The sequence below is a fragment of the Trichomycterus rosablanca genome, chromosome 8 (genome assembly GCF_030014385.1).
Source record: "Trichomycterus rosablanca isolate fTriRos1 chromosome 8, fTriRos1.hap1, whole genome shotgun sequence".
Taxonomy (NCBI): Eukaryota; Metazoa; Chordata; class Actinopteri; order Siluriformes; family Trichomycteridae; genus Trichomycterus; species Trichomycterus rosablanca.
The window spans coordinates 9087689-9376046 of NC_085995.1; the positions used below are offsets into that span (position 1 = coordinate 9087689).

The 288358-nt window shown below is 39.2% G+C and overlaps 4 protein-coding genes and 1 non-coding gene across 5 annotated transcripts in view; 2 read left to right on the plus strand and 3 right to left on the minus strand.

The window, feature by feature from the left end:
• The window catches only part of fgf13a (fibroblast growth factor 13a), a 144709-nt gene extending 128996 nt beyond the window's left edge, over nucleotides 1-15713 (minus strand). The window contains exon 1 of the mRNA XM_062999820.1: nucleotides 15680-15713. The gene's annotated coding sequence lies outside the window, so the exon portion shown is untranslated. The remainder of the gene's footprint in view (nucleotides 1-15679) is intronic.
• Nucleotides 15714-40250: 24537 nt separating this feature from the next.
• f9a (coagulation factor IXa) lies at nucleotides 40251-46106 on the plus strand. Its single transcript, XM_062999822.1, has 8 exons — nucleotides 40251-40375; nucleotides 40503-40672; nucleotides 41441-41465; nucleotides 41565-41678; nucleotides 41775-41906; nucleotides 42454-42731; nucleotides 42847-42973; nucleotides 45256-46106. The coding sequence occupies exons 1-8, from the start codon at nucleotides 40309-40311 to the stop codon at nucleotides 45834-45836; spliced, it is 1494 nt and encodes a 497-aa protein (XP_062855892.1). The 5' UTR covers nucleotides 40251-40308; the 3' UTR covers nucleotides 45837-46106.
• Nucleotides 46107-53687: 7581 nt separating this feature from the next.
• mcf2a (MCF.2 cell line derived transforming sequence a) lies at nucleotides 53688-89945 on the minus strand. Its single transcript, XM_062999823.1, has 30 exons — nucleotides 89780-89945; nucleotides 81414-81482; nucleotides 80831-80945; nucleotides 80509-80599; nucleotides 76290-76409; nucleotides 75772-75888; nucleotides 75532-75678; nucleotides 73915-74036; nucleotides 72940-73054; nucleotides 72726-72845; nucleotides 72084-72275; nucleotides 70305-70496; nucleotides 69601-69772; nucleotides 68431-68513; nucleotides 68202-68284; nucleotides 68029-68095; nucleotides 67818-67933; nucleotides 66519-66588; nucleotides 65586-65678; nucleotides 64636-64728; nucleotides 64056-64181; nucleotides 60825-61046; nucleotides 59240-59332; nucleotides 59073-59151; nucleotides 58891-58954; nucleotides 56101-56201; nucleotides 55153-55253; nucleotides 54927-55036; nucleotides 54186-54289; nucleotides 53688-54062 (listed from the first exon to the last, which is right to left on the minus strand). The coding sequence occupies exons 1-30, from the start codon at nucleotides 89871-89873 to the stop codon at nucleotides 54022-54024; spliced, it is 3312 nt and encodes a 1103-aa protein (XP_062855893.1). The 5' UTR covers nucleotides 89874-89945; the 3' UTR covers nucleotides 53688-54021.
• Nucleotides 89946-96048: 6103 nt separating this feature from the next.
• On the minus strand, nucleotides 96049-217131 carry atp11c (ATPase phospholipid transporting 11C). The gene is made up of 31 exons (XM_063000475.1): nucleotides 216668-217131; nucleotides 160737-160856; nucleotides 154533-154622; nucleotides 143418-143498; nucleotides 137144-137251; nucleotides 135708-135836; nucleotides 133666-133754; nucleotides 131791-131841; nucleotides 131086-131150; nucleotides 127277-127358; nucleotides 127038-127188; nucleotides 126657-126854; nucleotides 125278-125448; nucleotides 124319-124506; nucleotides 121504-121575; nucleotides 121302-121375; nucleotides 120055-120158; nucleotides 118996-119177; nucleotides 118530-118796; nucleotides 118169-118346; nucleotides 117487-117589; nucleotides 115842-115987; nucleotides 115671-115730; nucleotides 114332-114459; nucleotides 113028-113163; nucleotides 112879-112944; nucleotides 112662-112765; nucleotides 111313-111469; nucleotides 104011-104116; nucleotides 101032-101063; nucleotides 96049-99704 (listed from the first exon to the last, which is right to left on the minus strand). Exons 1-29 carry the CDS (start codon nucleotides 216692-216694, stop codon nucleotides 104015-104017), a joined length of 3429 nt encoding a protein of 1142 aa, XP_062856545.1. The 5' UTR covers nucleotides 216695-217131; the 3' UTR covers nucleotides 96049-99704; nucleotides 101032-101063; nucleotides 104011-104014.
• Nucleotides 217132-262073: 44942 nt separating this feature from the next.
• Nucleotides 262074-262146, plus strand: trnar-ccg (transfer RNA arginine (anticodon CCG)). Its single transcript has one exon. It is a non-coding gene; the product is annotated as a tRNA-Arg (tRNA).
• The last annotated feature ends 26212 nt before the right edge of the window (nucleotides 262147-288358 follow it).

Genomic DNA, 288358 nt, shown 5'->3' on the forward strand with positions numbered 1-288358 from the left:
TAAACACCTCACTGTCACTGCTGGACTGAGAATAGTCCACCAACCAAAAATATCCAGCCAACAGCACCCTGTGGGCAGCGTCCTGTGACCACTGATGAAGGTCTAGAGGATGACCAACTCAAACAGCAGCAATAGATGAGCGATCGTCTCTGACTTTACATCAACAAGGTGGACCTACTAGGTAGGAGTGTCTAATAAAGTGGACAGTGAGTGGACACGGAATTTAAAAACTCCAGCAGCGCTGCTGTGTCTGATCCACTCATACCAGCACAACACACACTAACACACCACCACCATGTCAGTGTCACTGCAGTGCTGAGAATGATCCACCACCTAAATAATACCTGCTCTGTAGTGGAACAGGGAGAAAGCAGGATAAAAAAAAGTAGCAACTTGGTGATGGTCAGACGTTTTGGTAAGACAAAGGAACAAAAACTGCACAACCATAAGTATGTCTATATGTTTTCACATTTTGATTTTTAATAGCAGCTTGTTTACTTATGGTAGTCAATATTATGTTAAAAATAGACTTTTAGTAGGACTTTGGAAACCACTTTAAGATGGAACATCTATTGTAGGCGCAATTAATACAAATATCACACTATGAGAGCAAACTATCCATAGTATAGAGAATAAAATAGAACATTGTTCTGCTGGTATTTATAGCCAATACGTGTTGTTGTGGGTGTTCAGACAGGGGGCTGGTGCACTTTAATGAGGGAATTCCAGCAGAGAAATGTACTGGGCCACAGTGTGAAACTCCAACAACGGCCACCAACGCACTAAAAAAAAAACTCTGGTCATTAAAATATAAACAGCTTTTGATGGAAGATTTGGCCTTTATACCAGCATGGTGCATCAAAAAATGAGCACAATGAAAACTAATACTTTGTGTTGTGTTACACAAGATGGCCAAAAGTATGTTGACAACTAAGCTTGTTGAAGATCAGATTTCAAAAACCATGGGTTTTGACAGACAGTTGGCCCTTCGTTATTGCTGCAAAAGCCTCTAGTTGCAAACGTGTGGTTAAAAAAAACTAATCTAAATAATCAGGACAATTTTACATTTACAGCATTTAGGAGACGCTTTTAGCCAAAGTGACCTATATATACTACTACTATTTCCTCGGCTGCTCCCGATAGGGGTCGCTGGCGGATCGTGATCCGCATTTTTGATTTGGCACAGTTTTTACCCCGATGTCACAACCCTCCCTATTTATCCGGGCTTGGGACCAGCACTACAATGCACTGGTTTATGCATCCTAGCGACTAGGTACCTATAGGACAATTCAGTGTCTCCAATTAACCTGGCTGCATGTTTTTGGACTGTGGGAGGAAACCGGAGCACCCAGGGGAAACCCACGCAAACACTCGGACCCAGACTTCCCACTTAGCCACTGTGCCACCCACAGTTGTGACAGTATACAATCTAAGCAATTGAGGATTAAGCACCTTCTTCAAGGGCCCAACAGTAGCAACCTTGCAGTGGTGGGGCTTGAATCGGCATCCTTTTGATTACTATTCCAGTACCTTAACCACTAGGTAACAGCTGCCCACAATGTCCATATACCTGTAGTTTGGCCACATAGTGTATAAAAACATGACTTCTATCAAGTAATACAACTATTGTATCAAGATTAATCTACCAGGTGGCTTGACCAGTCAGCAGGTTCTCCCATCTCCCGTGTCATAGCTTGAGTTTTGTACTGGTAATGCAGTGTAAACTGTGGGTCAATTAGTTTCTCAAACACATCTCAAAAATAATAAATGCAGCTGGAGTGTCACAGTGTGAGTGATGGTGGGTAAAAATGGCAATCATATCAATATAAAATCAAACCCACGTCACAGTGACGTGTGCAAAATGTGACAGGGTCGGAATACTTTCTGATTCCACTGTACATTCCTTGAAATATTTACACTGTCTGCTCTACTTCCACTATCCTGACCAAGTGCTGCTTTTCATGTAAGGGTTTTTAAAATGCTGTGCTATGTAGGATGTGCGCTAAGCTAAGAGCATGCATCATATCCACCCTAGCATTTCTCAAAAAGAAAGCGTAAGGGACTGACACTGCGCTGTGCACACTGAAAAGTCAATTATAAATCCCCTCAGGACTAGCACACAGCTTTATCAGTCCCTGATGCTTGTGTAACTACAACAGTGTGACATGAGAATCGAAGTATAAGAGCAGTGGTTGAAAAAGTTTATGTTACTGTTATTTTTAAAGGATTTGTGATTTTTGAACTCCTTCCTGATTTAAACAAGGCTTAATGTTTTGTTTTTATCAGACAGGACAATAGTTAGATAAAAGGTTAGATTAGGTTATGAAAAGAAAAAAATATATAAACATAATATATAATACGAAAAAATAGATTAGCAAAGTTGGCTAGTCTTGTAGCTAGTCTGTGTGTTTGCTCCAGCACCAGTCACATCAGTACAGGAACTCAGTCACACACACACACACACACATACGCGCGGATTAGCTATTAAATCCAACACTAATTATAAACAAATGGATTTGGCTTACAGCTTCTCTGCCACTGATCATTAGTTTTGAGTGGCCACACTAAATGCCAGGCAGCTGTCAGCTTGCTACCATTTACATTAAAGGTGCTGAAAATGAATTCCTGTTTTCTGTAGCACTTCTCAGTTTGAATTTATGTAACTTTTTTTGTTTACTTGCTTGTTTGTTTTGCAGATGGCCTGTAGCACATTTGCCTCAGTTTCAGAGCTATAGAGTGCAATAATCAAACCTGTGACCTTTAACAATTCACCTAGTCAGGGCTATTACATTTAGTGAAAATCAAAAAGCTAACTAGTTTTTATACATTTTCCCCCTTTTTCTCCCAATTTTAGTGTAGCCAATCTGCTGCTGCTGGGGACCCCGAGGGTGGGTGTGTGTGTCTGGCAAATATACACCACCCCAAGGAGGGTGTGTGCAGTCCACCAATCCCTTCTTACTCTTCCATACTTTGCGTACGGAGAGCCATGGCCCGAAATCTGCGCTCCTCCACTTTCTGTACAGGCACTCTGGGCAACCAAGGTCCGTACACAGCATTGATAACCCAACCCACACTAGTTTTTATTAGTTTGAACCTAAATAAAGTACAGCACACTTTGTTTACGCATTCATTTATTTATACTCACTTTCACCTAATCTAACTAAATATGCCCTTCTGATGTCTAGCATTGGTTTCTTTTTTATATAGACACACCTTGTTATTAAGTCAATGTGTTTGCATACAGTGCTTGCAGTGAAACCTCAATTTAACAGACTAAAAGGGAGGAATCTCTGGTCCGTAAAATGCAATACATTTTTTTTCACAGCACAAAGTCCACAAAAGTGCTAAACATGCACACATGATCCAGTAAAATAAAAAACATAACTAGATATGTAAATATGTTAAGTAAAACCTGTAAATAAATATTAAAATTGGTGTACTGTACTACTGGGGGGAAATTTGATTTACCTTGTGTGGTGGAGGAGATGAAACACTTATAGTGGGGACTAGAGTGTCTATTATTCTGAGTCTAATGCACTGCTGGTGGCTACTGGAGCAGTGCTGGTGCATAACTTGCAAAAATTAAGCATAAAACACAGAGAAAAGGCGAGAACAAAGTGAGCCTCCGACAAAATAAAGCCTATCACTAATGTAAACAGGGAGACGTGCGCCGACTAGCAGACAATTACTGAACTTCTGGTCTTGGTACGCTTCTCGCAGGAATTTTAAAACAATCGGACTGGACATTCGGTTTTCCAGATTTTGTTCGTTAAATCCGAAATCCGTTAAATGGAGATCCATTAAAACGAGGTTCCACTGTATTTGCTTCCAACTTTGTGGCAACAGTTAACTGTTGATGAGTTTGGTGTGACCTACACTAAGCCCGATCTCAACCCTATTTAACTCTTGTGAGATAGATCTTGTGTAAAGCCATCCAAGAAAAGTGGAGGCTGTTATAGCCACAAAGGGTAATCAACTATTACAATGCCCATAGTTTTGAAATAAGAAGTCCAACAAGATTATGGTCAGGTATTATTATATATAATAAACACCTACTATATGCCCAATGGTATGTGAGCACCCCTCCTACATAGTACGTTCAAGTGTTTCAGTAAGACTTCTCGCCAGTATGTGTAAAAAATCAGTTATACTCAAGAAACTATATGCTTCCATCTTTGAGGCTATAGATTGAAGATGTGCTGTTTCTTATTATAGCAAGACTGTCCAACTGTCTGTCCACAAGACTGTCTTGGCTTATCCTGTATTTTTAGTCGCCACAGAAGATCATTCTGGTCTGCCTACCTGATTTGGCACTTTTTTTAAAATGCCGAGCGCCCTTCCTGAAGCAACCCTTTTAATTTTTAAAAATTGGGCTTGGGACTGGCATTGAGAGCGTACTGAAAAGTGCACGTCCCAATGGCTGGGCTGGTTGACCTTATATCACCTTAAGTATCTCATTAAGTGTCATATCGATTAAAATCATTTAATAAAATATGGAAATTAGACACCACCTTCAATCAGACACTTTAAATCAACAACAAAACAACTGTGGGTTTGGTATTTAAAAAGTCTGGCTATACAGAAAAGCACTGTACAGCTATGCATGGTAGAGACTATTTAATGTTTTCCTTACTTCCTCCAGTGCACTGGAAACCCTTCTATAATAAACGGCATCCTGGACTTTGTAAAATGTCAAATAGAATCATATCTGTCTCTGCTAGGAGACTGAACCTCAGAACAGTAAACCAGACAGATCTAAAACATGCATCTGAAATGGTTCAATGAGCACAGAATCAAGTCCCAACTGAAAAGCTGTGTGCTGAGCTAAGCTAAAAGCAGTGTTTAAAAGAGTCTAAGTCTAAGAATCTGAGGCAAACTGTATTGAAGACTTTCAAGCATCATAAAAGTCCTATAAAGTCATATTTATTTACATATACTATGCTAAAACATTTTGCCTGTATCACCAATCACAAAGCATTGCCTGCATAGTAACCACAGTGTTTTAAATCTGGGTTTCAACTAGATGACTCCTGACCCCAATACTTTTAAATCTAAGCTTTATTTAAGCTAATGATCTTGATTTTTTTTTTTATTACTTTGTTTCTTTTAGAGTAATTACCATTTATCAGATTAATGCAATGCTTAATTCTGCCTTGTTGCTTTGACTGCTTCTCATTATGGAAATGATTCTTTCCTTAATGAGCATGCACTTACATTGAAGCACTACTGCGCCCGCCGTGTGTATGGCTGCAGACCGAGCGAAATCTGCTTCAAGGAACACAGACACTGTGCTATTTTTAGCAACTGTCACCCTCAAGATGCCTTATTTCTAGACAGACAAACACACTGTTTTATCAGAGTGAACTCGCACACCCAGACACAAAGACATACACAACGGGAGCTGCGTATATAATATAACATAATATATAATCCAGATGTGATTACTGCATGTGATGACTAATGGAATTAATACCCCAGTGTTCCAGGTAGGAGATTACCACACAATAAAATCCAAATAAATGCTATTAACAATCAGTATAATACATAACAACAACAAAAAATAATAATAATAAATAACCAAATGTATAATTCCCATTATACTGAATTAGAGGTACTTAATGAGCCTTTGAACAACACTGTAATTATAAGGTCCTTCATCAGCATCATCAGCAGTTCTCTTGAGAGTCTCTAGTGGGTTCCCTTGGTGCGTTTCCAATTCTGACTCCTAATGAAGCCAATTCAAGTAAATGACCCCTAGCTTAATAAGGTATCTAGGATTATCCCTCACACTTCATGCTGCTTGGGTCAAAATGACCCATGTTTCCATTAATGAACCCCAAAAATAAAGCTTCTACACTGTGAGTCAAAAAAGGACCTCTGTATCTCTGCACCTTTGCCTGTAACTTTGGATCAAAATCATTTACTGTTGGACACATTAAGGTCATAGTACTTATTTAAAATATTGTCTACCATGACAACTCTTTGTGTTTCTGCTCAACAGCAACAGGAGACAAAGGGTGTGTTCGAAAACCTAGTGAAGTCTCTACATAGACCGCATTTTACATCATCCTACGAGTGTTCCCGAGAAGAAGGCTGTTCAAAATCCAAGATGATTTAATGCTCACTAGTAAGGTATCTTAAAATTTCAACGCTATTTTGACTCAAGAACGAGTGAGCATCTTATGCTGCCTTAGTGGCGAAGGCAATCCCAGCATTCAGTGCGGCACAACTTTTCTCACAGAAAAACATGGCGGACGGTGCGGAGAAAAGTTCTTTTCAAACAAATAAATTATTATTGATTTTTTATTTGTATAAACTTGCACAAGTGTCATTTGTGCACTTTAACCGTTTTCGGTACACGGAGGGAGATTGACATGCTAGCGCGTTGTGCCACCTCATCCCATTGGTTTGAATGGCATGATGCTAACTGTGTTAGCTTAGTTAGCAAAAACTGTCTAAGTAGCGCGTTCGAATAACCTGCCTTATAAGTCAATGACTTATTAGAATCCTCTCTACTTAGGCAGCTGCCTATGTAGGCAGTAAGACAGCAAGGTAGCTCACTAGGTTTTCGAACACACCCTATATTGTACCACAAGATAAAACCTTTTTTTTTACCACTGCAGATGAATTTCTATTAAGAACTTGTTTCTGCTTAAAGGTTATAAACTGTATGAGATTACTTTCCAGAGGTAACTGGAAAAATGGACGACTTCCAGAATTGTTGTACAAGATCCACAAAACTGGTTTCTACGACAGACCAAAGCGAAGCAGCCGACCGAACAGCCAAAGACAACTAATTAGGGTAAATGAAGACATTCCATGTAGCTAGATGACGTTTTTTTAACTTCTCCTGATATTCTGGTCACTTTACATATTTGACTGAGCATTCCTGTGCTTTAATGAATGCTCTTGCTTGGACCATTAAGGCTTCAAACTTTATTAAAGCATGCCAGAGGTTGCATGGTCAAAAAGAATAAGTGTTTTCCACTTGTAGATGACTATAAAACCCAGCCAACGGATGTTAAATATTGAACTCCATCAGGGGTGCTTAATTAGTCCCGTGTCTGAGGCTTGTTTGAAGCCATTCCAGGAACTAATACTATAAATTTAGACAGTTTTTGCTTCAGCCAGACTTGTGTCAGGCGTAGTAGCACTAATAAAAGATAAGTGTCCAGTCAGAAATAATAATCATTTTACTATATACTAGTTGATTTTCATTGTAATTAATGATGAAATATAACTTAGGGTGTAACTGGAGTAGAAGACAGTGGTAGCCTAGTGGGTAAAGCTTTGCACTATCAATTGAAAGCTTGAGAGTTCCCGACTCTGCTATGCAGCCACAGTTGGGCACTTGAGCAAGACCTGTTAACCTGTCTGCTAAAGGGGTGCTGTACAATGGCTGACCCTGCACTCTGACCCCAGCTTCCAAACAACAAGCTGGGATATATGGAACAGGAATGTCATTGTACTGTGTATATATGACAAATAAATGCATTGTTTTTTTTTCTTCTTTGCCACTTCAACACTGACTCCTACTGTGTGGTCGAAATGCTGACCAGTGTTTAGATATGTCCGGTAGCTTCACATATCAGAGAAGGGTCATTTTTTAAAGGCATGTACTAGCCTGCAGCCTTCCCCAGCCAGCAAGGGTGTCAAGCAAGCAGCAGAAGTTGTCACAATGGGCAAAAAAATAAGAAGAGTCTATAAATAATAAAGATGTTACAAGTTAGTAGATCCACACCCTGAACATTTGGTCAGTTGGACATTGTCGGTCACCTCAAGAAAAAGATGAGTAGCAGTCTATCCGTCAGCATCTGTTTGTTGTTTAACTTGTATTATTGGCTCATAATGCCACACCTACCCTATGAAACCAATGGAATGTCAATTTGCGACATGACAAATATGAATTTTTACCTGAAAGGAAACCACCATAGTGTTTCTACCTTCCATGTCTACGCAATACAAACAGGAATGGTCACACTTTTGGTGGCAGGTTAGAATTAAACAGTTTTTCTAAAATAGTAAGTGGGTGCACATGTGTAAAAGAAGGCACATGCTAGCCCCTAACTGAGGACTGGTAGCTGTTTCATGAAAAGTAGGACTTAGATAGTCTGTAAAACCTGGTTATGACTAAACTGGAAGAACGTAGTATTGCTTCTAAATTTTGGACCACTAAAATGAACTGGACCCACTCGACCAGCTAAACCCTTCACTGTGGCTTCGCAACCAGGGGCAATATTCAGGGTTAATTTCATCTCTTAAACGTCTCTCATTAAGCATCTACCAACTCTATGGCCAATAATTATTAGTACAAATGGTCTGTGCTGTCCCAACCTTACAATGTATGTATATTGCAGAAGCTTAGAGTCTCTGTTTATGGCTTCATGCTGTTCCCCACTGTAATTTAGTAAACCGTAATTAGTTCATGTTTTGACCAGGCATTCATTGTCTGAATAGCAACCTCATGCCCTGTAGAGCCGGCTTTATACAAACTAAGCTAAATTACTTGTGTTAATTTTCAGTGTTAATTTTAATTTATCTTTATGCATTTATTGATTTATTTTGAGTAGGATCACTGTAAATATGGGACCCATTTAGGGAACACTTGGCACAAGGTGGAAATGCTTTATAAGGGCTGTTTAATATTACATGGCATGGCATGGTATCACACACTCAGTCGTTCAGTCATAACATTTCTCCTATCATATTTTCAGTATGCAGTAGTATGAATGAATGTACCAGGATAAAACTTACATCAACACTAGACCTAGGGTGATAATCAAACCAAGTTCCCTGGAGCTGTAGAGCTGTGGAGTAAAACTCTTCTAATTCCTTATGGGTATGATAAAAGAAAAAAAAAAAACATAACATTAACAGTAACACCTCCTTGTTTCTACACTCACTGTCCATTTTATCAGCTCCACTTATCATATAGAAGCACTTTGTAGTTCTACAATTACTGACTGTAGTCCATCTGTTTCTCTGCATGCTTTGTTTAGCCCCCTTTCATGCTGTTCTTCAATGGTCAGGACACTGCAGTGACACTGACATGGTGGTGGTGTGTTAGTGTGTGTTGTGCTGGTATGAGTGGATCAGACACAGCAATGCTAATGGAGAGTTTGAACACCCCACTGTCCCTGCTGAACTTAGAATAGTCCACCAACCAAAAATATATCCAGCCAACAGCACCCTGTGGGCAGCGTCCTGTGACCAATGATGAAGGTCTAGAAGATGACCGACTCAAACAGCAGCAATAGATGAGCGATCGTCTCTGACTTTACATCTACAAGGTGGACCAACTAGGTAGGAGTGTCTAATAGAGTGGACAGTGAGTGGACACTGTATTTAAAATCTCCAGCAGCGCTGCTGTGTCTGATCCACTCACACCAGCACAACACACACTAACACACCACCACAATGTCAGTGTCACTGCAGTACTGAGAATGATCCACCACCCAAATAATACCTGCTCTGTGGTGGTCCTGTGGGGTCCTGACCATTGAACAACAGGGTGAACGCAGGTTAAAAAGGTATGTAGAGAAACAGATGGACTACAGTCAGTCATTGTAGAACTACAACGTGCTTCTGTATAGTGAGTGGAGCTGATATAATGGACAGTGAGTGTAGAAACAAGGAGGTGGTTTTAATGTTATGGCTGATCAGTGTATTTGGATGCCTGAAACACACATTTCAAAGTATATGGGACAGAGGCGTGCTTACCCCGTGATCCATTACCTTTCCTATTAATTAGACTTTTTAATGATTATGAAATTGAGGACACTAATTGTTGCAGTTTTGAAAGTAGATTTTTGTTAATTTAGCTGCTCACCACAAAACTAGCTGAACCACAAACTCACTGATCAGAGCACACATGTCCAATGTCTTTTGGACCATCTGAGATGAGCTCAGGTCCAGAGAACTCTGAGGGGTTTCTGCGGGGAATTGATGTATGGCTTTCTCTTTGCATAATAAAGTTTCTGGTTGGTTTCTTGATGCAGCGGTGGACTGTTTTAAGTGACAACGGTTTTCTAAAGTACTCCCGGGCCAGTGTGGCTATATTCATCACATTAGCATGATGGTTTCTCATGTATTGCCTTCTGAGAGCTAAAAGGTCACCCACATTCAACATTCAACACTGAGAATCTTTTCTTTCTACTATTGTCAGTTAAACAAAGATTTAAGAGACTAAACAAATCACAGACTCTTCTTTTTATTGCATTTAACAAAATGTCACAATTTTGTTCCTAATGCAATTAAATGACAAAGCCTCATTAAAGCTTTAAGCATTTGCAATGTAAAGAAACTATGAAAAACTTTGCTATCCTTACACACCCAGAGCAGATTTAAATGACTGTAGACACAGCCAAGTACTCAGCATGGTAGATTAGAGCAGGTGTCAGAGCGAAGTGCAAAACCGCTTTATGATTAATGATGCTTCTCTAAACAGCACTGCGAATATCAATTGCCCTGACACTTCATCTGGACCAATTCACCTAGCTAAATTTATGTGACACTTGTCATCCAGGACCTGTGAGACCAGAAGACCATTCATCTACTGCCTGATTCCTCAGATATTATAGCAAAAAAGTGGGGTTTAAAACTAATTACTGAATGTGACCTATAGGTAAAATTACTCAATATTTTATACAATCGTGTTGTAAAAGTCTACTATTTTATTAATACAGAAGTTCCAGCAAGCATTATGCATTTTCCCCGTGCGGTGTATGATTATGTACATGTTGGTATGTAACAGCAGTTTTCAAATGTTGTCTTGATGTGACTAACAAATGCACAGCTATTTATGTAATAGCAAAATAGAAAAGCATTCATTAATTGTTTAGATGATATGTGCAGGCATATAAAGCATTCATGTGTAAAGCAAGTACATTTATGACCGAGTTACTGACCTCAACTAAAGCAAAAATGTTTGAAATTTTCATGGGCAGTGATTAGTGGTTCATATTGTGCAACTAGTAACAATCAAAATGCAAGAGGAGCAGACCCCAGTTATGTTATTTTCACTTACTTATAATACAAATGTATTAATTAAAAAAAAGATAAACTGTACAATTATGCTAATTTTAATATGTAGAAATATATTGTGCTAAATTATTGAATTTTAAACTATGCTACTCTAAAGAAAACCTTTCTAAATAGAAGTATGACTAGCTGGGGTTAAATTATAATACATTTAATCTTTGTTTGTTTAATAATGCCTGATTGGAACATAGTGGCTGACGCCCAAGAGCAGTTCTACATTAGGAACCGTGTCCTTCTACGAGGCCTAGTTTGGCCAGCAGATGGGGATGGAGGTTTAGCTGTGTGTAATCTGTCAATCCAATCTATCTTGATTGACAGTCACATGCACCTCATAAGTGTTATGTCTTTTTGGGTGGAAGGTTTCCTATATGTCACGGTTTTGCTCTGTCCTTTGATGGCACACTTACATTCCTCTGAGGCTGTGGTGCCGGACCAGCCGGTGGTCAGCATTCTTTTGATTCATTGGAACTCACTCTGGTGTCTCTGTTTACTGGGCTTCATGAGGGGTCCGGCCTGGGAGGCAGCATTATGCCCCTTTTCCTTAGCTGGATTCGCCCATAAATACATGGTTATGCTCAGTGATGTGCACATATTGCTCGAACCAGCATGTCCTTTCTGTTTTCTGAGAGCTGGTCTTGTTGCGGATGGCCAAAGTAACCTGTCATATTGTGATATCCAGTTCTCATTTCTGCACTATCCCTTTTCTATCCACTTTCTCTGTTGCAGTTTGCTGCTGTTTTCATGTCGTTCTATTAATTAAATTACTGCCTATTTATTTATCTGATTAGATATTTGCAAATTGGGCTTTATTTCTATTCTTGCTGGTGTGTGGGGATCCACCTTGCATTCTCTGTAGCGTTCTAGCCCTGTTACAACCGAATATGCTTATGGACTAGTTATTAAACCAGTTGATGTGCTTGAATTAAGTCCATAACATTTGCCTTTCGGGCATGGAAACTAATGTCTGACGTGAGTACCAATTAAAAAAAAGTATCTTTGTTGGTTCACTTCTGGTTTTCTGCAGTAAAAAATAAAACATCTTTAATCAGCTTTATGGTACAAAATACCTACTACATTTCAAACTTACAGTCATTTGATTCAGCATCACTACATAGTCTTAAAATAAGAAGAGCTTGTGTGCTTAAGAAATAAAGCTGTGACAGTGATAATCTAACAGCAAGGAGCTGGTATAATGTGAACTTATTTTTACTCTATCCATCACTTGCCTTTTGCGTGTTCAATAGCACAATGACAAAATGTTTACATCGTTTTTGTTTGAATTGTATTTACCTTTTTGCTTCTACAAAAAGAATATTTTTGCATCACATGCAAGAGATTTGTATCATTTGCACTAGAGGTCTGTTACATTGTGTTCCATAAAAGGGATATACTGACTACATCACTGTCCAGTTGAAACTAATTGTGTGTCTGGGTCCATGCTGTGCATACAGTAACAAATGAGAGCAGGAAAAACATGAAACTCTGCAGGACTGGAGGAAAATCATGTATTGCATTGTATTTCTATATTATAAATAATTTCAGAACACTGAATATCTCTATTATTTGTTTAGTATTTCCTGGTAAATAGTACAAACAATATATTTTGTACAACATTTAGTAAATAATTTACTATAAATATACTGAACACTTCATACTTTTTCTGCCCCTTTATTAACAAACCTGTGTATTGTGAAAATGCATCATCATATGATATATACAGTACATTATATATATTATATATCAGGCATTAAAACCATTTCCTTGTTTCTACACTCACTGTCCATTTTATCAGCTCCACTCACCATATAGAAGCACTTTGAAGTTCTACAATTACTCACTGTAGTTCATCTATTTCTCTACATACTTTTTAGACCTGCTTTCACCCTGTTCTTCAATGGTCAGGACCCCCACAGGACCACTAGAGAGCAGGTTATATTTGGGTGGTGGATCATTCTCAGCACTGCAGTGACACTGACATGGTGGTGGTGTGTTAGTGTGTGTTGTGCTGGTATGAGTGGATCAGACACAGCAGCACTGCTGAAGTTTTTAAACACCCCACTGTCCATGCTGGACTGACAATAGTCCACCAACCAAAAATATATCCAGCCAACAGCGCTCCATGGGCAGCATCCTGTGACCACTGGTGAAGATCTAGAAGATGACCGACTCAAACAGCAGCAATAGATGAGCGATCGTCTCTGACTTTACATCTACAAGGTGGACCAACTAGGTAGGAGTGTCTAATAGAGTGGACAGTGAGTGGACATGGTATTTAAAAACTCCAGCAGCGCTACTGTGTCTGATCCACTCACACCAGCACAACACACACTAACACACCACCACCATGTCACTGCAGTGCTGAGAATGATCCACCACCTAAATAATACCTGCTCTGTGGTGGCCCTGTGGGGGTCCTGACCATTGAAGAACAGGGTGAAAGCAGGATAAAAAAGTATGTAGAGAAACAGATGGACTACAGTCAGTAATTGTAGAACTTCAAAGTGCTTCTATATGGTAAGTGAAGCTGATAAGATGGACAGTGAGGGTAAAAACAAGGAGGTGGTTTTAATTTTATGACTGATCTGTGTATATAATATATATATATATATATATATATATATATATATATATATATATATATACAGGGGTTGGACAAAATAACTGAAACACCTGTCATTTTAGTGTGGGAGGTTTCATGGCTAAATTGGACCAGTCTGGTGGCCAATCTTCATTAATTGCACATTGCACCAGTAAGAGCAGAGTGTGAAGGTTCAATTAGCAGGGTAAGAGCACAGTTTTGCTCAAAATATTGCAATGCACACAACATTATGGGTGACATACCAGAGTTCAAAAGAGGACAAATTGTTGGTGCACGTCTTGCTGGCGCATCTGTAACCAAGACAGCAAGTCTTTGTGATGTATCAAGAGCCACGGTATCCAGGGTAATGTCAGCATACCACCAAGAAGGACAAACCACATCCAACAGGATTAACTGTGGACGCAAGAGGAAGCTGTCTGAAAGGGATGTTCGGGTGCTAACCCGGATTGTATCCAAAAAACATAAAACCACGGCTGCCCAAATCACGGCAGAATTAAATGTGCACCTCAACTCTCCTGTTTCCACCAGAACTGTCCGTCGGGAGCTCCACAGGGTCAATATACACGGCCGGGCTGCTATAGCCAAACCTTTGGTCACTCGTGCCAATGCCAAACGTCGGTTTTAATGGTGCATGGAGCGCAAATCTTGGGCTGTGGACAATGTGAAACATGTATTGTTCTCTGATGAGTCCACCTTTACTGTTTTCCCCACATCCGGGAGAGTTATGGTGTGGAGAAGCCCCAAAGAAGCGTACCACCCAGACTGTTGCATGCCCAGAGTGAAGCATGGGGGTGGATCAGTGATGGTTTGGGCTGCCATATCATGGCATTCCCTTGGCCCAATACTTGTGCTAGATGGGCGCGTCACTGCCAAGGACTACCGAACCATTCTGGAAGACCATGTGCATCCAATGGCGGTGCCGTGTATCAGGATGACAATGCACCAATACACACAGCAAGACTGGTGAAAGATTGGTTTGATGAACATGAAAGTGAAGTTGAACATCTCCCATGGCCTGCACAGTCACCAGATCTAAATATTATTGAGCCACTTTGGGGTGTTTTGGAGAAGCGAGTCAGGAAACGTTTTCCTCCACCAGCATCACGTAGTGACCTGGCCACTATCCTGCAAGAAGAATGGCTTAAAATCCCTCTGACCACTGTGCAGGACTTGTATATGTCATTTCCAAGACGAATTGACGCTGTATTGGCCGCAAAAGGAGGCCCTACACCATACTAATAAATTATTGTGGTCTAAAACCAGGTGTTTCAGTTATTTTGTCCAACCCCTGTATATATATATATATATGTAATATATATATACATAATATTTTTTCCATTATTGCCTAACCCTAACCAAGACAAACTAATATAATCATAGCTATTATGTGTTATTCTCAGGCAGATTTACTGGTGTAAACTGAAAAAAAAATCATTCATGAACGTTTACTGACTTTCACGTGCCAAAAGAGACTCTGTTTCTCTGGCAACCCTGTATCCTCCCCGTCGCCATGGCAATGGCGGACCAGTTTACGCTCGGCTTTGCGAAATGGCTCGTTGCGCAGTAAACACTCGGCGTCATCACACATCACTGACTGGGAGTGTGATCAGAATATTTATCTATCGATCAGGTGGAGTGTGCAGACAGATTTGGGGTGCAGGAGGGATTCCACAGGGTTGCCTACCTGTAACATCAGCGTGGTGATATCATCATCATCATCATCATCATCGTATGCATGCAGTATGCACACACGCTGAATGAAACAGGTTATAGATGCTGCTTTTTTATCAATGCAACCTAAACTGAACACGGAAATCCAATTGGGCACCGTAATACAACTTATGATCACTAAATGCAAAAATGCATAGGACTCATAACAAAAGCCTGTATTGATTTTCTGTGTGTTCACAAGCCTGGAAGGACAATGCAATGAAGTGAAGGGGAAGGGGGTGGTGGGTGACAGACTACGGTCGCTTTAATAAACCAGAGGATGTAACAATGTAGAGGCAGCTCTCGAGCATCGCAAGCCTCGCCTCTTACCCTTGGAAGCATCCTTTTCTTCTTTAGGTTTCGCCACTTTTGCGCTCATAGATCCCAGTTTGACGCGTAATTCCCCGATTTAAACTGGAACCGATTTCACCCTGCTGTTCCGCGCTGGCACTTTTCTGAGATTCTCGCCAAATCCAAAACAAAGGAACCTGTAAAAAAAAAACACAAACAAACAAAACAGAGAAAAAATGCACAAGTTATTAATTTGTTGTAAAGAAAAGACGCTCTTTAGCTCATGATCTGTTCATAACGAATGCGGCTTTCGAACGAACAAAAGATGCGAGTTTCAAAAGCGCACCTTGCACACAGGCAACAATAAACACCAGCCTATAATAAACGCATTACTGTAAAAAAAGAAAACACACACACACATTAGACCCATATCAAAAGCATTTCCCTACCTTATCCTGTCCACATTGCCTCCTACATTAATACAAATTCGCACAACACATCGTCAAACACGCGTCTGCTGTGAACGCTGCTTTCTCATCCAGTCCGCGCACACGCTTCTCTCCTCTCTAGCTACAGCGATCGAACAAAAAATAGAGATGAGCAAAGAGGATGAGCAAAGAGGGGGGTTCCACCGAATATCAGCCGACGTAAGCTGTGACATGAACAAAAAGGAACCACCTTCTCAAGATACACAACGGATGATGCCATAACTTACACATGAGATGTAATAAAAGCGTATATTTGGCAAAATTCTACACAAAGCAGTGGCGGCTCCTGCCAAATCTCTCAGGGGGGGCAACTGTTGCGATGATGGCCAAGGTGACCCGTTCAATGTGTAAATTTAAGCTTAAATAATTAACATCTTAAGTCATCTGTCAGTTTGCCCTCACAAATAACTTTGAACGTGGAGAGAGAGCAGCTTTACCATTAATCATAAAATGAAGTAAAGCTCTCACACTAACAATTTCATTCAGACTTCATCAGATAGCATTTTATTTTAGGTGCAGCAGATCCAGAATAAAGATTGGCATCGGGGCTGATGTGCAATGAATGAAGAAGTACAATTAAACAATTGGGGAGACACAATAAGCGCAATCACAATTCACTATTTAAAAATTATATTACTTACTTGTAATTTACTTGTAACTTATATGATTTTCCCCCCTTTGTAGATACTTGATGTTTAAATTTGGTCTGGGTGGCCCTAATTCTTAAGTTGCTAATTTATCCTGATTACTACGACGACCGAATGGCACTCCGAACTGAGGTATATGGTAGTCATGGTGACGAGCTCGCGACACCAGGTTACGTGTGACGCAAGTAAGTGCGAGCCCTCCCGGAAGCCATTCAGAATGTATTGCAGCGCCTGCAGTTCGAAAAAAAGAGCCTTAACATGATAGTCTATGAAAAGGGGCGGTACTGTACGGAACACAGCTCGACGCTGATTGGACTACGATATTCAGAGGCAAGAGACTGTCCAGAACAGTCACAGCTCTGATAGAAAAATTTCTTACTTTTCGCCCTTTGGTGGTGCGTCGCCTGATCGCCCTAAGGAACGAGCCGCCCCTGACACAAAGCATTGCGCTTTATGGAATTCTTGACTGTTCGGGTTATTGAATAAACCCACAGGGTATCTGTGTCGATTGCAGAATGTTGGGAATATGGGGTTCAACAGGTTCAAAGAAAGATGCGTCTGTGATGTCATAAAACGCTCCGAGAAGGTGACGTAATAAAGATGTTGCACCTTCGGCATTTAGCAGACGCCTTTATCCAAAGCGACTTACAGTACTGTGACAGTATACAGTCTGAGCAATTGAGGGTTAAGGGAACTGCTCAAGGACCCAATAGCAGCAACCTGGCAGTGGCAGGGCTTGAACCAGCAACCGTCTGATCCTTTACAGTCTCCAGATTTAAAACCTTATATAAAATCTTTAGTGGGATTTAGGGAAAGCAGTTGCAGAATGAAAGCCATCAAATATCAATGAGCTGGAATCATTTGCATGAGAAGAAAGATTTCACAAGAGAGGTGTCAGAAGCTTGTTAGCACTTGTCAAAATCACTTTTTAAAGGTTATCAAGGCAAAAGGATGTTCCACCATGTACAGAGGTTCTGTTGTCTTGTTCGAGTACATAAAAGAGCTCCAGATGTACTGTGCAGAGATAAAACTGAAATGCCTGATCTGTAAATGAACGTCATGACAGTCTTGCAGATTTAATGATTTAGCCATGACATACAAATGTGTATAAGCTTTATCTTAATGATCTTACAATTAAGACCAATTATAGTTCACTGCTTCATCCAGCTAAACACACAGAATAAGTATCTTCTAAGGTTGCTTATATTCTAGTTCACAATAACCAGCACAGAAACTTTTTTAGGTCACATTTAGATTTTTTTTAGAACAGATATTAATAGAATAGTTTTAAAACACTTAAATGTTGTCACATCACTCCACTTTCTTTCAGGAAAAATGCACTAGTTCCAAAATGTGACTAAAGGTTCTTGCTGATCATATGGACAAAACAAGCAGCCTTTAGGCTCATGTTAAGCTCATGGCAATGTCAATCTTGCTATACTATGGCTCAGGTTTTGAAGTAGTTTGGTAGTGAGCATGGTTTGAATTTTGGAGGATGGGGTGGGGTCCAACCACCTTCCCAATCAATACTTGGACCCCCATTTTTTTTGCATTCTGGTTAACAGTCGTGTCCTTCTGCATTGTCATTTTGGCCGGCAGAGGGGGCATGAAGATGCAAATGATCAATTTTCTCTTAACTGACAATCACCGAAGCCTTGTGTTATGTCGCTCCAAGTGGAAGTTTCTCTATCAGTCACAGTTCTTCCTTCTCAGTCTTGGTTAACCTGCGTTTTCTCTGGAATCGTGATACTGATCTTTCTCTGGTCTGGTTGTCCTCTGACATGCAATGCTAGCACACTTAGCTTTTTCTGAGAACTCACCTAATGTTGTGGAGTTTTTAGGCCTCTCTATGAAACCGCCCTGGGACAGCAAATTGCCTCTCTGGAAACAGGGAAACGTCTCCCTGTCTGTAAATCCATGGTATGCACGGGCTGTGCCATTTTGTGTGGTTGAGATGCCGCTCAGGCATTGCTGGTCCAGCTGGAAACATTTGTGCACATTTCACTCATAAGGCACAACCCACACACAACACCCCCCACCCCTACACTTGTTTGACAGTGGACAGTTAAGACTCAGGTTATAGCTGCTTCTAATTCATCACAGACGATTTTCTAATGGTTATTTAATCACATTTGATCATCCAGAGCAAAGTCTTTTTAGCATAATGGGACATTTTGGATATTCTTTTCAACCAAGATAAGAGATCAGCTTTCTGTAAAATTTTAACAGGTGCCGTCAAACTTACCTTATCTTTGATTATATGGACACAGAGAAGTCACCAATAATAATTACTAACAATGAATCTCGGCACACCTCAAAAATAAATCACATTATAGAATGTTCTAAACCGTGCAGCGGGATATTCCGCTAGCACACCAGCGCCGAGATTCTGAACTCCTCGGCTCGAAACTCAATGTTGCGGGCATAATTGGCAGTGCCTGCAGCAGACACTGATTGGCCACCGTGTCTGCTAGGGGGCGGGTCGACCGGACTATGTGAGTGGGGTCTTCAGACGCCTATGCAAAGTGCATGGGCGAGAAGAGGAGGGCTGTGCATGAGTCGGAAGAGGCGTGAGCAGCGACGTTCTCTCCTCAGATGCAATCTGGTATCTCTCAGCAGCGGAAGACAAATTGAGTGTGCTAAATCGGGTGGAAAATGGGGAGAAAATACATTAAAAAAGAATGTTCTAAACCATTAAATTAATTATTTGTGTTGCTGAATGTTGATTTCTGATAAAGAAAATCTTTAGAAAACCCGAAGTTTTTTAGGTACCTATTAAATTAAAAAGTATTTATTAATAAACCATGAACATGTGTAGAATTAAGAAGTTGACTTTTTAATTATTCATTCATCAAAAATAATAATTCCAGAAGTCATTAAATCTAAAGACCAGGCACGTGCACAGACATTTTTGGGGGCAGGTGCTCAAGCCAAAAGAAAGAGCACCCATTGCCAAAATTATTAATAAAATAAAATTAAAAAAAAAAAACACAGTAGGATATTTAACTTACAAATTTATTTTTGTTAACACAATCAATACACATCTAATCAAATAACTCAAATGATCAAATTGCATAAAGAAATGAAAAACAGGCAAAAACAAGGCCATATTGTGCACGCTTTTTAATAACCAAACAATATATTAAATAATAATTGTAAATGAGATAAATCAATGTTGTGCATAATAATCAAGAGTGATTTACTAAATCTCTATAAAGGGGAGTACACAGTATACATCATTTTACTGTTTTCTGACAGAGTTGAAGCATTACACTAATAATATACCATTACTAGTATCAATTTACCTCACCAGACTGTCATGTAGCTCAACTTAAGACCTACCTTTGATTTCAAATCAGAAACCCACTTTGGGTAGTTAATGTTAACAATGGGCCTATTATTATGCCAATAAAATCAAATAGACAGCTAAATAACATTTTCCTATTTATTCATCATTTTTTGTATGCGGTTCTATATCATACAGCATTATATTTAGCCTTCTACATATATTAGTTTGTAATGTTAATTACCTAGCAAAATTATTCCTCATTTGTAAACCTCATTTTAAATATTGATGAATGTAGAAAAAAAATTGTGCTCCAGCAGAAAGTGCACTTTTCTCATCCAGGGCAAAAGGGCAGGTGTTTGTGCACCATTAGGGGTCTATCTGTGCACGTGCCTGCTAAAGACCATCATGGCATTGGGTGTATGTAAACTTATGACTTTAACTGCAGATTGCACTTGGAAATGTGTGTCTTGTATAAATTACCTAAACCATTTTATCACAGGACAGTAAATTGACCAGATAATGACAAATTCACATTAGGAGGTAATTGTTGCACTGCAGGATGCAAAATGTACCGAGGCATTGTATCCTGGTGATGTTTTCTGCTAGCTCATCTTCATAAAATTGGATTTTATTTTAGCATGAATGAATGGTCTGCTCCTTTCTCATTGCTATTCATAAGAATAATGTCTTTTCTGCAAGTGCAAGATATTGACAGAAAAAAAGGCTTCAGGCAGAGCTACAGATGTCTCCATAAGATATGTCTGAGACTGTCTTCTAGCTACTGGAGATATCTTCCATGACATGCTAATATTTTGACTAATATGGATAAAGTGAATCAATACTGGTTAAAGCTGTTGAGTAACTGTAGGTCATGCAGGTCAGTCAGTACCAAATAAATGACCTGTGGGGACAGCTGAAGGGTGACATGATGAAGGACACTTTCATCATGAGATCAGATGTCAATCCGAAAGTAACCTTAAACACTTGATACACACCAGAGGTTTGTTTTCCACAAAAACATGGCTGCTGCAGGGACATTAAGTCTCAGTGGGGGCACTGGCTAGGTCGGGCTGTGCTTAAGGCTAGATGAGCAGTCAGCTCCCACCAAGCTGCTGCAACAGTGAAGCCATTTGTCTGGTGGTGGTAGAGAAATGCATATACACACATATGAGTGTATATCTAGTCTAGTTGATGGGGAAAGGGTGGAGAAGTGTAAGATTGTTTTTGAGGGTTGAATTTGGTTCTCAGCCACATGACCAGATAAGTTGGAGTGAGCATCCTTAAAGAGGGATCAATCTTACGCAATCATTGGCAAATCCTAGGAACCTTTGGATATGCAGATGAGGTTGTACACACTGCCTAGGTTGAGTGTTGAAAACACATAACCCCGTGTACTATTTCCAGTGTGGATGGAATCAGAAGCAGGAGGTAGTGGAACTTCTTCATGATCTGATTTAGGGCCTCTATGCAAGGGCCTTTAAAGGACCGCTGTCCTTCTTGTCCAGAGAGTCCAGCAACTGTGGGTAACTTAGTAGGTAAAAGGCCTCCTGGATGTAGTTCTCTATATAAGTGGGTTCCTTGATGGACAAGGGATAGATCTGAGGAAAATAACCCCAGGCAAAAGGGTGATAGCACAGTCCCCAGGGTCTATGAAGCGGAAGCCAAGAAGCTTTGCATTTCCTCAACACTTCTAAAAAATGATCAGGTGCTTATGTTATTGGGACTTTCAATTACCACACTAAAAATTGGAGAAATGGGCGCTCAGGTGGCGCAGCTTGTCGGTTCGAAACTCAGCTCTGCCATCTGGCTGGGCTGGGCGCCCACATGAACAACAATTGGCTGTTGTTCATACAGGGTAGGAGCCGGATAGGGACTCCTTATAACTGAGGCAATTACGAACTCTGCTGGATGATTGATGGCGCCTGCACAGAGTCAAGGAATAATGCGTTGATCAGGGTGTGGCTCTCTGTACACAAAGTCGATCCGCATATGAACTTGCCTCGTGCAGGTGAAAAGATGCAGTCGGCTACTGCACACGTGTCGGAAGATGTTGGGGATGTGTTGGGGATGGAATACCTGGGAGTACGAATAAAAACATGACATTAGCGACTAAAGAATTGTTTGATACTTTACCTTTTCTGACCCCAATGGCCTTTTATTGAAATCTGAAAAATTGCACTAAATTGATAGTTTTCCCACTGTATTTAAGACTTCAACAATGACAATGACACTTAAGACACTTAATTTATTTTACCCTTTATAGTACTTAAAGTTGCACCTGTCACATATTGTATGAACTTATTTTGTTCAATATAGCATACTACTAATAAATGTCAGATATGACTGCATGGTGATTTATTTGGGGTAACTGATGGAATGCCTTTGTAGAAATTCTCTCCACCCTGTTCATAGCAAAACAATCAAACAGCTCAATAAACATACCATACTAGATCAATCATTCCTGTATACAGGCCGTTAAATTTCCCTAGAGCCTCTGTTACCTGGTTTTACCTCACACTCAACCCTTGCATAGGGACAACATTTAAAATTCACAGTGAACAGCTTTAGCTGCAGGGCTAAGTGAGGCTGACACTTTCCTGACACATGGTAGTTAGTGGAGATTAAAGATAGCGTATCATTAAAGGGCTTCGGCGAGGTTTTGATGAGATGATGGACAAATGACAATACTTAAGCAACAGATTTCCAAGTGCTTTGACATGAACTGAAACTCCCTGTACATTAACCTTGAAAATGTACAGAGTGTACATGAGGGAAGAACCCACTGTAGTTTCCTTGTGATCACCAGCTGATAAAGGCAAAACCTTATTCTCCAATATGATGGTAAACCAGCAAGTTTTTATAACTGGTATGGTTCCCTTGGTTTAAAAACCAAACAATTTTATAATTTAATAATGACATGGTTCATCTGGCTTTAAAATGGCTATAAAAATGTGATTACTCAAATATACCATCCTACTAGACATTTAAAAAACATAAGAGTTTGTTTAGAGGTGTTTCTCTTTTATTTATTTTTTCCCTTTTTCTCGCCCGTTTTGGCGCATCCAATTGTTCAATTTGCATCGTGCTTCCTCTCTGTCTATGCCGAACCCTGCCCTGACCGAGGAGATCGAAGCTAACCCATATCCCCTCCGAAACATGGGCAGCAGCCGGATGCATTTTTGCCACCCACACATTGATGAGTGTGGCGCCACCTAGCGTTGCATGCGGAGAGACACACCCTAAGGGCACTCTTCCTCATCTCTGTGCAGGCGCCTCTAATCAGCCGGCAGAGGTTGTAATTGCATCCTGACAGAGAGAGACCCACATCCGGTTCTTTGTCCCACCCCCCAACTGAGCAACTGGTTGCTCATACAGTCACTCAGCCTCGAACCGTTAAGGCAAAGCTGGATTCGATACGATGTACTCAGAATCCAGCTCTGGTTGCAGCGTGTCTTTTTACCGCTGCGCCACCTGAACGGCGCTGCTATTTTATTTATTTATTTATTTATTATTTTTTAATGCATTTTCTTTCCTGTTTCCTCATGATTTAGCGCGCTCAATTCATCTTCCGCCACTGAGAGATACCAGATTGCATCCGAGGAGAGAACGTCGCACTCCTTTACTCGCCCATGCACTCTGCACAGGCGTCCTTACACAGCATATGAAGATCCCACCCACACATAGTCCGGCCCCCACCCGCAGATACGGTGGCCAATTAGTATCTGCTGCAGGCACTGCCAATTATGCCCGCTAGATGGCGCCCAGCCGACTGGAGGCAACGGCAAGTTTCAAACCGAGGAGTTCAGGATCTCGGCGTTCGTGTGCTAGCGGAATATCCCGCTGCGCCACCTGGGTGCTCTTCTTTGCTGCTATTTTAGACTAAACCATCAACTCGAGGCTTTTCACTTGAATTTTTACTTATCAACGTGTGTCTATGGCTATTGGATAGCCAACATAAATCTTAGCATCTGGTGTGAAAGAAATAGCAAAATATTCCTAAACCCCTTATTTTACCAGTTTGTGGGTCTAGAACAGCAATATTTTGGTCCTGAAATGAAAACCTTGGAAAACAAGTCGATGGCACCGCTCCATAAGCAAACAACTAGATTAATAAATTAAAAGATTGAGTTTGGATGCCAAACTTATGGCATTATGTTAAAAAATGGATGGATTAGGCATAACATTATGACCACCTTCCTAATATTGTGTTGGTCCCCCTTTTGCTGCCCCATATGCAACGAACTGTGATGCAGCGTGTATTCTGACACCTTCCTATCAGAACCAGCATTAACTTCTTCCCCACGTGCATCAATGAGCCTTGGCCGCCCATGACCCTGTCGCCGGTTTACCACTGTTCCTTCCTTGGACCACTTTTGATAGATACTGACCACTGCAGATCGGGAACACCCCACAAGAGCTGCAGTTTTGGATATGCTCTGACCCAGTCGTCTAGCCATCACAATTTGGCCCTTGTCAAACTCACTCAAATTCTTACGCTCGCCCATTTTTCCTGCTTCTAACATCAACTTTGAGGATAAAATGTTCACTTGCTGCCTAATATATCCCACCCACTAACAGGTGCTGTGATGAAGAGATAATCAATTATGATCAATTATATTCACTTCACCTGTCAGTGGTCATAATGTTATGCTTAGTCAGTGTAATTGGCATTTTTACCAAAAGATATACATCAGAACTATACTGTGTGTTTCAAACAGCAAATTCAAAATTGGTTTATATTTACAAAATACAATCAAAACTGCCAAAATATTACAATTTATTTATTTGTTTGTGGATTAAAACCACAGATTCTTCTGTTACAAAATGTCCTTGGACTAACTGTGAAATTTGGCAGTGGTATAAAGGTGACAGAAACTCACTCACTCGCTTATCCAATCAGGGTCGCGGGTGCTGGAGCCTATCCCAGCTTTTCAATGGACGCAAGGCACACAGTAACCCCCTGGACGGGGCACCAATCCATCGCAGGGCAGATACACATACACACACATACACACACCCATTCACCTATAGGGCAATTCAGTGTCTCCAATTAACCTGACTGCATGTCTTTGGACTGTGAGAGGAAGCCAGAGCTCCCGGAGGAAACCCACGCAGACACGGGGAGAACATGCAAACTCCACACTGAAAGGACCTGGACCGCCCCGTCTGGGGATCGAACCCAAGACCTTCTTGCTGTGAGGCGACAGTGCTACCCACCAAGACACCGTGCCGCCCGGTGACAGAAACCCGGTGACACAAAATGTTTCAACAGAAATGGAACAAATTCTCACAGACCAAGCAGAGCTGTGGATTAAACTCAAGACCCTGGATACAAGTATTAAACCCTTTTTTGTGCTAAGGCATTACTCACATCAAGGGAAACATGAATGGGGTGATTTACCAGAAAAGTAAAATTTAATCTCAACTGCCGAGAAATAAGACAATCAGCCTAAACCTTCCTCTCCGTAAAAAAGAAAGTAAAATTGCTTGCACTCCGTGACTTAAATCACATTAACATTTAATGGTTCAAACATCTGAGGTCAGGGAAAGTTGTGCTGCATCTTTATTTGAAAGAAATGAATCAGATGGTTACAATTAGAGATGCATGAGTACTGATACTGGTATCGGGTATTTGCCCGATACCGCGCTCATTAACTTGTACTCGTACTCGCAAACGAGGCTCCGATACTAAACATCCGATACCGTGTGCCTAGTGCACGTTGCTGCATTATGCCTGGTTCACACTACACGATTTTTGCCCTGATTTTCGCTCGGCGACTGGTCGGCGCTAGATTTGCCGGCTCGGGAGCAACTCGGCGTTCGCCCGGCGATCAAAACTCGGCTCTCGATCGCTAAGTGTGAACTACCCAACAACGCCGGTCGGATCGAGTTTTCTACCATGTCAGATATCTGATCCAATAGGTATTGGTATCGGTATCGGCAAGTACAAAAATACATGTACTTGTACTCGGTTGGGAAAAAATGGTATTGATGCATCCCTAATTACAATAATCAAGCAAATACGAATTGCAAATGTTCGAAAATGAAATAATGCAATGGCATGAAAAGGATCTGAGAAATGCAGGAGCACAGACAGTGAAGTAAATCTCCGCCTTCCTCAAAAAAGTAAACTATTTCCTGGATTTGATTATCTCTTATCTCTTACAGCAGGACAGAAAAAGCAGTTTGACAGACACTGTACGATGGCAGTAGATTTTGAGTTTCACAGATAACCCAAATACTGAAGGTTTTACTGCTGCTTTTTATTTTATTATTTAATTTATAAAGACTTTAATGCAGCAAGTTTGAAAGTGGCATTATAGGTGTATTGTCCTGTAATTTTCTGCATATTCAGCATTTATGTGAAAGAAATAGATGGACTAGGGTGAATTGAATTGTTACTGCTGTAGGGAGGGTGCTTTGGTTCCGTATGGGATTGTTCTTAAAATAATTTTCTGGGACAGAGAACAAGAGCTTCAGGTTAAGAAAGAATAGAAGTGTTTTGTGGACGACTGTTGTGTCTGGATTTGAAACAAATGGTTTAGTTTTGAATCCTCTGTGCTTTGAGAGAAGTTGATAAATGAGTGAAATACTGTATTGACTGTATATGTTCTGTTACTATGATTATAAGTGGGTAGCACCGTCGCCTCACAGCAAGAAGGTCCTGTGTTCGATCCTAAGGAGGGGCGGTCTGGGTCCTTTCTGTGTGGAGTTTGCATGTTCTCCCCCTGTCTGCGTGGGTTTCCTCCGGGTGCTCTGGTTTCCTCCCACAGTCCAAAGACATGCAAGTGAGATGAATTGAAGATACAAAATTGTCCATGACCGTGTTTGACAATAAAAACTTGAATTGATGAATCCTGTGTAACCAGTTACTCTGTTTCTGTCATGAATAATATAATAATATACACACCGATCAGCCATAACATTAAAACCACCTCCTTTATACACTCACTGTCCATTTTATCAGCTCCACTTACCATATAGAAACACTTTGTAGTTCTACAATTACTGACTGTAGTCCATCTGTTTCTCTGCATGCTTTGTTAGCCCACTTTCATACTGTTCTTCAATGGTCAGGACCACCACAGGACCACCACAGAGCAGGTATTATTTGGGTGGTGGATCATTCTCAGCACTGCAGTGACACTGACATGGTGGTGGTGTGTTAGTGTGTGTTGTGCTGGTATGAGTGGATCAGACACAGCAGCACTGATGGAGTTTTTAAACACCTCACTGTCACTGCTGGACTGAAAATAGTCCACCAACCAAAAATATCCAGCCAACAGCGCCCCATGGGCAGCGTCTTGTGACCACTGATGAAGGTCTAGAAGATGACCAACTCAAACAGCAGCAACAGATGAGCGATCGTCTGAACGGACTAGGTAGGAGTGTCTAATAGAGTGGACAGTGAGTGGACACAGTATTCAAAAAGTCTGATCACCCACCACCACCATGTCAGTGTCACTGCAGTGCTGAGAATGATCCACCACCCAAATAATACCTGCTCTGTGTTGTCCTGTAGGGGTCCTGACCATCAAAGAACAGGGTGAATGCAGGCTATTTTTAGTATGTAGAGAAACAAATGGACTACAGTCAGTAATTGTAAAACTGCAAAGTGCTTCTATATGGTAAGTGGAGCTGATAAAATGGACAGTGAGTGTAGAAACAAGGAGGTTGTTTTACTGTTATGGCTGATCAGTGTATGTGACCTCATTCAGATCAATGTGACATCTAACAGCATTTGCAGAAAAAACCTGACACAATTCTGCTAAACTAATTATAGACTGTGTGATCTAGCAGGTTTAAATATAGTGCATGTGAACCTTCATTTCATCAGCACTGACAAAGTGACTTGTCATTTCTTATTGTGGTGTATAAGGTGTGATGCATCAGTGTATAGGGTAAAACATAATAAATAGATCTCACTAACATTAAATAAACGACTCTGTGTACTGCCAAACCTATTGCATAGAGCAGTGCACCATTCATCTGAGCAACAGTAAACTACAGCTCACCAGAGGAAATGAAAAGGGCAAAGCAAATTCACAATTATTTCTTCTTAATAATTTAATCTGAGCTTAGCACTACAAACAAATAACCTGAAGCTAGAGCAGCCAGGACTCTTAGCCTTTGATTTCTCTTCCCCCTCGACTTGTTTCTACTCCTCTTTGCCTTCCTTTTGTAGCTTTAAATAGGATGTGGCTGACATTCGGGAGGTAAATATTGGTCCTTTGTAGGCAGCTCTGTTGGGTAATGATAAGCGCTCTGGTTATTTAACAGTACCGACCTGAACGGGATCCTGTGTGCGTGCGGACATAATATTTGCTTTTATTTAAATGTTACAGAAATGTCATGGGATGTTTTAGTTCAGCAAATATTATGAGGCGATCTAATTCTAATTAATGATATGCAAGCAGGGCGGCACGGTGGCTAAGTGGGTAGCGCTGTCGCCTCACAGCAAGAAGGTCATGGGTTAGATACCCAGACAGGGCGGTCCGGGTCCTTTCTGTGCGGAGTTTGCATGTTCTCCCCGTGTCTGCGTGGGTTTTCTCCGGGAGCTCCGGCTTCCTCTCACAGTGCAAGACATGCAGTCAGGTTAATTGGAGACACTGAATTGCCCTATAGGAGAATGGGTGTGTGTGTATGTGTCCCATTGAAAAGCCCCCCGTGACCCTGATTGGATAAGCGGTTAAGAAAGTGAGTGAGTGATATGCAAGCAATTCAAATATAGAGGCCGGGGCACACAATATGATCCATTTATTCCTTCATCTCCAGTTATTGTTGGCTCCTAATTCAAATTATGGGTTGTTCCAGAGCCATTTCCAGAAACACTGGGTGCAAAGAATAAATACTCTATAGTATTACATTTACACTCGTCTAAGAACAATTTAGAGTAAACAATACAACTACTGGCTTGTTTATAAAGGTGAGAGAAAGTTCACCCACAAAATGTTTCAACAGAAATGGTAAAAATTCACACAGACAATAACCAGAGCTGTGGATTAAACTCAAGACCCTGGATACAAGTATTAAACCCCAAAAAATGCTAAAGCTTTTCTCACATCAAGGGAAACATGAATAGAGCAATTTACCAGAAGAGGAGAATTTAATCTCAACTGCCAAGAAGCCAAATCTGGACTTTTTAACAAGATGACCCAAAAGTAAGGAAAAAGAAATTAAAAAAAGTACAAATTTAAACTTAAATCACAAATGGATCAAACATCTGAGGTCAAAGACCTCCAGGAAGGTTGTGCAGTGTACTAACAACCTTGAACCAGTGACCTTCTGATTAATAGTCCAATTCCCTAATGACTTAAAACTAAGCTACCACTGCCCTAAACAACTCCACTCATCCAGCCTAAAAATACAAAGTATAAAGCACATGTGTCAAACTCAAGGCCCATGGGCCAAATCCGGCCTGCCTCTTCTTTTTATGTTAAAAGACTTGTGATTGTCTTAAAATACACTGTAAAATCATACATAAATTGCATCTTCCACAATGCATGCCAATTTTGTGACCCGCAATGTGACCACAACCCACCACTAGATGGCGGTTTTTCCACATCAGCGTTTAACTGAGGCGGTTTTCCAACAAGTGATGTCGAGAAATATTTACAAATAATCCCAAAATGTACAAGAAGAGAAAGTTGAAGCAGAAGGAGGTAATTTAATCAAAGATGGGAAAGTGAATACAAGTTTGTGCTTCAAGAAGAAACCGGTACGTCTCTCGTGTTATGAGGCCATGTCTGTGGTAAAGGAGTACAATATAAATGTAGATACAGTGTATCACAAAAGTGAGTACACCCCTCACATTTCTGCAGATATTTAAGTATATCTTTTCATGGGACAACACTGACAAAATTACACTTTGACACAATGAAAAGTAGTCTGTGTGCAGCTTATATAACAGTGTAAATTTATTCTTCCCTCAAAATAACTCAATATACAGCCATTAATGTCTAAACCACCGGCAACAAAAGTGAGTACACCCCTAAGAGACTACACCCCTAAATGTCCAAATTGAGCACTGCTTGTCATTTTCCCTCCAAAATGTCATGTGATTTGTTAGTGTTACTAGGTCTCAGGTGTGCATAGGGAGCAGGTGTGTTCAATTTAGTAGTACAGCTCTCACACTCTCTCATACTGGTCACTGAAAGTTCCAACATGGCACCTCATGGCAAAGAACTCTCTGAGGATCTTAAAAGACGAATTGTTGCGCTACATGAAGATGGCCAAGGCTACAAGAAGATTGCCAACACCCTGAAACTGAGCTGCAGCACAGTGGCCAAGATCATCCAGCGTTTTAAAAGAGCAGGGTCCACTCAGAACAGACCTCGCGTTGGTCGTCCAAAGAAGCTGAGTGCACATGCTCAGCGTCACAACCAACTGCTGTCTTTGAAAGATAGGCGCAAGAGTGCTGTCAGCATTGCTGCAGAGATTGAAAAGGTGGGGGGTCAGCCTGTCAGTGCTCAGACCATACGCCGCACACTACATCAAATTGGTCTGCATGGCTGTCACCCCAGAAGGAAGCCTCTTCTGAAGTCTCTACACAAGAAAGCCCGCAAACAGTTTGCTGAAGACATGTCAACAAAGGACATGGATTACTGGAACCATGTCCTATGGTCTGATGAGACCAAGATTAATTTGTTTGGTTCAGATGGTCTCAAGCATGTGTGGCGGCAATCAGGTGAGGAGTACAAAGATAAGTGTGTCATGCCTACAGTCAAGCATGGTGGTGGGAATGCCATGGTCTGGGGCTGCATGAGTGCAGCAGGTGTTGGGGAGTTACATTTCATTGAGGGACACATGAACTCCAATATGTACTGTGAAATACTGAAGCAGAGCATGATCCCCTCCCTCCGGAAACTGGGTTGCAGGGCAGTGTTTCAGCATGATAATGACCCCAAACACACCTCTAAGACGACCACTGCTTTATTGAAGAGGCTGAGGGTAAAGGTGATGGACTGGCCAAGCATGTCTCCAGACCTAAACCCAATAGAACATCTTTGGGGCATCCTCAAGCGGAAGGTGGAGGAGCGCAAAGTCTCGAATATCCGCCAGCTCCGTGATGTCATCATGGAGGAGTGGAAAAGCATTCCAGTGGCAACCTGTGAAGCTCTGGTAAACTCCATGCCCAGGAGAGTTAAGGCAGTTCTGGGAAATAATGGTGGCCACACAAAATATTGACACTTCAGGAACTTTCACTAAGGGGTGTACTCACTTTTGTTGCTGGTGGTTTAGACATTAATGGCTGTATATTGAGTTATTTTGAGGAAAGAATAAATTTACACTGTTATATAAGCTGCACACAGACTACTTTTCATTGTGTCAAAGTGTCATTTTGTCAGTGTTGTCCCATGAAAAGATATACTTAAATATCTGCAGAAATGTGAGGGGTGTACTCACTTTTGTGATACACTGTATATATATTATAAATATACCGAATAAATTTGGCATTTTGACACCAAACACAGAATTTAGCCTTCAAGAAAAACAGCGAATTATCCAAGAATTAAGAGGCGACTGCAATCACAGAAGGATACTTTACAATCTGCCACCATAGGGCCACCATAATGCAGATGTGGCCCTCGGTGAAAATGAGTTTGACACCCCTGGTATAAAGGAAGGTAAGGGAACCATCTTTGCACCATCTTAATCATGTATAACGCTTCTACTGTCTCTGTTTCTTTTCATCATCCTACTAAATATCAGACAGACAGTTTAAATGTCATCTGCCAGAGTTGGGCTGGGTCAGGTCGGCAGTGAGGGGGTGTGGATCTAAAGCTTTACCCTTTTTGGCTCACAGAACGACTGTGGTAATTAACAGGGTGTACTTTTTCAAATATCACATTAATGTCAATGGTGTTGTGTACCCAAGGTACCCAAGAATGAGAGGCAGCTTGTAGCGTTTCCATTTCTATTTGTTGCTGTGTGGGACAACTATGGAGAGAAGTAGTCATGAAGGAGTTGCAGAAAACAAATTAATGGTGACATTACATCTCCTAACCTTGGTCATGGTACAAATACAACAAACAGACCAGTATCAAATACTCCTGGACCATCTGCTTAATGATGAAATGTATTTTTGTTCAAACTGAACACCTCATGCAGATAATCGAGATAATCTACATAGCTATAAAATCACACATAATTAACTTTATTACACACCTGACCTCATTTCCATACTGTGATTGAAAACACACCCCTCAATTACTTCTGTTCCTCCAGGATATTTAGAATAATGAACATGTCTGAGGTGGGTGGAAACAAAGAATCATATTTTCATCAACCACTTTATTCCTACCTCCCCCATCCCAGCCATAGTCAATAATCTGTATAGACACTTGACTGGAACCAGAACCCGAATCTCAGCTGTTGCAGGCCGTTGCGTCGCCCAAGCGCCATTCAGTCTGAATTGTACATGTCTTCTGAATTCAGAGCTAAAAATTAAGGCATTATTTAAAGTACATTTGTAGAAGTCACATTTTATTAAACATTTACGGGTTTTAGATGGCGGGTTTTAGAGAAACAGAAGGTGTGGCAAGACTTAATTTCAGGGCTGTTTAAGGCCAAATCTTGGCATGATATTCTCTAGATGCAAATCTTGTTAAGAGAATGGTGACTGGCTTTAAAAGATTAGTGTACAGTTAATATTGCATGAAAATCAGGAAGATCTAAAGACTTGTATAAGAAAAGTAAAAAAACTTAATGAAATGATTGGACTAGAAGACTAAAAAGACTAAAAGACTGAGTAAATCATGACAAAAGGAAAAACCACTAACTTGACCACCGATGGCATAGATGTTAAAGTGGTGGTCAGTGTTTGCCTACTTAAATCAATTATTAAAAGCAAATAATGCAGCAGTCTGTGAAAATGACCCAAGGAACAATAAAAGATCTTTAGATGTAAATATCTCTCCAAACAAAGATCAGACTTTGTCCAGATTATTGACTTCTCTGTGGTTCTTTATGGATGTGAAAGCTGGACAATAAAAAGCAGGACAGGAGGAATATCAACCTTTGAACTTTGTTGCTGGCAAAGACTTTTGAGAGTGCCTTGGACCAGAGGACAAACCCCCAGATGCTCACTCAAAGCCCAGATAATCAAATTGAAGCTCTCTTAATTTGGACACATTATTAAAGAACCAATTCATTGGAAAAATTAAGATAAAAGAGGAAGAGGATGGCCAGCAACAAGATGAATTAATACAATTAGAGAAACAATGAACAAGGTATAAACAAGTCTGAAGACCCAAACAGAAGACAAGATGTTCTGGAGAAACAATATCCATTTTTTTATTATTTTAAACAGAAAATTTTAACTTCTATTGCAAAGATTGACACTGCTTCCTTTTAAAAGCACCTCTCTTAAAGATCTATGACCTAAAGTCTATGATTGGGGCAGAGAGAATGTGGTGTAAATGCGGTTGCAGTGCACCTTGTAGTAAGGTGTGTGATGAACAAAAGATTGCAAAGACACTATCGAATACTGCCACTGAGTGGGCATGCTCTGGCACTTCTCTGAACACGGCTCAAGAGATGAAGGTACAGAAATAAAGTCGAAAATGATGTTACATCTTTGTATTGCTTTGAAGAAACAAGTATATAAAGGTGGGTACACTTCTGTCATTGCTTTCCAGACCGCAGTAATACTGGAACTAACCATACACACCAGTCTTTCACTGTTACCTTTGTCACTGTTACCTGTTCAGAATGAGCCTGTTGATCCTACACGGTTTGTCACCAGCCTAAACAAATGACCACTGTTCCTTGATTAAATCTTTGTGACCATGCTAGAAACATATGCTTTTTAAAACCTGCCCTCTCATCAATCTGCAAGGTCTTTTATTATTTACAAGACCAGGCCATTTTTCTTCCTGACCATTGGCTTAATTGGACACAGCAACAATTCCTAGCGTTAAGACACACAGCATAAAAGTCAGTGCTGTTGTTTTATAAATTACTCTCCTGCTGTTACATACTGTCATAAGTCATGAGATTCGGAACACGCAGGCCGGTACTGTACATCAGAGCAATACTGTACTTCACAGCTATATGACCTTCACCCCGGAGAAGAGGTGAGAGGTGACAGGCTGATGGATTGGGCACATGTTATATACCTCTGTACATCTACATTAATCTCACTAAATAGTGGATGTAGCCTTCCTTGCTTCAGCTCTTGCCAGATGCAATCAGTGCTGTGACGCATTACACACCACTCAGTCTTTCTCTTGACCTTTCTTCCCAACACAGACTCGTCTATTATTAATGACATTGTCAGACGATTCATTTGTCAACTTTTCAGCATTATTTATTTATTCATCTTAAGTAAGCAGATCATTTCGTTTGAAGATGTGGTGGGTCGGATGTCATTTTAAAGTAAAGATTATATCCAGTTTCTGTGTGGAACTGATATTATCTGCAGTGTCACAGGCCATGCTTTTATTATTATACGAGGGTTCTTCAAAAGGTTGCCGCACTTTTTAAACTCTATTCATTAAGAATTCCAAAAACAAATTACATCACTCTCCCAGGACCACGACAGAGTAGGTATTATTTGGGTGGTGGATCATTCTCAGCACTGCAGTGACACTGACATGGTGCTGGTGTGTTAGTGTGTGTTGTGCTGGTATGAGTGGATAAGACACAGCAATGCTGATGGAGTTTTTAAACACCTCACTGTCCCTGCTGGACTGAGAAGAGTCCACCAACCAAAAATATCCAGCCAACAGCGCTCCATGGGCAGCGTCCTGTGACCACTGATGAAGGTGTAGAAGATGACCGACTCAAACAGCGGCAATAGATGAGCGATCGTCTCTGACTTTACGTCTACAAAGTGGACAGTGAGTGGACATGGTATTTAAAAACTCCAGCAGCACTGCTGTGTCTGATCCACTCATACCAGCACAACACACACTAACACACCACCACCATGTCATTGTCACTGCAGTGCTGAGAATGATCCACCACCTAAATAATACCTGCTCTGTAGTGGTCCTGGGAGAGTCCTGACCATTGAAGAACAGCATGAAAGGCGGCTAACAAAGCATGCAGAGAAACAGATGGACTACAGTCAGTAATTGTAGAACTACAAATTGCTTCTATATGGTAAGTGGAGCTGACAAAATAGACAGTGAGTGTAGAAACAAGGAGGTGGTTTTAATGTTATGATTGATCAGTGTATAAAGTCCTTGTATAACCTCTGAAAACAAGTAGTTTTATTAAGTGGATATTAAGTGGGAGACATGTACTGTATCTGATTGTGTTCAGATAAAGTATAATTAAATATATAATTTAATTTTCTAATAATGTGATACTGAGCACAGAACACTGTTATTATATTTGTTTTATTTTAACAAACTTCTGTGTGTGTACAAAAAACCTGTTGTCCTGCACAAGTGGGGCTTTAGAGATACAGTGACCGATTAAAGGGCAAAGCTTTGGCATCCATTAAGCAATGCAATTTAAAGTTTGGAGTGCTGTAGTAATAATTATTCACACTATTCGAAATGACCTATGGCTCCAATTACTTTGTTGTTTTCTGATTGCTGTGTATGAGAGGCTCTTCTCGACGCCCCCGTCTCGAGTTTAAAATCTTTCTGCCACAGTCACCTGCCTAAATGAAATGGCTCTTACACACAGTGAGCTTGATGGCCGGTGTTAATTGCATGAATATGAATAATTTAGACAGTAATGGCTTGATGAGAGGAAAAAGCCCACAGTCGATACGACTGCTTCATCTGAGATGTGTCGGGGGTCCCTGAGGTGAGGCTTGGGAGGAACCAGCCCGGAGTAAACGCCAAGAAATCGAAAACTGTTGGATGACGGGGAAACTTAACCGAAGGCTATTTTTCACCAGTGTTTATTTACCTCCTTTCTACATCAGCTTCCCGCTGTTTATTTTAATTGAATTACGTTAATTAATTAGTCCTTATTAAACACGTTGACATTATTAAACAGTCACAGTCTAGACTGGAAAAAGTCTGTAAATATTTGAACCAAACACAAAATGTCAAGCGTTCCAAGTAATGAGATGCAAATGGTGGATGAAGTGTGGGTTGTAAAGGTCCCCTTATTACATTATTCATGTAAGCAGAATGATTTATTTATGATGACTTGGATAAAGAGCAAACACGTATTTATCAAAAAATGCAAAGAATTCCAAATGCTTCCTGCAAATATAAGCCATTTACTTATGACCACTTCCCTGCTATATATTTATTATGCATAAAGCGTGGTTATTAGTTGACATGGTGGTAAACCTTAGGGCTTAAAGGACAAAGTATAGTTTTCGCTAACACCTACTTACCACTAAATCAAGTTAGAAAAAATAATAATAATAATAATGTATCATATAATCATATATTATTTAGGCTGAGAGGCTGGAAGTATATTTTCAATCTGGAACAAAATCTAGAAAGCACAGGAAATTCACCAAGTAAAAAAAGCATTTTTTTTTTCAATCTATTCGTAGTTTAGTTTCACAAATCTGACAAGGGCCACTTACACCTACTTAACACTAAATTAAGTTTAAGATAATTATAAATTTAATAATAATAATAAGTTGTATTTTTTATAACACATACACCGATAAGCCATAACATTAAAACCACCTCTTTGTTTCTACACTCACTGTCCATTTTATCAGCTCCACTTACCATATAGAAGCACTTTGTAGTTCTACAATTACTGACTGTAGTCCATCTGTTTCTCTACATACTGTTTTAACCTGCTCTCACCCTGTTCTTCAATGGTCAGGACCCCCAAAGGACCACCACAGAGTAGGTATTATTTAGGTGGTGGATCATTCTTAGCACTGCAGTGACACTGACATGGTGGTGGTGTGTTAGTGTGTGTTGTGCTGGTATGAGTGGATCAGACACAGCAATGCTGATGGAGTTTTTAAACACCTCACTGTCACTGCTGGACTGAGAATAGTCCACCAACCAAAAATATCCAGCCAACAGAGCCCCGTGGGCAGCGTCCTGTGACCACAGATGAAGGTCTAGAAGATGACCGACTCAAACAGCAGCAATAGATGAGCGATCGTCTCTGACTTTACATCTACAAGGTGGACCAACTAGGTACGAGTGTCTAATAGAGTGGACAGTGAGTGGACAAGGTATGTAAAAACTCCAGCAGCGCTGCTGTGTCTGATCCGTTCATGCCAGCACAACACACACTAACACACCACCACCATGTCAGTGGCACTGCAGTGCTGAGAATGATCCACCACCTAAATAATACCTGCTCTCTAGTGGTCCTGACCATTGAATAACAGCATGTAGAACTACAAAGTGCTTCTATATGGTAAGTGGAGCTGAGAAAATGGACAGTGAGCATAGAAACAAGGAGGTGGTTTTAATGTTATTGCTGATCAGTGTATATATAATAATAATGTCCCAGATTACAAAATAAAGTTGAAAAAAGTTAAATGCACTGGGTTTGGAACTGATTTTAACACTCCATAGAAAAATCCACACATTTTTAACAAAATTTTCAAATTAGTCAAATGGCATTCGTACCTTGTCCTAGATACTTTTTTTCTGAAATATTTGAGAGAATGTTAATAGTTTGCCTGCCATCTAGTGGAGCATAAATATATTAGCTACAATCTTACAATCTTAGACTGATAGGTGTTGTTTTGCTAGCTGTCTGTTTAGAGAGGCTTCATTAAAACACAATTATACAAGTATATTTTCAGTTTGGAATGAAATCTAGAAAGCCACATGGTCATAGAGTTGGTAAAGCTGGTGCCGCACAGCAACACGGGACATGAGTTTTATCCTTGATACGGTCACTGTCTCATGGGTTTCCAATAACTTGCGTGGTTTCCTCCCAGCTCTTAAAACCATGCAGCCCTTGAATGTACGGCCACTTTGTTCAGTTTTAGGTTGGCACCAGACCCATTGTGGCTATGACCAGAATGACACCGCTAGTAAAAATGAACAAATAAATTAACACAAAGAGACAAAAAATGTGTACTATTAATTCCCTACATATTTCCAAAGAAGCTGTTAATTCTATCTTCATGACAAAGAATGTTGATTTTGCAAGCTTACTGTAAGCTTGTATTAGGCATTTTTTAGAATTTTAACATTTGTATGTTGTTGAGAAATTTTAAAAATTAACATGATAATTGGATGAAATTGTTTATCTTTTTTAATTCTTAAAAGGTCAATGGAAACTTAATATGTCAAAGTAACATGGGGCCTGTGAGCTGGTTTGAAGTCCTGCCTTCAGTCACTGTTTGAGTACTTGTTTTTTCTCCAGGTACTTTACTTTCCTCACATGTTCTAAAAACTCGCAGTAGGTAGATTGGTTGTTCTAAACTGATGTGAGTTAGTAACTGTGTAAGTGTGTGTGTCCTGTCACACAGCGGTTAAGGTACTGGATTAGCATTATATTAGTAATTAGAAGATTGCTGGTTCAAGGCCTGCCACTGCCAAGGTGCCACTGTTAGGCCCTTGAGCAAGGCCCCTAACCGCAAATGCTCAAACTGTATTCACACACAAGTGTTTGCAAAATGCCACAAACGTAAAGTTAATGTCTTTGGCAGAGGTTTAGTTAGACAGCCCTCAAGAGTTGTAGGTACTGCTGGACTTGCCATGAAAACATTTACACCTTTATCTGTCATAAAATATTTGTTGAGCAAAGAACAAACATTACAAATAGTCACTAAAATACAGAAAATACAAAAGAATTGTTAAAGAGTTTTCAAGTCAGACACACAAACTATATGTACAACATAACTGTACAGTACAAGACTTGACTTGTTATTTTTTTGTTTTATGTTTGGGACAAGGATTTTTTACCTTAGTGTAAGTTAGTGTAGGTTAAGAACTTAACCTATGTTGTGTTAAATAAAAAAAGGATAATGTTAGTAACAGTAGGGCTAACACCAAGTAAGTACATTAACTTAACCAGCTAAATTAACTAAACTTGCTAATAGGGGCTAAACCTGTCACACGACTCTCCTCCATTCAGTGCATTCTTGTTCTTATCACTGACGACTTTGTGTGACTGTAAGCTAATTTTATTACCACAAAATTTACTTCTAATATTGTATTCAGCTTTACAAAAACTAAAATACTACAGAACGTTGCACAAAAAGAGGCACTTTTAAAAATACCTCAAAATTTCTGTGCGGAGAATCGACTCTTTAAAGTTCTCGCAAGTCCAAGACAGGAGTCGGAGAATCGATTCAGCGAATTGGCTGTTAACGCGGCGCTGTTTGTAAAAAAGTATTTTTAGTAAGTAGGTTTCTTTGTTTGTTTGTTTTCTTCATTTATTCATTTTAGTAATCCCTTCATCCTGGTCAGGCGTCACTTGAAAACACTGGGTGCAATGCAAGTGGACAGCTAACCGATACGGGAGACAAGGAATCGAATCCAAGATCCGTACTGAATTGTTGTGCCACTCTAATGGAAGTTGTTAATATATACTGTATATAGTATATATAGAGAGAGAGTTAATCTGGTTGAAAATATAGTACAAACTTTAGATTTTATTAGAAACAGTATTAAGAACTTAAGATCATAATCATGCCATAATGAGATTGTAAATTATGTCCATAAAGGGATGTACACACTTATCAACAATAGTTACCAATGTTTAAGTGATATGGGGGTTAATGTGAGCCAAAAAAATATTTTCCTCACTATTAGGCTACACTACAAGCAGCAGCCTAAACTGTTGATGCATGACAGATTGGGTCCATGGATTTATGAAGGCCATGCCTAATCCTGTCCATATTACATCTAGTTCCGATGAGCCTTAGATTCTTTAAATAACAGGAGTGAACCTGATGTGGTCTCTTGCTTTTGTAGCCTATCTGCCTCAAGGTTGGTGGCACTGGTTTGGTGCTCCAGAGTGGATTCACATCTTGCACTACACTACCCATGACTAGGCTGTAATGTTTGGTAAAAAATAAATACATTTATAGATGATATAAAAAAAAGGTTGGGCAATAATGGAATGTTGTGTATTACTCAAGCATATTTGTTTAAAGACTAAATAAAATCATTCAGTATGACAAATGTGCGATAACAGAGACATTCCAAAAGTAAGCAATACATATATTTCAGTATTTCCACACACATACACACACTCTCTCAGAACACAGATTTCAACTGCGCCACTGTGTGGGTAGAACAAACATACTGCTGCACTTTGGAGTGCTGGCTCAGATTATCTGGCCTTTGACTAAAGCTTGAAAAAGAAATAAATCTGCTTTCTGCAGGCATGGCTCTAATCTCTGTTTTTCTTTTCTTGTGGATTTTGCTACAGCAAGAGCTACAGATCTCAGCAGGTAATACTGACAGTAGCTCATATCACATAACTGTTTTACAATGTGCTATGAAGATCTTTATATACTAAGAAAAAGTATAAGTATCTGCTGTTCTAATTACAAAATCAGTCTTACTTTATCTCAACAGGGTCGTTGTTTTTGGATGGACAGAAGGCAGATACTGTTTTGCAGAGGAACAAACGTGCCAACACTGGGGCTTTTGAGGAGTTTTTGAAAGGGAATTTGGAAAGAGAGTGCATGGAGGAGAGGTGCAGCCTTGAAGAGGCTAGAGAAGTCTTTGAAGATAATGAAAAAACAGTAAGTTAGAGGACAAATTTACAGTGCTACTTTATATTAATCCTAGGGTTCTACTAAACTTTTAGATATAAAGTGATGGAAATTTTCAACCATTTTATTTCATGTATGTAATTTATTTTGTTGTTATCTTTTTATAATCTCAGTTCATACTGTATATCCACTTCACATTAACACACCATGCCTTGACACTTTACTCATAAATCTTAACAAACATTTGCTACTTGAATTAAAACAACTGTTTAAAACACAGACACCAAATTAATAAACTGTTGTTAGCAATTACAGCTTTACTGCATCTTTGACAAGCAATAATTAGCATTTTGCAGCAATGTGGTTTTATTTGCTCTATTCCCTTTGGTTAATTGTCACAAAGCTGCATTTTATATACAAACAAAGTTACATATTGCAACAACATTGGCTCATATGTCGTTTTTATTTCTGAGATCATTAAAATCTGTCAATCATTACCTAGACCAAGTACCAGTTCATGCCATTATAGACAAAAATGAATAGTGAAAAGCTAATATATTTGTAAAATGTTTAGGTGTTGTTGGGAAACGATTGTGTAAAGAAGCCCAGGGGTTAGCCAAATAATACAGAGGGGCAGCTGTTTTTGTCCTGCATTTTACTGTGTTAATGTTTAATCCACTCCTACTTGGGGCAATTTAAAAGTAGGCAATGCCTAGGAAATGTCCATCTGCATGCTGAGTTACCACTTTACATTACATTGACACAATTAAAGTTACAGGTTTGTTTTGTATTTTTCAGATGGAGTTTTGGTCAGGTTATGTTGGTAAGTTATTTATTTAACATTTACACCAATATTAACTCACAGAAATGCTTGTGTCTGATGTTCACACCACCTCTCTTAACATTTTACTTGATTAATCAGAAGGCAACCAGTGTAAAACAGCACCTTGTGAGAATCAGGGCACATGTGAGCTTGAAAAAGGCACATATGTATGTCACTGCCAACCAGGATTTACCGGACGGAACTGTGAAATTGGTGAGCCACCAAGATCTCCAATAATATTACACAACATGTCGTTGTCATTGTGTTTCAATGTGACTTACATGTACTATGTTTGTTTACGTTTCTCAGTGACTGCCAGGCAGTGTGATCGCAATAACGGAGGCTGCATGCATTTCTGTGCTCCAGCTGGCCCTAATGGCGCACAGTGTTCTTGTGCTTTTGGGTACAAACTGGTGGGCGAGGTCAAGTGTGAGCCTGAAGGTAATCTGTTAACACGTTCACACCACGTTTTACAGATAGATTACGGTTGTAATTTTTACATGCACAGAGGTTCCTGACATTAGCTCATCTGTAATTAAGCACACTTTTATAGTCGCTTTCCTTGAGCAGGGATTATTAAAGGACCACCACGGACCAGACATTGTTTGAGGGGTGACACTTAAATCGTACTCAGTGTTCCAATATTACAAGATCAAAATGATTATTACAAACATATTTTTTCTCTTTTATGCTGGTCAGGGTTATGGTGGGCCTGGTTTTCCCATTACTGGATTTTGGCCATCAACAACTCACCCAAAGACATAGCCAATCATGTCTGTGTAGACACCTAACTGGCTAATAGAACCAATGTGTTAGGGTATTTTACCACCGCACCACCCAAACACCTCACTTAAGCACAATTAAAAAATTAAAATCCAAATAGATTGGGCATGGTGGCTCGGTGGCGATTCCCAGGTGGAGCGGTCCGTGGGTGGGTAATGTGACTTACAAGCTACAATCCAGTCATACATTGTTTTTGTGTTTCTAGTGAACTTTCCATGTGGTGTAAGAAAAATAGAAACAAAAAGCTTGGTGAGATCTTTAGTCTCTGACACAGCAAACAGCACAGACCCAGACAACATACCTGCAAGCACTAGAGCCCCCATCACTAACAAAACCATGAGCCAAGAATATACACAGGATCAAAAGGTCTTACCCTCTCGGTCTAGACTACCAATGTGGGTCCATAACAATTCAGAGCCATTCAACTCAAGGATCCGCATTGTTGGTGGAAGCCCAGCATCACCTGGAGACATTCCTTGGCAGGTACAGATAAAACCACTCTATGCATTTCCACAGCAACTGAATTTAAAGCAGTATTTTGTACGTCTAATGTTGGCAGTAATGAAATGATAAGATTTTTCTGATTGATGTACTGTAGGTGGCACTGGTGGTGCGTTCCACACAGCAGGTGTTCTGTGGAGGCTCCATTCTGAGTGAGCTGTGGATCATTACTGCGGCCCACTGTCTGGAGGAGAGCAAGGGCATAGCTTATTTCGTCAGAGTAGGTAAGACAGCTGTTCTTAAGCTTGTAACTGGAACCCCACATGGGGTCAGTTGAGGTGCAAGACTTTTTTTTTTTTTTTTTTTTACAAACAGTTAATATGGCATCACGGGCTAATAAAAATAACATATAATATTTGACTTTTTTTTTTATTATTTATTCAATTCAGAGCTTCTTACAGTCATGAAACTATCAGTTTGCATGAACAGCATCAATGACTCGGTTCTAATATTAAGCCAATTTTTAGCTAGCATACTGTAAAATATAAAATGACCTACAGTACTGCACTGAAAAACATCCCATTAGATAAGAAGTAAAGCTGTGGTGGGTTAAGGAACATTCTAGTCCCTTAAATAGGGTCAGTCTGTTATGCTGGTCCATCCCGCTGAGATCCAGATTTAAGTCTCAGTGGTGACACTGGCCTGTTCAGACACTCTACAGACAAAATTAGCCACATCTAAGTGAGGAGATGTGGATGGGGTATTGCCTCACTGCTGCTGCAATAGCAAGTACAGCTGCCTGGACAAAGTGTATTCATAGGTGGTGTAATAATGCTTTAATCTAGTATGTTCCTTTGATGAGCGTGATGGTTGTACTCATGTCGAAGGGGGGTCTGTTAGTCTGCAGTGCTTCTTGGTCAGAATGGATATATAAAAATACAGTGGGGTGGTGGTCAGAATCTGACATGTCTCAATGGAATCACATGTAAATGGAGTCACTAGCCAAAGAATTTTAAGAACTTTTGGTGTAGGAATAATTTAAATATAAAATATAGGGCTTATACCGAAACTCTATTTTTATAGAAACCCTGTTATATATCTAACAAAATTTAATTTGCCGATTTCACTATTTATGAACAGTAATGAACCAAAACATAGGCCCTACACCCAAAAACATGCATGACAAAGCCTGCTTTGCAACAGTTGTGCATGCAAACGACTGGAGTATATTAAACATTGGGCTGATGGGAGTTACTTGTAGTAACATTATGCATCAAATATGACCAGGCATGGAGACCTGAGTGAATCTGACAAGGGCCAACATGTTAGAGCCAGAGGTATTGGGGTTAGGGTATATCTGAAACAGCAAGAGATGCTCACAGGCAGCCATGATGAACCATCAGGTGGCCAAAACTCACTGAGGCAGAGTAATATGGTGTCTGATATGGACTAACTGAAGGGCTAATGTGGCTTAAAGTGCACATAATTTTAGTCCAGGTGATTTTTCTTTAATATGTTTTTGAATGAAGTAGAATTAAAAGAAAGATGTGACCCAGTAGTGAACATGCCTCTGTCCCAGCTTATTTGAGTGTATTGAAGGCATAGATTTCTAAAATTGTTTATATTAAATAAAGGTAAAGATAAAGTGAATTAACAAACCACAGATTTTACTACATTTTTAGAAAGTGTCCCAACTTTTCTGGAAATGGAGTATGTACTTAGGGCAGAGCAGTATCACACAGGAAAGTGCAATGCTATGCCAAGAGTTCATGGAGGAGAAGGCTATATTTAGAGTGCAAATCAGATATAGGATGAGCCACAGGTGTGTGTAATTAAGGGTTAAGACTGAGCATTATGAGACTTGAGCTGCGTCCGGAATCGCATACTTACAGAGTACGTACTAGATTGGAGGAAGTATGCACTACTCGGCAGGTAAAAAAGTACATACTTTCAGTACAGAAGTATGCAGTATGCACACAACACCGCTACGTACTACATCCGCCATCTTACTAACGTCAAGTGATGACGTAAGGACGTGATGACGTAATATCACCATGGATACAGACTCATTACAAACCCCACTCGCCAAAATTTTGGATATTTATCGTTTTTTTGTTATTTATTCGTCTTTAAAAAAATTTATTTTATTTATCTTACTTACACTTGTAAACAGAGGACTCCGTCTTCCGCTATCTTTCTTGTTTCTTATTCCGCTTTGAATGCCTACGCAGCTCCAGTTGCATTATGGGATACATTAGCGGACCGCAAGTGTGCATCGCTTGCATACTCAAACATGGCTGCCCAATAAGTAGGTCATCCGGGTACTTCTCACGTACCTCTTTATTTGCACTATGTATTCGGACATACTAACCGCTCTCGCGTACTCATTTCACGTATTATTGAGTATGGAAGTGTGCGATACCGAACGCAGCTTTGGAGTTTGCTTCAAACAACATTTAGAACAAATATGAATCCATTAAACAAATATGACTTACTACAGCTTTGGTTTTGGCTTATCATTGTACAGTATATCTACAGCTGTGTAATTTAATTGTCTGTCCTATAGGTGAGAACAATGTTAAAGAAAAAGAAGGAACAGAACAGGATCTAGAGGTGGAAAAGACCATAATGCACCCTCGCTACGACCCCAAGACAAGCTTGTACAACCATGATATCGCCCTCCTGCGCCTGAACAAGCCCATCAAATTCTCAGATCACATCCGGCCCATCTGCATTGGACCTAAACTCTTTATTCAGTCCCTGCTTCACTCCGGCTCTCTGGCCACCATCAGTGGCTGGGGTCGACTGCGCTTCGGTGGCCGGACTGCTGACACGCTCCAGGCAGTGGAAGTGCCGTATGTGGACAGGAGCGAGTGTAAGGACAGCAGCAGTAATCGCATCACACAGGTCATGTTCTGCGCTGGCTATAAAGATGCAACTAAGGATTCATGTCAGGGGGATAGCGGAGGTCCCCATGCTACGAATTATCTTAACACTTGGTTCTTAACTGGTATTGTTAGCTGGGGAGAGGAATGCGCCAAGAAGGAAAAGTATGGTGTATACACACGAGTAGGCATCTACTACAAATGGATCCAGTATGTGATGGGAATCACCAAAAAAGCACCAGTGAATGACATTGATCTGTGATTTGAGGAACTTTATCTGTTTTATGGAGACTTTTTATAATTTATATTGTTTATATTGTAGATCATTTTTTATATTGATTCTTATTAATAAGGGACAACACCATAAATATCGTGTTTATAAAAAACGCTTCGAGTAGTTTTATAAGATGCTTCATCAGGCTAAGATATAAATTACAGCAACTTAACCTTGTTTTGCCAATAAATACAATAAATGGTAATCTTAATGGTATTTTTAAAATTACAATATAATAAATGACATTTTTAAAAACTATCTTCTAAAAGCATTTTCCATTCCAAAGGATTCAGTTGGGTCAGTCTCTGGTTCCTCCACACCAATCTTGTCAGACGTTCCTTGATGGATCTTGCAAAAAAATGTAATTTTCTGCATTTACGGTCACCTTTTGAGCTTATTGCACTTCAGAAATGCCATAAACTTGCCATGAAAGTGGTAGCTCAGTAGTTAACATTGTCTGTCCAACAACAAGCCTGTTACATGTTACTTTGGCATCTTAGTTAGCAAGTTTTAAGCCCTGGATGCAGTTGAGCCTAAATTGTGTGGGTTACATGCACAAAAAACTTATTTAATGCCATAGAAACAATAGGTACCACTCGAAAGGTAATAAATAAAGCAAATAATCATAAACTAGTTAACTAGTGGTTTAGTTGTCAATCACTGAACAGTCTTTACAGCCAATAATACACTTACTGTATACAGTACATATCATGCAGACCCTCTTAACCCATGCTATACCGATAGAAATCACAAAGCAAACACTTTTGAACTCTAACGCTTCGGAGGAAGAAGGTTTATGTTATGCTGAGAATATACGAGGGATCTTCAAATAGTTTCCGCACGTTTTAACTCTGTTTATTAAGAATGTCATAAACAAATGTCAACACTTTTCTACAAGTCACCTTCCAATGCATTTTCCCAGCGACGTACCAACTTTTTAGTGCTATCAGCAAAAAATAGTTTTTCATTGAGCGCACCACTGATGCACCGTTGCTTTTACATCATCATCACATGAAAATCTTCTTCCTCTTAAAGCTTCTTTAGTGGAAATCAGATGGTGCTAAATCCGGACTATACACGTCCCTCAGTCTCTCAGACACGGCCAATAACTACTCCTCCCACCCTCACCGTTTCCAACCAAAATATAAAGATGCAGAAACTTTTTAAAGATCCCTCACTGTAAAAAAATCCTTGTTTGGTTATGTTCTGAGAATGTAAAAATAAATGTTGGCACAACATGAATTATGGAAATAGTTGGTCCAAAAACAAAAAATGTGTTGTGCCGTCAGCTGTAGTAGTTTTACTCTTCAACTTAAAATGTTAGGTTCAGTAAACGAGTACAACTGTTTTCACTCAACATTTCAAGTCCAATGAAAAAAACTGATTTGGGTGAGCAACAGTGGGAATGAGGAAACTTCTGCGCATGCGCTCCAGAGGGACGTCTTCGCGCCAGTTTTTATGGAGAGAAGAGGACTTTCAAACAACCGTTTTATATTAACGAGGATATTTCAAACAAACAGTAAGTATCTTAACATAATTACATCTTATTCACGAACTGAAAATAAACTGAAAGCTGCACAGAGGACGTTTCCATCATTTTAATATGTTTTTAATTTTGAGTAAGCGTTGTTAATCTCTGGGGAATCTATGAAAACCTTTCTTACTTTAGTTTGATTTTTACGTGCTGACTGACGTACTACAAGTACCATTTTATACTGCAGTCAAGCCAGCCTCCACTTCGAAATTCTCAGTCAAATCAGCCCCCACGTTGTTTCTGAGGATGTGCGTATACTAAACATTACGGTAATAGCATCTGGTAAAACTGATAAAAAAAAGTCACTGACAACCTGAATGTGACTACATCAGTTATAAATATATCAGTTAAAAATATTAAAATATATCAGTTAAAAATATAAAAATATATTGGTTACAAATATATATATGTAAATATATCACTTAAAAATATGAATATATCAGTTGAAATATATATAAAAATATCACTTAAAAATATGAATATATCAGTTAATATACAGTGTATCACAAAAGTGAGTACACCCCTCACATTTCTGCAGATATTTAAGTATATCTTTTCATGGGACAACACTGACAAAATGACACTTTGACACAATGAAAAGTAGTCTGTGTGCAGCTTATATAACAGTGTAAATTTATTCTTCCCTCAAAATAACTCAATATACAGCCATTAATGTCTAAACCACCGCCAACAAAAGTGAGTGAAAGTGAAAGTTCCTGAAGTTTCAATATTTTGTGTGGCCACCATTATTTCCCAGAACTGCCTTAACTCTCCTGGGCATGGAGTTTACCAGAGCTTCACAGGTTGCCACTGGAATGCTTTTCCACTCCTCCATGACGACATCACGGAGCTGGCGGATATTCGAGACTGCGCTCCTCCACCTTCTGCTTGAGGATGCCCCAAAGATGTTCTATTGGGTTTAGGTCTGGAGACATGCTTGGCCAGTCCATCACCTTTACCCTCAGCCTCTTCAATAAAGCAGTGGTCATCTTAGAGGTGTGTTTGGGGTCATTATCATGCTGGAGCACTGCCCTGCGACCCAGTTTCTGGAGGGAGGGGATCATGCTCTGCTTCAGTATTTCACAGTACATATTGGAGTTCATGTGTCTCTCAATGAAATGTAACTCCCCAACACCTGCTGCACTCATGCAGCCCCAGACCATGGCATTCCCACCACCATGCTTGACTGTAGGCATGACACACTTATCTTTGTACTCCTCACCTGATTGCTGCCACACATGCTTGAGACCATCTGAACCAAACAAATGAATCTTGGTCTCATCAGACCACAGGACATGGTTCCAGTAATCCATGTCCTTTGTTGACATGTCTTCAGCAAACTGTTTGCGGGCTTTCTTGTGTAGAGGCTTCAGAAGAGGCTTCCTTCTGGGGTGACAGCCATGCAGACCAATTTGATGTAGTGTGCGGCGTATGGTCTGAGCACTGACAGGCTGACCCCCCACCTTTTCAATCTCTGCAGCAATGCTGACAGCACTCCTGCGCCTATCTTTCAAAGACAGCAGTTGGATGTGACGCTGAGCACGTGCACTCAGCTTCTTTGGACGACCAACGCGAGGTCTGTTCTGAGTGGACCCTGCTCTTTTAAAACGCTGGATGATCTTGGCCACTGTGCTGCAGCTCAGTTTCAGGGTGTTGGCAATCTTCTTGTAGCCTTGGCCATCTTCATGTAGCGCAACAATTCGTCTTTTAAGATCCTCAGAGAGTTCTTTGCCATGAGGTGCCATGTTGGAACTTTCAGTGACCAGTATGAGAGAGTGTGAGAGCTGTACTACTAAATTGAACACACCTGCTCCCTATGCACACCTGAGACCTAGTAACACTAACGAGTCACATGACATTTTGGAGGGAAAATGACAAGCAGTGCTCAATTTGGACATTTAGGGGTGTAGTCTCTTAGGGGTGTACTCACTTTTGTTGGCGGTGGTTTAGACATTAATGGCTGTATATTGAGTTATTTTGAGGGAAGAATAAATTTACACTGTTATATAAGCTGCACACAGACTACTTTTCATTGTGTCAAAGTGTCATTTTGTCAGTGTTGTCCCATGAAAAGATATACTTAAATATCTGCAGAAATGTGAGGGGTGTACTCACTTTTGTGATACACTGTATATATATATATATTAGGGCTGTCGAAGTTAACGCGATAATAACGCATTAACGCGATCTCAATTTAACGCAATAAAAACAAATATTGCCGTTAACGCAAATTCTATTTGGCCCTGCGAGTCATCCGTAGTTCATGTTGAGGCTTGCCACCGTTTTTCATTTGCGATTTGTTAACATAATGTAACCGAGCGTGTAGTGATGCACTCGCTTAATAAAGAAATAAATACACGCTATATTCACAAGTTGTCGGGAGCAGAACACTTTTATTAATTCCTTCTGTTACGGTACCGGACAGCTGGAGTCATCGCGTTAGCCAAGCATGCTAGTCCATGAACTATGGAAGCCCCAAAGGGTCAAAACACACAAAAGGCTTTTATATTGTCAAATTTCCATTATTTTAACTCTAGACTGTTGTTAAAAAGAATTCTCTAGTTTCCACAAAACAATTCCACTTCATAATGATAGTACACATCTGTAGATGTCACTCAGTTATTATCAAGCAATTCTGATTGATCATCTTTAAATAAAGGCTTACATATTGTCAAATTTCCATTATTTTAACTCTAGACTGTTATTAAAAAGAATTCTCTAGTTTCCACAGAACAATTCCACTTCATAATGATAGTACACATCTGTAGATTTCACTCAGTTAATATCAAGCAATTCTGATGTCATTTTTAAATAAAGGCCTTTATATTAAAATGACTCATCAGAATTGCTTGATTATTATAACGTGCTTGATTATTATAACATGGATTCTTGAAGTGGTGAAGGAGAGTGCTGTTTCATCAAGATCACTGTCCAGTGTAGTCAATGTTGCAGTTGTAATTGAAGAAGATGTAGTAATGGACAAGTTGCCCCACTACACTAATGCCTTCAAGACACCAAACCATCAAAACTGGTTTTTATTCCACCTTAAAAATTAGCAATTACATTTAGGTGCTAAGTTGACTTGTAATTTGTAGTTGCTCTTGCACCTTAAAAACTACGTTTAGGCTTTACTTACATTTGCTAATATAAATTGTTTCAATTACACACTATAACATGTATAACTTGTAATTTGTTTGATGCTTGTGAATGCTGAATGTTTAAAAAAATGTATTGTTTATATGATACATGCAAATAAAATGTATTTGTTAAGAATTTAGGTTTGCTATGCAGTGTTCACTTATTCAGTATATTTTACTTTGATACTAATTATTAATTAACTGGACTAAACAAATGTAGTTGACAGAATTGAAAATATATTGTTGGACCAACAAGGTGTATTTGATGAATTTCATTGACACAACCTATTTTTTTAGTTTGTCCGAAATTGTAGAATTGTCAGCAGAACTTAAAATATATTGTTGGACCAACAAGATGTATTTGATGAATTTCATTGATACAACTTATTTTTTTTAGTTGGTCCTAAATTCTATGGTTGTCAGCAGAACTTAAATTATGCATTTCAGAGAACTTAAATTAGGCCAACTAAAAAAATTAGATGCAACGAGTCACTAAGAATTTTTAAGTTGAAGAGACTTTAATTTTTTTACAGTGCTCGTACATACTGTGTCTTTAGGGAGCACATTTAGGTACATATCATGCAGACCCTCTTTACCCATGTTATACTGGCTATACTCCAATTACTTGACAAATTCATCTCACAATGCTCGAAAACCAAACAGCCTCACAGCTTTAAACTCTCACACTTCAGAGTTTGACTATATGAGCCTAGCAGACTCATTGCACCACACCCACCACCACTTGCTGCTCATCTTAGAAAGAAATAGTAAGAAAAAAAGAGAGATCACCAACACCTGTTTAGAAAATGATTTATTAAAACATATATTACAATTCTTTATAGAAAAATGATCGTTGGTCTATTTACAATACAGTCAATGTGCATACATATTGCGCTTTAAATTGATATTGTGCAGGAAAAGCTGAAAAGCGGGAAATTGCTGTTACATTTGAATTTGTTGATAGCAAAACGTGTTTTTTGGAGTTGGTCCTGCTGCCTCACCGAACTGATTTGCACTTCAAACACTTGTATATCAAAGCCAGCCCTCCAACTGGGGGTAAGATTTGATGTGGTACATTTTTTTACGTTCGTGATCAATATTTAATTACGTACTCAAGCCCGGTGGGCACGTTTCATGTGTGGTAGTCAAAGGCTAAGATATCAAAACCAGACTGTACATGTTCCAATTTAACTGTCAATCTTTGGCTTTCATGACTTAATTAACATTTTTAAATTATTTGTGATAAGGGCATTTAAAAAGACATAACCGCATCAACAGTCAGCACATCAACTGTCTTTCAAGTGCATTTCAGTAGAACTAGCAGCCATGCAGGTATTTAGAAACAAAAGTTCAATTCCCAGAAGGTTTGGTGACCTACAGTTTGTTTAAAGTGCTTTAAAAACATTTCCAAGGTCAGGAAATCTACAGTACTGCGTACAGGCATATATAATAAGCTTTTGCATAAGAAAGGCATTGTGGCACTGCATATGTATGTCCCAACATCCAACTGGTTATTTTAAACCATATAATGACATATATACCGTATTTAATAGGTAAGTATGAAATAAAGCCAGGATAATACTACAAAATGCATAGAAATACCTTTCACATTGAGTATTATTATAAAATTAAATAATAGTCGAGCAGCAAAATAATTTAACAGATATGGCTTTGGTCATATCTCAAACTTTATACAGGTATCCCCTGCTAGTAGTAGTAGAGCATTCTTATGAAACTTTACATAAGCAGTTAGTTTATGTTAAAATATTTTCAATCTTTTAAAGACTAGCCTACCATATCCTACCAAATAAGACATAAAACCTATAATAACAGTAACATATAGTAAAAGCTGATATTATATGATAAATACATACACCTGCCAGACATAACATTATGACCACTGAGAGGTGAGTTGAATAACACTGATTATCTCTTTATCACAGCACCTGTTAGTGGGTGGGATATATTAGGCAGCAAGTGAACATTTTATCCTCAAAGTTGATGTGTTAGAAGCAGGAAAAATGGTCAAGGGTAAGAATTTGAGCGAGTTTGACAAGAGCCAAATTGTGATGGCTAGACGACTGGGTCAGAGCATCTCCAAAACTGAACAGTGGTAAACCGGCGACAGGGTCATGGGCGGCCAAAGCTCATTGATGCACGTGGGGAGCGAAGGCTGGCCTGTGTGGACCGATCCAGCAGACGAGCTACTGTAGCTCAAATAGCTGAAGAAGTTAATGCTGGTTCTGATAGAAAGGTGTGAGAATACACGGTGCATCTCAGTTTGGCAGCAAAAGGGGGACCAACACAATATTAGGAAGGGGGTCATAATGTTATGCCTGATCGGTGTATATATGATTAATATATAGTAACCAAAGCAGTGACAGAAAAACAATAACAACCATAATTTAATGTGGGTTATGTTAGCATACTGCTCATACAATATGTTTTCAAACAGAGGCTAGCTGTACCAGCTAACTATCTGCTAATGATAAAGTTTGCACATTTTCGAAGACTTTTCACTAATACTTCTGTTAGAATGTGGATATCAGAAATAAATCAAATTATAAAGCTTCTAATGCTACTGAAATAACAAATCTAACCAAAAATACTTTTCTTTTTCAAAAGGACATTACTGTTTTCAACAAACATAGTAAGAAAAGTGCAAATGTACAAGAATTAAGAATCAGTATTTCAAACCCATACAGGAGTGCAGGAGAAAAGCCACAGTGCTAGTCGCTAGTACTTTGTCTCAGTCATCTTTAAAATGTGTCCACAGAGCATCACGATCAGCCACACATTTGCATGGAAGGACTAATATCTGTTCATTGAAGGACCAGCCAAGAGCAGAAAAAAAAACAGTCCAAACTCATCCTTTAACAGGAACTGCTGTCTCTGTTGTCCATCACTGAAAGGTGAACTCTGGAAATCGTCCCAAATTGAAAAACGTATAATAGTAGTAGTAATAGATGTTGAATCAGTAGTAGTGTCTGTATTTTGGTGATTGACCACTGCACTCTACCTTTTCCTGACAGCAATGACAGTAATTAATGTAAATCAGGCATCTAGTTCAGTTCTTCTATGGTAAAAAAGTAAAAGTGGGTCTCAAATCCACATGACCGACAAAGAGAAAGGTGAGATGGTTAGAAAAAGGTGCGTCCACTGTGTTTCTGAAGTGGAATGGAGTCATTTATAAAGACCATATAACAGCATATAAAAAGATTTAAAGGAACCCATTCAAGTTTGTGACTTTGCAGTAATGTTGTTTGGTTTTAACGTAATGACTTTCTAAATTCTTTGTGTGTGACACCATATACAAAGACTCAAGTAATGCCTGAACGTTTAAAACATAAGATTCAATGAGTGGTAATCCTTATGTCCTGTAAGTAATCCAACATTAATATTCTGAGCTGTACCACCCAGCCTAATGTAGAACAGCACAGTGGTCATGTTTAGATTTTACAGATAGAGCTTGAACAGCCGTGCAACACAGACTTTATCTGGTTCAGGGAGTGCTGAGCTTACGTGTTTTCCGTTTCCCGGGTTCTATTCATGACAAAAAGCAAGAATATCAAAATGTACCATTAATAAAAATATACAAATTGTTCACAAAAAACGCTAGACTAGAACAAATCAGTTTATTTCATTAACATACTAGAAACTACTCACCTTGCAGCTGGTTAGAGCGCACTTTGCTGCTATTTCCCAGAATGCTGTGCAGGCAAGAAGCAGAGATCCTGCCCTCTTGTCTCCGGCTCAGGTTCTTCACCAGCCTAACAGAAATTAAAGTTCAGTTTTCCAGCATATCACTTTTTTAAAATAAAGACAATACAGTGGGAAACTAGTGAAGAATGGACAACATATCTGTTTATTTAATACTAGTCCTGCGGGGCCGGTCAAGATCTCAAACCAGCTAACCACCAACAACTTTGCTGTACGCCAATGATTAAGTCAGGTAGACTTTGTTTACACATAACAAAACTTCCTGTCTGCATCCCAAACTGCATCCTACATACTCAAGTGAGTAAATATAACAATAATCAATTAATACATTCATTTAAAATTTGGAGCATTTTTAAATTGTATAAAAGACCTGTAAAAAAATTATTGTAATTGTGTTAGGATAGAATGGGTTTTGACAGATCTTATTTAGCTTACTAATTATAAAATTGTCAAAAAGCCAAAAATAGAAAAAAATACAGTAAATGAACAGTCCAGCCTATTTTGTTACATTTTTTAGCTTTTCTGACTATTTTACCAAGTATGAAGGCAAATCAATTTTTGTAGCAGAGATGCCATCCTTGATTGATTTTTGTTTAATTAATTAATCGGAGAGTCATGTTACTCATTTAATAGATGTGGTTTTTGCACTTTGATTTTAAAACCTAAAAAAGAAGAAAAATAACCTACCACTGGCCATCATGCTCCTGCTTCAGCTGTATAACATCACCACACTTGATAATGAGATCATCTGGACCGTATCTACGAGAGTCTGCCAAGGCCCTGTACCTGCCTGGGGTCTAGGGAAACAAGAGCAGCCTAAGATGATCAAAAAAGTAATGAGTTGTACCTGCATTTCAGGGAACAAATTAGCTCTTGTAAAGAGTAAGAAACCACCAGTGTGAGATCTACTAACCAAATTGACAGTTTCCTCCTCTTCAGTATCAGACAGGTTAGTTCCATTCCAGTCCTCCAGACCCTCACAGATATCGACGGAGTGACGAGAACCTGGCCAACCTGACACACACATAAATACTCAAAAAAGTTGCCAGTTTATTACATGCGTTGTATCTGCTGTGCAATTATTGGTCGTTTTTATCAGGTGAACCTACCTACTATAACAGTTATACTTATAACAGTACGTACACTTATTAGATTGACAATTACTGAATTACTGACTATATTTACATATATGCTCATTTATGTAATTATGCAATCAGACAGTCAGGTGGCAGATAGCATGCATAATCTATATTAAAGCATATATATCTATACATACCTGAGTCATCTCCTATAATGCTTTTTATATATACGTATATATAAATATATATATATGTAATTATATAATTATATATATAATATATACACACATACTGTACATATACAGTATATCTGTATATCTATATATACACATATGTATCTATATACACATATCTATATACACATATATACATATATATCTGCATATACATATAGGTATCATAAATAGGTACACTGTATAATATTCTATATATCAAGTGAGTATTGTAATTTTACTAAGTAAAAAAGAACTAAGGTTTTTGGGTGAAGCAAACACTTGTACTCACTGTGTCTGTCCTGGGTTCAATCCTCAGGTAGGGCTGTCCAGGTCCTTTCTGTGTGGAGTTTGCATGTTCTCCCTGTGTCCACATGGGTTTCTTCCGGGTGCTCCGGTTTCTTCCCACAGTCCAAAGACAAGCAAGTGAGGTGAATTGGAGACACTAAATTGTCCAAGACTGTGTTCGATATAACCTTGTGAACTGATGTACCTTGTGTAATGAGTAACTACCATTCCTGTCATGAATGTAACCAAAGTGTAAAACATGACATCAAAATCCTAACTCACTGTGTCTGTTGGGCTGATGCTGTGGAGAATGGCTGAGTGGATCTGGACTGCTGTGGCCTGACTCCGTCTCCTCCGAGCTGACTGACGCTCTTTGCTTTTTGCTGGGTGAGAATAAAAAACAGGATATGCTTAAGCAACTGAATATTTTTTAAACACAGCACACACATACACTTTTATTTGCAGATGCTTTTTGAGCAGCCACATGCTAAATAAAAAAAAATAATATTAAACAAAGAAGATGTGCTTTTGAAATGTCAAAGATCCTATTTCGAAATGTTCATGTTGGCCTCATCATGTATTAGTTTTATCACATGAGCCCTGCCATCCTATAGCCAAGCTCTAATATGGCTACCAATGAATAAAATCTAACCAAATACTCCAGCAATACCCGACATGAGCTATTCGTTGCTAGCCACATTAGAATTAAATGATTTAAACATGGTTTCCGCAACCAAAACCATGGAGCCAAACCACAACTAGCATTCCATGCAGTACTGAGTTACAGAGTGCATACTAGGTTTGAGATGGTAAGCTATGACATGAAGGATTCTGGAATGGCACTTGTTGCACAGATGCAGCAGCCGTGTGCATGTTGGAAGGGATTTAGAGCGGCCCGCTTTACCGCGGAGCGTCACTGGCGCTGGGAGGGGCGGGCGAGGCGAGGGCTCCGTGAGCGCAGACACACGCACGCACCCGCCGACACGGACACGAGGTCTAGACGTGGCAGGCAACCTTTAAGGACCCCGCGGGAAGGCCGCACGGCCCTGCAGGACGATAGGCAACGACACAGAATGAAGATTTATCCTTCCTATTATAATCACACACTCATATTCCTCATAACAACTTATAAAAGGAGTTCATTTTTAATGTTTTTAGTTTTAAATGGCAGGAACTTTAAAATGATGATGTGACTGATCATTGAAGAAGTACTGTAATAAACTTTATTCAAATTTTAAACAACAACTCTCCTTTGTTCATTCTTTACCATTACGGTACTGTGTTGCTTTAAGGTAACAAGCCCTGAAATATGTCTTAATTTTTTTAAATTATGTTTACTTAGTCTATTTTATGTGAAAAAGAAAAAATGACAAACATTTTTCACCAACAGGCATCATAAAGTGTACCATAGATGATTTAAATTCCCTGGTTAAAAATATATCTTTTTTTTTTAGCATTTTCCCACCAATTTTCCTCCCAATCTAGTCATATCCAACCAACCTATTGCATTATGCTTCCTCTCTTCTGATGCTCATCTCCACCCTAGTTGAGGAGAGTCGAGTGTGCAGTAGCCGACTGCATCTTTTCATTTGTACGAGTTTAAGTGCGGATCAGCTTTGTGTACGGAGAGACACACGCTGATCCTCATTATCCCTCGATAATGGTGCAGGCACCATCAATCAGCCAGCAGAGGTCATAATTACATCAGTTATGAGGTCCCGTCTGGCACCCTGCCCTTGAACAACAGCCAATCGTTGTTCATGTCGGCGTCCAGTCTGCCGGACCGGAGCACCAAAAGTATATTATTTAACAGTTTTAATAAAGTTTAATGGTTGGATGTCAATAGAATTTGGATAGCAAGAGAACAGGGCGGTGTTAAGCTGAAAGATTTAGAGCCTAAAAAGCACAAAACTGGACGAACGTAAAAGCCAAATGCTGCTAACAGAGCTAACGGTATGTTTACAAGCATTTGCAAAAGAAATCTGGCAAATATCTAAACAATGCCTTTACATGCACAGAAATGTCCCAGAATAAATCGATTTCTACAACCGCAATGCAACTCACTAATAAACCATCAAAAATAGTTAAAACTGATATTTATTGATGTGGTGTCAGCTAATTGAAAGTTCCAATTGCTTATTATACAGTCCTTTAAGTTACAAAGAAAAATTAAACAATAAGACATATTTCACTTCACATACCCTGGACAGGTTGCCGATCCATCGCAGGACTTCGGCCACCCCCATCCCCCTTACCCTTCATACAAAGCCAATTATGTCAGCCAATAAAACTCTTATATATAATTCTTCAGATATCCAAGCTTATTTGGGAGTTGGGGTCAGAGTGCAGGGTCAGCTATGTTACAGTGCCACTTGAAGCTGAGAGAGTCAGAGGACCCAATAGTGGCAGCTAGGCATAACATTATGACCACTGACAGGTGAAGTGAATAACACTGATTATCTCTTCATCACGGCACCTGTTAGTGGGTGGGATACATTAGGCAGCAAGTGAACATTTTATCCTCAAAGCTGATGTGTTGAATGCAGGAAAAATGGGCAAGCTTACAGATTGAGCGAGTTTGACAAGGGCCAAATTGTGATGACTAGACGACTGGGTCAGAGCATTTCCAAAACTGCAGCTCTTGTGGGGTGTTCCCATACTGCAGTGGTCAGAATCTATCAAAAGTGGTCCAAAGAAGGAACAGTGGTGAACCGGTGACAGGGTCATGGGTGACCAAGGCTCATTGATGCACGTGGGGAGCGAAGGCTGGCCCATGAGGGTCCGATCCAACAGACAAGCTACTGTAGCTCAAATTGCTGAAGAAGTTTATGCTGGTTTTCATAGAAAGGTGTCAGAATACACAGTGCATCACAGTTTGTTGCGTATAGGGCAGCAAAAGGGGGACCAACACAATATTAGGATATATCGGTGTATTTGCACATATGCACATAACCTGCTGGTCAATCTGATTATTTGGCTCTTGAAAAAAATAAATGCAATATTGGTGTGCATGTAAACACACTCGGTGCTCTAAGCATCAGTGTTCAGGCTCTAAATAGGCTCAAAACGTACCTCTCAGAGAGGGGCGGAGAGAGCTGAATCTGCTCTACCAGTGGGCTGGTGTGACAAAGTTCTCCTGAGCCAATCACAGGGTGGGCTGGAAGCAAGAAATGATTTATTAATGCTTTAAAAATTTAAAACAACCCTTTACTTTTTGATGCTCGTTCTCTAAATTAAAGCATTATAAAGAGTACCTCTGAGGAGCTTCTGCTGGTTGGTGAGGATTTTTCTCATCTCATTTAGCCAGGCAAGCTTCACCTCCACTGTCGGTGCCTTATAACAAAAAAAACCATAAGTATACACACATAAAAGTGAAGCAATTTATCTTAAACTAATACTGAGTCAATAATGATGATCTTACCTGCACCACGTACACCTCTTCTCTACCACTGTACCAGATTTCAAACTTTTTCACATCGCCCTTTACGTTCTCTGTGATGCCAACTGCACTCATCTGGAGGAAGATAAAAGATCTTCTCACAGCATGCAACGCACTTCTAAATTTGAAATCAGTGTTCTAGTGGTGGTCCTACACATTTTATTTGAAAGCCAATCAAAAATACAAGATCGTTTGGTGAAAATGATTAGAAGGATCAAATATACTGACATGGCACTAACAGACACTTAGTATCTAGTGTTGGAACATAATCACCTGAATATAGGTACTTTGCTGCTTGTGCATTAAATACTTGTGGCTGCTTGAGATGTATAGTATAAAGATAAGCATCATGTCTGTTGTAAGCAGATAAGAAACAACAGTTAGCACAGAATGGTGGTTCCAAAGTTCAACACCTAATATGATATGACTAGAGAAGTATAAAGGATGACCACAGCTCTGTTTCTTGTTCTTCAGCTATTCCACTGCTGTTACAACCCACGATCGTGTCAATAAATTCTCCAATCCAGTCAACTGTAATCTTTGTTGTCATTTATCATCTCACCTCACAACTTCAAGAAGTCTTGGCATTCGCATCCTCTACACCAGTGTCATTTGCTGATATGAGTCTGAGAGAAAGAACCCTGCAAAACCTGAGCGTGCATGGGAAGAAGCTTCCACTTTATTGCAGGGAGAATGGAGTTTATATAGAGGAGATAACATGTGTACGTGAGAATGTGAGCCTATGTCCAAGCTTGGTGGAATTTTAATGGGAGCAGAAAGAACCGGGTTGAGATAGATTCTGTGGTTAACTTACACTGCTGTTGTAACACAGAGGTCAGAGAAAAAGGACAAGGTACCAAAAGTTAACAACTTAACAACCTAACAACTACTTCATTAACCCTATTAAGTATATGATGCTCAATAAAAATTGATGATGAATAAAATAATTCACATTTCATGACTGTTTCCTATACTTAACTACTATTATACAGCTGTATACTTATGATGGTGGGTCCAATTCACCAGGTGAAAGGCAGGAAACCCCCTGGACAGGTCGCCAGTCCATCACAATGCAAACACATAATCACACATTTACACACACACACTCATACCTAGGGAGACTTGTGTATCTCCAATTAATCTGGCTGCATGACTGTGGAAAGAAACCAAAGCTACCAAAGGAAGCCCACACAGACACAGGGAGAACATGCAAACTTTACACAGAAAGAACCTGGACCGCTCCACCTGGGAATCAAACCCAGTGTCTTCTTGCTGTAAGGCAGCAGTGCTACCTACTGAGACACTGTGCCACCTTTGACGTTGGTTAAGAAAGCATCAATTGATGTTCCAGTTCATTCCAAAGCTGTTCAGTGGGGTTGATGTCTTTATGGAGTTTGCGCACAGGGGTACAGTCATGTTGGAACAGGAAAGGGCCTTGCCTAAATTTTGAAGCGTTAATGAAAATTTTAGAAGGGGTGTCCCAATACTTTTGTCCATATAGTGTATGCCTGAAGGTTGTTAGATCTTTGAAATGTTGGAGTGGTATTGTGTGTAAAGCACCACACACCTTTAGACAGTTTTTGAAGCTGTAGGAGGGCATCTTGTCAGCATTCTCACCATGATCCTCCCTGCGCTTGCAAAAAAGAAGCGCACGCTCGTACAGGAACAGGTGCCTCTGCATGGGCTTGAAACGTGCGAGCTCCTTCATCCGGGTCGCACCCCGTTTATGACTGATCCACACACTGAAGGAACCCTGCATCAGGACTCGTCCCAAATCGCTCAGTTCACCCTAAATACGCACAACAAATGCTGAACAATAAAGCAGCATAGAAACAAGTGATAGATACACAAGCTATCTTTATGTGCTGTTGAATTAGGGTGACCAAATTTTGACCACACTTGATACGTGATACGATGGCACTGGGTTGACAGATACATTAATAATGTAACTAAGTTATTGAACTTTAATAAGTAACAGCGACTCTTTAACAAAACAGCTAACAAATGCCTTTATGGTCAGATAATCGTATTCCCTTCCATTCAGCGTTTGGACCTAAACAATAAAAACAACAATGAGAGGCAATGAGGCGGTGAGAAAATCTGGGGCCACCCCCTAGCACCGGCCCTGGTCTGCAATGAATAAAAGGAAATAATAGGAAATAAAAGTAAATGTAAGGCACTTTGTGTTTTTTGCATTTTCCATGCTGTCCCAACTTTTTCTGATTTGAGGTTGTAGCACAATGTTGCCTCAGTGATCCCACAAGCACTGAACACACGTGACTGACAAAGACCATGGAAGGTTACAGCTCAACTGAACGGAGATGGGTTACACAACTAAATACAGGTGGGTTATGAATAGAGGTCTGTAACGAATACAGGTTGGTTATGAAAACAGGTGGCTTACGAAAACAGGTGGGCTACTAGTAGGGGTGGGTTACAAATAGAGGTGGGTTACAAATACAGGTGGATTACAAATAGAGGTGGGTTACAAATAGAGGTGTGTTATGAAAACAGGTGGTTTACAAAAAGTGGTGGGTTATGAAAACAGGTGGGATACCTGTAGAGGTGGGTTACAAATAGAGGTGGGTTACAAATAGAGGTGGGTTACGAAAACAGGTGTATTACGAAGACAGGTGAGTTACGAAAAGGAGTGGGTTACAAATAGAGGTGGGTTATGAATACAAGTGGGTTACGAATAGAGGTCGGTTATGTAAAATCGAAAAACAGGTGTGTTTTATCAGAACTGAATAGAAATTGGAACTGAAAACGGGCAGCGGTGTATTGTAACGAAGTAATAATACAAAAACAAGTAAAAAACGAAGTATTTTTTTGAAGTATCTGCGAGTTTTTACATCAACTTTTACTCCACCACATTTCCTAAATCAAAAGTAAACTTATATCGAGTGTAGACGAGAAAAGGCGAATCCCGGACATTTTTGGTGATTTAAAAATCCGTGAAAAGAGGACGTATGGTCACCCTAGTTGAATTTATTGTAAATATGAGTTAACAATCTAACGGTGGCACAAGCTTCCTTCACGTACAGTTCAATTATTGTAAATATGAGTTACCAATCTAACTGTTAGGGGTGTGCGAATAGATCCAAATATCCATATTACCAATACCAAAGCTGATATTATCAATACCATTCGAATCGGATCGATACTTTAGTTTTTCTCCGCAACATTCAGTACATTTCTCCCGTTTCATCAGAAAGAAGCGGCTGTGTGGGATCATTTCAGAAAAGTGCAATGAAAGGGATAAATTATGTTTTGTTATTATATAATCGGTTCTGAACAAAAACATCGGACTTGGTATCGGCGATACTGGCCCTGTATTTTTTGCAGTACCGCACACCACTACTAACTGTGGCACAAGCTACCTTCACGTGCCGCTGAATTTATTGTAAATATGAGTTACCAATCTAACGCTCGCACAAACTACCTCCATGTGTTGTTAAATTTACTGTAACAGTTTATTCATTCATTCACTGGTCAAGATATCCTGATGTATCTTTTAATGTAATAATAAATCAATCTTCCTTGTATTGTTTTAGTATTGCATCATATTTTGTGTAACGAAGTACTTGCTTATACACCTTTACTTCAGCAGTTATTTAAAATAAAACTAATAGCTGTAGTAGTTTTTTTATTTTAAAGTAAGTTACAACAAATTACAGAAATTGAAAAGAAATTGTATTGAAATTATATTAAATACAGATAAATTGGAGCCAGAATTTGAATTATTTGATGGGTGAGGCAAAAAAACCTTGTTTACAATAAGTCTGTACTTCTGTACCATGTGATGATTGATTATGTTAAATGAATATACACACTGATCAGCCATAACATTAAAACCACCTCCTTGTTTCTACACTCACTGTCCATTTTATCAGCCCAACTTACCATATAGAAGCACTATGTAGTTCTACAGTTACTGACTGTTGTCCGTCTGTTTCTCTGCATGCTTTGTTACCCCCCTTTCATGCTGTTCCTCAATGGTCAGAACTCTCACAGGACCACTACAGAGCAGGTATTATTTAGGTTGTGGATCGTTCTCAGCACCGCGGTGACACTGACATGGTGGTGGTGTGTTAGTGTGTGTTGTGCTGGTATGAGTGGATCAGACACAGCAGCGCTGCTGGAGTTTTTAAATACTGTGTCCACTCACTGTCCACTCTATTAGACACTCCTACCTAGTTGGTCCACCTTGTAGATGTAAAGTCAGAGGCGATCACTCATCTATTGCTGCTGTTTGAGTTGGTCATCTTCTAGACCTTCATCAGTGGTCACAGGATGCTGCCCACGGGGCGCTTTTGTCTGGATATATTTGGTTGGTGGACTATTCCAGCAGCGCTTCTTTGTCTGATCCACTCATACCAGCACAACACACACTAACACACCCCCACCATGTCAGTGCTGAGAATGACCCACCACCCAAATAATACCTGCTCTGTCGTAGTTCTGGGAGAGTCCTGACCATTGAAGAACAGCACGAAAGTGGGCTAAACAGATGGACCACAGTCAGTTATTGGAGAACTACAAAGTGCTTCTTTATGGTAAGTGAAGCCGATAAAATGGACAATGTGTGTAGAAACAAGGGGGTGGTTTTAATGTTATGGCTGATCGGTGTATGTCTATATTCTTTCAATTATATAAGAAAGTATGTTATTTGTTGGGCCTATTTTCTGAGGCTGTAGACAATAAGGACCCATTTAAGCGAGCTGATCTGTATCTAGCACAATGTTGACCATTCACCTTCACACAAAATGCAGCTTGCTTTTAACCACACAGAATTTACCTCGTATCCTGTGATGGCAACCTGGTGCATGGAGTCGTTAACCGATTTGAGCAAGTCCAGCATGGTTTCTAGTGCCCCTTTCAGTTCAGAGACCCTCTCACAACCTGAGCTGTACTTCAGCAACTCCTGTGCAGCACACACAGAATTAGACAGTGGGTATCAGCCAAAAACAAGATCATGTGATTGAAAGACCCACAATTATTTCATAAAATCTTCTTCAACCACTTTATCCTGGTCAGTGTTGCTGTGGATCCAGTTAATCTGGAAACACAAGTGAAAGGCAGGAACACCCTAGACAGGATGACAATTCATAGCAAGGCTTTGGCCACCCCCATTGCTAATAATGTCTGTGTTGGCTAGACGCTTGGCCGGTTGATTGATATTGCTGAGATTTCAACCTGGATGGTTTGCTGGCCTCAAACAATGGCGGGCAAGTGTAATAGACCACTGTGCCACCCAAGCACCATAATTATTGTCAAACATTAAAAAATAAAGCTTCCATTAAAGACAATGTTTTACTGACTGTGTTATTAGCTTAGCCTATGTGATGTGCATGTGTCTGTTTACACTTTTGTCTTACCTTCAGTAAAAGCTGGTACTTCGTAAGGCGCTGGATTGGTTTCAGAAGGTACGAATCAAGTGGTAGTTTGTGCTCCAGCTTCCTTTGGCACTCCTTAAACAACCAAATGGGATTAATTATGCCACAAGAAGTTATATAGCTGTATACTTATTAGACTAGCCCAAGTATAGCTCCACAAAAATAACAAGCAGCTGATTGGCATTGAAAATGCTTCTGTTTTATTCTAATTTTGTATTTTCCCCTTTTTACCAATTCTCTCATTGTAACTCATTTGTCGCATCCCCACTCCCACTGTCCTGTAAGATTGCCTCTTTCAACAAACGGGGCAGCACGGTGGCTAAGTGGGAAGCACTGTCACCTCACAGCAAGAAGGTCCTGGGTTTGATCCTTTCTGTGTGGTGTTTGCATGTCCGGTTTCCTCCCACAGTCCAAAGACATGCAAGTGAGGTGAATTGGAGACACTAAATTGTCCATGAATGTGTTCGATATAACCTTGTGAACTGATGAACCTTGTGTAATGAGTAACTACCGTTCCTATCAATTTATCTATTGCACCATTTTTTTCTTAATATGCTAGTGTTTTGTATAATAAATGTTAATCAACTCTTTTCCTTGAAAATGAACCTCAATACTGTAATAGACTATATAATATGAGATATAATATACACATGTATGTGTAATATATTACATATTGTTATACAAACATGTTATTGCACCTTTGTATTGCATTTCTATACGAGGAAGGTGATGGAATAGAAACTATTATTGAGAATATAGAGTCAGATGAATGGTCATGAATGGTTATGTGCAGCAGTTTAATTACTTTAATGTAATATTTTGCCATATCATCTAGTACCATTGCTTTCTTGCAACATAATTCATGTGAAATAAATAATAATTTTACAACATTTGATGCTAAGTAGAATTCTGAATGCGAGTAGGTTTCATACCTGGAAAAAGGCACAGTCAGAGAACTGTTTCCATAAGGATTCAGAACGTGGCTTATTCTGACAGTAACATTCATACACGTGGAAGTTCTCTTTCTGAAAACAAATAAATACTGATTATTTTGGTCCTACACATTAAAACTTACTGTATATTCACAACATTCAGGAGACAATCTTATTCTAAAAGAATTACAAAAGGTCATGTGCTTTGTCCATTACTGTTAGCAGTCGATATAGTTAGTAGTATAGTTAGGGTAATGGTCTCAGACATTGGTAAGTGCAGGGTTAGTGTTAAAAGTAAACCGGTTGGTCTTCGGTGTCCACCTTCAGTCGTCATTTGTAAACAGCAAAATGTTTAGCTGTTCATCAATACAGGTAAAGTTAATTCTACCACCTGGGTGCTATTAGAAAAAAGTCTTGATTCATGACTTCCTTGAGACAAACCTGTGGCTTAAAGGCTAAAAGAAACAGAATGGTGTTTGAATTGTGCTTTAAGGTTGCTTGAGGTTGGTCCATTTTCAGTTTTTCAGACAGGCATCATTGTTTTGAATTACATTTGGGAAGCTAAAGAAAACCACTGAAAACCACAGCAGTAAGGTGATGTGGCAGTGCTTGGGTAAATTAAAAATCAGAGGTCTAATGGTAGATGTGGAAAAGACCTGCCAGGAGAAAATTGCAGTAATTCAGCCTTAAGATGCCCAGATAAGAACCTACTTAAACTGAAATAGCCAAGTGCTTCTGATGTAAAGGAAGAACATGCATGGTGGGGTTAGGTTATTAACATGGGCCAAGAAGAATAACTGATTATTCAGAAAAACAAAACAATAGTATATTCTATAGTAATCAATGAGGCCCCAATAAATAACAGTGGAAGCTTAAATAGCAGAGTTTGGTCTAAAAGGTTTCTGTATATGTAGTTAGGTAAGTAGATCATACTCGTTGTAGAAAACATGCTCCCACAGCCTCCGGCGTCTCAGCACAGCTCTCCAGCTCTTGCAGGAAAATCCTGGGAATTAGAAAACATGAATCAACAACACATCTCTTGACCAAAATGATATTTGATATACACTCTATCAGGTCTATCAGGCTCACTGAGTATAAGTATGGCACTTTTACATTCTATCCCGAATCTATGGGCATTAATATGGGCCAACCACCAAACTTTTCGGGCGAGGTTTTCCACAGGATTGTGCACGTCAGACATTGGACAAATCTGGCTCTTGGGCGCCTAGTTGGCGCAGCAGGGTAATCTACTAGCACACCAGTGCCGAGATTCTGAGCTCCCGGGTTAGAATTTTGGCTTCGCTACCGGTTGGCACAATTGGCTTGTGCCTGCAGCAGACAAAATTGGCTTCTGGTATGCCCAGAATAAGGGGTGGGGTTATTAACGCTGTGTAAGGACCTTGGTCAGGCAAATATACACCCTCCTTGGATGCTGTCAGAGACCTCAGCAGTGAATTGGCTACACTAAATTGGGAGAAAAAGGGGGTAAAATGCATTAAAAATACTCTGGCTTGTAAAAAAATGTTTTAATTTGTCCCAAAGGTGCTTAATTAAGTTGAGTTCTGGCCACTGGACCTTGCTATGTGCACAGGGTGCTGAAACAGACTGGAAGTACATGATTTATTTTATATTATTATTATTAATATATTACTATTTTGTTAATCAGTATACCTGTGGCAATCAGTATAGCTGAAACACTTGAACTCAACATTTAGGAGGCCTGTCCACAAACTTCTGGGCAATATAGTGCATTTCTGATTAAGTGTGTACCATTGTGAACACCATACATCCATACAAATAGCAGTTATAATTAGAACTAAGATTCTTAATTAGGATTTAAACTAAATCCAGTTCTTGTTTGACCAGCAGCATTTAATGCTAATTACAGCACTAACTGGCAGAACAGCTTCCCACTGGCATCCAATTCGGCAATCCTGACCATCAGTGCTACAGACCCAGCATGCAAACCTGGTCTTAAGTAGAGCTGTGTGAACCAGATAATGAAGAGAAAGATTGGACTTATTGCCCCCCCAGAGCTGGTACATGTGCATGTGTGCTTGTGTGGTGTTAAGTGGGGCGTTTATTTCGGTAGTAAGTTTTATCACATAGGAAACATGACACATGGATTACTTATCACTCCTGTGCTGTATCGTGTACCTGGAACAGTTGCGCTGAATCATGAGATATTAACATTTATGTAGATTTTGCATGTGTGTTTGTGCGTATCCTTACCTGCTGTGAAAATTGTAAATATCAGGCATGTTTCCAAACAGAATATCTCTTTTGTTGCACAGGATGGGGGGCAGGAGTGGAGAGAGTAAGGGGTTATCCATCTCTGCCCTGTAGCCCTGTAATATTAAAGACCCCACAGATCTTCTTAGCTCAGTTTATATACACTATACATTTATCTACATTGAATTTATTAAACAGACCAGATTCTTACCAGTAGTACAGTCAGAAGCTCTTCTACATAAACTCTCTCAGTCTCGATCAGCTCTCTTAATACACGACTGAAAAAACACACACACACCACAATACATCAAGACACAAGAAAACGCCCATACAGGTAAATCCTCTGTATGCCAACCTATAGCTGTCAAAATCTACCATTCTTACCGTTTTAGCAGGTCAGCACTGTCCTCCCCGTCTTCAATGTATGACAGACAGCTGTGGTTCTGATAGTCATGTAACACCTCAATCTGCCATGCAAGGAAACTTAATTAGTATACATACAGTACATTCTGAAATGAAAATGTCTGACAGCTATACATTAACCCTCAATCAACTATCAGTTATGTAACTAAATTATAGTATGTAAGTATAAATATATCAAATTGACTGTTACCTTTCTGGAGTTTGGGCCTTTTCTATGTGCTTTTTTGCCTGACAGTGAGAGGTCAAATGTAAATTTGAGAGCAGAATTACAATCTGTGAAGAAAGAGCAAAAACAAAAGCAATATAAATAAAAGTATGCTGCTTAAAATGATATCAATTAAATGGTGGTACAGGCATAGCCTTAGTTAAAAAATCTGATTTTATTACACTCATAAATTAAACTATTTAATTTATAATTCATGTCCACAGAATTGGTTGGGAGTTTTCCAAACTCCACACAGTTAGTGTTTTTGGCTGCTTTAGACTTCGACATCTTGGACCAATTGCTAATGTAACCAAGCGTCTTTAGAGTTCGCTGAGTTTATGAAGAAAGAAATAAACTGTACATAGACAAACTATCAGGAGCATAATACTTTACTGGTTGTTCTTCTGAGGCGCAGGACAGACTACACAGAGATGATCAAGTGTGTAGAGAAGCACACTTTTCTACTGATTATGGAATCTCCAAAGGGCAAAAATGCACTCAATACATATACACATCCATCAAACATTGTCAGCACACGACACCACAGAAACACTAACTTCATTCTCGTATGATTGCTAGGACTGCCTCATATTTCATACGCTACACGAATGAAAAATGTTATATCGCTAAACACAAATGTTGTGTATTAGTAAACATCAACGTGTTAGCTGAACACAGGCATGGGAAACATGGAAAAGTACAGGAGAGAGACAACCTCGAAAAAGAAAACACAAAAAACAAAGGAAAAGAAACAGACTGGGTGTACCAAGGCCAGCTACTCAGTCCACCGGCAAGTTACAGACCAAAAGCGTACAAGAGAAAGAAATGAGTGAAACTAAAAGCCGCTACCATTTTCCATCTAATTCCCTTAAAACAAATAAGGGAGATAGGGAGTGAAGCTAAAGCTCAGGGACACTTATAAAGTGTTTACCCATGTGTTGCAAGTTGCACGCCTAATGAGGGAGTGTATTTTGCATTCACTTGCAAATACAACCAGTAATTGAAAAATACTGTAGGACTTGACAAAAATATTTGTCTGTGGTAATTGCACATATGCACAAGGTGCAATAGATAGCAATACATTTGAACACTCTGGATTATTCCTATAATAGTAAGCCTGTCTGAGAGTAAGGGAGCATGTAGCAATCAGTTTACCATGTTTGGGAGAGAAGACTGGAGACTTTAAACATGGTGGGTTCTCTGGTCGAGGGGGTACCAGCTGCACTGGCCTTACATGTTTATCTGTGAGTTTCTTCAAACAGGTCTGTCTAGCCCGGATAAGATTCTGTACCTGGGCATGCTTTTCAAACGTCTTCTCTATGTGGATCTGGACATAAAAAGAGAACGCATAACATAATCATGGCACCTATGAGTTAAAAGAATCATCACCAAACACAAATTATATATCTTGTTTTAGCTCATATATCAATGGAAATCTGCAGAATTGGCCACAAAGTGTGGCTTTTTAATTGAATAAAATATATTTGATAGCAGTTTTGGTTTATTTTTACTTTCAGCAATTTCTTTATTATTAAAGTACCTGAATTGGCACAGTTTTAAAGCTGGATGCCCCTCCTTACTTATCTGGATGCAACCCTTCTTATTTCCAACCAAGCTTGGGATCAGCACATAGAGTGCACTGATCTCCCTTTAGTCATAATTCTCCCTCAGCCAATCATGTGGTAGTGGGCCAGCGTGTTTTACCACTGCACCTCCTAAATTAGCTTGCTATTAGGATAGCTAAATTTGTATTTTGTGCATGGTGAGTGGCTTGCATTATTTTTCATGTATGTACTGTCTTAATTTGGTTTAAATGTAAATATAAAATAAAATTATATAAAAGTAAAATAAATTTGTACCTGTAGCTGAGGAGTGAGCACACTCTCATATTCCAGACAGAACAGGCCTGAGCCAGAACTGAGGAGCACTGGTGCCCTCTCCTGGAACTTCTCAATATCCCTTAATGCTGCCTGAGCACCATCCTTAGACTGAAACCTATCTACCTGCTGATTGGCCAAGAGGTAGGCACCATCGTCGCACCAGTGCTGGGCCTGTCGGATAGAATACGTATATGGATATACTGTATATGAATATGATTGGACTTTGTGTATACATTTAAAAAGAGTTGGGTCAGAAGCATGTTTACCACTGTTACATCAGCTTTCCTAATAATACATTATTTACATTATTTAAATACTTACACATCATTTGGGAAACTAAGGATACCGATTCCTGCAAATTTGCACGTATCAAATTTTTGCCCGTTTTTGCTCAATGCAAGATCACAGCTGTTTAAAAGTCCATGATCACTGTTGTCTGATTCTCCTCTACTTACATTTTCAATAGCTGACAGATCTGGACTGCAGGCAGACCAGTCAAGCACACGCTCTCTGTGTCTATGAAGCACCCCTATGCAAAGACAAATGTCGGCTTTTGCACTTTTCGATGATAACAGTTACAGTGTGATTACAGTGTGCTGAAATGTGGACTCATCTGACCAGATTCCATGTATCCACAATCCTTCGGGCCAATTGATGTACAGCTTTCTGTTTGCATTATTTATTTATTAGGATTTTAACGTCACGTTTTACACATTTTGGTTACATCTGGTTACACAAGATTCATCAGTTCAAGTTCTTAATGTCAAACACAGTCATGGACAATTTTGTATCTCCAATTCACCTCACTTGTATGTCTTTGGACTGTGGGAGGAAACCGGAGCTCCCGGAGGAAACCCACACAGACACGGGCAGAACATGCAAACTCCACACAGCCGCTCCACCTGGGAATCAAACCCAGGACCTTCTTGCTGTGAGGTGACAGTGCTACCCACTGAGCCACCGTGCCTCCCCTTTCTGTTTGCATAAGAGTATTTCAGGTTGCATTTCTTATATATACAGCAGTATACTGTTCTAATTCACAGCAGTTTTCTGAGTTATTCCCGAGCCCATGTGACTATATTTATTTTAATATGCCATTTGAGGTCCTAAAAGTCATGCACATTTAACAGTTTCCTTGCTTCTGCTCTTGTACTTTTGTCAGTTAAATAAAGGTTTATGACAGTAAATAAATCACAGATTTCTGTTCTTATTGCATTTTACAAAATGTCCCAGCTTTTCTATAAATTGGGTTTGTATATACTGTATTTGTCAATAAAATACTATAAAAATAAGCTTTTTATTTAAATTATGATCAAATCTTAGATTTTTTAATCTTGGAGCCAGATAATGTGAATGACAGATCTGTACTTCCTCAGCTGCTCCCGTTAGGGGTCGCCGGCTGATTATGATCCGCATTATTGATTTGGCACAGTTTTTACGCCGGATGCCCTTCCTGACACAACCTGACACAACCTGACACTATCCTAGCGGCTAGGTACCTATAGAACAATTCAGTGTCTCCAATTAGCCTGGCTGCATGTTTTTGGACTGTGGGAAGAAACCGGAGCACCCGGAGGAAATCCACGCAGACACGGAAAGAACATGCAAACTCCGCACAGAAAGGACCCGGACCGCCCCACCTGGGGGTCGAACCCAGGACCTTCTTGCTGTGAGGCGACATTGCTACGCACTTAGCCACCGTGCCACCCCGATATGTGAATGACAGATAAACTAAGATAAAGTGAGTATCGCTCTTACCTCGTGTAAGCGTTGCAGTAAGCTCTGTACTTGTATAAGAGTTTTACATTTAGCACTAATAGCAGAGTTCAGTGTGTCACAGTGATGTCGCAGCTCATTACAGTGCTGCATGATCAGAGCCGTGGCGTAATGATGCCCTGTAGCCAGCTGGTGCCCATGCAGTATCATCACCTGGGCCCGGCCCATTTCCTCCTTCCAACAGAGAAAATACTGTTAGATACATATACATGCATACAGACCCGAATAAAACACACCAGCGGGCACAACTAGACAGGAGAAAGTAAAACATGCACAAGGTTCAACAAGGTAATAGAACCACAAATTTTCCCTGGACAGATGAGCCATATAAGATTTCAAAACACGTAATATTAGCAGTTATAAGGAATCCCTCTGGCACTTCCTCCCTTGGACAGGCCAAATATGTCTGTGTAGGCATCTGGCTGGCCGTTAGCAGAGCTGTGGTTTCAAACTGCAAGTTTGAAATGTCAGCACTGTTGAGCTAACATACTATAATATGTTAATTTTTATCTATATATATGCTAAATGCCTTTCCTGACACAACACTGCTATTTTTATCCAGGCTTGGGACCCACACTGACAGATTAGTAAAAAGATTAATTTGGAAGTATTCGCTTTAGACACCTGAGTTCGTTTTTCTAGTATATCCAGCTCTCTGATGGTCTGCTCTGTCTCAGCCAGCGTGTCTCCAGTGATGATAAGGTCCTTCTCCTGAGCACTCAGTTTCTCTAAACAGTTCTTCATCTGACAAAGACACAAAGAGAAATAAGACAAATTACACTATTCCACTCGTTTGTTTGCTGAATCATTGTACTTCTTTTAGGAGAGACCAGGGTACCTCTTGGAAGCTGTGCTCATATCTCAGCAGCTGTAGGTACTGCTGTAGTTTGAGGTGATGCTTGTCAAAGAAGCCATCAAATGCCATTTCCATGTCCCTCAGCTGGACTAGTAGTCTGTACCAGCATGTAAGGGAAAATAAACAATCATTGAAATATCTTGGTATTTTCTGATTTTGGTTGATGTAGTGGGTTTAATCCTGATGAACTGGTGGTGGAGCTTCCTCATCCTGTGTACTTTAGTGGGATCTGCATCAGCATCTAAATCTGAATTATTCATAGTACCTGTTTGTTGACCTTTGCACATTTGAGGTGTATGAATCAATACATGTCTATTATCAAAGACCCTATAGACTATAGGTTGTTTAAATAGATTTATTATGACACCACAAGAGATCCAGTGTATGCAAAGAGTCTATTTATTTTCTCTGTACCTCAAGAAAATGTAACGGCTTCCCCTCTCTGGGCTCACTAAGGCCCCCTGGTTGAGAACCACTGCTCTAAACTGATGCCTGAGAAAGGTTTTTAACTGTGAGCTGCTTGACTAATATGCTGTCCTATTTGCTCAATATGAAAATCCTCTGCTAGTCCTAAAGCAAGCTTATGTTCTGTATTTCGTGCTGAGACAGCACACTCTTCATCTCTAGTCTTCTTTACAGTCATCTTATTCCTATCTTCTTCCCATCATGCAGCACAGATGACAATATGGAGGCTATTATGGTATCATTGTGGTTATGGCACCACATACAAATACAAGGCAAAGGCAGAAATACACCCTAAACAGGTCAACACACACTCACAGAATACCATACCCAATCCCACCTAATATACAATAGGCCCAAATCGTTCCAGCCAGTGCCTGGAGATACAGTACATACTAGAATTACAATGGCAATATAGCACAACACAACAAACAATAAAAAGATCCACAATATTTTACCCTAAATATCTACTCACAGAGACAGAACATTACTTGCCTCTGCACCGTGTCCCAGTCCTGTTTTATGTCCCAGTGTGTGTCTTTATTCTGCTCCTTTCCTGAAGCCTCCAGACTGGAAAGCAGATAGCGTCCCTCCCTCATCACTGAGCTGATAGCATCCTACATTCACAAAGATCAACACAAACAACAAATTAGGAATTAATGTGAGAGAAAGGAATAAATAATCAAAAGACAGTGTACGGAATTCAATTTAACTAAGTTAACATTGTCTAGTAGAGCTAGGCCATTATCAAAATGTCTACTGAAAATAACAGTAGTAAAATCTAAAATAAAAACAACAAAAAATACTAAATAAAAAATAGAAAACAAAAATAGAAAAATAGAAAAAATACACAAATAAAAAATATGTACAATTTAAAGAAAAATAATAAAAAAGTAAAATCTGGTATTTAAAACAAGTTCATTGCAATTCTTTGCAACAGAGTCAACCTGTTGTCAGCCTAGAAGCAGCAACAATTCTGTCTTCAGGGTATCCTGCTAAAATATGTAATGAATATGAATTATCTGATGGAAAAAATCCACACAAGACTGGCTGAATGACATCATTGTGGCTGCGTTTTGCAGGGATATAACTCTCAATAAACAATATAGCAGTATAAACCAAGAGGTGAATGGATCATTCTGAAGAATATACATTTTTTAACAGTGGTTTCTGGCCCTACACATACTGAGATTTCTCCAGATTCCCTGAATCTTTTCACAATATTATGTACGGTTGATGGGAACAGACCAAAGTTATTAGCAAACCTGTTCTTTTCAAACTGATTGACAAATGAAGTTTGGCACAGTGTTGATCCTCTTTTTATACCCAATCATGATTCCCTCACCTGTTACCAACTAACCTGCTCATTGTGGAATGTTTCAAAATAAAATGACTTGAATATTTTAAAGACTTTTTACTTTTGTTTTTTTAATACGATCAAGTTTGACAGTTCAGTTAAGATTTAGGACAATTAGATAATCACAGATTCTTGTTTTGTTGCATTTTACTGAGTGTCCCAATTTCGAGAAATGGGTTTATATATTTATAACTTGTAATAATTAAAAAAAAAAAATATTTTTAAATGTAATAATTAATTTTTTCACATTCATTAAATATTATAAAAATTAGAAATCTAGTTTTTCTTCACCATGATACCTTAAAACAACTTAAAAAGATGTTGGTAAATAAGATGTTGATTATTGCTAAATACTTTAGGAGACACTTTATTATTATTATTATTATTATTATTATTATTATTATTATTATTATATTATTATTATTATGTTCACTTAAATATAAAATTAAATGTATGTTTCTTTTATTTCTTTTTTTTACTATGGGCTTTGCTTTTTCAATATTTTAAAACATCATACAGTTTTTAGAACATTGGATTCTTTAGATAATTGTCAGTTTAAGTAGAAAGTACAAATAAAAATTCTACTTGAGTAGATTCCTTATGGGTAGAAACCTTTAAAAGTACTTTGTAAGGAAGCTATTGTTACTTTTACACAAGTGTGAGTATTAAAGTGAGTATTGGTTTGAAACCTGTCAGCTGAAAACGTATTTATGACACTTTATACCCCCGGCGGTTTTTGAAGATTTCAGCAGTACCTTCAGTCGTCTGTATTTCTCAGTGTGTGACAGCAGTAGTAGTTCAACGACACTGCTCTCCTCTGATTCTGCTTCTGCCAGCTCTGTTCCAAAAGCCTGCAGCATCTGAGCAATGTCCTTCACCGTCACTGCAAAAGTCTCTATCGCCTAGAAAAAAGTAAACACATCCACATTCATATCATTTCTATAGCACTTGGATTCAGTATATCATCTGCTGATGTCTGTGTGGTAGCTTAGTACTGTTCTGAGGAAGATCCAGTCACTGTGGCAGTAGTCCAATGTGCCTCCAAATTCTGACGTCAACTGTTTCTCATCAATGTAGCGCAGCAGATCAGTTACAGAGCTCAGCATCACCACCTTAGAACAGACAAACATGTTTGCATTAAAGTGACTTAGCTATTACTGTGTCTAAGTCAAATGTGGAGGCATTTGGTCCCTAGAAAGTGGGACCTACATGCCACCCTTCACAATCTATAAACCAAACACTATGAGGTTAATCTGTATGTGTATATTAAGATATATTTGTCACAATCCATAATTTTTCATGCAACCCAGGCAACACAAACAATGCATCTCACTTTATCTGGTCTCACTGTGATTTACATGAGGTAACATACAGCCTCCACAAGGCGGCATTCACGTACAAGTTTATATAATTATTATTATTTTTCTCTGCAACCAATTTTTTTGGCTTGTGACCCACCTACGGTTGCGACCCAGGGTTTGATAACCTTGTATTAAAGTGTGTATAACCTTACAGGGAGCTTCAGCATAAAATCCTCCTGGCTGAAGCGAAAGCCGAGGTCTGTGACTGTGCGCTGAAAGAAGCTGGTTGGTCTCAGAACTAGAACCATGTGTAGATTTCCGGGAAAAGAGGCCTAAACAAATAAATAAACAGTTTTATAAAACAAGTTATTAACAAGTAGTTTCCATCTTAACCTTTTCCTATCTTACGACCAGCCCTGCTGCAAGCTTTCGACCAGCATGTGGGGGGAACTCCTTACATATGTATCCATAAGCTATTGCTGCTGGCCCATACCAATCAATAATGCAAAGTGTGTCGTCGCTGTATTTTTGTATTTATTGGGATTTCTGTGGGATCCCTATTGGGATTGGGATTTTTATCCCAATATCATTATTTTAGGATATATGCAGCACAATATTAAAAGTTTTAATAGTCATGTTGTAATGTTCATTAAAATACAGCTATATTAGGAATTATTGTTTATCTTCAGTAACTGGTTTATCACAGTTAGGGTCAAGGCGGCTTTATGTTTGTTTATGTTTATTAGGATTTTAACATCATGTTCTACACTTTGGTTACATTCATGACAGAACAGGTAGTTACTGATTACACAAGATTCATCAGTTCACAAGTTTTAATGTCAAACACAGTCATGGACAATTTTGTATCTCCAATTCACCTGACTTGAATGTCTTTGGACTGTGGGAGGAAACCGGAGCTCCCGGAGGAAACCCATGCAGACACGGGGAGAACATGCAAACTCCACACAGAAAGGACCCAGACTGCCCCACCTGGGGATCGAACCTTGCTGTGAGGCGACAGTGACAAGGCGGCTTTAAAGCCTATTCTAGAAGCAATGGCCACAATGCATGAATACAACCTGGACAGGGTGTCAGTCCATGATGTGTATCAAGTCCAAATGTTATAGAGTCAAGCAAATATTGCACACAGTCAATCCAGAGCATAGTGGTCAGGGCTCTGTGCAGGCCACTGGCGTTTCTTTAATTTATGCTTTTCCACATGTCTTTGTGCACAGGGGCACAATCATGCTAGAATAGGAAAGGACCTTCCTTAAACTGTTGCTGTCCAATTGGAAGCATACATTTCCCTTTATATAAGTGATTTATTACACCTGTTGTAGCTAAATCACATGAATTACAAAATTAGATGGGGTGTCCCAATACTTTTGTCACATGATGTAGTGAAGACACAACATAAATGACACACACGCCTGACCATGAGGGGTGGCATGGTGGCTAAGTGGGTAGCACTGCTGCCTCACAGCAAAATGGTTCTGGGTTCAATCCCCAGGTGGGGCGGTCCGGGTCCTTTCTGTGTGGAGTTTGCATCTTCTCCCTGTGTCCGTGTGGGTTTCCTCCGGGTGCTCCGGTTTTCTCCCACAGACCAAAGACGTGCAAGTGAGGTGAATTGGAGACACGAAATTGTCCATGACTGTGTTCGATATAACCTTGTGAACTGATGAACCTTGTGTAATATAACTACCGTTCCTGTCATAAATGTAACCAAAGTGTAAAACATGATGTTAAAATCCTAATAAACAAACAAACCTGACCATGAGCTTTTTGGACCTCCTATTCCAAAACCATGGACAATAATATAAAGTTGGTACCCTGTTCATGGCTATAAAAGCCTCTAATTTTCTGGAAAAGCGTTAACTGAGAGTTAACTGTTAACTGTTTCTCATCAAATATTGGTCCTTGTTTTGTTGTTGACCTTGCTCTTAATGCACAAATATGTCTTTAAAATCACTAAATCTTTTAATAATTTTATGGACAGCCTTTTAATGCTACTTGAATACCCAATCATGACAGTCATTGTATTATCGTTTCAGATGGGTTTTAACAGCATTTTACAGCATTCCTTGTGTTGATTTGTCCCATCCCAACTTTTTTAAAATGTATTGGAAGAATCAGTAATTAATAAACAGTACTGCAAAAGAGTTCAAATCCAGGCTCTGCTATGCAGCCACTGATGGGCCATTGAGCAAAGCCCTGTCTGCTCCAGGGATGCTTTACAATGGCTCACCCTGTGCTCTGACCCCAGCATCCAAACAAGCTGGCATATGCGGAAAAATAATTTTATTGTACTGTACACATGTAAATGTATATATGATAAATATAGGCATTCTTCTTCTTTGTACTATTTTAAATTAAATACCTACAAAAGAGAAAATACTGATTTTATTATTATACATTATATTGTTATTATCTTATATACTGATCCATCAGATCCATCTGTCCATCAGATACTGATGCTGACATTGATCTGACCTCTCTTAAAAACATTATCCTCCTGTACAAGCTGAACTGCTGCAGCGTTCATGACTAAGCTAAATCCTCCTCACACATTCCACATTACTGCGATAAATGCAACATTTTCCTAAACTCACCTATTCAGAAGTCAATACACTACAGAAGAACAGGAAAATTTACCGACACCCTGCGGATCCCTGCGTGTCTCCTGCATCTGCAGCATCCGTCACCGATCACCATCATCATTATTCCAGTAGCTTCACAACAAACACAGCAGGCTCTTTCTAACCTTGCTTGATCCTGGCTTTGTATGAATGATGCAGTGGTTCTCAGGATGCAGATGCCCCCCCTCCATGCAGTACCTAACTCTCTCTCTTTTTCTCACTTTTCCCAATACAGCAAACACTCATCATGTATAACCTGCACGTAGTGATGACTGCTTTACACCTACTGACCAATCCCAGGTGGGATTTACAGTATATGCTGCTATGTGTTTTATTCCCTTTACAGAGACAGCCACTGTGTATTACTGATGTGGTCTGCAATACAGACATCATATTTGTTACTTGCTGAGTATTGCTAAGACAAATGAAGCACTTAATGGGAAAACCTACTTTTATTAGCCATGCCATACAATACCATACAATTCCTCTTCACGTTGCTTTTTAAATCCCACTACAACTTTTAATCTGTTTAATACATCAATAATCAAATTATAGTGCAAGTAGCACGTGCAGTGTGCAAGGGCATATTAGGAATGTTCCCTTTCCTGATCCAGCATTACTGTACCCTTGTCCAAAACCACAAGGAAAGACATAAGGACAAGCTTGGTTTAAAGAAACTCAAGTGGTCTGGAGGAGCCCTGACCTCAGCCCTAGTGAACAGCTTTGCAATGCACTGGAGCATCAATTGAGGTTTTCTTGACCACTATCAGTGCTTAGCCATACAAATGCTTTTTTGACTGAATGGTCATAAGTTCCAACAGACATATTTCTATATATAAATCTTGTAAAAAGCCTTCTCCAAGAGTGGCTGTTGTTATAGGTCACTCTATTTTAATATCATTTGTTTTGAAATGGGATGTCCAACGGAGGTCAGGATCGAGTGTCTTAGTACCTTTGACCTTTGCCCAAATAGTGTATCATTCATTCCACTGAATTTGTAGGCCGTTTAGTTTAGTGTTGAACGATTCCTCCTTCTAAATTGTCTTCAATACTCCAAGCTTGCAGGGGTCTTTTATATATTGTTAATATGATTCAAGTCAGACTTTTTGCTAGGCTATGCATAGCCTGAGCCAACTTATTTAATTTGAAGCTCCTTCCACAGTAATCACAACACCGGGTACATGACTGTTCTTATGTTTTACTTCGTGTGACCATGGGAAATGGGAAATATGGGACAAAAAGTGGCCACTGTTGAGGTCCTAAACAAGGCCCTTGACCCTGAATTGCTTGTAATTGGCTTCAATTGTCAGTTGTCTGCTAAATGCCATAAGTGCAAATGTTGATATAATTATTTGGTCTGTATGAGGTGGAATACAATACAAACAATATAATTTACAGTTGTTTTACAATTATCACTAAATACAATTCAAGCAACTGAGGGTTAAGGGCCTTGGACAGTGGCTCAACAGTGACAATTTGGCGTTGGTCAGGCTTAAACCGGCGACCTTAGAATTACTAGTCCAGCTACCACTGCCCCTAAAAAATATATAATATATTTCAAAATGTTAATAAAATCATTATAAAAGCTAACCCTAAATCTGCACGTAAATCTGCACTTTTTAAAAATAATGCACTGGAATAAAATTGTCTTGGGGCAGGTATAACAATTTTTTTTTTTCTATTATGGTCAGGCATAATATTTGTATTAATTAGTCCCACACTTTTAATCACAGTGTTTCATTAGCAACATATTGACTGGATAACAGTAATATATTTTAATATGGTAGATTCTCACCGCAATCCTTGCAAGTGCTGTTTTGATGGAGTTCCAGGTGTCCAATCTTCTGTCTAAAATGATGATGAATTTGATTCCAGGTTGACGTGCTCTGAAAGAAAATATCAAAGCGACATTTGAACAATGGGCATAGCACCTTTTTACTATTTAATAGGTTCAATATAAATACATGGCATAGCAGAGCATGCGTTCAAGAGCTTTTACGGATCTGGTTCGACTATGATGTCAACAGTTAATTTGAGAAGAGGTATAAAGATATAAAGCAGTGTTGGGGTGCTGCATTGCAGAGAGAAACCAGGATGTAAAGATGAATCACACCCACCGTGGTATTAGTGTGAGGTATGTGAGGACTTTAGCCAAAGCCTCTTCTGGGATGTCGCTGAAATCGGAGCATTCTGGCAAAGTGATGATGACACTGGAGTCCTCACCACGGCCCCCTGCAGTGATCAGATCACAGTTGTTCAAATATGGCTGATGCAGCAATGTGTGTTAGTGAGCAAGCAAAACAAAATCAATACAGAAAAAAGCATTAAAGCAATTAATTTCTGATGTTTCTACCCACCAAATCTGTAATGGATATTTGATTACATTTGGGAAATACTTCTCATTCAATTCCCTTTGGTAAAACAATTTTTACACCATATTTAAGGCTCATGTTTAAAAGCAATATTTTTTTTTTTACAAATATGGATTTTATGAATAATAATAATTGGTCACTTTAAAAGAGCTCCAAATGTCATGTGCAGAGAAAGGAGAACCTATTGGACAGACGACCATCTCTGCAGTACTCCATAAATCAGGCCTTTATGGCAGAGCGATGTCTACAGAATAAAGTGTCTAAACATTATAACAGTACTGTATGAATAAACTGGATGTCATTAAATCAAATCTGTGCAATCCCTTACCTGATAAAAAAGCCACCTGCTTCTCAATATAGCCGGCCACTTCTTTCATACTCACAGAAACCGTCACCTCTAAAAATATAAAAAGACGTGCAAAATGTTCATCATACCAAAACATTTTTATTTTATGTTCCTGTTTTCTCTCTTGTAAATACAGAGGTCACCACAGCAAATCTGGTGTCAGACTTTTTTTATGACAGATGCCCTTCTTGATTCAACTCCCTATTTCTATCTGGGCTTGGGACTAGCATTGAGAGCACACTGACAAGTTTTATCCATGCCAACCCTTCAGCATTAGTCAATCATGTGCATGCAAACGCCCAACAGGCCAACAGCACTGCTGAGTTTTGAATCCTGTATCCCCAGATCTCAGCAGAAGTGTACTATCGTATGTACTGCTGCGCTCCCAAAACACCCTGGCTTTTACGTTACTGTATTATACCTTAATTCTGATTTATATAAATTATAACAATCTCTGTAATTTAAAATCACTAATGTATTGCATACATTTACTATTCAATTTGGGGAAGAAAATGGGTTTGCAATGACAAAAATGCAGCATATATTACAAAACATCTATCATCATATTTATGCCAAAAATAACTGAAATAAAAATTCAATTTTAATAATATTATAGTGTGATCTTATGTACATTTGGATCTCTTTTTTGATGATTTGGTTTAAAACCACAAACGGATCAATCTTGTTGTAAAGATTTCATCACATTAGCTGCATCAGAAATCGCATACTTCCATACTGAACAGTACGTGAAAGCAGTACCCGAGAACGGTTAGTATGTCCGAATACGCAGTAGACATTAAAGAGTACGTGAAAAAGTACCCGGATGACCTACTTTATGGGCAGCCATTTTTGAGTATGCAAACGATGCACTTGCAGTCCGCTAATGTATCCCATAATTCAACTGGAGCTGATAGATGGTGGAAAGCAGAGAGTTGACTGTTTACAAGTGTAAGTAAGACAAAGATTTTAAATGTTATTATTGCGTACAAGCCTGAGTGACGTTATTAGTAGCTTTGTGGAGAACTACAGAATTAATTTTGTCTGTTTTTAAAATTGTTATAACTGCGGCGGTGTAACATCATGCATCACGTGACGTTGGTAAGATGGCAGACGTAGTATATAAGGGTTAGTATGTCCGATTTCGGACGCAGCTATTGTTTTATTGTCATTAATTGCATAAAAGAGGGGACAACAGTTTTCCAAAGTAACCCTAATCCTATTTGACTATATTTGACTATATTATAGCATGGCTGTTTCTTATGCATTGCTTTCTGCACATGAAAGCAAATGCATAAATCTTTTAACAATATTATGTACAGTTGATGGTGAAAAAACAAAATTATTTGCAATCTTGCACTGACAATTCTCTCTTTTCTCACGACCCATTTTGCTTACAAAGACAGAGCCTTTGATGAATCCTCCTTTTTACCCAATCATGATACGTACCTTCACCTGTAAGTGAGAAGTCTTGTTTTGGCCCTGTTACAAATTGTTGATGTTGTTGCAAGCATGAAATCCCAAATTTGCAAAATCCAGTTAATATGGTAAGTGTTTTTTTAAATAAAGGCACAAAAGAATTACAAATGACCAATTCTTATTTTTATTGTATTTTAATAATGTATTTAATAATTTAATCTGATGATTTTATGGTGCACTGACTGAATTCTTTAATTTACCATGAGAAAAGTAGACTGGTATCGAACCAAATCAAATGGATGCTTACAAGTCTGTCTGCATGGCTCAAAGCCAAGGCCTCAGCAGACCATTACAGACAAAACGTCTACAGCTACATCAGGGTTTGTTGTTTTACTCTGTGCTCCTCTGTTACGCATTGAGATCAAGTTACACAGTGATCTAACAAAAACTCTAGTCATGTTATACATTACCTGCTGAACAGTTAAGTGTCCTTGCTTAAAATGAAAGCTTTTATACATCACACCACATTAAGCTTTTTTAATGATAAGAGTTTTAGATTCTCTCAGAAAAGCTGATTCTTACAATTTCTCAGCACCCTGAGCTGTAACACAAGTTTAAAAGTGAAACAGTGAGGAAAATACAGCTAAACACAGATACATGTGGAGCTTTCAGAGTGGATTTGATGGTTATTCATCACAAATGCATATTCGTCTTATATTCACACTGTGATGATGTTTTATTGTGCCGCTCAAGCCAAGCGCAAAGCAAAGCAGCAGTTTGCGCCGTAGCTCACGGAAAATGCGCCCTTACAGTATCATGAAAAAGGCAGGTTGCAATAAGAAGAGCTGGCAAATCTGTGAGGAAGAAACCATGATAAATAGAAACACTTCCACTTGGAGCGAATTGACTTTCAACAAGGTGTAAGTGACTGTCACTTAAGAGAAAGTGACAAGTCAATCATCTATGCCCCATGCACACTCTGCCTGCAATATTTGGTAAGGGAGACGGTCATGACTTGCCACCCCATTCAAGCTCCACAGCAGGTGGATCCATTACAGGAACAGTATCTTAATAACAAACCACAATTTTGATTGGGTAGGTTAATAATGTGTATTTATAGAGTAACTGGAATAATTACTGTACAATTCTATAAACAGTTCAGCATTGAGTATTACTTTTACCTCAGTTAATTATGTTTTATGAAGTGTGAATGTCACTGCCATCAACACGTCTCTCAGTACTAAATAATAAATGATGCAGGACATTAAAACTGCATTAGTGTCCAAGAGGTAATGTAATTATTTGTGCACACCAGGTTGCCAGGACTAGTGGAAACTAGACTAGTTTTGGCGCCACTGAAAGGGATACGGTGAATGATGTGATGAATATTTTATGTGAGCCGAGACCAGATCTCAGGATTCATTTTGTATAACTACAAGTGTTTAATGGTTTATGTCTACTGTATATTTACAGTTAACATTTAAATTCAAGTTTAGAAATGTTACTATAAAAATACAATCATTGATTATAGTATATTTTGAAATTGAGGTGTAATTAGTACTATTATGTAATTTAACAAGGTGTCTTGATTCCTCATTAGTGATAATGATTGACTATAGCAAGTGACTTCCGTGTAACCATAAAAAATAGAGATTCCACAATCAATAAATTTTTTTTATTATTCATTCATTAATTGTCAGTTATACCACCGCTTCATCCTATTCAGGGTCGCAGTGGGTGCAATTCACTGGGCAAAAGGCAGGAAACACCCTGGACCGGTTGCCAGTTCATCACAGAGCAAACACACACACACACACTCAGGGCAATTTAGTATCTCCAATTAACCTGACTGCATGTGGAAGGAAACCAAAGCTCGCGGAGGAAACCCACACAGACACAGGGAGAACATGCAAGCTCCACACAGAAAGAACCTGGATTGCTTCACCTGGGAATCAAACCCAGGACCTTCCTGCTGTGAGGCGAGAGTGCTACCCACCACACCATGGTTATTTGTTTATGCTGAAAAACATTATGTGCTAGGGTTGCTTTGAATTTTAGCTATGCTATCAGCTGGCAAGGCGTCTACACAGACATGATTTGCTATGACTGAGGCAGGGCAAGATGGGGGGTTTGGGTGTCCAAAGCTTGCTACTGATCAGTGCTCTGTTAAGTCCTTCCTTGTGCCCATTATTTCCAAGTGGAAATGGATGCACTGCAACCCCAAACTGGATAAAAATGAGTGAATAATTAAATAAAAGCATGCTATTTTGTTTATATTTTAAATACAAAGTTAAAAGACATTTGATGTCTATTCATAGTGGATATGTATATTAAATAAAAAAAAAAAGTTTTAATGTACCTGTTTAAATGTTTAATAAGTATAAGTACAAGGTAGTTGTACCCTATTAACTATAGTAAACGAAGATTAGTGCACATGTATAGAAGTGGTAGAACATTAAATATTGTCAGTTCTTTGCTCTGCTGTGTTCTGCTTTTTTACTGGTCGAGTGCTCGTCCATGTTTGTTTTTCCAGGTCACTAAAATGACTGATCAGATAACATGGCACTGTCCTGATATTATGTTGGCTTTATACACACAGCTTGTGCTAAAACACAAAGCCTAATTTGTCTACTATGGCGGGTACAGAGATGATTATTTGCTCTGTGTGTAGTTTAGCTGAGCTGTTTGTAACATCCATGAATACGTTTAAAATAAAACTATTTTTTAAGTTAAAATACTCTTGGCATCATGGTTTTTGTACTTGCAGAATATTGAAGCAAATGTACTGACATTATTTTAACATAAAGCCTAAATTTATTTTCCCAAATTAGTATTGAAAATGTGCTGCCAAATACAAAGTATATTTTGAGGTAAGGCTAGAATCACAATATTTAGGGTGACTTGTCACCACCAATATTTAATTATGCTCCAAATGTCTCCCCCAATATACTGATGTGAAAATAATAAATAAACATATTAAACTCACTAGCATTGCATAATAATTAATAATAAAAATAATATTTTGCATGTTTAATTTCCTTTGGGATCAGTAAAGTATCCATTCATCTATCCATCCATAAAACCAACCCATCCATCCATCCATCCATCCATCTAATGTTATAGGATCTGTCAGTATTCCCATCAGTTATTGATCACAGGAATGTATTAGAATGTCAGAACCCCCCAGTCCCCCCCCCCCCACACACACACACGTTCAGTTCATGACTACGTCTTTGTTTTGAGGACACACAAATTTAGAGTGTGTTTGAGGACAGAGCAGATTTGATTTCCAAAAAAGCATTTTAATATTAAGAGGATTACTGTCTTGAGCAATTGCAGAGTGAAGGGGTTTAAATCCAACTGTGCCAGTTTTTAAAAGCAAGTTAAATTATAGTTGAGCGACAAATATGTCAGTTGTAATCTGTAGTTCTGTATAAATTCCTAATGGTACATAATTTGATACTCATTTAACTCATTATGATAGACAAACATTCTGCTTTAAATAATGCCATGCGGACAATTGAAAAGTGGAAATCTGGGGAAAGTATGTGAACCTAGAAGCTAATGGCTCCAACAAACGTAGTGTTCCAATTAATCAAATGATGTTAGAAGGGCTCCGCCCCTTAAAGAAGGCAGATATAGTCTGATTCTGTTCTGATTCTTCAGTTCCTGTAATCCATGCCTGAATGAAAACTTATTTTTCTCCCAGTTTAGTGTAGCCAGGGTCCTTAAACAGTGTCAAAGTCTGGTCTTTTCCCACCCAGCAGACTAGTGGCCAATTTTGTCTGCTGCAGGCACTGCCAATTGTGTCTGCTAGACTTCGCCCAGACGATCGGTAGCAGAGCCGAGATTCAAACTCAGAAACTGACAATTATTTACTACATTAATTCACATTAATTATTCTGTTAGTTAGCATTACTGAACCTTAATAATATTTGAAAAATAATGCCAAACGGCATCATAACTACAATGCTCGCATGGCACAGTGGTAAATTAGGCTAGTCCGCTATTGCTATAATCCAGGGTTCATATTTCCAGCAGAGCTATTGGCTGGTCGAGCATCTACATACAGACTTGATTGGCTATGTTTTGGGAGGGTGACCAAGGCGGCCAGTGATTTTGTATAACAAGGGTGGGTATAATAAAAATAATATGTATAGAATCCATACAACCAAGCACTATTCTGATAAAAAGGAGCCTCCATACATACACGGTCATACAATTCTAAATAAGCTAAGGTGTAAAACATGTATGCAATGCTTACAAATGACACAAATAAATAATGTTAAAGGAAGGGAATTTTAAGATTTGAGTATTCATTCATTTACAGTAAGGTTACTACAAATAAATTACATTTTGTATTGAAATGTGTGTTCTGCAAATCTCACACTAAGAGCACAAGGTGCAGTGCTATAGTGCGTAAGTCTCTGTTACAAAGTTCTGTATTGGACAAATTAGACTCTAATATTCTCTATTAAGAATTACTACACTACTAGCAAGTATATGAAAGATAACCGCCAGGTAAGAATAGCAATAAAACTAAAGAATGCTTTTACACAGGACTGTAGTATCTGTGTACAATAAACCTGGCAACGACTGTGAGGAACAGCTGGATCCCATTACACCCTCGCCATTACTGTTCACGTACCTAAACACTGGATAAAAATAGACCTAGGACAGTGTAAACTTGTACATTTGAGGAAGCAGAGCAGAACTGGTACTGGAGCAGAGCGTTAGTCAGAACTGAATTTAGAAGCTAAGTAGTAGCACAGCACACAGATGCTGAGTCATTATTTAAAAAAGAGAAGTAATGAATTAAGGTTACAAGGGAAGCTGAGAGGAAGGAAGAGGTAATGCAAATGAGAAATGCAGCTCAAAGAAGGCAATATTATTATCTCATCTCACATAAGCAAAGCAGGTTTAAAGATGCCGTTAGCGATTGTATTTGGTGTTAGCTGATGCTAGATGTATCTCATACAAATATAGCCTCAGTGTTTCAAGGCTGTACATACAGGACTTAAACGTAACACATTTAGAGTTTGTAATTACAAAATACAACACAGAAATGATGTGTGAATAAGGTTTAGTTGTTTTGTAATTAGACACAGAGCTTTGGCTGTATTGGCAAAAGCTAGTTTTAGCATTTTCGCTAACTCCCATTTATCAGTAAATAGCTTTTCCGACTGCTAAGCATGTGGCTACAAAGAGATTTCTTGGGTGCTCAGGAATAAAATTATTTAACAACAACAATAATTCAAAAGCTACAATCCTATACACAAGTCTTCATACAGTCAAACTAAACACATTAAGTTCATCATTAAAAAGCAACAGAAATGAGGTGTGAATAAGGTTTAGTTGTTTTGTAATTAGACATAGAGCTTTGGCTGTATTACATCTACATTTACATTTTCAGCACTTAGCAGACGCTTTTATCCAAAGCGACTTACACAATGAGCTGCACACGATGAGCAATTGAGGGTTAAGGGCCTTACTCAGGGACCCAACAGTGGCAACTTGGTGGTGGTGGGGCTTGAACCGGCAACCTTTTGTTTACTAGTCCAGTACCTTAACCACTGAGCTATCACTGGCCCACATTAGTATTACTAATGCTAGTTGTTAGCAATTTATGCTCCTACTCTTCAGTAATTAGCCTTCCAATTACTTGGAATAATTCAACAATAATAATTCAAAAGCTACAAAAACAGCTAAAATCTTACACACAAGTCGTTTTGTTTTGTAATTGGACACAGAGCTTTGGCTGTATTACGTTAGTTGTTAGCAATTGATGCTAACTTTTACTCATCAGTAAAAAATAGCCTTTCATTCTATTCTATTCCTCTTTGTCATTTTTCACATTTCATCTGTATTTTCTACTTGAAATTGCTTCTATTTGTCTACTGTAAAAACATTTTTAAATAGTTAAAAAATTAATTACATTTAAAACAAAATCTAATACAAATCTCAAATTGAAACTGTCTCATTTTTCTACACATTTTGCATTTTTAGAAAATCATTTCATATTTTTTCTCTAATTACTAATGTGGCCAAGCAGTCACAAAAGCATTTTAATACCTGTTGTACATGTGTATGATTATGTATGTGACAAAAAACTGTTATTTCGTGACTTTGTGACTTTGATTTCATTTGACTGTGATTCTAAATGCTAAGCATGTGGCTACAATGAGTTCTGAGGTGCTCAGGAACAAAAAAAGCTACAAAAACAGCTAAAATCTTACACACAAGTCTTATAAACCACCAAGTAAAAAGATAATGGAGCGTTATAGCTTTGATTTGATTGAGTGGATATAATTGCCATTTTGATCTATCAGTTTACACTTAATCACCCATAATGACCAAGTAAAAACATGTATTTGAAAATTGACAAAAATCATAAACTGAAATCTTCTATATATTAAAGTATTCATAAGAATGACATGATATGAGATGCTGTGGAATTCCAAATTGTCAGGTGCCTCCTGTTTGCTTTAATTATTTTTGAGATATGACTTAAACTTAATTGACATTCAATTTTCAGGACAAAATCACACCATGAACTCCATGGAACCACAAGTCGTCCCCAGACAGGTACAGATTTTTGATTTTGCATTACATCTAGTCCAGTGTAAATACAAATTCTTTTGAATCTGCTTTTGTTTTGTTTTTGACATTTTAAATGTATTTATAAGAAATACAATTAAGTTGGTCAGTAAAAAATAAGAAATCTTTTTTTGTACGTTCATTATTCAAATAAGGTTCAAGAAAACATTGTACAATGTCCCAACTTTTCTAAAAATGTGGTTTAAACAATAACTAACAGTGATGAAATATCAACTCCCTGCTACATGTGATGGAGACTATGCAGCACCCACCACCTCAGGTAAATACACAAGACACACTTGAGTGACTGTAGTGTGTGTGTTATGAGTACTCACGCTGCAGTGTGTTCTCCAGCTCAGAGCCAGCCTGCAGAAGACTGTAATAGCCCTCCATGTCTCTCTGAGGCTGGAGTGGAGAGGCCGGGCCCATGCCCTATCTGTGCCACAGGAGAATGCCACGTTCCAGGATGCTCCAGGTGCTCACATCCTCCTCTCAGGTCTCTATATTAAGACTTCTTTTCTGCCACTGGCTTACAGTCACTTCCAAGTGTGTTGCAGATGTGCTGCAGTAGGGGCAAACCCGCCCTAAACTAAACAAACACACGGTAAGGTGCCAAAGTCCTGGGTGTTCAGATGATGCCCCATCCCAACCTGCAAAGACTCTATAGCTGAGAGCCAATCTACAAGAGTCCTGTTCCTGCTAATATCTCCCTCTATCTCTCGGGATGAGAGTGCGTCAGTGCTGCAGCTCTGTGCGAGGCTGCTGACACTCTGCCAACTCCACACTCCTCCCATCATGCTCTATCTTCTCATTCATTGGTCAGTCTGGTCCAGCGGGGTGGAACAATCTATCCTCTGCTTCTGCCAGAATTTCTCAGTAAGACTGATGCTCTTCTACTGAACAAGTATAATCTTAAGGTAAATAGATCCCTTCTGCCAGTCACATTATAGATGCTCCCCAAAGATGCCCCCCTTTCCCCGGTCTATATTTATATACAGTGTATCACAAAAGTGAGTACACCCCTCACATTTCTGCAGATATTTAAGTATATCTTTTCATGGGACAACACTGACAAAATGACACTTTGACACAATGAAAAGTAGTCTGTGTGCAGCTTATATAACAGTGTAAATTTATTCTTCCCTCAAAATAACTCAATATACAGCCATTAATGTCTAAACCACCGGCAACAAAAGTGAGTACACCCCTAAGAGACTACACCCCTAAATGTCCAAATTGAGCACTGCTTGTCATTTTCCCTCCAAAATGTCATGTGATTTGTTAGTGTTACTAGGTCTCAGGTGTGCATAGGGAGCAGGTGTGTTCAATTTAGTAGTACAGCTCTCACACTCTCTCATACTGGTCACTGAAACTTCCAACATGGCACCTCATGGCAAAAAACTCTCTGAGGATCTTAAAAGACGAATTGTTGCGCTACATGAAGATGGCCAAGGCTACAAGAAGATTGCCAACACCCTGAAACTGAGCTGCAGCACAGTGGCCAAGATCATCCAGCGTTTTAAAAGAGCAGGGTCCACTCAGAACAGACCTCGCGTTGGTCGTCCAAAGAAGCTGAGTGCACGTGCTCAGCGTCACATCCAACTGCTGTCTTTAAAAGATAGGCGCAGGAGTGCTGTCAGCATTGCTGCAGAGATTGAAAAGGTGGGGGGTCAGCCTGTCAGTGCTCAGACCATACGCCGCACACTACATCAAATTGGTCTGCATGGCTGTCACCCCAGAAGGAAGCCTCTTCTGAAGTCTCTACACAAGAAAGCCCGCAAACAGTTTGCTGAAGACATGTCAACAAAGGACATGGATTACTGGAACCATGTCCTATGGTCTGATGAGACCAAGATTAATTTGTTTGGTTCAGATGGTCTCAAGCATGTGTGGCGGCAATCAGGTGAGGAGTACAAAGATAAGTGTGTCATGCCTACAGTCAAGCATGGTGGTGGGAATGCCATGGTCTGGGGCTGCATGAGTGCAGCAGGTGTTGGGGAGTTACATTTCATTGAGGGACACATTAACTCCAATATGTACTGTGAAATACTGAAGCAGAGCATGATCCCCTCCCTCCGGAAACTGGGTTGCAGGGCAGTGTTTCAGCATGATAATGACCCCAAACACACCTCTAAGACGACCACTGCTTTATTGAAGAGGCTGAGGGTAAAGGTGATGGACTGGCCAAGCATGTCTCCAGACCTAAACCCAATAGAACATCTTTGGGGCATCCTCAAGCGGAAGGTGGAGGAGCGCAAAGTCTCGAATATCCGCCAGCTCCGTGATGTCATCATGGAGGAGTGGAAAAGCATTCCAGTGGCAACCTGTGAAGCTCTGGTAAACTCCATGCCCAGGAGAGTTAAGGCAGTTCTGGGAAATAATGGTGGCCACACAAAATATTGACACTTCAGGAACTTTCACTAAGGGGTGTACTCACTTTTGTTGCTGGTGGTTTAGACATTAATGGCTGTATATTGAGTTATTTTGAGGGAAGAATAAATTTACACTGTTATATAAGCTGCACACAGACTACTTTTCATTGTGTCAAAGTGTCATTTTGTCAGTGTTGTCCCATGAAAAGATATACTTAAATATCTGCAGAAATGTGAGGGGTGTACTCACTTTTGTGATACACTGTATATATACAGTGTATCACAAAAGTGAGTACACCCCTCACATTTCTGCAAATATTTCATTATATCTTTTCATGGGACAACACTATAGACATGAAACTTGGATATAACTTAGAGTAGTCAGTGTACAACTTGTATAGCAGTGTAGATTTACTGTCTTCTGAAAATAACTCAACACACAGCCATTAATGTCTAAATAGCTGGCAACATAAGTGAGTACACCCCACAGTGAACATGTCCAAATTGTGCCCAAATGTGTCGTTGTCCCTCCCTGGTGTCATGTGTCAAGGTCCCAGGTGTAAATGGGGAGCAGGGCTGTTAAATTTGGTGTTTTGGGTACAATTCTCTCATACTGGCCACTGGATATTCAACATGGCACCTCATGGCAAAGAACTCTCTGAGGATGTGAGAAATAGAATTGTTGCTCTCCACAAAGATGGCCTGGGCTATAAGAAGATTGCTAACACCCTGAAACTGAGCTACAGCATGGTGGCCAAGGTCATACAGCGGTTTTCCAGGACAGGTTCCACTCGGAACAGGCTTCGCCAGGGTCGACCAAAGAAGTTGAGTCCACGTGTTCGGCGTCATATCCAGAGGTTGGCTTTAAAAAATAGACACATGAGTGCTGCCAGCATTGCTGCAGAGGTTGAAGACGTGGGAGGTCAGCCTGTCAGTGCTCAGACCATACGCCGCACACTGCATCAACTCGGTCTGCATGGTCGTCATCCCAGAAGGAAGCTGACGCACAAGAAAGCCCGCAAACAGTTTGCTGAAGACAAGCAGTCCAAGAACATGGATTACTGGAATGCCCTGTGGTCTGACGAGACCAAGATAAACTTGTTTGGCTCAGATGGTGTCCAGCATGTGTGGCGGCGCCCTGGTGAGAAGTACCAAGACAACTGTATCTTGCCTACAGTCAAGCATGGTGGTGGTAGCATCATGGTCTTGGGCTGCATGAGTGTTGCTGGCACTGGGGAGCTGCAGTTCATTGAGGGAAACATGAATTCCAACATGTACTGTGACATTCTGAAACAGAGCATGATCCCCTCCCTTCGAAAACTGGGCCTCATGGCAGTTTTCCAACAGGATAACGACCCCAAACACAACCTCCAAGATGACAACTGCCTTGCTGAGGAAGCTGAAGGTAAAGGTGATGGACTAAACCCAATTGAGCACCTGTGGCGCATCCTCAAGTGGAAGGTGGAGGAGTCCAAGGTGTCTAACATCCACCAGCTCCGTGATGTCATCATGGAGGAGTGGAAGAGGATTCCAGTAGCAACCTGTGCAGCTCTGGTGAATTCCATGCCCAGGAGGGTTAAGGCAGTGCTGGATAATAATGGTGGTCACACAAAATATTGACACTTTGGGCACAATTTGGACATGTTCACTGTGGGGTGTACTCACTTATGTTGCCAGCCATTTAGACATTAATGGCTGTGTGTTGAGTTATTTTCAGAAGACAGTAAATCTACACTGCTATACAAGTTGTACACTGACTACTCTAAGTTATATCCAAGTTTCATTTCTATAGTGTTGTCCCATGAAAAGATATAATAAAATATTTGCAGAAATGTGAGGGGTGTACTCACTTTTGTGATACACTGTATATACAAATAAAAACAAGGCAGACTCTGATGCTAAACCTTTAGCATCTTTATGTAATATTGTTAAGAGAAACTGACTACAGTTTATACACTGATCAGCCATAACATTAAAACCACCTCCTTGTTTCTACACTCACTGTCCATTTTATTATCTCCACTTACCATTTGGAAGCACTTTGTAGCTCTACAATTACTGACTGTAGACCATCTGTTTCTCTACATACTTTTTTAGCCTGCTTTCACCCTGTTCTTCAATGGTTAGGACCCCCACAAGACCACCACAGAGCAGGTATTATTTGGGTTGTGGATCATTCTCAGCACTGCAGTGACAATGACATGGTGGTGGTGTGTTAGTGTGTGTTGTGCTGGTATGAGTGGATCAGACACAGCAGCACTGCTGGAGTTTTTAAATACTGTGTCCACTCACTGTCCAATCTTTCAGACACTCCTTCCTAGTTGGTCCACCTTGTAGATGTAAAGTCAGAGATGATCGCTCATCTATTGCTGCTGTTTGAGTTGGTCATCTCCTAGACCTTCATCAGTGTTCACAGGATGCTGCCCACGGGGCGCTGTTGGCTGGATATTTTTGGTTGGTGGAGGTGTTTAAAAACTGAGTGTGGAAGCAAGTAGGTGGTTTTAATGTTATGGCTGATCGGTGTATATAAATATATACAGTGGTGCTTGAAAGTTTGTGAACCCTTTAGAATTTTCTATATTTCTATATAAATATGACCTAAAACATCATCAGATTTTCACACAAGTCCTAAAAGTAGATAAAGAGAACCCAGTTAAACAAATGAGACAAAAAATGTTGTACTTGGTCATTTATTTATTGAGGAAAATGATCCAATATTAAATATTTGTGAGTGGCAAAAGTATGTGAACCTCTAGGATTCACAGTTAATTTGAAGGTCAAATTAGAGTCAGGTGTTTTCAATCAATGGGATGACAATCAGGTGTGAGTGGGCACCCTGTTTTATTTAAAGAACATGGATCTATCAAAGTCTGCTCTTCACAACACGTTTGTGGTAGTGTATCATGACATGAAAAACAGAGGTTTCTGAGGACCTCAGAAAAAGAGTTGTTGATGCTCATCAGGCTGGAAAACCATCTCTAAAGAGTTTAGACTCCACCAATCCACAGTCAGACAGATTGTGTACAAATGGAGGAAATTCAAGACCATTGTTACCCTCCTCAGGAGTGGTCGACCAACAAAGATCACTCCAAGAGCAAGGTGTGTAATAGTCGGCGAGGTCACAAAGGACCCCAGGGTAACTTCTAAGCAACTGAAGGCCTCTCTCACATTGGCTAATGTTAATGTTCATGAGTCCACCATCAGGAGAACACTGAACAACAATGGTGTGCATAGCAGGGTTGCAAGGAGAAAGCCACTGCTCTCCAAAAAGAACATTTCTGCTCGTCTGCAGTTTGCTACAGATCACGTGGACAAGCCAGAAGGCTATTGGAAGAATGTTTTGTGGACAGATGAGACCAAAATATAACTTTTTGGTTTAAATGAAAAGCGTTATGTTTGGAGAAAAGGAAAACACTGCCTTCCAGCATAAGAACCTTATCCCATCTGTGAAACATGGTGGTGGTAGTATCATGGTTTGGGCCTGTTTTGCTGCATCTGGGCCAGGACGGCTTGCCATCATTGATGGAACAATGAATTCTGAATTATATCAGAGAATTCTTAAGGTAAATGTCAGGACATCTGTCCATGAACTGAATCTCAAGAGAAGGTGGGTCATGCAGCAAGACAACGACCCTAAGCACACAAGTCGTTCTACCAAAGAATGGTTAAAGAAGAATAAAGTTAATGTTTTGGAATGGCCAAGTCAAAGTCCTGACCTTAATCCAATCGAAATGTTGTGGAAGGACCTGAAGCGAGCAGTTAATGTGAGGAAACCCACCAACATCCCAGAGTTGAAGCTGTTCTGTACGGAGGAATGGGCTAAAATTCCTCCAAGCCGGTGTGCAGGACTGGAACAGTTACCGGAAATGTTTAGTTGCAGTTATTGCTGCAAAGGGGGGTCACACCAGATACTGAAAGCAAAGGTTCACATACTTTTGCCACTCACAAATATGTAATATTGGATCATTTTCCTCAATAAATTAATGACCAAGTACAATATTCTTGTCTCATTTGTTTAACTGGGTTCTCTTTATCTACTTTTAGGACTTGTGTGAAAATCTGATGATGTTTTAGGTCATATTTATACAGAAATATAGAAAATTCTAAAGGGTTCACAAACTTTCAAGCACCACTGTATAAAACCTTATTTTGCCGCAGTGTAAGTGTAACACAAATACAGATATGAGCAGAAAAGAAAAGAGAAAATAAATCAAAACCCAGTCACTGAACCCTTTTTTCAAAAACATTTTTATTATATAAAGATTTTTTAGTTGTTGTTTGGAACAGATCGGCCTTAAAGAGGTACATTCAGGTCAGAGGGTCGGAGCCTGAGGATCCTCCACAGCCCTACGCTGCCCAGTCTTACACACCCACTGTTGTTTTTTTAATGTTTTTATTTTTCTTAGAAAATTGTTTGAAAAAGGGTGCATTAAAAATACAATCAACTTTTCTTTATATATATAGTCAGGCAAACATGAGAATTATTAGAAGCTGTGAAAATAGCATCTCTGATCTTTGTCATTTAAAGGTCTGTTTAGATCAGTAAAAGATTGCAGGCAGGTCCCGGTCCCCCCCCTCAGGAATATAAGCTCAGGGTGGTGATATGAGAAAACGTCTCCACTCGGAAGGCATGTAATTAGCCAGGACGAATCCGACCCGAATACATCTTTTAATCTAGTAAAATAAATATATATGTATTCTTTTCCTGAAGAACATATATTAATGATTAAACTGAACTCTGGGCTTCAGATGCTCGGCATCATGACACAGTCAGAGGTCTAACGTGCACCACCTAACCCACTGTTACCGACACCGGACACTCAGCATAAGCTAGCCTGGTACGTAACGCCTTTCAGATCTGAACGATTTACCCACATGACAAAATTGGTTCACGCCCACTTTTGAGCTACTGGCACATTCAACTAACAGAAATGATGTAATAACATTAATAACATTCATAAAAGGGCTTATTGAGATCTGACAGCGCGTACCATTCCAACCAGCTGAGCAATCTAAGGACCTGCCGTGCTCTGTAACACACTATCCGCTCGCGCCCCACGTGGGCGAAACGTAACCGGCACAGGACTGACCAATTCTGACGATAAAAAAAGAACAATGTCATAAAAATAGAGCTTTCGTGACTAGAATTACACGTCATAAATAAATACGTCAAATAGAATCTCACAATTCAAAAGAAAATCTGTCAAGATTTCAGAAGTGAGTGAAAATACGCAATAAAAGAATGGAATGTACAAATAAGCGCACAGCTGGAAGAAAAAGATAGAATCTGAGGCAAAACATACAGACGGTATAGAGAAAAAAGATTCAGGGCACCAAGACGAGTTCAATTCACTTTGGTATATATTCTACATGTATACGGAACTGTACTGGAAGGATGGAATGCAGGTTCTACACGTCACACATCGAACAACTCCACAAAGTGGATTATTGCACGGTCGTCCTGGAAGAGACTGCTCCCATCAGGATAGAGTATAGATGTGTTCCATAAGATTGATCAGATTAACAGCCTTAGGCTCTTCGCTCTAAGGCAAGTGAACCAGAATCATGCCAGCAAAACACCTCGTACAGCGTTCTCTTGGTGTATTCCACACACACGTATCTGTGCAGAATCTGATAAAAGGAATAATAAACAATTCATTTAATAATTGACCTTTTTTCGCCAAATATCTAAAATAATCTGTTTTGCATCACTAAACAAACCAATCATTTTCCTTCTGCCAGCTAAAGTCAACTTGCCCAAAAACAGTGCTTTATTCTACCCTGCAGTCATCCTGTCTAGAAACATTTGCCCTTTTTTACATATCTGCACTCATTTAGTTTGATATTTTTTTTATCACCATCTGTATGTTCTGCCCAGATTGGCTTAAACGAAAGGCAAAAGTATCCAAAAGTGGGCATCAAACATGGCAAAAATATACATATAAATGTCAACACAAGTACAGATTGTCCCTCGTCCCACACAGCTAAAGTCAAAAGTTTACATACACTTACTTTTCTCTGTAATTGAATGATGGAAGCACTTAATGTTCACACCCAATAAGAAATTACTATTATTATTATTATTATTTTTAATCTGCAGGGTCAAAAATATACATCCAGCAATGTAGATTATGTATTAGGGGTGTCATTTTACTTTGGCATGACCTACAGTGACCTCTTGCCAAGATTGAAAGGTTGAGGACGAATTCCAAACTGTCAACTTTCCCCCCCCAATTTTCTCCCCTAATCTAGTCGTATCCAATTACCCTGATTGTGTTATGCTTCACCTCTACCGATACAACCTTCCACTGCTGACTGAGGTGCTTCGCAACTGACTCACACCCCATCTGGCACGTGTGCAGTACCGACTGCATCTTTTCAACTGCACAAGGCGAGTTCATATGCGGATTAGCCTTGTGTACGGAGAGCCGCACCCTAATCAGCATTATTTTTTACATTTTGTTTATGCATTTTACCCTTTTAGCGCGTCCAATTGCCCGATTGCGTCATGCTTCCTCTCCACCAATGCCGATCCCTACTCTGACTGAGGAGAGCGAAGCTAACCCACACCCCCTCCGACACGTGGGCAGCAGCCGTATGCATTTTGTCACCTTCACTTTGACGAGTGCAATGCGGATCAGCACTGTATACAAAGAGACACACCCTGACAGAACTCTTTTCCCCGTCTCTGTGCAGGCGCCATCAATCAGCCAGCAAGGGTCGTAATTGCATTAGTTATGAAAGAGTCCCTATCCGGCTTTTTTAATATCCCACCCCTATATGAACAACAGGCCAATCGTTGTTCATGTGAATGCTCAGCCCAGCCGGATGGCAGAGCTGTTATTCGATACGATGTATTCAAAATCCCAGCTCTGGTGTGGTAGTGTATTTTACTGCTGCGGCATCTGAGCGGCCGTCTACTTATTCTAGTGGGAAATTTGCTTTGGATGGGTGGTGCTGTTTACAGTCAAGCAAGCTTTACCGCTATGGGTTAAAAGGCTGTCCTGCAAGAAAGTTCCATCATTCCATTACAGAAAAAATACATTACAAAATAAAAAACAGTAGCTGATGAATAGTATTTCAAGATTGCTATGGCATACTTGTTCCTCGCACATGTGTGTAAACTTCTGTACTAAATTAAAGACACCTCACACAAAACTCCATCACATTTTGGCTTTACAGAACATAAACATCTAGTGAATAAACCACAGTCTGATGTCCGAAGTGATCCCTGCATTATCAGAAAGTAAGATCAATCACCAAAGCGAACGAAAAAATGCACAGGCATACGCACACACTCACGCACACAAATCAGTTGCTCGATGCACTTGAACACAACATGGTTTTGAAAGGCAGCTTTGTGAACCCGCAGGCTCAGGGCTGTCAGTGCAGCATCTTATACAGAGCTCACAATCAAAAGCTTAATATCAAACTAAATATATATATAGACTGAGTACAATTTGGGCCCAAGGAAACAACAAAAAAACTCTGAAACAGAGGAATGTGATGACAGGAATGTGGCATTAGTGCAAGCGGACGGGCGTCTGAATAAATCAAAGCAATGTTCGGGTCATGGAACGTCATGCTGTGAAAACCAGCAACACAGTTTGCTTGTGAAAAAGAATCATTAAAAGAGTCGAGGACAGAGAGGCTACAAGGCTGTTGGACCGCCGGATCCAGGTCTGGTCTGAGCAGGCTTCATTGGTTGTTTTATATTTTTTTTATTTGGTTGCTCCCATTTCTTGTCGGCTTTGTCCATGTTTTTTGCCAAGCAGAAGGATGAGCAGCCGGCATGGCTCAGGGTCCTTTTCCTCCCAAACTTGTCCGTACTTGTTCATTAGTAGAGTTCTCTCAGATACTTGTAGGACAGCGGCGTGACTGCAGCATTCTGAAGTGAGAACAGAAATGCACACCATGATGCATCATAAACATCGAGCACAGTTTACAGGCTAAACTAACACCAAACTGTTTTCTGATCATTTTATTACACAATGTGAGATAGTATTCAATATTAAATGTGTCATAACTGTTACACACTGCACATTTTATGTGTTTGTCCCTCCATCATGTTAAATTCCACAAATAAAACAGTAATTTGACTTTTAACTAGCAGGTGTAGATGACTAGCTGAGTACAGTATACCTACTGTATAAAGTGGGTTCAAAAAGTATTCAAACGACTTTTGGCAACAATTATGCTGCAAGTCTTCCTGAATACACCTACAAGCTTTTTACATCTGGATTTAGGCAGTTTATCCCATTTTTCATTTGTCTTATTCATACCGAAACAACAGACACTACCCTGACAGTACAATGTTAGTATAACTGTAGTAATGAAAATGGTTCACCACCCAACCAAAACATCAGGATTAAGAAACACGCACACACAGATAACTATATATTTATGTATGTGTATGTGATAAGAATGGTCCACCACCCAAAAAAAACATCAAAATGATGTAGATCAATTAAATACCAGGCATAACATAATGACCACTGACAGATGAAGTGAATAACACTGATTATCTCTTCATCACGGCACCTGTGGATGGACAGCAAAAATATGACAGGGCTGTTTTGGGCAGCAAAAGGGATATCAGCACAGTATTAGAAAAGTGGTCATAATGTTATGCCTGATCGGTGTATATATACAGTATATAAATATATATAAGTATGTGTTAAAATGTAAAAATTATGTAGATCAAGTAAACAATACTTATTAAATTAACATATTAAATAGATATTAATAGATAGATCTATTTATAGTAAATAGATATTTAATAAATTAACCTTAGGTTATACAGGTAATTATATTAACTGTATAACCGAATGTTTATTTAATAAGTACTACAAATAAGTCAAGAATAAATATAAATAAATAAATAATAAAGGAGTAAATAAAAATCTTATACTTTAATTATGACAAAATGCAAAGGTTGCAGAGGTGTAGAAAATGAAATGCCCCAGCCACTAGACAGACAGCTATTCATTTATTTTTAAATAAAAAAAAAGACGTCCAGCCAAACATATCCTGATAAAGAACACAAATCAGGAATGTCAGGCATAACAGAAGTGATAAAACATCATGTAAGCTTGTCATTGAAAAAGTCCCACATCCATACAAGTACTATTATTACCAGAAACACCAGAATTAAAAACCCTGGGCTGAGGAGGTTGGGATCTTTATCCCATCAAACATAAATCCCATAAGTTTACCTGGCTGTATGAAGCAGGGGGTCCTCTGACAGCTGAGAAAAACAAAAAAGTGGGTTTAATAACGGTAAGCGTGCTAAGCGTACAGCCTCATAAACAACCGAAACTTGAATTAATCAGCATGCACACAAACAAAGCAGGCGGAAAGCAAAACAGCAGCACAAATCATTCAGTTAAAGCCCAGATTACTCAACCAAACCACCACACACTGACAAAGCTGAGGGAAGTTAGCTAATACAGGGGGTTATCATGCAGCCCAGACCACAGGAAGAATTAAATCGTACATATAACCCAGATTTAACCACTGCCATTTATAAAGATGAAGAACGAACAAAACAGCAAATAAATATACCTAATAGGGACACAGGACACCAACACACATTTATCTTTAATACATAGATACACACAAAGAAAAAACAAACAAAATAAGAAACCAGACCAATAAAGTTGAACAGATTTAATTATTTGTGGACCCAATAACCAGAAATCCCAGAGCGAACATGCACTGACTTTCAATTAAAGTGACATTTTAAAACCCACCTTTATTACCAGCCAATTGTAGCAAATATTTCCCAAAATATTCCGATATATTAAAATAATCTTTAGTCTACATACAATTATATATGATACATGACCTGTATGGTAATTTTGCACCTGCTGTGGAGCCGTAACATCAATTTATTCAATGTTTTTCAAATCACTCAAATCAAGGTTTTTTTTTTTTTTTTTTTTTTTTTTTCTCTCCCCTTTTTAGCGCATCCAATTGTTCAATTAGCATCGTGCTTCCTCTCTGTCTATGCCGAACCCTGCCCCGACGGAGGTGATTGAAGCTAACCCGTATCCCCTCCGAAACACGAGCAGCAGCCAGATGCATCTTTGCCACCCACACATTGACGAGTTTTAGCGCCACCTAGCGTTGCATGCGGAGAGACACACCCTAAGGGCACCCTCTCCCATCTCTGTGTAAGCGCCTCCAATCAGCCGGCAGAGAACGCAATCGCATTCTGACAGAGAGAGACCGACATCCGGTTCTTTGTCCCACCCCCCATATGAGCAACCGGCCAATCGTTGCTCATATAGCCACTCAGCTTCGAACCGGTAAAGCAAGGCTGGATTCGATACCACGTTCTTTTTACCGCTGCGCCACCTGAGCGGCAAATCAAGGTTTTAAAGAAGAATTAAGTGTCTTCGTCAGAGATTTGATGGGCATGCAATTCTACTGCTTTACTCCAAGATATCACTAGACACAAGGTATGGTCACATGACACAAAAAAGTTGGGACATGTAAAATGTAATAAAAAGAGAGTGATTTGCTAATTCTCTAAAATATTAATGTAACTAATGTAAGTAGAACGATTTCCAATGTTTCACAGACCAACTTGATTGTATTTTGAATTTAATGCAGTTGTAGCCTGCAGCTTGGCGCAGTTGTAGCCTAGTGGTTAAAGTACTGGACTAATAATCAAAAAACGTCACTGGTTAAAGCCCCACCACTGCCAGGTTGCCACTGTTGGGCCCTTAAGCAAGGCCCTTAATCCTCAATTGTTTAGACAATATACTGCCACAGTACTGTAAGTCGCTTTGAATAAAAGCATCTGCTAAATGCGAAAATGTAAATTTGATGACTGCAACACGTGAAAAAGTGGGGACCCATTATTCAATACTTTGTAGAAGACCTTTTGGCAACAATACTCAATTCAATACTTTGTAGAAGACCTTTTGGCAACAATTATGCTGCAAATCTCTCTGGATACATTTACAAGCTTTTTACATCTTGATTAAAGCAGTTTATCCCATTTTTCATGACAGATTCTCAGGCTCTGTCAGGTTAGGTGCTTTGTTCATACAGGAACAACACACACTACCATGTGATTACCAAGTTAGTGTCATTGCAGAGATGCGAATGGTCCACCACCCAAACACAACATTAAATTATGTGGGGGAAAAAGTTGGGATTGGGCAAGTTACACTGTTTTGAAGCCTTCCACAATAACAGGTGAACTGGTAAACTGGTGAGGGAATCGTGATTGGGTATAAAAGATGAATCCACCAAAGACTCCAAAAAAAAAAAAAAAAAAAAAACCACGTCTTGGTCTGGTGATATCTGACAGTAAAGCAGCTGAATGTCATGTATTTTATGTACAATTCTCAGTTTTTGCTTGCTTTTAACACTCCCCATTCCATACTTTAACAATGTTAAAGTTAGAAAAAGCATTGGAATACCCAAGGAATGTAGGTATTTTATGGTAATACATGGCTATATGAAATTATTTGAACATTATTTAAGCATTTCACTCAATATTTAAAAATTTCAATGAAATAAAACGGACCGCATAATTCACAGCTGTTACAATTGATAAGTGGAGCCAATTGAATCCAGCTAGTTTAGTTAAATGCTGGTATGTGGTGGTGTAAGGTGGCTTATATATTATACAGTGTGACTAATCTAAATATACACTATTTGGTCAAAAAATTAATTGTGGACACCTGAGTGTGAGTTTGTTAGACATTCCATTTCAAAACCATGGGCATTAATATGGAATTGTTTCCACACTTCTTTTTGGAGGTTTATTGTGGAAATCTGTGCCCATTCAGTCAAAAAAAATAAATAAAAATAAAATAAAAATTATAAAATAAAATAAATAAAAACTCCAAACATAAAATGTCTATCAAGAGTCTATAATTGTTTTCCCTACAATTAATATTATAAGTGAATTAAACACCTGAACTCAATCATTAGAGGAGGTGTCCCCATAATTTTGTCCATACAGTGTATTAACTATACACTATTCAAATGCTAGCTTAAACAAAACCCTGTATTTTCCACATAATGGATGTCTTTTCTAACCAACCAACATCAATAAATGTTGTTTTCGACCCAATGACCCAACCGTTTTTGAAGCAGAAAATCTTTTTTTTTTTCATTACTAGGAACTGAAGTTTAGAAGGTTAAATAAGGGCTGTGATTGTTGGGTCTGGTACCTGTTCATATGACAGTATTGGACTCATCTGAAAAGGTTCTCATGAGCAGAGGTCTGGCTGAAGATCGGGACGGGCCGCCCCCCGCACTCGACTGAGCAGGCTTCTTCTGGAAATGGGGGGAGTGTGTGAAAGACATATAGGACACCATGCAAACGTGTGTTTATGTGTTAATTAACAGACATACAAACTGACAAACAGCTGGAAACTTTCATTTCTCCTAAAAATCTGATGAACCAGACTTTTATGAGGGAGGAATTTTTATATCACAGCACAGTCTGAACTTTGTACTGAAAATGCTCATAGATTTTTTAAAACTATAAACATTACTCAACCTCATTTCTACCTGCTGCATCTGTAAGACATATAGGGGTGGAAAAACCTCAAGCCCAGGTATCCACAACAACAGATTTTGTGTCCGGGCTATCAGTGTTTTATTTTGGGTTGTTCCTGTATTAGAGTGGATCTTTCTAGTGCATATACCTATATCTTTTGGGACAAGACAGCTTGAACATCACCTAAACAGTGTCAGGGTGAGCATAAACAACCAGATGACATTTTTAATTAGTTAATTTCACAATTAGGTGTGAAATTGGTTCTCGAGTAGTAAAAGTAAATTATGGTACATTGGAACTAAATAGTGTGATGTTAACCAAGAGCAAAAGGGCAGAAGTTTGTTTGTTTGTTTGTTAGAACAAACAAACATAGTCGAAAGACAATGTTAAACACTGTCATGGCCAATTATGTATCTCCAATTCATCTTACTTGCATGTCTTTGGACTGTGGGAGGAAACCGGAGCTCCTAGAAACCCCACACAGAAAGGACCCAGACCGCTCCACCTGGGAATCAAACCCAGGACCTTCTTGCTGTGAGGCAACAATGCTACCAACCCAGCCACTGTGCAAAAGGACAGTGGTAGCTTAGAGGTTTCGGTACTGGATTAGTAACTGGAAGGTTGATGGTTCAAGCCGTACCACTGTCAGGTTGCTACTATTGGACCCTCAAGTAAGGCCCTTAACTCTCAAATGTAAACACATCACAGTGCTTTCAAAAGAACAAAATAAAATGGTAAGTCAATTTCTACAAGATTCACTTGCTTGATAGTGTTTTGTGTGCGTTGTGTATTAAATTCTTTCTGCAGATTTTAGAAATATTGTGGACTTGGACCCATTTTACTTCAGTATTGTTGAAAACCATGTCATGCCTGGACATTCTCCTGATACAAATCTCCATAACCCTGTGCTCAGTCTGGCAGAGATTGTTCGCCTCTTGTTGCTTGAATCGCTGATCACTCATCGCCCTTTGTTCACACCAGAAGTGTCATCATCGCCTGTGGCAGTTTGGTTGCCAGGGTTTAATAGATGGCAAAAAGCACAGTCAATTTAGCACAGATTTAGTGCAGTAAATTTTTTGAAAAGTCTTCCGCTGCTGAGGGATACACGATTGCATCCCAGGAGAGCATGTTGCTGCGCACGCCTCCTCTTCTCGCCCCTGCACTCTGCACCGCCGATCAGGGTCCTTTGCATAGCGTATGAAGACCCACCCACACACACATATTCCGATCACCGCCCCCCACAGATACGGTGGCCAAGTAGTATCTGCTGCAGGCACTGGCAATTATGCCCGCCAGATCAGAATCAGAATCAGAATCTTTTTTATTCGCCAAGTAGCAGATGTACAAGGAATTTCTTTAGGTGCAGGTGTCAACATACATACAAGTTAAATAGTAAAAGGTACACTATATCTAAACGTATAATAAACAATAAACAATGGTATATATATACATAGAATAAAATAAACAATATAGTAGTGATAAAAAATTGTGCAATAGAGATTATTTACACATAAGGTGCATATGTGCATTAACTATTAAAATGCGGGAAGCTTGTGTGAAACCCACGAGCATTTATTAAAACGGAGGGATGTGGGAGTAGTCCTTGTTGAGTAAGCTGATCGCCTGGGGAAAGAAGCTGTGGAGGTGGCGGTTTGTACGAGTCTTTAATGCTCTCACTCTCTGTCTCCGCTGAGATGAGAACCTCTGAAAAAATGAGTGACCGGGGTGAGAAGAGTCTGCCATAAGCTTCCTTGCCCTCTTTTTCATCCTAGAGGAGTGTAGATCTTCTAGGGTGGGAAGATGACAGCCGATGATTTTCTCTGCACATCTCACTGTACGCTGTAGCTTACGTTTGGTGTGCAGAGACGCCGAGCCAAACCAGACGGTGATAGAAGCTGTGATGACGGACTCGATTATCGCAGTGTAGAATTGAACCAGCAGAGCTTGGGGCAGTCTAAGTTTCTTAAGCTGTCTCAGGAAGTACAAGCGCTGCTGGGCCTTCTTCATAACTGCTGTGCCATGCCTGTCCCATTTAAGATCCTGTTGGATGGTCGTGCCCAGGAATTTACAGGACTCGGCTCTGCTGACTGTGGAGCCGTGTATGACCAGCGGAGGCAGTGGAGAAGGTTTTTTCCTGAAGTCAATGATCATCTCCACCGTTTTTTTGTGTGTTTAGCTCCAGGTTGTATTTACCACACCATGACACCAGCTGTGTTAATTCCTCCCGGCATTAGACAGGAAGTTGTGGATCCAGTAGCAGATAGATGGGGGTACATTGAGCTGCCACAGTTTTTGAAGCAGAAGGTCAGGAATGATATTGTTAAAAGCAGAACTAAAATCTACAAACAGCACACGAGCATACGTAGAAGGGCTGTCCAGGTGTTGCAGGATGTAAGAGAGAGCCAAATTAATGGCATCATCTACAGACCTGTTGGCTCTATATGCAAACTGGAGAGGATCCTGAATGTCATGAGTCATAACTTTAAGATGTTGAAGTACCAGTCTCTCAAAACACTTCATCACCACAGATGTTAGGGCCACTGGTCTGTAGTCGTTCAGGCAGGAAATCTTCTGCTTTTTTGGAACTGGAACGATGACAGAGGTTTTGAAGCATGCAGGAACAGCAGACATGTTCAGGGACTGATTGAAAAGATCAGTGAGGATGGGAGATAGTTGATAAGAACAATGCCTGAGTGTAGCAGGTGAGATGCCATCAGGTCCAGCAGCTTTCCTGATCTTCTGTTTCCTGAGAACACAGCCGACCTGCTGTTCAGTGAAGGTGATGGGTGGAGGTGGGGTGGGGGTTGCAGGTGTTGGGGGTGAGGTGTGAACAGGCAGTAGACTAAAGCTTGGCAGGGGGGAGGAGGGAGATGTCCTTTGTGTTTCAAATCTCGAATAGAAGTTATTGAGCTGGTTTGGCAGCAGGGGGTCCACAGTTGCGTTTGATGGTTTGGGTTTGTAGTTTGTGATGGATTGAAGTCCTTTCCAGATGGAGGAACAGTCATTTGAGGAGAATTTCTGCTCCAGATTTTTCCTGTGTTTGTGTTTGGCAGCTTTAATTCCCTTGTTTAATGTCTTCTTTGCTTTTCTGTAAGCATCGCGTCTAGCCGTCCGGTTTCGAACCGAGGAGTTCAGAATCTCGGCGCTGGTGCGCTGCGCCACCTGGGCGCCTTCCCACCCAGTTTTAACCACAAATCAGATGATCGCTGATGTCTATTTGGGGAAGTTTGACACCACGACAATGTGTTTCTCTTCCATCTCAAGTAGAAACTATTACCTAGTACTAGTACTAGTTCTTATCTAGTAGGACCTAAAAACAGAGCGTACAATATCACTGTGGCAGAGATAATGCATGTACCACTCTGCTCAATGCTAAATTCCTTTTGGTAATCACCACATTGCTTCCTAATTTGCCTTAAGGTTCAAACTTCTTTGTCACTAATGCTCGCTCCACCTCCTGTGGCCGGAAATCGCCAGCTTTAATTAAAAATGAATGACAATTGTGGCTTTGTTGAACCGTTTCGCTGCCGGTCTGAACTTACCTCAGGAGACTAGCAAGACTAGCCCATCACTTACTATTTCAACTATTTCAGGTTTTTTAAGGATTTTCCTTAATTGTGTAACAGATGCAGTAAATACAGATGAGGTTGAATAACAATAAAATATATAACTTAAAAGACCAATCTGAGCTTCTTTTCTCTTTTTAATTACACAAACTTACAGTGAAACAATCGAAAAAGGACAAACAGGCAAACTTGGACATTGAACAGCCGACAGCAGCAGTGTTTCTAACAGGACAGACTCGGCTGAGCTTGCATGCGGGCGTAACCTGTGCATTCGCTTGCTGCATTCGCCGGATCAGGCATGCTCAGACACAACACGTAACTGGGGAACAAGCAGCTGTGAAGACCCATGACACTGCAGTATTTTTTGATCCACACACACACACACATCCAGTAGACGTTCACAGCATAATCCCGGTATTCCCAGTACACACCCACAAGAACACCGAATGCATTACGCCTAGACAGGAAGCTACCAAGGGTCCCTTTCAAAGAAAGAGCAACCCCTTCACAACGAAAGGTGTTCAGTGCCACCCGTCTCCCATCGAACAGGGAGAAGACAAGGACACATGGGGACAGAAAGCAGGCAGGAACATAAAGGGAAGAAACAGGGGAACGAAAAACAAAGGAATAAAGCAGACCAAGAGACCTCAGTCACTCCAGGAAAAGCTGTGAGTGCTGGAAGTCTGCGACAGCATGAAGATAGTGGAGGTCCCGGAAGAGGGAAGCCGCTGCTTCTTCTACACCGCCGCGCATACGCAGGGGATAGACGGGTTGGAACCGGGTAATACAGTAGAGGAGGAAACAGAAGCAGGAAAGAGAGGTACAAAAAAGGGAGGAAAGAGAAAAAGAAGGGTTAAAGGCAAGAAGAACCGTGAAAGGAAAAAGAAGCAAATGAGGGAAACGAAAGCCACACCAGGTTTACAGTTCTTCTGCATCAACGACACTATTAAAGATCTGTAAAAATACAATTAGATTAAATGTACATAACTATTCACATACCTGAACGTCCAAACAGTCCAAGAGTTCATAAAAAACTTGTACTGGATTTTCAAAATCAATAAATCATGAAGCTTGAAAGAAAAATGGTTGGTACTGTTGTGTAATGTGAACCACACTGATTTGACTCTTTATTAAATACACCTGTGTCATCACTGGTTCACCTATCATATAGACGCACTTTCTAGAAGACAACCCATGCTGCCTGCTTCTTATTACATAAGCACAGTGATTGGGTGCTAAGGTAGCCCCACACTCACAGGAGATTCACTTTGTTTCTCCCAGTCTGGCCCGCAAAAATGCATTCCATATAACGTCAGATCTTGTTTTTGTGTCATTGATTTATATATTATATATTATAATAGAGGTATGTGTTCACTCTTCGAAATTACTGGGTTCTTGTGTCTCAGCCACATTGTAATGTATTTTATGCAGAGCTGTCAAACGATTAAAATTTTTAATCGCGATTAATCTCAGAATTTCATATAGTTAATCGCGATTAATCGTTTTTTTTTTTTTTTTTTTTTTTTTTTTTTTTTTTTTTTTTTAAAGGAGGTGGTTTTAATGTTATGGCTGATCGGTGTACATACACTAACATACACAAAAACTCATTCACTATCAACACAGTCTTGTTCCCTGGGTTCTGACGACTCATACTAGTGACTATATTACTTGCATCTTTGCACAGTATTGCATTGTTTTTGCACCTTATTCTCACCTTATTCTACCTGCTGCTATATAAACCCTACGCTGCTAACTGGATATCAGAATACGTTTTTATTAGGGCTGTCGAAGTTAACGCGATCATAATAACGCGTTCCAGTGTTGCCAGATTGGGCGGTTATCCGCCAAATTGGGCGGATTTTGTTGGAAAACAATTTAATAGCATTTAAATAACACTTCTGTTTAAAAGAAAATATTCAGTTTTAAGAAGCACCAGCATTGTAGAAGGTTATTAAAAGTAAAGTCAATTTTCAATGCTGATTTGGCTTAATAGTGTTGGTCAGTCTGTATCATATTCTTGAAATGATAAAGTATTGCAAAGGAATATCTTTGAAATTCTTCCTCATAATGTTAAGGTTGCTATATTTTGGTTTTTTACTTGTCAGGGAAAATTAAGAGAGAAAAAAGCTTATTATTATCATGCGTGTGATATATATCATTTACGTGATCTGCGTATCACGTTACCACTGTGTGTTGTACGTCACTGAGCTGATATGTGTATCAGGTGACCCGCGGGTAACGGCGTGTTATGTTTAAGTGTGATGCTCCAAGTTGTGGATTAAGCAATAAAGACAAACACGTTCTCCACATAACTAGTGTCATTTGTATTTCGTGGTTAAGTACAAAACATAACAATGCGGGTCTTCGTGATGTAATTCCACATGGCACTTACTGCCTGTATAGGTAAATTTTTCCTGTATAGAATCTGCGTTAACGGCACTATTTTTTTTTATCGCGTTAAATTGAGATTGCGTTAATGCGTTATTAATGCGTTATTATTGCGTTAACTTCGACAGCCCTAATTTTATGTCTTTAACTTGGTGGCAACATTTTGAGAAGGGAGTTTCCCTGCTGCTGTGCCCCTGCACACAAAGACACTGTTCAATGAGTTTGGTGTGAAGGAAGTTAAGTTAAGTTAAGACCTCATCATCTGCAGGCCAGACCTTTTTGTCCAGCATCAGTGGGGGACAGTGGTAGCCTCGGGACATTGGAAGCCTAGAGAGTTAAATCCTGTCTCTGCCGTGCTGTCACTGTTGGGCCCATGAGCAAGGCCCTTAACCCTCTTTGCTCCAGGGGTGCCATACAATGGCTGTATATGTGTATTTGACGAATAAAGCCATTCTTCTTTAATGCCTGACCTCAAAGATGCTCTTCCCTCATAGACACAAATTCCCACATACACACTTCAAAATGTTTTGGAAACCCCCCAAAATAGAGTAGGCTGAGACGTCCGCAAAGTAGGGGCCAACACTATACTTACGCCCCTGTTTTTGGAACAGGATGTACAACAAGCTCATGGTTATTTGTACACATATGTTTGGCCATATAGTGTAAGATATACATGCCTGAACAGTGGATTAACTCTATACATTCTCCAACAGCCTTATCATCTCAGGTCTGACTATTTAGCTATTTAGCAATAGTCGATTCAATTTGTGGATTATAGATAATCACTACGCTACTGACAAAATTCCAGGCTAATGTGTTGAGACAGAAAGCAAAAGCTAAAATGAGCTTGAACCCACTACCAACCAAGACAAAGACTCAGGGAGGATAATAGCTGGGATGACGAGGAACGAATGGCACGTAAGACTTCACTTGTTGAATAGAGTTAAAGAAATACACCCAGGCTGGAAAATGGCTGAGGAATAAGAATAGACAAAAACAGGAAGAAGTGGGGGTACCTGACGGACGTGGGAGCCTTTTGGTTTGCGCAGGACGGCCAGGAGAATATCAGGAAGAAGACTGAGAAGGATGAGAAGGATGATGACCAGCCAGGCCGACACTGAGCTCAGCATGTTGGCGAAAACAAAATACATCCGCTGCTGTTTCAGGAACGGCCTGTGAGGAAAGGGAGGAGGAGAATATGAGACTAATAACAGTGGGTAATAACAGTGGGTAATAACAGTGGGTAATTAATGAGGAAGATGCTTATACTTAGTTATATGATTTAATAGAATTTAACACCACAACGGCAATTATGATCATTTCAGAAGATATTTGTATAGCGTTCGAGTCTTGAAGTGTCTTGTGCTAGGCAAATGCTAACCACGGCTAAACAAAAACAAAACGCAAACTGTTGTGTGTATAGCTGTAGCATTGTAAAAAGCATTTGTTTCAGGTTTTGTTTATCGGCTGTGACATCACAAGAAGTCACAAAGGACTCTGTTGTATTGATCGTACAAATGTTTACGCTTCAACAATTACTATGAACTGTTTGAGCTGGATAAAACAGTTTTTAAGACTGTATAAAACAGCTGTACTTTTTAAAGACTTTCTTTTGTTTATATGTTTCTGATTGTATAGCAACCCTATATATAAAAATTAAAAGGTGTGTCCCAATACTAGGAGTGTCCTAATACATGTGTAGTGTTAGCTCAGTGATTGGAAGGTTGAATAACAATCATTGAATCAATTTCAGTCTGAGGACTGGAGTGCTTGTTGTGTTTATATTCCTTGTGGTAGTCACTATGTAGCCAAGTCCCCAAGGGCCACACATTTCTCAATCAGTGCTTAACAGCTAGAGATGTATAACTGGGGTGGGGGTGGGGTGAGGGGTGCTGGAGCCTATCCCAGCTTTTCAATCGGTGCAAGGCACACAGTAATACCCTGGACGGGGCGCCAGTCCATCGCAAGGCAAACACACATACACACACACATACCCATAACCTGACTGCATGTTTTTGGACTGTGGGAGGAAACCGGAGCTCCCGGAGAAAACCCACGCAGACACGGGGAGAACATGCAAACTCCGCACAGAAAGGACCCAGACCGCCCCGCCTGGGGATCGAACCCAGGACCTTCTTGCTGTGAGGCGACGGTGCTACCCACTTGGCCACTGTGCTGTCCACATTGTCCTACTATTTACTTTAAATTAAGAGCTGACTTATGTACAAATGCAGTGATTGTGACCTGCAAGACTTAATTTTGGCCACTGTTTAGGGCAAATTCAAAGTTAATCAATCATAGAAATTTAAGAACTCTGGCTTAAAAATAAGTATTTAAAATTGAGCAAATTTAAAATTCAACTTACCAAATGATGCCTCCCCAGAAGAAGCTGAAGAACACATAAAAAGCCAGCGATCCCCAGATCACAATGTGGTTGAGGCACGTCCAGTGCCGGGTATCTAAAGCCAGCTAAAACGTAAGATGAGTACAATTGGTCAAACTAAACACATTGTCTTCTAATTTAACCAAATAAAAATTAATGCTAGTCTCCCAATAAGAACCGTGTTGTTCGCAGTGCTGACCTTTAGTGTAACAGTGAAAACAAGGACTGTGAAGACTGTCGTTCCATAGGACCAATTTCCAAACACCTGCAAGCAAAACATCATTTTAAACACTATTCCCAGCTTGGAGAAAAATGAAAAAAAGACATGAGAGAAGAAACTCCACTGACCTGGCCGTTGTCCTGCAGTGCTGGGTTGGTGTACAGACATTTGGCACCAAAGAAGAAGAGAAGCCCATGAAAAATACCTAATAAAGTCCAGTACAAGAAGGGCTGCCACCGTAACATAGCGTTCTTTGCTATTCGCCTACAGGTGGAAGAAGGAAATCAAATCAGTAAGTATTTAAAACTAAAACAGGTCCTGGAGACCTGGTCACTGTGTGTGAAGTCTGTATATATAGGTGGACTGGTTATTTTAAGTAGCTCTTAGGTGTGAATTTATAAGCTATGGAATTTGCTCATTCCATTCAAAATGAAATAAAAAATAGACTTGCTCATTAGAAAAAAATGCTCCATTTTCCTATTTATTTATTTATTTATGCATTTTCTCTCTTTTTCTCCCGTTTAGCAAAGCCAATTAGTTCTCCGCTGTGAGTCAAGCAAATATATGTAATAAATAATGTTTTGGCTCATTAGGAGGGTGGTTCTAATGTTTTGGCTCATTAGGAGGGTGGTCCTAATGTTTTGGCTCATTAGGAGGGTGGTCCTAATGTTTAGGCTCATTAGGAGGGTGGCCTAATGTTTTGGCTCATTAGAAGGGTGGTTCTAATGTTTTGACTCATTAGGAGGGTGGCCTAACGGTTTGGCTCATTAGAAGGGTGGTTCTAATGTTTTGGCTCATTAGGAGGGTGGTCATAATGTTTTGGCTGACTGGAGTGGTCATAATGTTTTGGCTGATTGGGAGCGTGGTCATAATGTTTTGGCTGATTGGAAGCGTGGTCATAATGTTTTGGCTGATTGGAAGCATGGTCATAATGTTTTGGTTGATTGAGGGCCAAAACATTATGACCACCCCCAAAGTCAATTAGTTCTCCGCTGCTGGGTATCCCGATCAGGTTTAAGGAGGGTATATTTGTCTGCCCGTGCTTCGGTGGTTTTGCACATAACACTCATCCACTTGGTCTGCTAACCAGGGTCCTTGCAGAGCATTTGAAGACCCCACCCACTTAGTCCGGTCTTTTTTTCCACCCAGCAGACTCGTTTGCCAATTTTGTCGGCTGCAGGCACCAGTAGCACAGCCGAGATTCGAACCTGGGTGTTCTGAATTCCAGCGCTGGTTTGGTAGTGCAGTGGACTCTCAAAGAAAGCTGTACCTCATACTGTGAGTCAAGCTATATATTTACCTTCCTTAGTCTGTCAAAATGGTAATTAGAAGAAGCCCTATCTGACCCTCCCTCCCTCAGACATGACCAACTATGTTCTTTAAATGCCCGGACAGGATAGAATGCAGTAAAACTCATAGTTTTGTATCTTACTTGTAGAGGATGGCATTATCCAGAAGGACCTCGATGGATACGTGCTGCTCCAGCAGGCTGTAGGCCAGGATGGGCATGGAGGTGAAGCAGATGTTGTACATCGTCAGATATGCTGCATCGTACAAGGGCTGGAGAGGCCAAGAAGGGTGGAGACACAGCAACCAGGGGTAGATACAACACACAGGAGAGAAAATACACACAGGTATTCACAACACACGCTTGGGAAAAGAACTTCACAGCAAGGAGTAAAGCCTCTGGCTGTCCAGGGTCTCTACTCCACATACATAAAAGCACTTCACTGGGCTTCAGGTACTGGACGACTAGTTCAGGAGGGCCAGCGGTGATCTCTAACCAGATGTCGTCTTAGGAAAGTCTTTGTGAAACTTGGTCCTGAAGGAGCCTACAATTTAATCTGTCTTCCTAAATCCTGGCCCTGGGTTGGGACCCGGAGTTGAATTAATAACATAAAGCAAATATATGTAATAAGTAATTTTTTGACTCATTAGGAGGGTGGTCATACTGTTTTGGCTTATTAGGGGTGGTCATAACGTTTCGGCTAAATGGGATGGTCATAATGTTTGGCTCATTGGGGTGGTCATAATGTTTTGGCTCATTGGGGTGGTCATAATGTTTTTGGCTCATTAGGAGGCTGGTCGTAATGTTTTGGCTCATTGAGAGGGTGGTCATAATGTTTTGGCTAATTTGGGTGGTCATAATGTTTTGGCTGAAATGGGGGGTGATCATAATGTTTTGGCTGAAATGGGGGGTGGTCATAATGTTTTGGCTAATTTGGGTGGTCATAATGTTTTGGCTGAAATGGGGGGTGATCATAATGTTTTGGCTCATGGGGGTGGCCATAATGTTTTGGCACATTGGGGTGGTCATAATGTTTTTGGCTCATTAGGAGGCTGGTCATAATGTTTTGGCTGATTGAGGTGATCATAATGTTTTGGATCAGCCAAAACATTATGGCCACCTCCTAATCAGCCAAAACATTAGGACCACCCCAATCAGCCAAAACATTAGGACCACCTTCCAAATAATATTTTGGCTCATAGGAGGGTGGTCATAATATTTTGGCTTATTAGGGATTGGTCATAATGTATACCTGATGACAAAGGATAGACTTATAAACTTCCCACCCTAGTTAGGATTTCAGTCCCAGTCCACTCACGACCAAAATCCCAGACTTCCTCCAGAACTTTTAATCACGTTAAAATAACGTTTAGCCCTGTGCGACTACCGGAGAGCAACTAGCATAGGACAAAGGACAAAGGACAAGGAAAAGGAGAAGTGGGGGTGCATAAACAGATAACCCGGCTATGTTCGGACCACTCACCTGCTGAGAGTAACCACAGAAAAACTGGTAGAGGAACTGAGGTAAAATGAAACACAGATTCTACAAAAGAAAAAGCAAAAACAATAACATCACCACCTGTAATAAAGACACGCTCAATACAAGTCTTAGTTTTAAGTGATCTTCAACACACTGGCGCTTTTTCTCACACACCTTGTAGAAGAAGTACTGCACCAGGTGGGCAATGCGGACATAATAGAGGTGGCCGTGGGCCAGCAGCAGCTTTCTTAAGTGTTTCAGTTTGGGAATGGCATAGTCGCTGTTCCTCACTGCCTGCCGTCCTTCTTTACCTTTTATACCTGTTAAACAAATACATATTATTAATAAACAATATATATATATATCATATTTTAATATAACAATATAGTAATAATAAATAATTAAATATAAATACAGTAACTAATTAGAGTAAATAAACTGTTAGCAACTGTTCAGCAAAAGCTAAAAGACGTAGCTTGGTTAGCTGCCTTCAGTAAACTGAACTTTAACAGTAATTAGCTTTAGCATGTTCAGAAAGGTTCTAGCAATACGTTACAAATTTATAAAACCCTTTATAAAACCCCACAGGTAAAATTCAAATTGGTTAGCTGCATCAGTAACCTGAATTGTAATAGAAATTAGCATTAGCATGTTGAGAAAAGTTCTAGTAAAACGATTCAAATTTAAGGTAAAATGCAAATAAAAACAGAAATCACTGATTTCTAAACTGTTAGCAATGAAAGGAAGAAGCTGAAAGATGTAGCTCGGTTAGCAACCTTCAGTAACCTGAACTTTAATAGTTATTAGCATTAGCATGTTGTGAAAAGTTCTAGCAAAATGATTTTAATGTATAAAACTCTGTTCTAAGACAGTTGGGAAACAGGTAAGATGCAAATAAAAACAGAAATCAGTGATTTCTAAACTGTTAGTAATGAAAGGAAGAAGCTAAAAGATGTAGCTTGGTTAGCTTCCTTCAGTAACCTGAACTTTAATAGTAATTAGCATTAGCATGTTGAGAAAAGTTCTAGAAAAATTATTCAAATTTAAGGTAAAATGTAAATAAAAACAGAAATCAGTGATTTCTAAGCTGTTAGCAATGAAAGGAAGAAGCTAAAAGATGTAGCTCGGTTAGCAACTTAAACTTTAATAAAAAAATTAGCATTAGCATGTTGCAAAACGATTCAATTTTATTAAACTCTGTTCTAAGACAGTTGAGGAAACTGGTAAAATTCTAATAAAAACTGAAATAGTGATTTCTAAACTGTTAGTAATGAAAGGAAGAAGCTAAAAGATGTAGCTTGTTTAGCTGCCTTTAGTAACCTGAACTTTAATAGTAATTAGCATTAGCATGTTAAGAAAAGTTCTAGCCAAACGATTTTAATTTATAAAACTCTGTTCTAAGACAGATGAGGAAACCGGTAAAATTCTAATAAAAACTGAAATAGTGATTTTTAAACTGTTAGCAATGAAAGGAAGAAGCTAAAAGACGTAGCTTAGTTAGCTTCCTTCAGTAAATGAAATTTAATAGTATTTAGCATTAGCCAAGGTACCCGATTTGTATCTAATTTGTTGACAAACTGGGTTTTTTAATATGCTTTGTATATACTAGCCAGAAAATGATGCTGTACTGCCATGGCATTTGCTTTTCCTTATTTATTTTTTACTTTTGCACTGGCACCAGTTGCACCATGGCAACCAAATGCCCACAGGCAATAATGATGCTGCTGGTGATCAGCGATCATCCATTTGGGCAAGAAGAGGCAAACATGACTGTTCCTGTTTACCTTTCTCATTCATATCATCCAGGAGGAGAGCTTACCTATGCCCACATGCGCCTCCAGGATCATACTGACATCATTTGCTCCGTCACCGATGGACAGTGTGATGGGAGAGCCTTTACAATTCTTTACCATTTTTACAATCTACAAGGTACAAAGAAATACACAGATTACTTTCATCACTGACATTTTTTTTCTTTTTCTTTCCTTCATGCTCTATGGGTGTGTCTGAAAACCTGCTGAGCTCTCTATATAGACTGAATTTTACCTCATTCTACACGCTACCGAGATGAAGGCTGTCTGAATTCTTAGATAGCTTAAAATGCTGCCTACTGAGGTGCCTTAATTCTAAGTGATAATCTGACTGAATAACGACGGATCATCCGATCCGGCAATCAAACAGAGTTCTTTTCAAACGTCGGTATATTCTCATATATTTGTATAAAGGTGTACGAGTGTAATTTATTTGCAAATTCATATGGCGATAGCTGGCATGCCTCAGCCCATTGGTTTGAATGGACTTGTGTTAGCTTTATAAGCAAAAACTGCAGTAATGTAATTGCTGTTTAAGTAGTGCATCCAAATAATAATAATAATAAGTTCCATGTCTTATTAAAATCCTCTCTACTTGGCAGCTTTCTAGGTAGGCAGTAGGCAGCAAGGCGGCTCAGTAGATTTTAGACAGACCCCATGAGTGTGCTTTATATGTGTTGTCTGTCAGACCTGAGCTTTTTGTAGTGGTGCCATCCGACAGCAGAGAACAGCTGTGCAGTTCTGGCAGATCTGCAGTAAAAGACTCCTGTAGCGGCTGGAGTTAGCATCCAGAGACGGGTTCATTACTAATGACAACGCGGCTCCGTCTATGATGAAGCCAAACTCCTGGCTCTCATTGGACCATCTCCTGAAATACAAACATGGCAGGATTAATGCATAGCTCACAAACCTGCATTGTTCCCCAATTCCCCATATCCAAGTACACGATCCTCCAGCAAATCACAGATCTCTCATGTCTGGCCACTCAAGCGGTCCTGCCTTGTTCTTAGAACTAGATTCAGAACACTAAACCAGACTCAAGATTACACACCTGGTGGTTCCAGGATTGTCGCGCACTGCATCCTTTACCGCCCTCTTGTGGTACTCCAGCAGCAGATCGTGCAGTCTCTGCTCCCGCTTGCGTCCTTCCTCCTCCAGCGTTTTCACAGTCAGCTCCATCAACTCGGTGCCTCTCCGGAACAGGCGACAGGCGTAGCACGTAGACTTAGCCGTCTCCATCTTGTCTCCAGTGAGAACCCAGACTTTCATCCCTGCTCCCTGCAGGGCCTCCATCGTCTCTGCAGCCTCTTCCTGCAATCTGACATACAATAAGGGATAACTATTTATGTATTTTTTTCCTAGTGAGGGCAGAGTGGTGGCAAAACCGTTTTCTAAACACACTGCAAATATTTACATCAAACTGATTGTAATTGAGGTGGGAATTAAACTTGGTTGATTGCTGGAGCTGTGCGGAACTAACACTGCATACTACAACTAGTGCAGGGTGGCACACTGACCTGTCCTCCACTGCAGTGGCTCCAATCAGACTCATACCCGTCTCCACCTGATTATACACAGCCGTGAGTTTCTCCTCACGGTCCTGCAGTGCCAGCCTGGCATCTCTCAGTTCAGCATCCGCCACCGCGTACTCCTCCTCACTCATCTGCTTATAGGCTACACACAGTGTCCTGTACCCCTCCTATTCTCACACACACACACACATCCAGAGCTGGTTTTTAGTTTGTATAAGGTCATGACATGATGACATTGGCATTGTATTATTGTAGCATTGTATTACACTTGATGCTAAGACATGGTGTCTACAGTGGTACTAATGTAAAAATTTGGGTGACTTGGGTGTCGGCCTAATACACTTGCTCAACACCACAGAGAGCTTGAACTCTCAAGTTCTAATTTCAGCTGTGACGCCGACCTGTCTGGGTGTCCACAATTGGCCGTGTCTGTGGGAGGAAAACTGCTGGCTGGTGAAAAAGAAGCAGCCAGTAACTTTCCACATGACGGGTGATATTCTGCGGTGCTCCTCAAGTAGCGCAGAAAAAAAAATTTATATTAAAGAATTACTGCAAGTTTTAGTAATTACTGCAATAATATATAAAATGAATATTAGAATATGAATATGAATATGAAGTATTCAGGTATAACGTCTCAAAATTGCTGTACTGGGCTGCATACAGAGCAAAGAAGCACCAGCAAGTCAGCTGAGGGGCTGAGTCTCAATCCACAATCTGTTTGTTAATACAGTGCACTAAAAAGTACACTCTTTCTACTCCCTCTAGTTTCAGGCACAACAGTTGCAAATAAAAAAGCAAATAAAGTAAATTCTATAAAAAGAATAGACATGTTATTATTGGTGACAACAGCATGGGGAAGGACTGTTTCTATTCCAGCATACAGTTTGACTAGTCTGGTTTGGAGGAATGGCATCAGCCTGGAGGGGCAACTTCTTAAAGCTTATGGTTTTGAAATGGAATGTCCAATCAGCTCAAGCTCAGGTGTCCACAGACATTTGGCCATATAATGTAGAAATCTATAAAAAATACCAAAACTTTTTTTACCGTAGCATTACGCTCGACGTGCTTACGGATTTTATCAACCTCCTCCGATTGAACTCTGGGAAAGATGGAAGAATCTGCACCTTTACAGAAAAGCAGCGTCTCACCTGAACACACACAAACACAGAACAGAGTCATACACTCACTAAACATGTTATTACCCATCTGGTACATAAATTCATTTAATATAGGCTATATCTATCATACAAATGATTTCTGTGTGTACACAATTACTGACTCTGGTCTATATGTTCATACCCCATTTATCAATCGACGGTGTCAATGTCCATCTGCATAGTAACAGTGTTCAGTGACTGCAGATGCTACACACCCAGACAATATTAAATTCAGCATTTGTTTACCAATTGTTTTGTGTAACATGTACACTGACATGGTCATGGTCTATTTGACTGTAATATAATACATAATCATATACATTATAGTCATTCCTCTATCACAATTCACATGTGAAAGGCTGACTGAGCACACTGTTGATACCACTGCTGCAGTATAGCTTACACCAGGTTTTTCAAACCCTGGGTCGTAACCCTTGGGTGGACCGTGAGCCAAATAATTAGATTTCTTTCTATTTTTTGCAGAGAAAATTAATAAAAATTACATTAAATTTGTTTAACAGGCACACAAACACAAAACACCTCTTGTGGAGGCTTTACTTTACATCTTGTAAACCACAGTGGGCCCAGATTGGCACAATTTTTATTAATTAAGTATTTTTCGTTTTGTGTTTTGTTTTGATGCATTGTTTGTGGTGCCTGGGTCACGGTAAAAATCAGAGACAAAATGTGGGTCGCTTAAAAAAAAGTGTGAAAAACCCAAACCCTGGCTTACACCAAACTTCAGGACACGTTACAATTAAAGATATTTGTTTTTTATTTATGTAGGGCATGAGGTGTGCAAGTACATCTACCTTGTTCCAATTCAATTATGGATTTCCCAAGCCAATACCAAATATTGAGGGTATGCTTTTCATTACTCTATAGACGACAGAGGTAGTAGTGACATCACACATTTATTACCTTCCACGCTTTTTTAACAAATGTTTTAACATTTTTCTCCCCACCAAGTCATGTCCAATTACCCGAGTGTGAGATTAATCTAAATAACCCTTGTTTATTTTTTAATTCATTTGTTTATTTAATTTTTTTATTGTAGAGGAGTATATGTACAGTTCATAGTAACTAATTTAAAGCCTAAACATTAAACACATCATTCAGCACACATAAACTCACCGGACTTGTTTCTGACAATGACACTCATTCTCCTTCGCACAGGGTCAAAGTTCAGCACATGAAGCAACTCGTACCTGTACATGGTAATAAAAGGTCACAGTTAGTACCCTTACATGTCCTTCATTTCCTTCCTTTCTAAAATCAGAACATAAATGTGTGCAACATACCATTATACTGTTAATAGAAATAAAACTGTACTTACATTTCAACATCATTTTGCCTGTTTTTTATCTTCATGGTCTTACTGTCCAAACCCAAAAAAGTGAATCCATATCTAAAAGGAAATGAGAAAGAATGAGAATTAAACACTACTATCTGAGAAAAAAAGTACTGCTTTTTAGAACGTTTTAAACAGGTTAAGTTCAAGTATTTAACCAGTAATACCAATAATGGCCTGTAGATGGCACACTATAGTCATATATAAAAATTCTATACATACAGTGGCGTTAAAAAAAATAGCAGTGATTTTTAAAAAGGGAATAAAGCGCAAAATCATTATAATAACTTTTATTTCCATAAATGCAAATGCACTGAAAATACTACACTTTCAATGCTAAATCAAAACATTAACAAAATTTTGCCAGTTTGTGTTAATCCTTTACAGAAAATTAAGAAAAATGAATATTAGGCTGTTCAAAAAAATAGCAGTTCCAGCATTTTTCTTTAAAAACTCAAAAAATGTATCTATAACATGAAAAAATGTTTGAGGTTTCACTTTACTTTAAATGACTGAACTAATATTTAGTGGCATAACAATTGTTTCCGAGATCTGTGTTGCATGGTGTCGACCAACTTCTGGCACGTCTGACCAGGTATTCCAGTCCAGGATGATTAGACTACATTCCACAGTTCTTCTGCAATTTTGGGTTTTGCCTCAAAAAAATGTGTTTCAGATATCAGCCCACAAGTTCTCTATGGGATTGAAGTCAGAAGATTGGGCTGGCCACTCTATTACCTGAATCATGTTTGTCTGTAATCAAGATGTTTTGGGTCATTGTCATGTTGAAACACCCATTTTAAGGACATTTCTTCTTCGACATAGGGCAACATGATCTCCTCAAGTATTCTGATATATTTAAACTGATCCATGATCCCTGGTATGTGATAAATAGGCGTAACACCATGGTATGAAAAACATCCCCATATCATTTTGTACTACCATGCTTTACTGACTTCACAGTGTACTTTGGCTTGAATTCAGTGCTCCGGGGTCGTCTGACATACTGTCTATGGCCACTAGACCAAAAAAAGAACAATTTTGCTTTCACCAGTCCACAAAATGTTGAGCCATTTCTCTTTGGACTAGTCAATGTGTTCCTTGGCAAATTTGAACCCATTCAGGACACGTGTTTTTCTTAACAACGGGACTTTGCAAGGAGTTCTTGCTGGTAAATTGGCTTCATTTAATCATCTCCTGTACTCACTGGTAACTTCAGATGTTCCTAATTCTTTCTGAGGTGATAACTGGCTGAACCTTTGCCATTCTGGCTATTCTTCGATCCGTTCGAACAGTAGTTCCACGCTTCCTTCTGTGTCTTTCAGGTGTTGGTTGTCACTTCAAGGCATTTGAGATCATTTTAGCTGAGCAGCCAATAATTTGCTCTGTATGTTTTTTCCCTCTACAATCAACTTTTTAATCAAAGTACACTGTTCATCAGAACAATGTCTGGAACAACCCATTTTACCCAGTATTTCAGAAGGAAACGCGCTATGACCAACCTGTGCAACATTTGCCCCCCACCTACATTAAATAAGGGCCAAAATTGACACCAGTTCTTCTGCAGAATGAATGACTTCACCAATTGAACTCCTCACTGCTATTATTTTGAACAACCACTTTTCAATCAATGCTTCGATTACTCAGAATGAGTGGCATGCAATGTCCTAATTGTTGGGTTTGTTTTGTTTTCATTACTCTACTACACTTTCAAGTAAATTTTTGCTATGTAGAAATATCACTTCTACTAAAAACAGTGATTTATCAAGTTAATGGTGTTGGACTGCTATTTTTTTGAACACCACTGTACATTTACACATTTTTACAATGATATATGTGCAACTTTCTGTCTAGGATAGACAGAAAGTTGATTAAGATACAAACAGAGTTGATATATGCCTCTGTAAAATCCGTTTAATTGAGTCAATTAAACGAATTTTACAGAGGCATATATCAACTCTGTTTGTATCTTAATGAAATTTTATTCACAATAGTGAAGTGCACCAGAATGTTAGTGTATTGTATTCTATAAAGTGTGCATAAAGTGATGCTTATGAGACACAATTTGAGACATTCCAAGGGTTTAATTAAAAAGGAAAAACCTAAAGATCAACATCATGATAATGCACCTCATGCTCACACTGTAACAATTTTAAAAAATACTACAGGCTCATTTTTTATACTCAAAAGCAGCCAGATACAAAATATTTCCAATCGAAATGCAATTGTCTTCTACATTAACTGTTTGAATGTATAAATTTTTTGCAATTTCGTTTCTCATTTCCCCACTTTTCCTCCTAGTTAGGTGATTTCCAAACACTATAAATTCCTATAAAAAAAAACTATACGTTTCTGTCGCTTTCACCATCCCCACACTGGCCAAGGAGATCAGCCGCTTTTTCCTCCCACACGTGTGAAGACGCTGCCTGCTTCTTTACACCAGCCAGCGGTGGATTTTTACAGAAAGCTGCACTGCATATGCACGCATATGCACTGTACCCGGCGTGTTCCTCCCCTACTTGTGCAGGCACACTGACTAGACTTCAGGACTATAAATAAATAAATATTACTGCAGCAGCAATAAATAAAAACACTATCTGACCTTCCCTCAATCACAGCCAATTGTGTCTGTCAATGGCCCAGCAGGCCGTTAGAACTGCTGAGTCTCAAACTAAGGAGCACAAATGATGAGCGCAATGGTGAGCCAACATATGTGACTGCTACTAAATCTAAAATCGGGAACCAAAATTTTCTAGTCATCACATTACTAAGCATAATGATCAAGCTAAGATCTGCTTACTTCATTGCTCCTTTAACCAGAGCAATCTCATCTGGGGAGGAGGCAATGAAGCCTCTCTCCTCGTCCTGCTGAGAGAGCACTCCATCCAGTCCATCCACCTGATCACCGTCAATATCATCTGGCCCCGCCTCTTTCACCTGTACTGTATGGCACAGGCAAAGAGCCCGCAGGAAAAGCTCCTCCTTTTCCTGTCAGAGATGAAAAAAGAATGGACAGTTGAGACACATTAGATAGGTTGTTTATTAGTTTATTATCAATTAAATCTATTGCAATGGGGTTTTAAACATAGTGCTAGTATTTTCTCTCTCGTAGCTATTCTATGTCTTTTTACCAGCCAGCAGCAGACTCTCACAGAGAGAACACATACAGAGTCACACTATGCTCTTTGTCAGGGGTATCCAAACCTTATTTGTTGAGGGCCAGGTATAAAATAAAATATACAATGATGGTCCACAGTGTAATAAAATAATAAAAAATAGGCCTACTTGATTACTATCAATCTTACATCCTTTTTATTTGAGTGACTAATAATGTATCTTTGACAGTCTCGTGTACACTAAGTCGGCAAGTCTATCCAGAAGAAAGGGAACATTAATGTAGGTGTAACAATGTTATTTTTATAGAGTTATGGGGAAAGGAGATGGAGAATGTTTTGAGATAGCAACAGCCAGTGTTTAAACATTTTTTTAACCAGCAGGCCAACTTCTTAAATACCTCCCTGGCCTTTACAAAAAAGGTAATGCCCAAAGTTTGAAGAGCACCCCTGCTCCATGTGAACCTTCACCACTCAGACTGGCGTCCCAACCAGACAGCAGAGGTCAAAGTTCATTTTTAGACATTAGGATTTATTTTGTTAAAGTTCAATCCGCATCTTGAATCTAACGCTGTGTAAAAAGTAACACATTACACATGGTGTTAACTAAGCACAACAGCTAAGAAAACTATATTGAATGACTTACTCGTCCAGCTTTCTCCTGCAGTTTGTTCACTGGCCCATCGGTCACACAGAAGCCATCCAGCTCGCTCCTGGTGTCCGTATATTTATACTGGAAGCCATCTATACAGCACTCGATGAACTCCATGTTATTCTGCGTCAGCGTGCCTGTCTTGTCCGTGAAAACATACTCAACCTGAAGAAGAGAAAGTGTTTTCTTTATTTTATATGTTATTTTTAGTGTGTCAAAAACTTCCCCATCATTTTACATTTGCCTAAAACATATGAAGTTCCACGAGACCTTAAAACGCATTAACAGGTTTCCCATACATCCTTATGGGAAAATACCCTGAAACTCAATGTCTTTTAAACTCAACGCCACTCCCAGAACCAACTGACGTGGAGTTTCAAGATATCACTGTACTAATAAAGCAAGCTGAATTTTTTTTTTAAATAGGCCCATGCAGGTTTTCTGACTTGGACATTTTTGTACATACACTGATCAGCCATAACATTAAAACCACCTCCTTGTTTCTACACTCACTGTCCATTTTATCAGCCCCACTTACCATATAGAAGCACTTTGTAGTTCTACAATTACTGACTGTAGTCTTCTCTGCATGCTTTGTTAGACACCTTTCATGCTGTTCTTCATGGTCAAGACCACTACAGAGCAGGTATTATTTAGGTGGTGGATCATTCTCAGCACTGCAGTGACAATGACACGGTGGTGGTGTGTTAGTGTGTGTTGTGCTGGTATGAGTGGATCACACACAGCAGCGCTGCTGGAGTTTTTAAATACCGAGTCCACTTACTGTCCACTCTATTAGACACTCCTTCCTAGTTGGTCTACCTTGTAGATGTGAAGTCAGTGACGATCGCTCATCTATTGCTGCTGTTTGAGTTGGCCATCTTCTAGACCTTCATCAGTGGTCACAGGACGCTGCCCACAGGGCGCTGTTGGCTGGATGACTTTGGTTGGTGGAGTATTCTCAGTCCAGCAGTGACAGTGAGGTGTTTAAAAACTCCATCAGCATTGCTGTGTCTTATCCACTCATACCAGCACAACACACACTAACACACCACCACCATGTCAGTGTCACTGCAGTGCTGAGAATGATCCACCACCCAAATAACACCTGCTCTGTGGTGGTCCTGAGGTGGTTTTAATGTTATGGCTGATCGGAGTATATGGAATATGCAATTCAAACAACCTAAGAAAATCTCTAAACTGGAAGTGTTCTGCAAAGTACGTAGGTCAAGAGATCACTTGGGGGAGGACATAGCCTCCAGGTTAATAATAAACAACTGTCATGTAATAATAAACTCTCATATAATAAACAACTACTGTTAAAAGATGTCAGTTTTTGGTATGACTTTGTATGCGCTATTTCAACTCCTCACCTGACCAAGTTCCTCATTGAGGTCAGAGGTGTTGACCAGCGCCCCTTCCTGAATCTCTGGGTCAAAGAAATCCTTATCCCAGGTAATAAAGAACGAACCCAAAAACTTCTGCATTTCCACAGTGACGTACATGGACACAGGGATGATGAAGTTGAAGAGCACCATAAAGGACAGGAAGTCTGTAAACATCTTTAGATACTACAAAAAAACAAACAATAAGAATATTTATTAGAAGTAAATAAATCCAATTGTATTGAAAAATTAGAAACAAGTGATGTGTCCTTATAAATGTTGCCATGTACAGAACATAAATAGAATAGACATTAAAGTGTGCGAAATTTGCTCTTATTTTGCCCCAGGTTAGTTCTTATGGCTACGCACCATATTGGTTTCCTTCTCCTTCTGGGTTTTTTGGTTATACCAGGGCTCGTCCTGGCCGTCTTGACTCTGCCAGATATATTTCAGGGTGGTGCACACCACCGCTTTGCTGATCAGGATAAACAGATAAACCAGTAGGAAGGCATTGATGGATCTGTCGAAAAGAAATGAAAACGAACGTCAAAACAGCTGAGACTTCGCTGTCTGTTTATCCATGCTGATTTAGAATTTATCAAGCTTACTTCTCCACCGCTGAGCGTTTCTGTGATTTGCCCTGGTAGTTAAGAGCCATCTTTGTCTCCATGCCTGTGTACACCGCGACACCTGTGGATAAGCAGCATAAAGTAAAGTTTAGCCTAATAATAAGCAGGTTTACAGCAATACAACTTTAAATTGTCCTGTATAATACCCAACCAATATAGATCATATCAATTATTAAAAGCAAAACTGGACACACTAGGCATTATGAACACCCTCAAAAAATGTGCACAGCAATGCCTATTCTGTACGATACCACCTCTCAATGTAGAGAAGTTACAAGACATGCTAGTATGTGCTGGGACCAGATACCACAGGAGAACTTTGGTATCTTGTGGAGCCTATTACTCGGCGGGTCAGAGCTAATTTGAAAGCATATATAGCAGGTGGTCCTAATCTTTTGGTTTGTATGCTTTTATGCAATCTGCACTTACACTGCACCTAACAATTGAAGTTCAGTATACTAAGGCTGTAGTTAATCAAAAAAAGTGCCTAAATCAACTGGTATTTGTTACTAGGTGGTGTAAAATAGTGAGAACTAACACCCCAAAAAACACCCCATTCATCTAGAGTACATGGTACCTGGTTTTATTTTAATGACAAGCTTGATGAACACAAAAAAGTATTTGTCATATGAAAAGAGTGGAACTTCCTCTTTTGTGGTCGACTGTGGTTCCTGTTTTGAGAGCCTGTGTGTGGCTGTTTGATAAATGCTGCCAGATGTGTGACTTAACCTTGGCTTTCAAAAGCAGTCGAATGAACCCCATTTTCCCAGCGTCTTTTTGGTTGAGTTCGTAGCCACTGATGCACCGCTGCTTTCACATCATCATCATATGAACATCTTCTTCCCCTTAAAGCTTCTTTGAGTGTCCAAAAAGGTGGAAATCAGATGGAGCTAAATCCGGACTATAAGCTCTCTTTCATTCTCTCAGACACAATAAATTACTACTCCTCCCACCTTCACCGATTCCTATTTTATATATATATATATATACAGTACAGGCCAAAAGTTTGGACACACCTTCTCATTCCTGTGGTTTCTCTTAATTTTTTTAAATTTTCTACATTGTAGATTAATACTAAAGACATCCAAACTATGAAGGAACACATATGGAATTATGTAGTAAACAAAAAAGTGTTAAACAAACCAGAATATGTTTTATATTTTAGATTCTTCAAAGTAGCCATCTTTTGCTTTAATGACAGATTTGCACACTCTTTGAAATTTTCTCAACCAGCTTTATTAGGTTTCCACTTGGAATGGTTTTCAATGAATGTTTGTGCCTTGTCTAGAGTGAATTTTTGGAATTTGTTGCTTTTTTAATGTGTTTGAGACCATCAGTTGGGTTGTGCAGAGGTAGAGTTGGTAAAATATAAAACATATTCTGGTTTGTTTAACACTTTTTGGTTCACTACATAATTCTTCATAGTTTGGATGTCTTCAGTATTAATCTACAATGTAGAAAATAAAAATAATCAAGAAAAAACATTGAAGAGAAGGTGTGTCCAAACTTTTGGCTGGTGTGTCCAAACTTTTGGCCTGTACTGTATATATATACAGTGTATCACAAAAGTGAGTACACCCCTCACATTTCTGCAGATATTTAAGTATATCTTTTCATGGGACAACACTGACAAAATGACACTTTGACACAATGAAAAGTAGTCTGTGTGCAGCTTATATAACAGTGTAAATTTTTTCTTCCCTCAAAATAACTCAATATACAGCCATTAATGTCTAAACCACCGGCAACAAAAGTGAGTACACCCCTTAGTGAAAGTTCCTGAAGTGTCAATATTTTGTGTGGCCACCATTATTTCCCAGAACTGCCTTAACTCTCCTGGGCATGGAGTTTACCAGAGCTTCACAGGTTGCCACTGGAATGCTTTTCCACTCCTCCATGACAACATCACGGAGCTGGTGGATATTCGAGACTTTGCGCTCCTCCACCTTCCGCTTGAGGATGCCCCAAAGATGTTCTATTGGGTTTAGGTCTGGAGACATGCTTGGCCAGTCCATCACCTTTACCCTCAGCCTCTTCAATAAAGCAGTGGTTGTCTTAGAGGTGTGTTTGGGGTCATTATCATGCTGGAACACTGCCCTGCGACCCAGTTTCCGGAGGGAGGGGATCATGCTCTGCTTCAGTATTTCATAGTACATATTGGAGTTCATGTGTCCCTCAATGAAATGTAACTCCCCAACACCTGCTGCACTCATGCAGCCCCAGACCATGGCATTCCCACCACCATGCTTGACTGTAGGCATGACACACTTATCTTTGTACTCCTCACCTGATTGCCGCCACACATGCTTGAGACCATCTGAACCAAACAAATTAATCTTGGTCTCATCAGACCATAGGACATGGTTCCAGTAATCCATGTCCTTTGTTGACATGTCTTCAGCAAACTGTTTGCGGGCTTTCTTGTGTAGAGACTTCAGAAGAGTCTTCCTTCTGGGGTGACAGCCATGCAGACCAATTTGATGTAGTGTGCGGCGTATGGTCTGAGCACTGACAGGCTGACCCCCCACCTTTTCAATCTCTGCAGCAATGCTGACAGCACTCCTGCGCCTATCTTTCAAAGACAGCAGTTGGATGTGACGCTGAGCACGTGCACTCAGCTTCTTCGGACGACCAACGCGAGGTCTGTTCTGAGTGGACCCTGCTCTTTTAAAACGCTGGATGATCTTGGCCACTGTGCTGCAGCTCAGTTTCAGGGTGTTGGCAATCTTCTTGTAGCCTTGGCCATCTTCATGTAGCGCAACAATTCGTCTTTTAAGATCCTCAGAGAGTTCTTTGCCATGAGGTGCCATGTTGGAACTTTCAGTGACCAGTATGAGAGTGTGAGAGCTGTACTACTAAATTGAACACAACTGCTCCCTATGCACACCTGAGACCTAGTAACACTAACAAATCACATGACATTTTGGAGGGAAAATGACAAGCAGTGCTCAATTTGGACATTTAGGGGTGTAGTCTCTTAGGGGTGTACTCACTTTTGTTGCCGGTGGTTTAGACATAAATGGCTGTATATTGAGTTATTTTGAGGGAAGAATAAATTTACACTGTTATATAAGCTGCACACAGACTACTTTTCATTGTGTCAAAGTGTCATTTTGTCAGTGTTGTCCCATGAAAAGATATACTTAAATATCTGCAGAAATGTGAGGGGTGTACTCACTTTTGTGATACACTGTATATACACACACACACATATATATACACACACTCACTGAAGTGCCAGAAAAACTGGTACAATAGGGGACTGTAGCAGCTGGTGGTGGCTCCACAATGGAGCCACAATGGCACAGGGTTTACTTTGCTGAAATTTCATGAAACCCCTGGTACATCTAGAAACGTCTCTGACAGGTGAACACTATGTGTGCCTCCCTCCCGTTGGTGTCCTGCATTCATTTTGATGGGCATCTTTCAACAGGAAGTTGCTCCACCACACACGTCTAGAGACACCAAATTATGGTTAAAGGAACACTCATCTGGGGCTGGGGTTTTGCTATTCCCACCTAAGTCACCAGATCTCTAGATGTTAATGAACACATCTGGGATGCCATGCAAAACTCCACTGGAATTTATTTTAAACATCGTACTTTATACAAAACGGCAACTTCTTTATATATATATACACACACAAAATCATTTAAAATTTTTTGGCATGAATTGGGACATCAATTGCCAGCCAGGTCTTCTGTCCCAACATCACATTATCCCAGACCTGCTCCATTTAAAGCCAAGGTTGTTCTGACCCAGAAGATTAAAACGCTGTCTAGACTTACCATAAATCTGCTTGGTGTTCTTTAAGGTTGCACCTTTCAGTAGCAGGTTCTCTGGGCCCAAAGATCTAAATCACATAACAGAATCAGGAATGAGCGCTGAAAGGAACAGACAGCCTGCAGTAGATACAGCTAAGTGAATAAAGAATATCGGATATAGCTAAGTACATTTTACAGCATTTAGCAGACTCACTTATACAGAGTGACTCAGATAGTTAATGGTTCTCACTCTAGTAAGTAGACAGAACTAAGAACAGCCCGATTCAACTAAAACCATTCAGAAGAATATAGAGGTAGAAAGGTATAGAATTTTTTTGGTTGTTTGGTTTCCAATAACAAACGATTTGTAAATGCTAGACTAGTTTCCATTTAAGTACTTAAAAGAGGTGGGTTTTAGTCATCTTTGGACAACAGCAAGAGAGTGTAATCCATGTGGGTAAACACAAACGTGCGAGTCAACTTTTTAGCATTATTTAGAGTGGTGGTTCCCAAAATTTTTCTGCAATGCCCCCCTCGTATAGATAAGAATATACCCCCACTCTGACACACACGTACACGTCTTTTGCTTTCAAACTCTACTGGAATTTACTGGAATTTTGTAAACCCTACAAACAGCAAATTGTTATTGAATAAAACAAGTATCTTTAAAGTGAAATTATTACAAACTGCATGTTTTAAATTACTGTGTAAACCTTACTTAAACCTCACCTTACTGCTTGTTCCTGCGCCGGCCTATAAATATACATCCGGCCAACAAACCTACACACACACACACACACACACAAACACAGAGTTAAGCAAACAAACAAATATACCAGCAAACAACATGAGCAAGTATGTGATCACTTTTCCAAATGTCACTGACAAAAGGGCAATTTAGTGTCTCCAATTAACCTGACTGCATGTTTTTGGACTGTGGGAGGAAACCAGAACTCCCAGAGGAAACCCACGCAGACACAGGGAGAACATGCAAACTCCACACAGTTAGGACCTTGGGGATCAAACCCAGGACCTTCTTGCTGTGAGGCGACAGTGCTACCCACCGAGCCACAATTGTAATCAATTATTATGTGACAAGTGACAAATCCATATAAATGTAAGTGTGTTGTCAGATCCCATTAATTACTAATGCAATAACGTGTCCTATGATATATTCTACGTTCCTCTGCCTTTTTATCATGTGAATGAACCTTATATGGCACTAAAAACGATCTGAAAACGGACATGCGCACATCTGGTGCTTTGGCTACTTTAGGATTTTGTGTCGTCGTGAAGGTTGAACAGCTGTAGTGAGCAAAGTTGGACAACAGGGGGTGCAAGAGAGTCACACATCAAAGTGATGGGAGCAACGGGGAGGTATGCAACTGTTCAGAACAACAGGTTCACAGTACAGCCTGCTGCTAAATTAAAGATATACAGTAATATGCTACTATAATAATATAGTATTGCAATAGATAAATAGAATATATTGTATTTTTTTTACTGTTATGCCAATTTTTTATTGATAAAGTAAAGTTTTTAGGCTCCAGACCAACGTTACTCTGTTTTTTGTGCTACCACACAGAATTTGATAGTTTTGTATATTAGTAGTATGTGGTGTCTTGTTGTTTGTTGTGCTTTTACTGTATACTAATCAATATTGTTAGTGACTTACAATTATCAATGAATACAATTCAAGCAATTGAGGGTTAAGTGTCTTGCTCGGGCCCAACAGTGGCAACTTGGCGATGGTGGGGCTTTAACAGGCAACCTTATGATTACTAGTCAGTACCTTAACCGCTGAACTATCACTGTCCTTATTGTATTGTATATACAGTTATGTTCTTTGTTCATTGTTAATTTTCAATTTATTTCAATTTATTTAACATCATGTTTTACACTATTTGGTTACATTCATGACAAACGGTAGTTACTCATTACACAAGTTTAATGTCAAACACAGTCATGGACAATTTTGTATCTCCAATTCACCTCACTAGCATGTCTTTGGACTGTGGGAGGAAACCAGAGCTCCCGGAGGAAACCTACGTAGACACGGGGAGAACATGCAAACTCCACACAGAAAGGATTCAGACCAAACTTTTTACTGCAAGGCGACAGTGTTACCCACTGAGCCACCGCTAATTTGAAATAATAAAAAAAAAATTAAAAAAAGTACAGCCTGCTGCTGTGGGTGTAACCAACCTGTAGTTAATATAAAAACCAATTACAGTCATCAGGACCTATACTGACGGATGGATGGCTGGACGGACGGACAGACAGACAGACAGATAGATAGCTAGTTGGTAGGTAGGTAGGTAGGTAGGTAGGTAGGTAGGTAGGTAGGTAGGTAGATCACTTTATTAATCCCATAGTAAAAGTCAGTTATTACAGCAGATACATTAAAGCAATAAGAATTAAAGTACACAAGTATTAGGTACAAAATATTAAAGGGTTATCAAGTGTTTCTCAGTTCGGTTGTGGTTAACCTTTCAAAATAGAGCACTTGAGACTTGAGCTATGGGTTGTGTGTGTGTGTGTGTGTGTGTGTGTGTGTGTGTGTGTGTGTGTGTGTGTGTGTTGGAAGACAAGTTGAGCGCATACTTGTAGAGGTCAGGCTGGGGCTGCTCACACTCGATGGTAGCGTTGAGGGAATGCAGATCCTTCTCCGTTTCAGGGACTGTGTAATGTGTCTGACAGACAGAGAGACAGAAAGAAAGAGACACAATAGATCAAGCTATGTTTAGAACAATTAACACGCACTACAAATATTGTAATTAATACCTAAATCATAAGCACAATAGCGACCTCGGAATATTTTATTAATTTAAATTAGAGATGTTATTGAATAAACAATAAACCAATGACCGATGAACATATCATTGTTTGATCAATGCTGGTGGTTAAAACGGTCATTTAAATTTATTACCAGCAGCTAACAGTTGATTGAACTGAGAGCAGAACTGCAGGTAATAAACTCAGCACATGTGGAATCATTTCCCTTTCCTCGTCTTCTCCTTTTTACAGTCTTTTGCTGTTACAGCTTAAAATGTGTTCTTTTATTTCCTATTTCATTTACACGATGTGTCTTAACATAACGCAAACAGGATTAATATAGCAAGACAAAGTGTATTTAAAAATATTCCAACCCGCCGCTCAGGTGGCGCAGCGGTAAAATACGCTAGCACACCAGAGCTGGGCTTTCGGATACATCTTATAGAAACTCAGCTCTGCCATCCGGCTGGGCTGGGCGGCTACATAAACAACGATTGGCTGTTGTTCATAGGGTGGGAAAAGCCGGACCGGGTTCCTCATAACTGGTGCAATTACGACCTCTGCTGGCTGATTGATGGCGCCTGCACAGAGTCAGAGTTTTGGAGTAATGTGATCAGAGTGCGGCTCTTCGTGCAGGTGAAAAGATGCAGTCGGTACTGCACATGTGTCTAAGAGGGTGTGTGTCAGTTGCGAAGCTCCTCAGTCAGCAGTGGAGGGTAGTATCAGTAGAGGGTAATTGGATATGAGTAGATTAGGGGAGAAAATGGGGGGGGGGGGGGGGGGGGGGGGGGGATTAGAGAAAAAAAAAATTCAAACTCTTCTATTTAACTACCTGGCAAAACTGTTTTAACAAGTCATATTGTATGGACACTGTTGTTGGACAAATCAGCAAACTAATAGTCAGGTGTCTACATACTTTTGGCCACCTAGTTTCCAGGATTTAACCCAGAAAATGAGATCGTCTTCATCAGTCTGTGTTCTAATTTTGTGGTTTTTCTGAAGCAGCTGTTGGTTTTTAAATAGAACACACAGCCACAACTTTACCGCTAGTAGTCCTACACAGGAGAAAACTGGCAACTTCATATTAACAGAGGAGCCGTTTCCATAATATAAATGGACTGCCCAAAAGACTTCAAAAGCCTAAATCTATTAACTCCGGCCCTACTAAATTCACAGGAAAATGGAAGCTACATTACACAGCTCAGCCTACCTTACTGGTTGAATGTATACCTAAAATATACGGCGACGGTGCAAGGCTCTGTCTCAAATACTCTGTGTTTTGACACCCGCCCTCTGCGTTAGGGGTTTTCCAAATTCACTTACCTAAGCAGTGTTTTTAGCTGCTTCAGACTTTGACATCTTGGACATTTTGACTAAGCGATTGCTAACTGAATTGCCGTAGGATTGCTAGAACTGCCTCAACGTGCAAATTAACCAGTAAACATGAGGCACTTGAATGCTACACGAATGGAAAATGTTAACTCACGAAATACAAACATTAAAGTTGCATATTACACAGGAAAAGGCTCATTTCACAGCCGTGAATTAGATAGGGCCTTACTAATAACATATCTCTAGCAGGCGGCTTTTAGCGTATCACTACATACACTACAAGTATAATACTAGCTTTAACAAGCTGATACAAAGTCGAAACCAAAATCCTGATTATAATTAAAATATGATTCATTTATCAGCTCCAACACTCAGATTAGACAGGAAATGACAAGTGACAGAGTGATAACAGAATATGGGTCGACTAAATTAAAACCCAGAGCGACAAAGACAAAAGCTTCTGTGATTCATTCACAATAGAAAAACACAGTTCGTAACAGACAGAGCCCTGTAGTTAACAGACATGCTGATAAGCTCACTTTGTGGTTGGACTCTCCGTCCAGACTTGCTGTTGTGACGAAGCACGTGTCATCGTCTCGACTGGACTGGAGCAGAATGAGGTCACAGGGAAAGGTCTCGTCCTCCACCACCTCCACTATATCACCCACCTGCACAGAAAATACCAACCACAAGTGCATGAGACATAGATGCGGTTAAACACGGGTATATCAAGAGACTACAGTCGATCCATCTATCTTGAACGCATCCTGTGTGTGTTTACTAATCTTAAACAAATACTACAGTAATCTCAGTTAAATAAAGACAAGCGCAACTTTTATTTGGTTGCCAGATTCTGATGTTGTTATAACATTATACACTTTTCAGACATGCCAGCAATCGCAAGTTCGAATCTCTGTCGATCCCCAGGTGGGGTGGGCCGGGTCTTTTCTGTGTGGAGTTTGCATGTTCTCCCCTTGTCTGTGTGGGTTTCCTCTGGGTGCTCCCACAGTCCAAAAACATGCAGCCAGGTTCATTTGGAGACACTGAATCGTCCTATAGGTACCTAGCTGCTAGGATGCATAAACCAGTGCATTGTAGTGCTGGTCCCAAGCCCAGATAAATAGGGAGGGTTGTGTCAGGAAGGCGTAAAAACCCCTAACGGGAGCAACCAAGGAGATAGATAGAACAGTATTAAACTTAGTCAACGCTTAAGACGTCTGCAGTTCTTTAGACGTTTAGAGACATTTTGTAATGTCCTGAACGAGTTGGCTAAGCCTTTTAGAAATTACAATACACCAGGCACTCCTGGGTAGAGTCAATACTGTTCTATGTCTTCTGTTGGTTGTGTAAATTGGATATTAAGGTGCACATTAAGTGATATATATTTAGGGATAGCCTAGAGGGTAGAGCCAATGGTAATGGTACCCTTTATTATAAGCACAGTAGGAAAGTATCAGTATTTAGACTGTAGTACAAGCACCAAACGCCCACATCAAGTGATCACCAGCTTTCCTGTGGCCCTAGTGACACTCTGATAGCTCAAATATGACACGTGATCAGCTATAATTGTATGTTTTTATTATTAAAAGCAGTAATTAAGTCTGTTTTAGCATAACAATGAGCTTTAAAAAATCTAATTAGTTCATATTTTTGAGTTTTGGGTACTACACTGATCCAAATGTTTTGATCTGATTTTTTTTAATGACCTTTAATTGTTCTCATAGAAAAAAAAAAATGCTATAATTTATTTTAGAAGCCACTGAATCACTGAAACGTGTTTTTCTCGACGTTGTTTCACTTTTCTGGTTCATTTATTGACTGCTCGATGCATTTCTAGTTAAACTGTACCTCACTGCAAACATTTGGACCCGAGCGACCATGAGTGATAACATCTAAAAACATTGACACAGCTCACACACCCGTCCTCATGCCCTCTCAGACACAGAGGACTGTTCATGTTGGTGCAGGAATGTACCTTAATCTTCTCGCTCTCCTTGCGTGCTGGACGGCCGTCCTCCAGCACTCTCACTGGGTACTTGTTCACCTCTTTGTCTGCTTTGTGCCGCAGCCAGTCCTCGTATCCCTGAATAAAAAAAAAACAGCGAGTGTGTGTTTGTGTGTGTAAGAGAGATCATGATGCTAAAGAGTGTATTAGTGCAGAACGTGAAAAGACTGCAGTGAGTTTTAATGTGACTATATTTGGCCCGCATAATTAAATAAGGACACCGAGTGTAAACGCATAAAATCTGCAATATTACAGGAGGGAACACGAAAAAAAAGGCCTGAGGTGTCCAATACGTTAAAAATACAATAAAACAGCACTTGTACAACACTAAATGTGACCTCAATATTAACTTAATGCTAACCTTGGACAATTATAATATACTGTATATATATATACCGAACCATTCTGGAGGACCATGTGCATCCAATGGTTCAAACATTGTATCCTGAAGGCGGTGCCGTGTATCAGGATGACAATGCACCAATACACACAGCAAGACTGGTGAAAGATTGGTTTGATGAACATGAAAGTGAAGTTGAACATCTCCCATGGCCTGCACAGTCACCAGATCTAAATATTATTGAGCCACTTTGGGGTGTTTTGGAGAAGCGAGTCAGGAAACGTTTTCCTCCACCAGCATCACGTAGTGATCTGGCCACTATCCTGCAAGAAGAATGGCTTAAAATCCCTCTGACCACTGTGCAGGACTTGTATATGTCATTTCCAAGACGAATTGACGTTGTATTGGCCACAAAAGGAGGCCCTACACCATACTAATAAATCATTGTGGTCTAAAACCAGGTGTTTCAGTTTCATTGTCCAACCCCTGTGTATATATATATATATAAATATATATATATATATATATATATATATATATATATATATATATATATATCGTTTATTATAGTTTCATTGTATTATTTCATTCCATTTTTATTTTTACCACCACTTTGTCCAGTAATAGTAACAAATCCCTGACAAGAATCATGTCTGGGTTACACGCCTGGCCGGCTGATAGAACAGCTGGGGATTCGAACCCTGGATCCCAGCAATAGTGGGCTAGCGTAGTTCACCACTGCAGCACCTGAGCGCCCCAACTTTAAGAATTATGCAAATCGATGCAACATGCATTTAATTTGCATTTTCCTCCCAATTTTCCTCCCAATCTACTGATGTTGATCTCCACCCTGATTGAGGAGAACCGTGACTAACACTCAGACACGTGTACAGTAGCTGACTGCATCTTTTCACCTGAACGAGGAGAGTTCAATTGTGGATCAGCCTTGTGTACGAAGAGTCACACCCTGATCCCATTATCCCCCGTCTCTTTGTAGGCGGAATCAATCAGCCAGCAGAGGTCGTAATTGCATCAGTTATGAGAAATGGCTCTCCTCCTACGAACAAGTCAATCATTGTTTGTGTAGGCGCCCATCCTGCCGGTAGCAGAGCTGAGATTCGAACCAACGAGTTTGAGATGTTAGCTCTGGTGTGCTAGCGTGTTTTACTGAATGTATGTTCCTGAACATATTGGCAAGCATATCAGGGGAATAGCAGCAGTTTCACGTTGGATGTTTTCTTTCAAATCTTCCACAGTGCGTGGCTTGTTCCAATAGACTTTTCGCTTAAACAAATTGGTGACCCAAAAGATTCGCACCATGAAATGCGCTTCTCAATACTGTACAATGACTTGAGTGAAGGGGTACGGGGTACGCACCTGGAAGTTGGGCAGTGATAGCTCAGTGGTTAAGGTACTGGACTAGTAAACAGAAGGTTGCCGGTTCAAGCCCCGCAACCACCAAGTTGCCACTGTTGGGTCCCTGAGCAAGGCCCTTAACCCTCAATTGCTCATCGTGTTCAGCTCATTGTGTGAGTCGCTTTGGATAAAAGCGTCTGCTAAATGCTGAAAATGAAATGAAATGAAATGAAGTTGCAAATGGAGGTTAAACGTCGCGACGATTGTCCAACAACTACCTCATCGCTCCGACGCACGGGCATCCCGGCTTGTTTGAAGCTCTATATACAAATTGCACATGGTTTCGTTAAAATTGCTTAATCCTAGCGAGAGTTATTACAGAATATTCGGGGCATCTTTTGAGTGAATGTCCCTGTATAAACCGTGAATAAAATCCTTCTACAGTACAAATCAGAGCCAGCTGAAAAACAATATTAACACACTGAAAGTCTACAGAACCACAAATCGTTTCTGGACGAGTAAACTTGTCAAAAAGAGCTGCTGGATGATTTTAAAGCAGCAGGAACAACAGTTACACAGAAAACAAACAATACGCTGCCCTGCCCTTGCTTTGGGTAGAAATTTAGCACAAAAACTCTTTGACATTAAGAAGCAAGAAGGGTTGAGTGTTCCATCCGAAGAACACAATTCACACAGTGATCTATGAAGTTGGGAGCATCTTGATACGGGGCTGCTTCTCTGCAAACAGTGCTAGAGCATTACACATCATGACAGGAAACATGGAGCGATGTTCCGGGACATATTACAGACCAATTTCATCTTAACAGCCAAGGAATGAAGTTTGAAAGGTGCTATTCCGCTTTTCTCCTAGCGCACCGGCAAGTTCGAATCCTTACTGAGCGTCCCCTAGCAGGCACAATTGGCAGTGCCGGTAGCAGACAAAATTGCCGACTAGTCTGCTGTGTGGGTAAAGACCGGACTAACAAGGGGGTGGGGTCTTTGACGCTGTGTAAGGACACTGGTTAGTAGTCTGATGTGCCTAAAGGAACGCGTGACTGGCCTCATGCGCGAATCCAACAAAGTACGGGCGAATAAGAAGGAATCGATGGACTGCGCACATGTTGGCAGGAGCGTGTGTCAGGCAAATATACCCTCCCCTGACCCTTCTCCCCAGCAGCAGAGGAGCTATGCTAAAATTGGAAGAAAAAGGGAGAAAATGCATAAATAAAGTAGTTTAAAAAAAGGTGGTTTCTAAAAAAGGTAAAGGTGAATTGCATGGTCATGGAAAATGTATGAAGGATTTAAAAACTGCCGGTCCATCTGAGGAACCTCATCCATTCTGAATGAGCGTGTTAGTTCACAGAGCAGCTTCAAGCGCCGCACCGTCCCTAAAATACAATGTACTAAATAAGGGAGGACGTTATGCTCTGCTAGCATTTGGCCTCATGCTTACTTGTAGACTTGCTATTTATGGCCGTCTATTGATTTAAGCTATATAATAATGTAAAGCCATATACTGTGCTGGCTTTTCTGCCCTGAGCACCGCTTGCATTTTGTTTACTCAGCACAGAACGTTTCCTTTTCTCTTTTTTGCTGCCAATATGCAGTTTACCAAAACACTTTGTGCTCTGACTTGTCTATTACTAAGTTAATATTGACAGTGGCAGCATCTGAGTGTCCATCAAGACGATATGTCTGTATTTTAATAAGCTGAGAAGAATTTGTTGCAGCCAAACTATTACTGTATTACAAAAAACACTTGTCTCTTTTTATAAACATTCACAAACCACATTTCCATAAAAGTTGGGACGTTGTAAAATGAACAATTGTTCTCATTGACCAACTTGATTGTATTTTGTGATTTATAATTTGATGCCTGTAACACTCAAAAACAATTCTGAAACATTCCTAATGAGCATGTGATCTGATAACAGTTGAGGGAATCATATCATGATTGGGTTTAAACCACAGGCTTAGACTTTGCAAGCAAGGACTTAGCTGATCTAAAATGGACAGAAAGATTGCAGACATGTAGCTGTGGCCTGAAAAGTCCACAATTCATCTGGACATCAAGTTTTCAGTCCCAAAGACAGAAAGGACCATCCAGACTGTTATCAGCAAAAGGTACAAAAAACAACTTTTGTCATGGTATGGGGTGCATCAACGCCAAATCAGGGTTGACTTGCATATGAATGAAGATACCACTTATGTGAAAGCGACAATGTGCGCTATATTGCCAAAAGTATTCACTCACCCATCCAAAATTGAATGAACATGAATTCAGGTGTTACAATCACTTCCATGGCCACAGGTGTATAAAACCAAGCACCTATGCATGCAGACTGCTTCTACAAACATTTGTGGAAGAATGGGTCGCTCTCAGGAGCTCAGTAAATTCCAGCGTGGTACCGTGATAGGATGCCACCTGTGCAACAAGTCAAGTCGTGAAATTTCCTCGCTACTAAATATTCCACAGTCAACTGTCAGTGGTATTATAACAAAGTGGAAGCGATTGGGAATGACAGCAACTTAGCCACAAAGTGGTAGCCACGTAAAATGACAGAGCGGGGTCAGTGGATGCTGAGGCACATAGTGCGCAGAGGTCGCCAACTTTCTGCAGAGTCAATCGCTACAGACCTCCAAACTTCATGTGGCCTTCAGATTAGCTCAATAACAGTGTGTACAGAGCTTCATGGAATGGGTTTCCATGGTTGAGCAGCTGCATCCAAGTCTTACATCACCAAGCGCAATGCAAAGCGTCGGATGCAGTGGTGTAAAGCACGCCACCACTGGACTCTAGAGCAGTGGAGACGTGTTCTCTGGAGTGACGAATCACGCTTCTCCGTCTGGCAATCCGATGGACGAGTCTGGGTTTGGGGGTTGCCAGGAGAACGGTACTTGTCTGACTGCATTGTGCCAAGTGTAAAGTTTGGTGGAGGGGGGATTATGGTCTGGGGCTGATTTTCAGGAGTTGGGCTCAGCCCCTTAGTTCCAGTGAAAGGAACTCTTAATGCTTCAGCATACCAAGAGATTTTGGACAATTTCATGCTCCCAACTTTGTGGGAACAGTTTGGGGATGGCCCCTTCCTGTTCCAACATGACTGCGCACCAGTGCACAAAGCAAGCTCCATAAAGACATGGGTGAGCGAGTTTGGTGTGGAAGAACTTGACTGGCCTGCTCAGAGTCCTGACCTCAACCCGATAGAACACCTTTGGGATGAATTAGAGTGGAGACTGCGAGCCAGGCCTTCTCGTCCAACATCAGTGTCTGACCTCACAAATGTGCTTCTGGAAGAATGGTCAAAAATTCCCATAAACACACTCCTAAACCTTGTGGAAAGCCTTCCTAGAAGACTTGAAGCTGTTATAGCTGCAAAGGGTGCAAAGGCCGACATCATATTAAACCCTATGGATTAAGAATGGGAGTCACTCAAGTTCATATGCGTGTGAAGGCAGACGAGCGAATACTTTTGGCAATATAGTGTATAAATAGCTTTTAGAGAGACAAATGATTTTTTTGTACCAAGACATTGCCAGGTCTCATTCCTCATTTTTACAGGACAATTTAATCTTATCAGCCAATAAATGATGGAGATATTTCCAAAAATAACTCAGGACTGGTTTCTAGGTGCTATTCTGCTATTCCGCTATCCTCTAGCACACTGGCAAGGTCGAATCCTAGCTCTGCTACCGGTCGGCTGGGCGCTGTGTAAGAACCCTGGTTAGTAGCCTGAGGTGCTACTAAATATCTAAAATATCTAAAAAATTGAAAGGGTATACTGAGATTTTAGAGAAAGTCCCTGAGCCCCTGAGCAAGGCCCCTGAGCAAGGCACTTAACCCTTAATTGCTTGAATTGTATCCAGTGATACTTGTAAGTGGCTTAGGATAAAAGTGTCTGCTAAATGCTGCAACTGTAAATAAACCACAGCTTCATTCTTCACTTCCTCAGTGAGGTTTTTCTCTGTGCTGAAATAACACAACAACCCCACAGTTTGTAGTACTTCCCTTTTTTGGCACTGACAGTGGAACCATGGGAAGAGGATGTACTTTAATACACCTTATATTAAGCTTGTTAATGAAAAAGTAAATATAGGAGGGGTTAGGACTGGTTTACACCCTGGGTCGCAACCTTTGGGTAGGTCGCAGGCCAAAACAGTTGGGTTTGAGGATGTAAAACAGACCTGGCTTTTAACAGGTGGAAGTTTATTTACAAGGGGGTGCGGTTGGCACTCGTAGTTTCAGAAACAGTGACTGGGACTACGCATTAATAACACTGTGTAACTGTAAATCCATCACTGTGTTTATTCCTATTAAATATATATATCTATTTTTAAGTCAATATTTAGTTTTAGGTGGTGTCAGTGCTGGGACAAAACACAGATAAAAACATTACAGCATCCTACTATGACCTAGCTTAGCTAGCTAAGAACCTTTCACTGCTCCAAAACCAATAAAAGCGTGTGATTTTTTTAAAGTTTTTTTTTTTTCAAAATGTCGAACCATTTGACGATCCTGGATGTAAGAGGACATAGAAAGTGGTCACTAACCTGTTTGATGGCTGTCACTGTGATCACAAAAAACAAGGGTAATCCACTGGTCACAGGGCTGGTTGGGGTGTCCACAATGACCTTTAGAAAGATACAAGCAAAAGGTACAAACTGTCATGATACTGATTCATACATACAGCTGCATGCCCACACACACAAGCACACAGACTGATATACAATGTTTTCTAATCCTCTTGTTTCCTTTTGGTTTTCTTAGCTGTTTACACCGAAGTCTTTTATTTTCAAAGCATTTCTTAGTTAGGGTGACCATACGTCCTCTTTTTCCCCAGACATATCCCCTTTTTTGGACCTACAAAATGCGAGGTCAGGTAAATGAACTATTTTGTGAGATTGGATGAAACAGAAGATGTTTGAGAAGGTGTCACGGCTGCAGAGGGAGTTTTTGGACTGTATATCTGCTTACAAAGTATATACTGTGTATATTTATAAGCCAATTACTTTATTTATTTAAAAAACAGCATTGTGTTTCTCTTTAGTAACTAAATGGCAAATGTGAACTTGAATTTGAACATTCTGCTTAGATACCAACAATTAGCTATATGCTACATGCACAAATTACAGCAATGTGGCAAATGTAAGGGTCACACACACAAACATACACACACACATATATTTATACACTGCCTGGCCAAAAAAAGGTCACCACCTGGATTTAACTAAGCAAATAGGTAAGAACCTCCCATTGGATAATTACTGTATGGGTGATTATGTTTCAGCTGGCAACAAGTTATTTAACCCTAACTGATGCAGTGAGTAGCTTCTCATTTGTTAAACAACCATCGAAAGACACATCCTGTGGTCGTGGAAAAGACGTTTCAGAAGGGTCAAATTATTGGCATGCATCAGGCAGAGAAAACATCTAAGGAGATTGCTGAAACTACTAAAATCTTCCAACGCATTATTAAAAAGTGGAAGGACAGTGGGGAAACATCATATTCGAGGAAGGAATGTGGTCGGAAAAAAATCTTGAATGATCGTGATCGGCGATCACTTAAACGTTTGGTGAAATCAAATGGTAGAAAAACTACAGTAGAACTCAGGGATATGTTTAATAGTGAAAGTAAGAGCATTTCCACACGCACAATGCGAAGGGAACTCAAGGGATTGGGACTAAACAGCTGTGTAGCCTTAAGAAAACAACTTGTCAGTGAGGCTAACCGGCAAAAACGGCTTCAATTTGCTAGGGAGCATAAAGATTGGACTCTGGAGCAATGGAAGAAGGTCATGTGGTCTGATGAGTATCAGGGTAAGAAGAGAGGCGGCTGAAGTGAAGCAGCCATCATGCCTAGTGCCTACTGTACAGGCCTGTAGGGGCAGTGCTATGATCTGGGGTTGCTACAGTTGTTCAGGTCTAAGTTCAGCAACGTCATGTGCCCAAAGAATGAGGTCAGCTGACAGTATACTGAATATACTGAACGACCATGTTATTCCATCAATGGATTTTTTCTTCCCTGATGGCACGGGCATATTCCAAGATGACAATGCCAGGATGCATCAGTCTCAAATTGTGAAAGAGTGGTTCAGGGAGCATGAGACATCATTTTCACACATGGATTGGCCACCACAGAGTCCAGACCTGAACCCCATTGAGAATCTTTGGGATGTGCTGGAGAAGACTTTGCGCAGTGGTCCAAATCTCCCATCATCAATACAAGATCTTGGGGAAAAATTGATGCAACTCTGGACAGAAATAAATGTTGTGACATTGCAGAAGCTTGTGGAAACGATGCCACAGCGAATGCGTGCCGTAATCAACACACGGCACACACACACACACACCACTTACTTTATTTATTCATATAAAAAACAGCATTGTGTTTCTCTTTAGTAAGTAAATAGCAAATTTGAACATGATTTGAACATTCTGCTTAGATACAATTAATTAGCTATATGCTACATGTGCTCACTTAAAACACTTAAACACACAAGTGTGTCACACAAGGCACGAGTACTTCATTACTTGCTTGTAAAAGTAAACGATTACAAATGACTAATTACTGAAAATGGAATAGATTTTGACATTTACAACTTTATTTAAAATATGTAATCATGTTAAAGTGCTTTCTAAAAACAATTTTCTGTTGATATAGTAAACACACACACACACACACAGAATTTAAACACACACAAACACACACACACTGTAACATATACAGTAGTACACCAGTGATAGCTCAGCCGATAAGGTACTGAAGGTCCAGAAGGTCGCTGATTCAAGCCCCACCACCACCAAGTTGCCACTGTTTGGCCCCTCTGCAAGGCCCTTAACCCTGCTTTACTGTAATTAGCTCCAGCTGTAAGTCGCTTTTGATACAAGGCGCCTGCTTATTGCAATAAAAGTAAATGTAAGCAACACACACACACACACACACACACACACAGACAGTGTTGATCTTAGGGAACAAGTTCCGACAAGCAAAGTGAGACACAAACGTACTTCGAGCAGCTTGTAGATTTCTCTAAGGAGACGTGTGCTATTGACACATGTGCATCAAGCGGAAAAAGAGCGAGAAAGTGAACTGGAAATGCTGTTTACACCCTGGTGTGTTTATGCAAAAGAGAAGGACACAGAGCCTGTCTGCAAAAAATAGACCTGCTCTAGAACATGCTCATAGATCATTTTGAATCAGGATTTTTATCATTTTACCACCACTTTTTTACTGATCAGGGCCTCAGTAGGTCTGGTTCACCCAAGATCGCTTGGCGCAATGCAGTAACACAGCCCGGACAGGACGCCCACCCCCTCTCCCTAGCCAACCTCTCATACCAATCAAAGCCAATCGTTTGAATCCCAGCTATACTATGAACCATCTGGGCACAAAAACAGACACAGTTGGCTGTGTCTGAGGGGAAAATGGTCAAATTGGTGCTGCAATTGCAGTCTCTGCTGGCTACTTAATGTATCTGTGTAAGAGATGGTTGATTTAAAGGGCACATTTTAGTCTGCAGCTCTCTACGGTCAGGGTAAGGGTCTGGAGAGGTAGATGAAGTTACAGTTGCCTGTGACAAGAAAGGCAGAAAATAATCAAACAAATCTGTGTTACTAACAAACCAATGAAGCCATAACAGACAAGTAATCTTTTAAGCAACATAGACGCATGACTGGCCGATGGCACCGCTGGGGAGTCTGAACCCTGGATCTAAGCCGCAGTGGGCTGGCGTAATTTACTGTAGCACCACTGGAGCGTGAATCAGGATGTGTTCCTGTAAAATGGGTTTGTCTTGCTTCGCTTAGTTGTCGGTAAAACACAAGAAAAGCTGTTCTGCAGAATTAAAGCTGAAAAAGGAATTACTCAGTGCTTTATTAAAAGAAAAACAACCCACATGGGTGTTTTGTTGTTTCTAAGATCATCAGATGCTCCATTTAGACTAAACATTTAAGGAAACAATTCCAAGTCATTACTGAAATTATTACAAATGACAAAGGCATTACATCTTTAAATCTTAAGTAAGAAATATATAACAGTAGTATTTTTTACATGCCTTATACCTGGTACACAATACAACATTGATTTTTAGCAACCGCTTTATCCGAGTCAGGGTCTCGGTGCGTCCAGTTAAAAACACCTTGAACAGAGCGCCAATCCATCGCAGAGTTTTGGCCAATCACATAACCGCCAGACATAGCCAATCACGACTTTGTAGACATCTGGCAGGAGGTTACCACCATTAGGATTTGAACCTGGATCTGAGTGGCGATGACGCTGTGCCACCTGAGTGCCCCAGTTGCAATATAATATTCCATTAACAATGTCGTACTGATCTATAGCTACTAGCACCACTAAGGATTTGACTTGGATCTCACTGCTTATCAGGATGTTGTAAATAACGTCAAGATTAAGTTTTAGATTGCATGTGCAATCGTATGAATTTAACATTTATTATGTATAATTTCGGCCAGATTATTGTGTTGTGCGAGAAAAACAGGCAGATAATTGCAGCATTGTGTGCAATTTTGGATAAGAGTTGGACAAATAATCATTCCGCTAGGGATCGTTCTAGCTAACAGAAGCCTTGGACCATTGCACTGACCTTTTCGAGTTTAAATCTCAGCTGTACTCAACCATCTGGGCACCCATACAGACATGACTGGCAGTGTCTGGGGAGGAAATGGTCAAATGGATGCTTCGAGATACTTCAAGGAGTTCATGATACTACACATACTAACAAGGTTCCTTGGTCACTCTGAGAAATAAAAGCCTTCAAACTTCAAAAATTCTTCTTATTACATAAAGCCCATAAAGCCCAAGGGTGTTATGGTTTTAGAAAGGTAATATGCGTTCAGAATAACCTTGGTGCCTCTCAAAAAATGAAGTCAAGGCTGACAATAGGAATGGTGGTGATGGTCAAATCAACAAAGATACCATCACCTACAAGCTACGATTGATGAAAGCCTTGGTTTGGCCAGTCTCCATATATGGATCTGAAGTCTGGACATTAAAGAAAGAGGAAGGAAAACACAGTCAGTCGTTTAGGAACAAGTTCGTCAGAAAACTGCTAAAAATCTCCTGGAGGAAGATGATCACCACTGAGCAAGTTTACAAGACGGTCAGAACAGAAGTAGCTACTGAACCACAATAAATCCCGCAAGTAACGTTACTTTGGGCATGTGATGAGGCACCCACATGACAACACTGAAGGCAGCCTAATGACAGGACCAAGGGCACTGGAAAAAGCTGACCCATCTGTGCAGCCAACCATCACAAAGTAATGACGATGTAGTGACATGACAAATAACAAAGACAGCCAAGTCACCTAGTACTAATCCATAAAGCTACTATTAGTCATTAAAACAAGGTTAGAACTTTAGGGTAAGCAAAACTAGAACTGGTGGTTTGTGGACAGTTGCTTACTGACGCTGCTGCATTTTCAGCCAGACACAAAAGAAAAAGAAAAGAAGAAGCTGATTCACTGACCACGGCTTTAACAGTCAGGAAAAACCAGTTTCAGAACATGTCTGCTTCACACTGCAGTCAATGGATAAAAGTCTCCCAGTGCTGCATCTGCTCCCGAATTACTGAACTTTTTGGTCTGGTCAACACTGACCTCTCCACTCAGTCCCCGTCCCAGGTGCTGATTGGCTCCCTGTTGAACATCACTATACGCTCTGTAGATACCAGCCAGTAAAGTACACTGTACTGCCATGGCATTTGCCTTCTTTTTAAACCATGACAACAAAACGATGCCAGTGTGAACACAGTGAGATGAGCGATCGATCAGTGATTCGAGTGACAAGATGCGAAAAATCACTGCCGGTCTGACACTGCCGGGTGACAGGGGGGTGTTAGCACAGCCTAATGTACTTCACATTGTTGTCAGTGTACTTCACTTACAACTTCATATACATTTACAGGCAGTTTATTTCATTTATATGACCAGTGAAATAGCAATATTGTTATAATAAGTTTAACACACAGCAGTAAGTTACTTCAAATCCTAATTAGTAAACATTTTCCTCTATATTTAAAGCAGTTGTAAGGAATATAACTAAGCCCCTACTAAATTAGCAGGAAAATGTGCTTAATTTCATGGATCTCGTTTTCCAAATTGACAGATTTTACAGATTACTGTAAACTGTACACTGACAAACTTTCGGGAGCATAATACTTTACTGGCTTGTTCTTTTGAGGCACAGCACAAACTACACAGAGATGATTACTTGTGTAGAGAAGCACACTTTTCCATTGACTATGGGATCCCCAAAGGGACAAAATGCACTCAATACATAAACACATCAAATATTGTCAGAACACTATAGCACAGAAAAGTCTGTTACACTAACTTAATTGCTGTGTGATTGGGGCTCATTTCACAGTGCGTGATGCAATTTTCACGGCCATGAATTAGGCAGGGCCTTCAACATAACAAATCACACATTTAGCACAGGTGAAGAAATTGTTTACCTGTATTAATGAAAAAAAATGTTTGCAGTTATAACAAATGAAATATATTTATTTATTAAGATTTTAATGTCATGTTTTATACTTTGGTAACACCAATGACAGGTCAGGTAGTTACTGATTACACATGATTCATCAATTCAAGTTAAATTTTAAACACAGTCACTGGTAATTTTGTATCTCAAATTCACCTAACTTATGTGTCTTGGGACTGTGGGAGGAAACCCATGCAAACTCCATCCATGGGGACCTTTTCGCTGCCACCATGACAAATGGAATTTATTTATTTATGCTCAGATAGATTACCAAGTGTCATATTTCATGTTTCTATTGGCTTAGTGACATTTCTTCTTTTTTTTTCAACTGCGTACCACCTACCACTACGTCACAAATCCCCAGGAGTCCGTGGCTAACACTCTAAAAATAATCAGACCTGCTTCTGCAATGTATGTTCACATTAATTAAATAGGTTACACATCTCAGATATAAAAAAGAATCCAGCTCCCATAAGGTAAACAAGACCACCGTACTGCATGCATCATTAAAACATGACTTGATTATCTCTAATAGGCTTTTACTTAGGTGCAATTCACTAAGGCCCTCAGGAGAACCAGCCAGTGAAAAAAATGTCTCTTCTGATCCATTCCATTTACTGGACTTCTTTTTTAACCCATTAGAACTAGCCTGTCAGTTCTCAACCTTTTTTTCTTAGAACCCCGTGTTAAAAAATAAATAAATTCTGGGACCTTCTTACCAGGAGTTATGATATTATTCTTACTCTTTCAGCGAAGATGACATAATGAAGATAAAAATCATCTTGGTATAATAATAATAATCGATATTTTATAAAATCTCGATATATCGCCCAGCCCTAATAGGTAGTTTAAAATAGATCCATATCTAGGGCACTTGTAGCCTAATGGTTAAGGTACTGGACTTGTAATCAAAAGGTTGCTGGTTCAAGCCCCACCATTGCCAGGTTGTCACTGCTGGGCTCCTGAGCAAGGCCCTTACCCCTCAATTGCTTAGAGCCTATTGATTGCAATTAAATGCAACGAGACCCACTATAGGCTCACTGAGACCCCCTGGTTAAGAACCACTGGCCTGAGTCTTGGAATATCTACCATGCTAAATAAACACACCTTTACAAATACATACAAATACATTACATGTTAAGAAGTATTATGAAAGAATGCTACATTACACTGCAACATTACAATAGTTCTTTTTTTCACTCTGAGGACATTACACACTAATCTCCTGAATATTCAGAAATGTCACACATTACAGCAGACTGGAAAAAAATAAGTGTTAATTTAAGAAACCATAAGTAAAACCTGCATTGGTTTTAATGATCCCTTACATCTGCGTAATAAGCACATCAGTGCCTCAATCGACACTTATTCCACACCTGAACAGCCAAATTATATATGTAATCATTTAAAAGTCAGTCTGGCATAACATAGCAGGCAGTAGTGGAAGCGAATATAAATTAATGAACCTGTGCTATGGTGTTAACAGGGTGATTAAATTCTGAATTGGATTAAAACTCTGTGGGACAGAGGAACAAATGATGGTGAGTGAAATCTAAAACATAAAGAAATCTTGAAAGTGAAATACTCACCCCAGTTAGATTAAAATTAGGAAAATTTGTTGGGTGATTTAATTTTGATTTATTTTAGTGAGTGTTTGTTTATTAGGATTTTAACGTCATGTTTTACACTTTGGTTACATTCATGACAGAAACTGTAGTTATTATTACAGTATACAAGGTTATATCAAACCAATTCACCTCACTTGCATGTCTTTGGACTGTGAGAGGGAACCGGAGCTCCTGGAGGAAACCCACGCGGATACAAGGAGAACATACAAACTCCACACAGAAAGGACCCGGACCTCCCCACCTGGGGATCGAACCCAGGACCTTCTTGCTGTGAGGCGACATTGCTACGCACTTAGCCACCGTGCCGCCCGAGTGAGTGAGTGACTGGGTGAGTGAATCCTGCATGTTTTTGGACTGTAGGTGGAAACCAAAGCTCCCGGAGGAAACCCACATGGACACGAGGACAACATGCAAACTTTACACAGAAAGTACCCGGACGGTTCCACCTGGGAATCAAATCCAGGACCTTCTTGCTGTGAGGCGAGTGCCGCCCGAATGGATGTGGATTAACAAATAAAATGAAATACCTTGGGTTTATACTGTCTGCATTAAAAGAAAAGTCAAAGTAAATCTAAGAAACACTAAGTTTTTATTATTATTATTTGCATTTTCCATACTGTCCCAACTCTTTCTGATATGGGTTTAATGGATTGTTGGATCTTTTATTGTACCTAACATTATTGTCCTGTGTCCCATGTGCTTATTTTACTGTGTGATCTTCATTATGTTGCACCAAGGTCTTGTATAGTATCAAGAGCTATTCTTCTATACCCTCCCCTTTTTTAAAGAGGGACCAGTTTTCGCCCATCAAAAATGACGTTCAGACCCACAAACAGTGAAGGCGTCTTTCAATACAGCTAATGAGCTGAACAGATCTGCACGCCCGAATGCACACACACTTCAACATGTCACACGCAGACACTTGTGTGGAATATTCCAGCACTATCTGTGTCAGTGTTGAAGACCGAGATACCCCCCACCCCATCCAGCCTCCTCCTCCTCAGTGCTCTCCTGTCCTCTCTAGCTTCCATCTCTGTATTCCCATCAGCTCCCAGCAAAGCCGTGCGGTGCTATTTTTAGCCGAGTGCTGCTTTTTTTTATCAGGCCGGGTCTATTTGTAGCAACGGAGAACTACGGAGGGCTTCCTGAGCCCTGACGTCAGCAGGACGGTACTGCAGAGGAGTACAGGGAGAAACGAGAACAGGGGGGGGGGCAAAAAAGAGAGATAAAGAGAAAATAGAAAGTAAAGATGGATGAGGAAAGATGGACAAGAATAAAAGGGGAAATATTTTGGAAAAGGGATGGATAGAGGGAAAGGAGGTGATGGGAACGGGGCAGGTGGGGTAAATAGATAGTAAGGGGTGAAGACCCGGTTTGCGCTCTGTTGCAGTAGTCGCATGGTGCAGTGAAATAAATCTCTTTCAATCAACCACACTCACTGAGCACTGTACGAGTACATCGCATACATACCACACAGACATACTTACTTTTGGCTATACAAGTACTGACTGTATCCCATCTATACACTGTCACCCCCTGCACCCAAGTTATCATTTGAAAGGGACCCCCATAGGACCCCTACTGAAGATTTATGTATTAGACTGTGGTATTAAGATGGCAGTGTGTGTTGTTCTGATATGAGTATGCAGGTTGCATCAGGTGCAGCAGTGTTGTTGGGATTTTTATTACTGTTTAAACTTACTGGCCTTTTTATTAGGAACACATATCCTGTTAGCATTTGTTATGCCCAGTGTGTGTTAGACTACTCTGAGACTGGCAGTGATTTTTTTGCCTCTTGTCAACCAAATTGCTGATCGTTTACACCGGAAGCGTCATCATCACCTGTGGTCGTTCGGTTCCCAGGGTTTAACAGACTCCAAGAAGTTAACAGACAATGTGTTTCTCTTCCATCTCTAGTAGAAATCAAAAACAGAGTGCATCCTTTCACGATGGCGGAGATGATGCGCATACTGCTTTGCTCAAAATACTCCATCACTAGTGCAGGTGATTCAACCAGACAGCATAGGTCAAAGTGGCAATTAGACCTAATTAACCGTCCTCTATCAGGCACAGCCACCTGTGTCTTTTTGGAAGCCTGGTCAGGTCGCTAGCACTGTCTGAACTGCCCCTTTTCTGACTGCCTCACATACTGCAATAGTAGAGCTTGGCACTAAGGATCTCCACCAGAGGTCATCTGGATTGGTGGAGACATGCCAATTACATTTCTGCACTGTGTAAACTGTGTAAAGTGTCAGCCCGAGGAAATCGTTCCCGCTTCGCTATACAACCCCACTCCACACACACAGACACACAAGCATGTACATGAACTTTAACCAAGCAACACAGGACACAACAAAGCTGCCTACATAATAAACTGAAACAAAGACCTGTGTTCTCACACTAGTAGTGCAAACACACACAGACCACATGTCAATATTTGAGAAAATGAAATCCAGGTTCTTATACAACACTGATTACGAATGAACGGCCAAAAGTTGTTTTATTAATCACTGTTTGTAACCAATCTTTATATGCTTAACTGACTCAGACATAGCTCACTGTAACATGTTACCAATAGGACATTAAAGCTTCAATCTCCTTTTATAGTTACAACGCTGGTCAAGGTTCTTTCTACATCTTCTTTTATAAACATCAATCTAGTCATTTCCAATTCCCGATTCAGCTTCTGGTCACTGGAGTGCTGTAGACCATCATGTGACCCCCTCCGAAACGTACCCTGTCGCCAGCTGTTTCTTAATACCTGCCAGTGTTGGGTTTCCACACAGAGCTATATTGTGTATGGAGAGGCACACTATGCTCTATGTGATTTTACGCCCCCAAATCACGTAGCGCCAGACCAGTCTTGGAGATTGTATGTCGCAGCGGGAAGGGACCCAGTCCAAATGTATGTCCCTCTTACACAGTCAGTTGTGACTCGAATCTATGTGTTTGTACACTCCACAGAGGTGTACTACAGCCTTAGAACTCTGCCCCACCCAGGCACATATATATTCTTTGTAAAAAAAAAAAAAAAAAAAAATATATATATATATATATATATATATATATATATATATATATATATTTACATACATGTCTGTTTTACTGCTGTGCCAGAATGTTTAAATCTGTCGGTTGAGAAGATCATAAATGGCACGTGGTTTCACTCTGGTGTGCTTCAAACCATTTTGAAACAGCTTAGCTGTACACATGTGGGTATTATTACTAGGGATCATTAGCAAAGACTAGTACTATACTGGCCAAATGATTTTTAAAGAAAGATTTTTGTGTAGCGTCATTGTAGCCATTACGGAATTGGACACATACAGTGCTCATCACTGATGCAGGCATACAGTGACACCAATTATTAGCTCATCTCTAGCCTAGAACCTGTACATTTAAAGACAAAAGCATCTGAGGTGAGCTGTTCCCACCTTAAGTTGGGCAGGCAGCCACTGTGTGAGCACATTAAACATTTCCTACCATTCAACTCAACATAAAAAATCTTCTGTTGCATACATAAACACTCACCTGCACCAGAAATATAATGAGGAAGTAAAAGTTGGCGATTCTTCTAAACTGCTCAAACAGGTTCTTTGGCAGAAAGTTCCATATTGTGTACTGTGGAAACAAAACAGAGGACAATGTCACTGGGAGAAACTGAAAATGAAAAAATTTAAACTAAACAGCATCATGGGTTTAAGCCCAACTATGAGAAAAATTGGGGATAGTTTGGACACACCTTCTCATTCCTGTGGTTTTTCTTAATTTTTTTAAATTTTCTACATTGTAGATTAATACTAAAGACATCCAAACTATGAAGGAACACATATGGAATTATGTAGTAAACAGAAAAGTGTTAAACAAACCAGAATATGTTTTATATTTTAGATTCTTCAAAGTAGCCATCTTTTGCTTTAATGACAGATTTGCACACTCTTTGAAATTTTCTCAACCAGCTTTATTAGGTATCCACCTGGAATGGTTTTCAATGAATGTTTGTGCCTTGTCTAGAGTGAATTTTTGGAATTTGTTGCTTTTTTAATGTGTTTGAGACCATCAGTTGGGTTGTGCAGAGGTAGAGTTGGTAAAATATAAAACATATTCTGGTTTGTTTAACACTTTTTGGTTCACTACATAATTCTTCATAGTTTGGATGTCTTCAGTATTAATCTACAATGTAGAAAATAAAAATAATCAAGAAAAAACATTGAAGAGAAGGTGTGTCCAAACTTTTGGCTGGTGTGTCCAAACTTTTGGCCTGTACTGTACAGTGTATCACAAAAGTGAGTACACCCCTCACATTTCTGCAGATATTTAAGTATATCTTTTCATGGGACAACACTGACAAAATGACACATTGACACAATGAAAAGTAGTCTGTGTGCAGCTTATATAACAGTGTAAATTTATTCTTCCCTTAAAATAACTCAATATACAGCCATTAATGTCTAAACCACCGGCAACAAAAGTGAGTACACCCCTAAGAGACTACACCCCTAAATGTCCAAATTGAGCACTGCTTGTCATTTTCCCTCCAAAATGTCATGTGATTTGTTAGTGTTACTAGGTCTCAGGTGTGCATAGGGAGCAGGTGTGTTCAGTTTAGTAGTACAGCTCTCACACTCTCTCATACTGGTCACTGAAAGTTCCAACATGGCACCTCATGGCAAAGAACTCTCTGAGGATCTTAAAAGACGAATTGTTGCGCTACATGAAGATGGCCAAGGCTACAAGAAGATTGCCAACACCCTGAAACTGAGCTGCAGCACAGCTCAGTGGCCAAGATCATCCAGCGTTTTAAAAGAGCAGGGTCCACTCAGAACAGACCTCGCGTTGGTCGTCCAAAGAAGCTGAGTGCACGTGCTCAGCGTCACATCCAACTGCTGTCTTTGAAAGATAGGCGCAGGAGTGCTGTCAGCATTGCTGCAGAGATTGAAAAGGTGTGGGGTCAGCCTGTCAGTGCTCAGACCATACGCCGCACACTACATCAAATTGGTCTGCATGGCTGTCACCCCAGAAGGAAGCCTCTTCTGAAGTCTCTACACAAGAAAGCCCGCAAACAGTTTGCTGAAGACATGTCAACAAAGGACATGGATTACTGGAACCATGTCCTATGGTCTGATGAGACCAAGATTAATTTGTTTGGTTCAGATGGTCTCAAGCATGTGTGGCGGCAATCAGGTGAGAAGTACAAAGATAAGTGTGTCATGCCTACAGTCAAGCATGGTGGTGGGAATGCCATGGTCTGGGGCTGCATGAGTGCAGCAGGTGTTGGGGAGTTACATTTCATTGAGGGACACATGAACTCCAATATGTACTGTGAAATACTGAAGCAGAGCATGATCCCCTCCCTCCGGAAACTGGGTCGCAGGGCAGTGTTCCAGCATGATAATGACCCCAAACACACCTCTAAGACGACCACTGCTTTATTGAAGAGGCTGAGGGTAAAGGTGATGGACTGGCCAAGCATGTCTCCAGACCTAAACCCAATAGAACATCTTTGGGGCATCCTCAAGCGGAAGGTGGAGGAGCGCAAAGTCTCGAATATCCGCCAGCTCCGTGATGTCGTCATGGAGGAGTGGAAAAGCATTCCAGTGGCAACCTGTGAAGCTCTGGTAAACTCCATGCCCAGGAGAGTTAAGGCAGTTCTGGGAAATAATGGTGGCCACACAAAATATTGACACTTCAGGAACTTTCACTAAGGGGTGTACTCACTTTTGTTGCCGGTGGTTTAGACATTAATGGCTGTATATTGAGTTATTTTGAGGGAAGAATAAATTTACACTGTTATATAAGCTGCACACAGACTACTTTTCATTGTGTCAAAGTGTCATTTTGTCAGTGTTGTCCCATGAAAAGATATACTTAAATATCTGCAGAAATGTGAGGGGTGTACTCACTTTTGTGATACACTGTATATAGGACAATGGATCATGGTACTGGATGAGAACTGACTCACTATTAGTGTACCAGGACTGACACCATGATGGTGCCCAGTTCTCATTACAGATGAGAGCAGGTTCACACTGAGCACATGTGACAGAAGCAAAAAGTTTGAAAGCACCATGGTAAACACTATGCTGCCTGCAACATCATCCAATATGACAGTTTTCCTGGTGGGTCAGTAATGGTCTGGGAAGGCATACCCTTAGAAGGACGCACAGACCTCCAAGTGATAGCCAATGCTACCCTGGCTGCTGTTAGGCCCTGGGTTCCTTCTGATGCAGGACAATGCCCAACTTCACCTAGCCAGAGTATGTAGGCAGTTCCTGGATGACAAAGGCATTGACGTCATGTTCCCCAGACCTGAATCCAATGTAAAACCTTTGGGATGTTATGTATTAGTGTAGCTCGCTGATGCCCTGATCCAGGTCTGGGAGGAGATACCCCAGGACACCATCTGCTAGGATGGGGCCATAATACTGTATATGTGAGACTATGCTGGGATGAAAGAATAGATGTGACAAAAAAATACACAAAAGAAATTGTGTTGCCCTGTGCACCATGTAGATAGAGCAATATAATCAAACAAAAAGTCATAAAAGGCCAGATAAGGAGTAAAGGAAAGGATCAAAGGGGTGGTGCTGACGAAAAAAGCAAAGTAAAGCAAGGGAAAATGAACGCCAGACACATAGCAAAGAGTAAACATCACAGCACAGGTAATTAAAGTGTGTTTACACCGTCACGTTTCCACAGCAGGACGGTGGTTAGCTCTGTAAATTCCATTTCCTCTCCTTTCTTCTTGTCTCTTCTCCAGCCCTCTCTCTGGCATCTCTCCCGCACCCCTCTGCTGTCACGCGGGAGAGATTTAGGAAGTCCCATCAGATTCAGGGGACAGATTGAATCACCCGGCCCGGCACTCTCCCATTAATTGCAAAATCGTCCGAACGACATAGAAGTGAGAGGCGACAGGCCGGTGGAAAGATGGCAGAGCCAGGGGAAGGCATGAGAAATGAAGATTTATATGACGTGTAGAAGATCAGGGATGGACGAGGACCGTGGTGAAGTAGTGGGTGAAAAGTTGGAAGGTTGAGGATTTTTAAGGTGGTTAAATATGGTGGTTAAACACGATGGTACATCAAAGTATATTCATCTTGCTCTCTCTCTCGCTCTAATTCTTTCTCTATGTCTCTCACTCATGTGCACACGGAGTTACTTTGTTACCATGGCAGTAAACAACACTTGCTAATTACAAGGAAATGCTTTATATAACAAAAAGAAACAAGCTGATCCCAAAACGTGTATACTGTTCGCTTAAGCCCTAAATCGAAGACCCGCTACAGGTCTAATTACACCGTAATAGCAAAACTGTTATCACCTGAAATACATTTCGGCAGTTGCCAAGTGTCCGAGTCGACACTGTGGCCGAGAACACTCAGCGTCCATGAGTTTGCATAAGCGTAAAAGATTGTGAATCTATTTTACCTGCTTCGGTACAAATAAAAGTGACAATAAGTACACTGGAGGGGCAAGAGCAAGACAACCACCCAAAAGAGAATGCATTTGCCAGTTGTGGAAATTGAAAATTACTCTCTCCTGATCCTTCCTGACGTAATCTTCTCTAGTTGTGTTGTACTGGTGTCTTTGTCACTGCTGGTAGCATGAGATGGCACCTACAGCCATTAGGGGTTGCAGAGGTCGTCCAGCTCCTCCAGTATTGCATATCCATACGTCCAGTCACAAGAAGATTTGCTACATGGACGAGATACCAGGATGTGACGTTACACAAAGAGAGCTGTAGAGGGCCATAAACGAGCATGCAGGAGCAGTATGCGCTCCTTGAAAGATTGTCGGTTCAAATCCAGGCTCTGCCTTGCTGCCACCATTGGGTCTTTGAGCAAGGCCCTTAACCCTGTCTGCTCCAGGGGCACCATACAATGGCTGACCCTGCGCTCTGACCCCAGCTTTGTACCGCACATGTGTATATGTATATATGACAAACAAAGGCATCCTTCTTCTTCTTTGTGTGGGGAGGAACAGGAGGAGCACATCTAGAGCCCTATAAGATGACCACCAGTGCATGTTACTGACCAAACTGTAAGAAGAAGGCATGAGGGCCAGAAATCCTCTCCATTTGCAAGAGAATTGGCAGGTCTGCCATTGGCGCCCTGTTCTCTTTACAGATAAACGCAGTAGTATTTTAAATGATGTAACTTATTGCCTAAGGAAGCATTAGATCTGATAAAGCAAAAACATATTATTAATAGTATAAAATATAATTTTTCGCAAATACATTTTTTATATGAGGACAATATTTACACCGACACCCAGTTCATTTGTTTGTTTAGTAGTTCATTTTATTTTACAGTGATACCGCTTATATTGATGTATTATTTGCCTCTCACTTCTAAATCTCTAGACAATAACCAGCATCTTTTTTTACATGTGAAAATAATTTAATTTAAATGTATAGCCTACATAGAATAAAGCCCTTGACTTAAATGATTGTTTTCGTTTTAGGCACAAACAGAGTTGTTGTCCGTTCGTCATGAAAACAAGATGAAACGTGGAGTCATCTAATCATAGCACGGCATAACCTGGTGCCACCCACACACAGTTATCAGGTTGCTGATTAGCCTAGCTTTGATCATTCTGAGGTAAAAAGCTCCAAAAAATGTATAAATATATATAATTGGTGCTCAATTAAAACAACTCCATGATAATGTCTGTCATACATTCCTGATTTGTTTTTCACTGAACTAACTGGTAAAAACTAGCGGTGGCTAACTGCAGTGGCTTACTGCTTTAAAATCTCAAATTTTGAATGAATTAATAAAATAATCCATCAGTAAGGTTTAAATTTATTTATTACTTATTTATTTATTTGAGTTTTAACACTGTGTTTAACACACTGTATGTCATTGTGTTGTCTTGTGTAGGAGTTTCTTTTGTGGCTTCAGGCATGTGTACTAGTCTTCCCTTGGTGTATTTGGGCCGATTCTGCACCTTGTGTGTATATGACTTGGTCTATGCGTCGTTCTTGGTGTGTTCTTGGTTTAACATTGATGTTTGGGTGTATTTCACCAAGTTTGCTGGTGGTCTGAGTGTTCCATTTAGTTTCCTTGATGTAGATTTTCATTAGGCATAACATTATGACCGCTGACAGGTGAAGTGAATAACACTGATTATCTCTTCATCACGGCACCTGTTAGTGGGTGGGATATATTAGGCAGCAAGTGAACATTTTATCCTCAAAGCTGATGTGTTAGAAGCAGGAAAAATGGGCGAGCGTGAGGATTTGAGCGAGTTTGACAAGGACCAAATTGTGATGGCTAGATGACTGGGTCAGAGCATCTCCAAAACTGCAGCTCTTGTGGGGTGTTCCCAGTCTGAAGTGGTCAGTATCTCAAAAAGTCAAAAGTGGTTAAAGACAGGCACAGTGGTAAACCGATAAAGGCTCATTGCTGCACGTGGGGAGCGAAGGCTGGCCCGTGTGGTCCAATCCAACAGACGAGCTACTGTAGCTCAAATTGCTGAAGAAGTTAATGCTGGTTCTGATAGAAAGGTGTCAGAATACACAGAGCATCACAGTTTGTGGCATATGGGGCAGCAAAAGGGGGACCAACACAATATTAGGAAGGTGGTCATAATGTTATGCCTAATCTGTGTATATCTGTTAAATCAGGGATTTTTGTTTTTCTTTGTTTTTTTTCTCTGGATAGCTGATCTTAAGGTTAAAGTCATAAAAAAAAAATTTTTGAAAGTGAGGAGAGCAAAGCGAGGTTTCTGTACCTTGGAAGACACTATCCTGTTGTCACAGAATTTGGGAGGGATAAAGGCCTCGGTGGCCGGGCATGGTCGATGTCCGACGTAGATGGTCCTGTTGTCCACTCGTTTCTCATCTCCACCAAACTACAGAGAAAAAAAAGAGAGGGAGAGATTAAACTACACTCAATTTAACAAAGACAGGGTGGCCTGTTGAGCCGGAGCATTTAAACATGACAGGTCTGCTCTATGTCAGGCTTAGCCGCTTTACCGAATGGACGACGGATTTAGAAACGCTGCACATTTAACACCATCTAAGGACTCGCTGAAGTCTTTAGTCCTCAAATGAACCTGGGAAATTAAGCCATAACACTTTCCGACTCCTCTTCATACCAGAAAGGATGGGAATATAAAAAGGTGGATGAGCTGAGCAATGTGAGGCTGTACTGGCTTAATCACATTAGGTAACTGAAAAAGGACCCAGTTTACTGGAGTAGGTTCCTGAAGTTAAAACGTCAGTAATAATAATTAATACAATTAGGGCTGGGTATCGCCGCTAATTTCCTGGATCGATTCGATTCGATTCACAAGGTCCCGATTCGATTCGATTTCTGATTCGATTCGATTCGATTTCGATTCAACACAGTTAGGCATATTTGAGTTACATTAACAGGTTTTGTTTAAATATGTAAAGATGTTCAGAGAACGAATGTGATAATTGTACAAAGAGCACTCATTATTAAAAATATTTGTGTATTTTGTTTACATAAATAATTAATCCAAAACAGAAAACAGTAACATTCATTTTGTATTATTATTTTATATGTCTGACATACTACAACAGTGTAAATGTAATGTAAACAGGAATCTGAGTGGATTTGGCAACACGAGCAGCATGGATCGTTCTGTAGTGAGTTGGAGGTAAATAAATATTTTGTTTTGTAGAGAACATTCAGGTCAGAAATACTGTAAAACTCGTGTGCTGATGTATTCTGATAGAAACTATATTACGCCCCTGAACCACCTGTTTTGATTCGCAGCGCGAACACCGAGTTCCTCCCGAACCTAGCGCTGACCCGTCGCCGAGCGAAAATCAGGGCAAAAATCGTGTAGTGTGAACCAGACATTACTTGAGCTTCTGCCGTGCTGAACTGATGTGCAGGTCAGATCTCGTTGCGCAAAAAAACAGTGGCTGGTCACGCGAAATTAAAGGGGTAACAGACTTCCGTGTACACCGTAAAAAGGGGCGTATTTAAAAGATCGATCTCGCGTTTATATGAATCGATATCGGATCGTTCAAATAAAGATCGATTCGAATCGAAAAATCGATTTTATAAACCCACCCCTAAACACAATAACAACTTTTACTATGTTGGGGCCGCCACAGCAAATCATTGGTCTTCATATTTGATTTATACACCAGATACCCCAGGATGCAACCCTCCTAATTATCCAGGTTTGGGACCAGTACTAAGGGTGCACTGATACACTGATCAGCCATAACATTAAAACCACCGCCTTGTTTCTACACTCACTGTCCATGTTATCAGCTCCACTTACCATATAGGAGCACTTTGTAGTTCTACAATTACTGACTGTTTCTCTGCATGCTTTGTTAGCCCCCCTTTCATGCTGTTCTTCAATGGTCAGGACTCTCCCAGGACCACCACAGAGCAGGTACTATTTGGGTGGTGGGTCATTCTCAGCACTGCAGTGACACTGACATTATGGTGGATAAGACACAGCAGCGCTAATGGATTTTTTAAACACCTCACTGTCACTGCTGGACTGAGAATAGTCCACCAACCAAAAATATATCCAGCTTTATATACCCAGCGTCCTGTGACCACTGATGAAGGTCTAGAAGATGACCAACTCAAACAGCAGCAATAGATGAGCGATCGTCTCTGACTTTACATCTACAAGGTGGACCAACTAGGTAGGAGTGTCTAATAGAGTGGACAGTGAGTGGACTCAATATTTAAAAACTCCAGCAGCGCTGCTGTGTCTGATTCACTCATACCAGCAAAACACACACTAACACACCACCACCGTGTCATTGTCACAGCAGTGCTGAGAATGATCCACCACCCAAATAATACCTGCTCTGTGGTGGTCCTGTGGTGGTCCTGACCATTGAAGAACAGGGTGAAAACAGGCTAAAAAGGTACGTAGAGAAACCGATGGACTACAGTCAGTAATTGTAGAACTACAAAGTGATTCTATATGGTAAGTGGAGCTAATAAAATGGACAGTGAGTGTAGAAACAAGGAGGTGGTTTTAATGTTATGGCTGATCAGTGTATGTGTCCCTGCGATGGCTAGGTTTACACAACATCATGCACGCCTGTATTTGGAGCTTAGCCTGAGATTTGAACCCCAGGAACTCAGGCTACTATCAGCAGCAACTTACTCTCTTATTGTTAGGCCACGCGAGTGCACAATAAAGGGCAGCACAGTGGCTCGGTGGATAGCACTGTCGCCTAATAGCAAGGAGGTCCTGGGATCGATTCCCAGGTGGAGTGGTCTGGGTTCTTTCTGTACGGAATTTTTAGGTTTGTTTGCTTTTATTTTGTCACACTGTTATTTCCATCAGTGTCACAACACACGTCATACCATTATACGCTTTAATAATGGAACACGTCATACCCATATTTACTGAAAGGATGGTAAACCGCCCACACTTCTACCATGCTGATTAAGTGCTGGAGAGAAAGCATGTGCTTTGCATTTTTCACCTCTGAACAAGGAAAACCTCCCACAGTCCTGTGAAGGCAATTTTGAGCACACCTCGTGGTTCTACCACATATTAAGCCAAGTTTGACAAAGGTCAGATGGAATAAGGTGCTACATCAGCAGCTCATGCGGGAGATGAGTGACTATGAGCCAGTCTTAAGAGTAATGAAAAGCTTTACGACACTAGAGATCCAGCACAGATACTGAATTCTGTAAAGAACTAGGAAACGAAGGATAGTAAAAACACTTGAATGAAGAAGCTGGTTGTGTGTGTGTGTGTGTGTGTAGGAATGTGAAAAAAAAACAGCACACACATAATAATGGACAAGCAGGAAGGCAGATCCTAGCAAACTCTTCCTTCCTCATCAGCACAAACAACTGGCAGAACAATGACTTGGCAGCATATTCCTCTTTTAGTCTGGAGCGCAATATGATGAATCAGGGTTTGCACAGATTACACCCCACACTCTGTATATAACACACTACTTCAATTTTGTGATATTGCTAGCTCATATTATCTATAAGAGAGAGAGGTGAAATACGATGGGAGAATTATATACGACTAGATTGGGTGGAAAATTGGGGGGGAAATGCATCAAAAAGATGAGCATGGGCTCCTTACAAGCGTCATTAGTGATCAATCATAAAAAACTCATAGACACTCTAAACTGGACTCATTTACATTAGCAAAATTTTGCAGTTGTGACCCAAAACAATCTGAGCAAGAAAGGTCCAACAGTGGCAACTTCGTAGCGGCGGGGTTTGAACCAGCAACCTTTTGCTCTTCCCTTATTGTGTTTATAAACTCAGACTCTCTACGCTATGATTATTCCTGATTATGTTTACAGACTCAGATTCTCTGAGCTATAATCATTCCTAATTGTGTTTATAGACTCAGACTCTCTATGCTATGATCATTCCTGATTATGTTTATAGACTCAGACTCTCTACGCTGTGATCATTCCTAATTGTGTTTATAGACTCAGACTCTCTACGCTGTGATCATTCCTAATTGTGTTTATAGACTCAGACTCTCTATGCTGTGATCATTCCTAATTGTGTTTATAGACTCAGACTCTCTATGCTATGATCATTCCTGATTTTGTTTATAGACTCAGACTCTCTACGCTGTGATCATTCCTAATTGTGTTTATAGACTCAGACTCTCTATGCTGTGATCATTCCTAATTGTGTTTATAGACTCAGACTCTCTATGCTATGATCATTCCTGATTGTGTTTATAGACTCAGACTCTCTACGCTGTGATCATTCCTAATTGTGTTTATAGACTCGGACTCTCTATGCTGTGATCATTCCTAATTGTGTTTATAGACTCAGACTCTCTATGCTATGATCATTCCTGATTATGTTTATAGACTCAGACTCTCTATGCTATGATCATTCCTGATTGTGTTTATAGACTCAGACTCTCTACGCTATGATCATTCCTGATTAAGTTTACGCTGTAATCATTCCTGATTGTGTTTATAGACTCAGACTCTCTGAACTATAATCATTCCTGATTGTGTTTATAGACCCAGACTCTCTACGCTGTAATCATTCCTGATTGTGTTTATAGACTCAAACTCTCTACGCTATGATCATTCCTGATTGTGTTTATAGACTCAAACTCTCTATGCTATGATCATTCCTGATCATTCCTCTCTCTCTCTCTATGTATATATATATATATATATATATATATATATATATATATATACAGTGTATCACAAAAGTGAGTACACCCCTCACATTTCTGCAGATATTTAAGTATATCTTTTCATGGGACAACACTGACAAAATGACACTTTGACACAATGAAAAGTAGTCTGTGTGCAGCTTATATAACAGTGTAAATTTATTCTTCCCTCAAAATAACTCAATATACAGCCATTAATGTCTAAACCACCGGCAACAAAAGTGAGTACACCCCTAAGAGACTACACCCCTAAATGTCCAAATTGAGCACTGCTTGTCATTTTCCCTCCAAAATGTCATGTGATTTGTTAGTGTTACTAGGTCTCAGGTGTGCATAGGGAGCAGGTGTGTTCAATTTAGTAGTACAGCTCTCACACTCTCTCATACTGGTCACTGAAAGTTCCAACATGGCACCTCATGGCAAAGAACTCTCTGAGGATCTTAAAAGACGAATTGTTGCGCTACATGAAGATGGCCAAGGCTACAAGAAGATTGCCAACAACCTGAAACTAAGCTGCAGCACAGTGGCCAAGATCATCCAGCGTTTTAAAAGAGCAGGGTCCACTCAGAACAGACCTCGCGTTGGTCGTCCAAAGAAGCTGAGTGCACGTGCTCAGCGTCACATCCAACTGCTGTCTTTGAAAGATAGGCGCAGGAGTGCTGTCAGCATTGCTGCAGAGATTGAAAAGGTGGGGAGTCAGCCTGTCAGTGCTCAGACCATACGCCGCACACTACATCAAATTGGTCTGCATGGCTGTCACCCCAGAAGGAAGCCTCTTCTGAAGTCTCTACACAAGAAAGCCCGCAAACAGTTTGCTGAAGACATGTCAACAAAGGACATGGATTACTGGAACCATGTCCTATGGTCTGATGAGACCAAGATTAATTTGTTTGGTTCAGATGGTCTCAAGCATGTGTGGCGGCAATCAGGTGAGGAGTACAAAGATAAGTGTGTCATGCCTACAGTCAAGCATGGTGGTGGGAATGCCATGGTCTGGGGCTGCATGAGTGCAGCAGGTGTTGGGGAGTTACATTTCATTGAGGGACACATGAACTCCAATATGTACTGTGAAATACTGAAGCAGAGCATGATCCCCTCCCTCCGGAAACTGGGTCGCAGGGCAGTGTTCCAGCATGATAATGACCCCAAACACACCTCTAAGACGACCACTGCTTTATTGAAGAGGCTGAGGGTAAAGGTGATGGACTGGCCAAGCATGTCTCCAGAGCTAAACCCAATAGAACATCTTTGGGGCATCCTCAAGCGGAAGGTGGAGGAGCGCAAAGTCTCGAATATCCGCCAGCTCCGTGATGTCGTCATGGAGGAGTGGAAAAGCATTCCAGTGGCAACCTGTGAAGCTCTGGTAAACTCCATGCCCAGGAGAGTTAAGGCAGTTCTGGGAAATAATGGTGGCCACACAAAATATTGACACTTCAGGAACTTTCACTAAGGGGTGTACTCACTTTTGTTGCCGGTGGTTTAGACATTAATGGCTGTATATTGAGTTATTTTGAGGGAAGAATAAATTTACACTGTTATATAAGCTGCACACAGACTACTTTTCATTGTGTCAAAGTGTCATTTTGTCAGTGTTGTCCCATGAAAAGATATACTTAAATATCTGCAGAAATGTGAGGGGTGTACTCACTTTTGTGATACACTGTATATATATACTGTATATATACACATATACACACACACACAGGTACTGGTATAAAAGTGACTCAGCAATGCTGGCAATGTGTATAAGCAACTTTTAGCCACGTTTGCCTCTTAATGTACCCTCCTCCACCCATTTTAAAGCATTTTTTGGTGAAAGTGGAAGTGGGGGTGCTTTTATTTTCACTGTATGAATATTAAAAATAACAAGTAGGGTTCTGAGAGTCTCATGCACGTCTCCAGGTCTAAGTTAGCTTAGCTGGACCAGAAATCTGAAGGCTGCTGCTTCAAGCCTTACCCCTTGAGCCCCTGAGTCTGCTAAAAGCCATAAATGTAAATGTCTGGACTTTATCACTGCACGCCTGGCCATGTTTGGTTTGATAGTCATTGATAGACACTTCATGCTCTTTTAAGCAACCTGGAGTCTTCCAAGAACCCCAGACGAAATCATTAGTATGCATGATATGATGGAAATAGATTCCACTCTCCTCCATGCTCACATCTTCCCATCTATCTCTGTTAACCGACTCCTGGCTGGTGAAAGTTTCGACACGGAGTACGAGACATTTCCATCAACACCATTCTCACACACACATGCTTGTTTGAAAGCATCTGTCTTCTCGTCTCCTATGAGAGCTGCTCTGAATTCTGAGGACGGTAAACAGCGCTGGACGTCAGTACTGTTCACATATTCTGTCTCTTCTGTCAGGAAGAGACTGTGATTACGTAAGGCTCGGCAGAGCGGGACCATAGATGCTTGCACTCGTAGCACATGGGGTGTGTGTGCCTTCCAGCCGGAAGGGACATGCTGGACCAGAGAATGTTAGCCGGTGCCAAGTCAAAGGAAAGAGTCCAGATCTCCCTCCAAATTCCACAGTCTGGCCAGCGGGGTGGAGGGAGGTCAGGTACACACTCCACCGACCAGGAAAGCAATGCTCACACTCACACTACTATTTTCCTTTTTTGGCACAGCTCCTATACAGCCAGTAAATTTACATATACAGTGTATCACAAAAGTGAGTACACCCCTCACATTTCTGCAGATATTTAAGTATATCTTTTCATGGGACAACACTGACAAAATGACACTTTGACACAATGAAAAGTAGTCTGTGTGCAGCTTATATAACAGTGTAAATTTATTCTTCCCTCAAAATAACTCAATATACAGCCATTAATGTCTAAACCACCGGCAACAAAAGTGAGTACACCCCTAAGAGACTACACCCCTAAATGTCCAAATTGAGCACTGCTTGTCAGTTTCCCTCCAAAATGTCATGTGATTTGTTAGTGTTTTTAGGTCTCAGGTGTGCATAGGGAGCAGGTGTGTTCAATTTAGTAGTACAACTCTCACACTCTCTCATACTGGTCACTGAAAGTTCCAACATGGCACCTCATGGCAAAGAACTCTCTGAGGATCTTAAAAGACGAATTGTTGCGCTACATGAAGATGGCCAAGGCTACAAGAAGATTGCCAACACCCTGAAACTGAGCTGCAGCACAGTGGCCAAGATCATCCAGCATTTTAAAAGAGCAGGGTCCACTCAGAACAGACCTCGCGTTGGTCGTCCAAAGAAGCTGAGTGCACGTGCTCAGCGTCACATCCAACTGCTGTCTTTGAAAGATAGGCGGAGGAGTGCTGTCAGCATTGCTGCAGTGATTGAAAAGGTGGGGGGTCAGCCTGTCAGTGCTCAGACCATACGCCGCACACTACATCAAATTGGTCTGCATGGCTGTCACCCCAGAAGGAAGCCTCTTCTGAAGTCTCTACACAAGAAAGCCCGCAAACAGTTTGCTGAAGACATGTCAACAAAGGACATGGATTACTGGAACCATGTCCTATGGTCTGATGAGACCAAGATTAATTTGTTTGGTTCAGATGGTCTCAAGCATGTGTGGCGGCAATCAGGTGAGGAGTACAAAGATAAGTGTGTCATGCCTACAGTCAAGCATGGTGGTGGGAATGCCATGGTCTGGGGCTGCATGGGTGCAGCAGGTGTTGGGGAGTTACATTTCATTGAGGGACACATGAACTCCAATATGTACTGTGAAATACTGAAGCAGAGCATGATCCCCTCCCTCCGGAAACTGGGTCGCAGGGCAGTGTTCCAGCATGATAATGACCCCAAACACACCTCTAAGACGACCACTGCTTTATTGAAGAGGCTGAGGGTAAAGGTGATGGACTGGCCAAGCATGTCTCCAGACCTAAACCCAATAGAACATCTTTGGGGCATCCTCAAGCGGAAGGTGGAGGAGCGCAAAGTCTCGAATATCCGCCAGCTCCGTGATGTCGTCATGGAGGAGTGGAAAAGCATTCCAGTGGCAACCTGTGAAGCTCTGGTAAACTCCATGCCCAGGAGAGTTAAGGCAGTTCTGGGAAATAATGGTGGCCACACAAAATATTGACACTTCAGGAACTTTCACTAAGGGGTGTACTCACTTTTGTTGCCGGTGGTTTAGACATTAATGGCTGTATATTGAGTTATTTTGAGGGAAGAATAAATTTACACTGTTATATAAGCTGCACACAGACTACTTTTCATTGTGTCGAAGTGTCATTTTGTCAGTGTTGTCCCATGAAAAGATATACTTAAATATCTGCAGAAATGTGAGGGGTGTACTCACTTTTGTGATACACTGTATGTTCCCAACAAACAACGATGAATACAAGCACATAAAACAAACAAAATAAGGCACATATTTTAATATGAATAGACTAAATTTAAGAACTGCAATGACACCATGTATACAGTAATGACATGGTAGTGTGTGTGTGTGTGTGTGTGTGTGTTATTCTGGTATGAGTGTGTTAGGTGCAGTAGTGTTGTTATGATTAGATTTTTTCAAACATCGCTATTTCAACATTATAAGCAAACTGGAATCAGAGATATTTAAAGTCGTCTACTTTTCAAATGTTGTTTTATTCATTAAAGGGAGAGCTAGGGGTAATTGTACAATACTTAAATATTAAATAAACAATACAAATTTTATTTATTGCAACTGTTTCACGCTTACTGATTCCATTACATATTGTGGGGCCAAGCATAGCTTATATTGCTTAAACCTTCATTATATACAGGGTGAAATTAAAACTTTTAATATTCTATGTACTTATGACAGTAGAATAAGCCACAAACATATATAAAGTCCCAGTCATACAAAAAAAAAAAACCATACAGTGATATACAGTGAAACCGTCAGAATCTTAAAAAACACAGTGATACAAATTTTTGGTCATAGCGCCCAGCCCTAGTTTTTTGGCTTGTGAGTATGTTTTTTTTTTTCTTTTTTATAACAAACTTTACACTAACTGGTCGAGTAGAATAGAAAAAGTAAAACAAAAACACTCTGAATAATGCATTGATTAAAAATTGTCTCCTCATAAATCAGAAATTTAACATTTTATGTGATCTGTTACCAGCATAATCTGTGGTAACTAAATAGCATTATAGCAGGCCGCTCAGGTGGCGCAGCGGTAAAAACACACGCTGGAACCAGAGCTGGGATCTCGAACACGTCGTATCGAATCTCAGCTCTGCCTGCCGACTGAGGCTGAATGGCCACATGAACAACGATTGGCCTGTTGTTCAGATATGGGCGGGGCTAAGCCGGATGGGGTCTCTTTTATGCGACATCTGCTGGCTGATTGGTGGCGCCTGCACAGAGATGAGAAAAGAGTGCTCTTAGGGTGTGTCTCTCCGTATACAACGTTAAGCTGCACTGCACTCGACAAAGTGTAGGTGATAAGATGCATACGGCATGCTGCCCACATGTCGGAGGGGGCATGGGTTAGCTTTGTTCTCCTCAATCAGAGCAGGGATCGGCATCGCTAAAAAGGGAGAAAAAGGGGAGAAAATGCATAAAGAAAAATATTTTAAAAATAAAGATTATTTGCTGTGATCTGTTACCAGCATAATCTGTGGTAACTTAGCATAATGCTACATATAATTATAGCAACCGCAATGTTTCTACAAGCAAGAATATCTTTAAATAAATACCAAATGAAGCCAATATTAATTAAATCCCTCACAAACAGATGACAAGTTGCCAATCTAGCTACTAAAAAAGGAATAAACACTAGGCTAGATTGTAGAAGTAAATATTTGATAACACATATACACAGACAGGAGCTGGGATCAAAACGTAAACAAAACACCAGAACCAAACTTCATACCAATATCAGTAAGAGGGAAGTAAAATATTGAAACACCTAATAAAGACCACATCACAGTGCACTTATTGTTTGGCTACTTTCTCCTAATGTTCATTCTTTTGCACTCTCACACAGCTCTCCACAACAACAGTTTGATACACACTTAATACTTCAATGAGTCTTTTATCAGTTTAATATTTTGCCTTTCAGTTTCAAACATTCTCCAGAGTGCAAGTCCATAACCTCCTGTTTGGTTTATCTGTGAAGCCCCCCCCCCCCCTTATCTAGTGCCTCTCGGATCCGGACTATCTTCGGGGGTCATTGGCTACAGGACTGCTGTTGCAACAGTGCTGCCTCAAGGTCACAGCACTGGATAAACACAGACACTCTTTAATGCAGATTCACTTTAGAGCCCTTTGTCAGCACAGCCCGATAGTTAAGAGAAAATAAATCAGTAAAGAAATTGAGTATCATGCAAAAAAGAAGTCCCAGGGGTCGAGAAGGGCTATTAAGAAAAGTGATATGGACAGTGTGTTTGGGATAAAGGATGTAAGTCAATTTTGATGTAGTGATGTGACTGTAATATTAACACCTGTGCAAAGGACATAAATGAGCCTATGTAAGGAAAGAATTAGGAAATGACATAATGCTAACCTAGGGTATTTTATCTATGCTTTACTCAAAGCAACTTACAATTCTGACTGAACATTTGACCGATTTTGAGCAATTGAGGGTTAAAGGCCTTGCTCAGGGGCGAAACAGTGGCAACTTGGTCGTGGTGGGGCTTGAACTTTCTTTGGTTGTGGTTTTAAAACAGTTTGACATGTTTGTCAGTGGCCGATTTAGTTCTGCTATAGAAGGACTCAGAGAACAAGAAAGACCAAGAATCAGCTGGATTGACAACATCATCACTTGGATTGCTTTATCAAAGGCGAATGCTACAAGTGACACAAGGCAGATGGACATTGGAGAAAGCTGACCCATCTGTGCAGCCAACGGTGTAGTGACATGACATGACATGCAATCATACAGCTGACAAAAAGTTCTAGTAGTGTTAAAATATAAGATCAAATTGGCCGTCAGTGCAGGGCCTGTCTAAAACCCTTAAAAAAAGAATGTCAGAGGATGAGGAAAACCTAATGTATGAAACAGTGTGACTTTGTTATACAAAACAGTACATTTTAAACAAGCAGTGATATTAATTCATTATATTAATTCATACAAATGCGCATATGTTAGCAAGACCCCTCTTACAATGGCAAATCAGCAACAACAAATGTTGGTTACGCTTTTTACCTCTTTTACCTTTTTAAAATTATGTTTTATCTAGGCCTAAAGGTTTACTTACAAGTCTTTTCTACACATATTGCAAATCTGACCATATATTTTATTGCAGTATATTTTATTTCTCAGTTGCAGCTCGCAACGGAGAAAGTGGATATAAAAGGGATAGCGCAGAACTAAAAACTGGTTGTCAGAACATGACAACTCTGGAAAAGGGGACTTTTCTCACTTAGGGCGGTTCCTTTGTGAGGCCCAAAATGTCAAAACAAAGTATATTAGCATTGCATGCCAGCAAAAAAACAGACCAAGCAGCCAGGATTCACAGTATTAGAGAATTAGAAGGTTTGCCAACAAAGGAGCTATAGAGTCAAAACGGGAGAAACCGTGATGTATAGAAAAACTTCTACCTGGAGCAAACTAATGCTGTCAATTAAGAGAAACTGACACATCAGTCATCTGCACCTCTGCGCACCCTCTTCCAGCCAGAATGACAACACAGAGGGAGACAATGCTCACTGCACGTAATTATGAATTATTATTATTGTTTTAAAACAAAAAAAAATAGTTAAAAATCACACATACAATGCAATGTATTTGGTGAAATTAACATTTCAAACACCGCTAAATGCTCTCATAGTTTGCAGAATTTTTTATGTAAACGACTGGGTTCCAACGACATGTTCATGCTCATCAGGTCCAATGTGAACAGTGTTAAAATAATTAATTATTATAAATGATTACAAATGTGATAATGATTATAAATAATTATAAATAAATGAGGTGCTTTTTTGCCTTTATTCTCCTTTGTACTTGACAACCATACTGGATTAAAAGACAAATATTTCTCTTTTTTACTTGGTAAAATGACATATCTGAATAAAAACTTAAAAGCCCCTAAATCATTTAGTAACCATTTTTAACTTTTCAAATCCATTTAATCAAGTTAGTCATACACTTGTAAGGGGAATTCAGAATAGAATAGAATAGAATAGAATAGAATAGAATGGAATAAAATGCCTTTATTTGTCATACATACATACACAGACCAGGCATAACATTATGACCACTGAACAACACTAATTATCTCTTCATCACGGCACCTGTAGGTGGGTGGGATATATTAGGCAGCAAATGAACATTTTATTTTATTTTATTTAGTGTCTATCAAAAGTGGTCCAAGGAAGGAACAGTGGTAAACCGGCGACAGGGTAATGGGCGGCCAAGGCTCATTAATGCACGTGGGGAGCAAAGGCTGGCCCATGTTGTTCGATCCAACAGCTGAGCTACTGTAGCTCAAATAGCTGAAGAAGTTAATGCTGGTTCTGATAGAAAGGTGTCAGAATACACAGAGCATCACAGTTGCAGGGCTGTTTTGGCAGCAAAAGAGAGACCAACACAATACTAGGAAAGTGGTCATAATGTTATGCCTAATTGGTGTACATGTGTACAGTACAATGGAATTTTTTTTCCGCACATCCCAGCTCATTTCACAAAATTCCAAAATCTTAAGACTCTTAAGTATGAAATAACTACAGACCAGTACATGTGTACATTGTTTCTGTCAGTAAGACAAATATGATTCACTTAGAAGTCCAGAATTTTTATCAAGTCAAGATGGCACAGAATAAAGCTCGGGCAGGGAGTGGAAGGCCTACGCTCGGCCAAGTTCAACTGAACTGGAATGCGTTTGGAATCCACAGGAAAGCAAAATCAATATAATTAACACAATGTACTCGATCAGGACCCGACCGCTCAATGTTAAGGAAACCAAAAGCAATAGTGGATTGAGTAAAGAGCCGTATTACGGTGTTAAATCAAGCTTAAAAGAAATTATGTCCACACAATGACAAAGAGACCATGAGAACAACATTCAGCTCATGCCAAAAGCATGGCGGCTGCAGCAGTAAAGGATAGGAGATGCACTGCAGACCACATTTGTCAAGTCCAAAATTACAAATAGATTAAATTAAGTCAAGCCAGGGCCAAGATCAAATGAGAGCCAAAAGATTTTGTAGATCCATTCATTAGAATTATTTAAAACTAGTATCTATGCTCATGTATATTGTATGTTGCTGTTTAAGCATCAGTGGTTAAGTGGTTAACATACCGGAAACAAAAACTACAAATTAGTACAAATGTCACTGCATTTTCTGAAACAGGAAAGAGCTTTACCCAAATTGTTGCCAAGATCTTTCACTCAAAGTAACAGGTCCAACAACAACAATATAAACTACTATTCCTCTTCAACCAACTGTATCTAATGATACCAAATAACTGATGACCAAGAGATAAGTCATTGTTTGATTCTGTCATTTACAGCTGATGCTTGTTATGAACAGTATTTTCAAACAGTATACTGCAGTTCTAACCCAAACCAAATGTTTTTTAAGCATTTATGCACTAATCTGCTTCAAAAACACAAACTGTAAAGCTGCTTTCTACCAGTATGGAGTCTAATTGCATGTTGAACTTGTGAGTACATTAAAATACTTTGGATATTTTGCATCATGCCCTTGTATAAAAGTAAAACTCTGTTTAACATCTTATGATAATAACAGTAAAATTGCTTTATGATACTGACTGCACCTCTATTGTATGATTGGCATGTTTACTAGCACTTAAACTGCTCATTACACACCTACCTTGTTTAAAATCTGCATTTAGAATGATGAATTAGTTTGGTTAATGGTGTTTACGGTGTACGTTACCACATTGCTGCCGTTTACAATGTTAAGCTTTGTTTGTTCAATTAAAAAAAGACATACTGATATAAAGCTTGGGGATGTGTTTTATTTTTAAACCCAAATGTGTCAGTCAGGCTGCTGAATAGAATTTAAATGCATTGTTCTCTCTTAACTAGACTAGTTGTTGAACAGGGTGATCTTGTGTGTATCTTCTCAACCTTTGAAAAACAATCCATGAAGCTCCTGATTAGCTGTAATTTTATGCATTGTATCTCTATTTTCTACTTTAAATTGCTTTTATTTTTTTAAGCCTTTTCTCCCTTTTTCTCCCGATTTTTAGCGCATCCAATTTTTACCCAGGAAAAAAAGGAAAGCGAACTGACACGCCCCCTCCGATACGTGTGTAGTAGCCGACTGCATCTTTTCACCTGCACGGGGCAAGTTCATATGCGGATCAGTCTTGTTCACTGATTGCATTATTCCTCTACTCTGAGCAGACGGCATCAATTAGACAGCAGAGGTCGTAATTGAATCAGTTATGAGGTCCCTATCCGGCTCCCTCCCTGGATGAACAACACCCAGCCCAGCCGGATGGCAGAGCTGAGATTTGATACGATGTATTCGAAATCCCAGCTCTGGTGGCTTCTATTTTTCTACGTATAATTTAAATATCTATGTAAAAATTTCTAATTTTCTATAGTTTTTTTTAATACATTTTACCCCCTTTTTTCTCCCAATTTAGTGTAGCCGATCTACTGCAGGGGACCCCGACGGCGTCCAAGGAGTGTGTAAATTTGCCTCCGACGTGTGCACAGTCCACCAATCCCTTATTATTCACCCATACTTGGGTGGATTTGCGCGTAAGGTCGGGTTCGCGTACGCTCCTCCACTTTCCGTACAACCAAGGTCCTTACACAGCATTGATAACCCCACCCCTTAGTCTGGTCTATCCCACCTAGCAGACTCCATGTTTCTGAACATTGCATCGCTGTATGGTTCGCTGAGTTTAAATGTAATTAATGTCAGTTTTGGTGACTCATTACTAAAGAAACTTTAACTTTAGAAAGAGTAACTTTGTACCCCAGTCTAGGATAAAAGTGGTGCATTTGCCCATGAGGCCAGACTGAAGCAGCTCTGCAAACTGAGAGTTATGGTGCCATTTGATTTCAGTCCAGTGCTTCATCTGAGTCAGCCTGTTGCCAAAAAAAATGCAAACAATTCTCAAATGATCTCAATCCCCATATTAATCTGCTAATATGAATTGTTTTATATGGCACGTTATAACACCACAGATCTCTTACATTTGCTTACATGTCTAGTAAATCCAATACCATGTGATCCCGTACCTTGACGGTTTCCCAATGCAGCAATACACCAGTGAATTTAAAATATATGGCTTTCATTCCACAGTTCTTCAAAGTGAGCATACATGAGCATAAAAATGCAGACATCAGGATGTGTACCTAGAGTCAAATGATCCTGAATGCCAAATGTAGTTGGCAAATGTCAAAGGGGGCCAAGAGTTGACAAATCACTCAATTGTTTTTGGAACTCACTCTACCACTCTCATGCTCTGTGAGCTAAAACCCACTCCCAGTGTAATACATCACAGCTCAGTCTAGAATTTGTGATGACTGCACCAAGAAAATGGACTGCATGTGCATTTTTATTAGTTACCCATAACATGGTCTGAAGACTGTCATTTCTCTAAAGTGAATAATTCGGTGGTTCTACAGAAAATGCAGCAGTTCTTGGATTATTTTTTAAACCAAAATAAATGACTTGTCTAGAGTATGGCAGCACATCAATTTTCGAATGAAGAAAAAATGGCCTACTTTCAATTTCTCCTAGTTTTGCATATTTGTCTCCCAAATCCTGCTGGTTGAAAAAGGATCAGACTAAAAAGGGAGTGGGATCTTCTAGGCCAGGGGTATTCAACTAAAATTTTAAGAGGTCCAGTTAGAGAAAATTTCTTGAAGCAAAGGTCCAGAATATATATATTATTATATTATATTATTTGTAAATATAATTGAGTGCTTTACTATCCCTTCGCTGCTGCAACACTGTGAATTTCCCCACTGTGGGACTAATAAAGGATTATCTTATCTTATATATATATAGCATTTAGCAGATGCTTTTATCCAAAGTGACTTACACAATGAGCTGAACACGATGAGCAATTGAGGGTTAAGGGCCTTGCTCAGGGACCCAACAGTGGCAACTTGGTGGTGGCGGGGCTTGAACCGGCAACCTTGTTTACTAGTCCAGTACCTTCACCACTGAGCTGTCACTGCTATATATAATATATATGTTATAATATATATAAGTAGCTGTATCAACATCTGCATGTAATCAATAACTGACTGTCACATGTCTGTTTATTTATTAGGATTTTAACGTCATGTTTTACACTTTGGTTACATTTATGACAGAAATGTTAGTTACTCACTACACAAGACTCATCAGTTCACAAGTTTATATCGAAAACAATCATGGACAATTCAGTGTCTCCAATTCACCTCACTTGCACGTCTTTGGACTGTGGGAGGAAACCGGAGCACCGAAGGAAACCCATGGCGACATGGGGAGAACATGCAAACCCCACACAGAGAGGACCCGGACCGCCCCACCTTATCAAACCTTTCTCTTATCAAATTAAGAGAAAATAAAAATAAATTGTGCTCCAGTGGGAAGTAAGAACAGAGATGAGTCTCTCCATCACGGATTAAATGCTGTAATTTCGCTGTACACGTTTCTTTTTTGGAGAGCGTCATGTCTCCTGTCTCACTCGTCTTTTTCTCAACTTTCTCCTGCACAGTCATCTGTATCTCTCCCTTCGTTTTTTCTACGTTCGCTATCTTTCTTTTTCTTTCCACCGTCGTTTCACATGTAACTCGCCTCTAACTCTCTCATCTGTCTGCACTGTAGAGTCGCTGTGTTTACCGGCTGGAATGCACAGACTTGATTGGCTGAGTGGTGTCACGTGATTGGTCTGTGCGTTTTCTAATGCGCTAAACCGCTACCGTAAAGACTACAGAAGCTGCGCCGGTTAAAATAGAAGCGCTCCGTCAGGTTTCAAATCATAACTTTCTGTTTTGGCTGTAGGTCCGGGTCCGTATGGGACAGCTTCTGGGTCCGGACCCGGACCGCGGTCCGCCTGCTAGTGACCTCTGTTCTAGGCTGTGTAATGACCTGGTTAGTAGCCTGAGGCGCCTGTACAGAAGTGGAGGAATGCAGAGATCAGTGCGTGACTCTTCATGCGCAAGACTGGTCTCACACGAGAAGTAAATAAAAAGGGACACATCAAAGGGAGCATGCGTCAGGTAAATATACCCTTCTCGGATGTGATAACGGTCCCCAAGCAGAGTAAGATTAAATGGCTATGCTAAATTGTGAGAACATGCATAAATAAAATAGCAAAGAAAAGCAAAAATTGGGAATGGAATTGTGCACATTACAGAAAGATTGGATTTAAAAGAAATGAATTCACTTTAACCAGAAATAACAAACTTGGCAGAACTCTCAGTACGACAATGAGCCAAAATACTGTCAAAGCAAGAATAAAGTGGAAGAACATGGCAGAACTTGAAGTGGGCCAAAATAGCTTTTATATTATACAAAATTAATTGAGACTCATCCAGAATGATGATGTACTGTAATAACTGCCAGGAACAGCTCAAGCAAGGACTACTTATTAATTCCTAACATTTCAGGGTTTTTTTTAAGCAATGATAAGCTAAGCAGGGTTAAGGAGAGCTCACTAATGGCTCCATATATCAGATTTCATTCTGTGTCTATGCTGAGCAATAGAACAAACCTCATTTTCAATAAAAAGAAGAATCTGTCATTTGTTAATATACTTGAATCTTTATTTAACAGACAAAAGTAGAGAGATTTCAAATGGGGCGTGATCACAGAACCAGCAAACGTTTTGTTGCAAATAGTCAACAGAGTCGCAAGAAACGTGTTGAGAAAAAAAAGACGCAAATAAACTGCCAAAGATTTGAGAGGAATCAAACGTGAAGCTATCAGGAACCCATGATCCTCCAGTGCTGTCATATTCCAGAACTGCAACCTACCTGGAGTCCCCAGAAGTACAAGGTGTTCAGTGTTCAGAGACATGGCCAAGGTAAGGAACGCTGAAACCCGACCACCACTGAACAAGTCACATAAATTGAGACTGGGCCAAGAAATATCTGAAGACGGATTCTTCAAAGGTTTTATGGACTGATGAGATGAGAGTGACTCTTGGCAGACCAGATGGATGGGCCCGTGGCTGGATCAGTAACAGGCACAGAGCTCCACTTCGACTTCGGCAAGGTGGAGGTGGGGTACTGATATGGACTGGTATTATTAAAGATGAGCTACTTGGACCTTTTCAGGTTGAAGATGGACTCAAAATCAACTCCCAAACATGTACATTTTACATTTTCAGCATTTAGCAGACGCTTTTATCCAAAGCGACTTACAGTACTGTGACAGTATATTGTCTAAGCATTTGAGGGTTAAGGGCCTTGCTCAAGAGTCCAACAGTGGCAACATGGCAGTTGGGGCTTGAACCAGTAACCTTTCAATCACTAGTCCAGTACCTTAACCACTAGGCTACAACTGCCAGTTTGTAGAAGACACTTTCTTTAAGCAGTAGTACAGGAAAAAGTCTGCATCTTTCAAGAAGACCATGCTTTTTATGAAGGACAATGCTCCATCGCATGCATCGAAGTAAGGGCCTTAAAGATGAAAGAATAATGACATGGTCCCCTGCCTCACCTGACCTAAACCCTATTGAGAACTTGAGTGGGCCCTTCTTAAATGGGAGATTTTTAGTGAGGGACACAGTACACCTCTCTGAACAGTGTCTGGGAGGCTGTGGTTGCTGCTGCACAAAAAGTTGATCGTCAACAGATTAAGAAACTGACAGACTCCATGAAAGGCTTATGACTGTTAGTGAAAAGAAGTGGCTTTATTGGTCACTGATTTTCTTTTTTTTCTTGAAATGTCACAAAAGTTTACTTGTAAATGTTGAGTTGCTCGTTTATTATTCTCACTTTCACAGATAAAAATAAACAAGTGAGATGGGAAAATTTTCATTTTTCATTTAGTTGCATAATAATTCTGCACACTAATAGTTGCCCAATAATTATGCACACATAGAAATTCTCCTAAGAAAGCCAAAACCTCACTTTTACTTTCCTAAATATTCAGGTTTGAGGTTTATTAACATTTTGGATTGACCGAGAGCACTGTAGTTGTTCAATAATAAAATTAATCCTCGGGCCGCTCGGGTGGCGCAGCGGTAAAAACACACGCTGGAACCAGAGCTGGGATCTCGAATATATCGTATCGAATCTCAGCTCTGCCTGCCGGTTGAGGCTGAGCGGCCACATGAACAACGATTGGCCTGTTGTTCAGATATGGGCGGGACTAAGCCGGATGGGGTCTCTCTCCCATGACTGGTGCAATTACGACCTCTGCTGGCTGATTGATGGCGCCTGCACAGAGATGAGAAAAGAGTGCTCTCAGGGTGTGTCTCTCCGTACACAACGCTGAGCTGCACTGCCCTCGTCAAAGTGCAGGTGATAAGATGCATACGGCATGCTGCCCACGTGTCGCAGGGGGCGTGGGCTAGCTTCCTTCTCCTCAATCAGAGCGGGGATCGGCATTAATGGAGAGGAAGCATGATGCAATCGGGCAATTGGACGCGCTAAAAGGGAGAAAAAGGGGAGAAAATGCTAGAAACAAAAAAATACATTAATTAATTAAATTAAATCAATCCTCAAAAATACAACTTGTCTAATAACTGTGCACACAGTGTAGTAGCAACTGCAATGAATATTTTCATTTTCTGTTTTTTTTTTGGATGTAGTTCACAATCTGAGCTTGTCATGGACTATCATAGCAACTGATTAATGGCATGTGCACCAGGAAACATGAAAAGAAACAGATTTTTGGCTTAGATATATATTCTCTTCAAATGTCATGGGAAAGGACCTGACTCAGGCTCTGATGCCATGTTAAGCTAAGTGCTAGTGCAAGATTCAGTCACACACAAGCGCTGACTTAGTGGGCAAACTTTCATTAGCATATAATTGCTAATGGTTGATTGATCAGGCTCAGATCACTGCCTCATTTCCTCATTGGCTCCTTATGTTGAGGAGTAAAGCAAAATACTGGACGGCAAGTTTTGATGAGCTCAGATCTTTTACGACCGGATGTAACACGCTAGGCTGGATAGATAGGACGCTATTGATAAATGATACAGTGAAACGTATGGAATTAATGAGCTGTTTCTAATGTTCATTTTATTACTTTCTGTGAAGCCAAAACACTGAAACAATGTTGTTAACAACACAAAGATGTTAAATGCTTTAACACACTAATAAAATGACTGTTTCCAATTGTCTTTATTGACTTTCTTAGAGATCCTAAATGTATCAAGACCACGGGCGACAACTTTCACTTTACAGACTGCTGACCTCCTTTGACCATTTGCATGCCAAATAAGCAGATGGCTTAGGTATTGCGTCCATCACTGATCTGCCTTTTAACTTTTGCATTTCGAACCACAGATATGCAAAAAGAAAACGCACTGGCAGAAAAAGCCGGTCTTATCTTACCCGCCCAATAAAGCAAAATAATACAACCACAATGAAATTCTGTTTATTCACATTTAAGAAATGTATAGAAAGTGCACATGCGGTACCCACTGATCAGTACTCTGGTGCATACTAGTATCCTTAACCTGTTTCTATAACTGCTGTTTTAATGGCACCCGCATACCAATACCAAAAAAAAGTAATAACAATTATTATTATTATAAAAATGTCTGATTGTGTGTGAATCAAAGCAGTTTTGCAAAGAGAAGTGGGTTAAAGGCACATGCTATTCAACTAGGGGTGCAATTACTCTATGTTCACTGACTTTTGACTACTTTTCTTGAGCTTTATGGTTATCAAACTGACCATCAAGGACTGAAGGCAAGTGCTCATAAGGCTACAAGCTATGTGCTATGGCTACTTGCTAGCCCACAACCGCTGGGATTCGGGGTTCGAAAACCTAGCTGTATTATTAGCTAGTCAGGGCATCTACATACAGACATGTTTGGCTACGTCTGAGGTAGGAATGGCCGAGGCGCCGTGATGAATTGGCGTCCTGTCAGGGGAAAAACCAGACACACTATGACCCTGACCAAGAAAACAAGCATATAGTTTAACCAGTACCACTTGGAAACTAGGAAATCGGACATGTAGTTTCCTATTTTTTATATGTACATGACATATAACATCTGTGCTGTTCAGTTTCTTTAGTCATTGGGAATAAAACTCGATTTCTTAATAAGCCATGTTATGTGTTATGCTATCCTATGCTAACACTAGATCCAGAGCTGCTCAGTTGGGCTGGCAGTAATCAACAACAACATACATGCTAGGTTTCGAGACATAAACTGCTACAAAGTGGCTACAATAATTCCAATGTCAACTTGCTTTTGTACTTGGATCATAGTTGCTGCCAAATGAATTTTGTCCCTTTATAATGTTCTGATAGTGAGTGAAATTCATTCTTTCCTCCCTAGTGGCATGTATACAGATCCTGATACCGTAAAGCACACCCACACCATCAGACTACCACCAATTTGGTGGTATAATGTTCTTACTATATAATGAGTTTGCTCAAAAAGTGAATTAATTTCCCCTCATGGTCCAACCCAGTGTTCCGCATCTGGTCCGCAAAGTGTATTTCCAAGATTGATCATTTGTACACCGATGGCATATTTATGTCATTCTCAGACCTGTCGGCTAAGTATGATTTACCCAATACACACCTTGTCAGCTTTTTTCAGGTCAGGCACTATATGCAAGCCCTCTTTCCTCAGTTCCCCAATCGTCCCCATGAGTCCACTCTGGATCAAAATCGTTCCCTCGACCAGGTACAGAAGCATCTCATTTCACATCTCTATGGCATGATTAATGCCATTCAATCCCCTGTGTTGGACTCACGTCAGGAAATGTGGGAACAAGACATCACAGATGGCACACAATGGCACTTAATACTAAGGGGAGTTCACTCGTTTTGGAGAAATGTAAGCAGGCCAGCCAATGCTTATTAAATGACTGCTTGACTTTGATGGTATACTTCCGATAAGTGATATTTATATTATATACAGTGTATCACAAAAGTGAGTACACCCCTCACATTTCTGCAGATATTTAAGTATATATTTTCATGGGACAACACTGACAAAATGACACTTTGACACAATGAAAAGTAGTCTGTGTGCAGCTTATATAACAGTGTAAATTTATTCTTCCCTCAAAATAACTCAATATACAGCCAATAATGTCCAAACCACCGGCAACAAAAGTGAGTACACCCCTAAGAGACTACACCCCTAAATGTCCAAATTGAACACTGCTTGTCATTTTCCCTCCAAAATGTCATGTGATTTGTTAGTGTTACTAGGTCTCAGGTGTGCATAGGGAGCAGGTGTGTTCAATTTAGTAGTACAGCTCTCACACTCTCTCATACTGGTCACTGAAAGTTCCAACATGGCACCTCATGGCAAAGAACTCTCTGAGGATCTTAAAAGATGAATTGTTGCGCTACATGAAGATGGCCAAGGCTACAAGAAGATTGCCAACACCCTGAAACTGAGCTGCAGCACAGTGGCCAAGATCATCCAGCGTTTTAAAAGAGCAGGGTCCACTCAGAACAGACCTCGCGTTGGTCGTCCAAAGAAGCTGAGTGCACGTGCTCAGCGTCACATCCAACTGCTGTCTTTGAAAGATAGGCGCAGGAGTACTGTCAGCATTGCTGCAGAGATTGAAAAGGTGGGGGGTCAGCCTGTCAGTGCTCAGACCATACGCCGCACACTACATCAAATTGGTCTGCATGGCTGTCACCCCAGAAGGAAGCCTCTTCTGAAGTCTCTACACAAGAAAGCCCGCAAACAGTTTGCTGAAGACATATCAACAAAGGACATGGATTACTGGAACCATGTCCTATGGTCTGATGAGACCAAGATTAATTTGTTTGGTTCAGATGGTCTCAAGCATGTGTGGCGGCAATCAGGTCAGGAGTACAAAGATAAGTGTGTCATGCCTACAGTCAAGCATGGTGGTGGGAATGCCATGGTCTGGGGCTGCATGAGTGCAGCAGGTGTTGGGGAGTTACATTTCATTGAGGGACACATGAACTCCAATATGTACTGTGAAATACTGAAGCAGAGCATGATCCCCTCCCTCCGGAAACTGGTCGCAGGGCAGTGTTCCAGCATGATAATGACCCCAAACACACCTCTAAGACGACCACTGCTTTATTGAAGATGCTGAGGGTAAAGGTGATGGACTGGCCAAGCATGTCTCCAGACCTAAACCCAATAGAACATCTTTGGGGCATCCTCAAGCGGAAGGTGGGGGAGCGCAAAGTCTCGAATATCCGCCAGCTCCGTGATGTCGTCATGGAGGAGTGGAAAAGCATTCCAGTGGCAACCTGTGAAGCTCTGGTAAACTCCATGCTCAGGAGAGTTAAGGCAGTTCTGGGAAATAATGGTGGCCACACAAAATATTGACACTTCAGGAACTTTCACTAAGGGGTGTACTCACTTTTGTTGCCGGTGGTTTAGAGATTAATGGCTGTATATTGAGTTATTTTGAGGGAAGAATAAATTTACACTGTTATATAAGCTGCACACAGACTACTTTTCATTGTGTCAAAGTGTCATTTTGTCAGTGTTGTCCCATGAAAAGATATACTTAAATATCTGCAGAAATGTGAGGGGTGTACTCACTTTTGTGATACACTGTATATATATATATTTTATATCATCAATTCTAGATAGTGGACTGAAACTCCCAGCTTGCAATTTATATTCCAATCACTCCTAAAATGTTCAGTTGGGTTTGGGTCAAGGCTTTGCACAGGCCTTTGATTTAATAGAAACAAAGGCTGTGTCCAGAATCGCATACTTCCATATTGAACAGTACATGAAATTTTATACACCTGAAGTCAATAATTGAAAGGGGGTGTCTATGTACAGTGAATTTAATTGGTTCCAAAAGGCTGTTCTTAAGTCAAAATGTTCGTTAGTTAAACCTATTTTTCCCATAAGACATAATGTAAACAGAATTAATCCGTGCCAGACCCCCCAAACCACCCCCTTACATAACCTTTCTAATGTCTTAAAAGGTCTGTTTTGTTATAAATACAAATGTATTTTCCCTTAAATCTTAAATTATAGAATATACTGTACATTCCTATAATAAACAATAATAAACAACAATATACAGTGGTACTACTGTATATATAAAAACACACATCACATTTCAGTACAGTAAGTGTGCTGTACCATACACCATAATACATTTCCTTTTTTTATATAAAATGTATCTACCAGAAACAACAATAACTCTCATATTTCTTTATTATTTCCTTCGTCACGTGTTTCGCGAATTTCTTTTCGTAATCCGAAATTTGTTTGTTCGTTAAGTTGAAAAAGTTCTTTTCGTAACCCGAAATGTTCGTATGGTAAACCGTTCGTAACTCAAGGGTCTACTGTACTAATTTATATTATAAGTAATACCACTTAGAATACATGTTTAAATTAGTAAGAAAGACTTATAAGGTTAGTGAACGGAAACACCATGTCTTGATTCACATTTTAGCATTAAAAATAGCTTTTTTATTGTGTTTATCATTTTATTGCGCATGTACAATTTTATTAATCAAATATTACTACCAAAAAAACAAAAAGCATTACAAAAAAGTCTCACCTGGCACATAATCGCCGCCTTAGTAGTTTGTCTGTTTTTGCGTCCTGTATAGCCACTGAGAGATTCAACCCTGGAGAGTAAAATCCTTTATATCCTCAAAGCCCAAAAATCCTCTAAAATCCTCCACAGATACGACTGTAACACCGCTCATCAATTCGAACCACTTCCTAATCCAGAATATATAAGGCTTTTCATCGCAAACCGATGGACATGTGGTCTAGTTCTAGAGGAACCAGCACTAGCCCCAGCACTATAACAGTAGAATAATATTAAGTTCCTGAATGCGTCTCAGATAGCTCGTCTACTGCCATCACTTCACAAAGACCTAATCATCACAGTCTTCCTGGCTAAACTCCAGACTCATTCTATGCAATTCAGGGCACTGGTGCAAACGAAAACCCTGGTATGGCAGTCTGAATGCTTTGCATACTCATTTACTTAGTCAGGATATGCAACTAAGCACTGCTTGAGTGGCCGGTCTCTAACAGGATGAGACTCTGGCTGGCACAGGTCTCTCGGTCCACTAAAAAGAGGGCTGGTAATTAAAAGCACGGAGAGAATGAAGAGATCAATGATGTTTAAAAATAGCCTGCAAAGCCCTTTTTTCTCAGGCCGGGAGTTTGGAAAAGCATGCTTTGCAGCGCATGACTTAATGGGACTGCACCACACACAGAACAGGGCAAAGGAGAATGGGCTCAAAGGGCATGTTTTAATAGTTCAGAAGGTAATTAGAATCGTGTTTATTTAAGACTCGTGCCTATAAACATAGAACATCAGAAAGTCCGACGTGTGCGCAGACCACCAATCCCTTCTTATTCTCCCACACGTCGATGTATTCGAACATGAGCCACACCCTGATCTCTGTGCTCCTCCACTTTCTGTACAGGCACCCTGGGCAACCAAGGCACTCCACCCCTTAGTCCGATCTTTCCCACCCAGCAGACTGGAAGCCAATTTTGTCTGCTGCAGGCATTAGCCAATTATGCCTGCTAGAGGGCGCCCAGCCAACCGGTAGCAGAGCCGAGATTCAAACCCGGGAGCTCAGAATCTCGACGCTGGTGTGCTAGCGGATCATCCCACTGTGCCACCTGGGTGCCAGAACACAGCATCTTTACACCAGGCACACCAGTCTTAGCCCATACCACGCTGGTCTTTCCGAAATGTTATGCTTGTCCCAGTGCCTCTACCAGACAGTAGTTACAGGAGCAAGGAGGTTAAACCCCAGTCAGCCCTATTTATTAACATCTTGGCACAAATGAAGCAGCAAAAGTGCTTTATCGGAATAATTCTGTGGCACTAGTGGCAAATGAAAGAGCAAGAAAAATTGGTCAGTGTTAAAATGTGTCAAAAAGGAGCATTATCCTCTGCAGTAAATGTTCCAGAGAGACGCTCACTGTACAGTAAGTTCCCTCAGAAGGTTTAAAATAGCAACATACAACAACAGGAGGGCCAAGATCCCCCTCGATCCATTATTTATCTTGCCCTCTCCCCGCTGTGAAGACGTGACATTTACCACCACCAGCATTAACAGCCATAAACACCGGCTTTCAGCTGTCACCACGTCGAGTGCTTCCCTCAGTGCCACAACAGCAGCTGATATTAAGTGTATTTCTCTGCATACGCAGTAAAAGCCGGCTTCTCAGCAGAGGTGACGGCGTGTTTGAATAACAGCAGCATGTCTTGTGTTGAGAAGCTGTCGTCAGTATTCGTGTAGCGGTACAGCTGTAACAACCGTGCTGTTCTGTCGCCTGGAAAACGTTAATCTCACCTGCTGTTGCACAGGCTTCATGTGGTTATGGAGTTTAAAGAGAATTCCTCACATTTGTTGGTTTTGTAGTAGGAAATAGTAAAAATCGCGATTTACCAGCTCAATCAGAATCAGACAGAATTGGTTTATAATTAACACAGATTGGCTAAAAAAACTAAATTAATTATTTGTGATTGTATGACCTAAATTGGAAATTGAGACAGTGGTAGCCTGTAGGTAGAGGTTTGGGCTATCAATTGAAAGGTTGAGAGTCTGAATCCCAGCTCTGCCACGCAGCCACTGTTGGGTTCTTGAGCAAGGCCCTTAACCCTCTCTGCTCCAGGGGCGCCGTACAGTGACTGACCCTGCACTCTGACCCCAGCTTCCAAACAAGCTGGAATATGCAAGAAAAGAATTTGGTTGTACTGTACACGTGTATATGTATACAAGACAAATAAAGGCATTCTATTCTATTCTAAATGAAACTTTACACTCCAATATTAGCTTGGGAGACCAAGTTACATCTTAAATGTTTACAAATATACAACGCTTTAACGTTTAGGACGTTGAAACTGACCCATTAAGCTGACCATGCTTCATGTTTTTACATCTGTATGAAATAATTTATAGCCAGATTTAGTACTATTGCAAAAAGCTCAGAATTAATTAAATTAATTTAGAATTAAAACTGCATGTTAAAACTCTGAAATGTGTTTCTTTAATAATTTTTGAATTTAAAAGACCAGTGTGGCTCATTAAATATATTAATATATAATATTTTTTTTTATCTCGTGGAATTATGAGATATAAATGTGCTGGTGTGCTTTAGTGTGCTGATATAACTCACAAAAATAAGTCAATAGAAAAATATCTAAATCATGTACAGTGGTACCTTGTAACTTGGCGTCTCCTAAACTTGACGCTTAGTCAAGAAATTTGTACCTTTAAACTCGACCTTTACCTTAAACTGTGTGTGTGAGCGATGTGTGTTTTGAACCAAGAAGTTCAGAACTTCGGCGCTGGTGTGCTAGCAGAATATACTGCTTTGCCACCTGGGAGCCCAGCTGTATTTTCCTTCTGTTTCACTTTTAAACTTGTGTTATAGCTCAGGGGGCCGAGAAAATGTGAGAATCAGCTACCCTCAAAATGTGCATATCAGTGTTTTAATAATAGACTTGCTCTCTGCATTACACATTTCACACACAACAGAAAACTAGTTCTTATTTGCTAAAAATCTGTTAAACTGTTACCTAAACAATACATGGTGAAGCTTACAGATGAATGCTTTCTAGCACACATTAGCTCTAGCAAGTTTAAATGCATGAATGCTTGAATGCTTCATAGTATATCTACTGGTGTGTTGCATCATAGTTTTGGTTTCACTGCCAGCAGGTTAGTTTTTTACATATTGCACAATCCCCAATGGTGTCCAGATCCAGTAACTCTAACTAATGCTTTGTGTGAGGTAAGTTCACATGGTTTTGCTGAAATAGCAGTGAAAATAGCAGTTACTGACACTGATATCTTTAGAAATGGATTGTTGAATAGTTGAATTTCTTCGCAAGAACTTCCCAAGAAATAAAACGGAATGCAAGCACATCAGATCATTTCTGATTCTGTAGGGATTAAGTACCACTGAGCTTAGTAGTAGAACGAATACCAATCTACATTTACAATTTAGATATTTAGCAGACACTTTTATACAAATCAACTTACAGTACAGTTACAGTATACAGTCTGAGCAAGTAAGGGTTAACGGCCTGGCTCAAGGGTCCAACAACAGCAACCTCGCGACCTTCTGATTACTAGTCCAGCACCTTAACCACTAGGCTACGTCTTCTAGTCGTATCCAGTTATCTTTACTGCTTCTGCTGACCTCCACTCCTGACCAAGGAGACGTGTGCAGTAGCCAACTGCATCTTTTCACCCGCAAGAGACAAGTTCATATGGGGCTCAGTCTCGCACATGAAGAGTCATGCACTGATCCCCATCATTTCCCGTCTCCATGCAGGCGCCATTGATTAGCCAGCAGAGGTCAAAATTGTAGCAGTTATGAGGATTCCCCGCTGGGATCCGACCCTACGGACGAGCCAATCACTGTCCATACCAAAGGTGCCCGGCCTGCTGGTAGCATAACTTAAATAATCATTTTAATAATTAAAGTTGGTTATTATGAATCTGTGCTAAATAGACCCTTTTGGTCAATCTGTATGAGGTATTAAACCGCATACGTAACAATATTGTAATCTGTGGAATGTTTGAAAATTACACTAACTGATACTGGCAGCTCGAGTGTTCACTTTCACTTTTCACACCATGACTGAATCATGACCTTTGGCTCTGTACTGGAATCATGCTTCTCAGACTGAGCTGAGTAAATATTCACAGGCACTGAACAGTAGGTCATTTCTGAGGTGAAAATTCTATCTTTTCACTTAAAGCAAGAACATAATTTCATTATACTATTTAGAAGTGGTGCTTATAATTAATAATAGATGAATACTGTGCAAAAATGCAGCAATAAAGACATTTACTAACAGACCAGCACATTTTTAAAACCAGGTTTGGAAGGCTTAAATATGTATCGTCCTGTATTTTCTAATGATGTCATAACTGGGCAAACCTGACTTGTTGTGAAACCTCTGGAGTCTATATGCAAATTAAAGGCTTCTCAACAAGTTGTTGCTTCATTTATTACAGAAAAGTTTACTTTAAGAGTTAATTAGCTTAGGTTGCAAGTAAAGATGTCAATGACTAACCACCAATTAACCAAATACCAACAAAGGAGTCAATACATTAATGCTGTTTATAAAAACGGTATTTAAATTCATTTGCAACAGCCGACAGTTCATTTTAATCAAGTGCAAAGCTACAGATCTCTACAAAGCTAGACTTGTTAAGCACTAACATCAAAAATAGTGAAGCTGATTTGTATCTGTATGTGGTCTGACAACGTTAATCTCTTTTTGTTTAACAATGATGTGGATATTTTGCATCAGGATACAGTATAAAGTAGGGCTGTCAAACGATTAAAATTTTTAATCGTGATTAATCTCAGAATTTCATATAGTTAATCGCGATTAATCGCATTAAAAAAAATCTGTGTAAATGTTATAGAAAACAAGGATTTTTAAGTGAAATGTTACAATTAAAATGGTGAACACATTTAATGCTAAATGTACTGATGTTAAAAACTGCTGGGACAAGAGAAAACTGTAAGGGAGTTTTATTCACTCACATATTAGGCAGTAAATGTCAGATTGTAGGTTAGAATTTCTCCATCAGCAAACACTGTAGATCAGCGGTGCTTTAGGTGGGATAAGGCGTAGTTATTGTAACAGACTTTTCTGTGGTTGTATCGTGACAATGGTTTGATGGACGTTTCTACACGAAGTGAGTGTGTTTTGACCCTTTGGGGCTTCCATAGTTCATGGAGTAGCATGCTTGACTCAGCTTTCCGGTATTCGGTACAGAAGAAGAAGTTAATTAAGTGTAATAAAGTGTTCTGCTCCCGACAACTTGTGAATATAGCGTGTATTTATTTCTTTATTAAGCAAGTACATCACTACGACGATCGGTTACATTATGTTAACAAACCGCAAATGAAAAACGGTGGCAAGTCCGACATTAAAATGTTTGTTCTACCAGTCAAGTGTCAACATGAACTAGAATCTGCGTTAACGGCACTATTTTTTTTAATCGCGTTAAATTGAGGTCGCGTTAATGCGTTATTATCGCGTTAACTTCGACAGCCCTAGTATAAAGATAGAGCTCTGCTTATCGTTTTATAATAACAAAGGCAGTTGTAGCCTAGTGGTTAAGGTACTGGACTAGTAATCGAAAGGTCGCTAGATCAAGCCCCACCACTGCCAGGCTGCCACTGCTGGGCCCTTGAGCAAGGCCTTTAACCCTCAATTGCTTGGACGATATACTGTCACAGTACTGTAAGTCACTTTGGACAAAAAGCGTCTGCTAAATGCCGAAATTGTAAATGTAATCACTACACTAGTGTTGACAGGAAGAGCTAGACGCTTCCAAGTGCATCTTTGTTAATTATAAAGTTTAGTTGGTGTTTGTAATGAGCATTCTAAATTCTAATCTAGTTCTGCTAACAGTAGCTGGATTCTATTTAACAGGGTCCCTAAGTGCCATTGTATTCCCTACACAATAATCACATTATATCGGCTAAAGGAACTTTAGCTTCCATACTTTAGTGGACTTGAGCATTAGGCCAGTCTTGCATGTGGAGAGTCACGCACTGATCCCAGCATTCCTCCACATTTTTACTGGCGCCTCATGGGACTAACCAGGTTCCTAACACAGCATCGAAGACCCCACCCCTTTTAAGTACGGTCTTTTCTCACCCAGCAGACTAGTGCTGCATACACTGCCAATTGTGCCTGCTTGGGGTGCACAGCTGACGGGTAGCAGAACTCAGATTCGAACTCGAGGGGGTACAGAATCCCAGAGCTGGTGTGCTAGTAAAATATCACACTATGTAACCTGGGTGCCGCACTAACAAGGTTTCTGTTTTACTGTGCACCCGTTTGGAGAGAGCACACTGCACCACCAAAGAGCAAGTTTAAGCGATGCAGCATCTTCTCTAGAACACAGTGTATCTGTGACTAACTAAATCTTGTTTGACTGCACCATGGCTTTCATCCCACTCACTGATAAAGAGAAAGAATTGTATTTTTTGGCAGCAGTTCCCTCTTGATATGGTGTAAAAAATTGCTGACAGGCCAAAAAAAATAGTCGCATCTCAGCTGTAATTCTGATATCATTATCGTTTAATATCCAACCGGCATTGCTGACTGTAATTACTGTTGAGTTAATTACTCCAAGTATTGGCTTAAAAAAAACAGTCATTTCGAATATACAGCCATCCATACAGTCATCTGCAATTAAACAACAGGCTCTGAGCATGAGTGTTTGTGTTTGCGTCCCCATGAGCACCAAAGATCATTTTTTAGATGCAGCGGTGAATATAAAACTAGCATCCACCACCACAAAATGCCTCCTCTCACCAACACACACACACACCTTTCATCATTCCCTTCACATCTCTATGTGATAGCTCTCAGAGTAGGCCTATACATGGTGCAGAAAAGCTCCATTTTTTTAATACAGTATACGCAAGACAGAAATGCATTATAAGCATCCCTAGCCTGGAGAGGTCATGCATTGTGAGGTGAATTTAAAATAAATGAGATCAGTAAATTATTAAGCTAGATCAACAGAGAATTCCGCCTATGCTTTGGAAATAGAAAAATGGCACAAAAAGTCCTGACACGCCCAATTCACTTTTATTTGTGTCTATAGGAACACTTTATTCCATTTTCTATTTTAGTGGGAGTCTAGAAGAGCACATAAACGTTTTTCACCTGCAATTTTACTTAAAAAAATGCCACAATTAAATCTTTTGATTGGGGATTTGTGCAGTCATTGTGCAAGTATTTTTTTTTATAAATTTTTTTTAAGCCAATACAATTATTTTGGACAAGGTCTAAGTAAACATTTTAATTATTGCATAGCAAAGTTGTAAAAATAACTGACTTGACCAAAAGTATGTGGCCACCCCTACTAATTAATGAGTTCAGATGATTCATCCACATCCATTGTTTTTTTTTTTTTTTTTTTTTTTTACATTTTCTTTTTTTTTCTCCCGATTTTTAGCACGTCCAATTTTTACTCAATTGCGTTATGCTTTCTCTGTACTGGTGCTGACCCCCGCCCCTGACTGAGGAGAGCGAACTGACACACGCCCCCTCCGATACGTGAGCGATAGCCGACTGCATTTTTTCACCTGCACCAGCCATATGTTCATGCAAATCAGCCCTGTGCACGGAGAGCCACACCCTGATCAGCATTATTCCTCTACTTTGTGCAGACGCCATCAACTAGCCAGCAGAGGTCGTAATTGCATCAGTTATGAGGTCCGGCTAACCCTGTATGAACAACAGCCAAACGTTGTTCTTATAGCCACCCAGCCCAGCCGGATGGCAGAGCTGAGATTCGATACGATGTATTCGAAATCCCAGCTCTGGTGTGCTAGCGTGTTTTACCGCTGTGCCACCTGAGCGGCTAGCTACATCCATTGCTAAAAGGTGTAAAAATCAATAATATAAAATAAATTACATGCTTCCAAATTTGTCGCAATTGCTTGACTGTACCACTGTGCACAAAAAGGGGTTTTTAAAGACATACTATGATAAGTTTAGAGTCAGATAACTCTAACGGTCTACACAAATCCTTAAATTTTAAGGAAATGTTAGCCTATTCAGTAAAAAAGAGCAAGACTGAGGTCAGGCACTGATGTTGGGCATTTAAATTAATACCAAACATGCTCCAAAATCCAAAAAATGTAAATCAATTCATGTAGTTTTAAAATAGAACGTCCAATAGGATTTTATTTTAAACAGACACTGATTTTGTTTCCATCACTAGCATCATTAGCTCAAATTTAAACCACGTTTAGAAAGCAGAGCTGGAGGGCTTTTAATACCAAATTTAGATTATGTTTATTCAAAGTCCTGTATAATTTATTTATTTATTTATTTTGCTATTGAGTTAAGATTAGCAGCACTGATGTGTGTCCACTTATAATGCAGTTCTAATAATTAAGCTACACTGCTGTATAAATAAAATCTCTACATGGTACAAATATATGCAGTGCGTCAAAAGTTTGAGACCACAAGTGAAAACGCCTCTATTTTGCATTTTACAATGTTTTTCATTACAGATCTCAAACCTCAAACCTTTACAACAACTACTTGAAGACAATATGGATATGGACTTGAAGATAATATATCCCCTTATGGACTTTCCTCTACAGTCACCAGACCTAAACCATTTAAAGCATTTATGGGGGCACTTAACCATGAACATTAAAGACCATGAACATTAAAAGATGCTCTTTGAAATGTTGTGAAACCATGCTGGGATAATGTGGATCATCAGATTTTGCACAAACCTGTAGAGTCCATGCCAGCTCGAGGTCATTCTGGTATTACATGAACGGAGACCATACAAAAACGCCTACTATATCTTTTGTGTTATCCCGTATATACTATATATTATCCCTTTAGGTTTTGTTCTTTGTTATTTGTTCTTATATTTTTATATCTTATTTTTGGCATTACATTACATTCTAGTTTTTATTTTATTTTTTACATGTTTTTGTGTGATGCTTGTGATTGTAAATTTCAGTAAAAACGGGATCAAGAAAAGTAATCAATCAATCAATACTAAGAGGTTCTAAAATTATTGTACATATTTTAGATTCAGCTTTTTAATAAGTTTGTTTCACAATTTTCCCCCCAATCTAGTCGTATCCAATTACCCGACAGCACAACGCTCCCTCTGTACTGATGTTGACCTCCACCCCTGACTGCAGAGAGCCGCGACTAACACACGCCCCCTCTGACACGTGTGCAGTAGCCAACCACTTCTTTTCACCTGCACGAGGCGAGTTAATGTAGGGATTAGTCTCGCGCACTAATCCCCATTATCCCCCGTCTCTAATGCAGGTGCTGTCAATTAGCCAGCAGAGGTCATAATTGTATCAGCTGGCCGTATAGGTGCCCAGCCTGCCAGTAGCATAGCTGACCTTTGACTGCCACTTTACATTGTAATATTACTAATTCTACCAAGTAGTCTATAATTCTTAATGGATATAAATAACAAAGCCAACCAATCAGAACAAGCAAGTCTGTTTGAGTTTTCTAGTGGGAATGAGTGAGATGGCTGCATACATTTTCATTACAAACAGAAAGAAGAGAGCAATGAGGAGGACGACAGAAGCGTCAGTGTAAGCGTTTCTTTCGCCCGGTCAGTTCAGGAAAGATTTTAAGGACAAGACAAATGGCGGGAAAGCAGAGAACGGCACAGATCGATACCTAGCTTTCCTGATGAAACACTGTTGATAAATCACAGAAACCTCCGAGGCCTTTTATGGTCAAGTGGTCTTTGCTTCGGTCTTTCATACGACTACAGAACCCTGCTCTGCCTAGCTGTTACTCCAACATGTGTCTAGGGTCATTACAGGGCTGAAAATAGTCTAAAGTCTCACTCTGGGGGAGCAATTTAAAATAAACCACTGCCTTGGAAATCAATTTATTTAGATACTACAGGCAAATCAATTGAAGATATTATTAGGTGTGCTGTGATTATTTTAAAAAGCCTTTTGAAACTCAGGGATGGGTATGGTAGGCACAAGACAGCATTTAAACTCACAACTTAAAAGCTTTATCTTTGCCACAGTTTGTGCACATACTTTAAAATGTCCCAAAGCTCATACTATTATACTAGTCAGAATGCCTAAATGGCACAGCAACAGAGCCAACACCGTAGTTAGTGAGTGGAATGAGGTTTGAGAGAAGTATGTTTGGGCAGAAGGTAGTGTTTGAGTCTTGAGACTGGTGCTTTGTCCATGATACATCCTGGTCTTGTACAATATTTCTGTCAGCACCATAATCAGCATTAAGCAGTTACGAAATCTGAAAGTATGGTTCAATGGGTTTAAAAAAGCTCTGTAGTCACACATCATAAAAAGCTGTTGAAGTAGACCAGATGTGTGCACTTACAGCTGTAAGAACAGCATTAGTGTTAGGTCTGGTGTGGCACCCATTGTCAGTAGACGTTGCTGACAGTCTCACTATTTATTCAGTCATCTGTTATCCAACAACTTTTATGTAGTAGTGAGTGGATATTGACACAAGTCTACCACCAACAGAACAGCTAAAGGCTACAGAGGAAAGTGAAAAGCCCCAGGCAAACAAATGTTTCAGAGTCACTCACAGAGTCACTCACGCACATCTGAGTATCTGGGTAAATGAGACGGTAAAGCTTAGCATCAGTGTGGGACCAGAAAACCTGAGCAACAGGTTCTGAAACCAGTAGCTACTATGATAAGCATTCCTACTAGGCAAGAAGAAACCTGGAATTAAGTGAAGGCAAGGCAAGTTTATTTGTATAGCACCTTTCATACACAGTGGCAATTCAAAGTGCTTGAAAGTGAAGACCTGAAAAACGTAAAGCCAAAATGTCCTCAAAAGCCTTTCTAGAGCAGTCAGGTGACACAGCAGTACACTTATATGCTAGCCGACCACCGCAGAGACTTCCAGCTCTTGAAACTCAAAGTCTCAGCAGCATTATAGTTCTTGCTCGACACTCAATAGGCCCTGTCTGAGGGGAGGAAAGTCGGACAAGGTTTCTCCTCATCGACACCCCAAAATGACTCCTGTTGTCTGTTTGAGAGACCGGAACAAAGAAGTGGAGGTACATTTAGGATGTAGCATGACTTGTTCTATGCGGTATAGCTCTGTGTGAGAATACCCTCACCGGTGTAAAGATGTGGAGAATGACTTTACACGTACAGTGGGGGAAATAAGTATTTGATCCCCTGCTGATTTTGTAACTTTACCCCCTTACAAAGACTTGTCATCTGACCATATCACATTCTCCCAAGCTTTCTCTGAATCATTCAGGTGTTCATTGGCAAACTTCAGACGGGCCTGTACATGAGCCTTCTTGAGCAAAGGGACTTTGCGAGCACTGCAGGATCTCAATCCATTACGGCGGTGTGTGTTACTAATGGTTTTCTTGGTGACTGTGCTCCCAGCTCCCTTGAGATCATTGACAAGCTCCTCCCGTGTAATTCTGGACTGACCTCACCTTTCTCAGAATCATTCTTACCCCACCAGGTGAGATCTTGCATGGAGCTCCAGAGTGAGGGTGATTGACTGTGATCTTGTATTTCTTCCATTTTCGAATTATCGCACCAACAGTGGTCTCTTTCTCACCAAGCTTCTTGCTGATGGTCTTGTAGCCCATTCCAGCCTTGTGCAGGTCTACAATCTTGTCCCTGATGTCCTTTGATAGCTCTTTGGTCTTGCCCATGGTGGTAGAGAGATTTGAACGGAAGAAACTGATTCTGTGACAGGAGTCTTTTATACAGGAACAGGACTAATTTGTGTGCCTCATGGGCACATAACCGGTCTGTGGGGGTCAGAATTCTTGCTGGTTGGTAGGGGATCAAATACTTATTTCCCTTAATTAAATACATATTAATTTATAACTTTTATTTAATGTTTTTTTTCTGGATTTTTGTTGATATTCTGTCTCTCTCTGTTAAAATAAACCTTCCATAAAAATTATAGACTGTTCAAGTCTTTGTAAGGGGGTAAACTTACAAAATCAGCAGGGGATCAAATACTTATTTCCCCCACTGCATAAAAGGGGGCAAGTGCTAGTCTATAGCCCTCCTTGGCCAGTATGAGGGTGGTATAAGAGGCATAAAGGAATAAAACTAGGGAGTTGGAAATGACAATCTGATCATCTGGGAGAAAAAGAAGACAAAAGATTCTACAAAACAGAATTCAAACTCTATGTACACTTCTTCAAGCAAGTGACCGTTAAGGATGGTGTAAAACTGTATATGAGTAGCATGTTCAGATGATCTGATGATCCAGTGTCCCAAAGTGAATTAATAAAAAGTTTTAAACTAGTAGACCACCAATGGTGACAATACAATTTTGAAATTTCCTATCTTTCAGAATAGAAGCACCAGTTGGAAAAATAGATGAAAATGCTTCGTAAAGTACTTTTTTACCCTCATCTAATTTAAAATGTTTTTGCTTGTGATGAATCCAGTATGATTCACCCGGCTGCCTTCTTTTATCCCTGTTGTTAGTAACTACTGTAAAATCTTTTTTGAAATATGACTTAAAAATACATCAAGCATGTTTAAGAGCTGTTAGAGTGATAAATAAGGACATCCTGTCTGGTTAAGGTCAAGAAGAGGTTTACAAGGGCTTGTTTGAAAATCAGGAACATGATCTGATGTCTCTGTTTCAGTTGATTTTAGGCACTCAAGGGTATTTTGTGCAAGCTCTCAAGTATGTACAAGGGCCAGTGATAGCTTAGTGGTGAAGGTACTGGACTAGTAAACAGAAGGTTGCCGGTTCAAGCCCCGCCATCACCAAGTTGCCACTGTTGGGTCCCTGAGCAAGGCCCTTAACTCTCAATTGCTCATCGTGTTCAGCTCATTGTGTAAGTCGCTTTGGATAAAAGCGTCTGCTAAATGCGGAAAATGTAAATGTACAAGCCACAGTTGCACATTTTGGCCAATATTGGGAACATTCTGATCTATAACTGATCCAAGACGACCACCACTAGCTGTGATACGATAATAGTTCTTCATTTCATTTTTAAATAAGCACTATTAACTTAATAATTGTAATTTGCTGAATATATTTGTGACACACAGGTTTGAGATAACAGCCTGTATGGAGTTTTATACTGTATTTTGGCATCTGAGTAGAAAATCAGTTTGGATCCAGTAAACTGACTTCACATTTTAACCAAGCTGTGTGTTTCTAGTCAGACGAATATTTCTATTTATAGTGCAGCTGTGTCTAGGATTGTTGTGTCTACAGCGACTTCAGTCAACAAACAACCAAAAAGCATTTTTTTTAAATATTTTTCAGTAGTGTATAAATCACTTGTCACTAGATATTGCGCTTGGGCTTTCAGTTGTCATTTTATACGTAGTCAGTGGACAAGGGACTCATATTTCTTCTGTGAATAAACTAGAGAAGACAGTAAACATTTCTGGCTTTGCCTTATAGATGTTTTTTTTTATTTGACATTTATTTTAAATAGGGATGTTAATGATTATTCGGGTTAACCGAGAATGGACGAAGAAGCTATTCTTGCTTTTTGCTTGATTTTCAACAACTAGACACTTGATTTCAATTGAAAGCACAGCTACAGTCCATACGGAGTAATAGTCGATTTGAAACACAACCTGACCCACCTTCAGTGTGTATGCAACAGCTATGCGTAAAGACCCATTCAGAACCTTTACGCATTTACATACCTTATATACCTCATAATAGTCAGTTTCCTATCTTCATACGAGGACATGATGTACATACAGTGTATCACAAAAGTGAGTACACCCCTCACATTTCTGCAAATATTTTATTATATCTTTTCATGGGACAACACTATAGAAATAAAACTTGGATATAACTTAGAGTAGTCAGTGTACAGCTTGTATAGCAGTGTAAATTTACTGTCTTCTGAAAATAACTCAACACACAGCCATTAATGTCTAAATAGCTGGCAACATAAGTGAGTACACCCCACAGTGCACATGTCCAAATTGTGCCCAAAGTGTCAATATTTTGTGTGACCACCATTATTATCCAGCACTGCCTTAACCCTCCTGGGCATGGAGTTCACCAGAGCTGCACAGGTTGCTACTGGAATCCTCTTCCACTCCTCCATGATGACATCACGGAGCTGGTGGATGTTAGACACCTTGAACTCCTCCACCTTCCACTTGAGGATGCGCCACAGGTGCTCAATTGGGTTTAGTCCATCACCTTTACCTTCAGCTTCCTCAGCAAGGCAGTTGTCATCTTGGAGGTTGTGTTTGGGGTCGTTATCAGTTTTCGAAGGGAGGGGATCATGCTCTGTTTCAGAATGTCACAGTACATGTTGGAATTCATGTTTCCCTCAATGAACTGCAGCTCCCCAGTGCCAGCAACACTCATGCAGCCCAAGACCATGATGCTACCACCACCATGCTTGACTGTAGGCAAGATACAGTTGTCTTGGTACTTCTCACCAGGGTGCCGCCACACATGCTGGACACCATCTGAGCCAAACAAGTTTATCTTGGTCTCGTCAGACCACAGGGCATTCCAGTAATCCATGTTCTTGGACTGCTTGTCTTCAGCAAACTGTTTGCGGGCTTTCTTGTGCGTCAGCTTCCTTCTGGGATGACGACCATGCAGACCGAGTTGATGCAGTGTGCGGCGTATGGTCTGAGCACTGACAGGCTGACCTCCCACGTCTTCAACCTCTGCAGCAATGCTGGCAGCACTCATGTGTCTATTTTTTAAAGCCAACCTCTGGATATGACGCCGAACACGTGGACTCAACTTCTTTGGTCGACCCTGGCGAAGCCTGTTCCGAGTGGAACCTGTCCTGGAAAACCGCTGTATGACCTTGGCCACCATGCTGTAGCTCAGTTTCAGGGTGTTAGCAATCTTCTTATAGCCCAGGCCATCTTTGTGGAGAGCAACAATTCTATTTCTCACATCCTCAGAGAGTTCTTTGCCATGAGGTGCCATGTTGAATATCCAGTGGCCAGTATGAGAGAATTGTACCCAAAACACCAAATTTAACAGCCCTGCTCCCCATTTACACCTGGGACCTTGACACATGACACCAGGGAGGGACAACGACACATTTGGGCACAAATTGGACATGCTCACTGTGGGGTGTACTCACTTATGTTGCAGCTATTTAGACATGAATGGCTGTGTGTTGAGTTATTTTCAGAAGACAGTAAATCTACACTGCTATACAAGCTGTACACTGACTACTCTAAGTTATATCCAAGTTTCATGTCTATAGTGTTGTCCCATGAAAAGATATAATGAAATATTTGCAGAAATGTGAGGGGTGTACTCACTTTTGTGATACACTGTATATCCAAATCATTTTTGTAGAGAAAAAAATTCTGTAAATGTTTTTGTACTGCAGATGTTAATGATTAACCAGTTAACCTACATTCGACACAGATGTCATTGTTTGATTAACGCTGTCAGTTAAAACGATCTTTTAAATTCATTTTTAACAGCAGAAGCTCATTTTGAACTGAGAGAGGAGCTAGTAAGACTTCAGACTGTTCAGACTGTTGATTTGAGACTCTCGCTTAATACCAGCTACTGTTTTGAATCTACATTCTCAATGCTAAACTTAATGTTCTGCTACTGGTTTATGTTCGCCTTACTATTCCACATCACTGCCACGTTCACTACGTTATACTGTTTTTATTAAATAAATGGGATGCGAATAAGCTTGTCAGTTATCGGTTAACCGACTAGTGACAATTGGTTATTGGTTTATAAAATGCATATGATAAGTGCAATACAATGTCTTCCCGTCATAGCTACAGTCTGAAGCTCAGTTTAGCTCTGATTCAGCACTGGAAATGAGGAAAACTTATAATTGCTGTCTTTCTTTGTTTCATAAAAAATGCATTTTAAAATATTGGTGATGTGTAAATATGAGTTAGGCCAGTAGACATGTTTTGGCCACAAGCATTACCTGGTTAGTGCCTGTTCCCAAACTACTTGGACTTTGTCCTGAATGCTTAATGCACTTAACAGTTTGGCATCATTCATACAGACCAGTCTTGAATGTTAATTAAATTATTATTGGTTTACCCTGATTTCCACTTCATGTTTACGACCAGTAAACAGCTAAAAAACTGTTCTGATAAAACATGAATGTTCTGGCCTCTCTGGTGGCTCTTAAAGCACTTCCGTTGAAGCATAGCCCAGGCTTAATGGAAGGATGTAAAAGCCCCAAAAACAGCATGCTTCAGGGTGCCGAGTACCAAAATAGCACAGTGGAAACAATTACAAAGGGAGGAAAACCCAAACTGAGCATAGAAGTCACTCCTACACACATCAAAAGTCAGCAGTTCTTCAGAAAGGTCCACTGTTAACACAGTCACCTTCAGATCTCCTCAGGGGTTTACTTCAAAAAAACATGTGCTCAATGCACCAAGCTGAGCCCTGGACTCGTCAACCTTTTAATCCGTCCTAAACCAAGAACAATCAAGCCTAAGGGATGTTCAGAGTACAAGCAGGCAATCACCTAATGAACATTCATTTGTATTTAGGAAATCAATTAAAGTGAACTTGACCTGAAAAGCCAGTGCAAACTATGACTTTTAATAAAAACCCAATCAGAGTTGGAACATTTTAGTTTAAGTGTGATTTCAGCTCTACAAATGTAGTCATATCACTAGCTAGCCTATATGCCAACAATATCTAAAGAAAATAAAATGTTTGGTTACTATTCAGAATGTTAATAATAAACCATTAACTAGTTGTTTGTTCAATAAAGCAGAAAGCCTGTTCACACGCTGACATTAAAATAACATTTTAATGGGTCACTATAAGCCTGTGAGTTGATCAATTGAACTGTTAAACATTGACTAATGGCAATCAGTTATTAGTTAAAAAATCTATTCTTTGTGTAATAAATTAAATCCATTAATCCCAATGCACCAACATTAGGGTAGAACTCCAATGTTTTATTCATGTTTTAGGGTTATTGGGAATCACTTGGTACAGACTGTCTAATTCTATTATCTATTACATATTAAAAAACAAAACATCTAATAGCTACAGACTATGCCCAAAACTTACATTTTGAATACTGAATTATCTCTGGTCATTGAAATTAAGTTCATTTAAACTTGAACTAATGATGGTCTACAGTCTCATTTTTAGAACCTGCACTTATTGAAGTAATTGTGGGTTAAACCTGCATCATTTCAGCTCTGGCGCCTGGGAGCAATTTGCCAGAAATGCTCCGGTACTCAGTCACCCGGCCACCCTGAGAGGGAAAAAATACCACAAGTGCTTATTGCTTCCACTATTAGCCAGGCAGGGTGTCAGGAAGAAACAGTAAAGGTACTTACGATGGCAACTAGAACTATTCAACCCTGATTACCTTACAAGGCATGATAGTGGTGTGCACAAAATTGAATGAAAATATACGATACAACTTGAGCATTTTGAGAGTTTAAATAAACTACATCTATTTCTCCTGACAAACATCCATGTGCGCTATTACTCAACTCCCAGCCTCAGGTGGAAAATCCTTTAGCCTTGATAACCTCTAATAAGCGATTTCGCTAAGTGCTAACAAGCTTCTGACACCACAGTTGTGGAATCTTCACCCTTTCTTCTCATGGAAAAGCTTCCAGCTCACTGAGGTCTGCTTATTTTTAAATCCCACCAGAGATTTTCTATGGGATTAAAATCTGGAGACTGCAAAGTACATTCCAGAATATTTCAGGACTGATTCCTTTACATAAACACTGCACTTTACATGAACTGTTTACCTTATACATATCTGCACAATTATACATCCATTAAGACCCTATGTATAATTATTTACTTTACATATTATTATTATTATTACTACTACACATACATAGCTATTCCCCCTTCTTATGCTTAGTATTATTATTATTATTACTACTATTATTATGTATATATTACTATGTATTTAAACCTAATACCATATATGTAAATAGTTTTAGTTACAATTATTATATTAACCATAGACATACAAGTTTACTGACATTCCTTGTTTTTATTTGGCACAATGCTAATATTTGCACTTCTGGTAGATGAGCAATGACGAAGTTGATTCTATCTATCTAATGAAGCTTTGGTCAACTTGAAAGTGGACATGGATCATTGTCTTGCTGGAAAGCCCAATTATCTCCAAGTTTCAGTTTCCCAGGGAAGGAAAACTGATGTATAAACGTCATGCATCTAGTTGCCCGTGGGGGCAGGAACATAATACATTGGCATACATAAAAGCTTTACCGTATTATGCCAAACCATAATAAATACGTTCTCATTGCAAAAATATTTAATTACCTCTAACTCTCTCTCTACAGTGATCTGAAGACTTTGAAAGTCGTGTAGTGTGTCAGTGGTTTTACTTGAAACATACACTGCCTCTCCGAGTGGTGTTTAGATAACACTTCACAGTTGGAGCCAAATAAGGGTTGTTGTTGAGTTTCCACTGGTTTAATTGTGTTGTAACCCAACTTTAGGTCATACAGACTAACAGTAGGGTTTAAGATCAGTAATATTATATAGGGTTTAAATAACTGTTAACTGTTCATTTTCTTTATACATTTCTATGTATCAACGTAACATCTAGAGTTATAAATCCTTTTTTTGGGTGGGGTGGGGTATTCTCAGTTGCAAGTACAAGATTGGGAAGTGGATCCTTCTGTATGTCAGTTTGTTTGCTTCACGGCGCTTCAAGCTAAATGCTATCACATTTCCGGCAGATCTCCACCCCCGACACAGAGCACAAAGGCAGCTATGTGATTTTTGCATTCCTGTCATTGCAAACTGGGGTGCTTCCCAGTGTAAAGCCATCTTTAATGAGTTTGACTGCGAGTTTAGTGGTTCACAATATGACAGAGTGAAGTAATCCAGAAGGATAATTTCCATTTCAAGTTTTTGGTAAACCACTAGTTGTGGATGAACTACCAGTAAAATTACAGACTGGGAGAAGTACAGATGGTTGACAAATTAAAGGAAAAGCAAAGTGGCATTTGTTTGGACACCTACGTGAACACACCAATTCTCCCGCCCTGTGATTTAAGCACCGTCATTATCACCATACCTACCATACACACACATACAATCACAGAGCCACTGAACTTCCTGACTGAAGGAGTCAAGCCTTTAGGGTCGTTCCATTCAATTGTTGTACACTTGTCGAAGAATGTGGTGAGGACTCATCTGACCATTTAACCCACACCTGGGCATTGTGTGGCCTCTTTGGCTGTCCCCATCCGGCCCACGTGAGGTCAGTGGTAAATAGAAATCAGATGTAAATAAGTGTACATCATACATGCAATTAGGGCTGTGCGATATATCGAGATTTTATAAAATATCGATATATTTTCATACGCAATATAAGATAAGACAATATCGCTTATATCGATATAGATGTTGCGTTCCAATTAGTTCCAGTTCGTCTTTCTCTTCTCCCAGTTTGTCTTGCACATGTTCACCTTGCCCCGCCTCTCTCCCTCACTGAACACAACTCGCCCCTCCCCACCGCCAATTCTTTCTGTCCTCAGAACACATTTCTGTAAGTAAAACTCCCATGATGGCATGGAAACGGTTGAGGAGCTGGTTAGTAAAAAGAATAATAATGGCTCAGTTATTTGGAGATGGTTCGGATTCAACGGTGGAGAAGTGTCAGATGAGCAGCAGAATAATGTATTCTGTAGAGAATGCCGAAAACAAGTCCAGACAAAAGGTTCCAGCTTCGTGTACCTTTGGTCATTCGTTTTTCACTTCAAATCCAAAAGTTGAAAAACAAGAAAACGAGTCGTTATTCGTATCAAAAACCAATATTGGAAAACGGAAATAAACATACAAGCGCATGCATGTGCTGACATGCACGTATTTACTTCATATATAAACAGTGTAAATCATGCAAGTGTTGAGAAAGTAATAATAACATAACGACGCGTCCCTAGTTGTTCTAGTTGTGTGTTTGTATATTTGACGTGCATGTATTTGCTCTATCTGTAAAAAACAAACATTATGGGGAGTGATTTCTGTACTGGATGTTGTACGTGGTCGTGTTAGTTTATATCGCCCAATGTCCAACACGTCATTTATTTATTTATCTTCTATTATAGTATTTCTTGTTGTCGGCCAATAAACAACCAAAAATTAATAAAATTGCATGAACTAACTCTGCAGTAAACAAGGAGCAAACAGCAATTAAACAACAAATAAAGCTGTTAAATAATAATAAAGTGCATGAAGCAGAACGCTGATTAAAATGCATTAAATGTTGTAATAGTTACACAGTAACGTGTACGATTAGTTATGCCTGTATTACAGAACTGAGTTCTATATGTAAAAAATAATAATAATGCAAATGTTAATGTTGTGGCGACTGATGTAAAATAATGTATAAAGTCCAAACATGTGAGTGGGGGTTTAACGAGAACGCTACTTTTAATGTCACACAAGCTCAGTGCAAAACAACAGAAGAACATGAGCACAGCCGGAAAAATTTCTGATATCATCCCTACACACTCGCTCCCTGCGCCCTATAGTGCACTTAACATTCTTAAAGGGCCAGACAATATATTTGTAATTCACATTACACGACAGGTGAGACGTTAGAAAACAACAATCTTTTTCTTAGAACAGTTCTTTTTTTTTTTTAAGGAAAAATTGTTCTTGTGTGAAGCTTCCCCAGCATGAATTTTAATAAAAGTGCCTGTAAAAAATGTGGAACATGTAGCTTTGTCTCAGAAGTGTCTTTTTGTTATTACCTTATGGGTTGAAAAAATATCGAGATATTATTTTTGATCCATATCGCCCAGCCCTACATGCGATACAATGCCATTACATAGAACCAGTGAAATATCTTTGTGTTTCATGGCATCAAGTCTTTAGGCCAGGGTTTGTCAACCAATGAACTTTGGGCCACACATAGAGGCCAATAAGATTAACACAGCAAATGTGCAATGAACAGCTTTGGAATGAACTGGAACACCAACATCAATGCCCAGTCATACAAATGCTCAATTGACTGAATGGGCACAAATTCCCACAATTGTCTTAAGAGAAGCCTTCACAGAAGAGTGGCTATTGTTATAGCTAAAAAAGATTACACAGAGGTCACTTTCTTTTAATACCATTTGTTTTGAAATGAAATGTCCAACCATCTCATGGTCAAGTGTTCAAATACGTTTAGTCATATAGTGTATTTGGAATGTGCAGTTCAACAGTCATAAAAGGAAAAGACATCTCTAAGTGGGGAATTTGCCAAAGCTAAAAGGCTAATCATAAAATGCATAATAATTATTTAATAGTGTTGTACCTTCGTATTGGCCATTTTTGCAAAATATCCTTAAACATTTGGTACATGAATAACTTCACATTCATCTTCGCGTGCCAACTGTAATAAGTAGTTAGTTTTCCAGCAGCTCTGTATTAATGCATGATAGTTTCCTTTTATGCTCTAAATGCAAAATTAATCCGATAACAGGAGTGCAACATTACACCACTGTTATGGGTGACGCGTCCTGAGGTGAACTCATGCATGCACGCCAGGATCTGTTGGTCCGATTTTTGCACAACACCCGCTTTTTGCCACTGATGTGTGATATCTGCAGCCCGCCTCTGTGTTTGTGGGTCTGTCAGTTATTTAATGGGTGTGATGTTAACGTACAGTTATGCTTGTATTAACTGCATATAAAAGTTGTTTTTGTTCATCAATGTACAGTTTTAATGGACACATATTAAAAAAGTACATCAGCAAATATGTGCGAGAAATACACTACATACACCAGTCAGCCATAACATTAAAACCACCTCCTTGTTTCTACACTCACTGTCCATTTTATCAGCCCCACTTACCATATAGAAGCACTTTGTAGTTCTACAATTACTGACTGTAGTCCATCTGTTTCACTGCATGCTTTGTTAGCCCCCTTTCATGCTGTTCTTCAATGGTCAGGACCCCCACAGGACTACCACAGAGCAGGTATTATTTAGGTGGTGGATCATTCTCAGCACTGCAGTGACAATGACATGGTGGTGGTGTGTTAGTGTGTGTTGTGCTGGTATGAGTGGATCAGACACAGCAGCGCTGCTGGAGTTTTTAAACACCTCACTGCCACTGCTGGACTGAGAATAGTCCACCAACCAAAAATATCCAGCCAACAGAGCCCCATAGGCAGCGTCCTGTGACCACTGATGAAGGTCTAGAAGATGACCAACTCAAACAGCGGCAATAGATGAGCGATCGTCTCTGACTTTACAGCTACAAGGTGGACCAACTAGGTAGGAGTGAGTGGACACGGTATTTAAACACTCCAGCAGCGCTGCTGTGTCTGATCCACTCATACCAGCACAACACACACCAACACACCACCACCATGTCATTGTCACTGCAGTGCTGAGAATGATCCACCACCTAAATAATACCTGCTCTGTGGTGGTCCTGTGTGGATCCTGCCCATTAAAAAACAGCATGAAAGGGGGCTAACAAAGCATGCAGAGAAACAGATGAACTACAGTCAGTAATTGTAGAGCTACAAAGTGATTCTATATGGTAAGTGGAGCTGATAAAATGGACAGTGAGTGTAGAAACAAGGAGGTGGTTTTAATGTTATGGCTGATAACAAAATAAGTATTGAGCTTAGGTGTCATTCCTAATAGCTGTATAAAACCAACAATTTGGGCTAGGCCCCTTTCTTGTTCCTGTGACTCTATGCACAAAGTGGAAGTGGCCTGACTTTAAGCCTATTAAACATACATTATATGGACAAAAGTATCGGGACCCCTCTTCTAATAATTTAATTTATGCGTTTCATCCATAACAGTTACTAACAGGTGTAATAAATCAGTTATATACAGGGAATTACATGCTTCCAACTGTTCAGGGAAGACCCTTTCCTGTTCCAGCATGACTGTGCCCCTTTGCACAAGCTCTATAAAGACATGAACAAATGCTTGGGTTAAACAAGCTCCAGTGGCCTTAGCCCCCCTGAACTGTATTGGAATAAATTGGAACATCAATTGAGGCTTTCTTGACCAACATCATTGCCCAGCTATACAGATGCTCACTTGTAATCTCACGGTTGGACTACTGCAACTCCCTTCTGGCTGGAGCTCCCATGTCCACGATTAAACCCTTACAGCTCATTCAAAATGCAGCTGCCCGTCTGGTTTTTAACCAACCTAAACACTGCCACATCACCCCACTGCTGCGTTCTCTTCACTGGCTTCCTGTAGCTGCACGCATTCAGTTTAAAACACTGACGCTCGCCTACAAAGCCAAAAAAGGACCAGCCCCAAGCTACCTTCGTGGTCTAATCAAACCCCGCTCTGTACCACACAACCTCCGAGCCTCTAGTCTCGCTCGACTTGAGCCTCCATCCAGGACTAAAGGAAGACAAGCATCAAGGCTCTTCTCTGTTCTAGCGCCCAAATGGTGGAACGAACTTCCTCTGTCTGTCCGAACATCTGAGTCTCTTGCTGTCTTTAAAAAACGATTAAAAACCAACCTTTTTACTAAACACTTAGGCTGACTTGTACTTATTTACTAACATTTTATTCCAATCTTTTCCATTTCAAAAAAAAAAAAAAAAAAAAAAAGGCCACTTTGGTTCTAACAGGTTTTAGCAGATTTGTTTTCTTCGACTGTTGTTTACCTAAACTTGAGAAATGAAATGTTCACTATAGAAGCACTTCTGTAAGTCGCTCTGGATAAGAGCGTCTGCTAAATGCTGAAAATGTAAATGTAAAATGTAGATGCTCATTTGACTAAATGGGCACAAATTCCCACAAGCATACTTTAAAGCCCTGTGAGAAGCCTTCTCAGGCTGTTGTTATAGCTAAAAAGATCACATAGAGGTCACTATATTTAAATACCATTTATTTTGAAATGGAATGTTTAACCATCTCATGGTGAGGTCTCAAAATACTTTTGGTCATATAGTGTATCTGGAATGCGCAGTTCAAGTCATAAAAAGTTGTCTTTAAGTGGGAAATTTGCCAAAACTGGAAGTTAAGCTTAGCTTTAGTCTATGCTATAAGCCAGTGTTAGTGAATTTTACACCCCTTACAGTGTCCAGCTGACGTTTTTACCTTTAATGTATATTGTTTTAGTTAACATCTTTGTTTGCCAGAATGTCGACTATAATTCAACACTGGCTGCAGCTACACGGTGCCACATAAAAGTGCTCACTAGTTTATGCTAGAGCTAAACTTCAATTTATCTTTGGCAAATTCCCCACCTAAAGGAGCTTCCTATTATGACTGTCGAACCGCACAACCTGGCAGAGTTTATTACTTTTATACTGTACATTGGTTTCAAATGCTGTGTAAAACAGCTCACTGAACAAAACTTTATCAGTGGTGTCATTGTTTTACTGAATCTAGTAGTGTGTGTATATAAAGTGTTAAATTATATTTTTCTCAGGCAACACTGAGGAAGGTCCTCAGTCTATTTTGTTATGTTGTCACTCATTACACCACGCCTATCTCAGTTAAAGCCACGCTCCCACACCAGATGAGGGTCAAAAAATATGATTTAAAACTGAAAACAAAAAAACAGAAAATCTGCAACTGAAACATGTAAGGCCTCATTAGCAAAGCCGGATAGTCCCGAATTTGGCTCCATACACAGACACATCCAACATCTTGTGAAAAAAACAGAAGTGTGGACGCTGGTATGGCTGGTATGAGTACATTTTGTCTATTTGTCATTTTTTTCAACCAAAAGAATTCTGGTTCTTGAACTGGTTTTGTTCAAGCTTCTTAGAACCTTGGTGCTTTTTAATGAACCGCCCAGTTTTAATGTATCCACCAGTTTTTGATAGCCAAGGATGAGTCAACGGTTAGCGTGAGCATTTGTGCTGTTGTTACAGATCGTTTTATGCAAAAAAGCAAGTATCGATCAACTATTGGTGATGAAAAGATGTACAAGGCTACTCCGTGCAGGACGAATGGTATTTGCAGATGTTTAGTGTACATGAGTGAAAAGAAAACTAGCAGCCATATTACTGGTGTATAGTTTATCAGTATGTGTACATGCACACAAAAATGGACCACTTGACACGCCCACAGAAGACTCCACGGTTTGTTCTGAAAACCCTAGTATTCTTTGGTTCCAGTTCAAAAGCTTTTTTTTTTGGTGGAAACACACTGAACCAGTTCAAAATCAAGTTCGCAAATCGGAACAGAGCCCGTTCCACGTCGGTTAAAATGGACTATCTGTGCAGTGATACTGCAGAGCAACTGCATTTTTGCCAAGGTTATTGTTATTATGGTATTCCCTCTACCTGATAAAGTATTAATATCATATTTCTCATCTTAAACACTATGCAACAGTTACAATGATATCATAGGTAAACAACTGCATTCCATTCAGAAAAGAAAGCTAATAATGTTTGCATTGTGGGATAAAGTCAGTCATCACTACTATGATCAAAAACAATTCACTACAGACTGACAGACTAGTAGAAAAGCCTCCGAGGGGAAAAAAAGGATAAATACAAGAAAAGTGCCAACAGCAGACATGCCTGTCCCAACAAGCAGAGTCACACTGAAAAATAGCAGAACTCTGTAAATGTGCTGATGTGCAAAAAAGGAAATGTGGAGAAAAAATCAGACTAAGTAATCCTAATACTCTTTCTTTATTAAAGCCGGTACTATACTGCTCACGTTCTTGCCCAACAGGTAAAAGGGCCAACAGGTTGCAGGACAACAGCAGGATTAAAGAGGCTGTAAAATGCCTCGGCACGAAAAAAAGTGAAATTTCGTTACTGTGCCAGTGGTTAGGCAATCTTCCAAACCGCTTTTTTTTTTTTTAACCGCAAATGCAATCAATTACAAGAGACGTGACTTACATAAAATCAACTGACGCTATGGTAAAAGAGCTAGATTATGGAGTATTTAAACATGATTATAACTCTACGCAGCAGTGAATGTGAGTACATGACGCGTTTGCTGGTCGGCAGTTGGTTATCATTTGTTGGCATGCAATATTAGTAATATACCACTCTGTGATGCATTAAATCTATGCACGTCAATGATCACAATCAGAAATTGTGATTGTTTGAGGTGAACATTTTTATTCAGGTTGACTACAATTAATAATCAGGGTCAGAAAATCATATATTTCATATAAATCAGCAAACACACTTTTATTAATTATCATCCAGCAAGGTTTGTAAACTTTATGTCGAGGCGCCTGAGCTAGTGATGGGGTATTTGTGGAATTTATAGAGTGTCTGCCTATACACTGTACGGTTCTCTGTGAGACTCCATCGCTGGCAGGTGAAAAGATGTGGCCGTCAGCTGTATGAAAGGTTCAGCTTTGATGATACAAGCAGTAAGAGAATTGCAATAAGAAAAATTGCCAAATTATTAGAATGACTAGATTGGGAGAAATACAGGGAAAACAGTACGACAACCGTCAGCTATTTTATTATTATTATTATTTTCTTAGAATAACTAAAGTTCAATTTCAGGTCAGATTTCTTCGATATGTTCAATGTCAATAAGCTTATTGACCCACAGATATTTTATTACCTATCTTAACCAAGGGGGCAATTATTTTGAAGGTGACTGTAAAGTATAGCACTAAATAACAATAATTGCATTAATTATAATAAATTAGAACCATAAAGTCAGCAGTAATTAAATTGGTAAACATACACATCTGTATGACAATTGATCCTCAATGCCAGACCTATCAATATCATCACCCAGCCCTACCTCATACCTCCCCCATTCAAAATGAATTACTTCATTACTATGCTTCAAATACGCGAGGAGGATCTGAGTATGTCAGCAGAAGAATGAAGCACTATAAACAGCACAGCCGAGCTTCCAGCTTTACTATGTGCTGACAAACAGACAAATTGAGTCATTAGAGTTATAATGCATGCTGTCTGAGCTGCACTGTTTAGCCAGTTTCCATTTAATGAGAGTCATCAGGGAATTAATTCCTGGATTTGAAAGAGGAAGACTGCAAGACTGAGTAAGAAAGTATTAGATTAATGCTAGGCAAAATGCAGCACTCATAATCTGATTTGTAGTGATCCGTTTCAGTGTAGTGAGATCATGCTCTTTTCCACATGAGGGTAAAATTCCCAACTTTTAATGCTAGCACATTATGGGGCTACAATACACCTACATATGACAACTGACCACTTACAGCTGCAGAAAAATTATTATGGTTTGAATTTTTTTTAATGTGGCATGGCCGGGCATCTGGCAACATGGGTGCCATACAGCAACATGCATGTTCTCCCTTGGTCTGTGTGACTTAGGGTATCTAGGTTTGCCTCCCAAGTTAAAAAACTAAATAGAAGAGTGTCTAGACCCCATGAGATGGATTTACCACCCTGTACAGTACATTTTGTTCTGTGCCAAGTGTTATTCAGGTGGCTCAATGAAACTATAATTGAATTACTACATTTTAATGTCAAGTTGTCAAATAACATTGATTTTTGTTTACAAAGATGTGTTATGACACTTTTCTGGGATGTGTGGCAGCTCAGTGGTTAATGTACTGGACTTTTTGCCAGATGATTGCCAGTTCTAGGCTCACCACTGCCAGGTTGCCACTGTTGGGCCTTTTGAGTAAGGTCCTTAACCCTCAACTGCTTGGATATCATCACAACTGTCAGTAGCGTTGGATAACAGCTACAGCTAAATGCTGTAAGTGTTATGTAGTGGTAGCTCAGCAGTAAGGTTAAAGTAGAGGATTAGCAATCAGAAGGTTGCCGGTTTTAACCCCACCATTGCCAGATCGCCACTGTTGGGATCTAGGGCAAAGTCACTAATTCTCAATTGCTTAGACCAGTGGTTCTCAAACTGTGGTACGCGTACCACTGGTGGTACGTGAAGCAGCACGAGGTGGTACGCCAGATAATCTCGGAAAAGTAATTACATGCACCGAAAAAATAAATAATTTAATAAATAAAAATAATCATATGAAACAAATTGTGTAAATTACTAATAAAATCTGTTTCAAGTTCTTATAATTCTGTTTTAATAAAATCAGTTTAATGAAAACAAATTGTATTCAAACTAATGTGTTTTTAAAAATATTCGGGGCTACGCAGCCACCGTACTTCATTACATCTATACTTCACGTTCGCGGTTTCCATCTCGGAATTTCCGAAACGTTATCAGTAAAGTTATCAGTAAAGTTATCAGTAGATCTCTCGCTTTTATCAGAGCCAGATCTGCGTTTGAATCTCACTGATCTCGTTCCTGACATCACGAGGCTGCTCCGCTAAACAGGCGCACTCACTGAAATGCTAACTGCATATATACTAGTGATGAGTCATTCGCGAACGATCCGATTCTATTGAACGGATGTTTGAAATGAACGAAAGGAACCGAGTCTTTTATTTCTGCGCAGTTCTTATCGGCTGTAATCCACCCATTCAGCTTCCATTAATTCCATTAATTAATCGTAAATCGTAATAAGAGCTGTTTATTGTCGAAATTCAAATCCGAAACACTTTCAGTGTCGCGGAGAGCGAGCGAGACACACACACACACACACACACACACACACACACACAGAGAGAGAGCGTGCTAGTAGTATAATGACAAATAATTGAGAAATAAACTATAAACTTGTTTAATTGTTTTAAATACAAGAAAGGATTTAAACTTAATGCAATGCAACCACAGTCTGTCTCTTCTCTGTAGTTTTTTTACTTTTAAAATAAATCTTTTTTTTTCATTTAAGTGTTGTTTGAATTAGGAATACATTTAAGGCAAAGTAGCAAAATTTGATATTAATATCGGGGTCTTATAGTTTACCCAGTAGCGTCTCCCGAAGAACGAAGAGCCATTTTTTTTAATTGACTCTTTAAAAGGAACCGAGCCAAAAGGTGCGGCTCCCTTCAAGAAGCCATAATTCCCATCACTAATATATACAGTATACACACACACACACCTAATTAATGTGTGCCATATGTGGTTCTGTGATGAGAAACGTAGGTGGTACTTGGAAGTTTTGGTTTGATAATGGGTGGTACTTGGTCTAAAAAGTTTGAGAACCACTGGCTTAGACTGTATATCACCACAACTGTCAGTAGCGTTGGACAACAGTTACAGCTAAATGCTGTAAATGTTTCATAGTGGTAACTCAGCAGTTAAGGTTAAGGTAGAGGATTAGTAATCAGAAGGTTTCCGGTTCTAGCCCCACCACTCCAAGGTCGCCACTGTTGGGCCCTTGAGCAAGGTCCTTAACCCTCAACTGCTTGGATTGGATATCATCACAACTGTCAGTAGCTTTGTGTAAAAAAAAGTCTGCTACATGCTGTAAATGTTTTGTAGTGGTAGCTCAGCAGTTGAGGTACAAGATTAGCAATCAGAAGGATGCCAGTTCTAGTCCCACCACTGTCAATGTTGGGCCCTTGAGTAAGGTCCTTAATCCTCAATTGATTGAATTAAGATAAGATGCCTTTATTGTCAACAAAATTGAGCAGCAATCCAATGGCGCTTACACATACAATAAGTAACATAGAAACAAGAAGTATATACAGTACATACACATTATACACACATGTACTGTATGTGTGCCTCAAAAAATCTTAAATATTAAGAATAAAGACTGTGTGTATGCCTAAAAAACTTAAATATAAAGAAAGACTGTGTGTATGCCTAAGAACAACTTAAATATAAAGAATAAAGAGTAAAACTATAATAAAAAAAGACAACAGACAATGGTTTAAAACCGCAGTGAGGTAGCAGTGGGGTATTGCACATGCCATGAGTAGCTTAGATATTGCACTGACTATACTGCACACTTTAGAAACAACAGTGCAGTCATAATAAATATACATATGGACACAGTTGGATGTAACATTGACCGCTGTAATAAATGATTGTACATGGTCACAATGGTAAGTCACTTTGGATAAAAGCATCTGCTAAATGCTGCAAATGTTTTGTAGTGGTAACTCAGCGGTTACGGTTAAGGTAGAGGATTAGTAATCAGAAGGTTGCTGGTTCTAGCCCCACCATTAACAGGTCGATACTGTTAGGCCCTTGATCAACACAACTGTCAGTAGCTTTGGGTGAAAGTGTCTGTTAAATGTCATAAATTTAAATGCCAAATTTATAATAAAGCTGCACGATAAGAACTAAGAAATTCGAGGCCGCTCAGGTGGCGCAGCGGTAAAGTACGCTAGCGCACCAGAGTTGGGGCTTCGAATGCATCGTATCGAATCTCGGCTCTGCCTTTCCGACTGGGCTGGGCGGCAGCATGAACAACGATCGGCTGTTGTTTGTAGGGGTAAAAGGTCGGATCATAGGTCCTCATAACTGGTGCGACCGCGGCCCCTGCACAGGGCTGAGGAATAATGCTGATGGGGGTGTGGCCCTCCATACACAGTGGCCGTCAGTTTATGAACTCGACTCGCGCAGGTGAAAAATGCAGTGTGTACTGACTGTACGTGTCGGAGGGGGCGCATGGCGAGTCAGTTGAGAGGCGTCCTCAGTCAGCGGTGAGGGGTCGGATCAGTATAGAGGACGCAATCAGGGTAATTGGACACGACTAGATTAGGGGAGAAAAATTGAGATAGGAAAAAAAAAAAAAAAAAAAAAAAAAAAATAAGAAATTCAGAATTTTAGCCAAGGATGTGTGTTGTGCACCAGATAAACTAGACTGACCTCTGTTTGAAAAATGACTGCTGTAGCATTAAATTCTGCTCTGACTTGTTGCAGCAAGTAGTGTGTGTGTGTGTGTGTGTGTGTGTGTGTGTGTGTGTGTGTGTGTGTGTGCATTGCAGTTCTGCAGAAGTAGTGGACTGGTTAAGGGCAGGAGGAAGTGCAGCAGTTATCTGCAGCAGTACTCAGAGAATAAAAGCACTTAACTAGCACCGATCGAGGTTAATTAGTAGTGTTATTAACTACTGGGTATTAAGTACTGAATCATCACGTTGGTGAGAAATGAAAGCGGTAGTGTAAAATGTCAGCGTGATCGCTGCCTACTGACAACATCATACCAATACAACCAACTACCGGTTATGAGTAAAACCATCAAACCAAGAAGTGTTTTTTCTTCCAGCGATCAGGGGTACTTACCAAAAGGTTTAGCCTTCTCCGGATCATCTTTGACTCCTAGATTTTCTTTGGTACGCGTACGCGCTCACAAAAATTCAGTTCCTTTAGTCGCTGCCAACTACCAGCCCAGTCCGAGCCACGAGTAACTTTGCATTTATGACGGCGGTTCGGCCGGTTAGCTATAGCGAGCTATCTGTTCTCTCGGCTGTTCCTGGGAACGCTGGAGCTACATGCTCGGCATGGTGTTGCACTTGTTTCCGCTCTCACCATTCGCATTCTCCTGGCTGATGGACCGATTCTGCGGTGCTGGTGCTGGTGCTTGCTCTTGCTGGTGCTAGTGGCAGTGGTGATAGTGGATGGAGCTTTTCATGTCCAGCGTGTACTATATGCCCTGTTGCTGAGCTTTACCCACAGGATCCTTCACCTCCAGCCCTCGCCGATGAAAAGTAATTACACAAGGTGCACGAACGCACTCATAAAAAGTGTCGGTAATTCAGGGCTTGTTGGTGCGTGTCCGTTAATCTTGTATGCCGCCCACTGCCTCTTATTCACGTCCGTGCTGTCAAACACATTTTTACTCCAGCTCGCGCTCAACGCAGGAGCCGCTACGCCACTGTTGGGACCGCCTACTAAACCGGTGCATCATGGGAAATGTAGTTTTTACATACTTAAATTTTAGCGTATTTACGGCAAATAGAACAGAACCTCCCAATATTGTTTCAAACGCACCCTAATACACTGAGATAAAGAAAATGATGAATAACATATTGCACCCACTAGCTTTGCATAATGTCATTGGTCCCCCCTGGGTTCAATTCATGGCTATGGCCTTGTTTGTTTGTTTATTAAGATTTTAACAGGAATGGTAGTTACTCATTACACGAGGTTCATCAATTCACAAGGTTATATCGAACCCAATCTTGGACAATTTAGTATCTCCAATTCACATCACCTGCATTTCTTTGGACTGTGGGAGGAAACCGAAGCACCCGGAAGAAAACCCACATGAACACGGGGAGAACACCACGACATGAACTCAACCACCCACCTCACTAAATGGGCTGCACGTATTATGCATGTATTATGGAAATCCAAACAGGAAATATATAGCAAACACTAATATACTGTATATGGAATAAAACAGATATATACTGTATATTAGGGCTGTCACACGATTAAAAATTTTAATCGAGATTAAAATTTTTAATCGTGTGACAGCCCTAATATATATATGAATTCATCTCAATTAATCGCAAACTAATAATTAAGCAAAATTTAAACAGTTATGCACATTGTTATTGCAAGAACGTGTTTACCAATAAAACATTCATAAAATATGATAAAATTATTAAATCTAAATTCATTGTAGAAAGCACATTATCTGACAAAAGTGAGGATCTTTTCCTGTTTATAACCCTGACACTGAAAACAGGTGTACCAATCATAATGTTTTGATCTAATATAAGGCATCAATAAAGCATCAAAACACAGATATGATTATTTCATAGATCTATTAAGAAAACCCTTTAATACTGTGTTTGTGCAGAAAGAATACTGGGAAATACTGTTCTAAATTACCATTTAAACATCTATAAATACCTGAAACAGTCAAGTTAGCAGACATTATCTATAAGTAATTGACTGTAGCTATATAAAAAAAAGTGTTAATTAAAACAGTCCATGTAAACGCTTAGTCCATATAAATATCAGATACAAATGTGTTTTTAGAAAACTACAAACATCACAAATATATGTTATATTACACCTGTTCTCCAAAAACTTCATTGGCTTCCCGTTGCTCAACGCATTCAATTCAAAATTCTTCTATTCACTCACAAAGCTCTCCATAATCAGGCCCCATCCTACCTCACCGACCTGCTCCATCAGCACATTCCCTCCCGTAGCCTTCGCTCTTCTGAGGCTAACCTACTGTCCATACCCTCTAGGACCAAGCACCGGACCTGGGGTGACAGGGCCTTTTCCATAGCTGCTCCATCTTTATGGAATGCTCTCCCCAAACACCTACGAGATTGTCCTGACCTGTCCAAATTCAAGTCACTTCTCAAAACTCATCTATTCAAAATGGCATTTAACTTGTAACAACACGAAATAAATGCTTTTATTTTTGCTATTCTTTTTAATAGTTTTATACTTAGATCACGACAGAAATGTGAAGTCCTAGATCCTAAAACTTGTAAAGTTTTCAGTTTCCTGATTGCATGTGAATCTGTCCTGTTTCTGTCTAATTTTAAGAAATTGTTCTATATTTGTTGTTCTCTCTCATAATTTAGCTAATTTTTAATGAACTGTCTTATGCTGCTCTCTTTGTTTTTATCTTAATTATTCTTGATGTTGATGTACTATTTTGATTTTGTACTATGATTTGTATGGTGTATGTACGTATTTGTTTTGATTATTTGTCTTATGTAAAGCGTCTTTGAGTATCTTGAAAAGCGCTATATAAATAAAATGTATTATTATTATTATTATTATTATTATATCCTTGATTTTACGCTGCACATCAGCGCACAAACACTTTGATCACTTGCTACTTGTTGACGTGCATTTTTGGACGTGGTATCATTAAACCCCTCGTCACTTCTCACGTTTGTTATCGTGACAAAACGTAGTTTGGGAGACCAGAGAAGCTCGCCTGTGATTCCAGTTGGTGATAGATCGTGTAGTGTGAAACCCCCTATCACCGATCAGTCGTGTAGTGTGAAATATACACCGACTGAACTCCCGAGTGCAAAAGATTCAGTCGTGTAGTGTGAACTGTACAGTGACCCGACAAATCAGAAAGTCGTGTAGTGTGAACTTGGCATTAGCCACCGTGCTGCCCGCTATGGTCTTGAATACAATAAAACAGAATAGAATACAACTGAATTAAGGTCGCGATCACAATATACATTGGGGTGGACATACATACATACACTATATTGCCAAAAGTATTCACTCACCCATCCAAATCATTGAATTCAGGTGTTACAATCACTTCCATGCTCACAGGTGTATAAAACCAAGCACCTATGCATGCAGACTGCATCTAAAAACATTAGTGAAAGAATGGGTCGCTCTCAGGAGCTCAGTGAATTCCAGCATGGTACCGTGATAGGATGCCACCTGTGCAACAAGTCCAGTCATGAAATTTCCTTGCTACCAAATATTCCATAGTCAACTGTCAGTGGTATTATAACAAAGTGGAAGCGTTGGGAATGACAGCAACTTAGCCACAAAGTGGTAGGTCACGTAAAATGACAGAGCGGGGTCAGTGGATGCTGAGGCGCATAGCGCGCAGAGGTCGCCAACTTTCTGCAGAGTCAATTGCTACAGACCTCCAAACTTCATGTGGCCTTCAGATTAGCTCAAGAACAGTGTGTAGCGAGCTTCATGGAATGGGTTTCCATGGCTGAGCAGCTGCATCCAAGCCTTACAGTAAAGCACACCGCCACTGGACTCCAGAGCAGTGGAGACGTGTTCTCTGGAGTGACGAATCACGCTTCTCCATCTGGAGTCTGGGTTTGGGGGTTCCCAGGAGAATGGTACTTGTCTAACTGAGTTTGGTGGAGGGGGGATTATGGTGTGGGGTTGTTTTTAAGGAGTTGGGCTCGGCCCCTTAGTTCCAGTGAAAGGAACTCTTAATGATTCAGCATACCAAGAGATTTTGGACAATTTCATGCTCCCAACTTTGTGGGAACAGTTTGGGGATGGCCCCTTCCTGTTCCAACATGACTGCACACAAGTGCACAAAGCAAGGTCCATAAAGACATGGATGAGCGAGTTTAGTGTAAAAGTACTTGACTGGCCTGCACAGTCCTAACCTCAACCTGATAGAACGCCTTTGGGATGAATTAGAGTGGAGACTGCGAGCCAGGCCTTCTCGTCCAACATCAGTGTCTGACCTCACAAATGTGCTTCTGGAAGAATGGTCAAAAATTCCCATAAACACACTCCTAAACCTTGTGGAAAGCCTTCCCAGAAGAGTTGAAGCTGTTATAGCTGCAAAGGTTGGGCTGACATCATATTAAACCCTATGGATTAAGAATGGGATGTGACTCAAGTTCATATGCGTGTGAAGGCAGACGAGCAAATATATTTGGCAATATAGTGTATGTGTAATGCATGTGTAATAGCTAATAACTAAGCACCAATTATGTATGTAGATCATTCATCCTGTTATCCCACACCAGTAGGGTCACAACCCCACATGAAATGCAAATGGAAATGAAAACCCAGACCTAGACTTCTTGGAATTAAGAGACAATGCCACTATTTTAAATAAAATCATAGAACTTTTAATAGCAAAATACCTGTTTGAATGCAAATGTCACAGTTTTAAAGGAGTATGCACTTATTGAGTGTTCTGCTATCAGGAAAAAATGTGTCTTTAACGTAAGCACATTTCATAGTGGTAGCTGTGGCTTATTTTCACATGCTTCCATATAAAGTGGTGTGTGTGAGTTGGACTGAGAGAAGCAAAACATGCTGTCTAGGTTTAGTTCTTGCTCACTTTATTGTATCTCAGTTTTGGAAAGGGAACAGTAATATCTCAGAAATACATCACTGTGCTCTGTGACTTGTTGATCTTACAGACAGAGTAGTGCAAACAAAAGAGGGGAACAAAATCAATCCTGCAAAATGTCAAGGGATCTAAATATTATCTTAACCCACTGTAAATACGTCTTCATGAATCTGTTGGCATGTCTGGGCTTATCAAGATCAATCCACACACCGTATATACTGTATATATGTAACTACAGGTAGGTGCACAGAAAGACCCCAAGTGGTGCCCAAGCACCTGCCCTTTTGGCCTCGTACTATTTATATAATCATAATTTTATACTTTAATTTTTGAAATTCAATTCTGTTGAGTATTAAACATAAGCATAAATATCTCAAACAGTGCAAATTCACCAATGTAAATATTGTAAAAAATAGTAAAATACAAGTACCACTAGTTTATCCTGGTCAGGGTCGCTGTGGATCTGGTTTCCCTGGAATCACTGGTTGAAATGCAGTAACACACTGAGGACAGAATGACAATCCATCATGGGCCCTTTGACCACCCTCTCTCAGACACAGCCAATCATGTCTGTATGTTCCACTGGGATTAGAACCTTGGATCCCAGCAGTCGTGGCCTATGGTAATTTACTGCTTTACCTCCTGAGCCCCCTTGTCCAGATAAAATGTAATATTTATTAATTAATTTACTTGTAAGGTAAATGTTAATAGTGCTTTGTACTTTTTTTCTATTTTATTTATGCATTTTCTCCCATTTTGACCCAATTTAGAGTAGTCAAATTGTCTTCCGCTGCTGGGGGATCCCTGATTGCAGTGGAGGTGGGTATATTGCTGCTCACGCCTCCTCAGACCCCACCCACATAGTCCGGTCGTCCCGCCCTAGCAGAACCATGTCTGCTGCATGCACTGCCAATTATGCCCGCTAGATGGCACCCAGCCGACCGGTGGCAATGCCGAGTTCCAAACCGAGGAGTTCAGAATCTCGGCGCTGGTGTGCTAGCAGAATATCCCGCTGCACCACCGGGCTGAGTGCTTTGTACTTTTTGAGAAAAGTTTTGATATGACAGAGAATAAAATTTAATTACATGAAAATAAATTCTTGGAGGTTTTTCGACTCAAGGTTTTTACCAAAATCAGCAGGTTTATTCATCGCCCATTCCCACATTTTTTGTGGTTAGGTATGCAGCACATGTTTAAAAAACTCACACTAACCTTGTGGACTTACGTTATGTGGTCTAAAGTATGTGAGCCCTCCTTCTAATTATTGATTTAGTTTTTTAGGCACACCATAGCTAACACTTGTACTGAATCTATTAATAAAAATATACTGTATGCTTCCAGCTTCACGGCAGTTTGATAAAAGCTTTCCTGTTTCAGCATAACTGGGCCCCTGAGCACATAGAAAACTGCATTAGCTTACACAGAGCCCTAATTTTAATCCATCAGAACATAATTAGAATAAATTGTAAAGTCAATTTCGAAACAGGAAGCCAGGGCTTCCTGTCTAGTATCAATGCCTAATCTCACACACCTTTTTGCTGAATAGGTATAAAGTCTAAACACTCTGTAATTTGGTTATAGCTCCCCCATGTGGTTAATATGCTTAATGCAGCATCCCTTTCAGTAACAATTTCTATCAACATTAACATGTACAGTACATTAATAGGCTATAAATGACAAAATGAATGCATGAATAAATAAATAAAAACCTTAAACCAAACGCACATAATGGGATTACTAATTACTAATTACTATTACTAGTAATAACTGCACAATAACATGTATTTGAATGTGTACTTGCATTAATTCATACATTCATTAGAATAAATGTATTTTGTGTCCATTATTCATTATGTTTATTTAAATTATTCATAAACAAAATATAAACCCATGTGCTAGACCTAGTCTACAATACATAATATGGCTAAATATAAATTTTAAATACAGGTGATGTATTATAGGTAAGTGATGTTGGTACTGTTTACTACTAAGTCCAGGGGAGCTGGGTGCTCTTGTCTTTGGTCACTGTCTGTGATCGGTTTTGTATATTTTTTTCTATGTCCCATTTTCACCTGAGTATCTTGACCACACGCCGGTGTTACAGAAGTACTTTGGTCGGCCAACTTTTCTTCACCCAGCAGTGCTTTTTACACTCTTAACTGTCAGTGTATTTGTTGTGCTTAATAGACAATCACACAAACAGTAGATGGTCAGTGATGGTCCTGTGGTGGTCTTTTTCCAGTGGTGGATTTTTGTTGAGAGGCATTTTAACATCATGGCATTAGAATTGGAAAAGTTGTTTCTGGCAAAATTGTTAACTGAGGCAAATGAAAAAATCTATTTATATGTGACTTCGTAAAAATTTAAAGGGAGTGTGTGTTAGCCTGTAATCCTCCTTAATCAAGAGGCCCAAATAATGTCCAAATTGGAATAATGAAAAGAGAGGAACACTCTAAGGAAAAGAACAAACACTGCCAGAAACATCACATTTATATAGGCTATCACATATTTTACACTAAATGCTATCCCTACATTTATATAGAATGTTTTAATGAAGCAGCTTTATGTCTGGATGTTCAAAATATGTTTACATTTGTATTTATACACTTTAAACCTTCTGGTCTCGAGATGTATCTGGCACCAACCACAAAAACTGGGGACAAGGCAAGAACAGGACAACATGAACTTACACATAGAGGAAATTTACAGTAAACAATTCACCTTCATGTGTTTTAAAAGTGGATGGAAACTGAAATGTCTAAAGACATGGCCAACTCTTCATAGACAGTAGGTAGAGGAGTGAATCAAACCCAGATTCTCATGACTCTACCAGCTGCACCACTGTCACTCATCTTAATGATTTCACTTGCATTTTATCCATCATTGATGTTTCTCCTTGTGTGCTGTTGTGCCAAAAATCAGCTGTGTCCCCTTTTCCTGGCATGGTACCATACAGTACAATATAGTACCCATCTAAACCCAGAACTATCTGTACTGTACCTAATGTGCTAGCATATTTTTCAAATTGCTAAACTGAGTACTCTCCACAAGACCCTAGGAGCAAAAACACCTCAGTAACTGTAAAAACAACAGTAGCAACAACATGGCAATTTTTTTGGTTTGCCCCGCTGTGGTTGTTAAATTGTGGTCTTAAATCTTCTATAACCGTGTTTAACCCGATTTGGCATGGGTACAGGTACAGTATGGATCTGGCAATAGAAACAACAATACGGATTTACAGTATTAACGTTCCGTACCACAACGTACCATGCAGTGGAAAAGTGGCTTTATGGAGTTAAAAATATGAGTACTTTCGTGTTTCAGGCTTTTCGTGTTTGTAAATAATTAAATTTAGTGTTTTTTATATCATTAAAAAAAGTTTGGACACAAATCTAGCGTTGATTTTATATGTGCTTTGTATTTATCAATATATGTAATGTTTAATTAAGAACACACGAGGGCGCTGTTGGACAGAGCAAAGAGACAACCACTTTTATAATGCAAATAATAATGCAATTAATAATAATAATAATGCAAATAATAATAATAATGCAAATAATAATTATAATGATAATAATAATAATAATACAAATAATAATGCAAATAATAATTATAATGATAATAATAATAATGCAAATAATAATGCAAATAATGCAAATAATAATGCAAATAATAATTATAATGATAATAATATTAATGTCATTATAATAATAAAAAATAACAACATAGTGATAATAATAATAATAATAATAATGCAAATAATAATAATAATAATGCAAATAATAATGCAAATAATAATAATAATAATGCAAATAATAATTATAATGATAATAATATTAATGGCATTATAATAATAAAAAATAACAACATAGTGATAATAATAATAATAATAATAATAATAATAATAATAATTATAATGATAATAATGCAAATAATAATGCAAATAATAATAATAATAATGCAAATAATAATTATAATGATAATAATATTAATGGCATTATAATAATAAAAAATAACAACATAGTGATAATAATAATAATAATAATAATAATAACAGCAACAACAATAATAATAGTGCTCTGAGATAAGCGAATCGAATCTCAGAGGGGCCTTGTCCAGGGTGTCCCTGCCTTGTGCCCAGTGTTTACCGGTAAAACCGGACCCGCCGTGACCCTGACCCTGATTAAACAAACAATAATGAATAATTGGCTTTGGATTAAATAATAATCAGCATTAACCACCTGTATGCCACTTTAATATATTGCAAGGCCGTAACCATGAGTTGACCATTGTGGGGGACCAAATCTACTGGGGGGAAGGGGGTCCGGGTTCTGCCATTCTAAAACATTTCTGCCATATTAACAATTGATGGAAACACTGACAGATTCTAACATTAAGCAAAGCTAGTGGGTGGAATATGTTTATGCTTTTTACATCAGTATACTGGGGACATATATCTTGTGATTACAGCCTTGACATATTGTGACTACATGTAACTTTAAGTCAGTATAAAGTACACTTCACTCAGTGTCAACTCAAAGCCCAAGGAATTATCATTCTTTATCAAGTGCAATCCTTAAATCAGAATACAAATTATGCAAATAATAGTATATATATTATCTTTGAAGATGGTGACATTGTAATCCAGAATACAAAAAAAGTGCAATATATCCATGACTGGAGGCAAAGTTTGAACCCCAGTCTCTAATACACAGATACCTCACTGCACCCAAGTATCAGTGTCATCATGCAACCCATCTCATAATATTCTTTTTTATTTTGCAATGAAAACGTTTATCATGTCTTAAACACGCCCTCATTCTGTGTTTCTGTCTCTCTTTACACTCACCCAGCCAATTACAATACATGACGAAACATGCCATGCCTCTAAGCAGAACTTTTTTTGGACCTTTTTAATTGATTGCCTCATTATTCATTATTCATAGTTGCCCTCCCATCTTAGCCCAGACTATAATAGAAAAAGACTTCAGAAAGACCTGTCATGTTGCTTTAATGTAACAAACCACTATTATAAACTTATATAATGAACAACGTTTTGTTTTTTATTAATTTGACTAATTGCATCATCATGTTAAGGGTTGTGTTGGGTTCTGCAGCATTTCAAGACATGGGGCACAAGGTAGGACGGTAGGACTACACACAGAACTTGGCACCAATTCAATGTCTGAAACCACAGCACCCAGAGGAACCCAAACCGAGGATGAGAGAACATGTAAAACTCTTTACATACGGTGGCCAGAGGCAAAGATCAAAACAGGTCCACTTTTTAGCATCAGCGCTGTTATTCAACAAGGATCTCATGACGAACTGACATGCCTTCAATTGAGTAAAGTTATTTAAATAGTCACGTAATAGCAGTGTGTGTGTGTGTAAATGTCTGTATATACTTTCACTGAGCACTTTATTAGAAACAATATACTAACACATGGTAGGGCCTGCCTTTGCTCATGGTAGGGCTATTGTTCATGCCATTGATTCCACAAGATGTTGGAAACACTCCTATGAGATTCTCTTCTAGGTTGACACAATAGCATCATATTATTTCTGCTTATTATTTTAGGTGCACTTTTACACTGTGACTCTTCTGTTCTACGATTTCCCAAAACTGTTCTGCTGGATTGAGATCCGATCACTAGTAAGACCCCTGAATAACAATGAACTCATTGTTATGTTCATGAAACCAGTTTGAGACGACCTTTACTTTGTGACATGGTGCATTATCATGGTGGAAGTAGCCGAAAGGAAATGGGTAAATTGTGGCCATGAAGGGATTCACTTGATCAGCAACAATGTTCAAATAGGCTGTGCCATTCAAGCGATGATGTATAGTATTGACAACCCAAAGTGTGCCATTCTTTTTCAACCTGTCTCATTAATAAGGTGTTTTTGGCTAGAGAACTGCTGCTCACTGGATGCTTTTTTCTTTAATACATTTAGAACAGCGTTCCCCAACCTTTTTTGCACCACGGACCGGTTTCATATAAGATATAATTTCACAGACCGGCAAGGGTGGGGGAATTTAAAATAGAATAACTGTACTACTTACAAATGAGCTTTTTTTCCCTGCAATGAGACGCTGCTCCCACCTAGGGGTGATTGGGGACAGTAACACCCGTAAAAAAGTTGTGTTTTTATTGCTGATGTAGCAATCCCTAATTATTTATTCTTTCTGTGCGTTCTGGTAATAAATGACCCGGCCCGGTGGTTTGGGACCACTGCTGTAGAAGATCGACAGTTTTAGAAATGCTCAAACCAGCCCATGATCAAAATCAATGAGATCCCAATTATTCTCCATACTGATGGTTGATGTGGACACTACCTGTATCTGCATGATTTTATGCATTACACTGCTGCCACACAATTGGCTTATTAATTAATTGCACTAAAGATTAAGATTTTGTGCACTCAAACTTATAACCGTCTACCCATTTAGTAGAGCATTGTGTCTCAACCTTACTTAGCCTGGAGGGGGGTCCCACTGCATTTAATTGAGAAGAATTAAAAATAATCACACATGATGGGGTGGGAAAATCAACAGTCTATTAGCATACGGTAGCTCTCGTGATGTCATTAAAATCTATTTTATACTGCCCATAGCCTATGTGGGTCTTTCAGAATGAACACATATTTCATTTTCCCTCCACAAAAGTGCAAAGGTCAATGCACGGCGACTACAAAAGGTTTCGATACAGCTGTTGATGCGGATCCCGCTGAAGCAGACCAAGGTGAGAAAGCTCCCACCACCAGTTTACCATGATTTTAACGTCATGTTTTACACTTTGGTTACATTCATGGCAGGAACAGTAGTTACTCATTACACAAGGTTCATCAGTTAACAAGGTTATATCAAACACAGTCATGGACAATCTCCAATTAACCTGACTGAATGTCTTTGAACTGTGGGAGGAAACCGGAGCTCCCGGAGGAAACCCACGCAGACACGGGGAGAACATGCAAACTCCACACAGAAAGGACCCGGACCACCCCACCTGGGGATCGAACCCAGGACCTTCTTGCTGTGAGGCGACAGTGCTACCCACCGAGCCACTGTGCCGCCCCCATGTCATAGGAGTCCCAGAATTTTTTTTTAAGACAGAGGGGTTTAAAAAAAAAATGCTCTAATAAAGGCAAATATGTGTTGCTATTTGTGTAATAGTAGCATATTTTCGAAATCTGTAGAATGCTTAGCCTTTAATAAAGAACCATTAATTAGAACTACATATTTTTAATATTTTAGAAATGTATATTGAATATTTAGTATTAAAAACAAGCATTTGTAAACTCCCATTGAACTGACTGTTCTGTGACCATTTTAAAGCCGTCAAAGGTGTTCCTGAATGTCACCAAACAGCAAATACCAAGCTAACCTCCCCGGGGTTATTACACATAGCTATAAGTAAAACAAAAAGAATATTTCAAATGCCTTGTCATAACGTCAACTTTTTGTTTTGTCAGGTGAAAAACAGGTTAATTATAGAATCTATCGACAACAACAACGTTGTCCTTTTGTATTAGTTAAAACAATTAGTATCTGTAGTAGACAGTGACACCTTTTTATCCTAAATTTAGTATGATGTGTGCTGTAATAATTCTAATGAAAGGGCTGTACATGAATGATGCACTTCATCCCGGACGTTGGTCTACATTTAGTTGAATTAAGGTCAAATCGGGATAAATGTCTACAGTATCTTTTAGGATAATGCAATTAAAACGTTAATCAGTAAGTAGTGGAGGTTTCTTTTCAAATCAGGTCTTATTAACGTTTTATCTAGAAGAAAATTCCTTTCTTAGGCTGAAAAGTAAAACCATTTCCACAATGAGCTAATCGAGCCTTTATATAGTTATAGTTCTATACATTTTGTATTGTTAGTAAAGCTAAACTGAGGTTAAAAAGTGCTGTAAGCCAACAGGTATTGATAATTTCTGTTGTTGCTCAGTATATAGGTGCAAAATCATTTTTTAAGGTATATATTTATTCCTCACTGTGGAAATAGATTTTAACATCTAACACACTAATAATTCAGCCCAAATAAAAGGCAAACACATTGGGATGAACTAATAACATGTAAACAGTTGTACTTGTACTTTTATTGATTGACAACTGTGTTAATTAGGACATCCAACTCGAAGCGCCTATTTCATCTCTTAAAGTATTGGGAGAAATTAGCCTGTAGGTTTTTTCCAAACCTAGATTTATAATATGTAAATGGTAAATCAAGAAGAGCAGGTGTAGTTTTCATTTCATACTGCTTTAAGGCTTGTAATGGCACCAGTTTAAGATCTTCAAACAAACACTAAGGTTGTTTTTCCTGCCTATTATGATAAAAATTACATTTGCGGCATTTAGGAGAGCTTTTTATCCAAAGCGATTAACAGTAATGACTGAATACAATTTGTGCAATCGAGAGTTAGGGCCTTGTTTAGGGGTCTAATGGTGGAAAATTGGCAGTGGTGGGGCTTGAACCAGCAACCTTTTTATTATTAGTTACTAGTAAGGCACCACTACCTCACAATACCAAATTATCATTCAGAGTTGTTGGCCCATAATACAAGTGGTAATTTAAAGCCATAAAATAATGAACGTAAAACAATACGTTCTTTTTTATTATAATTATACTTATATTATTATTCTCACTGACTTTCTTAACCACTTATCCAATTAGGGTCGCGGGGGAGTGCTGGAGCCTATCCCAGCTTTTCAATGGGCGCAAGGCACACAGTAACACCCTGGACAGGGCGCCAGTTCATTGCAGGGCAGATACACATACACACACATACACACACCCATTCACCTATGAGGCAATTCAGTGTCTCCAATTAACCTGACTGCAAGTTTTTGGACAGCGGGAGGAAACCGGAGCTCCCGGAGGAAACCCATGCAGACACGGGGAGAACATTCAAACTCCGCACAGGAAGGACCCGGACCGCCCCGCCTGGGGATCGAACCCAGGAATTTCTTGCTGTGAGGCGACAGTGCTACCCACTGAGCCATCGTACCGCCCCTTATATTATTATTTTTTACATTAATTTATAAAAAAATAACAAGATCAATACGCAAATCTGGGTTGTTCTGTCCGAACTTCCGAGTCTCTCAATGTTTTCAAAAGACGATTTAAAACCCACATCTTTACTAAACACTTCAGCTGAAAACTAACAAGCAACCAACGCTCTTATTCTTTTCTTACTTCCTAAAAAAAAGTTCTAACAGGGTTTCAGCAGATATGTGATTAGATAAATGTTTAATATGGAAGTTAAAAGGTCAATGGTCACTGTTTTGGTTGTTTTTTTTAAACCACATACAACTGTATTACACAGCACAAAAACCTGACTCGATTTAACATTGGGAGAGGTTAAAAATCCAGACTGAATAATTAAATGCTAAATCAAGAAGAACAGGTACAATTGTTTAATTGTAATTGCTTTAAAAAGACTGTTTTTGTCTATAAGTGTGACTTACATTACTGGTGAAAAATATCCTTCAAATCCTTTTCTTTAGCTCCAGAGAAAATTAAGTGTCAGGGTCAGAACTATTTTTTCAAGGACCCCCACTATATACTTTGACATCAGTATATACGTGTAGCCTATAATAATGCAAATTCAGTGCTTATTTTGGTGCACCATTTTCCCCGAATGACTGCAACACAAAACACAATCGACTGGTCCGAGGGGTCAGAAATGAAAGCGTGAATGTTTGTTTCAGCCCTTTATTTAGTGATAAAGGTTGAATCAGTGACCCATTCCAGCTCACTAAACATTTCATCAGTGTTACGTCCTTTGGTGACTCTCACTTTTTCAGCACCCATCCAACAGGATGGTTTCCATGGAGGTGGCCTGACCTGATGAAAATTGGAAAACTTCCCCAACCATCTGTCCTAAAAGCACCCACACCCCCCTTTTTTTCTCGCTCCCTCCCTGCCTCCTCGGTCGCATCCCTCATTCCCACACAGAGCCTTTGTCAGCAGTTCCTGTGCCGGGACGAGGCGTGGCGTGTTCGGGGTAGCCGTGGTGCTTTCATAGGCACCTGCAGATGAGACAAAGGGCTGAGGGTGCCAGTGCTGAAGACAGATTGATGTTTTGTGCACTGAGGGAATGGGCGAGAGAGGGTGAGAGGGGGAGTTAATGGGAGAGAAACTTTAATTTTTAACTATTTTATTTTATTATGAGTTTAATGTTTATTTTTTATTTCTTATAAAAAATATAAGAGTATCTTAGAGTAATGAGTAGAGTAACATGATCTACTGTATAAACTATTTGTGAGTATGCAAATTCACAAATAAAATGCCTTTTCATAACAGTAGACCATCCAATGTTAACAGTACTTAAAGACCACCATCCATTATTTGCTGTGTCCTAAACCACATACAACTGAGCTAAATATTATAACAATTAGTGCACTACCAAATAGTAAATAGTATGTAAATTAGAACACTACCAGTGGTGTTGTTAATAATCCTACCTATATATTTCGTACACAATATGTTTTTTTTTATTGTTTGATAAGTTAGTTACTAGTATACTTAGCATTCCAGATGGCTAAACTGTAAGCTTGTCTTGTGATATGTCGTGAAATTCCTCTCATCCTATTGAGCATTTCAAAATATAAAATCCATGCTAATAATATAAGCATAAAGCTAACAGCCTAGCAACTAGTGATAGTTAGCCTAATAGGTATTAGTCACAGTGTCTTGATTTAAGCAACAACACCCTTATCTATTTATGCTATAGTAGCCAAACATGCTAAATAGAACACAAAATGAAAGAGCTGAAAGTTAGCATATTGGTTGGCTAGCCACCTTAGGAGTTGGTATTACCACTTCTGGTATTGGTATTACCATGCTTGTTTGCATGAAGCAAACTGAATCTATGAATCTAAAAGGTGTGTTATTAGCAGCCAGCAAGCTAACACATATTAGATCTGGTTTAAACAAGTTGAAAGCACTACTGGAGTCTATCTATCTATCTATCTATCTATCTATCTATCTATCTATCTATCTATCTATCTATCTATCTATCTATCTATCTATCTATCTATCTATCTATCTATTTTGAAGAGTTCTTCAAAAAGTTTTTGCACTTTTTAACCTCTATTTATTCTCTATAAGAATTTCAAAAACAAATGACATAACTTTTTTAAATAGTCACTTTCCTTTACGATGCATTTTTTCCAGCGTCGTACCATTTTAATGGCATCAGCAAAAAATGTTTTTGGTTGAGCGCATAGCCACTGATGCACCGCTGCTTTCACATCATCATCACATAAAAATCTTCTTCCCCTTAAAGCTTCTTTAAGCGGTTCAAAAAGGTGGGAATCAGATGGCGCTAAATCAGGACTATAAGCTCTCTCTCACTCTCAGACTCTATCAATTACTACTCCTCCTGCCCTCACTGTTTCCCATGAAAATATAAAAGTGCAGAAACTTTTTGAAGACCCCTTGTATATACATATCTATCTATATCTATCTTTGCCCTACATTATAAAACTGGATGTATAAACAGAGCATGTTAGAAACATCACATGGACAGATGCCATCAGTACCATAAATACATAAAGAAGATCAAACGATAGAAAGTCATGACCTGCAAATAACACGTAATCCTGAACATGTATGCGCCTGCACAGACCTGCCTAGTTAAACACGAACAGTTATGATCATGTTCAGATGTGACATTGGTGGTTAATGAAACACTTTACAGTTTGACTAAAATAAAATATATACAATTCAAATGAATAATTTCTAAATGTTAACAGCAGGGTGATACAGAAGCTAGAAGCTAGTTTTGTATAAATTTGTATAAAACCCTGATAGAGGTAGAAAAAATTTTGGATAAACGTTCCTTAGAGCAGGGGTATTGACTCTTATCCAAAAAGAGTGAAAGTGGCTCCTGATTTAACAGATCAGAAGTTACAAGATCAACTGATCAAGCAAAGTGGAACAATATAGTGGAGTATTTCTATCTTCAGAAGAGTGGCGGCTTCCAGGATAACAAGTCCTCATCCACAGTGCTATCCACATCATCATCAAAACACCAGTTGAGCAAATATTTCAGAAATAACATGTTACAGCACTTTATTTAAGTTGTATAGACTTGTAGAATTTATATCAAGGTACAATGAAACTGTTCTGGTGGCCCATCACCAACACTTCATGTCTCATCTGGGGGGTATAATTTGCTGGGAAGAGTGAGAGAGGAGCGAAGGGGGTGGAAATGTGGTGGCGGTGGCTGTCACTCCAGTCTGTGTGAGTCCAAGCTTTAGAGGCCTCGTAGAGATGGACAGCTTTTATGGGGTTCGCGTCAGCGCACAATAGCCAGGCTTTATTGGGCGGTAAAGCCGGAGCAGGCTTTGGCTGAGGATTCAGGGGAGCTTGGTGGTTAGTGGGGGAGATCCTGAGCCTGGTGGGGGTGTCGGAGCTGTTTTACTGCTTCTATTAGAAGCAGCCACCAATTCATAGGCATTCAGTCCATCACTCGTTATTCACTGAATGCGCCTAGTGCAGGAATGCATTGGGCATCAATTAGAATGGGTTAGCAGATAGCAAGGCGCAGAAGAAAAAAAGCTTTCTCTTCCTTTTGCTCTCAGGACAACACAGGCGCACTATAGACGGTGTCAGAACCACAAAGCCTTTTTTGTGATTCTCTCTCCATTACATTACCAGCGCAATATGTAAGGTGGAGATTCTTTTGATTCAAATTAAGTGGAAAAAACACTAAATCCTATTTTTATTCAGCAAGTATAATGGTCCTATACTCTATAAAGGTCTTTAACTACTTATCGGTGGCTTAAAAAATCCCCAGCGCCCTTTCTTCCTGGCGCTCTGGTTTCTCGCTCTTGCCCGTCGATGCATTATATTTATTCAAAGGCAGAGGGTCAAAGACAGACCGTTAAACAGAGCCGCTTGTAGCATTAACTGCCGCATCACTCCTAATTGTGTATCAATGAGTCAAAGGTTTGTTGTGCTGTCTGCCTTTTTTATATAAAAGAGGGTATGAATTAAAACAGTCTCTTGTAAGCTATTGTCAGCCGTGCGCTTGCCTCGCCACTTTGAGCTACTCTTTGCCTTTCGAACAATGAATTCCTCTTAAACTTCCAACATTTCAAACAAAAAAGCGGAAACACTACAGTTCACTCTGATCAAATGTTTGGGTGGCAAATAATGGCATTATTTCCACAACAGGTCCTGCTAAGGGCCTAATACCAAATCAGAGTCTGTGTTCCAATCTGACATTTAACTTTGTCTGCAAACTGATATTATGTTTAATTCTCTGGAAGTATAACCTGTACAAATCAAGCAGCTGATTGATTCAGTATTACACTATTACACCCCGATGAATTCATTATTTTTGCAGCAGATTTTCTGCATACGTTTTAGCCCTTCAGTCACATTAGTTCCTATTTTTTTTCAATATGCCGGTAACTGGAAGATACGCTAGCAGGATGTTAAACGTCTTCAATTGCATCATCCATTTCCTGATCCCTCTTCCAGCAGAATGATCCAGCTGGCACGTGCACGCAAATGGATTTGAGGATTTTTGTTCTGCTCAGATTTAATGCAAACTAACTAGGAGGAACCTCTTACAGCAAGGTGTTTGCTTGAATATGAGCAATTATGCTTCATTTGGAGCTAAATGAGGGGAATTTGCATCGGCTGAAAAGGGAAGCCGGTTCTAAACCGTGCAGAAAGTGCAGTAAATTGGTGCAAACGGAGCAACATGCAGACATGCATCTCCAGTATAATTGTATAATTGTGGAATGACTTTAAATGCAGCCGTCCAATTAAACTTGCTTCTTCGGCGAGGCAAAGGATCTGCGCTGAACTACGATGCAAGTGGTAGAATTGCCATATTGTAAAAATTGCCTCCTTCAAGGGGATCATTTGCACCAAAATGGGATATCTGGAATATGGACAGATGTCTTTACATGGAAGTTGAAGTTAAATGAATTGGTGTAGTGAGGTGGAGATTGGCAACGGGAGACTTCCTGCCCCGGATTGTAAAATCACGACCTTCGGTTGGTAGAGAAATGCAATAAGTTTCTTCTATCTGCCTTAAATGATTATTAAGTTTAATTTTTAATTAGTATATTGCTAAACTACTAAACATAAAAAGTGATGTCTGTTATACATTAATCTATTAATAATATATTATTATTATTATATTGAACATTTTTATTTGGGGTATTTATTAGGGCAGCTGTAGCCTAGTGGTTAAGGTACTGGACTAGTAATCAGACGGTTGCTGGTTCAAGCCCCACCTCTGCCAGGTTACAACTGTTGGGCCCTTGAGCAAGGCCCTTAACCCTCAATTACCCTCGATTGTATACTGTCACAGTACTGTAAGTTGCTTTGGATAAAAGCGTCTGCTAAGTGCTGAAAATGTAAATATTTGTGGTGATAATGCTGCATTTTTATGTAAATGTAAAAAAAAAAAACCTACAATTATTTTTACATTTTTGTGCAGAAAATGCATTTAAGAAACTTTTAACTTTTTTATGGAAGGATTCATTTTTTATTTTATTTAGATTTATTCATTTATCAACACCCTGGCCTTTACTTTCCATCCAGTCACTAAATTATTTGCTCCATCAAATTTTCATTCTTGATTCTGTCCATAAAAATTTACATTTCTACCTCATTATGGTTTAAATTTATTATCATATTTTAATATTAACATTTTATATCAACATCGTTTATTTTTCTGAGTAGAACAGAACTTTAATTTTGTGTTGAAAGTTTCTATACTCTCACAACAATGTATATCACAATGTGTGACTGGGTTAGATTTATTAAAAGCCCTAAAAATAAAGACATGAAACAGCTCAGAAGCAAAATATTTAATATAATATAATATAATATAATATAATATAATATAATATAATATAATATTTAAAAAAAATTTTAAAGGGTGGCACAGTGCCTCGGTGGGTAGCACTGTCGCCTCACAGCAAGAAGGTCCTGCGTTCGATCCCCAGACGGGGCGGTCAGGGTCCTTTCTGTGCAGGGTTTGCATGTCTGTGTCTGCGTGGGTTTCCTCTGTGAGCTCCGGTTTCCTCCCACAGTCCAAAAACATGCAGTCAAGTTAATTGGAGACACTGAATTGCCTTATAGGTGAATGGGTGTGAGTATGTGTGTGTTTGTGTGTCTGCCCTGCGATGGACTGGCGCCCTGTCCAGGGTGTTACTGTGTGCCTTGCACCCATTGAAAAGCTGAGATAGGCTCCAGCACCAACCCCCCAATTGATGCTATTTTTCTGCAGTGTCTCATGGAGATTTAGCCGGATTGGGCATTTGGAATGGGGTTGTTGGCAAAGAACCGGGCCAGCTTTTTACCTTCTAAAATCTGTCATATCCTACTGTGAGCTTGTATAACAATTCTTGACCTGTGAGTTCGTTTTTTTGACTCACAAATTTCAAAGAACTGATTTAAAAGAAAGTCAAAAAACCAAAGCAATGTAAAATTTATGATACACAGATTCAACCTCATGTTGATCTAGGTAATGGGGTTGAGTTATAACGTTCCCACGCTGGGGGATAGGTGGACACAGGTGTCCAGGCACAGAGCAAGGGTGGCCCAGGCCCCGAGGGCTGAACCGCTGGCCCGTAGCCCGTCTCAATGCAGGCCTCCAATGGTCATCGCTCAATAGGCCGGGTTCCACTTGATGGCGAGAGAAAGGGCCATTTCAGCCCCGGCCCAGCAGGAAGGATCTGCTTGTGGAAGACCTCTTTCAGGAACCTCTGTTTGTCTGAAGCCTGTCACAGCAGATGAGTACTCAGCAAACAGCATGAACAAGGATTTGAACCAGAAAACCAACCGAGCCTTGACAATATTGTGATTGGGCCTTGTCTCCCTAGAGGGGGCTGAATGGCCAATCGAGAGCAGGAGCAAGTGCACATTCAAAGCCAGACGTTGGTTCTTCATGGCCGCTTTTCATAACGGGGCAAGGAGTAATGGCATGGCACAGAAGACTGTGTGTGACGGGGAAGTCGAAATGTCTGAGCTCAAAGAATAGGGCTTTACCAAGACGGTCTTCTGTGTTTTCTTTTAAAGATGCAGTCAGAGCCAAAAGCTTGACATACGATCACAGGAACAAAGATGTCATATTTTATAGAGCTGTAGGGCAAGCTATTTTTTCAAAAGGGAATGTCAGCATCTGCTTTTGTTGTCACGGCATGGTAATGACCATTAACAGCACGGCCTCATAAAACAAATTTGACTTTAATTATCACTGGTTTTTAGTCTATTCTATAAGCCATAATACACTGTCTGTCAAAAGTTTTTTGGACGTCCTGCTAGTTTTTATTAGTAATTCATGATTGCACACCATTTAAAATGTCATATTTGGTGCAGAAGATGCAAAACCATCCGTGGTGTTCCAGATGTTCATTTAGCGCTACATCCTGCTCCATAAGTACTGAAAGTGGCATAGCAAAGGGTCATTGACAATACAGATCTCTAGACCCACACTCAATATAAGCCAATGGGTCGCCCTGCGCCAGTGACCTCATTGCTGTATTAAATATATCAGTAATTAGAAAAAAAAATGGGTATAATTATGCTTTAGCCAAGGCAAATGGAAATGAACATATGTTTAAATTTTTTGTAGTTTTAATGTTGGGCCTGTAGTGTCAGCAAATAAATATGGTAGTGAAAAACATAGCCGATTGTAAATAAAAATTATTTTTGGGTTTGTTTAAAATTTAACTTAAAGAAGAGTGATAGGCACCCTAATAAATCAATTTGAAAATGTGATTAAATATATTAAATTTAGCAAGTTACAACACATAGCAGCTTTATACTGTTCTATTATTTATTTATGATAAAACGTGTCTTTAATTTGCCATGTTTAATATAACAATGGTAAAAAAATATATATCACATAATAGAGCTTTTTACACCAAGAAATTCACCAAGAATCGTAGTTGCTGCAATCAATTTATGAAAGAATTGAAATTTTCAACATTTCTTAAGTACCTGGACACGCGTCTGTTGAGGGAATATATTGCGTTTTTATTATCCACAGCTGTGTTACAAAACCACTAAATACTGTGCTATGCCAAGCGGCATAACCAGTGCACTTTTAATTCACACTATTTATATAAAATCCACCTGAGGAAGGTGTAGTAATCCCTTTATCAGCCAGTAAAGGCAGATTTACATTGTATTTAATGCGCAATCGTTCATGGTTCACAGCTGTGGGAAACTTAGTCTCGCTCCCTTCACTTCCCACAATGCGGCCGGTATGCTGGAAACACCCCGAGTACAACAGACCTGACCCGTGTGCAGCTGTGGCAGTGCTGATACCTTAATCCCCTCTGAACAGGTACAACACTGACCGTCCGGGCCCGGTTAGCTTTCACACCTGCACTCTTCTCACCTGGCTGCGGTCCAGCATTACACAGGCGAGGTTCCTTGTTATTGCAAGTGGTTTAAAGATCCTGTTGTGCATGAAGGTTAGATTGAGGGTTAGGGTTTCCCCTCAATAATGTCCCGGTATAAGCTGGTCAAAGCTGTATCAGATTTCTTTTAGTACATTTCCTGTGCTTAGGGAATGGCAGATAGGTACAAGAGGATTATTCCAGAACATTACAGATGGTGAAATTTAAAAGCCCAACGTTTTTCATAACGTTTCTCAGTCATTTTACATAATAATCTTTACATTAAATACTACATCATCATAATTACATCATAATCTTTACATTACGTATATACTACATCATCATAATTACATCATAATATTTACATTACATACATACTACATCATCATAATTACATCATAATCTTTACATTACATACTACACACATAAATATATACACTGATCAGCCAAACCACCTCCTTGTATCTACACTCACTGTCCATTTTATCAGCTCCACTTACCATATAGAAGCACTTTGTAGTTCTACAATTACTGACTGTAGTCCATCTGTTTCTCTACATACCGGTTTAGCCTGCTTTCACCATGTTCTTTAATGGTCAGGACCCCCACAGGACCATCACAGAGTAGGTATTATTTGGATGGTGGACCATTCTCAGCACTGCATTGACACTGACATGGTGGTGGTGTGTTAGTGTGTGTTGTGCTGGTATGAGTGGATCAGACACAGCAATGCTGATGGAGTTTTTAAATACCGTGTCCACTTACTGTCCACTCTATTAGACACTCCTACCTAGTTGGTCCGCCTTGTAGGTGTAAAGTCAGAGACGATCGCTCATCTATTACTGCTGTTTGAGTTGGTCATTTTCTAGACCTTCATCAGTGGTCACAGGATGCTGCCCACAGGCGCTGTTGGCTGGATATTTTTAGTTGGTGGACTATTCTCAGTCCAGCAGTGACAGTGAGGTGTTTAAAAACTCCATCAGCATTGCTGTGTCTTATCCACTCATACCAGCACAACACACACTAACACACCACCGCCATGTCAGTGTCACTGCAGTGCTAAGAATGGATGGACTACAGTCAGTAATTGTAGAACTACAAAGTGCTTCTATATGGTAAGTGGAGCTGATAAAATGGACAGTGAGTGTAGAAACAAGGAGGTGGTTTTAATGTTATGGCTGATTGGTGTATAGTGTATATAGTGTTTCCTGTATAGTTGCACTTTTTTCATACTATTGGATAATAGTAATTGCCACTACGTAGTCAATATTTATTTTATTATATGTGCTGGTGCTGCTGTAGCACTTGAATTTCCTCAATAAAGGAAGAAAGGGGCCAAATCTGAAAACAGGATGGAGTCACTTATGAAATCAGCTGATTGTTCATGTCTGTTTTGGTGCTTTTTTTTAATGAGCATGCATTTATGGATCTATTTATCTGCTTGATGGCTGGAGGAACATGGTGACAAAGAGCAGTGTTTGGTGCCGGAGGAGTTGTGCTAACTTTGAAGGCTGCTGAAGGGAGCGGATTGTGATGGAATAGGCAGGGAAGGACTGTGATTCCCCTATTGAAAGTGGAGGGGCACGCTGAATTAGGTTGATTTGCCTGTGAATAGGGCTTTTCCATTATTCTTGTTAGGAAGCTGTCACATCGAATAGTGAAAGTGAAAACCTCCTTTTATCAACCTTTTCCAAGTGAAACAGAACAGGCAATCAATAACTGAATCCTCACCCAGGGAAAAGTCAAGCAGAATGATATGAGTGCTTTTGAAAAGCCGCATTTGTCACATCACTAATGGAGAAAAAAAAAAGCTGATAACTGATGAAATGTTGGCTGAGATCTGATGGCTGGATTAACCAAGGATTAAAAATAAGTCGTTATGCCAGAAGCTCAATTATAAATATATAAAAAAAACATAAAAATACAGAAATATATTTAGAATAATGTTATTATGATACTTATGGAATATCTTCTATAAGAACAAGAAGTTCTATAAGAACATGCATATGCATATTAATAAGAAATTTTAAATATATATATATACTGTATATACAGTATATATATATATATGTGTGTGTGTGTGTGTGACAAATTATATACATATATTTTAATAATGAATATATATTACATTATATATATTGAACACTATAAATATTGACATTTTATACTATAAATATTGAATACACACTATACATATAAATAAAACATTATATATATACAGTATATATAAACTATATATATATATATATATATATTTATATATATATGTATGTATATATATATATATATATATATATATATATATATATATATATATATATATATATATATACAGTATATGTGTGTGTGTGTGTGTGTAGTTACTTAAAAAGAAATTATATACGTATCTATTAATAATAAATACACACTATACATATTTACATTTTACACTATACATATTGAATACACATTATACATATTGACAAAAAATATATGCAAATAAATAAATAAAATACATTTTAATTATATATGTATATTACATACACTATATATATATTTATATGGATTTTTTAAATAATGTATATATAATACACACTATATAAAAGTTTAATAAATACATTGTAATAATATTTTTTTCTTTATTTCATGTACCAGAACATTGTAAGATCATCTGATTTAATCTGTGGAACGTTTTTGCTTTTACTTTTACATGACATCAATTTAAATCATTTTAAAATGCAGTGTTAAAAATGCTGTGTTCAAATTACAGATTAACGCTGGCATGAAGGAAATAGGAGGCTCACGACTGGATTAACATCATTTGTCTTATACATGACCCCTATTCCTTGTTTCATGGTAAAAAAAATAATAAGGAGGTGTTCATTGACTCAGAAACCTAATAATAATGAAAGAATTAGAATTAAATGATGCAATAAGAACACGGACCAAGTGGTGAACGTCTCATTTAAGCTTTAATTCCAATTTATAATCCTAGTATTTAAATACGTAAGGTACATCAAATGTTAAGTTTAATTCAATAAAATTCAAGATAAGGAATGCAACATTTTTAATTTGGCACATTAATATGTTTTATGATTCAGAAGTTAATGAGCACAGGTTAATATTTCTGTAAGGTTTTACCACTAGGGAAAAAATCAGATCATATTATTTTACAAATAATTATTGCGTAAAGTGTCTGTAATCTTTTACTAAAAATAATAAATCTGCTCCCTCATGTCTGAGCTCTATACATCTACAACATTAATCAATTCAGTTTTACATCCTACTTGTTCCAATGTGTTTCCAGTGGATGAAGAAAATGAATCGCATCATTTAACCTCATCAATCAATTTAGGAACTGATGGCTTAATTGACGACAGGGTTCTACAGTTAATTGAGCACCTTCACTGCTTCATTGTGAACTGTCATTGTTCAGGCTCTTCAAATGTACTGCCCAGCAACTGACTTAGGAGCAAAATGTGCAGCACAAAGAAGTTTAAACCAATATGTTTGTTGTTTGTGCTGCTATTTAAATGTTTTAGGATGGAAAGATCTAAGAGACTCTAGAACCAATAAAGAAAACTGTACAGCACATTCGGTCAAGAAGATCTGAAGAGTTTCATTCCAAAATGCATTGAACCCCATTCTTTAAAATAGATTTTTATTCATTTTTTGTAACATATTATACACATGAATTATCAGTGTGGCAGTCTTACAAGCTTTATTCCTACCTAAAATAAACACTTGCAGCATTTATCTGCATATTAAAAAAGTACAAATATAAACATTTTAATTCAGCAAAAAAAAAAAAACCACCCAAAATAAACAAATTAATCAATAGTTTTACAGAACATAGTACACTTAAAATAAAATGAATAAAAAAATAAAGAAAAACAAAAAACATAGTTGTAAAAAATACACAAATAAACATAATAGACAGTTTTAAAATATGAATAATTATAAATTAGAAGTTTATGAGCTCTAAAAGTCATAATGTATTCTACCCTTTCAAACCATTTTTATTAGCTGCTATACCAATTTTATATTCTCTATTCTATACTTTATATTCATATTTTATTATATTTTTGCACACATTAGCTTAGTTTAATCTTTCTATTTCTATTGCTGTTATGTGTGATCAGGATTGATCACCTATCTGTCTGTCTGTCTGTCTGTCTGTCTGTCTGTCTAATCTGTCTATCTCTGATCACAATAAACTGCAAGTGAACTGCAAAACTTTATATTAGGTAAGAATACATTTATATTAAATTATATTAAAAATAACTTGATAAAAATGGATTCTTATTAAGGGGACAAGTATGTTTAAAATCTTTAAAGTGATGTATCTTTATTATAATACATTTTCAACTACATCAACCACTATATTTACTTTTTCTTTTTAATTACAATAACGTTTTTCTTTATTATTTGCCAACATTTATATAATGACAAAGACATATAAGTAACCTATCACAACAGTATAATAAGATGAAAAAAAAATTCTCTAAGCACACTCTTAAGTAATAAAACAGGATTCAGCTTTCATGAAGGAACAAATACTGTATTAAAATAGATAAAATATTAAAAGAAATGCTAAAAATAAATGACTATTGTAATATTAAAATTACAATATTCATAAAGATGCTTTTTTTGAAGCTGTGTTATTTCCTATGTTTGAACATTGAAAATGTGATGTATAGAAGCATTTTGTGTGTTTGTATTTTTGTAATCATTTTATGCAACAGTTTAGAAAGTGGTGTATCAGCACAATGGAGGTCTGGGAAATGTTGAAAACCATATATTGTAATGTCTGCAAATAAAACAGGACATTATCTTTACAAAATATGATCAAAACTGTTTCTCATTTAGACATTTGTAACAACTTTAAGTAATTAAAATGATTACTAGCAAACAGTTTTGCTTTTCTGAACAAATATGTAATAAATATGTTACGACATCTGCAGGCTTAGTATAGCTTAAAATAGAATGTAATGTCAAAAAAATGTTAAGGTTCAATCGTCTTATAATAATCAAATAATATTTTAATTAATACTGACATTAAATATGGAACACATGGCCTGTATTTGTTGTTTTTCAAAAGTAAGTGGACAACTGACCACAACTTTGTTGGGCCTTCCATTCAAAAACGAAGGGCATTAATATGGACCTGCCTGTTCCTATCTGTGTGGAGTTGGCGTGTTCTCTCTGTGTCTGCATAGGTAAGTGTGTGTTTTGTGATGCATTAGCAACCTGTCTGGGGTACTTCCTGCCTTTCGCTTAATTAATCAGACCCACCACAACCCTGACAGGGATAAAGAAGTGGTATTTTTCAATTTACACATTATCAGTCCTGGATGTATAGTATATAAAATTTGTATATTGATGAGAGTGGTCTCTAAGTTTCACAAAGGTTTTTATTCACAGAGCATAAGTGATCACTGTGGTTTGTTATCTGAAGTATCTCTTAAAAGAAGTGTTCCATCTCTCAGGTAAAGTTCCAGACACTTGTAGAACTTACTAGGGTGAATTAAAGCTGTGCCTGTATAAATATTATTCATATTTCTTTTATTTTAGATCTGTTAGTATATAAACCACAAAACTCCAGCTTTAACTTTTATAGACAACATATAAAACTAATGAATATGCAAAGTGGAAAAAGAGATTCATTACACAACTAGTGTTATGAAAAAAAGAACTTACTTTGGACCAGTATAACACAAAGACAAACAGAGTAAACACAATCTTTTCCTTTAATAAATAAAACAATTATTTATAAAACAATTTATTATTTATTGTGTGTTTCTGATATTCTGTGTGACTTTTTTATGAGAATGTGAAACTATGCAATCATAAAAGAAATCATGAAAGAGAAAGCTACTTCACTGTAACCATTGTTTTATATATTTACATTCTTTTGTTCTTCTATATATCAGGTAGAATTTCTGTCAAATAATGTCTTTGCCGAACTTTCTACCTGTAAATAACCCTTTTTCTTTAAGCCGACTGATCTGAATGGAGAGCTTTGGCACAAAGTGGCAAAAAGCACTCGAAATGTCTGATTGCTGGTTGTGGTGCTGCAGGGCAGTTCCCTTTATTTGTACTGCAGAACACTTTAATTACCTACGTTCCCACATTCCTCACTCCGCACCCAGAAACAAAGCCGGTGTGGTGAGAAACTGCAGCCCGGAGCCTGGAGTGCACCTGCAGGGTAATTATTATCACCCAGTGCCACATCTGTATACAAACAAGCCTACAGCTGCCATTGACAGAGAGCATGCAGATAAACACAAGTTCTGGAAGGGTCTGGGTTACAGTCTGGGCAATCACCTGTACCAGCAAAATGCCAGATCCAGCATGTTTAGTGTTTGTACAGTATAGTAGTAACATAAAATGAGGCCTGCAGTGAGCTAAGAACTAAACATTTGCTTTATATTTACAGCTACTGGGTGAATACAGTGCAGGTCTATAAACCACCTAATGGGTAGTACATCATGCAGGTGGTCCAGTCATGTCCCAGGGGAATGGATAAAGAAATCCCCAAATTACTATGCTCCAAACAAAACAAAAGCTTTAAACAATGCAATAACTTATAAAGAACAAACCAGCAATAGTGTAAAAAAATCACATTGGATTTAATAATATAATGGTAATTAATATAACTTTTAAATTTGATTTATTTTGTACACAAAATTTAAAAGTGCCATAGAATTTAAAGATCAACAGATTTGATTAATCTGTGATCTGTGTAACTAAATGTATTCAAATTTATAAAAAAAAAAAAACTCAAATCAAGAATTGTTTGCAATGAAACATCCAAGAACTGCAATCCAAGAATAAATCAGGTTGAAAAAGTAAGTTTTTTTTTAAATCTGTAGTTACAAATATCTACAGCTTTTAAATTTTTATTGATTCTTGAAAATTATTCCAGAATTTAGGCTTAAAAAAAGAAAAATAAACTATCTGTGATTCTAAAAATGATCTGTATAAAGTTTATGTACATGGTGTCCCTAAAGTCTGGACACATAGAAAATAGGGACTGTTTACTAAAATACACAAACATACATATTGCATCACAAATAGTGGTAAACACATGAAGATGTTATTAATTAATATTATAATGAAAATGTATTGGAATTGAAATTATGCATTTGCCCAAGTGTCCAGATTTTATGGACACCCTGTAGAAAGTCTAACATCTTACTGAACATGATATTAATTGCATTGTCTTGATTCTACAATGTATTTCTTATTACAAATCATATAATAAGCAAAATATTTGTAATGGAAAGTTAATTCTTTAAAAAATACATACATTTCAGAATTTCTTAGTGATTAAAAATACTGATAAACAAGTTAGGACATTTGTGAAACTGACCATGTTGGTTCCTTTGTCTAAAAGGTCAGATCTGCTTAAATCCTTTCCATTGAAGCACATGCTCAGATGATTTTGAGCTGGTGGATTTGATGGACTCGTCAGAATCTCAGTTAAGTTAATACATCTAAAGCCATTGTGCAACTATTAAAATATAACTAAAACCAAAGTACTAAATACTAAAAAATTCTAATGTATTTTTAATTAATGTTTCGCTTTATTTTCATTAATTATTATCATTAATTATCATAAAAAAATGTTTTTTGTCTGTTTAACAAATTTGAGCATACAATTTAAATGGTTTAAAGACAAATAAGACTTATAAAAATAATTAAAATAATACAATTATAATTAACAAATAATACAATTAATAAATGTTTGTTTTTCATTGTTTGTTGGATGCATAGTTTAAAACCTTCAATTCATTTGTTTATTCATTCTTTCATTCATGGTCTGTTTTACCACCACCTTATTCTATTTAAGATTGTGGTGGGTACAATTCACCATACAGGTTGCCAGTCTATCACAGACAGACACACACACACACACACACACACACATACAGACCCAGAGACATAACATTCACACACTCACACTTGGAATTTTTAGTAGCTCCATCTGGCCTGACTGCATGTCTTTGGACTTGTGGGTGGAAACCAGAGCACCTGGAAGAAAACCCAAGCAGACACAAGGAGGGCATTTAAACTCCACACAGACAGACAGGACCCTGTCCACCCATATAACACTTTGTGAAGATGATTTTATTTTACACATACACTTCTTGAGCTGTTTTAAGATTCTCTGGGTAACTCACCTCACATGATGAATTGACATGAATGATTATAATGACCACACCTGACCTTGTCATTGCATCACAAATGCCATTTGGGGTCTTCTTTATGAAAAAAATGCTTTGGCCACTTTTTGTTTACCCAAAAAAGTACTTCTGCAACACATGTATTAAAATTCACAGACAAAAGTTTTTAGTGTTATCAATTATACCTAAATATTGTATTTACAATTTTGTATAAAGGTTTGGTTTAGTTTATTTGCATATATTGTTAGATTTACATTTTTACATAAAATGAATTTTATTTACTAGCCTGGAATATATGTATCAAAATCTGCTCATATCAGGATGGCATTATGATGTACAGTAATATGACCATTTTATTTTTAAAGAAAACAGTAGAACAGTTTGTTTACTATTGTATAATTTTAAACATCATATTATTATTTTTTATTCAAATGTTCAACTCCATTTGCATGCAATATTAATGCGTTACTCAGTACACATACGTAGTATAGTTTTCTCATCAGATTTTGGTTATTTGCTGATTATAGTAATTTAAATCAAAAGGGTAAAAATAATAAATAAAATAAATAATAATAATAATTATGCAGTGAAGAGTCATAAAAAAATGTGATCAGTAAATAGATCATAAAGTAAATAGATTGTAGGTATGGACGAAAGGAGGGGTTCATATGTTAAGGTGTCAAATTTAGAGCAAAGGGAGCCTTTATGCCCATAAAGTCTGACTGACTGTGGACAGTAGCAGTGGACAACAGCTTCTGATTAATGGCAGACCTGTTTTGGATTCACTGAAATACTTGAGGCTCAGTTTAATGGGTGCAGTCGATTTAACTTTGTTAATATGAGCACACAGAAGATACCTGTTACAGTCAACTATCAATCAGTAACAGATACAGAAGGTCATTAAGCAAAATTTAATAACATTATAAAACTTTATACATCATGAAATTAATTATCCCTATATATCTTACTTCCTTGAAGTAAGCAGATTTTTAGAAAATCAATTATTTAATCACTCACTAGTGTGTATTTAATTCTGACTAGATATAAAGATGGATGGATAGATGGGTGGACGGATGGATGGTGTGAACCCCTAACAGTAGTCGTGCCCAGGCATCAGTCCATTAAAGCGGTGTGGGAAAGGGCAGTGTGGCTAAGAAACAGAGTGGGAGATGGGGTGAACGGGAGAGGGCAAAGGGGGTGTAAAGAATGGAGTTTGTGATCAGTGGTGTGTGTGTGTTTGTGTGGGGATGTAGGGTGTGTGTATGTAGGAGGGGGAGTTAGCTGGCCCAGTAGTCAGTACTCAGGCCCAGAGTGGCGCAGCGGGACACCCGGCTGTGCTCCCAGGATGCCCGGTTGCCGTGGCTGAGCCCTGGAATGCAGCGACACACAATGGTTGAGCAGTTCTGAGAAGACCCTCCGTCCTGATAACCACATTAAGGGCCCACCAACATCTGTTGAGGCGCAGGAGAAAGCCCCTATCTCTGGGCTTTAACCCCCAACGGCAGTAATCATTAACCCCTGCACCCTCCGCCAGAGCCACACAACAGCATCTTATTTGTCAGCCTTCCCGCAGAGGGATTGTTGGGGCTAATATTTTACAGCAAACAGCGTGAGAAGGGTGCTGGCACCGGCGCTGGTATGGAGGAGGATGCAGGACCAAAAACATTCACTGAAATTATTCAGTGAATTTTCATTTGCTTGTTTCTCATTCAAAACTAATTAAATCAAACCAGCAAAGAAATAAATTTTTTTTTTAAAATACATAAAATACATGACAATAGGTATGTGGACACTCCGAATTAGTGGGTTCAACTATTTCTGCAACACTCAATGCTAACAGGTGCATAAAGTTAAGTATGCACCCTCCATCCATAGGTCATACTGAAGGACGCTTGAAGGATGCTGTAACTTCCTAAATGAAGCCACATTTCCAAATCATCTCTCTACTTAGAGCTGCTATATTAACCTGTAAAAAGGTAGAATGGTCTAAGACAAATAGCTCAGCAAAACGTTAACACACATAAGCTTACAGAAATGAATATGTGCTGAAATGCAAAGCACATAGAAACTTCTAGATCATGGTTACAATAATTACCACCAGGCTTACTAGTTTTGAAAGCAACAAGAAGTGCTTCATGGATTGAGATTCTTTGGCGACATGAGCAGCTGCACACAATGCAACAAGTGAAATACAATCTATAGAAATCTAGAGTAGAGTTGAGTAGAATTTTAATTCTTAAAGTTAATGTTAGAAGCAGGAAAAATGGACAAGCATAAGGATTTGAGTGAGTTTGACAAGGGCCAAATTGTGATGGCTAGACGACTGAGTCAGAGCATCTCCAAAACTGCAGCTCTTGTGGGGTGTTTCCGGTCTGCAGTGGTCAGTATCTATCAAAAGTGGTCCAAGGAAGTAACAGTGGTAAACCGGTGACAGTGACATGACTGAGTCAGTGCATCTCCAAAACTGCAGCTCTTGTGGGGTGTTTCCGGTCTGCAGTGGTCAGTATCTATCAAAAGTGGTCCAAGGAAGTAACAGTGGTAAACCGGTGACCAAGGCTCATTGATGCACGTGGGGAGCAAAGGCTGGCCCGTGTGGTTTGATCCAACAGACAAGCTTCTGTAGCTCAAATTGCTGAAGAAGTTAATGCTGGTTCTAATAGAAAGGTGTCAGACACCATGCCTCGACGGGTCAGGGCTGTTTTGGCAGTTTGGGGACCAACACAATATTAGAAAGGTGGTCATAATGTTATGCCTGATCAGTGTATATTATCTAAGCAATTGAGGGTGACAGGCCTTGCTCAAAGGCCCAACAGTGACAACCTGGCAATTGTGGGGCTTGAACCAGCAAACTTTCTATACAACTGACCCTGAATTCAAGCTTTAAGGTGCCTATTATGGACAAAGACAGCCTACATGCCCATGAAGCCTGAATGACTGTGGACACCAGCTTTTAATTAATGGCAGACCTGTTTTGGATTACTTGAAATACTTGTGGCTCAGTCTAATAGGTGCAGTCGATTGAACTTTGTTAATATGAGCACACAGAAGACACCTTTTACAGTCAATTATCAATCAGTAACAGATATAGAAGGTCATTAGGCAAAGTTTAATAACATTATAAAATCTACATCACTAAATTAATTATGTTCCTGGACATATATTTAAATTAAGCAGATTTTTTAGAAAACCAGTGATTTAATTACATAGTTTGGTAGGTGGGAGCAGGAGCAAGCAGAAAAAAGTTAATTAATCTGGGTGAAGGAGTGGATTGGGCTATGCGGCCAGCAGGGATCATCTGTTCTGCAGAGAGAGCTGAAGGTAAATAAATATTTTTTTTGTAATGCAGTGTTGGTATTGAGGTTTGGCGTGAACAATAAGTCACAAATACTGTAAAGCTTGTGTGTGCACCGATGTATTCTGATATAAACTCCTATATATCATGAGCGTTCCACATATTTACTCCTCCCCCGAGTTTCCCATCACTCCAAATCTTAAGTGCTAACTGGGTGTAGTTCGACATCGTACTCACTGCCAGTCATAACCTGATTGCAACATTCGAGTCACTGACAGATCCAGATATTTAGCATGCTAGATATTTTCTTGAGCCTGTGAGCGATCGGCGAGCTGCATGGGTCGAGTCATTGAACCTGTTGGGAAGCAAAAATCCGGCAATCTGGCAATATAGAGTAAACAGAACACCCCCCCCCCCCCCCCTTCCCCAAACCTGCATGTTTTAAGGTGGAAGTTAATTGGAATAAAAAACATGTTGACATGAGGAAACATGAGAAACCTATTTGGCTTTTTTCACCCGTAATCAGTTAAAGCGAATGGAAATGTTAATTATATAGTATACAGTGACATTCTTATGTTTCAAACTTGTTTTAACACTTTAACACTAAGGAAACCCTTTCTTTTGCATGACAATACCACTGAGAACCAAGCCAGGTCGTTAAAAAGTGGTTTGCCATGTTAACATGGAACTAGGCCATTTCTTTTAAATTAATGAAATCTCTTCTGCATATTGACCCGCATAAGGTCACTGTGCAGGTGGTTCTTCTTTAAAAGACAGAACGATAAGACGTTGAATAAGGAGCTTGGTTGAAAGTGAAGACAGAACAGGTGTCCTACCACAAGAAGACTTCTCACACTCCAGTGTGCTCATCTGCCTCTTGGGATTTAAAAGCCTGTCTGGCCTCCATAGGTTTTAAAGCCTTGCCAATTCCACCCACAAACCAGGGGACAAAGCTTGAAGGGGGCTGACGGTGGGGGCAAAACGCAAACAGGAAAAAATGCCAAGGAGAGGTGAGTGTCTTTCTACTTCTCTCACTGTGCGCCTCATACACAACTCTGTCTATGTATGGGCTCTGAGATTAGGAGCTGCAGGAGGTGCCCCTAATGCACAGGCTCCTCAAGTGCCTCCACACAAGCCGGCCCATTCACCGGCAGCTCATTACATGGGCAATTAAGTGCAGGCTGGGAGGAGGAGGAGGTGGGGAAGCTTGGGGTAGGAAGGCAAGGGCTGAAATTGGAGTCTGCCCATCCAGTTCCCCCTGCTCTTTTTTCTCTCCACACTCTGCACTCCACCCTGCATCTTCACCTGGGCTGGGCCGGGGGACACCTGCTTTCCTTGATGAAGATCCATTGCCTCATTTCCATTTTTGGAGACGTATCAGAGACAGCGGCGTACAAAAACGTGCCTGTTTTGCCCCCCACACCCCGAGCTTGGAGAGGCGGATAGAATACCATGGCTAAGTGCTCTTGCAGAGGCAGGGGCAGCTGCACGGCCTGGAAATGAGATTTTTTGCAGAGGGGAGTGGAAGTTGAAGTGGCAGCTATGCTGCTTTGAGATGCTCTTGGCTTGCTTATTGGAAAGTACTTCAGGTCAGAACTGGCCACAATGGTTGTCGTGCGCTACCTCTCAAATGATCTGGGGACACCTACAGTTATCACCTGAAAATTGTTACTTAGAAAATATTGCTGTTACAATAATGAGTCAATGCAGTTTCTTTAACATGTTTACTTTTAAAATGAACCAACCAAAATGTATGCAATAACTGATTATGTCCAGTTTTGCTAATACATTAACCCAAATTCTGTGTCTTTTGTATTGCAATGCATAATTAAATGTGTTTTCTTGCATGAAATCTTTGTGTGATTTGCTTAGTGTAATATAACACAAGGGCAGTTTTAGCCGAGTGGTTAAGGTACAGGACTAGTAATCGAAAGGTTGCTGGTTCAAGTCCTACCATTGCAAGGTTGCCACTGTTGGGCCCTTGCGCAAGGCCCTCAATTGCTCAGACAGTATACTCACAGTACCGTAAGTCGCTTTGGATAAAAGTGTCTGCTAAATGCCGAAAATGTAAATATAAATGTATGTATACTGATGTAAATATAAATGTGTATATATATATATATATATATACAGTATATACGTATATATATACTGTATATATATATATAAATATGTATACTGTATGTAAAAATTAAATACAGGCATCACAGTGGCTTGGTGGGTAGCACTGTCGCTTCACAGAAAAAAGGTCCTCTGTTCAATTCCCAGATGGAGCGGTCCAGGTCCTTTATGTATGGACTTTGTAAGTTCTCCCTGTGTCTGTGTGGTTTCCTCCGGAAGCTCAAGTTTCCTCCCACAGTCCAAAGACGTGCAGTCAGGTTAATTGAAGCTACTAAAATTGCCCTAGATGTGAATGTGTGTGTTTTCGTACCTTTCTCCAGACCCTGAACAGGATAAAGCAATGGTAAAACTGACAATAAATGAAAAAATGAATCATTAATATAAAATATACTCAAAAAACAAAACAAAACAAAACATAAAACGACATTTAAAGTTATCATTAAAGAAGTCTTTGGCCAATATTTAGTATTTTAGTTTTAAAAAACAGTACAAAGACATATAATGTTATAATTTTAACTATAGTTCTAACTCTATAGCTATTTGTGTATATTTGCTTATATTAAAATTTATATACTGCTCTTCATATTGTGTAATTTTCACTGTGATGGTATGACTGCTGGCAGGCTGTTCCAGCACCTGGACTCTCTTAGTATGAACTTACATTATTGAAAATACATATATAAAAATTTGGTATTTTAGTCTTACAAAAAACTTAATTTTTAAATTTTAAAACAGTACAAAGACAAAATCGGTGCATTTTTAAAATTATATATATATTTTTAAATTTATATTTGCTCATTTAAAATGTAATAGCTCAATAAGTTTCTTATATATCGCTCTTTATATTGTACCACTTGTTCTCATGGTGAAGGTATGGACTGCTGGCAGGCTGTTCCAGCACCTGCACTCTCTTAGTATTAAGTCACATTATTGTAACACATGCAGAATGAGGCTTGGCATTGTCTTGCTTAAAAAAGCAGGGCTGTCCTTGAAAAAAACATCATGTAGAAGCCAGCATCATTTTTGTGTATGCACCCAGCATCAATAGTGCCTACACAATTATGGAGATTCCGTTGGCGCTAACCCCCCCTTACCACAATAGTAACTTTAAGTTAGTTATAATCCATCATTTTGGAATGTGTTCCAGGCCTCAAATGATAAATTTGCTTATTTCTTTTTTACAAACATGAATAAAGATGAACTGGTATTTAATACCTGTATATTTAATGAAAAACCCATAGAAGTCTAGAAGGCAGTTTACAAACCAGTGCTGTTTGGGTCATTGTAGCAGCAGACTAAGCAGATCAACCCAGACCCTTTTTCATTTATGGCCACAATTTCCAGCTCTCCCCGAGGGATCCCCAGGCACTTCCATGTCAGCTTTGAGATCCTTTCAGCGAGTCTTGAGTCTGGCCTGTGGTCTCAGTCCAGTGGGACATGACTTAAACAGCTCCGCCGGGAGCTGACCAGGGGGCTTCCTTGTAAGATGTCCAATTTACTTTAATTGAATTTAAAGAATCAGCGGCTGTACTTCATGGATCCCCCAGTGGCTGAGCTCATTATCCATTTAGAATCCCTGAGATCCATGACATCTAGCGTAAAAACATTTGCTTTGCTAGCAGCATTTGTCTCTATAAAATTCCAATATATCCAAATATATCAATGGTGGCTTCAGACATACTCACCCATGCTTTGGAAACTCAACATTCATTTATTTTCCTTAAAATGTGATGAAACATGGACTTATCTGACCACAACATGTTAGATGAGAACCCCAGTAACTCAAAGAACCTGAAGTGTCTTAATATTCATTATAAAAAAATAAGTATTATCCACATTCATAGATATTCATAGGACTACGTCAACAGTGCCCAAACAGCTCAAAAATGCAACCCAACATTTAGGGTCTGTCTGAAAACCTAGTGAGCTACCTTGCTGCCTACTGCCTACCTAGGAAGCTGCCTAAGTAGAGAGGATTCTAATACAACATAGAACTCATAAGGCAGATTATTTAGACACACTACTTAGATGCTTACTAAGCTAACACAGTTAGCCTCAGGCCATTCAAACCAATGGTTATTCAGTCGAATTATCACTTAGAATTAAGACACCACAGTAGGCAGCCCTTTAAGCTGTCTAAGAATTTAGACAGCCTTCTTTTCGGGAGCGCATAGGATGATGTAAAATGCGTCTATGTAGAGAGCTCAGGTTTTCAGACAGACCCATTGACTTATCTGACCACAACATGTTAGATAAGAACTCAAGGAACTCAAAGAACCCAAATAACTCAGTGGCTTAATATTCATTATGAAAAATAAGTATGATCCACGTTCATAGATAATTATGGACTATGTCACAATTAGAGCCCAAACAGCTAAAAAATGCAAACCAACATTTAGGGTCTGTCTGAGAACCTAATGAGCTGCCTTGCAGCCTACTGCCTACATAGGAAGCTGCCTAAGTAGAGAGGATTCTAATACAACATAGAACTCATAAGGCAGATTATTTGGATACACTACCTAGACAGTTAGCCTTAGGCCATTCAAACCAATGGTTATTCAGTTGCATTATCGTTTCGAATTAAGGCACCACAGTAGGCAGCCTTTAGGGTATCTGAGAATTTAGACAGCCCTTTTCTCAGGAGTGCTTGTAGAATGAGGTAAAATGCCATCCATGTAGAGAACTCACTAGGTTTTCAGACAGACCCTTAGAATCCGCAAGGCCCTTAATCTTTAATTGCTTTAGACTGTATACTGTCACAGTACTGTAAGTCACTTTGGATAAATGCCAGAAAAGTTCATGTTTAATGATAAGGTAAGAAATAATAAGAAAAAAAAACAGCGCTAGTGCTGATAGCGGCTTATCCAGCAGTGTTATCAAATTAAATTTCTTTAATCCATTCTTCCAAATAGAGCTCATTTCATTGATTAAATCATCAACATCATCATTATTTCTACTTAACCGTATTCCAACCCACTTACTTAAAGATGTACTCCTTGCCTTCACAGAACCCTAAATGTTTTTTGTAGGTTACATACACTAAACAACTTATTATTATTATTATTACTTGAAAATCCATTTAAGAAATCCAAAATAAAATTTCTTAAATTTTAAAATGTGTATAGTCTGATTTAATTCACTACTGTGAAGAATAATCAGATAATGGCAGAAATCCGTTCACATTCAGATTATTGGTGTGATTATTGTGTAAACTTCCTCATTGTTAGTGCCACACTCCACGGTGCTAGGGTGCATGTCTTTTATTGGACGAAAAGGATCCTCTCTTGTTAACACGTTCAGGCTGACCGACTCCTCTCAACACCTGAGGGCCAGAGAAGAGCTCAAGCTCAGGTAATGGAGGAAGAGGAAGGCCAGAGTAAAAACAAACAAACTAAGCCTCCATCCATCAGCTCAGCCTCCTGTGACTGTTTACTCAAAGCGCATCCCCTGTTTGCGCCTCCGTGGCGGTGCCTTGTAGGTACAAACATCTCAACTCAGGTCATATTGAGTAAGTCATACCTGCTCTGGTACTGTATCTTTTTTGGTTGCATTTCTGTGGTGATTTATTATTGGTATGATGTTAGATATAGGAATTAGTATTATGCAAATGGGATTGATGGGTGAGTGCTTGAAAACAGAAGAATGCATTCATTTTGCTCCTTATTACAAATAATATTATTATAATAAAAATTAAATTTTACACACGCACAAAAATTGCATCCACATTGCATGTCTTTATTATATCATTAATAATTATATAAGTTTGCTTGGCTTGTTTCTCTGTTTCTGTCTTTATATTTCTTTCTGTCTCTCCCTCAGTGTCTCTCTCTCCATTCATCTGTGACGGAGCACTTCCCCTGGCCGGCTCTTATCAGCACACAGAGGAAATACCTGGCCCAGGTAAACAGGACCCCATGACCCTCAGGCCCTGCCTCATGCCCAAGCAGACAAGATGTTATTTTTTTCTGCAGGGCCAACACCTCCCCCACCAAACCTCTCGACCATCAAGAAATGTAATCTGATCTGTATATCGGCAGGTGCAATGCATGAGTCTGCTTATCAAGATGGACTTCAATAGGTTCTTTAACTGATGCAATCACACTGCAGTAAGAGTCTTAATAGATACAGCAGTAAGACTCAGTAATGCTAAAATTAGCTTTTTACACAATATTTGAGCATGTCTGATCAAAACTTTAGTGACTTACCTTAATATGTTTTTCATTGTTTAACCAAACATTTTACTTGAGAAAATAAGTACAAAACAAGTACATTCGATTTTGCATTTTTAAAATTTAATGTACTTTTTAATGTTACCCAGCCGCTGAACAGTCAGTGGTCTGATGCCACTCTTCATAATGTGCTACTCACTTAGCCACCGTGCCACCCAATCTGTAAAATTACAGATTCTTTTCAAATAGGGTTACTGCATATACAAGTGATGTATTTAAGTAACATATACTGTACAGTATATATATCAGGTTTAAAAAAGTATATGTTGCAAAAGCAAAAGTTGGAAATGTTACAAATGTGCATCTGTTAACTTTAAATTAATTATATTAAATTATAATTTAAAAGTTTGCATTATTAATAAAATTAGATAAGATATCTAACTTGTACATACTGTATGTATACATAGGTATTATTTATTTTTGTATTTATTTTAGTATTTTTATTGTATTTAGTATTTTATGTTATGTCATATTTGTTTAACACATTTCCCAATCTAAAACCTTGATAACATAAAAGGGTGACAATATATTTTCCATATTTCTCATATCTTAAGACCTGTTAAGGGGTAACAGCTGTATTGAAATTACATTTCACTGCTTTGTTTTTAAGAGAATTTGACACAGTGTGTTCATATGCACACTTATGTTCTGTTCATGTAAACCACAGCCCTTAAATATATATAATCTGAGTAACACTGTTAGATGCATGTAATTAAATCTTGAGTGATTTTTATTAAATCAAAACTGAATTGTTAACAATTATCCAATTTCTACACTTCCATTATAGACATAAAGTAAATACAGTTAAATAATTGTACAAGTTTGTGGTTTGAGCTTGGACTGCCAAATGCACAGGAACATCACCCAAAATAATAGCCCTTAAGAGATCTGGTTGTCAGACATAGTGGGCTTTGAGTGACACCATGTCCATCTTTCATCTCTCTGGGGGCAGCAGTGTGTATTGTTTCTAGTGCAGAGGGGCACTGGCTGTTGAGCCAGTCCTGATTCATTCCTGACCTTTACAAGAGTCTTACCAAAAAAAGTGTGTGTGTGTGTGTTTATCATGGACTGTATGAGGGGAATCGTGATACTCAAGGAGTAATGTAAGCAAATCCTGGTCCTCATGAAACCTGCACCTTTTGCCTGTGGGTATTCCTGTGTGTGTGTGTGTGTGTGTGTGTGTGTGTGTGTGTGTGTGTGTGTGTGTATGTGTTGTCCAAAAAGAGGTATCCCCTTGGGAACAGTAGTCCTTGTTGGGATGTATTTTCCCACAGTTTCATTTCCCAAGGGATGGACACACATACAGTGCACTAAAATATACAGCTCTCTCATTTTTGCTTCAGATTGCTAATTATGTTGCTAATAATATTAAGAATTATTTCTTCTATTATTAGTTTTAGTTTTAATTCATGCCATATTGTCAAATGCACATTCTGCCATGCACATCTCATTTTTATTCTTCCTGTATCACCCACCCTGTTACTTACGCTATATTTTCTTTCGTACTGTATAATGTATATATTACACTGTAAAAAAAAATAGCGTAAAAAAACGGTATTTTTCTGGCAGCAGGGGCGCCAGAGAATGCCTGTAAAAAAATTGAAAAATACTGTAAAATTTAAAACGGAGATAAACTGTAAAAAAACGGTAATTATATTTACCATAATTAACATCTATCACTGTAATTTTACAGGAAATTGTCCTATATTTTCATGAAATCTTCTATTTTTAACATATATTAATTGTTAGAACAGTGTCATACACCTCTAAAAAAACAGAATAATTCTCTTTATAAATGATAAAGAAAAGTTTAAGCACAGATATATTCTACTGTTATCACAAGAAATTAGCATATAAAACAAAAAAAACCATGTAATTTTACTTAGCAAAAGCCCAATTTTAAATTAACTGTCAGAGGTATTGCAAAAATTATCTGTTAAATTGTCTTTTTTTATTATTGAAATACATTAATAAACTGTCAAAATAAAAGCATTTTTCCCTAAAACATGTTACCTGTAGTTTTAAATTGTTTTTCTTCATTTAAAAATATAAGCTCAAAAAAATTAGAAGTAGGTTAAGATTTGTCTGCATAACACTTTAAATTACTGTGAAATTTTGCAGCTCTTACATGTTATATAGAACTTTAGAACATATAAAGAACTTGCAGTATGAAAATGCAGTATATAAATAACTTTTGTTAAATTCAGCATCAAAATGGATCAAAATCCACCACAGTTCAGCTATTTTTGACCCAAATAATTTTCACACAAATGAACAGTAAGTGTAGAAACGAGGTAATGTTATATATTTAATGTTATGGCTGATCAGTGTAAGAATCAGACGTCTTTAACACAATACAGCATACAATACAATACAATAAGTGCAATCAGAATTCATTTAAATGGAAAATGTTTAACAAAGCACCATACAGTTAAGTGAAATGTCTACAAAACATGAAACACGTATAAATCTGAATTATGTACAAAACACAGTACCAACATTGAAGTTTTCAGAAAGTGCAACCACAGTGGGATTCGATAAACAGTACATCACAAGTGTAATACTCAGTATGGACTACATCTCACTGAACAGCTTGGTATTTAGTAATTGAGCTTCATGACAGTTTGTTAGCATCTAGTTCCAGAAACAAACAGTTTTGGAGTACATCAAAAGTGTATCTGAATGTAGGAGGGTAACTCAAGTTCTAAATCATAAGGTTATAAATATACAGTGTATCACAAAAGTGAGTACACCCCTCACATTTCTGCAGATATTTAATTATATCTTTTCATGGGACAACACTGACAAAATGACACTTTGACACAATGAAAAGTAGTCTGTGTGCAGCTTATATAACAGTGTAAATTTATTCTTCCCTCAAAATAACTCAATATACAGCCATTAATGTCTAAACCACCGGCAACAAAAGTGAGTACACCCCTTAGTGAAAGTTCCTGAAGTGTCAATATTTTGTGTGGCCACCATTATTTCCTTTTCATTGTGTCAAAGTGTCATTTTGTCAGTGTTGTCCCATGAAAAGATATACTTAAATATCTGCAGAAATGTGAGGGGTGTACTCACTTTTGTGATACACTGTATAAGGCATAAATCAGCCCGAACTGCAAAGGCAAGGAACACACTGCCCAAGAACCACACCACCTTCTAATACCACTCCAGTATTGGCAGGGGGTCCATGGCTTCAGCTCCCTCAACTCTAGTCACACAGATCCCCAGAACAGTCTCCTCAATCCCCCGTTCAGTTGCAGCCATATCACCATCCTACAATGGAACAGAGGATGAAAAAATCACTTTCTTGAACTTAACAGTACACAAATATCCATTTAGGACTTAACATATCTCACTTTAACCTTTATTTTAACTCAGACGTAAAAGATGGGGTGGTTGCTGTAACAACTCAGAGGAAACTTGTGCTTACCTTCACCCTCCTAGCGCTGATGGTATTGCGTGATTGGGGGAATCCTAAACTGTAGATGAAATTGGATACTATTAAAATGATATATAAATAAAAAATTACTAAAGAAAACTAAAGGAAATCAAAATCAGCAAGACAAATATTTATAAAGAAATACCAGCTTAAAAAAGAAAAGACATAAAATACATACAACTAAAAAGTAAGTAAAAGAACCAAACAGAATAAATAATAAGAATTTCCACATTTCTTCTTCTTCACTTAATCTAAACTTAACTCAGTGTTCAGTCAAAAGTAGCTCAATATTCTTCAATTTAGCATAAAATGTAGAAAAAAAATTACCAGTAAAAGGTCAGTCCAACTGCAAATACACATTTCCAACCATCTGTAAACAGAAGATACAAGACATCAGTTGTTTTGTTGTAAATAACTAAAATATTATTTCTATAGTAAAGACTTTAACATTACAAATTCATTGATTATCCAATACTGTTCACATGTGTGTGCTTTCCAGGATAACAGTCACAAAACTCAGGTTTGTAATGATACTAACGTTACAGAATCACTTTGTTTTTAAGTTTGTGCAGAACGTGAGCGCCAAACGAAAAGCATGAAGTTCCCCTCAGGCTCGAGCTGCCTGCTCACATCTTAGCTAGCTAGGTTGTGTCCATGTTTTTTAATGCACTGGCACCGCAAATATTACACATCTTTTTATTTTCTACCTTCTTCTAATATATTTCTGCATTAAGTAATTTAAGCCATTTTTACCTTTCGGGAAAGAATCTTACTGCCACAAGTTGAGAATACTGGCTGTTGAACTTGACTAGCTTAGCACTAGCTAGCACCACGGCAATGCAACGTTATCACACACAGCGCAGCCGGACTTAATATACAGTCAGCCAACGGCAATCTATTAAAATCTGCCTCAAGACTTTAATATGATTCACAGAATCCCTGGAAAGATGTTAATAAATAAATCACTATAAGCAGGTCCGCCGTTAGCATTAGCACGCGCGAATTAGCGTTAGCATTTTTAAACAAATAAAGCATGTACAGCAATAAAACTTGAATATTATTCAACTAAAGAGCTATATTAAACAATATAATAAGATAAACATCATGATTAGCATGCAATTAGACATATGGAAAAAGATTTTGTAAAGCTTCACATTACCTGAGATGCCATTGAAACACAATGTGCCTTCACGATGTATTGCGTAATCCCCGGTGCGTCATATCCGGTTTCACCTGATAAACTTATTGCATTAAGTAGTTCCAGGGAAATACAGCAACTAAGTTAAGTTAACTAATAAACACAATGCAGTCATGTTTAAATCTAAAATGTAATTGATTTGTGTCACACCAGCATATATTCTTTATGCAAAACCAACAGGCACTCAAAAGTGTGTAACTGGGAGGTTAGAGCATCATTTTATATCTGTGGTGCTCTGGTTGGAATGTGCACCCAACATGTTGCACAGATGAACTGTAATACATTTTCCCTGTGAATGTGGGGAATGTGGGGAATGTGGGGATGGGTAAATTATGCTTGATTTAAATATTATAAATGTGAGAATAAATCACAGTTAATAACGTTTTAAATTTGACTATGGTTTTACACAGTTTGTATGAATGCACTTATTTAACAATTCAATCTTTAAATTAATACAAATGCATAAATAAAGTAAAAGTTAAAATCTGTTTAAATTGTATTGTTGCCTGTCTAATAAGGTAGGCAATACCTTTGTTTTTCCAATTTATGTATGTAAAGTAGTGGTTAAGAAATGCAAAATTACTAAATATTTCTTTCTTTGATCACATATTTTTTTTGCAATTGTACATTTTTAAATGCATTATTAACAGTATTTTTATTTATTAAAGCGGTAGGATTAAAGCGGTAACACAACTCCAACTGTATACAATGGTGCCTTTCTATTGGTAAAGACCCGGTGGCCTAATGGATAAGGCATCAGCCTCTGGAGCTGGGGATTGTGGGTTCAAGACCCATCTGGGTTGTTCTATGTTGGTTTCCCTTTAGGGTGGTTTTAGGATACTAGTAATCGGAAGATTGCTGGGTTCAAGCCCACCACTCCTGTGTTGCCACTGTTGGACCCCTGAGCAAAGCCTTTAACCCTCAATTGGATAGAAGCGTCTGCAAAATGTTGTAAATGTAAATTGTTGCCGCATGGGTATCAACAAAATAATTTCGTCTGGTAGGATTAAAGTGGTAACACAAATCCAGCTGTATACAATGGTGCCTTTCTGTTTGTAATGACCCAGTGGCCTAATGGATAAGGCATCAGCCTCCGAAGCTGGGGATTGTGGGTTCGAGTCCCATCTGGGTCGTTCTATGTTGGTTTCCCTTTAGGGTGGTGGTAGGAGACTGGTAATTAGAAGATTGCTGGTTTAAGCATACCACTGCTGAGTTGCCACTGTTGGACCCCTGAGGACTTCTGTTTGTTTACCTTACAATAATAATTCCATCTAAAAGTAAAAACGTTACATATATTAAACATTCATTTTGCATTACTGACAAGTTTTGGGAAGGAAAAACATCTTAATATTTCAAATATTTTTTATTTGATTACAGTAAAATCAGGAGTCATGTGACCCACCCCCAAACAGAAATGCAGATCCTCGCTGTTTTCCACACCTCAGGTTTAGATTTACTCTCTCATTCTTCTTCTTTCTGTTTCTCTACATATCATCTGTCCATCCATGTCGTTTCTCCCCCACCGTGTTACCTGAGCCACACATGAGAAATTCTTCTTGATGCCCTGCTTCCCATGGTGAGCAGAGTGGGTGCAGGGCTGGACAGAGTGGGTCCACAACCGGACATTCAGGACTAATGGACAATGAGGACACTCATGAAGCAGGGGAACTGACCTGCATACGCTGCTCGGACAAAAAAAAGAGTATTGAATTTGTGTTATCATTTTAATGTTTGGCTTTTTCTTGTAATTAAATATAATCAACTATAATAATGAACTAGAGAAGAACATTAAATATATCAATTAAAATTAAAATGAATAAAAAAATAAAAAAATAGATACTTAGGCCACATGTACACTCACTGAGCACTTCATTAGGTACACCTATCTGGCATCTACATTCATTGATTATTTTATAAGCTACACCTACCATACAGATGAACTTTGTGGGTATTCAGTTACTAACTGTAGTCCATCTGTTCTATACACCTTGTCACCCCCTATACCATATTTATCAATTAAAAGGACCACCCCTGATTAGATGTTATTTGGATGGTGGTGGTGTGTGTTTTATTTGTAGCAGGTGCAGCAGTGTTGTTGGAATTTTTAAACACCTCTATGTCCACGCTGGGAGACGAATAGCACTCCAGTCCAAAATATATAACCAACACTGCTTGATCATGACAAAGTCTCCACTAATAAGAGGCTAAAGGAAGATTAACACCTCTAATACCTACAACAAGGGCTAACAGCTGTATAAGACAGTATATAAAAATCCCAACAACACTGCTGTATCTAATGCAGTTATACCAGAATAACACATACTATAATGTTACTGCCATGCTAATGTCACTGCAGTGCTGCAAATGGGGCAGAACCAATCTGGACAGTGGGGTGCTATGGGGGCTCATTTTGATCGATAAATGGGTACACAGAGCAACAGATGGGCTACAGTCAGTAACTGTATACCCACAAAGTTTATCTGTATATTAGGTATAGGTGTACCTACTAAAGTGATCTGTGGTTTTATCTAATAATATTCCCTAACCTAAATGACTTCAACCTGTCAACCCTTTGATCAGATGTTATTTGGATGATAGTGGTGTGTGTTTTACTTATCAATTTAGCAAGTGTAGCAGGGTTGTTAAGGTTTTTAAACAACTCGATATCAACGTTTAGAGGAGAATAGTGCTCCAACTAAAAAAATAAAGCTGTCAGTGCTCAGTAAGGTAAAAGTATTTAAAATCCCAACAACACTGCTGTATCTAATGCATTTATACCAGAATAACACTCACTATAATGTTATTGCCATCTTAGTGTCACCTTAGTGCTGTAAATGGGACAGAACCAATCTGGACAGTGGGGTGCTACGGGGGCTCATTTTGATTGATAAATAGGTACACAGAGCAACAGATGGGCTACAGTCAGTAAATGTATACCTACAAAGTTCATCTGTATGTTAGGTACAGGCGTACTTAATAAAGTGATCTGTTATATACCAGATTACCACACACTATAAATTTACTGCCATCCTCCTGAATGGGACAGAAGCAAATTAGTCAGTGGGGTGCTATGGAGGCTCATTTTGATTGATAAATGGGTACATAGAGCAACAGATGGACTACAGTCAGCAACTGTATACCCACAAAGTTCATCTGTATGTTAGGTCTAGTTTATATAATAATCATTACATATAAAACAGATGTACCTAATAAAGTGATCAGTGATTTTATCTATTAATATTTTTCCAGTAAATATTATATTATAATGCTTGTTTACCCTACAATAATAATTCCATCTAAAAGTAAAAATGTTACATATATTAAAGGAAAAACACATTTTTTATTATATACAGTGTATCACAAAAGTGAGTACACCCCTCACATTTCTGCAGATATTTAAGTATATCTTTTCATGGGACAACACTGACAAAATGACACTTTGACACAATGAAAAGTAGTCTGTGTGCAGCTTATATAACAGTGTAAATTTATTCTTCCCTCAAAATAACTCAATATACAGCCATTAATGTCTAAACCACCGGCAACAAAAGTGAGTACACCCCTAAGAGACTACACCCCTAAATGTCCAAATTGAGCACTGCTTGTCATTTTCCCTCCAAAATGTCATGTGACTCGTAAGTGTTACTAGGTCTCAGGTGTGCATAGGGAGCAGGTGTGTTCAATTTAGTAGTACAGCTCTCACACTCTCTCATACTGGTCACTGAAAGTTCCAACATGGCACCTCATGGCAAAGAACTCTCTGAGGATCTTAAAAGACGAATTGTTGCGCTACATGAAGATGGCCAAGGCTACAAGAAGATTGCCAACACCCTGAAACTGAGCTGCAGCACAGTGGCCAAGATCATCCAGCGTTTTAAAAGAGCAGGGTCCACTCAGAACAGACCTCGCGTTGGTCGTCCAAAGAAGCTGAGTGCACGTGCTCAGTGTCACATCCAACTGCTGTCTTTGAAAGATAGGCGCAGGAGTGCTGTCAGCATTGCTGCAGAGATTGAAAAGGTGGGGGGTCAGCCTGGCAGTGCTCAGACCATACGCCGCACACTACATCAAATTGGTCTGCATGGCTGTCACCCCAGAAGGAAGCCTCTTCTGAAGTCTCTACACAAGAAAGCCTGCAAACAGTTTGCTGAAGACATGTCAACAAAGGACATGGAATACTGGAACCATGTCCTATGGTCTGATGAGACCAAGATTAATTTGTTTGGTTCAGATGGTCTCAAGCATGTGTGGCGGCAATCAGGTGAGGAGTACAAAAATAAGTGTGTCATGCCTACAGTCAAGCATAGTGGTGGGAATGCCATGGTCTGGGGCTGCATGAGTGCAGCAGGTGTTGGGGAGTTACATTTCATTGAGGGACACATGAACTCCAATATGTACTGTGAAATACTGAAGCAGAGCATGATCCCCTCCCTCCGGAAACTGGGTCGCAGGGCAGTGTTCCAGCATGATAATGACCCCAAACACACCTCTAAGACGACCACTGCTTTATTGAAGAGGCTGAGGGTAAAGGTGATGGACTGGCCAAGCATGTCTCCAGACCTAAACCCAATAGAACATATTTGGGGCATCCTCAAGCGGAAGGTGGAGGAGCGCAAAGTCTCGAATATCCGCCAGCTCCGTGATGTCGTCATGAAGGAGTGGAAAAGCATTCCAGTGAAGCTCTGGTAAACTCCATGCCCAGGAGAGTTAAGGCAGTTCTGGGAAATAATGGTGGCCACACAAAATATTGACACTTCAGGAACTTTCACTAAGGGGTGTACTCACTTTTGTTGCCGGTGGTTTAGACATTAATGGCTGTATATTGAGTTATTTTGAGGGAAGAATAAATTTACACTGTTATATAAGCTTCACACAGACTACTTTTCATTGTGTCAAAGTGTCATTTTGTCAGTGTTGTCCCATGAAAAGATATACTTAAATATCTGCAGAAATGTGAGGGGTGTACTCACTTTTGTGATACACTGTATATACAGTGTATCACAAAAGTGAGTACACCCCTCACATTTCTGCAAATATTTCATTATATCTTTTCATGGGACAACACTATAGACATGAAACTTGGATATAACTTAGAGTAGTCAGTGTACAACTTGTATAGCAGTGTAGATTTACTGTCTTCTGAAAATAACTCAACACACAGCCATTAATGTCTAAATGGCTGGCAACATAAGTGAGTACACCCCACAGTGAACATGTCCAAATTGTGCCCAAAGTGTCAATATTTTGTGTGACCACCATTATTATCCAGCACTGCCTTAACCCTCCTGGGCATGGAATTCACCAGAGCTGCACAGGTTGCTACTAGAATCCTCTTCCACTCCTCCATGATGACATCACGGAGCTGGTGGATGTTAGACACCTTGAACTCCTCCACCTTCCACTTGAGGATGCGCCACAGGTGCTCAATTGGGTTTAGTCCATCACCTTTACCTTCAGCTTCCTCAGCAAGGCAGTTGTCATCTTGGAGGTTGTGTTTGGGGTCGTTATCCTGTTGGAAAACTGCCATGAGGCCCAGTTTTCGAAGGGAGGGGATCATGCTCTGTTTTAGAATGTCACAGTACATGTTGGAATTCATGTTTCCCTCAATGAACTGCAGCTCCCCAGTGCCAGCAACACTCATGCAGCCCAAGACCATGATGCTACCACCACCATGCTTGACTGTAGGCAAGATACAGTTGTCTTGGTACTTCTCACCAGGGCGCCGCCACACATGCTGGACACCATCTGAGCCAAACAAGTTTATCTTGGTCTCGTCAGACCACAGGGCATTCCAGTAATCCATGTTCTTGGACTGCTTGTCTTCAGCAAACTGTTTGCGGGCTTTCTTGTGCGTCAGCTTCCTTCTGGGATGACGACCATGCAGACCGAGTTGATGCAGTGTGCGGTGTATGGTCTGAGCACTGACAGGCTGACCTCCCACGTCTTCAACCTCTGCAGCAATGCTGGCAGCACTCATGTGTCTATTTTTTAAAGCCAACCTCTGAATATGACGCCGAACACGTGGACTCAACTTCTTTGGTCGACCCTGGCGAAGCCTGTTCCGAGTGGAACCTGTCCTGGAAAACCGCTGTATGACCTTGGCCACCATGCTGTAGCTCAGTTTCAGGGTGTTAGCAATCTTCTTATAGCCCAGGCCATCTTTGTGGAGAGCAACAATTCTATTTCTCACATCCTCAGAGAGTTCTTTGCCATGAGGTGCCATGTTGAATATCCAGTGGCCAGTATGAGAGAATTGTACCCAAAACACCAAATTTAACAGCCCTGCTCCCCATTTACACCTGGGACCTTGACACATGACACCAGGGAGGGACAACGACACATTTGGGCACAATTTGGACATGTTCACTGTGGGGTGTACTCACTTATGTTGCCAGCTATTTAGACATTAATGGCTGTGTGTTGAGTTATTTTCAGAAGACAGTAAATCTACACTGCTATACAAGCTGTACACTGACTACTCTAAGTTATATCCAAGTTTCATGTCTATAGTGTTGTCCCATGAAAAGATATAATGAAATATTTGCAGAAATGTGAGGGGTGTACTCACTTTTGTGATACACTGTATATATATATATATATATATATATATATTTGAATATAATTACAGAGGAATTTGTAATTCTGCTCATTCCTGCATCATAAAAAAATCTAAACTTTCTTAATGAAATACAACAAAGCAAACCTTTGTTCCCTCCTGGGAAAATACAGCACATCCTACTCATAAAATGACACCCCCACCCACCCCCTTACAACACCAGAATCCAAATTGGAACCACTTTTGTATTGACACCAATATGCTGATGAGCTAATTAGGTCCCACACTTCCCCACAGATTCTAAATGAAGCCGAGGGCGTTGAATTTAGTATTATCGCCGGTCATCTGCCCCCTTCCTCATCAAGCTGTGGGTCAGCAGATAGGCTGGGCTGAAGATAAGCAGGACAATGGGTCTGGCGGCGGGACAGGCATGCAGTCATCTGCTATCTCTGATCCATCTCTCGCCTGCCTGGGGGTCTGCACAGAAGAGGTTGTTAAACCAACGCCAAATACTCAAACATCCTGCGCCAATGAGGGAGCGCTCTCTGTGTATGCTGCTGACCCAGTAGCATAACGCTTTTACACCTTTCACACCGCTGTGAGAGCAAGGGGGGGTATGGGCTCTTTACCTTTTCAAAAGGGTGTTTGATGTTAGTATGTGCGTGTGTATGTGTGTGTTTGCTTAAAAGACACAGCCGAGCTATTATTAGGACTCTTAATGACTTTTATTCTTTTAACACACACAGTACAAAAGTCCAGGTATGACAACTGACAAACAAACCAAAACATTTATAAACAACTCCAGGAGTTACATTTTACACTTCATATTTAATATCCATAGTCCCTAGTAATCAGAAGATTGCTGGTTCAAGCCCCAATCCTTAATTGCTTGAATGTTTTGGACAGTGGTAGAAAATATGTAATGATAATTTTTAATATAGACCAGCTGCATTTATAAATAGTCACAGGAGTTACTGAATTATTCAATAAATGTTTACATTTTATACTTAATATTAAATATCCCTAGTCCTTAGTAATCAGAAGATTGCTGGTTCAATCCCCAATCCTTATTTGCTTGAATTGTTTAGACAGTGGTAGAGAATATTTAATGATAATTTTAAATATAGATCAGTTGCATTTATAAATAGTAGTCACAGGACTTACTGAGATACTTAATATTTAATATCCTTAGTCTCTAGTAATCAGAAGATTGCTGGTTCAAGCCCCACCACTGCTAGTTTGCCACTGTTGGGTCCCTGAGCAGGGCCCTTAATCATTAATTGCTTGAATTTTTGGGACAGTGGTAGAAGTATATAATGATAATTTTGAATATAGATCAGTTGCATTTATAAATAGCCACAGGTGTTACTGAGTTATTTGAGAAATGTTTACATTTTATACTGAATATTTAATATCAGTAGTCCCTAGTAATTAGAAGATTGCTGGTCAAGCCCCAACACTGCTAAGTTGCCACTGTTGGGTCCCTGAGCAGAGCCCTAAAAACTTAATTGCTTAAATTGTTTAGACAGTGGTACAGAATATATAATAATAATAATAATAATAATATATATAACATAGACCAGTTGTATTTATAAATAGTTACAGGTGTTACTGATTTATCTGATAAATGTTTAAATTTTATACTTCATTTTTATTACATCACACCACAAATGATTTTGCTTTTTTACCTTATAATAATAAAAATATTACTGATGCAACTTTTGCGAAGGAAAATAACATCTTAATATTTTAAATATTTTTTATTTGATTAGAGTAAAATCAGGAGTCATGTGATCCATCCACAACACAGAAACGCAGGATTAGATTTAGGTTTCGATGATATCAGAAGTCCTGTAACCCACCCACAAACAGAAAAGCAATGATTTTTTTAAACACACAGTACAAAAGTCAATTAATGAAAACTGCCAACTGACAAACAAACTGACCAATCATTCTTTTATAGCTACTGCACCCGAAGGAAACCTATACAGACACAGGGAAACACCACTGCTTACATGCAAACACCACTGCTATACCTGGGAATAAAACTCAGGAGCTTCTTAAGGTGAGGCAAGAGTGCTACCCACAGAGCCATCGTGCCGGCCGATGTTACATTTGTCATCACTAATTTAAAACGTCATCGTCAACAGTATATTGTGCCTTCTTCGAAAATGAATATTTATATTGCGAAAACATAATAAATATTTTAAAAACAACATTTTCTAAACGTACTTAAAGACAAGCTGATAGATGTTAACAAGTGTCTTGGTGCATCCCATATGTGGAAAGCTAAAGTGATGAAAGATTGAAGTGCAAACAGGTGTAAGAGAGAAACATCTCTCTCTCTCTCTCTCTCTCTCTCTCGCACGCTCAGACTTGGTACAGAGTAGTCGACAGTATACACATTCGCTACTCATCAGAATAGGAAGCCCAAGCACAGGTAGGTTAATATCAGGTGCACTTGACAACAATAGTTGCCTTATGAATAAGTCCCAGCTGTAATAAGTTCTTTGTTGGTTCTTTCCAGCTCCGACACATCCCATCATTACTCATCTTGCTAACCAATTTGCTGGTTGGCATGGCGACGGTGATGGGATGAAGCCAAGTAGCAATACTGGAATCTCAATAGCTCATGGAGAGTAAGAAAAGGAGCGCTCGAGTAGGGGATAAGTTTTAAAACGCCTCCTGTGACCCATCACTGTCCCGAAATCAACAAATACGAAACGTGATCAGTTTTATTAAATTAGTGTTACTTTTATTCTATTGTTTTTGTACAGACGTTTAACTACCCTGATTGTTTTGCTTTGGAAAAAAACTAAAAGACAGTCAACACAGGATCAAGGAAACTTCTACAAACAACTATTTATTCATTGATTCATCTTCAGTAATTGTAAATCATCACAGTCACCCATTCACTCGAATTCCTACCTCTTGGAGCACTTAGGAGCAGTTCATCCAACTACTGGTATGCTTTTAAAAGGTTGAGGAAAACCAGAGTACCTGGTAAAAACCCAGGCAGACATCTGAAGAATATGCCAAATTTCAGAAAACAAAGGCAGGATTTAATTATACAGCAGCACAGCACATGCACTACCTGTTGTACTGCTGTATAAATATGATTTTATTGGCTCCAGTGTATAATAATAATAATAATAATAACAGCAGCAGCAGCAATAATAATAATAATAATAATAATAATAATAATAATAATAATAAAATAATAATAATAACAGCAGCAGCAATAACAATAATATTAATATTATTAATAATAATAATGACTGCAGCAGCAATATAATAATAATAATAATAATAATAATAATAATAATAATAAGAAGAAGAAGAAGAAGAAGAAGAAGAAAACTGCAGTCAAGTTAATCAGAGTTTCTAAATTGCCCTGAATGTGTGTGTGTGTGTGTGAGTGTGTGTGTGTGCGCATGTGTTTGCCCTGTGATGGACTGGCAACCTGTCCAGAGTGGTAATAATAATAATAATAATAATAAGAAGAATAATTCCTAACATTAAAGGAGTAAAGTTGTGTAGGTACTCATGTAAGGTGCCCAATTAGGATAATAGTGAGTCTCATGCTACGAACCCTGATACAACAGTCCCACCACACTGTCAGTAGTTTTGTCACAGAATATAACTCTAAACACATGGAAACAAATGTGCACACTCTTTAAAACCCTTGTTCTGATAATGAGTTCATTAAATTAAGCACACGGCTTTGAAACTATCATTGACAAATATTTGCAATGAAATAGTTACACTGAAGAGACTTTTAATTCAGAACTGGGGTAAGACAGAGAATGCCATCTCATAAAACAATGTTTCGTCAAATGTTTGCCATGCTAGAGCTGCTCTTGTCAAATATACTGTAAGTGTTGTTACAAAAATCTCACAAACTGCTAAACTTACTACCGAGTTTTAAACTGCCTTAGTGTTAGCATATGAACTGTTTATTAGGTGCTGCATAGATTAAGTTTTAGTGGTTGAGCAGTCACTGAATCTCAGAATCTTATTATTCGCCAAGTACCAGATGTACAAGGAATTTCTTTCGGTGCAGGTGTCAACATACATACATCAAGTTAAATAATAGAAAAGGAACACTATATATAAACATATAATAAACAATACAGCAGCAACATGAACAGTACAACATCAGGCAAAGTGTGCAATGAGGATGCACAGTACGGTACACTGACAGACTAAGTAAAAAATAGAAACGGTATATTATATATAAACATAGAATAAAAAAAGTGCAATAGAGATTATTTACAAGTAGGTAAGGTGCATATGTGCACTAACTGTATAAGAAAATGCGGCAAGCATGTGTGAAAACCGTGTGCATTTATTAAAACGGAGGGATGTGGGAGTAGTCCTTGTTTAGTATGCTGATGTCCTGGGTATTCTGTTACCATGAGCAACAACAAGTGGCGTAAAGCACATCCACATCACCACTGGACTCTGGAGCAAATGAAATGCATTCTCTGTACAGATAAGGAATTCTTTATTACCTACTATTATAATTCGTGAATCTGGGTTTGCCAGACGTCAGGAGGGTGTATATCTCCCATGCGCCTAGTCTTTCCGGGTGGAACCAGGCCCTTTGTGGACCAATTAACATAAATTGGCTATTAAAGATTAAAAAATGAATAAATTAGTAGCTAAAAAAGAACTGCAACACAAGCAAAAATACTGAAGAAATTCTATATGTATTTTAACTGATAATGGTGACCAAGTTAACTTAATCCCACCCGCCACTTTGGGAATAGATTTTGACACCAAGAGCCGGTCATTTCTGTTTAAATGTCCACATACTTTTGGCACATTTGGCTGTGATGTGTACATGTTGCTTACATTTTAAGTCTGTTAAAGTGCAAATAAGGTTTACTTTTCCACTTTCGAGAGAGTGATGCTGATGGTTGTGCTTTAGTGTGTGCCTTTGCAGGGTGTGTAAAGGCATGCCACACTAAAATAAATAAATGATCAATATGTTTACATGTGTTTATTTCTATAGGTAAAAATTACTCCCAATAAGTTGGTGTGAACCTCAATTGCTTGGCACTGATGGCTATTCGAGCATGTAGGGGTGTGTGTGTGGTGGCATGCAGGATGTAGCTCGGCCTGTGTTAGCGGCTGGACCAGGCCCGAGCACACGGGTCAGTGCGAGGCGGTCAGCAGCTGCCTCCTGGCCGCAGTCCCACGCTTTCCAGGCTGGGGGAGGATTGACAGCTCGCTAATAAAATCAGGCGCCCTGGCTGAGCTCAGAGCAGGCCCATTGTTCCGGGGCCAGAGCCGCCGCTGCTGTTTACTCTCTCCCATATGCATTATTCAACGGCCCAGGATCTCCCAGGGAAAGAGGGGAGGTCATTCGGGGAGCCTCTTGCCCTTGTTTTGTTTTGCTAATTTTCAATTAAAATAAACCACGGGTGCTGGAAGAGAAGAGAAAGAGGGAGCTAGGGAGAGATAGCTTTTCCCCCTACTATTTACTGTGTGACGTCTAGGGGATTAAGGCCGATCACATAAATGACAATAAAACGCTACTTACGGAGTATTATGCCAGTGACATATCTGTTATTTCACATACGGGGTTAGAGCGGCGACAATCAGGCGTGATGCTGTTTCAGTATACTTAAGCCTTTATGCTCGACGTGGTGGCTGAATACCTGTCACGCGCTAAACAGGCTGGAATTTTAATCCGAGCAACAGTTTGCATTCTTACAGTCAAGATATTGATCCGAATAAGCATAACAGAAACCAGATTCCAGAAAGCGAATCCATTTTGACCTGCATTATATTGACAACAGTACAAAAACATGTTAATACATGCTTAATTTAAACTCATGGGCATTTATACCAACAAAATATTGCTCTTGCTCTTTAAGACCTCTTCAGATATTCTAAATCTTTCAATAATATTATGGATTGTTGATGGTGAAATCTCAGAATTTCTTGCAAATGTTGATCTTAAGCTGTTGGATGATTCACCCATGCTTTTTTCTGCAATATTACGAGTCACATTATGAGTCATGTCCCTCTGCTTTTTCATTTTGGCCGGCAGAGGGAGCATGGTGGCACATATGACTGATGTGTCAGCCTCTCTTGATTGACAAATACCTGCGCTTTGTAAGAGTTAATTTGCTTCAGGTGGAAGTTTGTCTATATATTACAGGTTCTTTCTTTCATACTTGCTAGCTTGCCTGCTTATCCTTTTAACCTGCATTATATTAAAAACAGTACAAAGACAATATTGTTTTACCTGTTTCAATTAATCAGCTTTGTTGTTTTTTGTACATACATGCTCATTTTTAAATTTAAAATTTAAAATCATGTGCAGTAAATATTGTTTTTGCACTTGCTCTTTAAGATTTCAATAAATCTTTCAATAATATTATGGATTGTAGATGGTGAAATCTCTGAATTCTTCTGCTTTTCCGTTTTGACCGGCAGAGGGAGCATAGAGGCACAAATAACTAATGTGTCAGCCTCTCTTGATTGACAAACACCCATGCCTTGTAAGGGTTAATTTGCTTCAGATGGAAGTTTGTCTATATATTACATATTATATTATATTGTTTCACCTGTTTAAACTAATCAGCTTTGTTGTTTTTTGTACCTACAGTACATACTTGCTCATTTTTACATGTAATACCCTATTTTTGCACTTGCTCTTAAAGATTTTTTCAGATACTCTAAATCTTTCAGTAATATTATGGATTGTAGATGGTGAAATCTCTGAATTTCTTGTTGTTTTTAAATTGTTGCACGGTTCACCCATGCTCTTTTCTGCAACGTTACGAATTGTGTCCTTCTGCTTTTGCTTTTTGGCCGGCAGAGGGAGCGTGGAGGCACATATATGACATCATGACATGTTATCTAGTCATCTATTTGCATCAGAAAATTTCTGAAGTTTACCTACTGACCCAACTTTTCTGAACTGGGATTAAAATAATCATCTATCTATAGTGTGCCGTTTGTAGTTTTAAACAAATTAAAGCAAGTTATGAGAAATTATGAGGACCACATGTCTTAATGTGACTCAGATTTGTACCGATTCTGACCAGAAGCAATAAAAGTTCAGCAGACGACTGAGACCCAACGATCCTTCAGGTCATTAAATATCTGTAATTCTGGCGGGGCAGTGCTGATCAATAAGTGCACCTATTGGCTTTTATTGTTCCTCTTTTTCACACAGGAGGGGGCACCGCTGACCAGGCGGGGCTGTGCACAGATGCACTGACAGTGGGGAGTAAGGGAAGTTAAAGATTCACCACACATCTGTTCCTCGGCCACCGAGCGGACACTCAGGCTCCTACCCCCGCTGCTGCCTGCCCGGCTGCCCACGGATCTGTCTCTCACCATGTCAGTCTTCCTGTTGATTACCTCATATTTCTGCCTGTGTGCTGCCCACCTGTCTCTCTTCGCCTCCCATGGCTCAACTAAATCAATTGTCAGGTTTAAAACCAGCCATCATGTTTTTTTTTTTTTTTGGTGGGTGATGAATTAATGTTCTTCTATCTTAATAGTAATAATTAATAAGGTGAAAATAACTTCTTACAGGTTTGTTAATTTAGCCTTTTAAATATATAAATTACAAGAGTTCTTCAAAAAGTTTCCGCACTTTTTAAACTCTATTTATAAAAAATTAAAAAAAAACAAATGACATCACTTTTAAACACAGTCACCTTCCGATGCATTTGTCCCAGCATCATACCAACGTTTTAATGCCATCAGCAAAAAATGTTTTTGGTTGAGTGCGTAGCCACTGATGCACCTCTGCTTTCACATCATCATCACATGAAAATCTTCTTCCCCTTAAAGCTTCTTTAAGCGTCCAAAAAGGTAGAAATCAGATGGCAGGCTATAAGTGTCTCTCAGTCTATGAGATGCGACCAATTACTACTCCTCCCACCATCACTGTTTCCAACCAAAATATAAAAGTGCAGAAACTTTTTGAAAATCCCTCGTACATTGTCAAATGTAGCCATCATCTCATGTGGATAAATATGTTAAATAAATATAAAATAAATAAAGATAAATTTTGTAGTAATGAGCATATTCTTTAAATGTATTAAATTAGCTGGTTGAACTTGAGTCAGCAAGAATTAAAAGAGATTAAAATAAGCACACCTTGAGCAATTGTGAAATACGTCTATAGACCACAATTGTTAACTTTACCCATTAAAGGACCACAAAACACAGTAAAAGACTATCTTTTTCCTATCTGCAACTTCTCCCCTGGTGATCGATGCTGGAGCATTGTGGAGTGATCCGGGGTGCAGAAGTGAGGAGTGTAAAGTAAAGGAAAGTGAAGAGAGCGGGGCTCTTGGCCGAGCTGAATGGGGCTCAGTACGCAGGTGAGCACTCAAGACAAGCCTTGCACCTGCCCCCATTGTTCCTGACTAATGGCTTTATTGCGAGGGGGATCCGGCTGCCTCATAAAGCCAGCAGGCCGCACGCACTAAAGTCTAACTGCTGTGGAAGCATTGTACAGGGGTAGAAGGGTGTGTGTGCGCAACCAAAGGCCAACGAAGCCCAGACATCTGAGATCAGACAACATACAGAGACTGCAAGAGGATTTACGACTACAGGGACATTTACACACTGATTTACATAACACGCTTGTTGTAGACACCAGTCTTACACCAAGTTCATGAATAAAGAGTTGGAGCAATATAAATCTACTTTTTTTAAGTTATCCTTTACTACTGTAACCTACTGTAGAATTTCTTTCTAGTTGGCTTAGATGAATGTGTCTAAAATTTGCTGTACATTTGCTTGATTAATATCTAATTTATTTATTTGTCTTTTCAGATAATTTTAAAACCAACATACTCCAATATCTGAACGATGAGCATGTTGGTTATTGGATTTGAGTAGCCCAAAGTATGTCCAATAATCAAGTTATTTAAAGCACATCCCCATAATCTCATTTCTTTTAGTTTTTCTGCACGTGTAACATGGATTAATTCTTCAGTCAGTCACATTAGGAGTCGAGTCCTCCTGCTTTTCCATTTTGGCCAGCAGAAGGAGCATGGAGGTGCATTTAGTTGATGTGTCAGCCTCTCTTGATTGACAAAATTACCTGCATCTCAGGAGCGTTAACCCCTTTGATTAAACCCATATAAAGTTCAGCTCTTCTGGTAGAATTTTTCTAAAAATGTATTTACTCACAGCAAAGAGCTTGAACGTATTAAAGAGATCTTTAAAGAACAGTGACTTTACCAAGAACTTGATGACCTTCCAAAATCAATAAAACAAACAAGAAAACTGGTCCAAGAAGCTGGCAAGAGGCCTACAGCAACATTAACTGAGATGCAGGAATTTCTGGCAAATCTGGTTGCGTACTACATGTGACAATAATCTCCTGTATTCTTCATATGTCCGGGTTGTGAGTTAAGATGGCAAGACAGAAGCCTTTTTTTAACAAAGAAAAACATCCAAGTGGAGGAATTTAAGTCATAAAGAATTTAGACTGATCTGACAGTAAAAATAATCTTACTTGACTCAGTATTACTAAGGTCATAAATTGTATCAATAGTATATATACACAAATATACAAACACACACAAACACACACACACACACACATATACAAGCACAAACACACACCTACATAGAGACAGAGGGGAGTGTGTGTAAAGAACTGAAAGCATTCTTCCCACCACTGTCAGTGTCTAATTTCACACTGTTAATGACTGTGTACTGTTTGCAGTACTGCTTCCTCACTTCCCATCTACTGCCTTATACCACACACACATACACACATACACACACACACACACACACACACACACGAAAAAAGAAACTATTTAAAAAAAAAAAGAAAAGGTAAAAAAATTACAATTTAATTATTCATTACCCTGAATCATTTTATATATAATATTATTATTATAATTTTTTTAATATAATATTATATCAAATATCAATTGACAATAAACAAATTGAACCCATTCAGTGTGACATGCAACCAAATCATTTTTTTTAATCACTGTGGTTGCACATAAACACTGCTGTTGGAAGTTATAAGCAGAGGTGGAAAGAGTACTAAAATATTGTATTACTTTAATGATTTTTTACTTAAGTACGAGTAAAATTACTAGTCTAAAAAACTACTCAAGTAAAAAGTAAAAAGTAACGCATTTAAAATGTACTCAGAGTAAACGTTACTTCGTTACTTTTTTAACAGAAGGAGGGACGTCATTTTCCAACAGAAGTTGATAGATGAATGATACAGCAGATCACACACAGCTCACCAGCCATGCAGCATATTAGCAGTTCATGTGTGGATTTAACCTCTACACACCTAACAGACTGCAACTGCTGTTGTCAATTCAAAACGGCATTATTTCTGTTTATCCTCAATAAAAGGGTTAGGCGGTTAGGGTTGCACCTATAAAAAATATAACGGGTCTTACACCGTCATAGGAACATGATCAAAATCAAAAACAAACCAGCAGAATCTCACAATCACATTTATGCTGTCCGTTTTACTTAAATAAATACTCAAAAATAAATGAACATAAAAAAATCACAATATTTCATAATGCTTTGCTATCGTTGCAAAATGAAAGCCAACCGTAAACAGCAGAACCGCGACCCAGATCAGTCACACAGCAACAGAAAATCATAACCACTTATCTGCTTACCTGATCTACTGTATATCCATGTGTTGTTCCATTAGGGATATAATCCACTTTATATAAGACCATCTTGTATGTTTCCAGAATATATAAATCCATACCCAACTGTTTTATCCACCTAACTAATTAAAACTATATTTATTCTCTCGGCTTTCCCGGTAAAAAGCTTAAATTGGTGATTCGTTCACTAAACTGTCATTTATAGAACAACCAATGAAGAAAGAGATTGAAATTCCGCCCAGAATGTGAATTCTGAAGCTCTGATTGCTTTATACATCTGAATCTCTTCACCAAATGAACCGATTCATGGAGTTGTTTATGCACAACATCATAATGAAACAGAGTGAGTCGTTTCTGACTCGTTAACTCAGTGATTCAGTTCGCAAGCCCGACTCTAAAGCACACAAATGTGTAAATGCTCAGCGGGCCGGATCAAACAACCTAACGGGCCGGTTTAATGTCGAGTTTCTTATTGTTTTTTTTTGTTTTTTTTTTTTACTCAGTAACGGATGTTATTTAAAATGTAGCGAATTACAATTCTTAATACAAAACATACTTAAGTAAAAGTAAAATTACAGGTTGTAAAATCTACTTTAAAAAGTACAAGTACACAAAAAAACTACTCAATTACAGTAACGCGAGTAAATGTAATTCGTTACTTTCCACCTCTGGTTATAAGGCTCATATTCCCAACTGTCCATCTTTATCAGCCAGTTTAACATCAGTAATAGTTTAGAATTAAAATAGTCTTATATTAAAATTAATATGGATTTAAATCAATATGTGTATAAATAGCTGTACTGTTATGAAGCCAATGTAAAATCATCGTGAACATATGTTAAATAAACAGTTGTCTCTTGAATGATAATTATGCAAACTTTTAAACTCAATAATTAATAAGGAAATATAAAAAGTTGAAGTAATTAAACAAATTAAAACTATACTTACTTTCACTGTGCCAGGAAAGAACGACACAGTTTGTTTGTTTATTAGGATTTTAACGTCATGTTTTACACTCTTTGGTTACATTCAGGAACGGTAGTTACTCATTACACAAGGTTCATCAGTTCACAGGGTTATATTGAACACAGTCATGGACAATTTAGTATCTCCAATTCACCTTACTTGCATGTCTTTGGACTCTGGGAGGAAACCGGAGCACCCAGAGGGAACCCATGCAGACACGGGGAGAACATGCAAATTCCACACAGAAAGGACCCGGACCGCCCCACCTGGGGATCGAACCCAGGACCTTCTTGCTGTGAGGTGACAGTGCTACCCACATTCAACTCACAGACTGGTTGTTTTCATTAAAACCAAATTAATACATTTACGTCTCAATTTATTGTTTCCTAAAATATAAAAAGTCCTTTTTGGGTCATTCACTCACTCACTCACTTAACTGCTTATCCAATTAGGGTCGCTGCTGGAGCCTATCCCAGCTTTTCAATGGGCACACAGTAACACCCTGGACTGGGCGCCAGTATATCGCAGGGCAGAGACACATACATACACACACACACATACTGTACACACACCCATTTACCTATAGTGTCTCCATTTAACCTGACTGAATGTTGTTGGACTGTGGGAGGAAACCGGAGCACCCGGAGGAAAGCCACGCAGACATGGGGAGAACATGCAAACTCCACACAGAAAGGACCCGGACCACCCCACCTGGGGATCGAACCCAGGACCTTCTTGCTGTGAGGCGACAGTGCTACCCACTTACCACCGTGCCGCCCCAGAACGCTACAGTGATCAAACTCACACACTGAACTCACAAACTGGTTGTTTTCTTTAAAACCAAATTAATACATTTACGTCTCCATTTAAATTTAAATTTAAATTATGTCTTGTAAAATATAAAAAGTCTTTTTTGGGTCATTCAGAATTAGACAAAAAAGAAAAACAATACAAATATAGCAACAGCAATAAAACTAAATCCACTCATTTTGACTTTTGACATTTGATGCCAATCAGGAATCACAAATTAGATGTTAAAATATTTATTCAAAAGTGGTGTAAACAAACAAGCTGCTCAAGCAACTAAAGGGATGTGTGGACATAAGCATAATACAAAGATCTCAGGTAATGATTTATATGATTACGCTTGTCTGTACTGATCATAGACATATAGGCATTTTATACATTTTGTTAACAGGATTTGGGGAGGGGGGCTGTTGTTTAATGGTTTGCATTTTATCAATTTATATCATTAGCACATTATGAGGAATCAGTTCAAAATCTGGCAGCTCTGCCAACACAGCTCCAATGAAAGCTCATTCACTAAATGCTATTTAATGTTTATCTTAAAAATTACTTTTAAAATCTCAAAGATTTTACTGTAAAAATGCTTTTATGTTATTTCCTGTCTTATTCAAATCAAAAACTGAGCCAGGTGAATAATTGTCTGGGAATTATGCTCACAGGAATTGGTTCTAGTGTCTTAACATATGATAGACAAAAGACCAAAACAACAAACAGTGCAACACACGATAAGTGACAATAGGCAGAATAAAACAGACAGTGCAACATACAATGAAAAGTGGAATGACAAGAGCAGTTCTGCCAACAGACAACACTTATAGCATTAGTTGACAGTTTTACCATTAAAATTACTGGAAGGCATTACACTGTTTGACAGAAAATGTTTAAATCATTTAATAATAATACAGACTTACAATTCCTTCCAATATATGAAGCAAAAATGAAATACAACTTTTAACATGATCTTAAAACTCTTAAACGGCTGATAAGTGTGCTCTCGTTGGAAGATGAATGATCCAGAGTTAGAGCCAATCACAAAACCCTTCAGCAAATCTAAATGTGATGTGGAAGTCAGTGACGGTCTAAACTAAACACCCACATTAATCTTTAATTTATTCCGTTTTCCATACAGCATTATTGATAAGGACCAAATTATTCGATGAAAAGAAGAGCTACGAGTAGCATTTTTAGCCAAGACCATCTTAAAAACCAATTACCACACAAGAAATAGATCATTATTTTTTCTGAAGCAGCCCAGCTCAAGAGGTGGAGTAGAGGTGGGGGCAAAGATGGCCACTAAATGGAAGGAAGAGGTTTCTTTTTAAAATAGAGAAGGCCCACAATAAAGACATAATCATCTTCTCTTCAACTTTCTCCTCTCCAACTTTCCGTTTTTAATTTGCTGTCTGTGAAGTGCTACCTAATTTACTTTTCGCCACGTCCCTCCGAGACGCCATTGTTGTGGCCGCCGTGCTGCTGCGCTTCCTCTCTTAGCTCAGCTTGGCGTGAAATTGGTTTAATGAAGCCAAAAGGTATGAAGCACTGTAGATTCCAGCAATGCTGCTTCATCCCCCTCCAACCGCTCTCCAAACTCATATTACATCCTGGTTTTATAAAGCGTCGAATAAGAGATAACTATCTTTTACATTACACCAGTGGATATTAAGGCCCTGGGGAGGAAAGTTGCTGTCGATGATGGTCATGACTGAGGAAATGGCTAATGTAAGAGTATTTGTTTATGTGTTTGGTGTTTGCTGGATCTAAAGTGATGAAAAAGAAGGTACAATTTGACAATACAAACTTTTCCTTTGATAGGGGCTCTGGGGTTACTTTTCCTCCTGGGTGGGGTTCCTGATATTATTGTGTATCTGTGGTTTAGTGAGGTCAGAGTTGAAGGTTTTGAAATGCCCCCTTGGATAACTGCATGACAACTAGTACAGTGTAAAGTACTTACACTGATACAGCATAACATTATGACCACCTCCACGTTTCTTCACTCACTGTCCATTTTATCAGATCCACTTACCATATAGAAGCACTTTGTAGTTCTACAATGACTGACTGTAGTCCATCTGTTTCTCTGCATGCTTTGTTAGCTCCCTTTCATGCTATTCTTCAATGGCCAGGACCCCCACAGGACCACTACAGAGCATGGATCATTCTCAGCACTGCAGTGACACTGACATGGTGGTGGTGTGTTAGTGTGTGTTGTGCTGGTATGAGTGGATCAGACACAGCAGCGCTGAAGGAAGAAAGAAGTTTTTTAACACGTCACTGTTACTGCTGGACTGAGAATAGTCCACCAACCAAAAATATCCAGCCAACAGCGCTTCATGTGCAGCGCCCTGTGACCACTGATGAAGGTCTAGAAGATGACCAACTCAAACGGCAGCTATAGATGAGCGATCGTCTCTGACTTTAAATCTACAAGGTGCACCAACTATGTAGGAGTGTGTAATAGAGTGGACAGTGTGTGGACACGGTATTTAAAAACTCCAGCAGTGCTGCTGTGTCTGATCCACTCATACCAGCACAACACACACTAACACACCACCACCATGTCATTGTCGCTGCAGTGCTCTGAATGACCCACCACCCAAATAATACCTACTCTGTAGTGGTCCTGGGAGAGTCCTGACTATTGAAGAACAGCATGAAAGGGGGCTAACAAAGCATGCAGAGAAATAGATGGACTACAGTCAGTAATTGTAGAACTACAAAATATGGTAAGTGGAGCTGATAAAATGGACAGTGAGTGTAGAAACAAGGAGGTGGTTTTAATGTTATGGCTGATCAGTGTATATCCTGTAAATAGTCTTTATTGCCTAATAGTTCGATGATGTTGAGGAGAAACATGACATTTGTAATTTGTATAACTATATAAGAAAGCTTATAGATTAGCTATTAGCAATAGAATGTAGCCTAACACAAGCTAACTTTATATATCTTTTTTAAGCAATGTGTGCACAATAAATTCAAATAAATTAAAGAGATCATAACTATTTCGTCTCAGTCTTTTATAAGTCTTCTATATAATTATACATTTATTTTAAACTTTGGATGTTGGATATTTATTTTGAAGTCATAGGTAATAAAAAAAGTGTCATTTAATTTTTTTAAAGGATGGCACAGTGGCTCAGTGGGTAGCACTGTCACCTCACAGCAAGAAGGTCCTAGGTTCCATCCCCAGGTGAGGCAGTCTGGGTCCTTTCTGTGTGGAGTTTGCATGTTCTCGTGGGTTTCCTCCGGGAGCTCCGGTTCCCTTCCACACTCCAAAGACATGCAAGTGAGGTGAACTGGAGATGCAAAATTGTCAGTGACTGTGTTTTACATTAACCTTGTGAAAGGATTAATCTTGTGTAACGAGTGACTACCGTTTCTGTCATGAATGTAACCACAGTGTGTAAAACATGACGTTAAAATCCTAATAAATAATGTTTCAATAACAGTACCAGCCCAGATACCGTAATACATTCTTTTATGTTTTTGATCGGGTAGTCCAAATCAAGTGTGGACTAAGGTATAAGTGTGTATGTATTGTGTGTGTGTTTATGTGTGCATATGTGAAAGTGTGTGTGTGTCTGAGTGTGTTTTTGTGTGTACACTGGGGAGTTGAATAAAGGCCCTGTGGGAGCAGTAAACGTCTCTATGGGTGCAGTAGATTGACTTACACATTACATTCAATTACCATCATAACTATACGTGGCTGTTGGGGTTTTAAAGCAATATACATTTCAGCTAGTTCTCTACTCTTTGTGCGACTGTAGCTTGAGGCACAATCTGCTTTTGACATGTCAAAAATACCTCACTACTGGGTGTTTAGCATTTTGCCTGTGAAAAAAGCAATTCAATGTGAAAGGATAACATTTAAATCGCGAGTCATCATCCTATCATCGGCTGTGAGCTGCTGTGTAGCAGTCGGCCATCTTTAAAAAGCTGAAAATAGCCGTGCTTGGGTTCATTTGTTGTGCATACAAATAGGGGCAGTTAGTTGCAGGACATCACACACGGACATACAGTAAAGTGGCGCTTATGGCACTGTTAAACTAGAGTATTTAGCCTCCGACTGGTTGGCACTGGAGGCCAGTCGCTGCCATTAGAAGCGCTGCGCTGTGGGAGTGCTATCTCTTACACGTAATTACTCAATTATCAGGAAACACTGGCACAGGACTGACAAAGCAAGTGGAGAAATGAAAAGAAAAAATGCCTATAATTTTATACTGGGGCACAATTTTCCAAACAAAGCCAAGCTACATATAATGAGTGGAAATCTGTGCCTGTTAGATTGATATTTATCTCTTGTCCAAAGTGGGTCGTTTAACTGCTGGTGTATGAAATAAGCCTCACAAAGCTTTAAAAGTATTGATTTTTAATTAAATGTATTAATTATAACAATAAACTAATTATTTATTGTTGCTATAAATGTTATTTTATAGAACGTATCCAGCAATCTGCTTCTTTAGTGGAGATACGGTCAAATTAGATCTTCCACATACAGTACCATCATGATCCACTAGTAGGAGCAGCAGAACAGTGCAAATAAAGTTATTTAATGTCTGTACAGTTATTAAACGTTATTAAATTGAATACCCTAACTGTACACTATATAATATATAAACAGTACAAAAAAAGCCAACACATAATGACATAAAGATTGTTAAGAAAAGTTAAAATTCCAGAATGAAAGTGAGCCGTAATTCTGTTTTCGTTTGCAGTCCCTGGTCTCGAGTCTGGCCTTACAAGTCAAACACAAAGGTCAGAGTGAGAAGGCAGACTGAGAGCTCTCTGTAAGGAACCAACAGGAAAAGCAAACTTTACCAAACTTTTAACACCCAGGACAAACAGAATAATATCAAATAAACAGTGCCGAGATTTCACAAGTGTGGCTCCTCTCGCCTCTCTCTTTGTCCTGTCGAAACACTTGAGCTGAATGGTAGTTTTCAGGAAGGTGGGAGTATTTAAACATGCTGTTTAGCATGGTGTTGCTCTTATTTGATTTAAGCACACGCTGAAGCCCCGTCTGCCAACAAAACCTAAATTCCAGAATTCTGTCTTCTTTCTTCCTTAAAAAAATAAAATTAAAACAATATTATAAACAGCATTAACAACATTAATGTTATTGATAATAATAATAATAATAATAATAATTATAATAATTATAATAATGAGGATGATAATGATGGTAACAGTAAACATTATTTTTATAATAATAATATTAATAATAATACCAAAAAAATAACAACAATAATAATACTAATAACAATAATATTTACTATAATAATAATGTTTTTTAATAATATCGTTCTTCTTCTTATTATTATCATTATTATTATAATAAACATGGTTGTAAATAATAATAATAACAATATTAATAATAATAATAAAACCAATAATAAACATAACTGCAATACTAATAACAATAATGTTTACTATAATAATAATAACAATAATGTTTACTATAATAACAACATCAATAGTAATAATAACAATTATGTTTCCTATAATAATAATAATAATAATAACAAAAATGTTTACTATAATAACAATAATAATAATATTAATACTAATAATAACAAAAATATTTACTATAATAACAACATCAATAATAATAAAAAAAATAATAACAATAATATTTACTGTAATAATAATAATATATTTATTATAGTAAACATTATTGCAAATAATAATAACACCAAAAAGAAACATTATTGCAAAATAATAGTAATAATAATAACAATAATAATAAAACAGCAAACATTTATTTTAACATCATCAACAACAACAATAATAATAATAATAACAATAATAATAATAATAATAATAATAATAATATAGTTTTGTTGTTACCGACCAGTGTATTTTTGCAATCTAACAATACTGTAATATTACCAATTATATAATATACAACATAATTTTACAGCATCATTATATGTAAGGTTACACTATACCGCAAACAGTATCTGGACACCGGATCACAACTTTATTGGACATTCCACTAGCCAGTCTATTTAAAGAGCATTTGTAAATTCAGGCACTGATGTTGGGTGAGCATGCCTGACTCCAGTCAACTTTCCAGTCAAATTTATCCCAAAGGTGTTCAGTGAGGTCAAATTCTGTACAGACTACTGGAGTAACTTCACACTTAACCTTTGAAACCATGCCATTTTGGACCTTGCTTTTCGCACAGGGGAACCACACATTCTGAAACAGGAAATGGCCTTTCCTGAACTGTTATAAAATAATTCAGCACAAACTATTAAATATATAATCGTTAATTGTTAATGTGGCTAAAACACCTGAACACAATAAACAGGAAGGTCCACACACTGGTGTATATAATATGCAAAAATCATTGTGTTATATTCTATAAAACAACAGTTACGTTCTATTTACTTCATAAATATCTAAACGTCACGCTCAGTTTTTTTTTTTCTAAGAGTAATCCCATAGTAAATGGTAATTATTAGAGTATTGTGCTGTCATGCTGTATTTTCACTGATCCAGAAGCTGGCACACACACGTTTGTACACACACCTGGCAGTGAACACACACCTGGCCTGCTGCCGCCTCCCACCGAGAAACTCTGTAGGGGTTCATGTATGGATCCCATGAGCCCAAACTACCATACACAAACACACGCACACTAACACACACACACACACACACACTAACACACCACAGGCAGCACAAATCCCCCTGAGACAGCCTGCCGTGAGCTAATGAGGAATTAGAGAGGACTAGGACAGCTTTACTGGATTTAACTCACAGCAGTGACTCAGAGGAACAACCAGAGGCTGCAAACACACAAATGTACAAATATGTATTAGTACACTCATACACCACCATACACACCAACACTCATACACCACCACAGAATTAAATAGATTATTATTTTTGATTATTGCTGTATGTTCTACATTGTTTATGATATTAAAACGTTCTTTTTCACAACCTAAATTAGAAAAAGTTGGGACAGTAGGGAAAGTTCTAATGATAAAAATCTTCCGACATTTATTTTAACTTTTATTTGCTTGCAGACATTATGAAGCCAAGATATTTCATGTTTTGTCTGATCAACTTAATTTCATTTCACTGTAAAAAATTACTGTAAAATAACAGCCATTTTTCAACCGTAGTATCCTGTTATTCTCAAAAACCAGCTTTCTACTGTAAAATCAGTTGTGGCTGTAATTTAACAGCCAATTTTGACAGTATTCGATTGTTATTCTGAAAAACAGCTCTATACTGTTAAACTAATGCATTGTGGGGGACATATGACTTAAAGTGGTTGCAGGTGTATGTTGTAGGAGTATTCTTTAAATTGTTTTAAATTATTATCCATTCTTACTTTTGTTTCTGAGGTCATATACATTTTATTTTTAACATTGCTAAACATGGAGTCTCACTCTGTAAAAGCTTAATTTTGTTCTTTTAATATATTCAGCAGCTAGCTAGCCATTAAATGCTGCCAAATAAGACTGCATTGTAACTGAACTCTGAGGTAAGCACTTTGTCAAACTCTAGTCACAACAGGATTGTTATATCCAATTTTTTATGTCAGCTGTATTGTAACATAACATTAGGAAGTTTTACAGGTGGCTGTCTAGCAGGCTTAATCATCTAATGTTGCTAAATAAATCTTGCGACCAAAACTGACCTCGACTGCTACTGCTTGGTGTGTTTGTAAATCCCAACAGTTTTGTATTTTAGCAAAATGACAGTATCCCTTTCTTCCTGTGATTGTCTTTATTTGTTGTGTTTCAGGTGATAAAACAAGAGGTTAAATTGAACACTGGATGGTCACATAATCTGTTAGGGCATATAGCCTACTTTCTTGACAGTGTTTGCCTCAGTTTTTTTCCACATTCTACACCTTTAATACCAAGAAGCAGCAACAACAATGTTCATGTTTTATCTGGTAAACTTTTTTCTTTATTTGTTATTATACATGTATTTCTGCATTTCAGACCTGCAACACATTCTATAAAGTTAAGACTGGGGAAATTTAGGGCTAGTAATGAGGCTACAAAAATTAAATAATGATGTGATTTCAACAGGTGATTGTAATCATGATTTGGAACTAAAGAACTATCCATGAGTCTTTGAGAAGAAAAGATGGGTGGAGGATCTCCAGTTTGTCATAATTTCATGCCTAATAATAATAATTGTAATAAAAATAGTAAAAATAATAATAATAATAATAATAGTAGTAATAATAATAATAATAATAATAAAAGTAGTAGTAATAATAATAATAATAATAATAATAATAGTAATAATAACAACAATAATAATAATAATAACAATAATAATAGTAATAATGATAATAATAATAATAATAATAATAATAACAAAAGCAATAATAATAATAATAATAGT

Excerpts from the sequence above, each read along its gene's own strand:
- f9a (XM_062999822.1), top strand. The coding sequence starts at position 40,309 with ATGGCTCTAATCTCTGTTTTTCTTTTCTTGTGGATTTTGCTACAGCAA. Across the intron at positions 40,376-40,502 it reads AGAGCTACAGATCTCAGCAG|GGTCGTTGTTTTTGGATGGA; the intron begins GTAATACTGACA and ends TTATCTCAACAG. Across the intron at positions 41,679-41,774 it reads CGGACGGAACTGTGAAATTG|TGACTGCCAGGCAGTGTGAT; the intron begins GTGAGCCACCAA and ends TACGTTTCTCAG.
- mcf2a (XM_062999823.1), bottom strand. The coding sequence starts at position 89,873 with ATGGGCCCGGCCTCTCCACTCCAGCCTCAGAGAGACATGGAGGGCTAT. Across the intron at positions 55,254-56,100 it reads GCATCAGCCCAACAGACACA|GTTGGCCAGGTTCTCGTCAC; the intron begins GTGAGTTAGGAT and ends TGTGTGTGTCAG. Across the intron at positions 54,063-54,185 it reads GCGCTCTAACCAGCTGCAAG|AACCCGGGAAACGGAAAACA; the intron begins GTGAGTAGTTTC and ends TGTCATGAATAG.
- atp11c (XM_063000475.1), bottom strand. The coding sequence starts at position 216,694 with ATGATCCGGAGAAGGCTAAACCTTTTG. Across the intron at positions 135,837-137,143 it reads AGGAGAGCGAGAAGATTAAG|GTGGGTGATATAGTGGAGGT; the intron begins GTACATTCCTGC and ends TTTTCTGTGCAG. Across the intron at positions 121,376-121,503 it reads AGGCAAAATGATGTTGAAAT|GTACGAGTTGCTTCATGTGC; the intron begins GTAAGTACAGTT and ends TACCATGTACAG.